General features: G+C 43.7%; 3 protein-coding genes, 1 long non-coding RNA gene and 1 pseudogene across 6 annotated transcripts; 3 read left to right on the forward strand and 2 right to left on the reverse strand.

Moving 5' to 3' along the window:
• The first annotated feature begins 5,629 nt into the window (after positions 1–5,629).
• On the forward strand, positions 5,630–73,399 carry HSD17B14 (hydroxysteroid 17-beta dehydrogenase 14). 2 transcript variants are annotated; one of them, XM_056544532.1, is made up of 9 exons: positions 5,635–5,813; positions 24,171–24,206; positions 26,963–27,060; positions 47,836–47,902; positions 54,044–54,135; positions 58,764–58,868; positions 64,779–64,846; positions 65,642–65,738; positions 71,327–73,399. In XM_056544532.1, exons 1-9 carry the CDS (start codon positions 5,711–5,713, stop codon positions 71,489–71,491), a joined length of 831 nt encoding a protein of 276 aa, XP_056400507.1. In that variant the 5' UTR covers positions 5,635–5,710; the 3' UTR covers positions 71,492–73,399. The 2 variants fall into 2 exon arrangements, with proteins under 2 accessions (XP_056400508.1, XP_056400507.1); XM_056544533.1 differs by lacking the exons at positions 47,836–47,902; positions 54,044–54,135 and having other exon boundaries at positions 5,630–5,813.
• Positions 73,400–73,553: 154 nt separating this feature from the next.
• On the reverse strand, positions 73,554–123,372 carry LOC130294553 (uncharacterized). The gene is made up of 3 exons (XR_008848533.1): positions 123,220–123,372; positions 102,991–103,157; positions 73,554–75,308 (listed from the first exon to the last, which is right to left on the reverse strand). It is a non-coding gene; the product is annotated as an uncharacterized LOC130294553 (long non-coding RNA).
• LOC130294551 (branched-chain-amino-acid aminotransferase, cytosolic-like) lies at positions 79,901–165,173 on the forward strand. Of its 2 annotated transcripts, none has more exons than XM_056544531.1 (11): positions 79,901–79,920; positions 128,568–128,636; positions 129,536–129,736; positions 132,613–132,723; positions 137,613–137,732; positions 140,504–140,667; positions 141,392–141,534; positions 142,682–142,767; positions 144,469–144,609; positions 154,133–154,207; positions 164,629–165,173. In XM_056544531.1, exons 3-11 carry the CDS (start codon positions 129,626–129,628, stop codon positions 164,665–164,667), a joined length of 990 nt encoding a protein of 329 aa, XP_056400506.1. In that variant the 5' UTR covers positions 79,901–79,920; positions 128,568–128,636; positions 129,536–129,625; the 3' UTR covers positions 164,668–165,173. The 2 variants fall into 2 exon arrangements, with proteins under 2 accessions (XP_056400506.1, XP_056400505.1); XM_056544530.1 differs by lacking the exon at positions 79,901–79,920 and adding an exon at positions 89,178–89,329.
• A 92,052-nt stretch (positions 165,174–257,225) lies between these two features.
• FGF21 (fibroblast growth factor 21) lies at positions 257,226–260,635 on the reverse strand. The gene is made up of 3 exons (XM_056541709.1): positions 260,386–260,635; positions 258,314–258,417; positions 257,226–257,519 (listed from the first exon to the last, which is right to left on the reverse strand). The coding sequence occupies exons 1-3, from the start codon at positions 260,633–260,635 to the stop codon at positions 257,226–257,228; spliced, it is 648 nt and encodes a 215-aa protein (XP_056397684.1).
• Position 260,636: 1 nt separating this feature from the next.
• LOC130293208 (eukaryotic translation initiation factor 4E-like) lies at positions 260,637–267,979 on the forward strand (annotated as a pseudogene).
• The last annotated feature ends 20,379 nt before the right edge of the window (positions 267,980–288,358 follow it).

Here is a 288,358-nt window from a genome sequence, read left to right on the forward strand (position 1 = left end):
GGTTTGAGTGGCATTGGGGCCGCTCTGCCAGTGAGTCGCTCCCCCCGTGGGCATTGGTGTCGCGGCGGTGGTGGTCGCCGCCCGGTGCTGCGCCATTTTATGCTAGGGACGTTAGGGACCCACTCTAAATAGGTGGCCTTGACGTGGCGAGTGGGCTTGTACTTTTTGATCAAAAATGTATACTAACAACCTGTTAGTTTTTGATATTATGCTGAGAAGCAGTCAGATCGTTATACAAGATTGTAGATGTGCACCATGTCTGTTTTTCTACCCGAATTCACAATATTTAAAATATTCTTATATTCACTGGATAGCCTATATATGCCTAATAGTTGGAGCATGTATGAAAGGCAGTGTGTGAGGCTCTCACCATTAAAGTCTGTGGAAAACACAAGAACATTAAGCTTAGAGGTTTAAGGAACTCACTTACAACTAAATAAAAAGATAATGAGCAAACAAGATGAAAGAAAAGAAGCCGGCACTGTAGATATGTGTAAGCTATATGGATAGGACTAGAGATGAGCGAACTCATAAATTCGATTCATCACGTACTTCTCAGCTCGGCAGTTGATGAACTAATTTATGCAGGATAAGTCATCAACTGCCGAGCCACGAAGTTCGTGACAAATCGAATTTACTGTAAGTTCGCTCATCTCTAGATGGGACACCCAGAGGGCTGGAGGAAAAGGTGCTAAGGTTCTGGATATAGCAGGTGGTGCTCGCGTATAGAAAGTGCAGTCCCATGGAATATACAACAACAGAAAGAAAGGAGCACTCACCGGGGGAAACAAGAAGATCCAGACTGTTGAATTAGTTCCTTTCGGACTTGAGTGGGGAGGCGGCAGATGGAACCGGGTGAGTCTCTGAGACTCCCCCGGTTCCATCTGCCGCCTCCCCACTCGAGTCCGAAAGGAACGAATTCAACAGTCTGGATCTCCTTGTTCCCCGGGTGAGTGCTCCGTTCTTTCTGTTGTATCTTAAAAAAGAGGTGCGATCTACCCTTACGTGCACACTCCACCTGGATTTAGCACCTTCTGGCTGCCTTACTTGTTGAGTCAGGGGATCCGCTCTATTCTTTCAGACCTTTTGTGGCATTTTGCCCATTTTTTTTTTTCTTTTCTATCCCTTTCTACCAGGCACTATATTATGGCTCTGCTGTTTATAATTTAAGAAATTTGCAAACCATACATGCATTATATGCCAATATGTCATTGTCCAGGAAAAATGACATGTATGTGCTACAGGTTTGACTTCCCTAAGCATTGGTCTGTGCATTGTTCCGTGCACTCTTCAGCAGGAAATACATTTCTGCTCTACAAATTAAAATATCAGGGCCTACAGGAGCAGCTATTAAATGTCCATACATCAGAAAACACTGACTTTATACTGTTATGCTCTGAACAGTACACACTTATTGCCAGCTTGGTGTTTAGTAATGGGCAACTTTGGCTGTAAGAGATAGAAAAAAAATTAAAATAAACAGGCTCAATTTTGGACTGAGAAGCTTTGGGTCTATTCCACTGCTATACAGAATATATGTATGTCCCATTTTATTGCATTATACCCATAGCTATAACCATTGCACACACTGGTCATTATGCTTCGTATTATCCTATGAGAAAACCCACTGGGCTACCAGCGCCAGCCATGTGTGTAGTAAGGTTTTCGAGGTGGACCTAGCATGCGGACGTGACTGTGACACACGGACCGCCTCCAAACCTTACTGGATCTAATACCCCGTGGATGTATTAGCTGCGGGGACAGCTCAGCCCTGCTAGGAGCAGGGACTCCTGTAGGCTCTGGTACTTTTATACAGTGGTATGCTATGCCCTGTTGTACACAGTAGCATTGGTGGAGGCAAGTAGTGGTGCTATGCATCACTATTTAACACCTTTCACTCTTTTTTTTTCCCATTAACAAAATGCCCAAAACGGTGTGGAAACCTAGCCTAAGAGTGCATGGAACTCTTTGTCTGGGGGTTTGGCCTGGGGTCTAATGATGGTAGAATTAGTTGTTTTCAAATCCCTTAGGGTAAAAGTACATGAGCAGTCAGCTGAAATGCAGTTAGTATCCACATGAGTACGACAGCAAACTTGTGCAGCCATTGTTTGTCGTATTTTGTCCCCGTGCAACTCTCCTGCAGTGTCTCCCCCATAGTAATATGTGTTATGTATAGTGTTATGGATAAAGGACCTTTAAAGAACTTTGAGTTAGTCACATGATAATGTATACACATGTGTTTGTTACCCAGAGAGCACCAGGTGACCTGCAGCTTGACCTATGGGCTTCTGGCTCAGCCTCCCTTCATAAGAGGGAGAGCCATTACAATCTTGCTCTTCTACCACACTTTCTACTGAGGCTCAGTAAAGACCAGATGTTTAAGAGCTAGTGTCAGGCACATCTAGAGGCCTCAAACCTACCTACAGCCACACGCCATTAAGTCAAGTCTTCTATGTCTGCTGTCTTTACCTACAGTCAAGTCAAGTCTATAGTCAAGTCTATTATAGTCAGTGTGGCTGTCCTAAAGTCTGTCTAAGTCACAAGTCCCAGCAAGCTGTGAGGTCCTTCTGTGTTACTGGCCACCTCTCTGGGATCCTGGCCTAGCTGTAAAGACTATTCCCATCTGTCTACCTCAGTAAAGCTACCGTTAACCCTAACCTGGTCTTGGATTATTACCGTTCGGGTGGTTATTGGGAAAACCCCGCCCTGGCATCACAAACATTTAGGGGTTAATAACACCTTGCCCCTGGGCTACAACATCTGCCCCATCCATTCACCTTCACACCCCGAGACACCACATATTTATTACATTTTGTTTTCCACTTTTTTCCCCCCTAAATGTACTAACCCATTTCTTTGTTTGTTTGTTTTTTACTTCAGATTCGGTGAAGTGCGATGACCAGCTTTTTTGGTTTAATGTTAATAAAATGGTTAATAAGGGCTTGCAGGGGAGTGTTTTTTGGAATAAAAAAAAATGTCAACGTCTTTTTTTGTTTATTTACTTGACATGCTTAGTAGTGGAAGCTGTCTTATAGATGGAGTCCATTACTAAGCCAGGGCTTAACGTTAGTCACAAAAACAGCTAGTGCTAACCCCCATTTATTACTCCAGTATTCACCCCAACAGGGGTGCCGGCAAGAGCCGGGACCAACAGGCCCGGAGCGTCGAAAAATGGCGTACCTAGTCGGTAACAGGCTGGTGTTATTTAGGCTGGGGAGGGCTAGTAACAATGATCCTCACCCACCCTGGTAATGTCAGGCTTTTGCTGCTTAGTTGGTATCTTGCTGAGAATGAAAATACAGGGAATCCCACACATTTTTTTTTCCATAAATAATTAAATATAAAAAAAAAACCCGCATAAGGTTCCCCCTATTTTTTTTCTCAGCCAGATACCAACCAAGCAGCAAGAACCTGACATTACTAAGGTGGGAGAGGACCTGCCTAAATAACGCCAGCCTGTTACCGCCTAGGCCATGTAGCGCCATTTTTGATGCTCCAGGCCTGTTGGCACCGGCTCTTCCTGGCACCCCTGGGGCAGTGGGTACAGGGGTAATAATTGGGGGTTAGCGCTAGCTGTTTTTGTGGCTAACACTAAGCCCTGGCTTAGTAATGGACTCCATCTATAAGACAACTTCCACTACTAAGCCTGTAAAGGAAATTAAAAAACACGTTTAAAAAAAGATTTTATTGCAAAAAAAATACTCCCCCACAAGCCCTTGTTAACCATTTTATTAACATTAAACAAAAATAAAATAAACACTGGGCATCAACGAAGTCCACTGAATTCGAAGTAGTCCACAGGATGCACGGATCTGAAATGAGAAAAAAAAAAAAAACAAGCGAAATAGGTTAATACATTTATTGTCACCTGCCCCCGCCGCACAACTACAACTCTTACTGTAAGGGCATGCTGGGAGTTGTAGTCGTGCAAGACAGGGAAGCGGGCGGTAATGCGCTCTGCTCCCTGACCGGCGGTGATAAGAAATTCACTGTCATTTCATATTTCCCCCCGGGTCCTGTGACATGGGACCTGGCGGGAAATTTGAAATTACAGTAAACTCTGTGGCGCCGTAGCAAAGGGAGCCTGGGCTGACAAACCACTGCAGCCACCCAGGACTCTTGCAGCTGGGCCAGGAGATGTGCAGGAGCCGTCCCTGCCATCTCTCAGCGTGCACCGCAGCGCCGAGGGATGGCAGGGAAGGCTCCTGCATATCTTCCAGCCCGTCTGCGGAAGTCCCGGCGGCTGAAGAGTGATACCCGTCCGGGCTCCTTTTAAGATATAACGGAGCCGCTGAGTTTTTCTAGGCTCTACTGTAAGATCAAATTTCCCACCAGGTCCCGTGACTGCTCGGTCCCTGCCAATGACAGGACCCAGCGGGAAATGTGAAATTACAGTAGGGACTACAAAAACTCTGCGGCGCCGAGGTATGTTAAGAGGAGCCTGGGCTGTCTTCACTCTGCAGCCACCTGGGTTCCATCTGATTCTATCCCCCCTACTCTATCTAACTTAATGAGGGGATGGGGACACTGCTTTACATACTGCCTCCCCTTGTCTTCCACCCGCCTGAGCCGCACATCTCCCGCCCGCTACAAGACTATAACTCCCAGCATGTCCTCACTGTAAGGGCATGCTGGGAGTTGTAGTCTTGCATCTGATGGCAGGCAGGAGATGTGCAGTGCTGGCAGTTGGGAGACAAGGGGGGATGTAAAGCTGTGTCCCCGCCCCCTCCTGTGATTGGCTGCTTGGTCCTGGCCAATCACAGGACCCGGCGGGAAATGTGAAATTACAGTAGGTAGTAGAAAAACTCTGCGGCGCTGAGGTATGTTAAAAGGAGCCTGGGCTGGCATCACTCTGCAGTTTCCCTGGCTCCATCTGATTCCATCCCGCTAACCTAATTTAACGACCGGGACACAGCTTTATACCCCCCCCCCTTGTCTCCAGCTCGCGCCGCACATCTCCTACCCGCTACCTGCTACAAGACTGCAACTCTTGCAACAGGTATTAGACAGATGGGAGATGTGCAGTGTGGGCGGGTGGGAGACAAGGGGGGGGGGGGAAATGTAAAGTAGTGTCCCCATCATTAAGTTGTGGTAGCGGGAATAAAATCAGACGGAGCCCAGGTGGCTGCAGAGTGATGCCAGCCCAGGCTCCGTTGTACAGTTTTAATATCATATTTCCAGCTGCCAGCCGGAAATACAGTATAAAAATTTGCTCTCCAAAGCCGTTTTGTAAACCAGGTGAGGGCTTGCTTACATTTACGGTGTTTTGGAGGGGTTGCGACTTTTTGTGCGACTTTCACACTTGATAAATCCCTGACGACTGCAAAGTGAAAAACAGCAGGCTTCTCTGCCCATCAGATTTGTTGCTGACATTTCTGGGACTGTCCCATTGATATGAAAGGGGTGTGCAGATATTGCTGCTTTAGATCAATGGACCTGATTTACCCTATCATGTCGTAACTACCAGGATATATGAGACTGTGGTGAGAAGTGATGCTTTTCAGTATGTCGTCTGGTATGTACTGTGTCTCCATACAGCACTTCTGCTTTAGCTAATATTTGCATAAAACTACATATCCCATCATGCTTTAGAAGTGACTGCATGCCCAGATTTTCCTGTTGTTCCTATACAGGTCAGCTGATATGAACGTGACTAGAGTTCTGCTGAAACAACACTTTAGTTTATTTCATCTGTTACAGGGAGAGGACAATGGCTTCTGGTGGACTAAAACCAAGCCTGCGCTATCACAAGAAAGTGGTCATTGTCACTGGAGGGACAAAAGGCATCGGAGAGGCCATTGTCAGGGTTTTTGGTAAGAGCTTTATTTTATTTATGCAAAAAGTGCAAAACTATTTATATTACTGCTTAATAGAAAAGCATGCATGGGTAGATTATTCACCCGCACAATGGCTAGGCTTCTACACAGGTTTTTTTCTGGCAGTTTTTGGAAAAATACCACTGCAGTTTTTGAGCCAAAGTCAGAAGTGGATCCAGCAGGACGGTGAAGTATAAGTCTTTTCTATATATGTCCCATTCCTTTTCAATATACTTCTGGTTTTGGCTCAAAAACAGCATTGGCAGTTTTCCAAAAAAAGCCAGAAAAAACCTGTGTGGAAACCTCGCCTTATGGTGGTGGCATATATCACTGTCCTGCACCCAGCCCCAGGGGTACAAATACTTTTTAGAAATGGAGGGATCAGTTAAATTCAAAGACATTTTCCTATTGACCATAGACATAAGATAATCTGGCAGTGCATATTTTCGGGGGGAAACAAAAGGTTACTCTTTTGCAGAGTGTAAAGAGTGTAAAAAGAATCCAAAACCCTATGCATTAGTGTCCCATTCTTTGTGCTTGGAGGTAAACACTACTCGGATACCCCAGTGGGCACTGCTTCTTTCTTGCTAAAACAGCACCACATCTGTCCACAGGTTGTATCTGAGGTGGCAGCTCGGCTCCATGTAAATGAGACTGAGCTGCAATACTACACACAACCTGCAGACAGGAGTGGTGCTGTTGTTTTTTTTTTCTTAGGTTTTTTTTTTTTTTTTTTTTACAAAAAAAAGAAGCAGCGTTTTTCTAATGTTTCATAGCTATGATGTATCCATTAATATGATTTACATTAAACTCATCCAGCAATCATTTTCTATCACATGAGCCATATATGATTAAAGCTCTATGTAAGTCTGGAGGAAGTGAAACGATCTTATGTTTCGTTTATTTATTGTGAGACATATTGTAAACTTCAATAGGATTTGCTGAGCTGCATTCCTTATATGTTTTCCTAGTAGTACAGATGGGGGTAGTATATCCCCCCCCCCCCCCCCTCAATGAAACATTTAGGCTATGTTCACACTAGGGAATGTCCGCACGGAAAATATCCATGTGGACATTCCGGAGATGGCTATGCTAGGGCTGGGCGGTATACCGGTTCATACCGAATACCGAAATTTTTGGGCTGCATGATATGAATTTTAGCCCATACCGCAATACTGTTTGGGCCCCTCCCCCTCGGGAATGAATTATCAGCCCAGCGCAGCGCTGTCCCACATCGGGGAACTAATCATATGTGACCCGCCTGCGCTGTTCTGCCCCCCCCCCCCAATTAATTATCAGCCCAGCCAGCGGGGTACTACTCACATATGTCAAGCACTGCCCTCCTCCTCTTTGTTGAGGGCCGACACCGGCGCTGGAACTCTATACTGTACGCCAGTGGTCTCCAACCTGCGGACCTCCAGATGTTGCAAAACTACAATTCCCAGCATGCCCGGACAGCCAACACTGTCCGGGCATGCTGGGAGTTGTATTTTTGCAACAGCTGGAGGTCCGCAGGTTGGAGACCACTGCTGTACGCTGTATCTCTATGCCAGCTGCAAAAGATAAAGAAAATAAACTTTTAACTTACCTACGTCGGCCCTGGAACGTCGGACAGCCGTCAGCCTATCACTGGCCGCAGCGATCTCCCGCCTCGGCCGATGATAGGCTGAGCCAACTGTCATGTAAGAAGCCGGCTCCTTACATGACAGTGGGCTCAGCCTATCACTGGCCAGGACGGGACATCGCTCCGGCCGGTGATAGGCTGACAGCTGTCCTCCCCCGTCCCCAGCGTGCGGCTGAGGTGGGTGAGTTAAAAGTTTATTTTCTGTAACTTTTGCAGCCCAGGCATAGGTATACAGCATACAGCAGTGGTCTCAAACCTGCGAACCTCCAGCTGTTGCAAACCTACAACTCCCGGCATGCTGGGAGTTGTAGTTTTGCAACAACTGAAGGTCCACAGGTTGGAGACCACTGGCGTACAGTGAGTTCCATTGCCGGCGGCCCCCAACAAAGAGGAGGAGGGCAGTACTTGACATCTGTGAGTAGTACCCCGCTGGGCTGATCATTAATTGGGGGAGCAGAACAGTGCTGGCGGGTCAGATGATTTGGGGGGGGGGGGGGGGGGGGGAAGCCGAACACAGCACGCGGGTCACATGACTGGGGGGGGGGCTGGGAGGACAGAACAGCGCTGGCGGGTCACATGATTTGGGGGGTGGGGGTGAGAAAATACCGTTATATACCGTGGAACCGCCGTAAGTTAAAAAAATACCATGATACACATATTTGGTCATACCGCCCAGCCCTAGGCTATGCATTCCGTGTGGAGTCCGCAGAAAGAATGAACAGGTTAATTCTGTTTGAGAAACATTTGGCACGGATATTCTCCTGTGTGCACAGCGCATCTAAATACTGTTGAATTTAACGGGACTCTGCTGCAGCGGAATCTCCATGCAGAAGTCCAAGCAGAATTACGCATGGAAATTCTGACGTGTGAACATAGTCTTAACCCCTTAACGACGCAGGACGTATATTTATGTCCTGCGCCGGCTCCCGCGACATGAAGCGGGATCGCGCCGCGATCCCGCATCATATCGCGTCGGTCCCGGCGCTAATCAACGGCCGGGACCCGCGGCTAATACCACACATCGCCGATCGCGGCGATGTGCGGTATTAACCCTTTAGAAGCAGCGGTCAAAGCTGACCGCCGCTTCTAAAGTGAAAGTGACCGTTCGGGCTGTTCGGGACCGCCGCGGTGAAATCGCGGCGTCCCGAACAGCTGATCGGACACCGGGAGGGCTCTTACCTGCCTCCCCGGTGTCCGATCGACGAATGACTGCTCCGTGCCTGAGATCCAGGCAGGAGCAGTCAAGCGCCGATAATGCTGATCACAGGCGTGTTAATGCACGCCAGTGATCAGCATAGGAGATCAGTGTGTGCAGTGTTATAGGTCCCTATGGGACCTATAACACTGCAAAAAAAATGTAAAAAAAAAGTGTTAATAAAGGTCATTTAACCCCTTCCCTAATAAAAGTTTGAATCACCCCCCTTTTCCTATAAAAAAAATAAAACAGTGTAAAAAAAATAAAAAATAAACATATGTGGTATCGCCGCGTGCGTAAATGTCCGAACTATAAAAATATATCATTAATTAAGCCGTACGGTCAATGGCGTACGCGCAAAAAAATTCCAAAGTCCAAAAAAGCGTATTTTGGTCACTTTTTATACCATTAAAAAATGGATAAAAAGTGATCAAGAAGTCCGATCAAAACAAAAATCATACCGATAAAAACTTCAGATCACGGCGCAAAAAATGAGTCCTCATACCACCCCATACGTGGAAAAATAAAAAAGTTATAGGGGTCAGAAGATGACATTTTTAAACGTATAAATTTTCCTGCATGTAGTTATGATTTTTTCCAGAAGTGCGACAAAATCAAACCTATATAAGTAGGGTATCATTTTAACCGTATGGACCTATAGAATAATGATAAGGTGTAATTTTTACCGAAATATGCACTGCGTAGAAACGAAAGCCCCCAAAAGTTACAAAATGGCGTTTTTTTTTTCGATTTTGTCGCACAATTATTTTTTTTTCCGTTTCGCCGTGCATTTTTGGGTAAAATCACTAATGTCACTGCAAAGTAGAATTGGCGACGCAAAAAATAAGCCATAATATGGATTTTTAGGTGGAAAATTGAAAGGGTTATGATTTTTAAAAGGTAAGGAGGAAAAAACGAAAGTGCAAAAACGGAAAAACCCTGAGTCCTTAAGGGGTTAAAGCCCCTCTATAAATAGGAAGATTACCCCGGCCCACTGTTGTTATCTCTGTGCACTATATCCTTGCTTCCGGGGGTCTTTTCTGGCTCAAGCGGCATTACTAATGGCACAGCATGGGTGTAACACAGGCAAGACTTATGATGTTAAAAAATATATTCATTGCAATCCCACATATGTGGTTTATCTAGTAACTTGTGTTGCCTGTAAAATTCAATATGTAGTTTGCACGTCAAATGCACTGAAAAGCCGGATAAGAAGGCACATCTCCGATACCAAAGGTTTACATTTTAATGTATCATCTCTGTCCAAACATTTTAGAGACATTCATAAAGGGGATGTGTCATCCCTGAGGGTGAGAGGTACAGAAAGAGACAGAGTACACAAACATGCAAGAGGGGGAGATCATAGACCGACCCTATTGAATCGCAAATCCTTTTGGATATTCCAACTTAATAATACGTGACAACCGCAAGGTATGAATCTGAGACAAGACTTGATACTTGCATATTAGATTCTATGATGAAATACTATGGTCTGTTCCTTGTTCATTTTAGGTTTCAATGTGAATTCAGATTCCGGTTCATATCTAAATCCATGTCAGATTTTTTGGCCTTTTTTGCTCTATGGTTTAGCTCATGTCTTTATCCCACATCCAAATCCATGCCAGATTTTTGGAGTAATGCTCATCAGATTGAGATGTGATCATGTGACACAGTTCTTTTACTCTCTCTCTCTCTCTCTCTCTCTCTCTCTCTCTCTCTCTATCTATCTATATATATATATCTGTGATAGGTCCAAAACGCGTCGGCTGAATATGACCCAATAAAGAATCCTGTTTTTACTTCTATCCTGGGCTGGATATTCCCTTTCCCTTGAATCTCTACATGGTGGGAGATGCTGCTAGCCAAGCCCGTGCCCAGGTGCAGTGACTGGAGGTGGAAGCGGTCCTACTCCCTTGGTGCACAGTATGGGTGCTGCCATCTTCTGGAAGTGACGCAGATCATGTCACTTTTGGTATTCTCAGCTCATTTTTTCTCCTCTCCTGCACAGGATATTTTACTGTGTAAGGGGACATTTTTAGTTTTTATTTTTTTACATTAGGGGTGGGTTGAAAATATTTCCTTGTTTTTTCTTCTTCCTTTCTCCTCTGAAGTCTCCAAGTTTCCTATGTCCCACTTACAGCAGATATAGTAGGATATTGACAGCTGTGTCTCCAGAGATGATATACTGACTTCCTTTAAGCCCATTGTTACGCCGAGCGCTCCGGGTCCCCGTTCCTCCCCGGAGCGCTCGCCTCATCCTCGTTGCTGCAGCGCCCCGGTCAGATCCACTGACCGGGTGCGCTGCGGTCCCGCCTCCAGCCGGGATGCGATTCGCGATGCGGGTAGCGCCCGCTCGCGATGCGCACCCCGGCTCCCCTACCTGACTCGCTCTCCGTCTGTTCTGTCCCGGCGCGCGCGGCCCCGCTCCCTAGGGCGCGCGCGCGCCGGGTCTCTGCGATTTAAAGGGCCACTGCGCCGCTGATTGGCGCAGTGGTTCCAATTAGTGTGTTCACCTGTGCACTTCCCTATATCACCTCACTTCCCCTGCACTCCCTTGCCGGATCTTGTTGCCTTAGTGCCTAGTGAAAGCGTTCCCTTGTCTGTTCCTAGCCGTGTTCCTGACCTCCTGCCGTTGCCCCTGACTACGATCCTTGCTGCCTGCCTCGACCTTCTGCTACGTCCGACCTTGCTTCTGCCTACTCCCTTGTACCTCGCCTTTCTTCAGCATCTTCAGCAGCCAGAGAGGTGAGCCGTTGCTAGTGGATACGACCTGGTCACTACCGCCGCAGCAAGACCATCCCGCTTTGCGGCGGGCTCTGGTGAAAACCTGTAGTGGCTTAGAACCGGTCCACTAGCGCGGTCCTCGCCATCCCTCTCTGGCACAGAGGATCCACTACCTGCCAGCCGGCATCGTGACAGTAGATCCGGCCATGGATCCCGCTGAAGATCCTACACTGGTCGCCCAGCTAGCCCTAAAGATCGCCCAACGAGATCAACAGCTGGCATACTTGACCTCCGAGGCACTGCGTATTCAGTCACAGATACAGCAGCTGCAGATACAGCAACAGCTACAGCTGCAACTACCATCTCCTCCGCCGGCTCCTGCAACTCCTCCGCAGCAACCGGCCGTTCCTAACCCCTGCTTGTCCCCGCCGGACAAATTTGGCGTAAAGATCGCCCAACGAGATCAACAGCTGGCATACTTGATCTCCGAGACACAGCGTCTTCAGTCACAGTTACAGCAGCTGCTGCCGCAGATACAGCAACTTCAGTCACAGCAGCTGCTGCCGCAGATACAGCAACTTCAGTCACAGCTACAGCTGCAACAACCATCTCCTCCGCCGGCTCCTGCAACTCCTCCGCAGCAACCGGCCGTTCTTAACCCCTGCTTGTCCCTGCCGGACAAGTTTGATGGGGACCGCAATGATTCTGCCACAGCCACAGTCCAGTCCTTCTTCGCTGAGGTCCGTGGTGTCTTCGAGGAGCCTGCCCGAGCTTCTTCTGCCGAGATTGCCCTGCTGAACCTGGAACAGGGTGTTTCTTCCGTTGGCGAGTACGCCATTCAGTTCCGTGCTCTTGCTTACGAGTTTTCCTGGAATAGTGAGGTTCTCTGCGCGACCTTTAAAAAAGGCCTATCCAGCAACATTAAAGATGTTCTGGCCGCACGAGAGACTCCTGCTGACCTACATGAACTCATTCATCTTGCCACTCGCATTGACATGCGTTCTTCCGGATGGCGTCTGGAGCTCCGCCTGGATATGGACTTTGTTCGCACGAAGCGTTTTTTCTCCCCGGCTCCTCTCTCCTCTGGTCCTCTGCAATCCGTTCCTGTGCTTCCCGCCACGGAGGCTATGCAAGTTGACCGGTCTCGCTTGACACCCCAAGAGAGGACACGACGCCGCATGGAGAATCTTTGCCTGTACTATGCCGGTACCGAACACTTCCTGAAGGATTGTCCTATCCGTCCTCCCCGCCTGGAAAGACGTACGCTGACTCCGCACAAAGGTGACACAGTTCTTGATGTCAACTCTGCTTCTCCACGCCTTACTGTGCCTGTGCGGATATCTGCCTCTACCTTCTCCTTCTCTACTATGGTCTTCTTGGATTCCGGATCTGCAGGAAAATTTTTTTTGGCCTCTCTCATCAACAGGTTCTACGTCCCCGTGACCAGTCTCGCCAGACCCCTCTACATCTATTGTATTAACAATGAAAGATTGGACTGTCTCATGCGTTTCCGCACAGAACCCCTCCTAATGTGCATCGGACCTCATCACGGAAAAATTGACTTTTTTTTCCTCAGGTTCTTTGGCCCCAAGAAGAGGGGGAGACCCAAGGGGGGGGGTACTGTTACGCCGAGCGCTCCGGGTCCCCGTTCCTCCCCGGAGCGCTCGCCTCATCCTCGTTGCTGCAGCGCCCCGGTCAGATCCACTGACCGGGTGCGCTGCGGTCCCGCCTCCAGCCGGGATGCGATTCGCGATGCGGGTAGCGCCCGCTCGCGATGCGCATCCCGGCTCCCCTACCTGACTCGCTCTCCGTCTGTTCTGTCCCGGCGCGCGCGGCCCCGCTCCCTAGGGCGCGCGCGCGCCGGGTCTCTGCGATTTAAAGGGCCACTGCGCCGCTGATTGGCGCAGTGGTTCCAATTAGTGTGTTCACCTGTGCACTTCCCTATATCACCTCACTTCCCCTGCACTCCCTTGCCGGATCTTGTTGCCTTAGTGCCTAGTGAAAGCGTTCCCTTGTCTGTTCCTAGCCGTGTTCCTGACCTCCTGCCGTTGCCCCTGACTACGATCCTTGCTGCCTGCCTCGACCTTCTGCTACGTCCGACCTTGCTTCTGCCTACTCCCTTGTACCTCGCCTTTCTTCAGCATCTTCAGCAGCCAGAGAGGTGAGCCGTTGCTAGTGGATACGACCTGGTCACTACCGCCGCAGCAAGACCATCCCGCTTTGCGGCGGGCTCTGGTGAAAACCTGTAGTGGCTTAGAACCGGTCCACTAGCGCGGTCCTCGCCATCCCTCTCTGGCACAGAGGATCCACTACCTGCCAGCCGGCATCGTGACACCCATTAACTTGGCGACAGACACAACATTTGTGATGTGGCCCCACTTTAGCTGAAGATGGTTCTGAAGTCCATGGTTCTGGTGTCGGCTGCCACAGCTTACCTTTTGAGCCTGGTAGACTTTTCAAATCTGAGATGGATAAGATCATGAGGGCCTTTCCGACATGAAGGGGAAAAAAAATTCCCACAGTCCTTTTGGAGCTAGGGGAAGACAGTAACGTGGGGGCAGGTGTACTTTGCATTCCAAAATACCTCCATTTATGCTACTATTAGGACTAAGGGCAAAAATTATGGTTAGAAATTACCGATGGCCAGTTTACATGAGAAATCCACAGCAATGTACTGTACAATGTAAGTGTATAGGGTTATTATAACCAAATCTACCGTATTTTTCGCTGTATAAGACGCACTTTTTCTTCCCCAAAACTGAGGGGAAAAAGTTGGTGCGTCTTATACGGCGAATACACACCTATCGCGGCGGTCCCTGCGGCCATCAACGGCCGGGACCCGCAGCTAATACAGGACATCACCGATCGCGGTGATGCCCTGTATTAACCCTTCAGACGCGGCGATCAAAGCTGACCGCCGCGTCTGAAGGGAAAGTGACACTAACTCGGCTGTTCAGTCAAGCTGTTCGGGACCGCCGCGGTGAAATCACAGCGTCCCGAACAGCTTACAGGACACCGGGAGGGACCTTACCTGCCTCCTCTGTGTTTGCTCCGTGCCGGGATCCCCTGCATGGCCGGCGCTCTCCTTCGACGTCATCACGTCATCGCGCACGCTGTCTCCTCATCCAATAGTAGCGGCATGCGTAGCGACGTGATGACGGCAACGGAGAGCGTGGATCCCGGGGAAGAAGACATCCGGAGCATCAAGGACACCAAGGGGACACGGCGACGGTGAGGGAGCGACATCCAGGGCAGCGGTGACGAGTCCGGAGCGGCGGGGACACGTGAGTATTACCTCCTATCCTGTGGTCTTCAACCTGCAGACCTCCAGATGTTGCAAAACTACAACTCCCAACATCTGGAGGTCCGCAGGTTGAAGATCATTGTTGGGTTCAGAATCTTTTTTTCTAGATTTTGCACCTTTAAAATTGGGTGCGTCTTATATGCCGGTGCGTCCTATAGGGAGAAAAATACGGTAGTTGTAGGGGAAAAAATCTGTACATGCAAATTAAGTTACGGGTTTGTCATGGATTTTGATGTGTATATGTGACACAGTGGAAATTATCTGCCATGTAGCAGGTCAGCCAGTTTTACACAAGCATATTCCATGTACATTTTTATGTCCCTTTTATGGGTGCAAGTCTCAGCCTAGCCATATTTCTGATGCTCATATAATACGGTATGTTTGTGTGTAACCAGCCTTAAAGGGGTACTCCGGTGAAAACCTTTTTTCTTTTAAATCAACTGGTGGCAGAAAGTTAAACATATTTGTAAATTATTTCTATTAAAAAATCTTAATCCTTCCAGTACTTATTAGCTGCTGAATGCTACAGAGGAAATTCCTTTCTTTTTGGAACACTGATGACATCACGACCACAGTGCTCTCTGCTGACATCTCTGTCCATTTTAGCAACCATGCATAGCAGATGTTTGCTAAGGGCAGCATGGTGGCTCAGTGGTTAGCACTGCTGCCTTGCAGTGCTGGGGACTTGGGTTCAAATCCCACAAAGGACAACAATAAATAAAGCGTTATTATTATTATAATAACATCAGCAGAGAGAACTGTGCTTGTGATGTCATCAGAGAGCATTCCAAAAAGAAAAGAATTTCCTCTGTAGTATTCAGCAGCTAATAAGTACAGGAAGGATTAACCCCTTCCTGACCTATGACATACCTGTACGTCATGGGTGGCAAGGTGTTCCCGACCCATGACATACAGGTACGTCATGAACATTACTGCCGCTACTCGCGGCATCCCGCAGCGCCCGGAAAGATGGTGGCTATCACTGATAGCCAGCCATCTTACCGTGCGACCACGGGGGGTTTCATCCCCCACCCCCCCCCCCCAGCGATCGCTGCTATCAGCTGGTCAAATCTGACTAGCTGATAGCAGCGCGGTGTGTGAGTCCGGATCACGGGGATCGGGACACACACCGCTCTGCTAAGTGTCCCTGACCCGTCCCCCGGCGTCACTTACCCGTCCGAGCGGTGTCCCGAGCGGTCCTGGCGTCCTCCATGCGGTCCCGGCTGCGCTGCGTCCTTTCGCTTTCTGGGCATGCTGGGAGTTGTAGTTTCGCAACATCTGGAGGCCCACAGTTTGGAGACCACTGTATAATGGTCTCCAATCTGTGCTCTTCCAGATGTTGCAAAACTACAAATCTCAGCATGCTCAGTCTGTCCAGGCATGCTGGGAGTTGTAGTTCTCTAACATCTGGAAGAGCACAGATTGGAGACCATTATACAGTGGTCTCCAAACTGTGGACCTCCAGATGTTGCAAAACTACAACTCCCAGACTGCCCAAGCATGCTGGAAGTTGTAGTTCGGCAACATCTGATCCTTCAGATATTGCCGAACTACAACTTCCAGCATGCCTGGGCAGTCTGGGCATGCTGGGAGTTGTAGTTTTGCAACAACTGGAGGCACAGTAGTTGGGAAACATTGTCCATTTCCTACCTCAGTGCCTCCAGCTGTTGCAATTGTTGCAAAACTATAACTCCCAGCATGCACTGACAGACCATGCATGCTGGGAGTTGTAGTTTTGCAACAGCTGGAGGCACACTGGTTTGGAAACCCTAAGTTTGGTTGCAAAACACTTGAAAGTTTATTACTTAACTTAGTGTTTCCAAACCAGTGTTCCTCCAGCTGTTGCAAAACTACAACTCCCAGCATGCACGGACAGCCAAAGGGCATGCTCGGAGTTTGCAACAGCTGGATGTTTGCCCCCTCCCCCCAATGTGAATGTACAGGGTACACTCACATGGGCGGAGGTTTACAGTGAGTGCTGCAAGTTTGAGATGGCGCAAATTTTGCGCTGCAGCTCAAACTTCCAGCGGCAAACTTGCTGTGAACCTCTGCTCATGTGACTGTACCCTAAAAACACTACACTACACTAACACTAACCTAAAATAAAAAGTAAAAAACACTACATATACACATACCCCTACACAGCCCCCCTCCCCCCAAAAAATGAAAAACGTCTGGTACGCTACTGTTTCCAAAACGGAGCCTCCAGCTGTTGCAAAATAATAACTCCCAGTATTGCCGGACAGCCATTGACTGTACAGGCATGCTGGGAGTTTTGCAACAGCTGGAGGCACCCTGTTTGGGAATCATTGGCATAGAATACCCCTATGTCCACCCCTATGCAAATCCCTAATTCAGGCCTCAAATGCGCATGGCGCTCTCTCACTTTGGAGCCCTGTCGTATTTCAGGGCAACAGTTTTGGGACACATATGGGGTATCGCCGTACTCGGGAGAAATTGCCTTACAAATTTTAGGGGGCTTTTTCTTCTTTAACCCCTTATGAAAAGGTGAAGTTGGGGTCTACACCAGCATGTTAGTGTAAATAAATAAATTTTTTACACTGACATGCTGGTGTTGCCCTATACTTTTCATTTTCACAAGAGGTAAAAGGGAAAAAAGACCCTCTAAATTTGTAACGCAATTTCTCCCGAGTACGGAGATACCCCATATGTGGGCGCAAAGTGCTCTGGGGGCGCACAACAAGGCCCAGAAGGGAGAGTGCGCCATGTACATTTGAGGCGATTTGCACAGGAGTGGCTGATTGTTACAGCAGTTCTGACAAACGCAAAACAATAAATATCCATATGTGACCCCATTTTGGAAACTACACCCCTCATGGAATGTAATAAGGGGTGCAGTGAGCATTTACACCCCAATGGTGTATGATAGATTTTTGGAACAGTGATCTGTGAAAATGAAAAATAAAATTTTTGATTTGAACAGTCCACTGTTTCAAATATCTGTCAAACGCCAGTGGGGTGTAAATGTTCACTGCACCCCTTATTAAATTCCATGAGGGGTATAGTTTCCAAAATGGGGTCACATGTGGGGGGGGGTCCACTGTTCTGGCACCATAGGGGCTTCCTAAATGGGACATGCCCCCCAAAAACCATTTCAGAAAAACTCACTCTCCAAAATTCCATTGTCGCTCCTTCCCTTCTGAGCCCTCTACTGCGCCCGCCGAACACTTTACATATGCATATGAGGTATTTCCTTACTCGAGAGAAATTGGGTTACAAATTTTAGGGTGATTTCTCTTCTTTTACCCCTTGTAAAAATGCAAAAATTGGGTCTACAAGAAAATGCGAGTGTAAAAAATGAAGATTTAGAATTTTCTCCTTCACTTTGCTGCTATTCCTGTGAAACACCTAAAGGGTTAAAACACTTACTGAATGTCATTTTGAATACTTTGGGGGGTGCAGTTTTTATAATGGGGTCATTTATGGGGTATTTCTAATATGAAGACCCTTAAAATCCACTTCCAACCTGAACTGGGCCCTGAAAAATTACGATTTTGAAAATCTTGAGAAAAATTGGAAAATTGCTGCGGAACTTTGAGGCCCTCTGGTGTCTTCCAAAAGTAAAAACATGTCAATTTTTTTATGCAAACACAAAGTAGACATATTGCATATGTGAATCAATATGTAACTTATTTGGAATATCCATTTTCCTTTCAAGCAGAGACTTTCAAAGTTAGAAAAATGCTAAATTTTCAAAATTTTCATGAAATTTTTAGATTTTTTACCAAGAAAGGATGCAAATATCAGTGAAATTTTACCAATAACATAAAGTAGAATATGTCACAAAAAAACAATCTCGGAATCAGAATGATAAGTAAAAGCATTCCAGAGTTATTGATGTTTAAAGTGACAGTAGTCAGATTTTCAAAAAATGCCCAGGTCATGAAGGTGAAAATGGGCTGGGTCATGAAGGGGTTAAGATTTTTTAATAGAAGTAATTTACAAATATGTTTAACTTTCTGCCACCAGTTGATTTAAAAGAAAAAAGGTTTTCACCGGAGTACCCCTTTAACATAGTGGAGCTCCATCCTATCATTTATTATTGGTGAAAACCTACATATTGAAGCACTTACCGTCTTTAGCACAGCTTCAAATACAGCAAATTGCTACAAAAATTGCTACAAAAATTGCTGAAGCCAGAAGTGGATTTAAAAAGTATGTGAACATTAAAAAAAATACTTATACTTCTCCTCCCTTATGGTTTCACTTCTGTCTTTGACAGCAGAGGCATTTAAAAAAAAAAAAAAGTGTTCTCCACCATAAGGTGATTTTAGTACGTACCTGGCAGACAGTAATGGACATGCTAAGGAAGGATCTGCGCTTGTCTTCGGGCTAAATGGCTATGTTGTGAGATTACCATAAAGCTATCTTTTTTTGTGAACTGGGTATTTAGTTTGTTCTCTTAAACTACAAATCCCATCATTCCTTGTTCGTAGGCGTTAGTGTCACTTTTCTCCCTCCAACACATCAGCCACCCAGCCCATTGAAACACACCTGTGATCTCTTCAATGCAATAGACCAATGTTTTCTGACCAGAGTGACTCCAGCTTTTGCAAAAAAAAGAATGATCTCCCTCACACCCAGAGGTCGCTCCACCCATTGAAGCAAAGACAGGCTCCCTCTGGTGATGTAATGTCTCAAGCTGCACTGCAACGTAGGAAAACCTGAGACAACAGTCATTTTGGAAGCTGTTAAAAATAAACCTTGGGGAGAAAATCCCAATAGAATTGTGAGACCACAATAAAACAGACAGACACTATATTATGAACTACACTAACTTTACAGCCCCTGTAGTATAGTCAAAAAAACAAACAAAATACCTCTGGAAAGAAAATGTTAAATTGGCGCCATACTCCAGCAAGGTTTAATAATTGAGGTTGAACCAGAGAAAACTATCAAGAGTTTATTATTTATTATTATATTTTTTTTTTTTTAGAAAGATCATGTTTATGTATTTGAGTTTTAGACGAGTCTTTTCACCTTTTGTAGTTTCCGATTTGCATCCAGGGGCTCCAAAGTGCACATCTTTGCTTCTTGTTAATGTTTGACAAACCGCTCACTGTTTAGAATGAAGAATGGGGAAAATTCATCGAGCTTGGTGTAGGTGAACGTTTTTTTTTTACCCCATTAATTTGTGTGGTGGAAAATGTGTATGTGCGCCACATGTATGAAATGGTGCAGGGCTTGAAGTAAATATGGTGTTGGTACATGTTTTACTTCAGTACTCCACTTTGTATGGTGCTTTCTCTGCAACTTATTAACCCCTTTGTGCCAAAAATGTGCTACTGTTTGCAAATGCTGTCCACGGCCTCTTTTGACAAATCTGATCTTGTGTAGATTTGGGAGAAATTGAGGGCTGTGCGACAAATCCTGTGAAATTCCCTATGATAAATTCATTTACACTGCATTTAAGTTACTTCAGATCTGTGTTTCACAACGCTCCTTAATTTCTTGTGTAAACCAAAATTCTGGGGAAAAGTCGCAAATTTTAAAATTGAGACAAAATTTAGACAAATTAACCCCAAAAATGTGTGATTTTCTTTCTTTATAAATTCCTGCCGGGATCTCTGAAGGTAGAGGTATAGAATGTATAAAAATGGAAAGATCTCCACTTCTTTTTATGTTTTTGACTCCTGGCTTTGGCTACAAATACTGACTAAAATACTAGGTATGCATCTAGCCTTAGGGTACGTTCACACGCTCGGATTTTCAGCGTATTTTACGCTGCAGATCCGCTGGTGAAGGCCCCGCTCTATGCTGTCTTTACATGTGCCTGCTGGTAGTGGCAATACGCCGCTACCAGTAGACACCCTGCGATGTGCGAGTCGCAGTATACTCTCACATCGCGGGAGCTCTCTGCCTAGCTCAGAACAGGGAGAGCGGCCACGATGTACGAGTACGCCACGCACATCGCTGCACTGTGTCTGCTAGTAGCGGCGTATTGCCGCTACCAGCAGGCACATGTAAAGCCAGAATAGAGCGGGGCCTTCACCAGCAGATCCGCAGCTAAATCCGTGCGTGTGAACGTACCCTTAAACTACACATCCCAACACTGTGACAAATAGAAGAGATGAGGTGACTGTCACCAGGTGCATACTGGATATAGATGAAAGCAAGCAGCTGCTATGTGGCTTGTGATTGTACGTTGCGTGGCATTGAACTGCTAACTCTGCTTGCTTTAACCCCTTAAGGACTCAGCCCATTTTGGCCTTAAGGACTCAGACAATTTAATTTTTACGTTTTCATTTTTTCCTCCTCGCCTTCTAAAAATCATAACTCTTTTATATTTTCATCCACAGACTAGTATGAGGGCTTGTTTTTTGCGCGACCAGTTGTCCTTTGTAATGACATCACTCATTATATCATAAAATGTATGGCGCAACCAAAAAACACTATTTTTGTGGGGAAATTAAAACGAAAAACGCAATTTTGCTAATTTTGGAAGGTTTCGTTTTCACGCCGTACAATTTATGGTAAAAATGATGTGTGTTCTTTATTCTGAGGGTCAATACGATTAAAATGATACCCATTATTACATACTTTTATATTATTGTTGCGCTTAAAAAAAATCACAAACTTTTTAACCAAATTAGTACGTTTATAATCCCTTTATTTTGATGACCTATAACTTTTTTATTTTTCCGTATAAGCGGCGGTATGGGGGCTCATTTTTTGCGCCATGATCTGTACTTTTTTTTGATACCACATTTGCATATAAAAAACTTTTAATACATTTTTTATAATTTTTTTTTTAATAAAATGTATTAAAAAAGTAGGAATTTTGGACTTTTAAAAATTTTTTTCGTTCACGCCGTTCACCGTACGGGATCATTAACATTTTATTTTAATAGTTCGGACATTTACGCACGCGGCAATACCAAATATGTCTATAAAAAATGTTTTTTACGCTTTTTGGGGGTAAAATAGGAAAAAACGGACGTTTTACTTTTTTATTGGGGGAGGGGATTTTTCACTTTTTTTTTACTTTTACTTTTACATTTTTTTACATTTTTTTTTACACTTGAATAGTCCCCATAGGGGACTATTCATAGCAATACCATGATTGCTAATACTGATCTGTTCTATGTATAGGACATAGAACAGATCAGTATTATCGGTCATCTCCTGCTCTGGTCTGCTCGATCACAGACCAGAGCAGGAGACGCCGGGAGCCGCACGGAGGAAGGTGAGGGGACCTCCGTGCGGCGTTATGAATGATCGGATCCCCGCAGCAGCGCTGCGGGCGATCCGATCGTTCATTTTAATCGCGAGCTGCCGCAGATGCCGGGATCTGTATTGATCCCGGCACCTGAGGGGTTAATGGCGGACGCCCGCGAGATCGCGGGCGTCGGCCATTGCCGGCGGGTCCCTGGCTGCGATCAGCAGCCGGGATCAGCCGCGCATGACACGGGCATCGCTCCGATGCCCGCGGTTATGCTTAGGACGTAAATGTACGTCCTGGTGCGTTAAGTACCACCTCACCAGGACGTACATTTACGTCCTGCGTCCTTAAGGGGTTAAAGGGGTATTCCAGGCCAAAACCTTTTTTTTTTATATATATATCAACTGGCTCCGGAAAGTTAAACAGATTTGTAAATTACTTCTATTTAATCTAAATCTTAATCCTTCCAATAGTTATTAGCTTCTGAAGTTGAGTTGTTGTTTTCTGTCTAACTGCTCTCTGATGACTCACGTCCCAGGAGATGTGCAGTTCCTATGGGGATATTCTCCCATCATGCACAGCTCCCGGGAAGTGACATCATCATTGAGCAGTTAGACAGAAAACTTCAGAAGCTAATAACTATTGGAAGGATTAAGATTTTGTAATAGAAGTAATTTACAAATCTGTTTAACTTCCCGGAGCCAGTTGATATATATATATATAAAAAAAGGTTTTGCCTGGAATACCCCTTTAACACTGTCATAGAGACTATCTGCAGCTGTCATTGGATGGAGCTCACCAAATAGTTTTATATAGCTCTCACTGAGATCAATACTAGTTCTATGCAGTAAGCGCCTCCTGTGGTAGATTTATGTAGACATTATTATTATAAATAATAATTATCAATTGTATCATGCAATCATATAACATATTAATATTTCACATATTTATTATTTAATTTTAAATAATTATTAATGCTGAGCTCAGCATTGCATTGCATTTTTGATCATAAAATACATTCCTGGATCTAAAGTATAATATAGGGCTTAGTCTGGGGGTCCGTCCCTTCAGAGTTTGGTGTGGTGCCCTATGATTTATGTTGATGCCTCTGACTGCTCCAGTGACATCCTGGATACCAGACTAGGAATACTAATTCCTACCCCATAATTTATATCTAAACTAAAGTTATATGGGACCTCGCTGGAGCAAGAAGAGTCAGTGATGTCACAGATCACATGATGTGAGAATTTTCTGTTGATAAAGCAAATTAAAGGGGTACTCCGGTGGAAAACATTTTTGTTTTTAAAACAGCCAGAAAGTTAAACAGATTTGTAAATTACTTATTTTAAAAATTCTTAATCCTTCCATTACTTATTAGCGGCTGTCTCCTACAGAAGAAATTCTTTTCTTTTGGGATTTCTTTTCTGTCGCAACCACAGTGCTCTCTGCTGACACCTCTGTCCATTTTAGGAACTGTCCAGAGCAGCATGTGTTTGCTATGGGGATTTTCTCCTGCTCTGGACAGTTCTTGACGTGGACCGAGGTGTCAGCAGAGAGCACTGTGGTTGTGACAGAAAAGAAATCCAAAAAGAAAAGAACGTCTTCTTTAGCATACAGCAGCTGAGAAGTACTGGAAGGGTTGAGATTTTTATATAGAAGTAATTTACAAATCTGTTTAACTTTCAGGCATCAGTTGATTAAACATTTTTTGCCAGCGCAGTACCCCTTTAAAGGGGTATTCTGGGGTTTATTAACTTTTAACTATCCTGCTCATTATGCATGGGTATGTACTTGTTGTATGTACTGCTGCAAATCATCCACCTTTTGTTCCGCTGCAGTATGGGTTACTGTCATCTCAAGCCTTTTGCGTGATCGGCTCAAGACGACAGCTGATCACAGGGAGCCTGGCTTCTTCCTGTCCTCCCTGATGATCTATCTGGATGACCTGACGTGCCTACGTTCACTGCGTCCATGCATTCTGCCAAGATCATGTGACACAGGCATGTCAGGACACCCATATGTAGCACCCACATCATGAGGGGGCTGGCTTGTCAAGTAGGACAAGAAGAAGCCAAGTCCTCTGTGATCAGCTGTACCTCGAGTCGAACAGGATCCTGGAAAAGCCGTGAGAAGTCAGTAATCCATACCGCAACATAATGCTGAACCTGGGGGACAACAAAGTGATGTAGTAAATTGTAAAATATAAATATATTTACATAAATCAGTTGACCCCTTTAATATTTCTCAGTTGCATTCTTGGATTCCTAATACTATGTTTTTATTAATGATTTTTTTTGTTTTGTTTTTTATATATGGACCACTAGTGAACAATGGAGCGTCAGTTGTGTTCTGTTCAAAAGGTAAAGTGCATTTGATGAAATGTATTCACTACCAGAAACGGTGCACATTTTGGTGCATGTCTGTTTTGTGCACATATTTATGACTTTTTTCTATTTTGCAATGTCCCAAAAGATTAACTATAATTAATGTTGCAAACAGATGCAAATTATAGGTGAAATATACATCAGCATACCTGACATAGGTTTGAGGTTCAATATTCATGGACAGACGAATCATATTCAATATTCAATATTCATGGACAGACGAATCATATTCAATATTCAATATTCATGGACAGACAAATCATATTCAATATTCAATATTCATGGACAGACAAATCATATTCAATATTCAATATTTATGGACAGACAAATCATATTCAATATTCAATATTTATGGACAGACAAATCATATTCAATATTCAATATTTATGGACAAACAAATCATATTCAATATTCATGGACAGACAAATCATGATACCAAAGCCAAGTGTACATGTTCATAGAATCAGGAGGATTACTGTCAGTCAAACAATGTATCTTAAAAGGTAGTTATTGTTTCATTTTATTTTTAAATAGGGATCATGAAGTTATTTACCTTTGGGATATATAACATTACTCTTTATTGTATCTGATGTAATTTTACATCCTTTGGCTGTCCGGGCATGCTGGGAGTTGTAGTTTTGCAACATCTGGAGGTCCGCAGGTTGGAGACCACTGCTCTATGGGATGGCTGAGGAGCTGGATCCCATTCTGTAGTCTTATCATGACCCTCAGTAGACACTTTCCCTATTTTATCATTTCTGTAGCATTTTGACCATGACAAGCCTGTGAATTTGTTTCTTGGGAGCAAACTTGTAATAAGGTAGTTTATTCCTTTTCACCTGTAGAGGGCAGTGTTTACATTCATACAGTACAACATAGTACACCTGCTACAGCAGTGTTTCCCAACCAATGGGCATCCAGCTGTTGCAAAACTACAACTCCAAGCATGCCCGGACAGCCAGCGCTGCAGACTAGAGTCATACACAACAGGTATGAGCCTTGCCTTATTTTTGATAGGCTGCATGTCCAACTGCTGTTCCCCCACGACCTCCAGAATGCAGTAAATGCAGTCCATGGACAATGAGTAGAGGGGCAACATGTGTGCCAACCTGCCGCTCCATTCAAAACAAGTGAGGCGGGGTGCCATTCTGGAAGTTGCGAGAAGACTCAGCGGTCAAACCTCCACATCCCCGAATTTATCCCCATCCTATGGATAGGGGATAAGATAATTTAAGTTGCAATACCCCTTTAAAGGGGTACTCCGGTAAAAACCTTCATTCTTTTAAATCAACTGGTGGCAGAAAGTTAAACATATTTGTAAATTACTTCTATTAAAAAATCTTAATCCTTCCTGTACTTATTAGCTGCTGAATACTACAGAGGAAATTATTTTCTTTTTGGAATGCTCTCTGATGACATCACAAGCTCAGTTCTCTCTGCTGACGTTATTATAATAATAATAATGCTTTATTTATTGTTGTCCTTAGTGGGATTTGAACCCAAGTCCCCAGCGCTGCAAGGCAGCAGTGCTAACCACTGAGCCACCATGATGCCCTTAGCATACATCTGTTAGGCATCTGCTATGCATCTGCTATGTAACTGCTATGCATGGTTGCTAAAATGGACAGAGATGTCAGCACTGTGCTCGTGATGTCATCAGTGTTCCAAAAAGAAAGGAATTTCCTCTGTAGCATTCAGCAGCTAATAAGTACTGGAAGGATTAAGATTTTTTTAATAGAAGTAATTTACAAATATGTTTAACTTTCTTCCACTAGTTGATTTAAAAGAAAAAAGGTTTTCACCGGAGTACCCCTTTAATGGCCATAAAAGTTTCACAAGTGTGTGGCCCTATTATAGGAAAACTCTGTTGTGAACATTAACACGCGGATCAATTCAGAGGTCAGCATCACTAGCCCCGTGAACATGTTTGTTTTGTCATGGTTAAAGGGGTACTCCAGTGGGAAACTATTAATATTATTATTATTTTTTTTTTTTATCAACTGGTGCCAGAAAGTTAAACAGATTTGTAAATGACTTCTATTTAAAAATCGTAATCATTCCAGTACTTATCAGCTGCAGTATGCCACAGAGGAAGTTGTATAGTTCTTTTCTGTCGGACTAAGTTGCTCTCTGCGGACACCTCTGTCTATGTCAGGAACTTTCCAGAGCAGGAGAGGTTTGTTATGGGGATTTGCTCCTTCTCTGAACAGTTCCTGACATGGACAAAGGTGTCAGCAGAGAGCACTGTGGTCAGGCTGAAAAGAATTCCAGAAAGACAATACAACTTCCTCTGGAGCATAGAGCAGCTGATAAGTACTGGAAGGATTAAGATTTTTAAATAGAAGTAATATACAAATCTGTTTACTCTCTGGCATAAATTGATTAAAAAAAATTAATAAAATTTCCATCGGAGTACCCCTTTAATGTTGACCAAACCCACCGTTTTCACAGCATCTTCTGATCTAATGTGAATGAGGGTCTCCCAACACTACCCTAATGACAAATGTTGTATTTTTCATCTTCTCCCTATTTAGAACACATGCACACTTGGCCAAGTGAGACCCCTGTGGTCAGCTTATTGTCAGGAAATGCTTTTCCTAATAGAGAATTGTATTGTGGACTATCCCTTTAATAATCTATATATTTTCAGTATTTGCTTTGGAAGGTCCATGAGACCAGTATGAAATAAGATAGTGTTACATGGCATTACATTGCTGTGTTGTTATGTGCAGAGGAGACGGCCAGTGACCTTGAAGCTGAACTGAATTCTTGTGGGACAGGAGCGGCTATCTATGTCTCTTGTGATGTAACAAAAGAAGAAGAGATAAAGGTAACATTTCTACTGCATACAGCTTTTACTCATATTCTTCCATTTTGCTTTATATACACACATGGCAGCATTAAAACTGGTGAATCTTGCACTGTAACCTAGAGAAATCATCATTATTTGGTCTTTATTGTTATAAATAGAGATGAGCGAACTTACAATAAATTCGATTCGTCACGAACTTCTCGGCTCGGCAGTTGATACCTTTTCCTGCATAAATTAGTTCAGCTTTCAGGTGCTCCCGTGGTCTGGAAAAGGTAGATACAGTCCTAGGAGACTCTTTCCTAGGACTCTATCCACATTTTCCAGCCCACTGGAGCACCTGAAAGCTGAACTAATTTATGCAGGATAAGTCATCAACTGCCGAGCCGAGAAGTTCGTGACGAATCAAACTTACTGTAAGTTCGCTCATCTCTAGTTATAAACATACATTAAAGGGGTTATTCTAAGATCAAAAGTTATCCCCTATTCACAGAATAGGGTATACCTAGCTGATCATTGGGGGTCAGCTGGGACCACCACCGATCCCAAGAATGGAGGTCATTTGTTCCCCAAATGGAGCAGCAGCATGCGTGGGCATAGGGTGCTCCATTCCTTTCCTATGGAGCTTGAATATGGCCAAGATAGGGGATAAGGGATAATGTTTGATCTTTGATCTTGTTTTCTCTCACAATATAATACAGTGGTCCCTCAACATACGATGGTAATCCGTTCCAAATGGACCATCGTTTGTTGAAACCATCGTATGTTGAGGGATCCGTGCAACGTAAAGTATAGGACAGTGGTCTACAACCTGCGGACCTCCAGATGTTGCAAAACTACAACACCCAGCATGCCCGGACAGCCAATGGCTGTCCGGGCATGCTGGGAGTTGTAGTTTTGCAACATCTGGAGGTCCGCAGGTTGAAGACCACTGGCATTGGAGGTTATACTCACATGTCCCCGCTGCTCCGGACCATCACCGCTCGTCACTGCTGCCTTGGATGTCACCTTACATCGTTGTCACCGGGGTGTTCCCAACGCTCCAGCAAGGCCTCTGCTTCCCCAGCATCCTCGCTCTCCGTCGCCGCCATCACGTCGCTACGCACACCGCTCCTATTGGATGACAGGCGTGTGCAGCAACGTGATAACGACGATGGAGAGCGCCGACGATGCAGGGGATCCCAAAGAGGAGCCCCGAGGACAGGTAAGTGATCGTCAGCGGACCACACGGGGCATCGTAAACGGCTATCCGGTGGCAGCTGAAGCAGTCTGCGCTGCTGGATAGCCATTTATGCGATGGCCCCGACATACAAAAGCATCGTATGTTGATGCTGCCTCTGAGAGGCCATCGTATGTTGAAATGATCGTATGTCGGGGCCATCGTAGGTCAGGGGGTCACTGTATAGGGCTTAGTCTGGGGGTTCCGTCCCTTCAGAGTTTGGTGTGGTGCCCTATGATTTATGTTGATGCCTCTGACTACTCCAGTGACATCCTGGATACCAGACTAGGAATACTAATTCCTACCCCATAATTTATATCTAAACTAAAGTTATATGGGACCTCGCTGGAGCAAGAAGAGTCAGTGATGTCACAGATCACATGATGTGCAGCTGAAGTAGAGAATTTTCTGTTGATAAAGCAAATTAAAGGGGTACTCTGGTGGAAAACTTTATGATATTATTAGTATATTATTACGATACCCACATTATATAGGTTTTGCATTATTTTACTAATCATCCTCTTACCCCTATAACTCTTATTTTTCCATATATGGAGATGTATGAGAGCTCATGATCTGTAGTTTTTATCGGTACCATTCTTGTTCAGATTGGACTTTTTGATCCCTTTTTTTAATACATTTTTATATATGAAGTGACGAAAACTTAGCAATTCTGAACAAATGATTGATGTCATTCCAAAGCAAAATTGGTGGCGCAAAATACAAGCCCTCATATAGTTCTGTAGGTGGAAAATTGGAAGCGTTTTGACTCCTATATTAAAGTTTTCTTACCATTTTAAGTCCCTAAGTCCTTATAGGGAACTGTCAAATCTCACCTTTTGTTTGCAATCACTGAACAATGCTGTACTAGAGCACTGCATTGATCAGTGCTATTGGCGTTCTATTTATACAGGCTGCCTATATTCTTGGAGCGCCGATCTGATGGCACTGAGCCAGGCACTTCAGCCTTCTTCTCAGCTGATTGGAACTCTGTGATTTTGCCACTGTGGTCCCGATCAGCTTCCCTAACTGACTAGCACATGCATTTTAACACTTTTAGACACTGCCATCAACTTTGAAAGAGGAGTCTAAAGGGTTAATGTTGGACATCAGCCTGATTGGTGATGTCTGGCATTAGCCAAGGTTTCCAGCTAATGACTTATACAACACAGTGGGAGCATGCACAGTGCTTACATGTACGCATTGCGTCCTTAGGGCTCATTCACACGGACCGATCTGCAGTGTATTATACAGTGTGGATCTGCAAACAATGGACCCTACAGTGCTGCCTCTACCTGTGCCTGCTCGTAGCGGCAATCCGTCACTATGAGCAGACATGCTTCGATGTGCGAGTCGCCGTGCGCATGCGCAGTATACTCGCACATATCGGGGTTGCTCTCGGCCTAGCTCAGGGAGCAGGGGTAGCGGCCGCGATGTGTGCAAGTATACTGTGCATGCGCGCAAATTGCTGCTATGAGTAGACACAGACGGAGGCACCCTGTAGAGCCCATTGCCGGCGGATCTGCAGCATAAAATACACTGCGGATCCATCCGTGTAAATGAGCCCTTAGGGTATGTTAACACATACAAGATCTGCTGTATATTTTCTGCAGCTGATTTTGCTACCTATTGAAGCTAATGGGTTGCAAAATCAGCTTCACAAAATATGCCGCAAAAATATACAGCAGATCCTGGGGCGGAGCCATCAATGAGGTACCTTTCATCCCTGTGCTGCTGCCTGTCTCCGCAGAGCAGGATAAGCGTAGGGATATTTACATAGAAAAAAACATCAGCAGAAAGTAGTGCTTGTCTGATTAGGGATCCGGGACAAGTGTCCTGGATTCTCAGCAGCGGCAGCGGGCCCTGGGACCACGTCCAAATGGACCGGCTGGTCAGTCCGCTCCTGTTTTCTCCTGCTCTGGACAGTTCCCGACATGGACTGAGGTGTCAGCAGAGAGCACTGTGGTCATGACAGAAAAGAAAACCGAAAAGAACTTCCTCTGAAGTATACAGCAGCTGATAAGTACTGGAAGGATTAAGATATTTTTTTTTCATATTCAAAACAAAGTTTATTAAAGGTATAACATACAGAAAACAAAAAAGAAGGAAGCAAATAACAAAGGTGGGCATGAGGCATGGATCAATGCAAATAAGGTTCAGCTACACACAGGGCCGGTTTTAGATTAAGTGTGGCCCTGGGCAAAAAAAAAAAAATGGAGGCCCCCAGATTGCGTGACCAAAGATCACTATGTTGCGCCCCCTGAATTGTGCTGCATCTCGGCTAATGCGAGTAAATTAGATTGCGCTGCAAACCACAAATGGCTGTGACTACAACATGAGAAACGTAATAATAATTCCATCCAGGATGAATTTGTGGCTGTGACCCCATATAAAGATCAGCTCAGCTCCCCCCTTTACAAGAGCGAAGCGCACGGACAGCTGTGGAGCAACAGCAACTTGTAAGGACACGTAGAGAAATCCAGGGCAAAATGGCATCATAAAATGTATGATCACAGGAAAACACAGGGTAACAGAAAGCCATACATTTTATGATGCTGTTTTAAGGGTTTAATAAACCCCCCAAAGAGCAAGAACTGATTTGTGCTGGATTTCTCTGTGTGACATTTACTTACATTAGCTGAGATTCAGCACCATTCAAGGAGAACAACATGGCGCTCTATGACCATGCGACCCATTTTTGCCATGTAGCCCTAACCTTATATTATAACCTTGTTCTCTATACAGTAATAGTCACCGCACACAGATAAACAGTGATCTCAATGCTGCCTATCAGTAATAGCGCCCACACATACTATAAGGCTAAGTTCACAGACAGAATGTCCACATGGAGAATCTCCGTGCAGATATTCCGCAAACTGCAGGACACCGACATAATATGCTGGCACTAGGACTGCACAGGAATGCAGCGTCTCATAGACAGACATGCATTCTGTGCGGACACAGAAAATTAAATTTTCCGTGCCAGAAACATCTGTGGATCCGCCGATGACCCGACCCATTTTGTGCCTCCAGCTGTTGCCACCCCCTTCCCCTGCCTCACCCGCCCCTGGCCTGCTGAAAATGTTCAGAACGCTGGGGCAGTGGACTACCCCTTTAAGTACGCAGCATAGTTCCCCCCCCCCATATTAAGTTGGCAGCACAGTCCCCCCCCCCACATTAGTTTGGCAGTATAGTTCCCCCACATTAGTTTGGCAGTATATTCCCCCCACATTAGGTTGGCAGTATAGTTCCCCCCCAACATTAGGTTGGCAGTATATTCCCCACATTAAGTTGGCAGTATAGTTCCCCCACCTTAGGTTGGCAGTATAGTTCCCCCACCTTAGGTTGGCAGTATAGTTCCCCAACATTAGGTTGGCAGTATAGGTCCCCCACATTAGGTTGGCATTTTAGTTCCCCCACATTAGGTTGGCATTTTAGTTCCCCCACATTAGGTTGGCAGTATAGTTCCCCAACATTAGGTTGGCAGTATAGTTCCCCCACATTAGGTTGGCAGTATATTCCCCCACAGACATACAGCCTACAACCATATACAGTGTATGGCTGGAGGCTGTATGTCTATGTATTGCCCTGCTTCAGTGCTCCGACCACTGCTCCTCCTGGCTTATAGGCCATAGCAGTAGGTCCCGGGACCGGAGGAGCAGTGGTCGGAGCACTGAAGATGACGTGCTGCTGGCAACGTACCATGCTGGCCAGCAGGCTTCCTCCTGCTTGATGCTCCGCGCCTCCGTTCCTATGGGCACACGCACGGGATGTCATCTCCTGGTGGCCCCTGCGTTTTTAAAGTTAATGCAGGGCCGCAGAGAGTTAATGGGTCATAGGGATGTCCTTAATAGTGATGGGGTAAATTTATCTCAGGGGGGCAATTGCCCCGTTGCGGCCCCCCTCCTGGATCTGCCACTGATACTTACACTACCAATACTGCCAGGGCCATCTTTAAATTTGATTGGACCCTGGGCAAGCAATTTTTTTTGCACCCCCCCACCACCATTTTTGCAACCCTAGGCAAAAGCTAATTTTGTCATCCCTTCACTCCCACCTTACTACTGGGGTGACACACTGTTACAAGCCCCCTTCACATGTAATAAGCGCACTAATGGGGTGACACACTGTAACAAACCTCCTCCTCACGTAATCTCCTTACTACTGGGATGACACACTGTAACAAACCTCCTCCTCATGTAATCTCCTTACTACTGGGGTGACATACTGTAACAAACCTCCTCCTCATGTAATCTCCTTACTACTGGGGTGACACACTGTAACAAACCTCCTCCTCATGTAATCTCCTTACTACTGGGGTGACATACTGTAACAAACCTCCTCCTCATGTAATCTCCTTACTACTGGGGTGACACACTGTAACAAAAACTCCTCCCCATGTAATCTCCTTACTACTGTGGTGACACACGATAACAAACCTTCTCATGTAATTGCCCTACTACTAGGGTGACACACTGTAACATACCTCCTCCTCATGTAATTGCCCTACTACTAGGGTGACACACTGTAACAAACCCCCTCCTCATGTAATCTCCTTACTACTGGGGTGACACACTGTAACAAACCCCCTCCTCATGTAATCTCCTTACTACTGGGGTGACACACTGTAACAAACACCCTCCTCATGTAATCTCCTTACTACTGGGGTGACACACTGTAACAAACCTCATACAAACATCATACATACATACATCATAGATATACATCTAACACACATACACAGATCATACATACACATAAATCTATCATGCACACATAATTAATTGTCACGATGCCGGCTGGCAGGTAGTGGATCCTCTGTGCCAGAGAGGGATTGGCGTGGACCGTGCTAGTGGACCGGTTCTAAGCCACTACTGGTTTTCACCAGAGCCCGCCGCAAAGCGGGATGGTCTTGCTGCGGCGGTAGTGACCAGGTCGTATCCACTAGCAACGGCTCACCTCTCTGGCTGCTGAAGATAGGCGCGGTACAAGGGAGTAGGCAAAAGCAAGGTCGGACGTAGCAGAAGGTCGGGGCAGGCAGCAAGGATCGTAGTCAGGGGCAACGGCAGAAGGTCTGGAAACACAGGCAAGGAACACACAAGGAACGCTTTCACTGGCACTAAGGCAACAAGATCCGGCGAGGGAGTGAAGGGGAAGTGAGGTGATATAGGGAAGTGCACAGGTGTAAACACTAATTGGAACCACTGCGCCAATCAGCGGCGCAGTGGCCCTTTAAATCGCAGAGACCCGGCGCGCGCGCGCCCTAGGGAGCGGGGCCGCGCGCCGGGACAGAACAGACGGAGAGCGAGTGAGGTAGGGGAGCCGGGGTGCGCATCGCGAGCGGGCGCTACCCGCATCGCGAATCGCATCCCGGCTGGCAGCGGAATCGCAGCGCCCCGGGTCAGAGGACGTGACCGGAGCGCTGCCGCGGGGAGAGTGAAGCGAGCGCTCCGGGGAGGAGCGGGGACCCGGAGCGCTCGGCGTAACAGTACCCCCCCCCTTGGGTCTCCCCCTCTTCTTAGAGCCTGAGAACCTGAGGAGCAGACTTTTGTCTAGGATGTTGTCCTCAGGTTCCCAGGATCTCTCTTCAGGACCACAACCCTCCCAGTCCACTAAAAAAAAATTTCTCCCTCTGACCTTTTTGGCAGCTAAAATTTCTTTGACCGAGAAGATGTCCGAGGAGCCGGAAACAGGAGTGGGAGGAACAGACTTGGGAGAAAAACGGTTGAGGATGAGTGGTTTGAGAAGAGAGACGTGAAAGGCATTAGGGATACGAAGAGAGGGAGGAAGAAGAAGTTTATAAGAGACAGGATTAATTTGACACAAAATTTTGAAAGGACCAAGATAGCGTGGTCCCAACTTGTAGCTAGGGACACGGAAGCGGACATATTTAGCGGAGAGCCATACCTTGTCTCCAGGGGAAAAAACGGGGGGAGCTCTTCTTTTCTTATCCGCGAACTTCTTCATGCGTGATGAAGCCTGTAAGAGAGAATTTTGGGTCTCTCTCCATATGATGGAAAGGTCACGAGAAATTTCATCCACAGCGGGCAGACCAGAGGGCAAGGGAGTAGGGAGGGGGGGAAGAGGGTGACGGCCGTACACCACGAAAAATGGGGATTTGGAGGAAGACTCAGAGACCCTGAAGTTATACGAGAATTCGGCCCATGGGAGGAGATCTGCCCAGTCATCCTGGCGGGAGGAAACAAAATGTCGCAAATAATCACCCAAGATCTGGTTAATCCTTTCTACTTGTCCATTGGACTGGGGATGATATGCAGAAGAAAAATTTAATTTAATCTTGAGTTGTTTACAGAGAGCCCTCCAGAATTTAGACACGAATTGGACGCCTCTATCCGAGACAATCTGCGTAGGCAATCCGTGAAGACGAAAAATGTGTACAAAAAATTGTTTAGCCAACTGAGGCGCAGAAGGAAGACCAGGAAGAGGGATGAAATGTGCCATTTTGGAGAATCGATCAACGACCACCCAAATAACAGTGTTGCCACGGGAAGGGGGTAAATCAGTAATAAAATCCATACCAATCAGAGACCAAGGCTGTTCGGGGACAGGCAGAGGATGAAGAAAACCAGCGGGCTTCTGGCGAGGAGTCTTATCCCGGGCACAGATAGTGCAGGCTCGCACAAAGTCCACAACATCCGACTCCAGAGTCGGCCACCAATAGAAGCGGGAGATGAGTTGCACAGATTTCTTGATACCCGCATGACCTGCGAGATGGGAGGAGTGACCCCATTTGAGGATTCCGAGGCGTTGGCGAGGAGAAACAAAGGTCATTCCTGGAGGAGTCTGCCTGATGGAGGCAGGAGAAGTGGAGATCAGGCAGTCAGGTGGAATGATGTGTTGCGGAGAGAGTTCAACTTCTGAGGCATCCGAGGAACGAGAGAGAGCATCGGCCCTAATGTTCTTATCGGCAGGACGAAAGTGAATCTCAAAATTAAATCGGGCAAAGAACAGAGACCACCGGGCCTGGCGAGGATTCAGCCGTTGGGCAGACTGGAGGTAGGAGAGGTTCTTGTGGTCGGTGTAGATAATAACAGGAGAACTTGATCCCTCCAGCAGATGCCTCCATTCCTCAAGTGCTAATTTAATGGCTAGAAGCTCTCGATCCCCGATGGAGTAGTTCCTCTCCGCTGGAGAGAAGGTCCTAGAGAAAAAACCACAAGTGACAGCATGCCCGGAAGAATTTTTTTGTAGAAGAACAGCTCCAGCTCCCACTGAGGAGGCATCAACCTCCAATAGGAAGGGTTTGGAAGGGTCAGGTCTGGAGAGGACGGGAGCCGAAGAAAAGGCAGACTTGAGTCGTTTAAAGGCGTCTTCTGCTTGAGGAGGCCAGGACTTGGGATCAGCATTTTTTTTGGTTAAAGCCACGATAGGAGCCACAATGGTAGAAAAATGTGGAATAAATTGCCTGTAATAATTGGCGAACCCCAAAAAGCGTTGGATAGCACGGAGTCCGGAGGGGCGTGGCCAATCTAAGACGGCAGAGAGTTTGTCTGGATCCATCTGTAGTCCCTGGCCAGAGACCAAATATCCTAGAAAAGGAAGAGATTGGCATTCAAACAGACATTTCTCAATTTTGGCATAGAGTTGGTTGTCACGAAGTCTCTGAAGAACCATACGGACATGCTGGCGGTGTTCTTCTAGATTGGCAGAAAAAATTAGGATATCGTCCAGATATACAACAACACAGGAGTATAACAGATCACGAAAAATTTCATTGACAAAGTCTTGGAAGACGGCAGGGGCGTTGCACAGTCCAAAGGGCATGACCAGATACTCAAAGTGTCCATCTCTGGTGTTAAATGCCGTTTTCCACTCGTCCCCCTCTCTGATGCGGATGAGGTTATAGGCGCCTCTTAAGTCCAATTTAGTGAAGATGTGGGCACCTTGGAGGCGATCAAAGAGTTCAGAGATGAGGGGTAAGGGGTAGCGGTTCTTAACCGTGATTTTATTAAGACCGCGGTAGTCAATGCAAGGACGTAGGGAGCCATCCTTTTTGGACACAAAGAAAAATCCGGCTCCGGCAGGAGAGGAGGATTTACGGATAAAGCCCTTTTTTAGATTCTCCTGGACGTATTCGGACATGGCAAGAGTCTCTGGGGCAGAGAGAGGATAAATTCTGCCCCGGGGTGGAGTAGTGCCCGGGAGGAGGTCGATAGGGCAATCATAAGGCCTGTGAGGAGGTAGAGTCTCAGCTTGTTTTTTGCAGAAAACATCCGCGAAGTCCATATAGGCCTTAGGGAGACCGGTTACTGGAGGAACCACAGAGTTACGGCAAGGGTTACTGGGAACCGGTTTTAGACAGTTCTTGGAACAAGAGGACCCCCAACTCTTGATCTCCCCAGTGGACCAATCCAGGGTAGGGGAATGAAGTTGAAGCCAGGGAAGTCCAAGGAGAATTTCCGAGGTGCAATTGGGGAGGACCAAAAGTTCAATCCTCTCATGATGAGATCCGATGCTCATAAGAAGGGGCTCCGTGCGGAAACGTATGGTACAGTCCAATCTTTCATTATTTACACAATTGATGTAGAGGGGTCTGGCGAGACTGGTCACCGGGATGTTGAACCTGTTGACGAGAGAGGCCAAAATAAAATTTCCTGCAGATCCAGAGTCCAAGAAGGCCACTGTAGAGAAGGAGAAGGCAGAGGCAGACATCCGCACAGGCACAGTAAGACGTGGAGAAGCTGAGTAGACATCAAGGACTGTCTCACCATTGTGCGGAGTCAGCGTACGTCTTTCCAGGCGGGGAGGACGGATAGGACAATCTCTCAGGAAGTGTTCGGTACTAGCACAGTACAGGCAGAGGTTCTCCATACGGCGTCGTGTCCTCTCTTGAGGTGTCAGGCGAGACCGGTCGACCTGCATAGCCTCCACGGCGGGAGGCACAGGAACAGATTGCAGGGGACCAGAGGAGAGAGGAGCCGAGGAGAAGAAACGCCTCGTGCGAACAGAGTCCATATCTTAGCGGAGTTCCTGACGCCTTTCGGAAAAACGCATGTCAATGCGAGTGGCTAGGTGAATAAGTTCATGTAGATTAGCAGGAATTTCTCGTGCGGCCAGAACATCTTTAATGTTGCTGGATAGGCCTTTTTTGAAGGTCGCGCAGAGGGCCTCATTATTCCAGGACAATTCTGAAGCAAGAGTACGGAATTGTACGGCATACTCGCCAACGGAAGAATTACCCTGGACCAGGTTCAACAGGGCAGTCTCAGCAGAAGAGGCTCGGGCAGGTTCCTCAAAGACACTTCGGATTTCCGAGAAGAAGGAGTATACAGAGGCAGTGACGGGGTCATTGCGGTCCCAGAGCGGTGTGGCCCATGACAGGGCTTTTCCGGACAGAAGGCTGACTACGAAAGCCACCTTAGACCTTTCAGTGGGAAACAGGTCCGACATCATCTCCAGATGCAGGGAACATTGGGAAAGAAAGCCACGGCAAAACTTAGAGTCCCCATCAAATTTATCCGGCAAGGATAAGCGTATCCCAGGAGCGGCCACTCGCTGCGGAGGAGGTGCAGGAGCTGGCGGAGGAGATGACTGCTGTAGCTGTGGTAGTAACTGTTGTAGCATAACGGTCAGTTGAGACAGCTGTTGGCCTTGTTGCGCTATCTGTTGTGACTGCTGGGCGACCACCGTGGTGAGGTCAGCGACAACTGGCAGAGGAACTTCAGCGGGATCCATGGCCGGATCTACTGTCACGATGCCGGCTGGCAGGTAGTGGATCCTCTGTGCCAGAGAGGGATTGGCGTGGACCGTGCTAGTGGACCGGTTCTAAGCCACTACTGGTTTTCACCAGAGCCCGCCGCAAAGCGGGATGGTCTTGCTGCGGCGGTAGTGACCAGGTCGTATCCACTAGCAACGGCTCACCTCTCTGGCTGCTGAAGATAGGCGCGGTACAAGGGAGTAGGCAAAAGCAAGGTCGGACGTAGCAGAAGGTCGGGGCAGGCAGCAAGGATCGTAGTCAGGGGCAACGGCAGAAGGTCTGGAAACACAGGCAAGGAACACACAAGGAACGCTTTCACTGGCACTAAGGCAACAAGATCCGGCGAGGGAGTGAAGGGGAAGTGAGGTGATATAGGGAAGTGCACAGGTGTAAACACTAATTGGAACCACTGCGCCAATCAGCGGCGCAGTGGCCCTTTAAATCGCAAAGACCCGGCGCGCGCGCGCCCTAGGGAGCGGGGCCGCGCGCGCCGGGACAGAACAGACGGAGAGCGAGTGAGGTAGGGGAGCCGGGGTGCGCATCGCGAGCGGGCGCTACCCGCATCGCGAATCGCATCCCGGCTGGCAGCGGAATCGCAGCGCCCCGGGTCAGAGGACGTGACCGGAGCGCTGCCGCGGGGAGAGTGAAGCGAGCGCTCCGGGGAGGAGCGGGGACCCGGAGCGCTCGGCGTAACATTAATAAATATATATATATATATATATATATATATATATACACACACACATCATACAAAATCTTACACATACAATACACATACATATATACAATAGCCTCTCCTTACCCCCAGGAGATGATTGCTGGAGATCGGGTTGGCTGAGGCTGCCTTGCTTCTGCACTATGGTCATGACAGCAGGGGCTTCCAGCAGCCCCTGGCCTCCTCAGCCCTGCAGAGCCGCACATAGTACAAGGGGGAAAGAAAAAAAAAGTGCCGGCAGTGATCGCCTGGGACCCTGAGCAGTGGAGCGCGAGCAGGATGTGAGGGGTCCGAATTTGGTGACATCTGATAAGTGGAGCGCAAGCGGTGCTCCTCCAGAATGCTGAGGACAGGGGGAGGAGTTAGTGCCTTAGGCCCTGAATACTGCATTTTACACAAATTCGCCGTAAAATCGCGGCAAAAAACGCTGCGATTTTACGCAAAATGGAGTATTGTTAGTAATGCCCTAAAGCTTTTCAGGGGCCCCCTTTTGGATGGGGGCCCTAGGCAATTGCCCAGGATGCCCCGCCCTAACCCCGGCCTTGGCTACACATACAGCATGACATAAATGTGGAGGAACAGAGAATCCTTAAAGCAACGCAGCGGAACCTAAGAATACTTCGCAGGCCATCAGTTTAACAATGCATGAGACAAATCCAATGAGATAAGAGGAAGAAAGCCAAGAATCAAAAATAGTAATCCCACCATTCCTCCCCACCAGAAACCGTTAAGAGACCAGAGTCAGAAAAAAGGAGGGGGGTGAAAGAAGGACACAGTAGACAATACACATAATCGAAAGGAGAAAGAAAAAAGAGAAGATGGGGGGGATAGAAGAGAGGTAGGGGGAAAAAGTGAGGGGAAGAAACCAGAGAAGGAGAGGAAACGGAGGGGTTAAGATGGGTGTGGGTGTCAGTTAAGATGGGTGAGGGGAATGGGAGGTGCTGGTTGGAGTGTTATCTAAACATCATTATGCCAGATCCAGCGTACAGTATGCCGGGGAGTTTGTGAATTGTGACCAGGGTAGCCACCGGATGAGGGATTTCTCAGTGGTAGTGTTGCTCGCGAATATTCGCAATTCGAATATTATTCGCGAATATCACATATTCGCGAATTCGCGAATTTCGCGAATATAGCGCTATACATTCGTAATTACGAATATTCGTGTTTTTTTTTTTTTTTTTTCTTCACAGTACACATCACAGTGATCATCCCTCTCTGCTTCCAGCTTGTGTGGTGTAAAGAAGGCTCTAATATTACTGTGTGAGACTGTCGGACGACTATTCGCATATGCGAAAATTAACATATGCAAATTTTCGTATATGCGAATTTTCGCGTATACTAATTTTTAATATGTTAATTTTCGCATACGCGAATGTTTGCATATGCGAAAATAAAACGAGAATATTACGAATATGCGAATATTCGCGAATATATGACGAATATTCGTCCATATATTCGCGAATATTCGCGAATTCGAATATGGCCTATGCCGCTCAACACTACTCAGTGGTACCACGTGATGCTGCCACACATTCCTCCATACTGTGAATGAAGTGTACCTCCTTAAGCCCAGTCCGTGACCGTGGGGGGAAGCACCGACTTCAGCGCCTGGGTATCACTCTACGGGCAGCCGCCAGTAGAATACAAATTAATCCTTTTTTCAATGTTTTAATCGTGCCCGGTAACATAGTGAGTAACAAGGCCTGCGGAGTGCGAGGTAAAGAAACCCCTGTGATCCTGAGCACAAGCTCATGGACCCCTGTCCAAAAGGGCAGGAGAGTCGGCCATTCCAACCACACATGGGACATGGTCCCAGGAGCCTCGCCGCACCTCCAACAAGTCTCCGACACCGCTGGAAAAAAATGAGGCAGTAAGGTCGGTACCCAGTACCATCAGGACAGGAGCTTGTAGTTCGTCTCCTGTACAGACACGGAAGACTTATGGCAAAAGACGGCAGCCTTTTCCCAATCCTGGTGCCCGAAGGTGCAGCCCAGCTCCCGGGACCATCCCAGGATTAAGATTTTTATATAGAAGTAATTTACAAATCTGTTTGACTTTCTGGCATCAATTGATTTTAAAAAAAAAAGTTTTCCACTGGGATTACTGTCATCTCAAGCCTTTTGCGTGAACGTGTTCGGCTCAAGACAACAGCTGATCACAGGGAGCCTGGCTTCTTCCTGTCCTCCCTGACAAGCCAGCCCCCTGATGACGTATATGCTCCATCTGGATGCCCTGACGTGCCGACGTTCCCTAGATCCCCGCATTCTGCCAAGATCATGTGACACAGGCATGTCAGGCCACCCAAATGTAGCACCCACATCATGAGGGGGCTGGCTTGTCAAGTAGGACAAGAAAAAGACAAGCCCTCTGTGATCAGCTGTAACCTCAAGCCGAACAGGATCCTGGAAAAGCCTCGAGAACACAGTAATCCATACCACAACATAATGCTGAACCTGGGGAAAAGTTATCCCCTCTTCACAGAATAGGGTATAACTGGCTGATTATTTGGGGCCAGCTGGGACCACCACCGATCCCAAGAATGGAGGTCAATTGTTCCCCAAATGGAGCAGCAGCATGCGTGGGCATAGGGTACTCCATTCCTTTCCTATGGAGCTTGAATATGGCCAAGATAGGGGATAAGGGATAATGTTTGATCTTTTGGAAACCCTTTTATAGGAAATTTGTTACCTCTAGGTCATGCGCTGCACCCGACGCTCTAAACGAACGGCGGGACCCCCACAATCAGTCATCTTATCCCCTATCCTTTGGATAAGGGTTAAGATGTCTAGGGGCGGAGTACCCCTTTAACCCCTTAAGGACGCAGCTCATTTTCACCTTAAATGGGAACTGTCACCAACTTTATTTTTTGATATGTTGTAGTACTTATGTACTATAACATATCTCTAATATACTTTTATTTTATTTTTTTCCATTAAAAAGGTTTAATTTACATTTAAAAACCGGCCACTGAAAAAGGACTGATTTTGGAGTGGCAATCAGTCCTTTTTCAGTTAGGCTGCACTCGCTCCCTGCCTGTCAATCAGACAGGCGGGAGCGAGCGCATTGGCTCCCCGGCCACTGGCTGGGAGGCAACTCTTCCCGCACATCGCCGCCGCCGCCTCGTTGCCGCCGCTGTCCCTGCACGCCTGCTGCCGAACTCTGCAGTAACTGCAAGTGTAATGAGGGAGCGGGGTATGCGGGGGGGGGGGGGGGGAGGGAACGGGCTAGTGTCGTAGCGGGGGGGGGGGGGGGGGGAAACGGGCTAGCAAAAAAAAAACATAGGATGGTGGGAGCTACCCTTTAACCTCTTAAGGACCCAGCCATTTTACACCTTAGGACCCGGCCATTTTTTGAACATCTGACCACTGTCACTTTAAACATTAATAACTCTGGAATGCTTTTAGTTATCATTCTGATTCCGAGATTGTTTTTTCGTGACATATTCTACTTTAACATAGTGGTAAAAAAAATTGTAACTTGCATCCTTTCTTGGTGAAAAATGTGAACATCTTAGGAAAAATTTGAAAATTTTGCATTTTTCTAACTTTGAAGCTCTCTGTTTGTAAGGAAAATGGATATTCAAAATATTTTAATTTTTTTTTCACATATACAACATGTCTACTTTATGTTTGCATCATAAAATTTATGAGTTTTTACTTTTGGAAGACACCAGAGGGCTTCAAAGTTCAGCAGCAATTTTCCAATTTTTCACAAAATTTCCAAACTCACTATTTTTCAGGGACCAGTTCAGGTTTGAAGTGGATTTGAAGGGTCTTCATCTTAGAAATACCCCACAAATGACCCCATTATAAAAACTGCACCCCCCAAAGTATACATAATGATATTTGGTCAGCCTTTTAACCCTTTAGGGGTTTCACAGGAATAGCAGAAAAGTGAAGGAGAAAATTCACAATCTTCATTTTTTACACTCGCATGTTCTTTTAGACCCAATTTTTGAATTTTTACGAGGGGTAAAAGGAGAAAATGTATACTTATATTTGTAGCCCAATTTCTCTCGAGTAAGCACATACCTTATATGTCTATGTAAAGTGTTTGGCGGGCGCAGTAGAGGGCTCAGAACCGAAGGAGTGACAAGGGGATTTTGGAGAGTACGTTTTTCTGAAATGGTTTTTGGGGGGCATGTTGCATTTAGGAAGCCCCTATGGTGCCAGAACAGCAAAAAAAAAAAAAAACATGCCATACCATTTTGGAAACTAGACCCCTTGAGGTACGTAACAAGGAATAAAGTCAGCCTTAATACCCCACATGTGTTTCACTACTTTTGCATATGTAAAAAAATAAAATAAAATTTCACTAAAATGTGTGTTTCCCCCCAAATTTCACATTTTTGCAAGGGTTAATAGCAGAAAATACCCCCCAAAATTTGTAACCCCATCTCTTCTGAGTATGGAGGTACCCCATAAGTTGACCTGAAGTGCACTACGAGCGAACTACAATGCTCAGAAGAGGAGTCATATTTGGCTTTTTGAGAGCAAATTTTGCTCGGGGGGGATGTCGCATTTAGGAAGCCCCTATGGTGCCAGGACAGCAAATTAACCCCCACATGGCATACCATTTTGGAAACTAGACCCCTTGAGGAACGTAACAAGGGGTACAGTGAGCATTTACCCCAACTGGTGTCTGTCAGATCTTTGGAACAGTGGTCTGTACAACATTTTTAATTTGCACAGCCCACTGTTCCAAAGATCTGTCAGACACCAGTGGGGTGTAAATTCTCACTGCAACCCTTATTACATTCCGTGAGGGGTGTAGTTTCCAAAATGGGGTCACATGTGGGGTTTTGTTTTTTTTGCATTTGTCAAAACCGCTATAACAATCAGCCACCCCTGTACAAATCACCTCAAATGTACATGGTGCACTCTCCCTTCTGGGTCTTGTTGTGCGCCCCCAGAGCACTTTACGCCTACATATGGGGTATCTCCGTACTCGGGAGAAATTGCATTACAAATTTTGGGGGGCTTTTTTCCCTTTTACCTCTTGTCAAAATGAAAAGTATAGGGCAACACCAGCATGTTAGTGTAAAAAATTTTTTTTTTTACACTAACATGCTGGTGTAGACCCCAACTTCACATTTTCATAAGGGGTGAAAGGAGAAAAAGACCCCCAAGATTTGTTAGTCAATTTCTCCCGAGTACGGCGATACCCCATATGTGGCCCTAAACTGTTGCCTTGAAATACGACAGGGCTCCAAAGTGAGAGCGCCATGCGCATTTGAGGCCTAAATTAGGGATTTGCATAGGGGTGATTCCCAAACAGGGTGCCTCCAGCTGTTGCAAAACTCCCAGCATGCTTGGACAGTCAACGGCTGTCCAGCAATACTGGGAGTTGTTGTTTTGCAACAGCTGGAGGCTCCATTTTGAAAACAGTGGCGTACCAGACGTTTTTCATTTTTATTGGGGAGGGGAGGGGGGCTGTGTAGGGGTATGTGTATATGTAGTGTTTTTAACTTTTTATTTTATTTTGTGTTAGTGTAGTGTTTTTAGGGTACAGTCACACGGGTAGGGGGGGTTACAGCGATTTTCCCGCTGCGAGTTTGAGCTGCCGCGCAAAATTTGCTGCATCGCAAACTTGCAGCCTGACACTCACTGTAAGCCCCCTGCCCATGTGAATGTATCCTGTACATTCACAGGGGGGACCTCCAGCTGTTGCAAAACTAAAAATCCCAGCATGCACAGTCTATCAGTGCATGCTGGTAGTCATAGTTTTGCAACAGCTGGAGGCACACGGGTTGGGAAACACTGAGTTAGGAAACAGACAATGTTTCCCAACCAGTGTGCCTCCAGTTGTTGCAAAACCACAACTCTCAGCATTCTCAAGCATGCTGGGAGTAGTAGTTGGCAACATCTTTAGAGCCAGATGTTGCCGAACTACAACTCCCAGCATGCTTGGAGTTGTAGTTTTGCAACATCTGGGGGACTACAGTTTGCAGACCACTAATACAGTGGTTCCCAATCTGTGCCCTTCCAGATGTTGCAAAACTACAACTCCCAGTATGCCAAAACTGTCCAGGCATGCTGGGCCAGATGTTACAGAACTACAACTCCCAGCATGCCTGGACAGTAAGGGCATGCTGAGGATGTGTAGTTTTGCAACATCTGGAAGGGCACAGTGGTCTCCAAACTGTGGACCTCCAGATGTTGCAAAACTGCAACTCCCAGCATGCCCAGACGCCAAGGGCTGTCTGGGCATGCTGGGAGTTGTAGTTTACAGGGTCCCATTACAGCAATGCATGTCGCTTTACGGCGACGTGCATTGCTGTAAAGGGCCCGACCGCAGCTGAAGATCTACTCACCTGTCGCCGCCGCTGCCGTCTTCATCGCAGGGATCCGGGTCTTCAGGGACGAGGTAAGTACCAGGGCCGGTCCCCAGCACTCCCCCGTCCCCCGCCGCGTCCTCCGGTCTTCCTCCCGTCCTCTCCGGACTTTCAGGGGCCAGGCAGGACGGGAGGAAGTAACCGCCCCCCCTCCTGCGATTGGTCGGTTAACTAACCGACAGATCGCAGGGTATAGGAGGAGGTGGCAGGCTTGCCACCTCGCTCCTATGCTTTAGCATGGTCCTGGCTGTCTGTGACAGCCGGGATCATGCGAAATTACCGGGCGGTCGGGTCCCAGAGACCCGATCAGCCCGGTATCGCCGCAGATCGCAAGGGCGATTTCCTACATGGCCCCCCTCGGCGTTTGCCCTGGATGCCTGCTGAAGGATTTCAGCAGGCATCCAGTTCCGATCTCTGCCCGGCGTGCGGCAGAGACCGGAAAATGCATGGGCGTATGGATACGCCCTGGGTCCTTAAGGCCCAGGGTGTGAGGGCGTATCCATACGCCCTGGGTCCTTAAGAGGTTAAGGGCGGAGCCATTTTTTGCACATCTGACCACTGTCACTTTAAGCATTAATAACTCTAAGATGCTTTTACCGATTATTCTGATTCTGAGATTGTTTTTTTGTGACATATTCTACTTTATTTTAGTGGTAAATTTTCGCTGTTACTTGCATCCTTTTTGGTGAAAAATACCAAAATTTCATGAAAATGTTGAAAATTTAGCATTTTTCTAACTTTGAAACTTTCTGCTTGTAAGGAAAATGGATATTCCAAATAAATTTTATATTGATTCACAAATACAATATGTCTACTTTATGTTGGCATCATAAAATGGGCATATTTTTACTTTTTGAAAAAAATTAGGGCTTCAAAGTAGAGCAGCAATTTTCAAAATGTTCATGAAAATTGCAAAATCTGAAGGGACAGATGTTACAGAACTACAACTCCCAGCATGCCTGAGCAGTCTAGGCATGCTGAGAGTTGTAGTTTTGCAACATCTGGAGGGCTACCGTTTGGGCACCACTGTAATAGTGGTCTCCAAACTGTGACCCTCCAGATGTTGCAAAACTACAACTCCCAGCATGCCCAGACAGCCTTTGCCAGAAAGTTAAACAGATTTGTAAATTACTTCTATTAAAAAATCTTAATCCTTCCAGTACTTATTAGCTGCTGGATACTACGGAGGAAATTATTTTCTTTTTGGAACACAGAGCTCACTGCTGAATCACGAGCACAGTGCTCTCTGCTGACATCTCTGTCTATTTTAAGAACTGCAAAGAGTAGGAGAAAATCCCCATAGTAAACATATGCTGCTCTGGACAGTTCCTAAAATGGACAGAGATGTCAGCAGAGAGCACTGTGGTCGTGATGTCAGCAGAGAGCTCTGCGTTCCAAAAAAAAAAAGAATTTCCTCTGTAGTATTCAGCAGCTAATAAGTACTGGAAGGATTAAGATTTTTTTTAATAGAAGTAATTTACAAATCTGTTTAACTTTCTGGCACCAGTTGATTTTAAAAAAATAAAATAAAAGTTTTCCCCCGGACTACTCCTTTTAAGGACTACAGATTTTTCCATTTTTGCGCTTTGATTTTTTCCTCATCACCTTCTAAAAATCCTAATGCTTTCAATTTTGCACCTACAGACCCTTATGAGGGCTTATTTTTTGAGCCACCAATTGTACTTTGTAATGACATCAATTATTTCAACCCAAAATTGGAAAAAAAACACCATTTTGTAAATTTGGGGGCTTCCGATTCTACGCAGTGCACTTTTCAGTAAAAATGACACCTTATCTTTATTCTGTAGGTCCATATTGTTACAATGATACCCTACTTATATAGGTTTTCTTTATTTTACTACTTACAAATTTTGGTGCATGTAGTAATTTTTTTATGTTTAAAATTGTCCTTCTGACCCTTATAACTTTAAATTTTTCCCTATATGGGGATGTATGAGGGCTCATTTTTTTGCGCCGTGATCTGAAGTTTTTATTGGCACCATGATTGTTTTCATTGGACTTTTTGATCACTTTTTGTAAATTTTTTTAGGGTATACAAAGTGACCAAAAATACGCAATTTTGGACTTTGGAATTTTTTTTATGTGTACGCCATTGACCGTGCGGTTTAATTAACCTTATATTTTTATAGTTTGGAAATTTACGCACGCGGCGATACCACATATGTTTATTTTTATTATGTTTATATATTTTTTATATGGAATTTGGAAAAAGGGGGGTGATTTAAACTTTTAATAAGGAAGGGATTAATGTCTGTGTTTTTAAACTTTTTTTAAACTTTTTTTTAATTTTTTTACACTTTTAGTCCCCTTAAAGGGGTATTCCGGGCAAAAATATCTTATCCCCTATCCAAAGCCTGGTCCTGCCAGGCTTTATCATTCAAAGCGCAGCAGCCGATACAGGAGCAGAGGTAATCCCTCTGGCTACCTCAGAAGCGGATCGCCATCCGCGATCACGCTGTGTGTGTGCGGGGGTGGGGTATGATTGGCAACCCCACTGGACCACCTGAGAGCAGTTAAAGGGTTAAACTTTTTTTTTTTTTTTTTTTTTTAATCAACTGGTGCCTATTATTAGAGAATAATGTAGAGGTTGATGTGTATGCTTTGTGATTACTTGTTTTTGCTGATGTTGTTAGACTCCATTTTTAATATACAGTAAATCCATCACTAAAATGGTTCTATGATGCTGCCTACATTTCCTACATGTAAACGCACTGCAGCATATGTTGGTGCTATGTAAATAAAGAATGATTATTATTATTTATAATTATTATTTATATTATTTAAAACAGAGGTTGATTGATGTTACTGTGAAAACATATGGAAAAATAGACTGTCTGATCAACAATGCTGGATGGCGTAAGTACCTTATGTAACATTTTACAGCACTCAATGACCAGAAAACAGGAACTGAACATATTCCTCACTCCTTTGCACTATCTGGGTCAGTGCTTAAAATAGTGTGTTAAACCTATGTATAGATCACCTTTTCACCATAGAGAACAATATTTCATACCATAGTTGCCCCTTTAAGGGTTGCGTTCCGGCACCCGCTGCGATTTACGCTACCATTGATTTAAATGGGTCAGATGACAGTCCGCAATCTGACACTATTGCGGACTGTCTGTGGACCCATTCAAATCAATGGTAGCGTAACTCACATCTATTCACACGGCGGGATTTCCGCCTCAAATTAAAGCCCATAGACTTCTATGGGATTCCACGCTCCCATTCTCACTTCTGCTTGTGGAGTGCTGAATCCCATAGGCTCATATTCTCATAGGCTGAGTTTACACTGTGGAATCTTTGGGCAGAATTTCTGCCGGAGATCAAGATGGCGGCACTAGGACCACACGGACTGCATTGCCGTCCCCATAGATGTCAATGCATTTCTGAGCAGATCTCCCACAAGATGCAGTTCCTCTGGAGATGATAATCCTGCACAGGTTCTTTTCACCCAATTGCAAAATTGATGGATTCCCTTTTACCAAAGGACTTTAGCAGCCTGGGCTGCCACTATGGTACCTATACTCATAGGCTAAGTCACTACTTGGTTTTTTAGCAAATTTTCCCCCCCAAAAAATGCCAAAACGGCCCCCATGGCGTTTTTTCATTGAAAAAAATGCTGCGGTCCGATGTTAGCTGTAAATCAATGAGAAATCGCTAAATTCTTTTTCCACTTTGCGTTTTTCAGTTTGGCTTTTTTTTAAATTCTTTTGGTGTTTTTTTTTACTCTTTTTTGGCGTTTTTCAGCTCCTTGGCGGTTTTGCAAAGTCGCAGCATGTTGAGCCTATGGCATTTTTTTCCCCCTGAAATTGTGGCTAATAGAAGTCTATGGGAGTAAAAAAGAAAGCCAAGAAAAACGACATGTGGGTTTTAACTTTGGCGTTTTTGCAAGTGGTTTTTATTCTTTTTTGGGCTTTAGAGATCCAAAAAAAAGTGATGGAGATACATTTTTTTTATAATAACTAATTTAATTTCGTAGGGTACCATTAAAAAAAATAAAAAAGATACAGTAGTGATGGAAAAAATTGTATCTAACGAAATTTATCTTTTGTATAACAACATTTTTTATTAATTTTTAAAACAGGGATCAATTTCTGTGGGCGGGCAGGGCACTAAAAATGTAGCCGACAATAATAAAAATGTAGTGTGTGTGTGTGTGTTTTTCACTTTAAATGTTTTTTTTTTTTAGGTGGTACTATCTACTCCCAGCATGGAACACACTGTTCCATGATGGGAGAAGTAGTACCTGTACTGATTGACAGATCGCCCTGGGTCCGTTGCCATCCTATAGATGCGGCCGGCCGCTGTTCTATGGTCCCCTGCACTGCCGTATATATACACCTATTCATATTTCCTGCAGAGAGCTGTGATTGGCCAGATGGTTCCAGCCAATCACAAGTCTCTGTGGGAAATATGAATAGGTGAATATATACGGCAGTGCAGGGGACCATAGAAGAGCAGCTGCCCGCATCTATACATAATACAGGAGGATCACAGCGGATGTCAGTAGTGACACCCGCTGTGATCTGTCCTTAACTGCAGGTACTATTACTCCCAACATGTAGCACACTCTGATTCATGCTGGGAGCTGTAGTACCTGCATTAATAGACAGATCACAACAGGTCTCAGAGGTTACACTTGCTGTAATCTTTCTATTAATGCAGGTACTACAGCTCCCAGCATGGACGACCGCATAAGGTGTCAGGAGTGACACCCGCTGTGATCTGTCCTTAACTGCAGGTACTACTACTCCCAACATGGAGCACACTGTCACTCCTGACACCTTATGCGGTCGTCCATAATATAACAGAAATGCGAAGCGGCTCTCTACAGCACTCATATCTCTGCTCTGTACTCTAGCCGGCCAGTGGTGTGAATAGAACATCACTCATTCATATTTCCCGCTGAGAGCGGGGATTGGCTGCAACCATCCGGCCAATCCCCACTCTGGGCAGAAAATATGAATGAGTGAGGTGAATTTCTATAATCATGGTTTTGTCCAAGATGAAGCCCAGGCATGGACAAAGTCCAGTATGTGAGGGTGGGCTACCACTCCTCTGTGCTCTCTCCTATCTGATAGGACAGGAGATAGCACAGAGGAGTCCTCTCGGACAGGAGAGAGCACAGAGGCATGCCATAAGACAGGAGAGAGCACAGGGGAGTACTATCACACAGGAGAAAGCACAGAGGAGTCCTATCAGACAGGAGAGAGCACAGAGGAGTCCTATCAGACAAGGGAGAGTACAGAGGAGTGCTATCAGACAGGAGAGAGCACAAAGGAGTGCTATCAGACAGGAGAGAGCACAGAGGAGTCCTATCAGACATGAGAGAGCACAGAGGAGTCCTATCAGACAGGAGAGAGCACAGAGGAGTGCTATCAGAGAGGAGAGAGCACAGAGGAGTCATATCAGACAGGAGAGAGCACAGAGGAGTACTATCAGACAGGAGATAGCACGGAGGAGTGCTATCCGACAGGAGAGAGCACAGAGGAGTCATATCAGACAGAAGAGAGCACAGAGGAGTACTATCAGACAGGAGAGAGCTTGAGGAGTACAGAGCAGAGATGTGAGCGCTGTAGAGAGCCGCTCCTATCTGATAGGACTCCTCTGTACTCCCCCCTGTCTGATAGGACTCCTCTGTGCTCTCTCCTGTCTTTTTTTTATCATTATTTTTTATTCAACGCTTACAGGAAAAAAAATACAAGTTCTTACAAATACAATACAACAAGTTACAAATACATATGCATTTATTTGGTCCTATTATAACCCACCCCACCCTCCACCCACAATGGCAGGGGAGAAAAAAAAAAATTGGAAATATCTCGTTTTTTCTGCACCTCTCTCTGGAAATTCCGGAATCATCCTAATTATCGGTGTCCCATAGTCCGCACTTTTTCTTCCATATATCAAACATTTTTTCTGACTTTTTGCTTTTAACCTTTTCAAAAACTTTAACCCTTTGCAACTCTAGTTTCCATTCTAGACTACTCGGGTTTTTGTTAGAAATCCATTTCTTCATTATAATCAACCTCCCTGTACTCAATGCATTCAATATCAACTTCTTTTTGGTTACAGGTAGGTTAGGGATTAGACCAAACAGGAAAACTCCTGGTTTCCACTCCAAACTAACAACTATTTTTCTTTTAATCTCTCCTGTCTGATAATACTCCTCTGTGCTCTCTCCTGTCTGACAGTTCTCCTCTGTGCTCACTCCTGTCTGATAGGACTCCTCTGTGCTCTCTCCTGTCTGATAGGACTCCTCTGTGCTCTCTCCTGTCTGATAGCACTCCTCTGTGCTCTCTCCTGTCTGATAGTATTCCTTTGTGATCTCTCCTGTCTGATAGTACTCCTCTGTGCTCTCTCCTGTCTGATAGGACTCCTCTGTGCTCTCTCCTGTCTGATAGGACTCCTCTGTGCTCTCTCCTGTCTGATAGTACTCCCATGTGCTCTCTCCTGTCTGATAGCACTCCTCTGTGCTCTCTCCTGTTTGATAGCACTTCTCTGTGCTCTCTCCTGTCTGATAGCACGCCTCTGTGCTCTCTCCTGTCTGATAGGACTCCTCTGTGCTCTCTCCTGTCTGATAGTACTCCTTTGTGCTCTCTCCTGTCTGATAGTACTCCTCTGTGCTCTCTCCTGTCTTATAGGACTCCTCTGTGCTCTCTCCTGTCTGATAGTACTCCTCTGTGCTCTCTCCTGTCTGATAGCACTCCTCTGAGCTTTCTCCTGTCTGATAGTACTCCTATGTGCTCTCTCCTGTCTGATAGGACACCTCTGTGCTCGCTCCTGTCTGATAGTACTCCCCTGTGCTCTCTCCTGTCTGATAGCACTTCTCTGTGCTCTCTCCTGTCTGATAGCACTTCTCTGTGCTCTCTCCTGTCTGATAGCATGCCTCTGTGCTCTCTCCTGCCTGATAGGACTCCTCTGTGCTCTCTCCTGTCTGATAGGACAGGAGAGAGCACAGACGAGTCCTATCAGACAGGAGAGTGCACAGAGGAGTGGTAGCCCACCCTCACTTACTGGACTTTGTCCATGCCTGTGCTTCAGCTTGGACAAAACCATGATTATTTAATCCATGTTTTCTATAAAAATTCTTATGAAATATATAAGAAAGGTTAATGTTTTGCCAAGATGTACAACAGATACAAAGTTTTTGTATCTGACAGTACCCATTTAAGCTCCACCTCAAATTTAATAATGGCCATGTTTTATTTTTGCTATTTAGTGGATGGTATACTTAACACTTATAGGTCCATTTTTTATTTCTGAAATAAACTGTGACATATAGTCCAGACATGCCAAAAGTTTAGATCGCACTGAGTCTTAGTCCTGAAACCCACTGCAGTCATGAGTAATAGCCATGTGAACCACCTATCCACCAGATTTAACTTTTCACTCCATAAACTGATGCAGTGAAAGAGTTGGATTTGAGTGACTGAGACTAAGTGCAATCTAAACTTTTGACATGATTGGACATGTCAAAAATGTATTTCCAAGGAGGTGGCGGACATCAAGCAACGCGTTTCACAGATTATCTGCTTCATCAGGCGGATGACTGATAAAGCAGATAATCTGTGAAACGCGTTGCATGATGGGTGATTAAAGTGGATTTTACCCACCGAGTGTGTCCAGCGCCTCTTGATGTCTGCCACCTCCTTGGAGGCTCCTTGTTTCTTTGTGCATCTGTTCTAAGGTGGACCGGCTGCCGGCATACTTACACACAAGCCCTTTTCCATTATTACACTTGGCGAGTGTAACATCTGACAACTTCTCGCACGCAGCACCCCGCTCTCATCAGGCCCTGGAGCGAACATCGCTCCGGGTCTGATGACTGCCAATCACGGGGCCCCTGCCATAGACTTGCATTGAGGGGGTGGAACTGTGACGTCACGATCACCGGCCCCGTCATCAGACCCGGAGCGGATGTTCGCTCTGGGGCCTGATGATAGCGGGGTGCTGCGTGCAAGATTGCGGGGGTCCCCAGCGGCGGGACTCCGCGCGATCAGGCAACTTATCCCCTATCCTTTAGATAGGGTATAAGTTGTCAGCACGGTAGTACCCCTTTAACGCACAGAATTAAACATGTATGGTACAGTGTGCAGTAGAGCAATGATGTGAGCGCAGAGGTTGCGCTCGCTTTATACACTGTGAGTGACTGCTGCTATCAGCAGTCCGCACTCACAGTAAATGACCGACATCAGTCATAACAAGGCATTTAAGAGGTGTTTGACAGGAGAGGAGCTATTAAAGTATAACATTATTGATCCCATACAGTGAATGGCATAACGACCATCACATCACAACCACTGAAAAACACCCCCACAGCATGATCCTGCCACCACTATGCTTCACTGTATGGATGTATAGGGCAGTGTCATGTCCTCCAGACATGACACTTAAAATTGAGGCCAAAAAGTTCAATCTTGGTTTTATAAAATCAGAAAATCTTGTTTCTCACAGCCTGAGAGCCCTTTAGGTGTTTTTTTTTTTCATACTCCGGGTGGGCTTTCATGTGTCTTTTACTGAAGAGAGGCTTCTATTCAGCCACCCTGCTATGAAACCCAGATTGGTGGAGGCTGCAGTGATGGTTAATCTGTAAATTTCTCCCATCTGCACTCAGGATCTTTGGAGGTCAGCCAGAGCATTGGGTTCTTGGTCACCTCTCTTAGCAGGGCCCTTCTACCCCGATCACTTAGTTTGGTCGACCGGCCAACTCTAGTAAGGGGCCGGCCCACAGATGTGAAGGAACCAGAGTTGCACAGTGTAGAGGAAAGAGGATAATAAGTATGAAATTAAACTGGGCAGTGGCTTTTTGTATGAACGGAGTTAGAATAATATGCACTACTATAGAGCTTTACTGTTTGTCCATATTTCCAAAATTGTATTTCTGTTCTCTTATACGGATATTAGACTAGTTTATTTGAGGACCACTAGGAATGACTTCTCCAGACTGTAATTTTTTCTAGAAATTTTGCTCTTTCCTTTCTGTAACACTAGATCCTCCAGAACAAATCATAGACAACACAAGTGCCCAGGACTTTCAGGACCTTTTAAACTTGAATCTGATTGGCTACTTCCTGACTGCAAAGGTAACTACTTAACATGTGACATACACATTGCAATGCTTGGCATAAATACTAAAACTTTTTCATGTTTGGGATGTGACCTATGCTTAAAGGGGTACTCCGCTCCAAAACATCTTATCCCCTATTCAAAGGACCCCCCACAATCTCTGGGACAGTGACCACGCCCCTCCATTCATATCTATTGGAGGGGTGTGACGGCTAGTATTTAGTCATCACGCCTCCTCCCATTGACATAAATGGAGGGGTGTGACAGCTGTGGTCCACCCACCATCCGGCACGGAGTGGAGTGCGCTCCATGCTCCGGATGAGTGCCACGCATTTAGTAGATTTTTTTTGCTCAAAATTGTCGCAAAAAAGTCGCACGTGCGACTACTCTCTTTTTTCTTCGACTTTTTGATTGTGCAGTGTCCAAAGCAAAAAATAAAAATCTTGCTTACCAAAGCAAAAAGTGATTTTTGACTTGTAGTTGTCAGAGATTTATCAAGTGCGAAAGTCGCAAAAACGTCGCATCACATGAAAAAACCTACTAAATTTACTCCAGCTCAGACATGGAGCAGAAAAAGCCACTACCAAAGCAAAAAAAGAAAAATTGCTTAAGTGAAAAAAATTTATCAACAGGCTGAAAGCAGTTGATAAATAAGTCGCACATAAGCAAAAAAATAGTAAGAAAAAAATGTTGCAACTGTTGCAACTAATGCAACAGCTGTAGGCACCCTGATTGAAAACCACAGGTCTTTTGTTTCAATGGGTGGGGTGGCTGATGTGTGGGAGGGAGGAAAATGGAATTGTGGGATTTGTAGTAAATTTGTAGTAAAAAAAAAAAAGTCAAACAGGAAATACTAGTTCTCAAACAGCTAGCCACAGTGTTATGGTAATCTCACAACATAGCCATTTAGCCCCAAGACAAGCGCAGATCCTTCCTAAGCATGTCCATTACTGTCTGCCAGGTACGTACTAAAATCACCTTATGGTGGATAACCCCTTTAAACTCCCTGTGTTACCACACATTTTTTTTTTATTCCTTCCAGACTATAGCATATAATATAGCAAGAGGTGTGACTCCATCCTTGTTCCATCCAGCTTCTAAAATGTCATATATATCCTCATAGTCTCTTTGGTCAGTTTCTTATAACCATCTCAGTGAAAAATTACTAAATGTTAAAAGATGGAAAAATACTTAAATGGCTAGAAAATAAAGCTTAAATTAAGTGAGGCTTCCTCCTCCCTCTCCTTCCCTCTGGGTCAACTCTTTATATTTCAGATGGGTTCTTTTTTGATCTCAGATGAACTTCCCAAGTAGTACCTCTATATCGTTGTACCAACCCTCCATTATCCATATTGGGCATGCATAAAAGACAGACAGAATCTTTGGTAATGTAATCAATGTGATCAAGGCAATCCTGTCAGCAATTGACAGTGGAAGCATGGTCCAGATATCTATCTAGCTTTTAATTGCATTTTCAAGGAATTCAAATTCAAACTATGGAATAGTTCTAGTCTCGGTCCAACTGTAATCTCCAGGTACTTTAAAGCTTCCCCTTTCCCCTGAGACCTTGACTGTGGCTTTATCAGTCGGGATATTATCTCCAAGTGACATCAGGGCCATCTTTCCCCAGTTAATCTTCAAACCAGACAATCTGCCAAATGTGTGCTGCCATTTTATTAAAGTATTCCCCATTTATGTAAAAAAAAACAACAACAACACATGGTTAGATTATGGCTTTTTTTTCCATGAGCCAAATATTTGGTGCAGAGATGGATCAGATCCCCCAAAGATGATGAAAGCCTTTTTTAAGCTTTGGGAAATGCTTCCCAGATATGATCACAACCTTAGCATTAAATACACATGGAGATGCAAACTGTTCATGTGCAAGCATTTATATTTTGTATAAAACAATATATATGTGTTGTGATGACTCACTCTTGCAAATAGGTGTGGTTGCAGTTTAGAGGCAAGGAAGCAGTATTTTCCAAATCAAAGTTCAGTGTTTTATTCACACTTGTCACACAGCAAACAGTCTGCAGAACAAAGGAAAACGTAACAAAAAGTCCACCTGTATTCGTTAGGTGTTTGTTCACACCTCAGTCCATGCCATGCGGCATCAAGCAAGTCTTTTCCAGGCCTCCAGGCAGGCTGCTCACCAGCTTCCGACCTTGGAGCAAACTCTCTCTGGCAGTGTGAGCTGCAACTAGCAAATCCCCCTAAGCTGGTGAAACAGGTTGCCTTTAAGGCCAACAAAAGGCGGCCTCGATTGTGGGGAATGACCCCCACCCTGCACTTGGTCATTCCCAGTAAGAGCTGTCCCGGATTGGCCTTCAAGCCATACTATGGCCATAGTGTCAGTCTGCATCGGTGACACATATCGCCCATCCACCACGATACCTTTCACCTTCTCACAGTGTGTATATATAAATATATATATATATATATATATATATATATACATACAGTATACATATATATATATATATATATATATATATACACAGGGATGTGGAAATTGTATCGCCCGAAGCGTGGGAAGTGCAGTTCCGGGCACTGGGCAGGTGAATTCTTGAGGCTGAATGCCTGAGTAATCCACTTATAACGGGGCAATCATTCTTACCCCATCACTAAACTCCTATAGACTGCAGCTGTATGCTGCAGCCTATAGTGAGCTGCGCAGGACATCGGCGTCCCAGCGTAGGCGCGTGCAATGACGTCACTCATCGCGCGCACCTCCTTCAGGACCGAGGATGCAACATGACCGCCGAGTCCGTTAGCCTGCAGGAGGGCACATGGGGACAGAGGACAGATAAAAGCAGGGGAAGGGGGTTTGGTGAATCAGTGAATGATGTGGCGAAGGAGGGGAGGGTGAAATATAATTACACAGGGGGGGCTGAAATATAATGGTACAGGGGGGCTGAAATATAATGGCACAGGGGGAGGGGGGCTGAAATTTAATGGCACAGGGGGAGGGGGGGCTGAAATATAATGGCACGGGGGGACTGAAATATAATTGCACGGGGGGGGGCTGAAATATAATGGCACAGGGGAGGGGGGCTGAAATATAATGGCACAGAGGGGGCTGAAATATAATGGCACAGGGGGAGGGGGGCTGAAATATAATGGCACAGGGGGAGGGGGGCTGAAATATAATGGCACAGAGCAGAGGGGGGCTGAAATATAACGGCAAAGGGTGGAAGGTGGGCTGAAATATAATGGCACAAGGGGGAGGGGGGGCTGAAATATATTTGCACAGGGGGCTGAAATATAATGGCACAGCAAGCATCAGAGAAGGGGGAATATAATGGCACAGGGGAATGATATGCCACAGGGTGTGATAAAGGGGGGGATGAATTGGCACATTGTTGATGCGCAACGCAATGCATGCAATTGACTGTATAGCAAGGAGTGTGTCACCAAACTATGTAAGGGCGTCACCATGAAAAGTTTGGGAAGCTCTGACTTAAGAAGTACAATTGTTTAAATGGGAGCCCTACCTGCCTACCTCATGCGGGTCATATTTATCTGGGGGCCTGTCTACCTACTGGGGGAGTTCTACCTAATGGGGGTCATTTCTATCTGGGGCTCTGTCTGGGAGCCCTACCTTTTACCAACTGGGATGACATATATATCTGGGGCCCTATTCACATACTAGGGGAGCCCTTCATTCCTGCCTACCTGATGAGGGGACACACCTACCTGAAGGTGGTACTACCTATTTAATGGTGTGGACTTACTTATCAGGGGCCACATCCACCTAATGGGGTGACATACTCGTCTGCCTATTAAGTTTCTATTAATAAAGACCTTATTTCCAGACTATTTTGGTTGAAATTATTTTATGTACCTGGACAAGTGGTTCGTCATGAGGGACAGGTAGATTGTGTTCAGTTTTAGTTTCTTGAAGGGACAAGCAGTTTTTTTTTTTTCACACCCCTGTATATATATATCTCCACAACCCTGTATATATATATACAGTCAGCCACCAATTATTCTCCCACTTAAAAAAGATGACAGAGGTCTGTAATTTTCATCATAGGTATACCTCAACTATGAGGGACAGAATGAGAAAAGAAATCCATTAAATCACAAGAATTTATTTGCTAATTATGGTGGAAAATAAGTATTTGGTCAATAACAAAAGGTTTTCACACCCTGTTGCTGGTATTTTGGCCCATTCCTCCATGCAGATCTCCTCTAGAGCAGTGATGTTATGGGGCTGTTGAGGTTGAGATCTGGAGACTGGCTAGGCCACTCCAGGACCTTTAAATGCTTCTTACTCCTTCGTTGCCCAGGCAGTGTGTTTGGGATCATTGTCATGCTGAAAGACCCAGCCATGTTTCATCTTCAATTCCCTTGCTGATGGAAGGAATTTTTCACTCAAAATCTCATGATGCATGGTCCTATTCATTCTTTTCTTTACATGGATCAGTCGCCCTGGTCCCTTAGCAGAAAAACAGTCCCAAAGCATGATGTTTCCATCCCCATGCTTTACAGTAGGTATGATGTTCTTTGGATGCAACTCAGCATTCTTTCTCCTCCAAACATGACGAGTTGGGTTTTTACCAAAAAGTTCTACTTTGGTTTCATCTGACATTAATCCTTCTTGTTTTTTTTTTCTTTAAATTTTTCTTGTATATTCCAGTATGCTTTACCCCATCTACGAAAAACTCAAGGGAACATTATCAACATATCAAGTCTTGTTGGAATTATTGGTCAAAAACATGCAATACCTTATGTTGCTACAAAGGTACAAAGTTGTCTGAACACAATAATTTATGTAATGTTACAATCAAAAGAAATGTTATTGCAAGGATTTCTTCCTTTCTAAATGTATGTGATATGATATGCTTTTCACGGCTTACACATCCTGATCATATGGTGGGTATCACATATGAGTGTAAAGAGATGTGGCAGTGTTAGGGACCGACCAGGGGACAGGGAGAGTGAGCCCTAAACTGACCCTAAAACCGCTCTCCCTGCCTACTTGCCCATCCACCCTAACCGGTGGATCGACAACTGGGTGCTGGTCCCTCCCTGAACTAAAGTGCAGGGGCCTAATAAAAACACATACTAAAGTAGTCGGTCACAAACCAGAAACATAACAGGAACATAGAACTCTATAGTATAAGTTCAGAGGACACAGATCAGTGAGCAGCACAGGGGACACTAAGGATCAGCGATCATGAACAGAGGACTCAGTTGTCATGAACAGAGGACACTATAGATCCGTGGTCGTGAACAGAGGACACTATAGATCAGTAGTCATGTACAGAACTCCAGAGATCCGAATAAAGAACTAATAAACATATAGAGTTCAAAACACCAGACAGGAAAAAGGATAACTCAACAGACTTTAGGAACAGACAGGAATATAGCATAATCCCCCAGAACATCTAGTAGACACAAAGTCCCCATGGACCAGAAACAGGGATCTTTCGCTAATCAGGAATATTCGCATTCCCTATGCAAAACCTCCAGTAGACACGAGGACAGGTAATAGGGATGCCTAGATACACAGGATATATTTATAGAACACTGTTCACACTGATCACAAGACAGGAATAATCGCAATCCCTTCAGAACACCTCCAGTAGACAAGGAGTCCCATGGAGCGGTAACAGGGATGCCTAGTTACACCTTATTTATAGAACACTGTTCACATTAAACATACAAACTGGACACTCCACTCCACTATAGGAGTAGCCATTAATAATAAATCCAAATAGACTACTGGCTAATGGCACACTCCACCATGTGGTCAGGATGCTGGCCCAGTAGGAAAACAGAAATATAAAACACAGAATTTCACATAAACGGATACAAGAGAAAACACAATGTGAACAGACACATAGCAGAAAGGATAAACAAATCCTAAAATGGACTAAAACACAAAATCCACTAAGAGCATGCCACCTAACATGGCTAAAACCAGAAAATACAAAGTGCATGCTAAAACAGAGATAGTAGATTAAAAGCTCAAACAAAGAGTGTTTCACCAAGGCTCCATTAGCAGCATAGCCAGCATGTTAGCAGCTAGACATCAGGCAGTCCATCAGTAAATGAAGTCAAAATGAAGTATCACCAGCCCAGAGGCTAGACTGGGCTGACAATAAATAGACACACCCTAAAGGCCATTGGCTAACAGAGGCTGAGGCTGAAAAAGCCAGAGACATTAACTATTCCCTGACCAGAGAACATAAAACTGTTCACAAACAGCAAATCCAATAGCTGTGTGTGAACACAGACCAGGACAGACATGACAGGCAGGAGCCCAAACAACCACTTTAACCTGTAAGGGACGGAGGGCGTATGGATACGCCCTCGCTTCCCGATAGTTAAGGACGGAGGGCGTACCTGTACGCCCTCTGCATTTCCGATCACCGCCACTTGCTGGGCGCTGATCGGACTGGGATGACTACCGCAAATCGCCGGTCAATTAAGACCAGCGATTTGCAGCGATCCGGGCCAATCGGGTCAGTGGTGACCCGATCGCCTGGAAAATAAGAATGATCAATAGCAGTTGGGGGTGGGAGGTGTTAGAGTTAATTTCCCCCACTCTGCCCACCGATCGAAGTCTGGGCAGAGGGGGGGGGGGGGCTGGAGAATGCGAGCGGCGAGGGGGGGAGCGTGGCCGGCTTGCTCGGAGCGGCGGCAGCATCCTGGAGCATCGGTGGCATCGGCCGGCAGCAGCACGAGGAGTGCGGCCGGAAAGTGCAGCAGTGGAGGAGGCTGCAGTGAAGATCGCCGGTAGGTGATCTTCACTGTGGCCTTCTAAAAGCCTCTGAGCATGCTGGGAGTTGTAGTTTTGCAACATCTGGAGGGCCACAGTTTGGAGACCACTGTGTAGTGGTCTCTAAACTGTGGTCCTCCAGAATTTGCAAAACTACAACTTTCAGCATGCACTGACTGTCTGGGCATGCTGGGAGTTGTAGTTTTGCACCATCTGAAGTGGCACTGTTTGGAGACCACTGTACGGTGGTCTCCAAACTGTAGCCCTCCAGATGTTGCAAAACTACAATTCCCAGCATGCCCAAACAGTCAGGGATGCTGGGCGTGTAGTTCTGCAATATCTGGCCCTTCATATGTTGCAGAACTACAACTCCCAGCATGCCTGGACAGTCTGGGCATGCTTGGAGTTGTAGTTTTGCAACATCTAAAGGACTACAGTTTGGAAACCACTACTTAGCAGTCTCCAAACTGTTCTTCCCCAGTTGTTGCATAACTACAACTCCTAGCATGCCCAGACTGTCCAGGCATGCTGGAAGTTGTAGTTCTGCAAAATCTGAAGGGCCAGATATTGCAGAACTACACACCCAGCATCCCTGACTGTCTGGGCATGCTGGGAATTGTAGTTTTGCAACAGCTGGAGGTACACGGGTTGGAATCACTGAGCTAGAGTCTGTTTCTTAACTCAGTGGTTCTCCACCAGCGGGCCTACAACTGTTGCAAAACTACAACTCCCAGCATGTATGGTAAATCAGTGCATTCTGGGAGTTGTAGTTTTGCCACAGCTGAAGGTTTGGGGCACCCCCCCTCCCATGTGAATGTACAGGGTACATTCACACGGGTGGTTTTACAGTGGGTTTCCTTCTACAAGTTTGAGCTGCGGCAAATTTTCCGCCGCAGCTCAAACTTCCGGCGGAAAACTCACTGTGAACCCCCGCCATATAAATGTACCATAAAAACACTACATTAACAACTAATAAAAAGTAAAACACTACATATACACCTCCTTATACGTCCCGTCCCCCCCCCCCCCCCCCCCAATAAAAATGAAAAACTTCTCATTCGGCAGTGTTTCCTAAATGGATCCTCCAGCTGTTGCAGAACAACAACTATCAGTATAGCCATGGACTTGCAACAGCTGGAGGCTCCCTGTTTGGGAAACACTGCCATAGGGTTTTGGTGGAGACCAGCCCCATCCTTGCATCCGGGTCCGCCCCTATTGCAAAGTCCTAATATAGGCCTCAAATGCATATGGTGCTCACTCACTTCAGAGCCCTGTCGTATTTCAAGGCAATAGTTTAGGGCCACATATGGGGTATTTCCGTACTCAGGAGAAATTGTATTACAAATTTTGGGGGGGATTTTTCTCCTTTTACCCCTTATGAAAGGAAAAAGTTAGGGGCTACACCAGCATGTTAGTGTAAAAAAAAAAAAAAAAAATTACACTAACATGCTGTTGTTGCCCCATAATTTTCATTTTCACAAGAGGTAAAAGGAGAAAAAGACCCCCAAAATTTGTAACACAATTTCTCCCAAGTACGGAAATACCCCATAATGTGGACGCAAAGTGCTCTGCGGACACACAACAAGGCTCAGGAGTGAGAAAGCGCCATGTACTCAGGAGAAATGGGGTTATACATTTTTGTTTTTTTTTCTCCCATTACCCCTTGTGAAAATGAAAAATTGGGGGTAACAACAGCATTTTATTGAATTTTTTTTTATTTTGACGTCCCAGTTTAATGAAAGTTCGTCAAACACCTGTGGGGTGTTGAGGCTCACATTACCCCTTGTTACCTTCCTTGAGGAGGGTAGTTTCCAAAATAGTATGCCATGTGTTTTTTTTATTTTTTTATTTTTTTATTTTTTTTACTGTTCTGGCATCCTGGGGGCTTCCTAAATGTGACATGCCCCCCAAAAACCATTTCAGCAAAATTCACTCTCCAAAAGCCAAATGTCCCTCCTTCCCTTCTGAGCCCTCTAGTGCACCCACAGAGCACTTTACATCCACATATGAAGTATTTCCTTACTCGAGAGAAAATTAATTAATTTTGGGGGGCATTTTCTCCTATTACTCCTTGTGAAAATGAAAAGTTTGGAGTAACACCAGCATTTTAGTTTTAAAAATCACATTTTTCATTTTCACGTCCAACTTTAATGAAAGTTCGTCAATCACCTGTGGGGTAGAATGACTCAATTTACCCCTTGTTACGTTCCTTGAGGGGTGTAGCTTCCCAAATAGTATGACATGTGTTTTTTTTTTTTTTTACTGTTTTGACATCATGGAGGCTTTCTAAATGCGACATGCCCCCCAAAAACCATTTCAGTTTAATTCGCTCTCCAAAATCCCATTGTCGCTCCTTCCCTTCTAAGCCCTCTAGTGCACCCACAGAGCACTTTACATCCACATATGAGGTATTTCCTTACTCGAGAGAAAATGAATTACAAGTTTTGTGAGGCATTTTTACCTTTTACCCCTTGTGAAAATGAAAACAATGGGGCTACAATAACATGTTAGTGTAAAAAATTGAGATTTTGATTTGCTGCTATTCCTATGAAACCCCTAAAGGGTTAACAAACTTTTTGAATGTCATTTTGAATACTTTGAGGGGTGCAGTTTTCATAATGTGGTCCATCATAGGGGATTTGCAACATAAAGACCCTCAAATTCACTTCTAAACTTAACTGGTCCCTGAAAAATTCTGATTTTGAAATTTTTGTGAAAAATTAGAAAATTGCTGCTATACTTTGAAGCCCTCTGATGTCTTCCAAAAGTAAAAACATGACAACTTTATGATGCAAACATAAAGTTAACATATTGTATATGTGAATCAATATGTCATTTATTTGACATGTCCCTTTTCCTTACAAGCAGAGAGCTTCAAATTTAGAAAAATGCCAAATTTTTCCTGGAATTTTTCACCAAGAAATTATGCAAGCATCGACGAAAATTTACCACTAACATAAAGTAGAATATGTCACGGAAAAAAAAAATCTCGGAATAAAATTTATGAGTAAAAGCATCCCAGAGTTATTAATGCATAAAGTGATAGAGGTCAGATTTGAAAAAAATGCTCCCGTCGCATTGGTTATAATGGGCTCCGTCCCCAAGGGATTAAAAGGGTGATCCATCCCCTATCCAAAAGTTAGGGGATAGGTGTCAGATTGCATGGGGTCCGACTGCTGGGACCCCCTGCTATCTCCTGCCTGTTGCCCCGGCTCTCCTCCTGTATGGAGTGGGAGTCAGCAAGTGCCCTCCATTCATTTCGGTGGGAAAGGCGAAGCGCTGTACTCTGGTATTTCCGGCTCTCCCATAGAAATGCTGCTTTGTGCAGTGGTCTTCACAGCTCTCTGCATGGGGTGAGCCAGGGCGCCAGGCAGGAGATCGATGAAGTCCCAGCTGCCGGGGGATACATTTTTTTTAAGCTGGACCACTCCTTTAAGTTCTTCCTTTACAGATTTATGTTTAGGATACACTGCTGGATTGAACCTGTATTGAGGGAACCTTCATTGATCCTGGAACTCCTCTGTATCTAGATCTATTCTGTGTAATGTGAAAATGCCATAAAATATTTATTTCAATAACACTGCAAAAGAGCTCACAATGGAGTAGCCTAATATTCTGCCACAAAATACTTGTCTACACTTATGGCAGTCATGCACTGGTATAAGGAACAGCCATGTTTTTGGCATGTCTAAAGTTACATAGAGGTATGTCTAGTTGGCAACATTCTTATAAAACTAGCACATACAATACCTCTAAGGCTCATTCTCCTTCCATGGGCATTTCTAGGGCATGATGTGTAGATGTGATGTGATGATTCTATCCAAAGACCTGAATACTAATGGAAATATACAAAACTAAGCACCAGCAATGTATCTTGTCGCTTTCTGTGTTGTGTCTCAATGAGGCCTAATTGTGTTTATTTACCAGGGAGCAGTGACTGCAATGACCAAGGCAATGGCTATAGATGAAAGCCAATACAATGTGCGAGTGAATAGGTAAGATCTCAACAACAATATCTTAAACTTACTTATAACCACCTATGAGGGTAATTTTTTGAAACTTTGGTGCAGGTAATGTTTGGTAGTGCAGCTACCGAGCTGTATTAGATTTGACTTCCCCCAATAAGAAGCTGGTTGACTTGTCTGGTACCCACAATAGTATTTAAAGGGGCACTCTGGGGAACACAAGTTATCTCCTATCCTGTGCCTGATCGTGGGTGGGGGTGAGGTAATGGGGCCCTCAGGGCCAAAAGACACCAGAGCAAGACAACAAGGGGTTACACTGACTTAAATAGCACATGTCCGATACCAATAGGTTAGTAAATGATTTGGGTACGTGTGCTGGCCCTTGAAGATACAGGGAGAGAACATGCACAACATATGGACATAGCCAGGAACAGCAAGAGCAAAAAATTCATGACCAAGGAGTGAGGAAGAGCAAGGCTTCTGACACATGGAGGAAAGGTTATAAAGTGGTTGTGCCCATGGGCATGTGCGGTACGTAGGCGGGGACAAGCTACTGGTATTACACAGTTTCAGGTTAAAATCCAGCCTGTGACATCTTTGCTTCCTCACACTTTCTAGCAGCTTATGCAGATGTTAGAATTTTAAGGGACAGTCAGTAAAGGAGCATTTAAAATGTTAAATATTCTTATTAGACTCTATAATTGGTAAGAGAAGTTTTGCAGATAAGTATAGTGAAGATGCATCATATGGATATTTAGGTAACAGATGATGCTGTTGTGACAAATATGTGCATACATTCTATAACATGCCACTGTATACCTTTAGTATATGTCCAGGAAATGTATGGACACCACTGTGGGAGGAGCTATCCCGTCATTCTAGTGATCCAAATGCCATGATCCTGGGAGGGAAGGACGCTCAGGTAAAAATGTTGCAGATATAAATGCTTTGCTATGTGGAATACAGGAAAAAAATCTGTGGCTGACATTTATCATTGTCTTTAGACTGTTTATTATGTCTAGAAAAGTCGCAAAAAAGGTGCAAGGAGGGTTTATTTGTGCCTTTTTTTGCACCTTTTGGTTGACACATTTCTGCAGATTTTGAGTTGCAATCCACTGATTTTGGCAATACACATGATGTGGGAGGGTTTTATGAACTGCACCTTTTTGTATAAAGGCGCAAAGCCACTGAAAAGTCTCTAAAACTGCACCAGCCCAGGATTAGCTTAGCTTTTTCGTGTATGTGAAGAGAGAAATTTCAGAAAATGTGACCTGCCCCAAATGTATCAAATGCTCTGCGACCATTTAATAAATTTGGTGCTCCTACACATTACCAGCACACAAAAAAAGGTGAAGAAAAATGCTTCACTTACACCTACAATGATGAATGCCGGCCTGGGAGTCTACAAAATATTCCAAGTTAGTCGAATTTGGAAGTAATAAATGCTATAGTTTATGCTCTGCCTTTTACGCATAGTACCAGTATATTATAGTTTCATGCAAGAGTCATATACTTAGACCATGAAATCAAATTCCATTCTGTGAGATTAGAAAGGTTTTTTTCTAAATAAGCCAATTCCATTCTTGGTTGTAAATATACAGTTTACAGCTCTTCCATGGAGCTCCCGGGTAGTCAACGGGCAGGAGGCTACCACAGAGCCCCAGTCATTATTCTCTAGATCTGCGGAAATGAAACCACAACCAGCCATGGCACTATTTGATGGGAATACCTCTTTAATAGAACACAAATGAATAATAAAGAAACAGGAAATAATCCTGCCTAAGTTGATTGACAGTCTATAGGATTTTCTGCATGTTTCTGAATAACAGTCTTGTAGATATATGTCAGAGAACACAGGGATTCCTTTTCTTCTGACCTCTTACATTTTTGTCTGGCAGATGTCAGATGGATAGGTCTAAAGGTGAAGCTTAGCATTCTTAGTCTTCTACTGCAGAGAAAGCAGTGGGGGAAGCATCTGGATCATATGTTTAGTGTTCCTTTAACCCCTTAAGGACCAAGGGCGTACAGGTATGCCTTTGCTCCCTGGTACTTAAGGACTAAGGGCGTACCTGTACGCCCGTGTGAATTTCGGTCCCCGCCGTGTGACGGGCGGGGACCGGACCGGGGTGACTGCTGATATCTATCAGCAGGCACCCCGCGCAAATGCCCAGGGGGGTCATCAGACCCCCCCATGTCGGTGACCGGCGCAAATCGCAAGTGAATTCACACTTGCGATTTGCGCGATTCTGGGTCATTCTGGGTCTAGGGTGACCCGGAATAGAAGGGGGATAGCCGGAGTCCACTTACCGATCTGCGGAGGCTGCGGGCGACAATCGGCGTCGGAGATTAGCGAGCGGCGATGTCGTGCAGCAAGCTCCCTGGATCCGACGGAAGCCGGTAAGTTGCCTAGCAACATCTGGAGGGCTGCAGTCCGAGACCACTATATAGTGGTCTCTATACTGTAGCACTCCAGATGTTGCAAAACTACAACTCCCAGCATGCCCAGACAGCTGTTTGGGCATGCTGGGAGTTGTAGTTTTGCAACAGCTGGAGGGCTACAGTTTGAGACCACTATATGGTAGTCTCTGAACTATAGCCCTCCAGATCTTGCAAAACTACAACTCCTAGCATGCCCACACAACTGTTTGCTGTCCGGGCATGCTGAGATTTGTAGTTTTGCAGCATCTGGAGGGCCACAGTTTGCAGTGGTCTCTATACTGTAGCTCTCCAGATGTTGCAAAACTGCAAATCCCAGCATGCTGGGAGTTGAAGTTGCGATCCCTCAAGCTGTTGCATAACTACATCTCCCAGCATGCCCTTCGGTGATCAGTACATGCTGGGAGTTGTAGTTTTGCAACAGCTGGAGGCACACTGGTTGGAAAATATTGAGTTAGATAACAGAACTTAACTGAAGGTTTTCCAACCAGTGTGCCTCCAGCTGTTGCAAAAGTACAACTCCCAGCATGCACGGTCTGTCAGTACATGCTGGGAGTTGTAGTTTTGAAACAGATGGAGGTTTGCCAGGGTACATTCACACGGGCAGGCTTACAGTAAGTTTTCTGCTTCAAGTATGAGCTGCGGGAAATTTTTCGCCGCAGCGCAAACTACTAGCAGGGAACTCACTGTAAACCTGCGCCAGTGTGAATGTACCCTAAAAACACTACACTAACACAAAATAAAGGGTAAAACACTACATAAACACCCCCTTACACTGTCCCCCCCCCAATAAAAATTAAAAACTTATTTTACAGCAGTGTTTCCAAAACGGAGTCTCCAGCTGTTGCAAAACAACAACTCCCAGCATTTCTGGACAGCCACTGACTGTCCAGGCATGCTGGGAGTTTAGCAACAGCTGGAGGCACCCTGTTTGGGAATCACTGGCGTAGAATACCCCTATGTCCACCCCTATGCAATCCCTAATTTAGTCCTCAAATGCGCATGGCACTCTCTCACTTCGGAGCCCTGTCGTATTTCAAGGAAACAGTTTAGGGCCCCATATGGGGTATCTCCGTACTCGGGAGAAATTACACTACAAATTTTGGGGGTCTTTTTCTCCTTTTACCCCTTATGAAAAGGAAAAGTTGGGGTCTACACCAGCCTGTTAGTGTAAAAAAAAAAAAATTTTTACACTAACATGCTGGTGTTGCCCTTTACTTTTTATTTTCACAAGAGGTAAAAGGAAAAAAAGCCCCCCAAAATTTGTAACGCAATTTCTCCTGAGTACGGAAATACCCCATATGTGGGCGTAAAATGCTCTGCGGACGCACAACAAGGCTCAGGAGTGAGAGCGCACTATGTACATTTGAAGCCCAAATTGGTGATTTGCACAGGGGTGGCTAATTTTACAGCGGTACTGACATAAACGCAAAAAAATAAATACCGACATGTGACCCCATTTTGGAAACTACACCCCTCCCGGAATGTAACAAGGGGTATAGTGAGCCTTAACACCCCACAGGTGTTTGACAAATTTTCGTTAAAGTTGGATGGGAAAATGAAAAAAAAAATTTTTTTTCACTAAAATGCTGGTGTTACCCTAAATTTTTCATTTTCACAAGGGAAAATAGGAAAAAAAAGCCCCCCAAAATTTGTAACCCCATTTTTTCTGAGTAAGAAAATACCCCAAATGTGGATGTAAAGTGCTTGGTGGGCGAACTACAATGCTCAGAACAGAAGGAGCGCCATTGGGATTTTGAAGAGAAAATGTGTCCGGAATTGAAGGCCACGTGTGTTTACAAAGCCCCCATAGTGCCAGAACAATGGACCCCCCAACATGTGACCCCATTTTGAAAACTACACCCCTCACATAATGTAATAAGGGGGGCAGTGAGCATTTACGCCCCACAGGTGTCTGACAGATTTTTGGAACAGTGGTCCGTGAAAATGAAAAATTAAATTTTTCATTTGCTCAGCCCACTGTTCCAAAGATCTGTCAAACGCCCGTGGGGTGTAAATACTCACTACACCCCTTATTAAATTCTGTGAGGGGTGTAGTTTCCAAAATGGGGTCACATGTGGGGGGTCCACTGTTCTGGCACCACGGGGGGCTTTGTAAACGCACATGGCCCCTGACTACCGTTCCAAACAAATTCACTCTTCAAAAGCTCAATGGCACTCCTCCTCTTCTGAGCATTTTAGTTTTACCGCAGGGCACTTGATGTCCACACATGGGGTACCTCCATACTCAGAAGAGATGGGGTTACAAATTTTTGGGGGTATTTTCTGCTATTAACCCTTGCAAAAATGTGAAATTTGGGAGGAAACACACATTTTAGTGAAATTTAGTGACATTTTTTTTTTTACATATGCAAAAGTTGTGAAACCCCTGTGGGGTATTAAGGCTCACTTTATTCCTTGTTACGCTCCTCAAGGGGTCTAGTTTCCAAAATGGTATGCCCCGTGTTTTTTTTTTATTTTTTTTTTGCTGTCCTGGCACCATAGGGGCTTCCTAAATGCGACATGCCCCCTGACCAAAATTTGCTCTCAAAAAGCCAAATATGACTCCTTCTCTTCTGAGCATAGTTCGCCCGTAGTGCACTTCAGGTCAACTTATGGGGTACCTCCATACTCAGAAGAGATGGGGTTACAAATTTTATGGGGTATTTTCTGCTATTAACCCTTGCAAAAATGTGAAATTTGGGGGGAAACACACATTTTACTGAAATTTTTTTTTTTTTTTTTTTAACATATGCAAAAGTCGTGAATCACCTGTGGGGTATTAAGGCTCACTTAATTCCTTGTTACGTTCCTCAAGGGGTCTAGTTTCCAAAATGGTATGCCATGTGTTTTTTTTTGCTGTTCTGGCACCATAGGGGCTTCCTTAATGCAACATGCCCCCCAAAAACCATTTCAGAAAAACGTACTCTCCAAAATCCCCTTGTCGCTCCTTGGCTTCTGAGCCCTCTACTGCGCCCACCGAACACTTTACATAGACATATGAGGCATGTGCTTACTCGAGAGAAATTGGGCTACAAATACAAGAATACATTTTCTCCTTTTACCCCTTGTAAAAATTCAAAAATTGGGTCTACAAGAACATGCAAGTGTAAAAAATGAAGATTGTGAATTTTCTCCTTCACTTTGCTGCTATTCCTGTGAAACATCTAAAGGGTTAAAACACTGACTGAATGTCATTTTGAATACTTTGGGGGGTGCAGTTTTTATAATGGGGTCATTTATGGGGTATTTCTAATATGAAGACCCTTCAAATCCACTTCAAACCTGAACTGTGAAGCCCTCTGGTGTCTTCCAAAAGTAAAAACTTGTCAATTTTATGATGCAAACAAAAAGTAGGCCTATTGTATATGTGAATAAAAAAAATGTATTCGTAATATCCATTTTCCTTACAAGCAGAGAGCTTCAAAGTCAGAAAAATGCAAAATTTTCAATTTTTTCATCAAATTTGGGGATTTTTCACCAAGAAAGGATACAAGTTACCACAAAAATTTTCCACCATGTTAAAGTAGAATATGTCACGAAAAAACAGTCTCGGAATCAGAATATTCGGTAAAAGCATTCCAGAGTTATTAATGTTTAAAGTGACAGTGGTCAGATGTTCAAAAAACGCTCTGGTCCTAAGGTGTAAAATGGCCTGGTCCTTAAGGGGTTAAATAGGTTTTCCCAAGATCACAACTTATCACAGGAGGACTGGTGATGTGTCTAATCGGTGGTGTTGTGACCACTGGGACCCCAAGGATCACAAATGTGACCACTGGGACCCCAAGGATCACAAAAATGAGTATAATGCTCAACTATCTTCGACACTCCCATAGAATTTGAATGGAGTGAAAGTGCACATAAGTGACTGCTGCTCTAATTAAATTAAGGCATTTAGGACCCCTGTTCTCATGATCAGTGGGTTTCCCATCAATCTAACTGAAACCTATTACTCTCTTATCACCTATCAAGCTGTCACCTTGAGATGTCATCATGGTTCCAATAAAACATCATGCCAGCTTTTGTATTTACTTTTCACCACTCCCATTCCTCATGTGTTCATTTTGATTTCAGCTGCTGGGTCGAATGGGGACGACGGAGGAGTGTGCCAATGCTGTGCTGTTCCTGGCAGCAGAAGGTACATTCTGCACAGGTATTGATATTCTCCTAACTGGTGGGGCTGAACTCAATTACGCCAATAAGAATCAGCAGGAGGCACGAAGCAGCATTTATCACTGACTCCTATCAGACTGCAGTGGAACTTCATTGGTTTAAAGCTTCTCCATTGTGAATCATAAAGACACAAGTACACACACGTTCCTTGGGTGAAAGAACTTAAAGATGTGCTACAGATGTATGCCATAGAGTAATGTGATGTTGGAACAAGATCACTATTTGAATGATGAAAATTATTTACATTTTATTCATTAAAAAAGTTTATTGTATGGGTTATATAAGCACACAGGCTGCCAGCTAATAGAGTCACATGTTTAGACAATGGAAAAATGATTACACCATTAGTAGGATTATTCATATTTGTTGACTACTACCCATAGCATCACCATTGGAAAGCTAAGATTAGTGCTGGATATAGGACATTGTACACAACTTGGAAACTACTTCAGATTTAAAGGGGTACTCCACTGCTCAGCGTTTAGAACAAACTGTTCCGAATGCTGGAGCCAGGAGCTTGTGACGTCATATCCCCGCCCCTTGTGATGTCACGCCCCACCCCCTCAATGCAAGTCTACAGTTATTTCCAAATGCTGAGCAGCGGAGTACCCCTTTAAAGGTAAATTTAATTTTTTAAATATCATATGAACATGCAACAACCCTCAAGCTGAAATGCCTAACTTGACATGAAAAGACAGTTATCCATGTGTGTACATGCCATAGTAGTTCATTCAAGTCTGGCCTTTACATCATTTGTCTATAGCCTATGCCAATCTACAGATGGTGGTTTATTCCATCCAACACAGCAATTGAGAGAGAAAAGATATGGATAACCAAAGCGCACCATGCCATTCTGTCCCAGAATTTTTGGGTGTGATATATACGTGTATATATACACCTTCCAGCTAGCCCTGATACCACTGTATAAACTCCAGCTGGGCCTCCTGTCCTTGGCAAGCACATGAAACTTTACAATGGAAACAATCACTTTATTTCCTTAAAATTAAAAGCGTGTACATGCAAGATTACTAACAGGAACGTGATGGAACCAATGCATTTTAAACACAGTAGAACAAGAAAGCCAGCGGTAAGAATATCTTCACTTTATTGTAGCAAATAGATAGACTGTATCGTGGCCTGGTGTTCTTTGCTTTTACCTTGATGCTCTGTGTATGACATTTTACTCCATGATCCAATGTTTTATCTATTTGCTACAATAAAGTGAAGATATTCTTACCACTGGCTTTCTTCCTTCGTTCTACTGCCTTGGAGTCTTTGGCTGCGCAGTGAAGTTTGGGTGAGCGGACCCTTCTCCATTATATGAACTCATTTCAAATACATCTGCCATAATTTGTCATGGTTACCACTGATTAAGAATGACAAGTGTGTTCAAAACGCATCGGTTCCTGTTAACATTTGTTTTCTTGGATGAACAAGCTTTTAATAATGAAGAATTATTTAAGTAATTTGAGTAATTTTTTTCCCTGACCTGTGGACCACAACGTTGCTTTTATGTTGGGGTTTGACACCTTGAATCCAAAACAATCGCATTCTCTTAGTTACCAGAACTGCTTACATTCACAGCAGGGATGATCCAGTAGTAATCCTGCAGCTAAAAACGTAACACCTATAGTATTATTTCCTGATTAGATACTAAAACATGTATTTTTTTTCTTATGTGATTGTGATTTTTTAATTTTTTTCCTTTTTTGTAATTTTGGGGGGCTGCCATTTTGCTTGAGCTGTTTTTAACACAATTCAGAGCAGGACCCATAGACATAAACTACAATAGACTGAAGCTGTCACATATAGATGAACTGAAGTCGGAACTGACCTTATCAGAGGTCATTCTATACAGAGGGGATGCAGATTTTTGTTGTATATGGTAGTGGATCCAGTGTTATCTCTTTACTGATACCACCTTGTCTGCTCTGAGAAAAAAGGCATTACTGGGAAATCTGTACAGAGCAGAAGGGCTCAGCTTAGTTTTAGCTCTAATGGTCAGAATGAAAACTGCAAGATTTCATGATTATTTTAAAATATAGATATTAAAATGCAAAATTAGAAAAAAAAATCACCAAAATCTCTTTTAAAATATAGTTAACATAATAACTTGATTGAAACAATGTTTATCGTTTGACAACATTTCCTTTAATGTTCATTTTACAATTTTTTTTTATACAATATTGTACGGCACACGTATGGAATGGTTATATTGGGATAGTTTTGGCATTATATCATGTGATTTACTTGTAATTGACTTTTCTCACTCTTGTATGGTTTTACTTTAAAAGAGGACAATGCAGATCACAGTAATTCTAAGGAATTTGCGTTCAGCCCCTTAGATGGCCTAAATTCAGCCTTCCCAATGGTTTGAAAGGGCTGACGTTATGTTTAAATCCCCAGAGGACTCTCTAAAGCTTACTACTCAGGGTTTGACAGTAACTCAGCCTATACCTCTGCATCACTGGAACAGATGACTGTAAGTCGCCCTCCTAGTCTCTCTTAGGGTATGATTACACAAGTGGACCCACAGTGTATTTAACGCTGCAAATCCGCCGCTGAAGGACTCCTGCATGGTGGCTTTACATGTGCCTGCTCGGATCTGCATTACGCCGCTACAAGCAGACACACTGCGATGTGCAAGTCACAGCGTGCAAGTGCAGTATACTCACCCACTGCGGCAGCTCTTGGCATAGCTCATGGAGCAGGGGGAGTGGCCGCTATGTGCGCGAGTAACCAGGCATGCGCGGCAACTCGCACATTGCAGTGTGTCTGCTCGTAGTGGCATATTGCCGCTCCGAGCAGGCACATGTAAAGGCACCATGTAGGGATACTTCAGCGGCGGATCTGCAGAGTAAAATACGCTGTGGGTCCGCTCGTGTGAACTTACCCTGAAGCTGGCCGTACACTTGCAATAATTGTGGACAGAATGCTAATTCGGCTGACAGTTATCTCTCTCTATGGGGAAGGGAGGGGTAAGTCGCAGACAAACAGCTCTGTCAGCAGAAAAATATGGTCAGGCAAAACAAAATGTAGCATGCCCGATTCTAATCTCTACCAACATGATCTGCTGGTGGATAGTCTGGAGACCCCCATATACCTTAGAGCGTTGGCCATCTTTAAAGAGGATCTGTGGCCAACCCTGAAAAATTGAGATTGCAGTATCCTAAATAGTTACCCTCATTATACATGTTTTTACGGTTTATTAATGTGACCTTCCATTCCAGTGGGTTTATAGTTTGTGGGTTTATAGTTTTGAGCGTAATTATTAATAGAAGTGAATATCAGGTGATGGGTGGGATTATACAGCCAGGCGGTGTTGCATACATGTCCCTCAATATTCACACCCCATGACTGCTCATCATCTGATATTTTTTAAATTGAGTTCACGCCCATCTGACTGATTCCTTGAAGTGTCAAACTATCAACCCACATATCTCAGGAACGGAAGGGTGTATAAAGAAACTGTAAAAAGGCGTTTGATCTGGGTACCCTAAGCTATTTCATGACCATAAAATCCCCTCTATAAGATAAGGTGTATGGGCATCTTTAGAGATTTATGGGTGACCCTCCTGTGTAGCTTAACACAGTCCATCAGTACCCTAGCAACCTCCGGTCCCTCTGCTTTTCCTGCAGAAGGACAAGCTTACATTCCGATACCCAAGCTTCTTAACTACACTTGCCAGCTGCCTTTTCTGTTGGGACCTCACAAGGGCTATTCTTACACTTCTCAAGTGGCACCAAACCTCAGTCTCCTAACCCCTTCCTAAGCCACCTGCACTGGTCTCTTTGAGGCTTATATTAATTCTTCCAGCCCACGAGTGTTTGCCAGCCCAGAAGACTCCTGTTCCTCTTGTCAGAGTAAGTCATTATGTGGTTCCTGCAGAAAAAAAAGGCAATTCATTGCAGTTTATTAACATATATACAGTATATAAATCACATTCTCTATATTTATGTTCAGAAAATCCAAGGGCGGACACATAAAATAACCACTGAGCCCTCAATCCCTCAGATGAACAGAGACAATTTACAACTGTTTACAAAGGATACATTTCTTTTAATGTAGAATCTTCCATATTATGTGTATGTATGGCATTGCACATTATGTATTTGTATGGTGGTGGTAGCACTATATAGCATTGTAAAGTAGGCACCTTTATGTGTTCTTTGGGAACCTTACTATATGGCACTTTTAGGTTGCAGTATTAGTACACTGTATTACTGTACTCCCATAAGGCATTGCCAACAAAAGTTACTGCAAAGGGCACGATCTAATGTAAACCTGCTCCTGATTATTAGGATTTCCATTCCTTATTTTATAATCTAGTATTACACTGAACCTCCGGAAGGGTCCACTTTATCCCTTTACAGAAGAGAGCACCAAAGCAATGCAAACAATTGTCACTGTTTTTATCTGTTACAATGTGATTTTATATACATTTTTAATTTTATGTAAAGGCAATTGCAATAAACTGCATTTAAAGTCTGCATAGTGATGTTACTTTTTATACATAGTGGCTAATATATTGTCTTAGAAGTAAATGGAGACAGATGAACTTGCTCTAACATTCGTTGATCTATGTCTATAAATATATATATATATATATATATATATATATATATATATATATATTGCATTGACACAATAATGGCAGTTTGTGTGATACTCATATAGATACAACAGTGCCAAAGAGATGTCCCCGAGCCTCATCGCTCTCCCTCCAATAACTGTCCTGTTTGATTGACACTCAGCTGAAAGCTGGGCCCTGTTTCCAAATCTTGGTTTGGCACACAATTTGTATGCACAGCGCAGGGATTGATTTTGAAAACAGGGCTTGGCACTGGAAGCTGAGCCCTGGCTGTCAATCAAGCAAGTGTTTCAGCTGTCAGCATGCCAGGGGCTTGGGAACACCTCTTTAATATTTGCCAAAAGACAATAAAAGCATTTTTCTATGTTATGGAAGCACGAGACAGATTTATGGAAGGAACCATGGGTCTCCTTGTCCTAACAGCTATCTAAGAAGGTCAGCAGTTTGGAACGTGAATTGCAGCTGATAGATTCCTTTTGACTAAGGCAAGTGATTGGCCCATTGGTGCCCAAGATAGTAATTACATTTTTAAAGAGTACCAGTCATGATTTTATAATCCTCCCAGTTCACTGCCCCCATCATGATAAACCACCCCCTGCCTTTATTTTTATATTTTTTTTAGTTTTCTACCTTGATATTGCTCTGTATTTTCTGCCCAGTCTCAGGTTCACAGACTGGGAAGGGGCGTGACATCATCTGAAGTCATACAGGGGAGAACATCCTCTCTCACTCTGCTACACACAGCCCAGAGCTGTTCAGTGTGAGATGAGCTATGATTGGCTAAGGCTGCACACACCCTCCTCAGCACTCCAGACTGCATTTCCTGATTTTGGACTTCTGCCAGGCCAGCAGTAGTCCAAAGTCTGTGCAAGAGATGAGGGGAAATGTGCTCTGGATAAGTAGGGAGACACCTAGTGTCAGCTTTTTCAAACACAAGTAAAACATAGAAAACAAGCTTCTAATCCCCCAGCTGGACAAAACAAAAGTAAAATTAGGATCGATAAAGTTTAGTAAAATAAAAAAAAGCCTCCAAAATGTCCATAAAATATGCTTTTTAGTGTAAAAAAAAACTAAAGGACTATATAAACAACATAACTTAAATATATAGTTATAATTTAACCAACACATATAGTAAGGTGGACAATTACTTAGAAATGATGTATTCCCTTACATTTTATCAGCAGCACAAATAGTGGGGATTTCTCCACCCTGTGTACAAATAGGGCAGAATGAGCTTTTAAAGGGGTACTCCACTGGAAAACATTTTTTTTTTTTATTTATCAAATGGTGCCAGGAAGAAAAGAACTATGCAACTTCCTCTGGAGCTGATAAGTACTGGAAGAATTAGGAACTTTAAATAGAAGTAATTTACAAAACTAGAAGTAATTCACAAAACTGTTTAACTTTTTGGCAACCGTTGATTTAAAAAAAAATGTTTTCAACTGGAGTACCCCTTTAAAGAGACTTTAGTGTTCTCCTTCTCCTGAGGCCTAAAACTTTTTTTCTTTGTTAGAGACCATTTCCCAGGACGCTCTCTACTCTCTATTGTATCTTAGTCTCTATAGAATACATTTGTAGCGCAGCCCCGTTTTATTCCAAAAACTTTTATTGTGCATTATAAACTCTAGACAAGATTACTCAAGGGAGTGGAGTAAATGGTCACCCGTTGACCCACACTAAATCCAATACACCAGGTTAGGCTGGGTTCACACTATGTTTTTGCAATACAGTTCCCGTATATGTTTTCAATTTGAAAACCATATGGAACTGTATTGAAAACCGTATGCCAAAAGATGCATCTGGTTGTGTCCGTTTTGCATCCTGTACAGTTTTGTCAGTTTTTTTCCTGTACCCAAAACCGTAGCCTACGCCGGTTTTTGGTCAGGGTGAAAAACCGTATTGAAACGTATACTTTTTTTTTAACATGGGAGTCAATGGGAACTGTAGAGAACCATATGTGTGTACGGTTCCATCCAGTTTTTGACTTTGCGCAGTTTTTTTTCTTGGAATTTCAAACAAGTGAAACTTTATTCATAATGGAGTGAAAAGTTTAAAAACTTATACGTTTTTTTTCTTAAAAAATGGATGCAACCGGACATCATTTTTCAAATTTGTACACACGTTTTGGTACAGTTTAGTCAAGTTTTGAGGAATCCGTTTTCCATCAAAAACCTGAGACGGGAACTGTACTGCAAAAACGTGGTGTGAACCCAGCCTTATAGTGTGGGTGAACAGGAGACCGATGCGGGGTCTCTGACTAATATACACGCCTGCAGTCCGGCGCCCGGTCCCTCTGAAGATCGGCTTCTTTCTTCTGTGAATTGCGTACTTGAGGGGGGCCCGCCAGCTGTAGTTGAATATTGATCGTTGCTGGTCAGGTGAGCGATCAGTAGGCAAAAGCGATCACGTGATTAGCAACCATGAATATTCAAATCCAGCCAGTGGGCCCGCCTCCAGCGCACAATTCACAGAAGAAAGAAAAGGATCTTCAGAGGGACCGGGTGTCGGACTGCAGGTATGTAATTAGTCAGAGACCCCGCATCGGTCTCCTGTTCCCCTGCACTATAACCCGGTGTATTGGGTTTAGTGTGGGTGAACGGGTGACCGTTTTCCTTTAAGCATTAAAAGTACCACTTGTTCTATTAGTCTGCAGGATGGAGAAATCCCCAATAAATCTTGGCTCCTGAAAGGGAAGACACATAAACACTGTATATCGGAAACTTTAGAAACATCCAATGAAATATTGGTCATTTTCATTTAGAAAGATAAACTAAACAGTCATCAGTTGATGTCGGCAAAAACATACAAATCTAAAATCTGCTGTGCCCACAAAAGGTTTAAGGGGGTACTCCGTCCCTAGACATCTTATCCCCTATCCAAAGGATAGAGGATAAGATGTCTGATTGCGGGGGTCCCGCCCCTGGGGACCCCCACATTCTACCATGCGACACCCACCTGTAACGGCTTCCGGAACTGCTGGAGGCCCTCAGGCTAATACCATCCCGACCACGGAGAGTGAAGATTGTGACGTCACGACTCCGCCCCCGTGTGACGTCACAGCCTGCCCCCTCAGTGCAAGTCTATGGGAGGGGGCGTGACAGGGTGGGGTGTGACATCACACGGGGGCAGAGTCGTGACGTCACGATCTTCAGTCCCCGGGGTCGGGATGGTATTAGCCTGAAGGCCTCCAGCGGTTCCGGAAGCCGTTACAGGTGGGTGCCGCTTGGTAGAATGTGGGGGTCCCCAGCAGCGGGACCCCCGTGATCAGACATCTTATCCCCTATCCTTTGGATAGGGGATAAGATGTCTAGGGGGGGGGGGGGGGGAGTACCCCTTTAAAGGGGAACTCTGGGAAAAAAGTGTCTTTAAATTGACTGTTGACAGAAAGTTCTACGGATTTGTGAATTACTTATGTTAGAAATAAAATGTAACCCTTCCAGTACTTAGCTGCTGTATGCTCCACAGGAAGTCCTGTTATACCTTCCAGTCAGACAAGTTGCTCCCTCCCTGTCAGGAAGAGTCAGCAGAGAGCACTGTGGTCAGACTGGAAAGAACTACACAACTTCCTCTCAGGCACAAGAACTGATAAGTACTGGAAGGCTTGAATTATTTTATACAAAGGTAATTTACAAATCTGTACAAGTTTCTTGCACCAGCTGATTCAAAAACATGTTTTTCTCCAGAGTACCCCTTTATTCTGCATATGGCTGGTTTTATATCTCTTGTGATTGGTAGCTTGAAGTTATTGACGTCTCTGGCTGATGATTGATTATTGCTACCAGCGCCCACCAGATCCTGCTCAGCCAATCACTGGGCACAGCAATGTCCCACCTCAGTCAGTGATTGGCTGTGCGGGCTCTTCTGAGGACAAAGTGTAACCAGGAATCGGCAGCTGCGGAGGAGGTTAGCGATATATTTGGTATCTCTGATGCTCCCATAGACAACCCCACTACTCCATTGAGAGTCTGGACTCTATTCTAGAAAAGTATTGGTACCTAGAGGTCCTGCCCCGCGGCCAAACACTTATGCCCTGGAGTGCCCCTTTAAGGAACAACATACATTTCCTTTGAATAACAGACTGGTGGTATGCGGTGTGTAGTGTCCTAAATAAAGCTATAAGAAAGATGCTTCAGAGATGTCATGGTGGATCTCTAGGTCCAGTTGTCTATCAGGAACCCGGTAAAGGAGACACAACCTCCGGCCGATCAGCAGTCACCCAGCTTTCCAACAAACAGTTATTACAAGCGACGCACAGCGCGTGTTTGTAATCGCTCTAAATCTGTCACATGACCACCATCACGTGGCTTACAGCATGGCTGACTATTGTGAGGTGTTTAGTTTCAGTATCAGGTGATCACTTACACGGAGGCGTGTACGAGAGGCGGTCTGTGATTGGTCAGATTGGGCGCCCTTGTTTTTCTATGGCCACGGCAGGGAGGTGGGTACAGAGCGGCTCTCTGATTGGACGAGGCAATGACAGCGGGGACTGAAGGGCGCAGCACGTGCCCTGGGTCACTGTCTGTTGTGTGTCAGGAAATAACTGACCTGTGTACGGTGTGATACTCCCAAAGGGCTGCAGGTGGCGCGCTTATACACACAGCCTGTACTGAGCCCACACAAGGGGATGTGAGGATGGGGTCAGCTGACACGTGATAAATGTGTCTATACAGCCAGGAGCATGCGTGCGATGTGTGGAAGAGGGAGTGCAGCATTATATAGGATACAGATGAGTGGGGTTTAGTGCAGCATCATATAGGATACAGATGAGTGGGGTTTAGTGCAGCATCATATAGGACACAGATGAGGGGGGTTTAGTGCAGCATCATATAGGGCACAGATGAGTGGGGTTTAGTGCAGCATCATATAGGATACAGATGAGTGGGGTTTAGTGCAGCATCATATAGGATACAGATGAGTGGGGTTTAGTGCAGCATCATATAGGACACAGATGAGGGGGGTTTAGTGCAGCATTATATAGGATACAGATGAGTGGGGTTTAGTGCAGCATCATATAGGATACAGATGAGGGGGGTTTAGTGCAGCATCATATAGGATACAGATGAGTGGGGTTTAGTGCAGCATCATATAGGATACAGATGAGGGGGGTTTAGTGCAGCATTATATAGGATACAGATGAGGGGTTTAGTGCAGCATCATATAGGATACAGATGAGGGGGGTTTAGTGCAGCATCATATAGGATACAGATGAGTGGGGTTTAGTGCAGCATCATATAGGATACAGATGAGGGGGGTTTAGTGCAGCATCATATAGGATACAGATGAGTGGGGTTTAGTGCAGCATCATATAGGACACAGATGAGGGGTTTAGTGCAGCATCATATAGGATACAGATGAGTGGGGTTTAGTGCAGCATTATATAGGATACAGATGAGTGGGGTTTAGTGCAGCATTATATAGGATACAGATGAGTGGGGTTTAGTGTAGCATCATATAGGATACAGATGAGTGGGGTTTAGTGCAGCATCATATAGGATACAGATGAGTGGGGTTTAGTGCAGCATCATATAGGATACAGATGAGTGGGGTTTAGTGCAGCATCATATAGGACACAGATGAGGGGGGTTTAGTGCATCATTATATAGGATACAGATGAGGGGTTTAGTGCAGCATCATATAGGATACAGATGAGTGGGGTTTAGTGCAGCATTATATAGGATACAGATGAGTGGGGTTTAGTGCATCATTATATAGGATACAGATGAGTGGGGTTTAGTGCAGCATCATATAGGATACAGATGAGTGGGGTTTAGTGCAGCATCATATAGGGCACAGATGAGTGGGGTTTAGTGCAGCATTATATAGGATACAGATGAGTGGGGTTTAGTGCAGCATCATATAGGACACAGATGAGGGGGGTTTAGTGCAGCATTATATAGGATACAGATGAGTGGGGTTTAGTGCAGCATCATATAGGACACAGATGAGGGGGGTTTAGTGCAGCATTATATAGGATACAGATGAGTGGGGTTTAGTGCAGCATTATATAGGATACAGATGAGTGGGGTTTAGTGCAGCATTATATAGGATACAGATGAGTGGGGTTTAGTGTAGCATCATATAGGATACAGATGAGTGGGGTTTAGTGCAGCATCATATAGGATACAGATGAGTGGGGTTTAGTGTAGCATCATATAGGATACAGATGAGTGGGGTTTAGTGTAGCATCATATAGGATACAGATGAGTGGGGTTTAGTGCAGCATCATATAGGATACAGATGAGTGGGGTTTAGTGTAGCATCATATAGGATACAGATGAGTGGGGTTTAGTGCAGCATTATATAGGATACAGATGAGTGGGGTTTAGTGCAGCATTATATAGGATACAGATGAGTGGGGTTTAGTGTAGCATCATATAGGATACAGATGAGTGGGGTTTAGTGCAGCATCATATAGGATACAGATGAGTGGGGTTTAGTGCAGCATCATATAGGATACAGATGAGTGGGGTTTAGTGCATCATTATATAGGATACAGATGAGGGGTTTAGTGCAGCATCATATAGGATACAGATGAGTGGGGTTTAGTGCAGCATTATATAGGATACAGATGAGTGGGGTTTAGTGCATCATTATATAGGATACAGATGAGTGGGGTTTAGTGCAGCATCATATAGGATACAGATGAGTGGGGTTTAGTGCAGCATCATATAGGGCACAGATGAGTGGGGTTTAGTGCAGCATTATATAGGATACAGATGAGTGGGGTTTAGTGCAGCATCATATAGGACACAGATGAGGGGGGTTTAGTGCAGCATTATATAGGATACAGATGAGTGGGGTTTAGTGCAGCATCATATAGGACACAGATGAGGGGGGTTTAGTGCAGCATTATATAGGATACAGATGAGTGGGGTTTAGTGCAGCATTATATAGGATACAGATGAGTGGGGTTTAGTGCAGCATTATATAGGATACAGATGAGTGGGGTTTAGTGTAGCATCATATAGGATACAGATGAGTGGGGTTTAGTGCAGCATCATATAGGATACAGATGAGTGGGGTTTAGTGCAGCATTATATAGGATACAGATGAGTGGGGTTTAGTGTAGCATCATATAGGATACAGATGAGTGGGGTTTAGTGCAGCATCATATAGGATACAGATGAGTGGGGTTTAGTGTAGCATCATATAGGATACAGATGAGTGGGGTTTAGTGTAGCATCATATAGGATACAGATGAGTGGGGTTTAGTGCAGCATCATATAGGATACAGATGAGTGGGGTTTAGTGTAGCATCATATAGGATACAGATGAGTGGGGTTTAGTGTAGCATCATATAGGATACAGATGAGTGGGGTTTAGTGCAGCATCATATAGGATACAGATGAGTGGGGTTTAGTGCAGCATCATATAGGATACAGATGAGTGGGGTTTAGTGTAGCATCATATAGGATACAGATGAGTGGGGTTTAGTGCAGCATCATATAGGATACAGATGAGTGGGGTTTAGTGCAGCATTCTATAGGATACAGATGAGTGGGGTTTAGTGCAGCATCATATAGGGCACAGATGAGTGGGGTTTAGTACAGCATCATATAGGATACAGATGAGTGGGGTTTAGTGCAGCATCATATAGGGCACAGATGAGTGGGGTTTAGTGCAGCATCATATAGGATACAGATGAGTGGGGTTTAGTGCAGCATCATATAGGATACAGATGAGTGGGGTTTAGTGCAGCATCATATAGGATACAGATGAGTGGGGTTTAGTGCAGCATTATATAGGATACAGATGAGTGGGGTTTAGTGCAGCATTCTATAGGATACAGATGAGTGGGGTTTAGTACAGCATCATATAGGACACAGATGAGTGGGGTTTAGTGCAGCATCATATAGGACACAGATGAGGGGGGTTTAGTGCTGCATCATATAGGACACAGATGAGTGGGGTTTAGTGCTGCATCATATAGGACACAGATGAGGGGGGTTTAGTGCTGCATCATATAGGATACAGATGAGTGGGGTTTAGTGCAGCATCATATAGGGCACAGATGAGTGGGGTTTAGTGCAGCATCATATAGGACACAGATGAGTGGGGTTTAGTGCAGCATCATATAGGACACAGATGAGTGGGGTTTAGTGTAGCATCATATAGGATACAGATGAGTGGGGTTTAGTGCAGCATCATATAGGACACAGATGAGTGGGGTTTAGTGTAGCATCATATAGGATACAGATGAGTGGGGTTTAGTGCAGCATCATATAGGGCACAGATGAGTGGGGTTTAGTGCAGCATCATATAGGATACAGATGAGTGGGGTTTAGTGCAGCATCATATAGGATACAGATGAGTGGGGTTTAGTGCAGCATTATATAGGATACAGATGAGTGGGGTTTAGTGCAGCATTCTATAGGATACAGATGAGTGGGGTTTAGTACAGCATCATATAGGACACAGATGAGTGGGGTTTAGTGCAGCATCATATAGGATACAGATGAGTGGGGTTTAGTGCAGCATCATATAGGATACAGATGAGTGGGGTTTAGTGCAGCATTATATAGGATACAGATGAGTGGGGTTTAGTGCTGCATCATATAGGACACATGAGTGGGGTTTAGTGCAGCATCATATAGGACACAGATGAGTGGGGTTTAGTGTAGCATCATATAGGATACAGATGAGTGGGGTTTAGTGCAGCATCATATAGGACACAGATGAGTGGGGTTTAGTGTAGCATCATATAGGATACAGATGAGTGGGGTTTAGTGCAGCATCATATAGGATACAGATGAGTGGGGTTTAGTGCAGCATCATATAGGATACAGATGAGTGGGGTTTAGTGCAGCATCATATAGGATACAGATGAGTGGGGTTTAGTGTAGCATCATATAGGGCACAGATGAGTGGGGTTTAGTGCAGCATCATATAGGATACAGATGAGTGGGGTTTAGTGCAGCATCATATAGGATACAGATGAGTGGGGTTTAGTGTAGCATTATATAGGATACAGATGAGTGGGGTTTAGTGCAGCATCATATAGGGCACAGATGAGTGGGGTTTAGTGCAGAATCATAAGATACAGATGAGTGGGGTTTAGTGCAGTAGGCAGATGATGAGGGGTGTAGTACAGCAGAAGGCAGATGATGAGGGGTGTAGTGCAGCAGTAGGCAGATGATGAGGGGTGTAGTACAGCAGCAGGCAGATAATGAGGGGTGTAGTGCAGCAGCAGGAAGATGATGGGTGTAGTGCAGCAGTAGGCAGATGATGAGGGGTGTAGTGCAGCAGGCAGATGATGAGGGGTGTAGTGCAGCAGTAGGCAGATGATGAGGGGTGTAGTGCAGCAGGCAGATGATGAGGGGTGTAGTGCAGCAGCAGGCAGATGATGAGGGGTGTAGTGCAGCACTCTATAAGATGATGAGGGGTGTAGTGCAGTAGGCAGATGATGAGGGGTGTAGTGCAGCAGTAGGCAGATGATGAGGGGTGTAGTGCAGCAGTAGGCAGATGATGAGGGGTGTAGTGCAGCAGTAGGCAGATGATGAGGGGTGTAGTGCAGCAGTAGGCAGATGATGAGGGGTGTAGTGCAGCACTCTATAAGATGATGAGGGGTGTAGTGCAGCAGTAGGCAGATGATGAGGGGTGTAGTGCAGCACTCTATAAGATGATGAGGGGTGTAGTGCAGCACTCTATAAGATGATGAGGGGTGTAGTGCAGCAGGCAGATGATGAGGGGTGTAGTGCAGCACTCTATAAGATGATGAGGGGTGTAGTGCAGCACTCTATAAGATGATGAGGGGTGTAGTGCAGCACTCTATAAGATGATGAGGGGTGTAGTGCAGCAGGCAGATGATGAGGGGTGTAGTGCAGCACTCTATAAGATGATGAGGGGTGTAGTGCAGCAGTAGGCAGATGATGAGGGGTGTAGTGCAGCACTCTATAAGATGATGAGGGGTGTAGTGCAGCACTCTATAAGTTGATGAGGGGTGTAGTGCAGCAGGCAGATGATGAGGGGTGTAGTGCAGCACTCTATAAGATGATGAGGGGTGTAGTGCAGCACTCTATAAGATGATGAGGGGTGTAGTGCATCAGGCAGATGATGAGGGGTGTAGTGCAGCACTCTATAAGATGATGAGGGGTGTAGTGCAGCACTCTATAAGATGATGAGGGGTGTAGTGCAGCACTCTATAAGATGATGAGGGATGTAGTGCAGCACTCTATAAGATGATGAGGGGTGTAGTGCAGCAGTAGGCAGATGATGAGGGGTGTAGTGCAGTAGGCAGATGATGAGGGGTGTAGTGGAGCACTCTATAAGATGATGAGGGGTGTAGTGCAGCAGTAGGCAGATGATGAGGGGTGTAGTGCAGCACTCTATAAGATGATGAGGGGTGTAGTGCAGCACTTTATAAGATGATGAGGGGTGTAGTGCAGCAGGCAGATGATGAGGGGTGTAGTGCAGCACTCTATAAGATGATGAGGGGTGTAGTGCAGCACTCTATAAGATGATGAGGGGTGTAGTGCAGCACTCTATAAGATGATGAGGGGTGTAGTGCAGCAGGCAGATGATGAGGGGTGTAGTGCAGCACTCTATAAGATGATGAGGGGTGTAGTGCAGCACTCTATAAGATGATGAGGGGTGTAGTGCATCAGGCAGATGATGAGGGGTGTAGTGCAGCACTCTATAAGATGATGAGGGGTGTAGTGCAGCACTCTATAAGATGATGAGGGGTGTAGTGCAGCACTCTATAAGATGATGAGGGGTGTAGTGCAGCACTCTATAAGATGATGAGGGGTGTAGTGCAGCACTCTATAAGATGATGAGGGGTGTAGTGCAGCACTCTATAAGATGATGAGGGGCGTAGTGCAGCACTCTATAAGATGATGAGGGGTGTAGTGCAGCAGGCAGATGATGAGGGGTGTAGTGCAGCACTCTATAAGATGATGAGGGGTGTAGTGCAGCACTCTATAAGATGATGAGGGGTGTAGTGCAGCACTCTATAAGATGATGAGGGGTGTAGTGCAGCACTCTATAAGATGATGAGGGGTATAGTGCAGCAGTCTATAAGATGATGAGGGGTGTAGTGCAGCACTCTAAGATGATGAGGGGTGTAGTGCAGCACTCTATAAGATGATGAGGGGTGTAGTGCAGCAGTAGGCAGATGATGAGGGGTGTAGTGCAGCAGTAGGCAGATGATGAGGGGTGTAGTGCAGCACTCTATAAGATGATGAGGGGTGTAGTGCAGCACTCTATAAGATGATGAGGGGTGTAGTGCAGCACTCTATAAGATGATGAGGGGTGTAGTGCAGCACTCTATAAGATGATGAGGGGTGTAGTGCAGCAGGCAGATAATGAGGGGTGTAGTGCAGCACTCTATAAGATGATGAGGGGTGTAGTGCAGCACTCTATAAGATGATGAGGGGTGTAGTGCAGCACTCTATAAGATGATGAGGGGTGTAGTGCAGAACTCTATAAGATGATGAGGGGTGTAGTGCAGCAGGCAGATGATGAGGGGTGTAGTGCAGCACTCTAAGATGATGAGGGGTGTAGTGCAGCACTCTATAAGATGATGAGGGGTGTAGTGCATCAGGCAGATGATGAGGAGTGTAGTGCAGCACTCTATAAGATGATGAGGGGTGTAGTGCAGCACTCTATAAGATGATGAGGGGTGTAGTGCAGCACTCTATAAGATGATGAGGGGTGTAGTGCAGCACTCTATAAGATGATGAGGGGTGTAGTGCAGCAGCAGGCAGATGATGAGGGGTGTAGTGCAGCACTCTATAAGATGATGAGGGGTGTAATGCAGCACTCTAAGAAGATGAAGGGTGTAATGCAGCACTCTATAAGATGATGAGGGGTGTAGTGCAGCAGGCAGATGATGAGGGGTGTAGTGCAGCACTCTATAAGATGATGAGGGGTGTAGTGCAGCACTCTATAAGATGATGAGGGGTGTAGTGCAGCAGCAGGCAGATGATGAGGGGTGTAGTGCAGCAGTAGGCAGATGATGAGGGGTGTAGTGCAGCAGTAGGCAGATGATGAGGGGTGTAGTGCAGTAGGCAGATGATGAGGGGTGTAGTGCAGTAGGCAGAGGATGAGGGGTGTAGTGCAGTAGGCAGAGGATGAGGGGTGTAGTGGAGCACTCTATAAGATGATGAGGGGTGTAGTGCAGCACTCTATAAGATGATGAGGGGTGTAGTGCAGCACTCTATAAGATGATGAGGGGTGTAGTGCAGCAGTAGGCAGATGATGAGGGGTGTAGTGCAGTAGGCAGATGATGAGGGGTGTAGTGGAGCACTCTATAAGATGATGAGGGGTGTAGTGCAGCACTCTATAAGATGATGAGGGGTGTAGTGCAGCACTCTATAAGATGATGAGGGGTGTAGTGCAGCAGTAGGCAGATGATGAGGGGTGTAGTGCAGTAGGCAGATGATGAGGGGTGTAGTGCAGTAGGCAGATGATGAGGGGTGTAGTGCAGCACTCTATAAGATGATGAGGGGTGTAGTGCAGCAGTAGGCAGATGATGAGGGGTGTAGTGCAGTAGGCAGATGATGAGGGGTGTAGTGCAGTAGGCAGATGATGAGGGGTGTAGTGCAGTAGGCAGATGATGAGGGGTGTAGTGCAGCACTCTATAAGATGATGAGGGGTGTAGTGCAGCACTCTATAAGATGATGAGGGGTGTAGTGCAGCACTCTATAAGATGATGAGGGGTGTAGTGCAGTAGGCAGATGATGAGGGGTGTAGTGCAGCACTCTATAAGATGATGAGGGGTGTAGTGCAGTAGGCAGATGATGAGGGGTGTAGTGCAGCACTCTATAAGATGATGAGGGGTGTAGTGCAGCACTCTATAAGATGATGAGGGGTGTAGTGCAGCAGTAGGCAGATGATGAGGGGTGTAGTGCAGCACTCTATAAGATGATGAGGGGTGTAGTGCAGTAGGCAGATGATGAGGGGTGTAGTGCAGCACTCTATAAGATGATGAGGGGTGTAGTGCAGTAGGCAGATGATGAGGGGTGTAGTGCAGTAGGCAGATGATGAGGGGTGTAGTGCAGCACTCTATAAGATGATGAGGGGTGTAGTGCAGCACTCTATAAGATGATGAGGGGTGTAGTGCAGTAGGCAGATGATGAGGGGTGTAGTGCAGCAGTAGGCAGATGATGAGGGGTGTAGTGCAGCAGTAGGCAGATGATGAGGGGTGTAGTGCCGCACTCTATAGACATGTAAGGTTGGGCTCCGCTGGCCCCGCCCGCCTCTTTATTCCCAGGCTCCTGTGGCTCGGGCGGGTAGAGACCTCAGTAGCGGCGGAAGATTGTGCGGGCACTCACCGATCATGGCAGCCGGGGCAGCTCTATCCGGGGTGAAGGTGAGGACTGGCGGCACCGGATATGGGGTCCGGGGGATGGTGGGAGGGAGAGCGGCTCTGTGTACACGGACACGACGGTCCCGGAGCCTGATCTCTCACCGTACACTCTGCCCCATTGTTCTCCCATAGATGTAATACTGGCAGATAACACTGTTTACAGCCTACATCCCCATACACACGATCACGTGTTGTGCGGTAACTAAAGTCAATATCTAGCTCCTTATGAGTATATAATCTATGTATAAGACCCTGCCCCTCCCCCATCCCAGCACTGGGCCCCAGTACTGTGCATAATGACATACTAGGTCTTTGTATACACCAGCCTCCTGCCTGATAGGATATATGTGCCTATGGCAGTGTTTTCCAAGCAGTGTGTCTTCAGCTGTTACAAGACTACAACTCCCAGCATGCCCGGACAGCCAAAGGCTGTCCGGGCATGCAGGGAGTTGTAGTTTTGCAATAGCTGGAGACACATTGTTAGAAAAAACACCAACCTATGGCATTGATCCCTCCACTTGTGGCTTGCCAGCTGTTGCGGAACTACAACTTCCAGCATTTCTGGACATGCTGGGAGTAGTAGTAGTTTCACAACAGCTGGAGAGCCGAATATTTGAGACTGCCGGCCAAGTCTACAATACTTTCAGCTTGGTTTAGCGGCGCAGAAATGACTTGGATCAGTACCATGTCATAATAACTTTCTATGGCTATGTTCACACACGACAGCTTTCTTGCAGAATTATTTGCCAGTGAGCACTGGTGCCATGCATCTGTATGGGGTGGTCCCAGCAGCCTGTGCTTGGGTCCCTGCATTTAGATGAATGGGATGCTTGTAGAGTATGTTGCCATGTGTACACATGCAGGTTCCCTTAGGCACATCCGTGTAATTGTGGAGGTTACTAAAGGTGAGTTGCTGCTTACGCTCTTGCAGATGCCCTTGAAGACGTCTTTGACATGTGTAAATGACATTTACACATGACGTCATACATAACGGCTGTCACACTGCTTTCTAAAAGTCCTGAAGATCACACTGCTGAAGCTCCACTGTATTATATAGGGCAGCGGTCTCCAACCTGCGGACCTCCAGATGTTGCAAAACTACAACTCCCAGCATGCACGGACAGCCTTTGGCTGTCCGGGCATGCTGGGAGTTATAGTTTTGCAACATCTGGAGGTCCGCAGGTTGGAGACCACTGATATACAGCATGACCTGTGGAGGTTAAAGGGGTACTACCGTGAAAAACTTTTATTTTTATTTTTTTTATTTTTATTTTTTTTAATCAACTGGTGCCAGAAAGTTTAACAGATTTGTAAATCACTTCTATTAAAAACATCTTAATCCTTCCAGTACTTTTTAGGGGCTGTATACTAAAGGGAAATCCAAAAAAGAACTGCATTTCCTTTGATGTCCTGACCACAGTGCTCTCTGCTGACCTCTGCTGTCCATTTTAGGAACTGTCCAGAGAAGCATATGTTTGCTATGGGGATTTTCTCCAGTTCCAGCAGAGGTCAACAGAGAGCACTGTGGTCAGGACATCACAGGAAATGCATTTCTTTTTTTGGATTTATCTTTAGTTTACAGCCCATAAAAAGTACTGGAAGGATTAAGATGTTTTTAATAGAAGTGATTTACCAATCTGTTTAACTTTCTGGCACCAGTTGATAATAAAAAGTTTTCCACGGTAGTACCCCTTTAATGATACTCCTTATATAATACACATACAGCATTCTCCTCGCTATACGCCGTACACACATGAGCGCTCTTTGAGCTTGTGCTGTCTGTAGTAGTTTGGGGTGATAACCTCACTAAATTATTAGATCCTTATCTATACAGGGGGTCTCCAAATTGATTCTGTTACAAAACTTGCCAGCGGCTGCCAGGCATGCTGGGATTTGTGGTTTTGCAACTAGAGGTCCACAGTTTGGAGACCACTGATCTATATGTTGACATATGGACCTTTTTGTATGACAGAGGTGTATGAGGCAGATTTGCCATGTCATTGGGGGCCACAGTAGGGATCGACCGATATCGTTATTTTTTTAGGGCTGATAATCGGTGGAGGTTAGGGCCGATAGCAGATAACTTATACCGGTATAGGTTATCGGCTATTTACCCCCCCCCCCCCCCCACACCACTGCAGATCACTGATTTAAAGCGGGCACTTTAAATCAATGAACTGCAGCGGCTTTTGCGGTGCCATAGACGACCACCGCCGCCACCCGCTTCTCACCCCCTGCCTGTCCGGGGGTCCTGAGTCCTATCACCGCGACCGCCCCCCCCCCCCCTACCGCCGCACCGCTCCGCGCCCCCTACCGCCCCACCGCACCGCGTCGCACCCCCCCACCGCACCGCCCCGGCCCCATTGCCTCCCCCCCATCCCCGGTTTTATAATTAACTGTTCCCGGGGTCCACTCCACATCTGGCTCCGGTGGCGGCGTCCTGAGCTGTCACTGTGCGCACTGACTGTGACGTCACACCGCGTCGCGTCACAACACTGGTCATTGCGCACAGCGTAATGCAGGACGCAGCAGGAGCCAGAAGTAGCGTGGACCCCGGGAGCAGGTAATTATAAAACCGGGGATGGGGGAGGCAATGGGGCGGTGGCGGTGCGGGCGGCGGGGCATTATCGGCATATCAGCAGGGTAATTGCCGATACCGATAATGCCCAAAATCGTGATTATCGGCCGATAATATCGGCCAAACCGATAGTCGGTCGTTCCCTTGGTAATGGGCGACTGTCATTTATAAATTTTTGGGCAAAACTTAGCAGTTCTGTCTAAAGCTTGCAAACAAAAGAAGAATAGGAGAACAAATCTAAGAGTGCCAGTCCTTCTAGGTAATCTTTGATGCGTTATGTACCAGATACATAATGTAATGCTTCTTGTATATATAAAGTAATTTTCGAAAAGCAGTGTTCACCCCTTTCGCTGATCTTAGGGTTCATGACTGTGAGATATGAGGTCAAAGTACATAAAGCTCCTTCTGGGTATATAATATATACATGGTATTGGGTCACCTTGTAATGTTGTTTGTTTATTTTATTATTTTGCCTAGAAGGACATTCATTCTGAGGCTTGTTTTTATTTTTTTACCTAACCTCTTTAAAGGGGTATTCCAGGATTTTTTTATTTGACTATGCTACAGGGGCTGTAAAGTTAGTGTAGTTCATAATATACTGTCTGTACCTGTGTGTGACAGTTTTCTCACAATTCTTCTGTGATTTTCACCCCAATATTTATTTTTACCAGCATACAAAATGACTGTTGTCTCAGATTTTTCCCATGTTGCAATGCGGCTGAGACCTGACTCGCTAATCAGCTGATGACAGGGAGCCTGACTGCTTCAATGGGTGGAGCGATCGCTTGGTGGGGGAGAGATCAAACCGCAACTAATGCAACAGCTGTAGGCACCCTGATTGAAAACCACAGGTCTTTTGAATGGATGCAGCTCATTTATGTTTCAATGGGTGGGGTGGCTGATGTGTGGGAGGGAGGAAAATGGAATTTTGGGATTTGTAGTAAAAAAAAAAGTCAAATACCAGTTCACAAAAAGCTAGCCACCCTGTTATGGTAATCTCACAACATAGCCGTTTAGCCCCAAGACAAGCGCAGATCCTTCCTAAGCATGTCCATTACTGTCTGCCAGGTACATTTCTAAAATAATCTTATGGTGGAGAACCCCTTTAAGGACATCAGCCGTAAATGTGCATCATGAGTCACTGGGACCTAACACACCAGGACATACATTTACAACCTGTATGTGAAGCGAACACAGGAGCTGTGCTCGCTTCATGTCCGGCGGGTCCCAGCAGCTGTCAGCAGCCATCGTCCGTCATTAACCCCTCTGATGTTGTGATCAATGTTGATTACAGCATCTGCAGCAATGTAGCGCTTCTAAGGGCTGATCGGATTACCTGTGGCTTAAACGCAGGAATCCGACCAGCCAAGATGGCGGAAGGTCCCCTCACCTGCCTCTGCCACGCAGGTAAAATTGTCTGTGTCCTTGAAGGGGTACTCTGCCCCTAAACCCTGTCCAAAGGTTTGGATATTGGAGAAGATGTCTAGGGGCTGAGTTCTCCACTAAAACCAAAATGGGCTGTGTCCTCAAGGAATTAAACACACAGGGCAGTGTCTTGCAAACAGTGGCAGGTGCTGGGGCCGAAAACGTCACACTGCCGCTCCCGGCCGAGGCACGACTAAGCTGTGGCTGGGGATTGGCTGAGTGCAGTATGACTCGCGGACCACCGGAACCGGGGGAGCGACGGAAGGTATGTACCTCTTAATCTTTTTTACTGCCGTCAGTATGATGGGCAATTTTCCCATCCCGGAGTACTCCTTTAATTTTACTACTGAAAAAAAATAACTACATGCACCAAAATTTGTATGTGAAAAATTGTCATATTCTGACCCCTATAACTTTTTTTTATTTTTCCATGTACAGGGATGTATGAGGGCTCATTTTTTGTGCCATGATATGAAGTTTTTATCGGTACCATTTTTGCTTTGATGGGACTTCTTGATTACTTATACTTTTTTTTTTTTATTTAAAAAAAACATTTTTTTTTTAGGTATACAATTTTGGACTTTGGCAATTTTTTACACTCACGCCATTTTTATAGTTCGGACACTTACGCATGCGGCAATACCACATATGTTTGTTTTTAATGATGTTTACATATTTTTATATGGAATTTTGGAAAAGGGGGGGGGGTGATTCAAACTTTTAATATGGAAGGGGTTAGTAGTTTTTTTTTTTTTTTTTCACTTTTAGTCCCCTTAGGGGACTTTTAGGAGGAATCACCCCACCAGGGATGGTTTAAATGTCCCTTTAGACGCCGCTGTCAACTTTGACAGCGGCGATCTAAAGAGTTAATAGCAGGCCGCATGTTGCCTATTAATGGAGGCCCCCAACTACAGGAATCAGCTGGGGGCCGGTCGGTATGACTCGCCCGCATCATACACCACATGCTGTCTCAGGACGAGCTGGCTCGTCCTAAGACGGCGACCGGTTAAAGGACTTCTTCAGCAAAATACAACTTATCCCCTATCCACAGGATAGGGGATACGTTTCTGATCGCAGGGGGTCCGACCGCTGGGACTCCCCCCTCCCCCCCCACGATCTCCCATACCGGGGCCCCGCATTCTCCCATACGGGGCCCCGCATTGCCGCTCTATGTGAGCGGCTAATGCACGTCTCTTGAGTTCGACAGTACACCCCCTCCCCATGCAGTTCTATGGGAGTGGTGGGTAGTCACGAACGCTGCCTCTCCCATAGACATACATGGAGGAGGCATGTCAGCAGTCTCAGCGGTCGGACCTCCCGCGATCAAACACTTATCCCCTATCCCGTGGATAGGGGATAAGTTGTATTTTGCTGCAGATGTCCTTTAAAATAAAAGAAGCGATTCAATTGGTTGCTATGGGCAACTGGTCAACTTTTCCTCTGTACAGGTTTGATAAATCTCCCCCAATGTGTAAATAGACGCCATCCTCGCCTCCTGTTCTTCAGGCAACATATGTACAATTGACCCAAGTCAGAACCTATAGACACGTTACATATCTGAGGACACATTACGCCGCAGGCAGACATACATACTGTGTAGATATTCCACATGGTAAATATTGTTGTGACGTTACATTGAGGTGCCAGACACATTACCCATAAGTTCTCCTCCATGATCCTGAGAGGCTCTATACTTCAGCCATCTGGTGCAATCACTAAATCCTGCACTCTGGCATTAGGTTGGGTGGAGGCCTACAAGCTGGATGCACTGTGTTTGATGTTGGTCAGTGCGGTGTGTTGAGGCAGCCTCTTTTCACCATTGGCCCCATGGCTTCATGTTGTCTGGCTACTAGGATACCCTATTGGCCCCCTTCAGATATGCATAAAGCAGGGAAATCAGCCAAAAGTTGTACTGTGGAATCTTCTTCTAGTGTGGTTGTTCATGGTTAAAGGGGTATTCCTTCTGGGCAGAATATGCCAGAAATTCCTCTTAGGTGCAGGTCCCAGAGAGAGAACTAGCATCTATCACAAATACAAGGGTCCCAATCCATTCAGCCTGCTTGTGGTGCCCAAAGTGGTTGGAAAGCCAAAAACGAACGAACAGGCTGTTCATTTTCATTCTTAGCAGCGGTCTGACTATGAAATAAGCACAGTAGCTGCATTTACTTCATAGCCGTACACTTATAGTAAATGATGGTAAACAGCAATCTTGCGGTTCTCCATTATTAAAGTGGTGCTCCGCCTCTAGATATCTTATCTTTTGATAAGGGATAAGATGTCTGATCGCAGGGGACCCCCGCAATCACAGCTGTGGCCCCCCAGACATCCGATGCACGGAGCAAACTTCGCTCTGTGCTGGGTGACTGGGGATGCGGGGTGAAGGCTTGTGACGTCATGGTCATGGCCATGTCCCCTCCAATGCAAGTTTATGGGAGGGGGGCGCCCTCTCCCATAGACTTACATTGATGGGGTGTGTGGCTGTGATGTCACGAGCCTCCAGTGCTGTATCCAACGCTCGGGGGGGGGGGGGGGGGGGGCAGCGGCAGAACCCCCACGATCAGACATTTTATCCCCTAAGGGCAGAGTACCCCTTTCACCCCTTAAGTGCTGTGCTCAGTAGCGATTAAAGCACTTAGAGTACCGGTCACCAAATAAAGCTTTTAATATAGTGTTCCTTGTGTAATTAGCAGACATTTTCCTATTCACTTGCTTTTGAAATTATCAATATAAATGTTTAAAATGTAATAAAAAAATCGGCCACTAGGTGACACTGTCCTGGTCCCTGCTGCAATTAATATAGTGAGTTTGGTCTCCTCCTGGCCTGGCAGGAGACCAAACTCAGGAAGTGCTCCTGGCTGCACAGAGCCTCATTGAAAGCTGCAAAGAGCGTCACTGAAACATGCACAACCCCTTACTGAAAGCTGCACAAAGCCTCACTAAAAGCTACACAGACTGAAAGCTGCAAAGAGTGAGGTCTTGTATTCATCACAGCGCTGCAAAAAAGTGAGGGCGGAAGTGGTCCCCCAGCATGCTTCATTGATGTCATGCCTGCTTGGGCCCACTTTCTCCTGTTGAATGGTAAGATACAGAGCTTTTTAAAGCTCTGAAAACTTTTAATGGCGGGAGGGGTGTTAGGTGTAGTTAGGGAACATAGTCTGAGTTGGTTTAGAAAAGTTTATTTGGTGATAGGTGGTCCTTAAAGGGGTACTTCACCCCTAGACATCTTATCTCCTATCTAAAGATGTCTGGTGCACAGAGCGTGCTTCGCTCCATGCCTGATGACTGGCGATGCAGTGGTCGGAGGATTGCGACGTCACTGCTCTAGCCCTCGTCATGTCACGCCCCGTCCCCTTAAAGGGGTGCTCCGGTGAAAAACGAGGCAGGACCCTCGGGATAAGATGTCTAGGGTGTAGTACCCCTTTAAGCTCCACAATGACTGTGTCCTAGCTCGATCGGCACCCCTGCAACATGTATTTGGGGGTCGATTGATTTGTTTGGTATTAATTAAATTTACCCCCCCCCCCCCCCAAACATACACAGCAATGTTGAAACTACTAAAAGAAAACTAATGGCATAAACATAACTAAAATACAGATAAGTCCAAAACTGCTGATTCTTGTTTACATCACATCCCAAGATAAATAGAAAAAAACTGTGATCAGTCATATGCGCAAAATTTAGTTTCCAAATCAGTACAATAATAGAAAAACATGTAAATAGAAGTTGTTTTAATCATATTGACCCACAGAATAAGCATTACATGTCATTTTTGTTGTAAAGTGCACTGTGTAAAAAGGAACCCCCCCCATTGCAAAAGTGCGTTTTTCTTTTTATCTTCCCCACACAAGTATATTTCTTTGCTTGCGCTGTACATTTAATTGTTAAATGAAAGATGCCATAAGGTACAGATGGTCACGCAAAAACAAGATGGAAGAATAAGTTCTCAAAGACGAGGAGGAAAAACGTGTCCTAAGGGCAAAATGGTCTTTATCCTAATAAGTGTTATGTAAACCGTGTAAGTACCATCATTTGGGAGCTAAGGAAACTGTGTACTTTGTGGGGGCTTTGCTGTTAAAGTGTACTCGTCAGATCCAACAAAAAACATTTTTTTTTAAATATATGACTCAGTACCTAATAGGGATCGACCGATTATCGGTAAGGCCGATATTATCGGCCGATAATCACGATTTTGGGCATTATCGGTATCGGCACTTACCTTGCCGATGATGCCCCGCCCGCACAGCGTTACTAGGCCGGAGCCTGCCCGGAGTGGAGAAGAGGACCCCCGGAGAAGGGGGTGAGGTGAGTCAGGGTTCTTGGATGGACAGGGGTCTGTATAATATACTATACCTACAGTAGGCCCTCCAGCTGTTGCAAAACTACAACTCCCAGCATGCCCGGACAGCCAACGGCTGTCCGGGCATGCTGGGAGTAGTAGTTTTGCAACATCTGGAGGCACCCCTAGGCGCGGTGCGGGGGGAGCAGTGGCGGTGATAGGTCTCAGGACCCCCGGACAGGCAGGGGGAGAGAAGCGGGTGGTGGCGGCGGCGGCCTATGGCACCGCAAAAGCCACTGCAGTGCATTGATTTAAAGCACCCGCTTTAAATCATTGATCTGCAGCGGTGTCGCAGGGGGATAAATAGCCGATAACTTATACCGGAATATCGGTATAAGTTATCGGCTATCGGCCCTAACCTGCACAGATTATCGGTATCGGCCCTAAAAAAACGATATCGGTCGATCCTTAGTACCTAATCCTGACCATGTACATCTAATTTTTATGTGTCTAGCACCTTTTATTTTTTTTTTTTTTATTACACTTTTAATTTAGCTCACTAGTCTTAATTCCTCTCAAAGGGAAGGGGCGTGGCCTCACTGTGCAGGTCTCCGCCCCCTCCCTCAGTATGCTGTCTGCTCACATCTCCCCTAGCATTAGCAAAACTACCACTTCCAGCCTGTCCTCACTGACAGTAGCGGGACACAAGATGACAGTGGGATGACAGTAGGCTGAGTTGTATGTTACATTGTTATAGTAACCTACAGGGTCCCACTGTCAAAAATATATACTGCACGATAGAGCTGGGCGGTATGACCAAAAATGTGTATCACGGTATATATATCGGTATTTCTCCTCCCCCAAATCATGTGACCCACGAGCACTGTTCTGCTTCCCCCCCAATTAATTATCAGCGCTGCGCTGTCCCCATCAGGGAACTAATCGCGTGTCACCTGCAAGCGCTGCCCTCCTCGTCCTCCTGTTTGTTGCGGGCCGCCGGCGCTTGAACTCTGTACTGTACGCTGTATCCCTATGCCCGGGCTGCAAAAGATAAACAAAATAAACTTTAACTCGCCTCCCGTTTGGTCCGGTACCGGCCTCACCTGCTTCCTGGGGACGGGAATGTCTGAGAGCAGTCAGCCTATCACCGGCCGCAGCGATGTTCCGCCTTGGCCGGTGATAGGTTGAGCCCGCTGTCATGTAAGAAGCCGGCTCCTTACATGACAGTGCGCTCAACCTATCACCGGCTGAGGTGGAACATCGCTGCGGCCGGTGATAGGCTGATGGCTCTCCAACCGGGAAAGTGAGTTAAAGTTTATTTTTTCTTTTGCAGCCCGGGCATAGGGATACAGCGTACAGTACAGAGTTCCAGTGATGCGGCCTGCAACAAACAGGGGGACGAGGAAGGCAGCGCTTGCGGGTGACACATGATTAGTTCAGCGCAGCGCTGGGTTGATAATTCATTCGTTCCCGAGGGGGAGGAGCCCAACCTAGGGCTGGGCGGTATGACCAAATGTGTGTATCATGGTATTTTTTAAACTTTTGGTGGTTCCACTGTGTCTAATGGTATCCCCCCCCCCCCCCCATATTAATCATCAGCCCACACCCCCATTGGGCAAGCGCTGCCCTCCTCATCCCGTTTGTTGTGGCTGCCGGCGCTGACACTCTATACTGTGCAGTATTCCTATGCCCGGCCTGCAAAAGGTAAACAGTATAAACTTTACCGCATGTTCCGACGTCATCCTTGCGCTGGGAACGGGAACGTCGGAGTGCCATCAGCCGGCGCTGGCGTTCTATACTGTGCGGTATCCCTATGCCCGGCCTGCACCTACGTCGGCCTTACGCTGGGGACGGGAACGTCGTACAGCAGTCAGCCTATCACCAGCCGCAGCAATGTTCTGCCTCGGCCAGTGATAAGCTGAGCCCACTGTCATGAAAGGAGCCGGCTTCTTACATGACAGTGGGCTCAGCCTATCACCGGCCGAGGCAGAACATCACTGCGGCTGGTGATAGGCTGCCTGCTGTATCACGTTCCCGTCCCCAGGAAACAAGTGAGGCCGGTACCGAACTAACGGGAAGGGGGTTAAAGTTTATTTAATTTTTTGCAGCCCGGGCATAGGGATACCGCACAGTATAGAACAGTGGTCTCCAACTTGCGGATCTCCAGATGTTGCAAAACTACAACTCCCAGCATGCTGGGAGTTGTAGTTTTGCAACATCTGGAGGTCCGCAAGTTGGAGACCACTGGTATAGAGTGTCGGCGCTGGCAGCCGCAACAAACAGGATGAGGAGGGCAGCGCTTGCGGGTGACATGTGAGTAGTACCCTGATGGGGACAGTGCTGGGCTGGGCTAATAATTAATTGGGGGGGGGCAGAACAGCGCTCGCAGGTCACATAGGATTAGTTCCCCAATGTGGTGACAGCGCAGCGCTGGGCTGATTCATTCTTTCATTCATTCCCGAGGAGGGAGGGGCCAAACTGGTATTGTGGTATGGGAAAAATTCATATCGTGCAGCACAAAAATTTATGTATTCGGTATGAACCGGTATACTGCCCAGCCCTAAAGCAGACTAGGGATGTCCCGATGCCATTATTTTAAGACAGAGTATGAGTACCGATACTTTAATTCTAGTACTCGCCGATACCAAGTACGTGTACTTATATTTTAATGGGAATCTGACAGCAGGGTGACCCGGTTTCTGGCGCTGTTTACCGTATGATATGTGGGTCCTTGTTGTGAAGAATGGAGGCGGCTGCTGTAGTATGAGCCAAGATTTCTCTCTTCTCCATTGGACAGAACAGGGAATTTGCATTGGTGGTTAGACCGATGACCACATGGTGAGCAGCGGTAGAAACCGGGTCACCTGCACCTATCTACCTAAAAATTCAAGTTAGTGCAGGTGACTCTGCTGTAAGATTGTCTTTAATAGTAGGTAGTATTCCCTACAGACATTAGCAGCAGCAGCAGGGCCCCCCTTACAGACATTAGCAGCAGCAGCAGGGCCCCCCTTACAGACATTAGCAGCAGCAGCAGGGCCCCCCCTTACAGACATTAGCAGCAGCAGCAGGGCCCCCCTTACCGTCATTAGCAGCAGCAGGGCCCCCCTTTAGGCATTAGCAGCAGCAGCAGGGCCCCCCTTACAGACATTAGCAGCAGCAGCAGGGCCCCCCTTACAGACATTAGCAGCAGCAGCAGGGCCCCCCTTACAGACATTAGCAGCAGGGCCCCCCTTACAGACATTAGCAGCAGCAGCAGGGCCCCCCTTACAGACATTAGCAGCAGCAGCAGGGCCCCCTTACAGACATTAGCAGCAGCAGCAGGGCCCCCTTACAGACATTAGCAGCAGCAGCAGCAGGGCCCCCCTTACAGACATTAGCAGCAGCAGCAGTAGGGCCCCCCTTACAGACTTTAGCAGCAGGGCCCCCCTTTAGACATTAGCAGCAGCACACAGCTCACCTGCTGCTGTCCTCCGTCGGGTGCTACCGCTCCACTGCCCCGTTCTTCCATCCTCCCGGTCCGCATCATGGCGTCCTATGCAGGAACATGTGACATACACGTCACTCCGCTTCCTCCATAGCGTTACGCTGGGCGCAGGGGAGGAGGTGGAGTGACGTTGTGTCACATGCTCCTCCATGGAAGACTATGAAGCGGACGGGAGGACCGGAGAACGGGGCAGCGGAGCGGCAGCAGGTATCGGACATGGTATCGGGGACATTAAACGAGTCCCCGATACCATGTATATGGCTAGTATCTGCCCCGATACCGATACTAGTATCGGCAACATACATATCATTACCACAGGACTATTGGCTGGGAAGCCAACAGTCTACTGTATTGAACAGTTTGTGTGCTGATCTGCTGCTGAAGATAGGGCAGTGTGAGAATGCAGGAAGGGGCATTTATTATAAAACCTGATTTCCCTAGTAGAATCGCATAGTCATGTTTAAAGGGGTACTCCGCCCCTAGACATCTTATCGTTTGGATAGGGGATAAGATGTCAGATTGCCGGGGTACCGCTGCTGGGTGCGGCACAGCACTTTCATTACTACACAGAGCGAGTTCGCTCTGTGCGTAATGACGATGGCGTAATGGCGATACAGGGGACGGGGCAGCGTGACATCATGGCTCCGCCCCCTCGTGACATCACGGCCTGCCCCCTTAATGCAAGTCTATGGCAGGGGGCATGACAACTGCCACACCCCCTCCCATAGACTTGTATTGAGGGGGCAGGCCGTTACATCGCGAGGGGCGGAGCCGTGATGTGAAGATGCTCCGGCCCCTGTATCGCCTGTCATTACGCACAGAGTGAACTTGCTCTGCGCAGTAATGATAGCGTGGTGCCGCAGCGGCGATCCTGGGGGTCCCCAGCAGCGGGACCCTAGCGATCTGACATCTTATCCCCTATCCTTTGGATAGGAGATAAGATGTCTAGGAGTGGAGTACCCCTTTAAGCTAACAATCGAGTTAACAAGTTTTTATAGCCTTAGCTGACTGGCAGCAGTTTTTCCAATGGTTTACAGCTTCAGTCTTGAACTATTGACCCTCCATTCCCTTCACTTATACAAGTGTCTCTAGTCCTGCAAAAAAACATATTTACTTAATCCCTTATCAGTGAGAGGCTAGGTTACCCATAGGTTCCCTGTAACAGCAGAACACAACACTATGGAAAGTATAAGTATTGCCGCTCCTAATTGTGCGTTGTATGCCATGTAGTGAAGCACATGAAAAGCTTCTTCACGGTCACTTAGCGTGTTCGTTTTGCGGTTACGTGAGGCACTGCATGTATTGGTCTTTATTCTTACAGTAGAGAAGCCATTAATTATAACTTTTTGTGAATTGGGACATTTAAACTTGCTTTTTTTTATTCCAATCAAAATTTAGTAGGAGTCGGTGCTTTGTTTGCTGACTCAGACACCAGGTACCCAAAATTTTGTTCAGTGGAAAAGTTGCTGAGTTGCCCATAGCAACCAATCAGATCGCTTCTTTCATTTTTAACAAGGCCTCTGAAAAATGAAAGAAGCGATCTGATTGGTTGCTGATTGGGCAACTTTTCCTCTGCACAGGTTTTGATAAATCTCCCCCAAAAGTCCAGTAAAGTGACATATACCAGTGGAGTTGGACCTGAACGTAGTCACTAGCTGACTATTCCACCGTTTTACCAGCAATGTCCTGCTGCCATTGGTCAGTGTTTGCTGATGGAGTTTTGTCTGCAGGTGATAATTGCTCTGAGACGTCACCTAAGGGAGGATGGGGACGGACTGTGTCCTGTATTACTACTGGTTCTCTAGCAGCTGCTATGTGAACTTAGCATTGAGCATTCGCTTCTATATTAGCTGGATTATGTGTATTTTGATACAGATGCTCATTCTCCCTCCCATACTCACTTTTTCCCAGTCATCCAGCTGTAAGTACTCCATTTCTGATAAGCATATACTTGGTTGAAGGGAACATTTGCTACATTCAGGGCTGTTCCATAGGAAACTGTATGTTCTGCAAACCCAATTTGCAGACTTTCAGAGGCATCCTCAGCGGAATCATGGCTTCTCTCTCCCTGCAAAATATTAAAATAAGAAGAGTAAATATAACACATTAGTTAATCTCACACTTACCATCCTAGTCCCCATCAGAACCACTCATCGCTTACCAGGCAAAGCTATCTACATTTCGTAGTGACTGGGCCTGGTATTTAGCTTGTCCTATGTAAGTGAATGGGATGACATGAACTGACGTGCCCTAGACATGGCAGATAACCTGTGGTAAATCCATATGTCATAGAAGCAGATATTGCATCAAAGTTCATGGCATTCCCATAATGCAGTGCTTTCCAAACTGTGTGACTCCAGCTGTTGCAAAACTACAACTCCTAGCATGGCCTTGATGTCGCGAGCCTCCGCCCTGCAGTGCCAGTCATCCAGCACGGAACGAAGTTCACTCCATGCACTGGATGTCTGGGGTTCCGCAGAAGAGTTCACGGGGGTCCCCAGCGGCGGGACCCCCCCGATCAGACATCTTATCCTCTATCCTTTGCATAGGGGATAAGATGTCTAGGGGCGGAATACCCCTGTAACTTCAGTAAAAATTGAGCTGTAATACCAGGCACAGCCAAATGACAAGTGTGGCGCTGCTTTTGTAATAAAGTAGCCATGTTTTTCAGTCCACAGCATGCCAAGTGCCTATACACAGATTGTCTGCAGATCCACTCCACGTCACTGAGATGTCCTCGCAGCCATTTGTGTGTATGGGTGGACTTAGTACAGTTGCTCAGTCCAGGGGTCCTAGGTTCAAATCCCACCTAAGACAACATCTGCAAGGAGTCTGTTCTCCCCGCATTCGTGTGGGTTTCCTCACACTCCAAAAATATACTGATAGATGAATTGTGAATTAACATTGTGAGCCCCAGTGGGGAAAGTGACTGAGTGATGACAATCTCTGTACAGTGCTGTGGAATATGTTGGTGCTATATTATTATTATTATTATTATTATTATTATTAGGGATGCACTGAAATTTTGGCTGCCAAAAATGCCCTTCAGGCATTTTCGGCTGATTGAATTTTCTGCCTAAAATTTTGGGGGTAGGATTAACCCCTTCCTGACCCATGACATTCATGAAGGTCATGGGTCGCGTGAGGACCTGATGTGGACCGGCGGGTCAGGCCGCGTCATACACAGGACAGCAGCTGACATCTCCTGTAGTGACGGACATTGGAGATTGCTCCAATGTCCGTCATCGACCATACCCCGCAGCCCCCTGCTAATCCATGTAGCAAGGGGCTGCCGCTAATAGCAGACATGTGGCGATCGCTATGGCCGGCTATTAACACATTAGCGCGACTGCGAGGGGGGGGGTCGATCCACTGTAAAAAGTTTAAATCACCCTCCGTTTCCCCATATAAAAAAATATGAAAAAATAATTAAAATAAACATATTTGGTATCGCCGTGTGTGTAATCGTCCCAATAATAATAAATTATGTTTCTGATCCTGCACTGTAAATGTCGTAAAACGCAAAAAGAATACCGAACAAAAATAGCTGATTTTGGTCATATCACATTCCAAAAAGAAGTAATAAAATGCAACAGAAACTATATAAAAAAAAAAAAGGGGGGGCGGGGCAATGCATTTTCAGTTTTTCTGTTTTCGGCCAGGCACAGCCTAAATTTTTGTTTTCGGCCCAAAATTTCCCTTTCGGTGCATCCCTTATTATTATTATTATTATTATTATAATTATTATGTAGACCTCTCCAGGAACCAATGTTATATTTTTTAGCATCCGGCCAATAATTGTAGGTGTCAATGGACACAACCCATAAAGTTCCTGGTCAGCATTAAACCTCAGCACTCCTTATTCAGCTGGGACTGGAATCTTCAGGACCTGCAATACACGCCTACTAAAAGATTAGCATTACCTCTAATGTGTATGAAGTGGTTAATGCATGTACAGCTGCCCTAGGGGCCGGATGGGTTATGTAATACCTGTTCTACCGGTTTCTCTATACGATGATATCTACTGCAGTAGATTTTTTGATGATGTGGACGTAACTATAACTATAGAACGCCTACGGGCTCACGCAGTTCATGCACAGGTTGTCGCCAAAGTAACCCATTGTTCAAAAGAAGCCGCCGATCACCGAAGGTCTGAATATTTTATCTCCCAACAATCCTTTCATCTCATCATGAGAGTCTAGCTGTGTTTCTCCCCTGCAATGGCCATTGTCTTGCTAAGGCTGCTTTTATATTGTTGCCAGTTTTGGCTCTTAAAGGGGTAGTCCAGTGCTGAAAAACGTATCCCCTATCCTAAGGATAGGGGATACATTTCAGATCGCGGGGTGGTCCGACCGCTGGGGGCCCCCCGCTATCTCCTGTACGGGGCATCGGCTCGCTGGCCAGATAGCGGGTGGCCACCACTGTACGAAGCGTCGGCTGACATGTCCCGTCAATACAACTCTATAGCAGAGCCGGAGATTTCCGAAGGCAGCACTCCAGCTCTGCCATAGAGTTGTATTGAGGAGGCGTGTCAGCCACCGCTTCGTGCGGTGGTAAACACTCCCCCTTCCTGCGGGGGGCCCCACCGGTCGGACCCCCCTGCGATCTGAAATGTACATCCTTGTCAGAAAGACCCTCTGTATAACATTCATGTTTCTTAAAGGGAATGTGTCACCATTTTGTTTAAAAGAAATATAAAAAAATTATTCTATCAAGATAAAGCATTTCAGTTATGCATTTAGTTTTAGGACAATGTAGTTTGAATGTTATTCATTAATAAAGTGTGTACTGGGGGCTGCCATTACTGTAGCCTCTTTGTGGTGTGTCACTTCACAACACCTACACAGTTGCTTTATGGCAGGCAGAGGGCTTAAGAAAGTTAAACTGAGAGTATCTCATAGAAAAGTATGGGCTGCTTACTGCACATGTGCATAGCATCGGCTAGCTGAAATAAAAGGGGGAGCCAGCACCATTTTCTTGAAGTCCCTGAGGAGCAGTGGCCTTTCAAGAGACATCTAGTCTGTTATTTACCACTCTTCAGACAGCAACATGGTGACAGTAGAATTGGGGGGAGAAGAAGAAAGAAGAAGAAGAAGAAAAAAAAACTCCCCCTCTCCTTTTGTACATAGACAGAGGAGGAAGGTAGATGGGTGAGGTCTAATTTGCAGCAGCCAGACAAGTTGCTTGCTTTCACCAGATTCCTCATGTTAGCTCCTTCTGCTGGTCAACAGTGGGAGATAACAAGTTAATATTTAATTTTTCATATTTTGTGACAAGTAGCAAAAAATGTTTTTAATATTTCCAAAAATATTTAAAAAAAAATAAGAAAAAAATAATTAACCTCTAAAATAAATTAAATCACATTTGGTGACACATACCCTTTAAAGGAGTTCTCTGGTGGGGACGATCCCTACTTGTATGAAGAAGCGCCTTCCTGCCAGGACCCCCAGTGATCAGCTGCAATCATTGGGGTAACATGCTGGAAAGTTTTCTGCATCCCTGCTGCGCCACCACAGGGGAAATTAAGAATTACACGGTGTCAGATCACATGATGAAGATCCCCGGGGCTCCGGTTCACGTGGTAAAAAAGGTGTTTGAGCGCTCACTCCTGTAGATTAGCATGACTGGGATCGTGGCAGTATAGAAGTAGCCGGACACGGTTAAGTATAAGAGATATTAACCGGATTTTATTAGGATAGATCACAGATAACGCGTTTCGAGGGGTGGGACCCCCTCTTCGTCAGATCCAATGATGTGGCAGGTGTGGGAGGCCACTGATTTATGCAAAAAAAGCCCGCGAAATTTAACAGCAATTACCGGGTACAGAATAAAATACATATATGCAATACAGTTTGCACGGCGCTGCGGATATCTCAAATCCAAAGCAAACATGAATGTAAAACAAATTACATTTAACACGAATAGTATTTAGGTTGCAGATCAAATGAGGTGTTTCTACTATTAGCCTGGCCTTCCGTTCGGGGAGCGGAGAAAGTAGGAGAATCAAAGCATGTAGGAGAAAGCATAGCTGGGATTTAAGACATCAATCGCAAAGAATGTGGTCAGATATTCTATGGTTGTACATGAGGTGATATTGTGTTATCATATATCAGCCATGTTTTCCTTTTTTATTATTTATTTTTTTATTGGTAGATGTTGTTTGTTGGGGAATTGGTGCAGAAACGATGATCATTTTTCTGGGATGTCCTAATATTCAGCAATGTTTTTGCTCCAGATTTGACATTGTGCTGAGGTATTTACAATATTCACACCATGTTGCAATCATGTGCAATACGATGCTGATTGTCACCGTAGCGTCCCATATAAGTCCTATGGTTTAAAGACATTTCTGTGAGCTATTTAAACATATTCATAGTGATAGGTTGTGGGGGCCAATGACAGACGTATGGTCTGCACAAATGGCGGCACTCTGTTTTCTGCATGTTCTGCGGATTTTCTGTGTGGCCACAACAGAGATATATATTCTAAGTCTGTAAACAGATATGGTGTATATTTTCTGTATTCACATTCATATGCCTACACATATACATCTATATACATGTGCAGTTGTACACACTTCCTCCCATGAAGTTTTCTTTGATTGCTGGGCTGGTGGGGGTCATCCCCATTGGTAAGAGGACAGGATGACCCATTCAGTGAATTAGCTCTGTAGCCTCATTCAGCCCATGGGGTCGGAGCGATTCTAGTCTATAGATCCAGTACATCTCCTTTTTTCCAAGAGCTTCCAACTGATTGGTAACATGTGCTGGGATATAATCAATGGGCAGGATGGATACAATTCCTGTGGTCCCATTGTGTTTGGTTGGGACATGTCGGAACAAACCTTGAAGCAGAAAACCCTTGTCAGATCAGTGAGTTTTGAATGTGTACTGCTGCCATTGTATTAGGCTGGGTTCACATCACGTTTTCCCCATACTGTTTCCAATCCGTTTTTCTAAAGAAAACCGCATGGCAAAAAAACGGATGGAACATTATGGGAAAAAGTAAACCGTATGCGTTTTTAAACAGTATACTGTTTTTAAAAGTGCATACAGTTGTGTCAGTTTCTATAGAAAAAAAAAAGAAACCATACTTTTTTGAAAATTTTGTCCATTTTTAATGGGAGGGGTCTTGGGTGGGGACTTTAGGTTTCAAATGCACATGTGCAGAGTAAAAACGTATACGTTTTTCCCGTATAGAACCGTATACATGTGCGTTTCCCATTGACGTCCATGTTAAAAAAAAGTATGCGGTTGCAGTATGGTTTTTAAACCGGAGTGAAAACCGTGGTTGACCACGATTTTGTCTCCGGTTTAAAAACCGTACTGCAACCACATACGTTTTTTTTTTTTAACATGGACGTCAATGGGAAACGCACATGTATATGGTTCCATACGGGAAAAACTTATACGTTTTTACTTTGCACATGCGCATTTGAATCCTAAAGTCCCCACCCAAGACCCCTCCCATTAAAAATGGACAACATTTTCAAAAAAGTATGTTTTTTTTTTTCTATAAAAACTGACGGAACTGTATGCACTTTTAAAAACAGAATACTGTTTAAAAACTCATACGGTTTACTTTTTCCCATACTGTTCCATCCGTTTTTTTTCCCCATACGGTTTTTGATAGAAAACGTATGCGGGAACCGTAGGTGATAAACGTAGTGTGAACCCAGCCTAATACAGTAGCTGCAATGTGGGTGAGATTTTAGGGAATCCTATCTGCGATATGAATGTTAAATCCCACAGGGAAGCTGTAGAGGATATTCTCAGGGTAAATGGACGTCGGACCAGAAAATCTACAGCACTGTCCGGAGCCGAGGAGTGAAGTGTGCTGCCACACACTTTTGTGCCTAGACTTGACATGTACAAAGTCTTTAGAAATAACAGCAATGCATTAATTTCTGCCACCGATTTCGTGGATTTTTTCCGCCTTTTGGAAAAGTATGATGTGTGAACACACCCTTAGGGCCCATTCACACAGCAGAATATTCACCCAGAGAAATTCCAGGCAGACATTCCATGCACGGCCTCCATTGACTGTAATGTCCACTCTTTCTGTGTAGCATTGTTCCCCCATCAGGGTGCCTCCAGCTGTTGCAAAACTACAACTCCCAGCATGCCCAGACAGCCAAAGGCTGTCCGGGCATGCTGTGAGTTGTAGTTTTGCAACAGCTGCAGGCACCCTGATTAGGAAACACTGCTGTAGAGAAAGTGATTGACATTTTCCATCATGGAAATTCTGCTGTGTGTGCGGTGCAGCAGAATCTCATTAACCCCTTAAGGACTCAGGGTTTTTCAGTTTTTGCACTTTCGTTTTTTCCTCCTTACCTTTTAAAAATCGTAACCCTTTCAATTTTCCACCTAAAAATCCATATTATGGCTTATTTTTTGCGTCACCAATTTTACTTTGCAGTGACAGTCATTTTACCCAAAAATTCACGGCAAAAGGGGAAAAAAAATCATTGTGCGACAAAATCGAAGAAAAAAACGCCATTTTGTAACTTTTGAGGGCTTCCGTTTCTACACAGTGCATATTTAGGTAAAAATGACACCTTATTATTCTGTAGGTCCATACGGTTAAAATGGTACCCTACTTATATAGGTTTGATTTTGTCGTGCTTCTGGAAAAAAATCATAACTAACTTTTTTTACTTTTTTTTTTGCAGTGTTATAGGTCCCATAGGGACCTATAACACTGCACACACTGATCTCTCATGCTGATCACTGGCGTGTATTAACACGCCTGTGATCAGTGTTATCTCAGGCACTGAGCAGTCGGGCACGGAGCAGTCATTCGTCGATCGGACACTGAAGAGGCAGGTAAGGGCCCTCCCGGTGTCCTGTAAGCTGTTCGGGACGCCGCTATTTCACCACGGCGGTCCCGAATAGCCCGACTGACTAGCCGGGATAGTTTCACTTTCGCTCTAGAAGAGGCGGTCAGCTTTGACTGCCGATTCTAAAGGGTTAATACCGCACATTGCCGCGATCAGCGATGTGTGGTATTAGCCGGGACCGTTGATGAGCGCCGGGACCGACGCGATGTGATTTTTTTTTTTTTTTTAAATCAACTGGTGCCAGAAAGTTAAAAAGATTTGTATATTACTTCTATTAAAAAATCTTAATCCTTCCTGTACTTATTAGCTGCTGAATACTACAGTGGAAATTATTTTCCCTTTGCTCATGATGTCAGCAGACAGCTCTGTGTTTCACAGTGCTCTCTGCTGACATCTCTGTCCATTTTAGGAACTGTCCAGAGTAAAAGGAAATCCCCATAGCAAACATATGCTGTTCTGGACAGTTCCTAAAATGGACAGAGATGTCAGCAGAGAGCACTGTGCTCATGATGTAAGCAGGCAGCTCTGTGTTTCAAAAAGAAAAGAATTTCTGCTGTAGTATTCAGCAGCTAATAAGTACAGGAAGGATTAAGATTTTTTTAATAGAAGTAATTTACAAACCTGTTTAACTTTCCGGAGCCAGTTGATATATATAAAAAAAAGGTTTTGCCTGGGATACCCCTTTTAACTTTCTGGCACCAGTTGATTTAAAAAAAAAAAAAAAAAAAAAAAAAAGTTTTTCACTTTAACAATAGGAAATGGCGAATTTTTTTAGCGCAATTTTTAAGCTTGATTCCACTCGGAAATTCTACCATCTGAAAGGGCCCTTGTAAATCCAGCCTTAGGCAATAAAGAGAATTTCTATGTACATTTTCACATTTATTTTATGGTCTCAAAGCTTTATTTAACTGCAGGTCTAATGACCACCAATGAACATCATGGATTCTGTTAGTTCGGGTTATTAGACCCACGGTTGGGCGGCATATTGGGGCCATAATACAGGTATAAAAATGTGCCTGCATTGTACTCCTGTGAGCTGCTGCTGAAAAAGACCATATACCCTCTGGTGTTGTTACCTGTATATGTAATTGCAGAGCTGAACACTAGAGGGAAGCATTGCTCTTTGTATCCATTAATAGATCTCTATAACTAGTCTTAGGCCTTGTCATGAATAAATAACTATGATATTTTTAACCATGTAGACCAGGGGTCCTCAAACTTTTTAAACGGGGGGCCAGTTCACGGTCCCTCAGACCGTTGGAGGGCCGGACTATAGATATCAAAACATGAATAAATTCCTGTGCACACTTATATATCTAATTAGTGGACTACCACTTTAAGTACACAGCACAGTTCCCCCCACATTAGGTTGGCAGTATAGATCCCCCACATTAGGTTGTAGTTCCCCCACATTAGGGTTGGCAATACAGTTCCCCTACATTAGGTTGTAGTTCCCCCCCACATTGGGTGCAGTATAGTTCACCCACATTACGTTGTAGTTCTCCCACATTAGGTGCAATATAGTCCCCCACATTAGGCTTGCAGTATGTTCCCCCACATTAGGTGCAATATAGTCCCCCACATTAGGCGCAGTATAGTTCTCCCACATTAGGTGCAATATAGTCCCCCACATTACGTTGGCAGTATAGTCCCCCCCACATTAGGTGCAATATAGTCCCCCACATTAGGCTGGCAGTATAGTCCTCCCACATTAGGTGCAATATAGTCCCCCACATTAGGCTGGCAGTATAGTTCCCCCACATTATGTGCAATATAGTTCCCCCACATTAGGCTGGCAGTATAGTTCCCCCACATTAGGTGCAGTATAGTTCCCCCACATTAGGTGCAATATAGTCCCCCACATTAGGCTGGCAGTATAGTTCCCCCACATTAGGTGCAGTATAGTCCCCCAAATTACATTGGCAGTATAGTTCCCCCACATTAGGTGCAGAATAGTCCCCCACATTAGGCTGGCAGTATAGTCCCCCAAATTACATTGGCAGTATAGTTCCCCCACATTAGGTGCAATATAGTCCCCCACATTAGGTGCAATATAGCTCCCCCACATTAGGTGCAATATAGTTCCCCCACATTACGTTGGCAGTATAGTTCCCCCACATTAGGTGCAGTATAATTCCCCCACATTAGGTGCGCAGTATAGTTCCCCCACATTAGGTGCGCAGTATAGTTCCCCCACATTAGGTGCGCAGTATAGTTCCCCCACATTAGGTGCGCAGTATAGTTCCCCCACATTAGGTGCGCAGTATAGTTCCCCCACATTAGGTGCGCAGTATAGTTCCCCCACATTAGGTGCGCAGTATAGTTCCCCCACATTAGGTGCGCAGTATAGTTCCCCCACATTAGGTGCGCAGTATAGTTCCCCCACATTAGGTGCGCAGTATAGTTCCCCCACATTAGGTGCGCAGTATAGTTCCCCCACATTAGGTGCGCAGTATAGTTCCCCCACATTAGGTGCGCAGTATAGTTCCCCCACATTAGGTGCGCAGTATAGTTCCCCCACATTAGGTGCGCAGTATAGTTCCCCCCACATTAGGTGCGCAGTATAGTTCCCCCCACATTAGGTGCGCAGTATAGTTCCCCCACATTAGGTGCGCAGTATAGTTCCCCCACATTAGGTGCGCAGTATAGTTCCCCCACATTAGGTGCGCAGTATAGTTCCCCCACATTAGGTGCGCAGTATAGTTCCCCCCACATTAGGTGTGCAGTATAGTCCCCCAAATTACGTTGGCAGTATGTTCCCCCACAGGCATACAGCCTCCTGCCATAAAGTATGGCTGGAGGCTGTATGCCTGTGTACTGCCCCATTTCAGTGTTCCGATCACCGCTCCTCGGGTCCGGCCATAGCAGGACCGGAGGATTGGTGGTCAGAACACCAAAAGGACGCGCCGCTGGAAAAAAATTACCTACTACCAGCGTGCGCGTCCTTACTACTTCTCTTCTGCTCCGCGCTCGGTTGCCATGGGCGCACGCATGGGACGTCAGTGACGTCGCTGCGTTCGCCTGCTCCCGACGTTCCCCACGTTTTTAAAGTAAATGCGGGCCGCAGGGACTTCACAGAGGCATCCTTGTGTTCTGAAAGCATCTTTCGGAACACAGGGATGTCCTAAGGCAAAAACACCCGGCGGGCTGGGTAAATGCGCTCCGCGGGCCGCATGTGGCCCGCGGGCCGTAGTTTGAGGACCCCTGATGTAGACTTCTGTATACAGTCTACTAATGTAGGCCACCTTTTCACTAGCGTAGGCCGCCTATTCTCCCCACAGAAGTCATAGACGTTTCTTAACCCCTTAAGGACGCAGGGCGTACCTGTACGACAAGTCCGCTCCCTTTCTAGAACGCTTGGCCTGCGTCATAGCAGGTCGGGCCCGGCCTCTAACAATGGCTGGGACCTGTGGCTAATGGCGTGCAGCACTGAATGCAGTACCGCGAGCTATTAACTCTTTAGACATGGCGTTCAAGGTTGATCGCCACGTCTAAAGTGAAAAGTTAAGTACTGCCGGTTAGCTCAGTGTTGGCTATAACGCTGCAAAAAATAAATAAAAAAGTGAAAAAAAAGTTAAAGGGGTACTCCGGTGAAAACCTTATTTCTTTTAAATCAACTGGTGGCAGAAAGTTAAACATATTTGTAAATTACTTCTATTAAAAAATCTTAATCCTTCCAGTACTTATTAGCTGCTGAATGCTACAGAGGAAATTCCTATCTTTTTGGAACACTGATGACCTCACGAGCACAGTGCTCTCTGCTGACATCTCTGTCCATTTTAGCAACCGTGCATAGCAGATGTATGCTAATGGCAGCATGGTGGCTCAGTGGTTAGCACTGCTGCCTTGCAGTGCTGGGGACTTGGGTTCAAATCCCACTAAGGACAACAATAAATAAAGCATTATTATTATTATTATAATAACATCATCAGAGAGAACTGTGCTCGTGATGTCATCAGAGAGCATTCCAAAAAGAAAAGGATTTCCTCTGTAGTATTCAGCAGCTAATAAGTACAAGAAGGATTAAGATTTTTTAATAGAAGTAATTTACAAATATGGTTAACTTTCTGCCACCAGTTTATTTAAAAGAAAAAAGCTTTTCACCGGAGTACCCCTTTAGTAAAGATCATTTAACCCCTTCCCTAATAAAAGTTTGAATCACCCCCCTCTTCCCATTTAAAAAAAAAAAACAGTGTAAATAAAAATATGTGGTATCCTCGCGTGCGTAATGTCCGAATTATAAAAATATATTGTTAATTAAACTGCACGGTCAATTGCGTACACGCAAAAAAATTCCAACGTCCAAAATAGCGTATATTTGGTCACTTTTTATATCATGAAAAAATGATCAATAAGTCCTATCAATACAAATATGGTACCACTAAAAACTTCAGATCTCAGCGCAAAAAATGAGCACTCATACTGGCCCGTACGCGTAAAAAGAAAGTTATAGGGGTCAGAAAATTACAATTTTACACACATAAATTTTCCTGCATGTAGTTATGATTTTTTCCAGAAGTACGACAAAATCAAACCTATATAAGTAGGGTATCATTTTAATCGTATGGACCTACAGAATAAAGATAAGGTGTCATTTTTACAGAAAAAATGTACTACGTAGAAACGGAAGCTGACAAAAGTTACAAAATTGTGTTTTTTCTTCAGTTTTGTCGCACAAATGATTTTTTTTTCCATTTCACCGTAGATTTTTGGGTAAAATGACTGATGTCATTACAAAGTGGAATTGGTGGCGCAAAAAATAAGCCATCATATGGATTTTTAGGTGCAAAATTGAAAGAATTATGATTTTTTTTTAAAGGTAAGGAGGAAAAAACGAAAGCGCAAAAAGGGAAAAACCCTGAGTCCTTAAGGGGTTAAACACAGTGGTCCCTCAAGTTACAATATTAATTGGTTCCAGGACAACCATTGTATGCTGAAACCATTGTATGTTGAGACCATAACTCCTTGTAATTGGTTCTGAAGCCACTAAAATGTCATCAAAAAATAGGAATCTCCATTCTGATTGGTCGGTTCTTTCAGCCATTGACATGTTTTGCAGATATGGAATATCTGTGACATTGTGGAGTCTGGTTTCAAGTTACAATGTCCAGAAAAGACCATTGTATGTTGAAAATATTGTATGTTGAGGCCATTGTAAGTTGAAGGATCAGTGTAGTTGTATTGCAACATGGCACCTTTCTTATAAAGGAGTTGCGGAGTCAATCGAGCTGCCTTTTAACATGCTGGGATTTGTAGTACACCTTTAACTGGCACACCGCATATTTCAGGCATCTGCTCGATGCACAACTTTATATGCAGTGTATAGTTCATTATGACCTGTTTAGACCTTTAAAGGGGTACTCCGGTGAAAAACTTTTTTTTTTTTTTTTTTTTTTAAATCAACTGGTGCCAGAAAGTTAAACAGATTTGTAAATGACTTCTATGAAAAAATCTTAATCCTTCCTGTACTTATTAGCTGCTGAATACTACAGTGGAAATTATTTTCCGTTTGAAACACAGAGCTCTCTGCTGACATCATGACCACAGCGCTCTCTGCTGACATTTTAGGAACTGTCCAGAGTAAAAGGAAATCCCCATAGCAAACATATGCTGCTCTGGACAGTTCCTAAAATGGACAGAGATGTCAGCAGAGAGCACTGTGCTCATGATGTCAGCAGACAGTTCTGTGTTTCAAAAAGAAAATAATTTCCGCTGTAGTATTCAGCAGCTAATAATTACAGGAAGGATTAAGATTTTTTAATAGAAGTAATTTACAAATCTGTTTAACTTTCTGGCACCAGTTGATTTAAAAGAAAAGTTTTTCACCGGAGTACCCCTTTAAGGGACTGGATAGGTTTGTTCACAAATTTGTGTTTCACTACATTCCCTAAGATTTTATTTCAGGGAGTATTGTATGCAATGCATTCAGAAAGGCTTCAGACCCTTAATTTTTTTTCACATTTATTTTGCAGCCTCGTGATAGAATAAAAAATAAAAAAATTCCCTCCATTCGGCTTTCAATACCCCATAATGACAACATGAATATAGAATGTTAGAAATCCTTGCTAATTAAAAAAAAAAAAAAATTAAATATTGTATTGACAAGTATTCAGACCCTTTACTCAGTAAATAGTTAACCCTTTAAGGACCCAGCCCATTTTCACTTTAAGGACCCGGTCATTTTTTGCACATCTGACCACTGTCACTTTAAGCATTAAAGGGGTTATCCAGGAAAAAGCTTTTTATATATATATATATATATATATATATATATATATATATATATATAATATATCTATCAATCAACTGGCTCCAGAAAGTTAAACAGATTTGTAAATTACTTCTATTAAAAAATCTTAATCCTTTCAGTACTTATGAGCTGCTGAAGTTGAGTTGTTCTTTTTCTGTCTAAGTGCTCTCTGATGACACGGGTCTCAGGAAATGCACAGTTTAGAAGCAAATCCCCATAGCAAACCTCTTCTACTCTGTGCAGTTCCCGAGACAAGCAGAGATGTCAGCAGAGAGCACTGTTGCCAGACAGAAAAGAACAACTCAATTTCAGCAGCTGATAATTATTGAAAGGATTAAGATTTTTTAATAGAAGTAATTTACAAATCTGTTTAACTTTCTGGAGTCAGTTGATATAAAAAAAAAAAAAGTTTTTTCCTGGAATACCCCTTTAATAACTCTGGGATGCTTTTACTTTTCATTCTGATTCAGAGAGAGTTTTTTTTTCGTGACATATTCTACTTTGTCGGTGGTAAAATTTTGTCGATACTTGCATCATTTCTTGGTGAAAAATTCCAAAATTTGATGAACTTTGAAGCTCTCTGCTTATAATGAAAATAGACATACCAAATAAATGATATATTGTTTCACATATACAATGGCCCTCATTTACTAAGAGTGTCGGGTTTATCTCTGAGTGTTTCTTTATTTACTCAATGTATTTTTGTCCCTGATTTACTGATGTGTCGCACGGTAAAAAAATTTGGTGTCGCCCGGGTTGGAAATTGTGTTGCTCGGTAAGTTGTATGTATGCCCCCCGCACAGCGCAATCATATACCCCCGCAGCCCGTGTGTGTGTGTATATATGCCCCCCGCATAGCGATATCATATACAGTGACCCCTCGACCTACGATGGCCCCGACATACGATAATTTCAACATGCGATGGCCTCTCAGAGGCCATCGCATTTTGAAGGCAGCATCAACATACGATGCTTTTTTATGTTGGGGCCATCACATAAACGGCTACCCGGCAGCGCTGACTGCTTCAGCTGCCGCCGGATAGCTGTTTATGGTGCCCCGTGAGCTCCGGTGATGGTCACTTACCTGACCTCGGGGCTCCGGCGCATCCTATTCGGGATCCCCTGCATCGTCGGTGCTCTCCTCCAACGTCATCACGTCGCTGCGCACGCTGTCCCGTCATCCAATAGGAGCGGCGTGCGTAGTGACGTGATGGCGGTTCAAAGTTGAACGCCGCGTCTAAAATAAAAGTGAAACCATGCCGGTTAGCTCAGGGAGCTGTTCGGGATAGCCGCGGCGAAATCGCGGCATCCCGAACAGCTTGCAGGACAGCCGGAGGGTCCGTACCTGCCTCCTCGCTGTCCGATCGCCGAATGACTGCTCAGTGCCTGAGATCCAGGAATGAGCAGTCAAGCGGCAGAATCATCGATCACTGGTTTCTTATGAGAAACCAGTGATCAATGTAAAAGATCAGTGTGTGCAGTGTTATAGGTCCTTATGGGAGCAATAACACTGCAAAAAAAAGTGAATAAAGATCATTTAACCCCTTCCCTAATTAAAGTTTGAATCACCCCACTTTTCCCATTAAAAAAAAAAAAAAAACTGTGTAAATAAAAATATACATATGTGGTATCGCCGCGAGTGGAAATGTCTGAATTATAAAAATATATTGGTAATTAAACCACATGGTCAATGGAGTACGTGCAAAAAAATTCCAAAGTCCAAATAAGTCCGATCAATAAGTCCTATCAATGCAAAACTGGTACCACTAAAACTTCAGATCACGGTGCAAAAACTGAGCCCTCATACCGCCCCATATGCTGAAAAATAAAAAAGTTTATAGGGGTCAGAAGATGACAATTTTAAACGTATAAATTTTCCTGCATGTAGTTATGATTTTTTTCAGAAATAAAATCAAACCTACATAAGTAGGGTATCATTACAAAACGGCGTTCTTTTTTTTTTTTTTTTCAATTTTGTCTCTCATGGATTTTTTTTTTTCCGTTTCACCGTAGATTTTTGGGTAAAATGACTGACGTCATTACAAAGTAGAATTGGTGGCGCAAAAAATAAGCCATCATATGGATTTTTAGGTGAAAAATTGAAAGAGTTATGATTTTTTAAAGGTAAGGAGGAAAAAACGAAAATGCAAAAACGGAAAAACCCCGGGTCCTTAAGGGGTTAAAGTCCCATACAAGTCTATGGGAAATATATGTTACTGCATAATTTCCAAATGGCTGGAGATATTTCGATAATACCTGGTCACATGTTACTTATATGTCCACTTAAAATATAGGATAGTTTAATTTAACCCTAACCTACCCCCATTTGTGAAGGTCGGGGTTTTTGTTTAAAGTCCAATGCTAATCTATAGGAAATGTATGTTCCAGCATAACTTCAGTACTGCTGGAGATATTTCGATAATACTTGGTCACTTTACTTGTATAAGCATGAGATTTCAGAAAAAAATCTCTGATGTGGCGCTGCCTTGGTGGATTCACACGCAAAGTCGAGTATCGGTACAAGTATCGTGTGTTTTATTCATACATGAAACAAGTAGAGGGAAAGCAGCAAGACGCGTTTTGAGGGTATGCTCCCTCTTTTTCAATTGCAGGGTGTACAGAATAAATATAGTGTTAACTTATATGTACAAAAAAGAAGGCGCCAAAAACGGCGGAGGTCTGAGGTCAGGGTGGGCGGCACTGGGGGTCGGTGCTGTACATTATGGGAAAAGATCAAACATATGAGAGATTTTGTAAAATAAAGTAGTTGAATGGGTTGTGTTCAACATTTTCTTGTGTGTCTTAGCATGTGTATACTGTGCTGTATTTCGGAGGACTTAATCCCCGCCGACATCCACCCATTCTTTTGCAATGGTTTAGTAGGCTGCACTAGGATTGGTTCATTCGCTTTCCAAGACATTACGGTGATTGGCCACTCCTCCGACCCTTAGGCTGAATAGAGCGTACATCACGAAATACACTGAAATAAGAAACTTAATGCGTACCAAGTATCTTTAAACAGATAAACTGTAATTCCCGCCGACGTACAGAAGGCGTGTCTATGATTGGTCCACTTGCCATCCATGACATGACTGTGATTGGCCACGCCTTCAACCATTAGGATACGTTACAAAACACACTACAACAAGAAACATAGGATCGCGCTCCTATTGGTCGCACATCGATCACGTGTTCCGCTACATTCCGCGGCAAAACACTGCTTTCAAAAAAAGAACGCCGGACAGATACCATTGGTCACCACCGAGTGACATCACCACAGCTCCACAACCTGATTGGTCGCCTCTTATTTTGAACATTTCAGCGGGTAAACCCTGCTATGCTTTCCTACTCTAAGTCCTCTGAAATACAGCACAGTATACACATGCTAAGATACACAAGAAAATGTTGAACACAACCCATCCAACTACTTTATTTTACAAAATCTCTCATATGTTGTGATCTATTCCCATAATGTACAACACCGACCCCCAGTGCCACCCACCCTGGCCTCCAACCTCCGCCGTTTTTGGCACCTAATTTTTTGTACATATAAGTTAACACTGTTTATTTTGTACACCCTGCAATTGAAAAAGAGGGAGCATACCCTCAAAACGAGTCTTGCTGTTTTCCCTGTACTTGTTTCATGTATGAATAAAACACACGATACTTGTACCCATACCCGACTTTGCGCGTGAATGCACCAAGGCAGCGCAACGTCAGATTTTTTCTGAAATCTCATGCCTATCCTATTATAGACCCCCCCCCAAGAGGAGACCGGTCATCTCTGCAGGCTGCTGCCGAGGATCTCACATCGCTACCCCGCCACTGAAGGGTTGATATGCATGAAACCAAGGTTCACATAAGGTGAGCACATTTCTTACTTAAGGGCTTTGGGAAATTTAGCCCACAGAATTACGCAAGGCGTTGCCCTCCATTTCTTCCATTTAAAAATATGAAAGTTAAATTAACCCTAACCTACCCCCTTATGTGAAGAATGGGAGTTTTGTTTCAAGTCTGCTCTGCATTTCCTGGTGAATGTGTCAATCCAGCTTGCAAGCCACACCCTCCACGCATACCGTGCCCCATCTCGCAAAGACACTCCCACTCTTTTAGCTACACCCCTTTTATTTTCTACCCTTTTTTGTGCATCGGTCTGGCTTGCAAATCACGCCCACTCCCACAAAGCCATGCCTCCTTCTATTTTCGACTTACAATATCTTCATCACAATTCAGCCCCACTTGAGAAGGGGATATGAGGTTTAGTTATGAGGACGGGATATGAGGTCAAGCTTCCTCCTTTGTTTCTTTTCCTCCCCAACAAGGATTAGGAAGGAAAAAACAGGTAATGCCAGGTACTCAGCTAGTATAAGATACAATTGTCTACAAAAATTTTTTTTCCTATGGTTCGATGTCTCGTAATATTTCATTTCTGCTGTCATATTCTTGCATTATTCAGCAGTACAATTCTAGACAATCAGAGGGTTAAAGGGTACCTTTCATCAAAAAAACTTTTGATATATTATAGATTAATAAAGTTCACAGACACTTGTCCAGCTCACCAAAATCCCTCCAATGTGGACGGATCGGTGTCCAGCCAACACCCAATTAGATTAATGTATGCAGATTAACTTTCCAATAGCATGTTATTAAAAAATATGCTTCTTTCTATTTAATTTTCCACTTTGAAACAATGACCACTAGGGGTCTCCCTACCAGTCCTTTTTTTTTATAGATTTCAGACTCATGCTGGAGTCCTAAATCTCAGACTGCAGCCGGGACACAGATAAGCTCAGCACTGCTCACTGCCAGGGAGTTTGTCTGTGTCCCGGCTGCAGTCTGAGATTTAGGACTCCTGCATGAGTCTGAAATCTATAAAGAAGGACTGGTAGGGAGACCCCTAGTGGTCATTGTTTCAAAGTGGAAAATTAAATAGAAAGAAGCATATTTTTTAATAACATGCTATTGGAAAGTGATTCTGCATACATTAATCTATATTATATCAAAAGTTTTTTTGACGAAAGGTACCCTTTAAAGGTGCTTTATGTAAGTTTTTGTAGGTCCATGTCAGTGTTTCCCGACCAGTGTGCCTCCAGCTGTTGTAAAACTACAACGCCCAGCACTGCGGCTATTAATGTTTTACACAGTATCCATTGCAGTATTTTAGTCACCCTCACTTTTTTTTTTTTTTTAAGCCTTCCTATCTTTTAGGGCAATGTTTTCCATACAGTGTGTCTTCAGCTGTTGCAAAGCTACAACTCCCAGCATGGCCGGACAGCCTTTGGCTGTCCGGGCATGCTGGGTGTTGTAGTTTTGCAAAAGCTGGAGGCACCCGGGTTAGGAAACACTGCTCTGTGTCTACATTGTGGGACCTCATGTGGAGAGCACTTAGTCATGTTTGCTGAGCCACTGATACGCCATGTGAACAGACCAATATGTGCACACACCTGGAAATGTTTTCCGAGGTTACACCGTTTAGATTATGTGACGTTTGCGATATTGAAGTGTTTTATTTTTTTCCTCTTCTGTAAATTGATAGAAATGTATTATCATTATGAGGTCAAAGAAGTTCTCCTGTCACTTGATCTACAACTTATCCTGAATAACACACTCTTATACCTACACACTAAAGAGCGTGTAAAACATGTTAACACCATGCAGAAGGCAACCAGAGGAGGTAGATCTGTGATGAAAAGCAGTATATCTATATCTGTGTACCGTATATACTCGAGTATAAGCCGATCCGAATATAAGCCGAGGCCCCTAATTTCACCCCAAAAACCCAGGAAAAGCTATTAACTCGACTATAAGCCTAGGGTGGGAAATAAATCCTCCCCCCCCATGTCATCATCCAGCCATCGACTGTCCGGGCATGCTGGGGGTTGTAGGTTTGAAACCTCTGGAGGGCCGGAATTTGAAGACCACTGCGGCCTTCGTCATCATCCAGACCCCCATCATCATCCCCCCCCCCCTTCATCATCACCGCCTGTCAATACCTTCATCAGTGGTCTTCAACCTGCGGACCTCCAGATGTTGCAAAACTACAACCACCATCATGCCCGGACAGCCATCGGCTGTCCAGGCATGCTGGAAGTTGTAGTTTTGAAACCTCTGGAGGTCCGCAGGTTGAAGACCACTGCGGCCTTCGTCATCATCCAGACCCCCCCTTTAGTTTTCTACTCACCTCCCCTCGGTGGGAAGGAAGGGTGAGCTGCTCCGGGCCATCTATGCTGCAGGGACCGTCCGGTGGGGACGGTTAGTCGTTCCGGGCTGTCCGTTTTCACCCGGGGGGGGGGGGTCCCCTCTTCTCCGCGCTCCGGGCCTGCCCCGGACTAGTGACGTTGCCTTGACGACGACTCACGGGGACGTTCATGCGCATCCCTGTGCGTCGTCGTCAAGGCAACATCACTAGTCTGGGCCCGGAGCGGAGAAGAGGGCCCCCCGGGTGAAAATGGACAGCCCGGAACGACTAACCCTCCCCACCGGACGGTCCCTGCAGCATAGATGGCCCAGACCAGCTCACCCTTCCATCCCACCAAGGGGAGGTGAGTAGAAAACAAAAGGGGGTGTCTGGATGATGACGAAGGCCACAGTGGTCTTCAACCGGCGGACCTCCAGATGTTGCAAAACTGCAACTCCCAGCATGCCCGGACAGCCGATGGCTGTCCGGGCATGCTGGGAGTTGTAGTTTTGCAACATCTGGAGGTCTGCAGGTTGAAGACCACTGACAGGCGGAGAGTTCACTCGAGTATAAGCCGAGGGGGGCGTTTTGAGCACGAAAAATCATGCTGAAAAACTCTGCTTATCCTCGAGTATATACGGTATATAATATATGGTTTCCAACCTGTAGCTCATGCAGAACCACAACCTCCAGCATATTGTGACTGCCCGCCGCTGCCAGGGTATGCTTGGAGTAGTAATTTTCCTACAACTGGAGTTAATGTAGACAATAATCTACATGAACTAATAGGTCCATTTAAATGTTTGCTCAGTGCCCTATGGGAATGTCCTGGAAAGTACTTTGCAGGTTAATGGTGTACTTACCACCTTCTTCTTACATCCTCAAGCTGTGTGAGTCCCCGAGATCTTCTCCCATATATCTGCTCATCTTTCCTGGGCTGTAGAGATCACTGTGCGGGGCAGTATTTACCTGTCATCTCACAGGGTACAGAGTCCACAGTCCGGAGTGAGTTATAAAGGCAGTCCTTGGGGTTGATTGGCTTGGGTGAAGAAGAGTCCTCCTGCAGCCCACCTTAAAGGAGGAGTCTGCATGTCAAGGGGTTGCTTCTCACGCCACTATACTTGCTGAACTGTGCAGAATGCAAATCAGCCCTTTGCCTTTTGTACACGGTACGCCAGCGAGCCGGGTCCTCAGTGTGCTGCCAGCATGACAATTAATGCATTAATCCCTCTGTGGGAAATCAGGCCAGAGCCCACCCCCCCCTTCCATGATCAGATCAGCTGCTGAGGGAAGAGACAGCACTATTTCAGCATCTGAAAAGAAAAAGCCCAAAAGTGCCGGATTAAGTGGGGCATATGTGTTATTGCGGTTTTGACGTAGCACAATGAATACTACAAGTTTATTCTGTGTATGCTGCACATTGCAGGTTAGATGTTTTTCCTGTAAAGGAAAGGAAACATTTTCTTGAAGCTTTTTGAGCCTTACATACAGATAGAGACCTGTCATATCACCATATAATACAGTGTGTCATGAAAAGTATGTAGAAACATAGAAAGTGTCTGCAGATAAGAGCCATTTAGTTTGCCCAATATTATACATTCTTTTGAATCGTCCATGTCCCTTATATGAAGGATAGCCTTGTACCTACAGTCATGGCCGTAAATGTTGGCACCCCTGAAATGTTTCAAGAAAATTAAGAATTTATAACAGAAACTGATTGCAGTAACACATGTTTTGCTATACACATGTTTGTTCCCTTTGTGTGTATTGGAACTAAACCAAGAAAGGGAGGAAACTAAGCAAATTGGACATAATGTCACACCAAACTCCAAAAATGGGCTGGATAAAATGATTGGCACCCTTAACTTAATATTTGGTTGCACACCCTTTGGAAAAAATAACTAAAATCAGTCTCTTCCTAAAACCATCAATTAGCTTCTTACTCCTCTCAGCCGTAATGTTGGACCACTCTTCCAATAAGAGACACCTGGAGCAGTTTGAAAAGGAAGGCGCCTTTTCTCCACAGGTGCTCAACGGGATTTAGATCTGGACTCGCTTCGGAACTCTCCAGCGCTTTGTTGCCATCCATTTCTGGGTGCTTTTTAACATATATTTGGGGTCATTGTCCTGCTGGAAGACCCAAGATCTCGGATGCACACCCAACTTTCTGACACTGGTCTGTACAGTGTGACCCAAAATCCGTTGGTAATCCTCAGATTTCATGATGCCTTGCACACATTCAAGGCACCCAGTGCCAGAGGCAGCAAAACAACCACAAAACATCATTGAACCTCCTCCATATTTCACTGTAGGTACTGTGTTCTTTTCTTTGTAGGCCTCATTCCGTTTTCGGTAAACAGTAGAATGATGTGCTTTACCTAAAAGCTCTATCTTGGTCTCATCTGTCCACAAGATGTTTTCCCAGAAGGATTTTGGCTTACTCAAGTAAATTTTGGCAAAATGTAGTCTTGCTTTTTAATGTTTCTGTGTCAGCAGTGGGGTCCTCCTGGGTCTCCTGCCATAGCGTTTCGTTTTATTTAAATGTTGATGGATGGTTCGCGCTAGGGATCGACCGATTATCGGTATGGCCGATATTATCGGCCGATAATCACGATTTTGGGCATTATCGGTATCGGCAATTATCTTGCCGATAATGCACCGCCCGCACCGCGACCGCCACTTCCTCGACCCACCGCACCTCCGACCCACCGCACCGCGTCGCACCCCCCACCGTGATGCTAGGCATTATACCGGTATGGATTTAATAAAAAATTAAACTTACCCGTAATGGGGGTGGTCCAGGCCATCCTTCCTTCATGTAGTGTCCGGGGGCGTTCCGGGTGGAGGGTGGTCCGGTCCGGGCTGTCCTTCTCCCACGGTCTTCTTCTCCACTCCGGGCAGGCTCCGGCCTAGTACACTGCATAGACGCCGCTACGCCGTGACGTCAGGTGGGTCGCTGCACATGGGCGTCGCTGCGCAGCGACGTCTATGCAGCGTACTAGGCCGGAGCCTGCCCGGAGTGGAGAAGAGGCCCGCCGGAGAAGGACAGCCCGGACCGGACCACCCTCCACCCGGAACGCCCCCGGACACTACAGGAATGATGGATGGATGGCCCGGAGCACCCTGGCAGGTAGGGGAGAGAAGCGGGTGGTGGCGGCGGCGGCCTATGGCCCCGCAAAAGCCACTGCAGATCATTGATTTAAAGCGCCCGCTTTAAATCAATGATCTGCAGCGGTGTCGCAGGGGGTTAAATAGCCGATAACTTATACCGGAATATCGGTATAAGTTATCGGCTATCGGCCCTAAAAAAACGATATCGGTCGATCCCTAGTTCGCGCTGACACTGATGCTCCCTGAGCCTTCAGGACAGCTTGAATATCTTTGGAACTTGTTTGGGGCTGCTTATCCACCATCCAGACTATCCTGCGTTGACACCTTTCATCATTTTTTTTCTCTTCCGGCCATGCCCAGGGAGACTAGCTACAGTGCCGTGGGTTGCAAACTGTGGACAAAGGCAAATCTAGATCTCTTGAGATGGACTTTTAACCTTGAGTTTGTTGATATTTTTCCACAATTTTGGTTCTCAAGTCCTCACAGTTCTCTTCTCTTTCTGTTATCCATGCTTAGTGTGACACACTGACACACAATGCAAAGACTAAGTGAACTTCTCTCCTTTTTATCCACTGCGCAGTGGCGGCTTCCTGTGTACACCTGGAAGTGGCTTCAGTGCAGCTTCGTTCCAGCAGAGAGCGGAGCTGTAGTAAGGGTGTAGTAAGTAAAGGTGCAGATGAAGGCAGTAACCCTGTCCGTGCCAGTTAGAAGATGATTTGCATATATTGAAAAATGAAGATAACTGGCAAACCAAATGGCTGGACGGATCTGGGCATGGTAGGCATCATATTGAACAGTGTCCCCTGCTCTACCAGCCAGTACCTCCGGTTAGTCCAGGGGGGGGGGGGGTTTAGTGAGTTTACCTTTCATAGGAGCATTACATGCTTAAAACAATCTTGTTTTTCTACAATTTTGAAAGGGTGCCAGTTTGGTGTGACATTATGTCCAATTTGTTTGTTTTATTTTCCTCCCTTTTTGGTTTAGTTCCAATACACACAACGGGAATAAACGTGTATAGCAAAACATGTGTTACTGCAATCCTTTTGAGAAATACTTCATTGTCTAGAAAAAAATTCAGGAGTACCAACATTTACGGCCATGACTGCATCTTAAATATTAGTGCAAATAAAAGGTGGAACAGGTAGAAAGAACATCAAATTGACCTTCTGGTTTTATGTGCCTCAGAATACTGAGAGTTTGGGCCCATTGACATATCGATAGTCCAGCTTTGTATCACCTCAAAGTTGTATGAAGTCAAAGAGGAACATGCATCATGCTTCTCCTCTTTATGTAAAAGAGACTGCACAGGGGGAGGTTTATCAAACCTTGTGCCGTGGAGCAGTTAATAAAGGGGAATAAAGAAGAAAAAGTGAGCGAGGAGGTGAAGTAGCTGACCTGTGTTGAGATGGTGGAAGCTGGACCGGCTGACCCTTGCTTAGATGGTGGAGGCCGGAGTTTCTGACCTGTGCTGAGGGTTTGGAGGCGTGGGTGACTGACCTGTGCTGAGGTTTTGGAGGCGTGGGTGACTGACCTGTGCTGAGGTTTTGGAGGCGTGGGTGACTGACCTGTGCTGAGGGTTTGGAGGCGTGGGTGACTGACCTGTGCTGAGGGTTTGGAGGCGTGGGTGACTGACCTGTGCTGAGGGTTTGGAGGCGTGGGTGACTGACCTGTGCTGAGGGTTTGGAGGCGTGGGTGACTGACCTGTGCTGAGGGTTTGGAGGCGTGGGTGACTGACCTGTGCTGAGGGTTTGGAGGCGTGGGTGACTGACCTGTGCTGAGGGTTTGGAGGCGTGGGTGACTGACCTGTGCTGAGGGTTTGGAGGCGTGGGTGACTGACCTGTGCTGAGGGTTTGGAGGCGTGGGTGACTGACCTGTGCTGAGGGTTTGGAGGCGTGGGTGACTGACCTGTGCTGAGGGTTTGGAGGCGTGGGTGACTGACCTGTGCTGAGGGTTTGGAGGCGTGGGTGACTGACCTGTGCTGAGGGTTTGGAGGCGTGGGTGACTGACCTGTGCTGAGGGTTTGGAGGCGTGGGTGACTGACCTGTGCTGAGGGTTTGGAGGCGTGGGTGACTGACCTGTGCTGAGGGTTTGGAGGCGTGGGTGACTGAAGAAGCTGTCCAGTGCTGAGATGGTAGAGGTCTGTTTCTGACTTATGTCAAGGTGGCGGAGGCTGGAGTGGCTGGCCTGTGCTGAGGGTTTGGAGGCTGGAGTGGCTGGCCTGTGCTGAGATGGTGAACACTGAAGTTTCTGACTTGCAGAGGGTACAATGGTCACATTAATCACAGGGTTTCTATGGAGGAACAGTGGCCCACAAGTGTAGTTCTGAAACCATTACTATACTGCATGTTAAAGATGTAAAGAATTTTCTGTTTCTAGATATTGCCGAGACCGTGTCTTTCTGATTTATAGAGAACCCTCCGATCACAATCCTTTACACCCTACTACATTCCTAGATCTATGACAAATTTTGTAGGGGAGAGAATCTCCATTATACAGTAGTTCAGAGTCCTCATACAGTTGCATACCTCCATATTGCCTCCATGTGCATCATGTAAATGTGGTAGCAATGTTGTGAGGTCTAATGTGGCGGGTTAGAATGATGAACGTGAGCTTAATCCAGCGCTTTCTTACATGGTGTTAAGTCTTTATTAATTCCTTTTATTACTGGGTCTTAGGAATGTAGAAATTGAAGGCTGCGGGAATTGTCTGGATGTTTGCTGGTCTTTTTAGTATTGTAGGATCAGCAGCCTTTTTAGTTACATTGTGAAGGTGGAAATTCACAGCCGCTGTGCAGTAAAATCAGCAAATAACATGTAGATCATGCTCTGGATCTACGACTGAACATATGTTTCTGTTATTTACAATACCGGATAACACGCTATGGGGGAGAATTATCAAAAACCTGTGTAAAGGAAAAGTTTACCAGTCGCCCATAACAACCAATCAGATCGCTTCTTTCATTTTTGAAAAGGCCTCTTAGAAATAAAAGTGATCTGATTGGTTGCTATGGGCAACTGGTCAACGTTTCCTCTGGAAAGGTTTTGATCAATCTCCCCGTGTGTATATTTCTCAACATGTGTTTGCTTTTTATTTTCCACAGGTTTTTGGGAAACAATTATCAGCTCAATATCGGATTATCTCATGGAGGGCAGCCAGTACTTCATTTAAGGTGGGTAACAATGTATGGAGGTATATGGCAGCCTTTCCTGACAACTTTGAAGAAGAAAGCGTTTATGAAGTGTTTTACTTCTGTTATTAAAGGGGGTATTCCCATCTCAACATTTATGGCAGGATATACCCGTAGGGCCCATTCACACTATAGATTTTCCTGGCATAATTCTGGAATTCCACTTAAAAAATATTGTTCTCAGTGGGATTTTACTGCACACTACGGAACTTCCGCCTTGGAAATTCTGGACCCCATAAACGTGTTAGTATTTTCAGCAGAGTCCTCTCTGAAATGCATTGCCGTCTATTGACGGTGCACTTTCACGTGGTCCTAGGGCCAGCTTGCTTTGACGGTGCATGCTCCTGATGGAATCTCCGCCCAGAATATATCGAGGCGGGGATTTGGTAGTGTGAATAAGCCCTAAAAGTCTGATAAATCAGCCCCATCTAGTGACCTGCATCAGTTTTGAGAATAAGCCCCCCCCCCAAACCCCAACCCCATTTCCCTAGGTGACCAGCTCCCTGCTTCCAGTGGCTGGAGATGTTTGGGAAGACCCCCCCCCCGCCCCCCCCCCCCAAAAAAAAACAAAAACAAACATGCTTTGTTTTGCACAACTCTTTTAGAGTAACATGAACAGCATAGCTGCCAAACCCCGTTTACATGACTCTTATTAAACTCTATTGGTGTTACATAAAATATGTAAAGGAGCCCTTATGGATGCTTTTGGTTTCCTGACCGCCTCCACAAGCAGACTGGGGGGCCCTGAGTTTCCTGAGAATATACATACAATATACATGTAGTGTTGGGAATATACCCTTTTACGTGCCCAGTTGCTAACATTGTTGCACATGCAATTTTTTGTACAACCTCTTGAATGCATTAATTGTCTCCTTGTTCAGTCTGCAGACTTGCAAATAGAGTTGAACAAACATCCTAAAAAGAAGCTGCCAGTGTCGGACTTGGTGTTTGGAAAAACCTTTACAGACCATATGCTGACAATAGAATGGACCAATGAGAAAGGATGGGGAAAGCCCCAAATTAAGCCTTTCCAAAACCTTTCCATTCACCCTGCGTCTTCTGCGCTTCACTACTCAGTTGAGGTAAGACAAGATCAAGGAGGTAATAGAGTAAAGAGAAGCCATTTTTGAGTAGGGCTCCAGAGTCCCCAAACCTTATACTCTTTTGCAATGAAAAATGATTTGCAAAATTCATATATTTTAGAGTTTTTGTGCTTGCTCCTTTTCTTTTCTGAAGGAGCAAACATAGAAATGACAGCACATCCCCTGTGATCAAACAGTTATTCCCTATGCTGTGGCTTCGGTATAGCATCTAATGGTGGAACAGTCCTTTTAACCCCTTAAGGACTCAGCCCATTTTGGCCTTAAGGACTCAGACAATTTAATTTTTACGTTTTCATTTTTTCCTCCTCGCCTTCTAAAAATCATAACTCTTTTATATTTTCATCCACAGACTAGTATGAGGGCTTGTTTTTTGCGCGACCAGTTGTCCTTTGTAATGACATAACTCATTATATCATAAAATGTATGGCGCAACCAAAAAACACTATTTTTGTGGGGAAATTAAAACGAAAAACGCAATTTTGCTAATTTTGGAAGGTTTTGTTTTCACGCCGTACAATTTCTGGTAAAAATGACGTGTTCTTTATTCTGAGGGTCAATACGATTAAAATGATACCCATTATTATATACTTTTATATTATTGTTGCGCTTAAAAAAAATCACAAAATTTTTAACCAAATTAGTACGTTTATAATCCCTTTATTTTGATGACCTATAACTTTTTTATTTTTCCGTATAAGCGGCGGTATGGGGGCTCATTTTTTGCGCCATGATCTGTACTTTTTTTTGATACCACATTTGCATATAAAAAACTTTTAATACATTTTTTATAATTTTTTTATTAATAAAATGTATTAAAAAAGTAGGAATTTTGGACTTTTTAAATTTTTTTTTTCGTTCACGCCGTTCACCGTACGGGATCATTAACATTTTATTTTAATAGTTCGGACATTTACGCACGCGGCGATACCAAATATGTCTATAAAAAATGTTTTTTACGCTTTTTGGGGGTAAAATAGGAAAAAACGGACGTTTTACTTTTTTATTGGGGGAGGGGATTTTTCACTTTTTTTTTACTTTTACTTTTACATTTTTTTACATTTTTTTTTACACTTGAATAGTCCCCATAGGGGACTATTCATAGCAATACCATGATTGCTAATACTGATCTGTTCTATGTATAGGACATAGAACAGATCAGTATTATCGGTGATCTTCTGCTCTGGTCTGCTCGATCACAGACCAGAGCAGGAGATGCCGGGAGCCGCACGGAGGAAGGTGAGGGGACCTCCGTCCGGCGTTCTGAATGATCGGATCCCCGCAGCAGCGCTGCGGGCGATCCGATCGTTCATTTTAATCGCGAACTGCCGCAGATGCCGGGATCTGTATTGATCCCGGCACCTGAGGGGTTAATGGCGGACGCCCGCGAGAACGCGGGCATCGGCCATTGCCGGCGGGTCCCTGGCTGCGATCAGCAGCCGGGATCAGCCGCGCATGACACGGGCATCGGTCCGATGCCCGCGGTTATGCTTAGGACGTAAATGTACGTCCTGGTGCGTTAAGTACCACCTCACCAGGACGTACATTTACGTCCTGCGTCCTTAAGGGGTTAAAGGGGTTATCCAGGAAAAATGTTTTTTTTTTTTTTTTAAATATCAACTGGCTCCAGAAAGTTAAACAGATTTGTAAATTACCTCTATTAAAAAATCTTAATCCTTTCAGTACTTATGAGCTTCTGAAGTTGAGTTGTTCTTTTCTGTCTAGGTGCTCTCTCTGACACCTGTCTCAGGAACCGCCCAGTTTAGAAGGGGTTTGCTATGGGGATTTGCTTCTAAACTGGGCGGTTCCCTAGACAGGTGTCATCAGAGAGCACTTAGACAGAAAAGAACAACCTTAACTTCAGATGCTCATAAGTACTGAAAGGATTAAGATTATTTAATAGAAGTAATTTACAAATCTGTTAAACTTTCTGGAGCCAGTTGATATTTCAAAAAAAGTTTTTTCCCTTTAACTCCTTGGCAACATTTGATGTACAAGATCACACACATATTGATTTAGGCCTGGAAATATACTTTTAACTAGATCTCTGGTGAAAATTAACTTATCCCCTCTCTACAAGACAGGAGGTAAGCAGCTGGTCATGGGGGGGTCCGACCGCTGGGACCCCCGCTAACTCAGTGAGGAGGTGCTGCAGCTTGAATGCACTCCAGTAAATTTCTATGGCAGTGCCGAAAAGTACGGAGTACAGCACTCGGGCATCATCGGCGCTCCCATAGAAATGAATGAAGTACGTGTCATCTAGATCAGTGGTCTTCAACCGGCGGACCTCCAGATGTTGCTAAACTACAACTCCCAGCATGCCCGGACAGCCATCGGCTGTCCGGGCATGCTGGGAGCTGTAGTTTTGAAACATCTGCAGGTCCGCAGGTTGAAGATCACTGATCTAGATGACAGACCATCCTCATTGAGAGAGCCTAGGTCCGGTCCCAGATATTGTGGGGGTCCCAGCAGTCAGACCCCCCCACAATCAGCTACTTATCCCTTTTCCTGTGGATAGGGGATAAGTAAATTTTTGTCACAGTTCTCCCTTAAAGTATACTTATACTCATTGTGACATATCACAGTGATATGTCAGAAGCTTTGATTGGTGGGGGTCCAGGTGGTTGAGCACTGGGCTCCATTGTCTTTGCTTGGTTATTATTGGAAAGGACGTTTAGCAAATCTGTATACTGCTCACTATGACATCAGTAATTTATCAAAATAAGTGCGCTTTAATGTGTAAATTCCATGAACGTGGAGTAGTATTGTGTGTTTTTGTTCATAGGTGTTTGTTTTTTTTTAATTTTTTGGGGGTTTTGTTTAATTGTTTTACTAGTTTATTATCCCTTTCTTTGTAGCTCTTTGAGGGAATGAAAGCCTACAGAGGGGAGGACAATCAGGTTCGTCTTTTCCGACCTATGATGAACATGGAGAGAATGCATCGGACGGCACTTCGAGCTTGTCTACCTGTAGGTGTTATATATTTTCCAAGACAGATTAACAATGGTGCTAGATATTGCAGTGGGGGCCAGTTACTTGAATGGGTCAGCACCATATTACCTTGCACTCCTGTTATTTATAGTAAGGGGATTGCAATGATTACAACAGATAGACAATGAAGAGATTGCAAGGGAAGCCAACCCCTGATAATCTGAATTAGACATCACCTTTCTGGAAATAGGCCATTGATTTTATAAAAAAAATAATAATAATAATTATTTATATATATATATATATATTATTATATTTATTATTATTATTATTATTATTATTATTAAATATATAATATATATAATTTTTTTTTTTTTTTTTAAGGATTTGACTACATGTTTTCTGTTAAAGGGGTATTCTGGCTAAATAGAAAACAATATATACTTAAAAACATATACTCCTGGTGTCTCCGCAGCTTTAGTTCTTCTTCCAGTCCCTTGCGTGTGTCTTCTGAGATGAGCAGGACCTGCCTTCTCAATCAATTGTTGGCTGCGACAGGACACCGTTACGACCTGTGATTGGCTGAGCGAACAGGTCCTGCTTTAGGGGCTTGTCTGAAGACACAAGTGGCGGGGAACCAGAAGAACTGGAGCTGTCGGGACCAAGGGACCCATCATCATATTAATCTTATTAATCATATTAATCTTATTAATTATATCGATCTTTAAGCCAGGGGTATTTGCCATATAATGTGGTCGCTGCTTTTGGGCCAATGCAATCAGGAGCACGGTGAGGAATATAATAATGTCAACGCTGATTGGATTAAATGCATTATACACTGCTCAAAAAAATAAAGGGAACACTGAGATAACACATCCTAGATCTGAATGAATGAACTAATCATATGAAATACTTTCGTCTTTACATAATTGAATGTTTTGACAAAAAGATCGCACAAAAATTATCAATAGAAATCAAATGTATCAACCCATGGAGGTCTGGATATGGAGTCCCACTCAAATTCAATGTGGAAAACCACACTACAGGCTGGTCCAACTCTTATGTAATGTCCTTAAAGGAAAACTGTCAGATATTTTCTCCTGCACTATCCACGCGTATTGATGGATAGTGCGGGAGACGCTGATTCCAACGAGCCCTACCTTACCTGGATCCTCCCAGCCGTTCGCCCGCATTTGTAGTTTTATTCCATGTGTATATCTTGCTGTAACAGGCACGGGCAGGCTTCTGCAGCTAACTGGCACTGACGTCGGCGCCGCTTATGAATATTCATCCCCCTCTCCCTCCAGTTAGGAGCGGCAAAGAGAGGGAGAGCTGGAGGCAGGGGGGGTGAATATTCATAAGCGGTGCTGACATCAGTGCTAGTTAACCTGCAGAAGCCCCGCCCGTGCGAGTTAGACAGATTTCCACATATAATAAAACTACAATTGCGGATGAACGGCCGGGCGGATCCAGGCAAGGTAGGGCTCGTTGGAATAAGCGTCTCTTGCACTATCCATCAGTACCTGTGGATAGTGCGGGAGAAAATATCTGACAGTTTTCCTTTAAAACAAGTCAAAATGAGGCTCCGTAATGTGTGTGTGGCATCCACGTGCCCGTATGACCTCCCTACAATGCCTGGGCATTCTCCTGATGAGGTGGCCAACTCCTGGACAGTCTGTGGTGCAATGTGGCGTTGGTGAATGGAGTGAGACCTGATGTCCCAGATGTGCTTATTCAGATCTGTGGAACGGGCGGGCCAGTCCATAGCATCAATGCCTTCCTCTTGCAGGAACTGCTGACACACTCCAGCCACATGAGGTCTAGCATTGTCTTACATTAGCAGGAACCCAGGGCCAACCGCACTAGCTGTCTGAGGGTCTGAGGATCTCATATCTGTACCTAATGGCAGTCGGGCTACTTCTGACAAGCACATGGAGGGCTTTGCGGCCCCCCCAAAGAAATGCAATCCCACACCCTTACTGACCTACTGCCAAACCGGTCATGCTGGAGGATGTTGCAGGCAGCAGAACATTCTCCACGGCATCTCCAGACTCTGTCACGTGCTCAGTGTGAACCTGCTTTCATCTGTGAAGAGCACAGGGCGTCAGTGGCGAATTTACAATCTTGGTTCTCTGGCAAATGCCAAACGTCCTGCACGGTGTTGGGCTGTGAGCACACCCCCCACCTGTGGACGTCAGGCCCTCATACCACCCTCATGACATTTGTGGCCTGCTGGAGGTCATTTTGCAGGGCTCTGGCAGTGCTCCTCCTGCTTCTTCTTGCACAAAGGCAGAGATAGCTGTCTTGCTGCTGGGTTATTGCCCTCCTACGGCCTCCTCCACATCTCCTGATGTACTGGCCTGTCTCCTGGTAGCACCTCCATACTCTGGACACTACGTTGACAGACACAGAAAACCTTCTTGCCACAGCTCGCATTGATGTTCCATCCTGGATGAGCTCCACTACCTGAGCCACTTGTGAGGGATGTTGACTCCGTCTCATGCTACCACTAGAGTGAAGGCACCGCCAGCGTTCAAAAGTGACTAAAACATCAGCCAGGAAGCATAGGAACTGAGAAGGGGTCTGTGGTCACCACCTGCAGAACCACTCCTTTATTGGGGGTGTCTTGCTAATTGCCTATAATTTCCACATGTTGTCTGTTCCATTTGCACAACAGCATGTGAAATTGCTTGTCAATCAGTGTTGCTTCCTGAGTGGACAGTGGGATTTCACAGAAGTTTGATTGACTTGGAGTTACATTGTGTTGTTTAAGTGTTCCCTGTATTTTTTTTGAGCAGTGTAGTAAAAACAAATGCTACCTGTCTCTATTAGCTGAAAGCTGTTTGCAAAGTTATAAAATCAAGTTTTCCATTAAGCTCAGGGGTCATAGGGAGGGCATGCAGAACATGCACTCTTCCTGCAATCCCCAGTAGGATGGGACGGGGTGGGTTAGTGAGGCGGCTTGCACGGTGCAGCTCAGCTCCCCCTCTATGGCTTAGAAGTAAAGCTTTTGTTATTACTTTGAAAACAGCCTTTATCTAAGGGACAGTTATCTGAGCCTGATCAAGAGCAGGCCGATTGCCTTTTAAAGGGGCACTCCAGTGGGAAAATAAACATTTCTAATCAACTGGTGGCAGAAAGTTAAGCAGATTTGTAAATTTTCTATTTAAAAATCTTAATCCTTCAAGTACTTATCAGCTGCTGTATGCTCCAGAGAAAGTTTTTAGGTTATTTTTTTTTTTTGTCTGATCAGAGTACTCTGCTGACACCTCTGTCCATGTCAGGAACTGTCCAGAACAGGATAGGTTTGCAATGGGGATTTGCTCCTACTCTGGACAGTTCCTGACATGGACAAAGGTGTCAGCAGAGAGCACTGTGGTCAGACAGAAAAAAAAACTCAACTTCCTGTGGAGCTAAAATTTGAGATTTTTAAATAAAAGTAATTTACAAATCTGTTAACTTTTTGACACCAGTGGATTTTAATTTATTTTTCCACTGGAGTACCCCTTTAACCCCTTAAGGACGCAGGACGTAAATGTACGTCCTGGTGCGGTGGTACTTAAAGCACCAGGACGTACATTTACGTCCTGTGCATAACTGCGGGCATCGGAGCGATCATTCAGAACGCCGCACGGAGGTCCCCTTACCTTCCTCCTTCTGGCTCCCAGCGTCTCCTGCTCTGGTCTGAGATCGAGCAGACCAGAGCAGAAGATCACCTATACCTATACACCTGTCCTATACATAGAACAGATCAGTATTAGCAATCATGGTATTGCTATGAATAGTCCCCTATGGGGACTATTTCAAGTGTAAAAAAAAATGTAAAAGTAAAAAAAAGTGAAAAATCCCCTCCCCCAATAAAAAAGTAAAACGTCCGTTTTTTCCTATTTTACCCCCAAAAAGTGTAAAAAATAAATTTAATAGACATATTTGGTATCGCCGCGTGCGTAAATGTCTGAACTATTAAAATAAAATGTTAATGATCCCGTACGGTGAACGGCGTGAACGTAAAAAAAAAAAAAAGTCCAAAATTGATACTTTTTTAATACATTTTATTTAAAAAAAAATGTAAAAAATGTATTAAAAGTTTTTTATATGCAAATGTGGTATCAAAAAAGTACAGATCATGGCGCAAAAAATGAGCCCTTATACGGAAAAATAAAAAAGTTAGATGTCATCAAAATAAAGGGATTATAAACGTACTAATTTGGTTAAAAAGTTCGATTTTTTTTAAGCACAACAATAATAGAAAAGTATGTAATAATGGGTATCATTTTAATCGTATTGACCCTCAGAATAAAGAACACATGTCATTTTTACCGTAAATTGTACGGCGTGAAAACGAAACCTTCCAAAATTAGCAAAATTGCGTTTTTCTTTTTAATTTCCCCACAAAAACAGTTTTTTGGTTTCGCCATACATTTTATGATATGAGTTATGTCATTACAAAGGAGAACTGGTCGCGCAAAAAACAAGCCCTCATACTAGTCTGGCGATGAAAATATAAAAGAGTTATGATTTTTAGAAGGCGAGGAGGAAAAAATGAAAACGTAAAAATTAAATTGTCTGAGTCCTTAAGGGGTTAATATGAATTTAATGCAAACTTGTATGTATCATACATGGCACCTAACAAATAAAGAGCTATTCACACAATTACATAATTTTTTTATTAATATAATGAAGTGAACCTATGCACTGGTTGTGAGACATGGACATATACTATAGAGTCTGTATATAATCAGGTCAGGGGGAGGGTGGAGACGGGGATCTTTCTGCAAAGGGTACAAAAGGATTTGTTATTTATGTTGTGTTTTTTTTTTTTTTTTTATCTATTTGAAAGTTTTGTAATGTTTTGTTTTCTTCAGTGCCAGAAAGGAACAGTGTCCCAGCAGCCACATTCATTCTGGTTTTGTTTCTTTTTTTTTAGTCCTTTGACAAGGCAGAACTATTGGAGTGCCTGAGAAGACTGATTGACATTGACAGAGACTGGGTCCCTAAATCTACTACTGCTAGTCTCTATATACGACCCACCTTTATTGGCACAGAGGTATAGCTATGGCTTTTTAGAAGGTCCCTAGTTTGTTGTCTAACAGTGTTGCGGCACTTTGCGGAGAACAGCATGTGCGATAAGAGCACTATCTAGTCAATGACGTTCACATTACCTTTAGAAAGCTGCAGTTTGTATCCATTTTCTTCATAGTGAGTTCTGATGTATGAGTGTACCTGCTATATATTTAAACACTTTGTATAAATCTGTTGTACATGGTGTTTATTCTCTTATTAGTAATGTGTGTACTATGGTTCACTCGATACAATGTGGCACAGTACAATGTGTTTGTTTTTTTTAAGTATGAAAAATATTGCAGACTAGTAAAATTGAACACACTGAATGTTCTTGGAAAATTCTGTACAGTATGAGGCGATAGATGGTGTAAAATCTAAAAGATTCAAGATTGGACAACATAGGCTCAATATTAAAGAAAAGCAGAATGTTTCTTTAAAGGAGAACTGTCAGCCTGTTCACCCACACTAAACCCAATACACTGATTACTGGGTTATAGTGTGGGTGAACAGGATACCATAAAGGCGTCACTTACTTAAATTGTAGGTCCTGAGATACAGGCTTCCAAAGTTCTCTTGCTTCATTCAGGGAACTGCGCTGCGCTCATGTGACTGGCGACTGAAGAATATGAATATTCAAATAGCGGGGGCGGGATTAGGAAGTGACAGAGGGAGGCAGAAGCGGCCAGCGGAGGAGGGCCCCGCCTCCAGCACGCAGTGCCCATAATGAAGCAAGCCTGGATCTCAGGACCTACTGGAGCAATTTTAGTAAGCGACCCCTCTATGGAATCCTGTTCACCCACACTATAAACCAGTCAGTGTATTGTGTTTAGTGTGGGTGAATAGGCTGACAGCTTTCCTTTTAAGCCTAGGAACACAAGTAGCACATTGCAGCATATTTCGCACGGTCGATGCGCTGACTGTAGTTAAAAGAGCTAGCTAGCAGGCACTGTTTTAAACAGGATATCCGCCGCTACAAGCGGACACAAAGCTACATGGCTGCAGCAGAGAGCACGCTCATGTGACTGCCGTCTCCACATCCACAGCGTATTTCATGCTGCTGATGTGAAGTCTGTAGTTACAAGAGCGAGCTAGCAGGCACTGTGTGTAAGGGTACATTCACACGAGCGGATCGCGCTGCAGATCCGCCACTGAAGGACTGCTGTATGCTGCATTTACAGGTGCTTGCTCAGAGCGGCAATCCGCCACTACAAACAGACACACTGCGATGTGAGAGTCTCCGCGCAGTATACTCGCACTTCGCGGCTGCTCTCGCCCTAGCTCAGGGAGCAGGGGGAGAGGCCGTGATGTGTGAGAGTACACCATGCATGCACAGCAACTCGCACATCGCAGTAGTGTCTGCTCGTAGTGGCGGATTGCCGCTCCGAGGAGGCACATCTAAAGGCATCCTGTAGAGGTCCTTCAGCGGCGGATCTGCAGCGTAAAATACACTACGGATCCGCTTGTGTGAACGTACCCTGCGTATTTGAAAGGGGGCGGGTTCTTCTCTGCTGTCCGTATCAGATTTTCCGTGGTGGAATTTACACTGCGAAAAATTCGCCACAAGCCCCATTGAAGTCAGTAGGGTCTGCGGCGGAAAATCTGTGGACAGCCGAGAAGAGCCCGCCCCCTTTCAAATATGCAGCAGGAAACCAGCAAATAAATCTGCCCGTGTGAACGTATCCAAAAGCAGGAAATCTGCTGTTAAAAGTGGACACACAGATGCCTGGCTGCGGCAGAGAGCTCACTCTTGTGACTGCCGTTGGCGCATCCTCGGCGTGAAATATGCTGCAGATGCTCTACATGTGACCCTACCCTAAATGTTTTTTCTAGTATTAGTAAAATGCTGCTCCCCCCCCCCCCAAATACAGCACAACTCCTGTCTGGTATTGTATGGTATTGCCGCTCCACTCTATTGAAGTGAATAGGACTGAGTCGCAGTACTACATACCACCTGTGAAAAGTTATGGCTCTGTTTTTGCAAAAAAAAAAAGCTTTTGCAAAAAAGTGTTTTTCTTACAATGGACAACTCCTTTAAAGGGGTTATCCAGGAATAGAAAAACAGATTTTGGATTTTGTACAACACAAAGAGAGAAACACAGCCGCACATCCACCATTTGTAATTTGATCTACTTGCTTCTCAGCATCATTTCAAAAACAGGTTGTTAGAATACATTTTGATCAAAAAGTACAAGCCCACTCACCACGTTAAGGCCACCTATTTAGAGTGGGTCCCTAACCTGACACTGGCGTAGCCCCCGGCGGCGACCACTGCCTCTGAGACCCCATGCCCAACGGAGGGAGTGACCCAGTGGCCATGCAGCCCCACTCCTGCCCAACCATGCCCCTAGCTCTGGGCCACTCCACCCCACAGACAAAGCATCACAGAAACAATGGCCGCCACGGAGAACCGCACCAGCATGAAACCTACCATGTGTTCACTGCCAGAGGGCTGGGAGAATGGTAGGAGGAAACCCTTGTGCAGTTCCCTGCTAATTAAAAATGCCTGGACCAAATGGGTGGAGTGGAGTGCAGGCTGTGGAAGAAGGGAGAGACTACAAATGTACAACACAGATTTAGGATTTTCTGGCAAAAACAGCACCACACCTGTCCTCAGGTTGTGTGTGGAATTACAACCTGTCTCAATTTACTTCAGTAGAACATAGGTGCAATACCACATACAACCTGAGGACATAGGTGCCGCTGTTTTCTGTAATCCTGGATAATCCCTTCAGCTTATCCGCTCTCTCCCTACAGCCATCTCTTGGAGTCACAAAGTCCAACCATGCATTACTGTATGTCATCGTTGGACCCGTGGGACCCTACTTTCCAACAGGAGGATTTACTCCAGTTTCACTTTTAGCGGATCCAAAATACGTGCGTGCCTGGATGGGGGGAGTAGGGAACTATAAACTGGGCGGGTAAGTAACTTTAATATTGATGTATTCCATGACACTGTGTCCAAGACTAAGTTTCTTTTTTTTTTCTAAACTGCAGAAAAATTTTGTTTAACACTGCGACTATTACTGTTTTACACAGTATCTATTGTAGTATTTTAGTGTACTTTTTTAAAAACCTTCTTCTCTTTTAGGGCAGTGGTTTCCATACAGTGTGTCTCCAGCTGTTGCAAAGCTACGACTCCCAGTATGCCCAGACAGGGCATGCTGGGAGGTATAGTTTTGCAACAGCTGGTGACACACTGTTTAGTAAACATTGGTTTACGGAACTCCCAAGACACATGGATCTATGTCCATTATTTTTTATTTTCTATTAAAGGGGTACTCCGCCCCTAGACGTCCCCAAAGGATAGGGGATAAGATGTCAGATTGCGGGGGTCCCGCTGCTGGGGACCCCCAGGATGTTGGCTGGTCAGGATCCAAAGCCTCCAGCGTTGAAGGAAGCCGTTGAGGTGGGTGCTGCAGCCGAGATCCCGGGGGTCCCCAGCAGCGGGACCCCCGCGATCTGACATCTTATCCCCTATCATTTTTAATAGGGGATAAGAGGTCTATGGGCGGAGTACCCCTTTAAGCTCCATCATAGTACAGAGTACAACGGCAACCAGTGAAGGGTTATTTATCTATTTTTTTGTTAAAGTTGATTATGCAATATTTTATTTTTGACACATGAATATTTACTTGAACACAGAAACTACGGGCCTACAATTTATGTGCAAAATGAAGCCGCAAAGGAAGGGTGTCAACAAGTGCTATGGCTGTACGGTGACGACCACGAAGTGACTGAAGCTGGAACCATGAACTTCTTCATGTATTGGATCAATGAACAGGGAGGTAAGTCACCAAAATACCCTAAATAGGAAAATCTGAAAATACTGCTTTTTCCTGAAGGGGAAAGATGTGTTTACCACAGGGGTTACCTTATACAGACTACTACTTTACCATAACTGCAAGTTGAGTTCCTGAGAGAGTTATGAACATCTGAGAATCTGGACAGAGATTAACCCTGAGTGGTGTGTAGAGAATTCTATTTCCTGCTTGCAGACGGCTCATGTCAACTATTTCACTGGATTTTAACATGCAGCTTGGAAGATGGGTGTATGTTACATATGTATGGCCATTTAGGATTATTCCAGTTTATGTTCATGCGAATTAAAATATGAATTGAAACATTAATGCTGTCTGTACTAGAGACCCCAAACCCCACATGTGCTTTCTCATAGGGTTTGGTTGTGCTTGGCAAGGTATTCTCAAAAAAAAATCTGGCCATTGGTGTGGCCTTTTAAACCCCCCCAACAGGTCAGCTGATATTGCTAGGGAAAACTGCAGGTGGCCCCATGTGTTTTTTCAGCAGGGAAATTGTAGTGTTAGGGTGTATTTACATGTACAGTATCCTGTGCATATTTGATGCATGTTCAGTCATTTAGATTACACTGAACTGAAGCGTAAAATCTTGAGCCTTCGATATGCACAGGTTACTGTACGTGTGAATAGACCCTTATATGCCCTAAAAAGGATCCCTCTTTGATCTATTGGGAACATCTACTGGAGTCGTCCAGTTGGGACAACCTATCTATTAACACATAAAAGTCCTATAAATAAGGAAGATTTAAAGTGTCCCTGTCATTATAAAAAACTTTTAACATGTCACATGGAAATATCAAAATTGTGGATCAGTCGGGGTTTAAGCATCTGGACCCCCACTGATCTGTAGATATAGCTGGGAGGAGTTTGCAGAGTGTCTGTCTGTGTGCTTGAGGCAAGCTCTGTTTATAGGTCTGTGGGGCTTATCTTCTGCAGGGAGAGAAATGCATTTCTGCATGCTTTTCCCATCTCTAGGGATGGGTGGGGGTCTGACCCAGACTGATCAAAACATGTCCCTGCAACCTGTCAAAATAGGTAATTGGTAATTTCCTATTAATACTTTGTGCTGATCAAATTTATTTTTATGGATGATTTATTTATTTTTGTTTGGTTGCAGAGAAAGAACTTGTGACTCCACCACTAAGTGGATTAATCCTCCCAGGAGTGACAAGACAAAGTCTGCTGGATCTAGCAAAACAGTGGGTGAGGTTCAGATTGACTGGTTACACTTTGTCATATTTACATTTTTTATAAAATAGATGCCTTACAAGAAAAGCAGGGGACAATTCAATGCTTTATTAACCCAGTCCTGTTTGCTGGAACCCCCACTGTTAAAGCAGTGCCATGCCCATAAATACCCAGTGCTAAAGCAGTGCCATGCCCAAAAATACCCAGTGGTAAAGCAGTGCCATGCCCATAAATACCCAGTGATAAAGCAGTGCTGTGCCCATAAATAACCAGTGGTAAAGCAGTGCCATGCCTATAATCACCCAGTGATAAAGCAGTGCTGTGCCCATAATCACCCAGTGGTAAAGCAGTGCCATGCCTATAATCACCCAGTGATAAAGCAGTGCTGTGCCCATAAATACCCAGTGGTAAAGCAGTGCCATGCCTATAAATATCCAGTGGTAAAGCAGTGCCATGCCCATAAAAACCCAGTGGTAAAGCAGTGCCGTGCCCATAAATACCCAGTGGTAAAGCAGTGCCATGCCTATAATCACCCAGTGGTAAAGCAGTGCTGTGCCTATAACACGCAGTGGTAAAGCAGTGCCTTGCCCATAAATATCCAGTGGTAAAGCAGTGCCGTGCCTATAATCACCCAGTGGTAAAGCAGTGCCGTGCCCATAATCACCCAGTGGTAAAGCAGTGCCGTGCCTATAATCACCCAGTGGTAAAGCAGTGCCATGCCTATAATCACCCAGTGGTAAAGCAGTGCCTTGCCTATAATCACCCAGTGATAAAGCAGTGCCGTGCCCATACACACTCAGTGGTAAAGCAGTGCCGTGCCCATACACACTCAGTGGTAAAGCAGTGTTGTGCCCTTACACACTCAGTGGTAAAGCAGTGCCATGCCTATAATCACCCAGTGGTAAAGCAGTGCCATGCCTATAATCACCCAGTGGTAAAGCAGTGCCTTGCCTATAATCACCCAGTGATAAAGCAGTGCCGTGCCCATACACACTCTGTGGTAAAGCAGTGCCGTGCCCATACACACTCAGTGGTAAAGCAGTGTTGTGCCCTTACACACTCAGTGGTAAAGCAGTGCCATGCCTATAATCACCCAGTGGTAAAGCAGTGCCGTGCCCATACACACCCAGTGGTAAAGCAGTGTTGTGCCCTTACACACTCAGTGGTAAAGCAGTGCCGTGCCCATACACACCCAGTGGTAAAGCAGTGTTGTGCCCTTACACATTCAGTGGTAAAGCAGTGCCATGCCTATAATCACCCAGTGTAAAGCAGTGCCATGCCTATAATCACCCAGTGGTAAAGCAGTGCCATGCCTATAAACCCCCATTGGTAAAGCAGTGCCATGCCTATAAACCCCCATTGGTAAAGCAGTGCCATGCCTATAAACCCCCATTGGTAAAGCAGTGCCGTGCCCATACACACTCAGTGGTAAAGCAGTGCCGTGCCCATAAACCCCCATTGGTAAAGCAGTGCCGTGCCCATACACATTCAGTGGTAAAGCAGTGCCGTGCCCATAAACACCCAGTGGTAAAGCAGAATGTCCATTACAACTCTGTGTTGTAAAAACAATAGTTTTTAGTAGCAGAGTTGACTTGAAAGCGAGATCACTCTTCATCATGGGGAATGCAGAAATGAGCTGCTGTCAATCTGCCTAGAACTCTAGTCATGTCCTCTGCATTTAGTAACTTTCATCCTTCCCTTGTTTGTCTCCTGCAGGGTGAATTTAAGGTTTCAGAACGTACATTTAATATGGCTGATGTGGTAAAAGGACTGAAAGAGAATAGAGTAAAGGAGCTTTTCGGAGCAGGAACAGCCTGTGTGGTTTCTCCCGTTAATCGGATATTATACAATGGAGAAGTAAGTACTGCAGGCTGTAATAAACAACCGATGCACCGAAAGAGAGAGAAATTCCTTCTACAGGGCTGGGCCAGTTTTTGTCTTTATTAGAGATGAGCGAACTTACAGTAAATTCGATTTGTCACGAACTTCTCGGCTCGGCAGTTGATGCCTTATCCTGTATAAATTAGTTCAGCCTTCAGGTGCTCCGCTGGGCTGGAAAAGGTGGATACAGTCCTAGGAAAGAGTCTCCTAGGACTGTATCCACCTTTTCCAGCCCACCGGAGCACCTGAAAGCTGAACTAATTTATGCAGGATAAGTTATCAACTGCCGAGCCGAGAAGTTCGTGACGAATCGAATTTACTGTAAGTTCGCTCATCTCTAGTCTTTATCTTAGGATATATATATATATATTTTTTTTTAAACATATTTTTATTAAATTTCCAAATTTTCCAACTACACTCGGGCAGTGTCCGAGGCAATCAAACAATAATATTAGAGCACACATTATACGTTCTTTGCAAGTCTCATAAAATAACCCCAACCCTCCCCCCTAAACAACAGAATTCCCTCCAGCAATAGGAAATGTAAACAAGATGAAGTTCGAATTATGCAGGCATCAACCATTCCCCCCAGTACGAAGCATGGTCCATCCAGGCATCCCACCTCCATTTCAGTGCAACAAACAGTGTCCCCACTCTGTCTCACTCCCTACATTAGTGGACCTTGAGTCTCCCCAAGGTACCTGCTATCTCCCTGTTGAGGTACCAAGTTGTGTCCCGGAACACCACCATGATCCGTCTTATCTCATCGTCAGTGAGGAATATTGTCATAAACGTCCTCCATTTTTTAAAAAAACCCTTGGCCGATTTGTCCTTAGTCCTCCCCAACTCTGTGACATCAAAAAATAAGTACTTTTTTGTCTGTAAGAAAACCTCTGAGATTGTGGGCACGTCCTGCGTCAACCAGTGTGACAGTAAACATCTCTTCGCCACCAACAACAGCATATGAATAAGCAGCGGAATGGTCATGTCGTCAGGAGCTATATGTAATACTATGAGTTTAGTGTCTAACGTGAGGGATAAGTTCAGTTTCCTATTTAACAACGAGACCAAGTCTCCCCAGAAGTCTCGTGAGCGTGGGCAAGTAAGTAGACCATGAAGAAGGTCCGTCTTATATTCTCCGCATTTGGGACAATGATCGATCCTATCAGGGTGGTCCGGCGTGCGCGGAAAAGAGAATCCATATGTGGCATGATGCATGATTCGGTATTGCGTTTCCCTCCAGGTCTCGCACACCACTGCCTTGCATACCCCAGACCACCCCTCCAGGATCGGTAGTGTGAGAGAGCGTTCACCCAATTTAGTTTCCCAGTATCGAAACAAAGAATCATGTAGCGCTTCAGCACCCTTTCTATTAAGGTATCTGTATAAGGCAGACAGCGAGTGGTTCGCCCTATCAGAGGAGATAAAGTCGTCAAAAGAGGTGTGGGAGTGTTCTCGTGTGAAGTCTCGTAGTCTAGAAAAAAGGAAATTCTTGATCTGACAATAGGGAAGGAAGTGACTACCAGGCAGCCCATAAGCAGTCATTAGTTCCTCAAAAGTGAGCAGTCGTGGTTCTGAGGCATGGAACAAATGTCCAGCATTGAGAATACCAACCTCCCTCCATCTATGGTACATACTATTATCCATCCCTTGCAAAAATTCTGGGTGTCCCCATAGCGACATATGTTTGCTTAAAGAAAAGGGAAGATTCATTGCAGCCCGGCCTATTTTCCAGGCGGCAATGGTGTCCCGTAAAATGACGCTATGTTTAATGGGACGAGGCAGCGTCCCAAATTTGGTATGTAATAGGGCACTGAGATTCCAGGGTCCCAATAGAGCGGCCTCAATAGTCGTGTCAGAAAACTGGGTCCCCTGTCTGAGCCAGTCAATGCTATGTCTGAATAAGCAGGCCACATTGTAATGCCTGATATCCGGCAGGTTGAGGCCCCCTTTGTGTTTAGGTAGCATCAGTTTTCTAGCCGCTATACGGGGTCGTCTACCGGCCCACAGGAATCTAGTGAAGGCTGAGTTGAGCAAGGTGACATCGCGATGAGGTAGTAAGACAGGAATCGTCTGTAGGGGATATAATAATTTCGAAAAACTCAACATTTTGAGTAAATGGCTTCGGGCTAATAAAGGGAGAGGCAGCGATTCCCACCGTCTCAACTCAGCAACCACTTTTTGAATCAATGGGGGAAAATTTAAGGAGTACAGAGATGAGGGTGTCCTCCCCACTTTCAGACCCAAATATTTAATAGAATCCGTGGACAATGATATGGGTAAAGGTAGATCAGCCTCCCTGAGAGCGCACTGGTTAGGAGCCAGATCAAGCAGTACACTTTTAGAGATATTGACCCTGTAACCGGATGCGGTCCCGAAGTCAGATAATAGATCAAAGATGGGTGGTAGGGATTCTTTAGGGGCGTCTAGGAAAAGAAGCAAGTCGTCAGCAAAAAGGGCATGGGTGAGCTCCTGTCCTCCTATTTTAATACCCTCAATACCTTCCACTGAAGAAAGCACTCTGGAGAGAGGTTCAATGACCAGGTTAAAAAGTAACGGGGAAAGGGGGCACCCCTGTCTGGTACCTTTATGCGGGGAGAAGGGCGAGGATAAAAATCCTGGAGTGGCAATCCTAGCAATCGGGGAGGAATATAGCGAGCGTAAGTATGCCAGAAAAGGACCTTCAAATCCCATCCTCGCCAAGACCGACCACATCCACTCCCAGCGTACATGGTCAAAGGCCTTTTCTGCGTCAATAGATAGCAGAGCTAGAGAGGGGTGGGCAGCCGGGCGAAGATGTATTTCGTCAAGAACAGAGATGACCTTGCGAATATTGCTCACTGCCGATCTACCTTTAACAAATCCTACCTGGAGTGGCGAGATGATCCTGGTTAGGATCAGTGCCAACCTGTCTGCCAGAATTTTTGAAGCAAGCTTCAAATCAATATTGATTAGGGATATCGGGCGATAGCCATCTGGGGATGACCAGTCCTTTCCAGGCTTCGGCAACACTTTAATGTACGCCGTGTTCATTGTCTGCGGGATGGGGGCGCCCTGTAGGTATGAATTAAATAGGGACAGCAGAGGAGCAGTTATATCCCCTTTTAGAATCTTATAGAAGTCACCGGTGAACCCATCAGGTCCCGGCGCTTTCCCAGCCACCAGCCCTTTGATTGCTAAGTGTAAGTCATCAGTCGTGATAGGAGCATTTAAGTGAGAGAGTTCATCAGCAGAAAGAGTAGGCAGGTTTTCCATCCCTAACCAATCTCTAGACGTTGGAGCAGGTGAGGGCTCCCGCGTGTAGAGATCACTGTAGTACGAGCGCAGGATATCCAAAATTATTTTAGGATCCCTGTGCAACGTGCCACAATGATCCTTCAATACTGGAATCTGAGATCGAGGCATCGCACCCTTCGCAAACCTGGCCAACAGTCGGCCAGGTTTGTTACCGTGTCGGAATAGTGACGCCTCAAACTGGTTCCTATGAAGGTTGTCTCTCTTTTCGAGCCACGTGCCATAGGCCAGTTTAGCCGCTTGCCAGACTTCTTTAGTGACTGCAGATGGAGCGGCAACAAAGGCAGTATAGGCTGATCTAAGGGCAGTCCCAAGAGCAGCAATCTGAGCATGTACTTTGCGTTTGAACGTAGCCGTATAGGCCAAAACCCTACCCCTCAAGACAGCCTTCGCCGTATCCCAGTATAATTGGGGGGAAGAAGCGTGTGCCGCATTGTCAGCAGCATACTCAAGCCACCATCCCTTAAGCAGGGATTGGAACTGCTCATCCCTAGCTAATCCGGAAGGGAACCTCCATATAAAATCAGTGCCCCGGGGAGTGAAGTCAGTCAAGTGCAATGAAATAGGGGAATGATCAGATATCACCATGTCCTCCATGGTCAAGCGCTGCACCTTTGGGAGCAACGAGCCAGACAGAAAGCAGTAATCAATCCTGGACCACGAGTCCTGTGCGTGGGAGTAATGACTAAACTCCCTCGCCTCGGGGTGCAGCACTCGCCATGCGTCCATGAGAGCAGTCCGGGTCGCCCACCCAGTCAAAAGAGAGTCACCTGATCGTCGTATAGGAGGGTGTGGTCGGTTGCTACGTCGATCCTCCAGGTCATGCATCACCGCATTAAAGTCACCAGCCACCACCTTCAAAGACACAGCGCTAGTGTCCAGTCGTCGTTCTAAACTGTCTAGAAAAGAGGAAGTATCATGGTTAGGACCATAAACATTAACAACGTCAATATCTGCCGAAGCTGTCCTGATAGTAGCAGAGCAAATGCGTCCCTCTTCGTCATTGGAAACCCGTAACACCTCCCCTTGAAAGGCCTTGTGAAATAATATCAAAACCCCCGCTTTGTGGTTCACCGCTGGTGAGCCTTCCACTCTCCCTACCCACCATTTGCACATACGGAAATAGTCAGATTTGTCAAGATGTGTCCCCTGGAGAAGGGCAATATCGACAGACATTCTTTTAAGGTGCCGTAGGACCATGCTTCGCTTCTGAGGGGATCTAAGACCCTTTACGTTCCAAGTAACAATGCGCATTTCTAGTATACTTAGATAGCCGTAAGAAAAGAAATAAAAACCCAAATAAGAAACTAAACTACTAAAACAAGCCTTACCCTCCTCCTCCCCCCCCCCCCCCCCCAACTATCCCGCAATAAGGGGATCAAACTTTCGCAGACACCAGGAATAAACCACTCCTTCCTGGATTCTCTCTGCCTATTAGACTTCCTCTATTCCCATACAAAAGAGACCCACCGGAGAGCCGCACCCCCTCCCCCCTGTGGAAAGGTATACAAGTAGAAAATGGATATCCACCCATCAGAACCACGGCAGTAAAATGACGGCTGTCATCCCCAAACGTCCCAATCCCTCTTGAGTTATACCCCGAGGAGACCATCCTTACCGTTACAATAAACATCCCGTGAAGGAGCATGCAATGTGTCAAACGGAAGGGTGTATGGCCCCCCATACCTCCCAGTGGCCCCTTCCTTCCCGTCTGAACCAGTACACGTACACTAAACGCCCCCAGTCTGGAAGTCCTGTTCCCAGTTCATTAAGCAAGGTATAAGGTGAAAGCCCTCAACCAACCCAATATAGTAACCGCAGAATGCAGAATAAGCAAGAGGTTAAATGTGTCATCATTTCCCCCCCCCCTCCCCCCCCCCCCCCCCCCCCCTAGACTCCCACTCCCCTAAACATAACCATAAAACAGCCAGGTAAGGAAATAAAGCATAAGATCATACAAAGAAAGGCCACCTTCCCCCCTCCCGCAACTTTGGAACCAGTGTCCAGTGTGACAGACCGAAGGACTCCAGGGGTGAAATCAAACGGTAATATAGGCCCCAATCAGAGGAACATGTCCACAACCCTCAGTAAAAGTTCCAAGGAAAAAGGACAACTCAGACAGTGAAAAAGTACCGTACAGTCCCGGTATTGTGCGTCAGTTCAACCTTGATCAGGCAGTGCCGGTCCCCTGTTCCTACTGCCTCTCGGAGAGAGCTGCCAATCCCGGGAATGTTGCGAGCAGTGCCATGAGTCCTCCTCAGGGCCCCGAGTCTTGTGAGGGTCCGGGGCGTCAATGCGATCCAGGCGAAGAGGGTCAGGTGGCAGTCGCAGTTGGTGTCCACCATTCCCTGGTGGGGAAGATGGTGTGCGAGTCGGTGAGTGAAGAAACGCCCGGAGAGCCGTCGATGCTTCCTCAGGGGTCTGGTAGGTAGATTGCGTGCCGTCCGGGTAGAAGACCTTCAATAGGGCCGGGTAGAGGAGAGCAAACCGCATACCCTTGCGATGTAGAGCGGTGCAGGTAGGGGCATATAATTTGCGCCGTTTAGAGACCTCCGCTTAGAAATCGCCAAAGATCAAAAGCCTCGCGCCATCAAATATCAAAGGACCCTTCCTTGAGCGGAATGCTCGCAGTATGGCGACCTTGTCAGTGAAATCCAGGTATTTGACAATTACCTGGCGGGGTCGGGGTCTGTTGTCAAGTGCTGTGTAGATTGCTCGTGAGCGGCACGCAGGTCAGGGCCAAGACGGTGGGCTCTCTCCACCTTGCAGGGCCGCGGCAGGCCCAGAGCCTTCGGTAAAGCAATTTCGCAGATATAGCCCAGGTCTCTGGATGGGACCGTCTCAGGAAACCCTACGATCCGCAGGTTGCTCCGTCTGGACCTGTTTTCCAGATCCTCAACCTTGTCACTGAGTCTTTTACATTCAGTCTCTAGAGTGAGAATTCGGCTCACCGCGTTAGAGGTGGTGTCTTCAGAAGAGCCCACCCGGTCTTCAATCTGCGCCATGCGGGTCTCATGCTGTGCTGCTTGCTGTTGCAATTGGGCCAGCGTCGTCTGGATAGTGGCAATGATGGCTTCCTGTACTTTAGGGGCAATCGATTTAGCCACTTCAGTCACCAATCTGGCATAGTCCAGCTGTGGGAGGGCAAAGTCTTCGCCCCCATCTATAGACCCCGTTTCAGAAGGGGACGGGGAAGTAGCGCGGCTGGAGGCGGGGGACGCCGCCATGATGCGCGTGCTGCCGCGGGAGCCCCCGGGTTTCTGCCTCCGTTTCTTGGAATCTGTGCGCCCCATAGGCAGCAGGAACTTGTCCATAGAGCTAGCCACCCGTAGTCTTGGCCAGAGAGGTTGCAGCCTCGGTGTTTGCGGGTAAATAGAGCCGTGGAACGGTGTGCGGGTCGGGAGCTAGCTCTCCGTGCGTCCTCACTGCATGGCGCCGGAACCGGAAGTCAGGATATATTTTTATCCTAGACATGCTTAGGCTAAGTCTCCATTTTTTTTTTTTTGCAAAACGCCAAGAAAAACGACAATTCTGCCGCATGGCGTTTTTTTTGTCCAAAAAACGCTGCGGCCAGATGTTAGCTGTAAATCGATGAGAAATCGCAAATTTCGAATTCCACTTGGCGTTTTTTCACTTTGGCGTTTTTTTTAATCCTTTTGGCGTTTTTTCACTTTTTTTGCGTTTTTTTCAGCTCATTGGCGTTTTGAAAAAAATGCTGTATGTCACTCAAACCGGCGTTTTTAGTCAAAATCATGGCATTTTGCTCCAATAGAAGTCTATGGGAGTGAGAAAACGCCAAGAAAAACCATATGTGGGGTTTAACTTTGGCGTTTTTGCAGGCGGTTTTTAATATTTTTTGGACTTTAGCGATCCAAAAAAGTGATGGAGATACCTGTTTTGAATAAAATTTCGTAGGGTACCATTAAAAAAAAAAAAAGATACAGTGGTGAAGGAAAAAATAGTATCTAACGAAATTTATATTTTTTATAAAAAACATTTTATTACTTTTTAAACAGGGATCAATTTATGTGTGCGGGAAAATAAAAAATGTAGCCGACAATTATAAAAATGTATTGTGTGTGTGTGTGTGTCTGTGTTTTTCACTTTTTTTTTCTTAATTTTTTAAATTTTTTTTAGTTAGTACTACTACTCCCAGCATGGAACACACTGATGGGAGTAGTACTACCTGTACTAATAGACAGATTGCCCATTGCGATTCTCCTTTATAATATATAGATGCGGCCGGCTGCTCTTCTATGGTCCCCTGCCCTGACGTATATTTACACGTATTCATATTTCCCGCAGAGCTGTGATTGGCCAGATGGTTCCAGCCAATCAAAGCTCTCTATGAGAAATAGGAACATGTGTGTGTATATATACGGCCGTGCAGGGGACCATAGAAGAGCGGCCGCCGCATCTATACATTATACAGGAGGATCACAGCCGGTGTCAGGAGGAGTGACGTCCGCCGTGATCTTTCCGTAACTGCAGCTACTACTACTACTCCCAACATGGAGCACACTCTTCCTCATGCTGGGAGCTGTAGTATCTGCATTAATAGACAGATCGCAGCGGGTGTCAGAAGTTACACTTGCTGTGATTTGTCTATTAATGCAGGTACTACAGCTCCCAGCATGGAGCAGAGTGTGCTCCATGTTGGGAGTAGTAGTACTTGCAGATAAGAACAGATCACAGCGGGTATCACTACTGACATCCGCTGTGATCGTCCTGTCTATAGCAGAGATGGTGCGGCTGTATACATCGCTCACATCCCTGCTCTGCACTATACTGCGGGCCGGCCACTCATTCATTCATCTTTTCCTCAGAGCTGTGATTGGCTGCAACCATCCGGCCAATCTCAGCTCTGGGCGGAAAATATGAATGAGTGACATAAATTTCAAATGACATCACTGGCCGGAGTATAGTGCGGAGAAGCAAGCGCTGTATAGACCCGCTCGCTTCTCTACTATATTATGGACGATCGCATCGGGTGTCGGGACTGAGACCCGGGGTGATATGTCTATAGTACAGGTACAACCACTCCCATCATAGAACAGTTTGTTCCATGCTAGGAATAGTAGTACTATATAAAAAAAATTTTAAACACACACACTTTATTAAAAATTTATAAAAATTGGGTTATAAAATACATACATTGCGTTTAATAAAAAATGTTCCATCACTGCTGCATCCTTTTTTTTTTCTTTTTTTTTTTTTTTTTTTGGTACCCAACAAATTTTGGGTACCAAGAAAAAATTCCAAGGTGCAATTTCCACATAAATGACAAAAACACCAGAAAAAACGCATGATGACGTACATTGCACTGCCGATTTTTCAGGCGTTTTTTTAATCCCTAAAAACGCAGGACAAAAAACCAAGTGGAGACTTAGCCTTAAAATGGCGGTCTGGGAAAATAAACGTACTCCTTATCAATGGTTCTTTCCACTGAACTTACCATTTAGCTGCTTATCCCGAGTGCTCCATCCTTTACTTTCGGAGACAAACTTGTGTTTGACTACCCGCTAAGTCAGTCATTACCTGAGATAGGACCCTGTCTCAGCCAGTGATTAGCTGAGTGGCCGTCACTTCTGCCCGTCATAGAAGGTGGGGGCCGGAGCACTCTGGTGAGTAGAGCAGTGAAAGGCAGGCCCCATACAGGAGACAGTGGTCAGACCCCCCACAATCAGACACTTATGCCTTATTTTGTCGATAGGGGATAAGTTTATTTTCCTGGAGTACCCCCTTTTTAAAGGGGTTTTCCAGAGAAAAAGAATTGATGCCCTATCCCACAGGATGTAATCACTAGCTGATTTCATTTGGGCTGTTAAAGTCAATAAGGCTCATGCCTGTAAGTTCAGCTTTACATCCACATCCCATTTTGACAGAATTCTAACGTATGCAAGGAACGTGTGAGCAAATTATGATGTTAACATGGCCAAACATCTAAAATGAACACTGCAGGAAACATTTCTGGCCAGATATGCCCAATAGAAATTCCACTTTACGCACATTCAGGCTGGGCTCACACATAGTATTTTGCCAAAACCTGGATTGGAACTGACACAGTGAAAACTTTTTTGTTTTGCACCTATTCCTGGTTTTGCCTAAAAATCCTAACCAAAATACTAGTGTGAACCCCTTTCGCCTATTTTTTTTTAAATTACTGTAATATATATAATTTTTTTTTTGTGGTTGTTCTTTATAGAATTACCTCATACCCACTATGGAACATGGACCAGACGTGGCAAAACGCTTCTTGAAAGAGCTTACAGACATTCAGGTAAGTTTCTTTACACAGGACAGGGCGATCACCTCAAGTGCCCTTTATTTGCGTTCACTATCACTGCTTGCCATTTGATTGACAGCCACTGTGCTGCAGGGGATGGAAATCCTGGGCATTTGAGGCAAATGACCCCACCCTGTGGGCAATTGCTGCTCAGCTCACAAGCAAAAGTCCCCAAATTTAAAGGTATGCCTGCAAAGGTGCTTTAACCTTGCATTGTGTTAAGTTACACTCTGTGAAACCATCTTACTGATTCCCTTTATTACTGGTATTCAAATTCATAGCTTCCCCTTTTTTTAAATCCTCTCTCTCCTTGCTCTTTTTTTTTCCACTTTCTCTGACCAGTTTAAAATTTGTAGAAAGTTAAAACCTTTTTGTTGTGATCACCAGAGGGCAGTATAACCCTTACTATTTTGAGCTGTAAATGACTTGGTGTCATGCAACTAACTACCCGATTTTAAAGCAGTGTTTTTGTTCTGTATTGATCACGGCATGGGAGGGGTTAATGGCGGACATCCGCGCGATCGCGGATGTCCGCCATTTCGGGCGGGTCCCCGGCTGCTGCTAGCAGCCGGAACCTGCCGTGTATGACGCGAGCACCCTTCCGATGCTTGCGGTCAAACACAGGACGTAAATGTACGTCCTGGTGCAAGAAGTCCCGCCAAACCAGGATGTACTTTTTACGTCCGTGGTCGTTAAGGCCTCTTTCACATTGCCGTCGGACTCCGCTATTCGGTATTCCGTCGGCAATCCAGCCAGAAGGACAGAACTTTGGCGGAAAAAAAATAGTGCAAGCTCTTTTTTTTTTTCCACTGCTAAAATCCTGTAAAACTGGAGATTTTCCTATCCTAGGTGACGTAAAGTTTTAATTTTAATAAAGACAAAACGCGAGTATTATGCTATAAACTTCTTTTACTGAACTCAGCAGCAAATAGATATTGTATGTATGAAAGAAAATGTTTTAATTTATAAGGTGTATATAAACATAGACCAGGTGCAACTTGGTATAATGTCCATAACAGTAACCAATCAGGTAACAGTATAGGTGATATCAGTAACTGACAAACGGGTAACTTCCTTCTTCTTTGCGATGGAATATCAGATGAAGGATCAACCGGCGTTAAATAACCGTAGATAAGAACTTATGAGAAAAGTTGAGAGAAGATAATTCATGATCTCCTATTGATAAAGGCTTGGTAGGAGGCGTTGAAAGGAGATGATCATTGTTGAACTGTAAAGAAAAATAAAGAATTACAGGGATGGGTTCAGGGAGGGATAATACTCGCGTCTTGTCTTTATTAAAATTCTAATTTTACTTCACCTGGGATAGGAACATTTCCAATTTTAAGGCAAGACAAGATGCTTCGTATTATGCTAGTTTAAAGCTAGTCATATAAATACAACATTTAATTGACAATATAGAATAGATAAAATGTTAGGTTATAACAATAGCATAGAAACGTGAGATTCTGGTCTAAAATTAAAGGTTGTGAAAGTAGAATTAGAAGACCAATTAGCTGCTTTCAATAGGTCTTAAAGTGATGCTCCTGAGTGAAAAAGTTTAGTGGAAACAGCACCCCTGATAGAATGGGCACTAAATTTAGAGATATCAATGCCAGCTAGATGCATGGTTTGTCTATCCCATCTAGCGAGAGGGGGTGAAGAAACAGGAGCATGAGGTTTGCAGAAGGAAATTAATAATTGTGAGGAAGAAGGAATCCTGAGAGATTATGTTCTGGATTCATAAGAACGGAGGCAACAAACCACACAGAGTTTTTCATGGTGTGGAAAAGAAGGATAAAAAATGGAATGAAGGTTCGTTTTAGTACGAGGATAGATGGAAAAAATAACTCCTTGGAGAGTAAATTGTCTGCATGAAGGCATACACGCCCAATGCCTCTGGATGCCAGCTGAAAAAGAGAGGGAGTTGAGTGTTGAGACGAGAAGCAAAGAGGTCTATATGGAGAGGACCCCATGATTGATTGATTGGTGAAGTTTCCAATCGCTGGAATCTGTTAGATAACAAGAGTATCAATCTGCTATAGAATTGGAAATCCCTGGAAGGTAGTCCGCTTTCAGGACAATGGGGGAGATTTATCAAAATTTGTGCAGAGGAAAAGTTGCCCATAGCAACCAATGAGATCCCTTCTTATATTTTTGACAAGCCCTCAGCAAAAGGAAAGAGGCAATCTTGATTGGTTGCTATGGGTGACTGGGCAACTTTTCCTCTGGATGGGTTTTGATAAATCTCCACATTATTCCTGTCTAGACAAAGTCTTTGACAAAGTCTGCAAGAAGTTTTGAATTCATACCTCCCAAATGAATGATGTATACGACAGCGGAGATGTTGTCCATGCGAAGGAGTATACAACAGTGGGAGGAATTTTGAAAACTGTAAGAGTCTGCCTCCTAATGGAATGTGTGGGGAAGAAGACAAAGTTAGACTTACCTGTAGGAGATCTGGAACGGGGGTACCCTCTTTGTCCTCGTGTGCGCCACGGTCTGCCTCTGTATGGAAAAAGGGGAGGGGGTATGGAGGAGGGTCCTGCAAATTTGTGTTTGAGATTGGGGAAAAGAGCCTTTGAACTGATACCTGGGTTGTGAAAAGCGGCCCCGTCCTCTTCCAGCCTTCCCCAAACACTTTTTTTTTCATAGAAACCTGAGCTTTGCTCAAGGATGAAAATAAGCCTTCTGCAGTGTCTAAATTGGTCAATTGGGGATCAATTTTCATCAGAATTGATTGTTTTTGTTCAGTAGATATAGAGGAGTTAGTGTTCCCAAAAAGTCAAATGGCTCGTTGAGCCCAGCCTCTGAGGGTCGCTGTATCAATTGGGGAATAAGAATTAGTTGCCTCTTCTGCCAAATCAAGGATTTTAGTGAGGGGTCCGAGGAGGTCCATGAGCTTGTTTTGGTAAGCCTTGAAGCTCCTATCGACCCCATTCTTTGGGTTTTTACCAGTTTTAAATAGAAATTTGTTGAGGAGAGGGTCCAATTCTGGAGTGGCAGAGGCATTGTATGGGAGAGTAGGGTGAGGGCATTCTGCTTTCAATTTATTATGGGGTGCCCAATCTAAGGGTTGTTTAGCCCATATAGATAAAAATTCAGCCACTTTGGCGTCAGGTAGCCATTCCCCAGAATGTGGATGACAAATTAGAGAGGGATAAAAGAAGGGTTCCTCAGTCACCCACAGTCATTTCCTCCTGAACATCAGGGTCATCATGGTCACTACCACTTTCCCCGAGGCATAAAGGATGTCCTCAACATCTCCAATATCAGAATCAAGAAATTAATCAGAAGAGGTATCTCGGAAGGAGTCGGGTTTTGCCCTGAAGGAAGATTTCCAAGCCCTAATGGGTTGTGCTTCCTCTTGGGCTGAGGGTAAAATGTGTGGTATATGTGAACCACTAGCAGTGTTAGAATCCTGTTTTGGATGTATTTTATGGGTCTTAGTAACATTTTGGTGAACTCCTGAAGAGATTTTATTCGTTTTTGAGGAGTATGGGCCCTCAGAAGTATGGCATTTTTTGGGGTTTTGTCTTACCTGGACCTTTTTGAGTCCTTTAGCTAGATTGGAGACTGACTCCTCAGGGGACCAAAATTGGTCTGAAGGAGTGAGAGGGGGTAATGCCCCAATATCTTGAGTATTTGTGCGACTTAGGGCCATAGTGATAGGAGTCCTGTAAAACTGAAATGGGGGATTGTACCGCAGATTGGACTGATCTTGTCACTGAATAATCTACCATCGATTGTAATTGGTCTTGGGAGGTGGAATCTTTGGTATTTGCTCTATTGTCTTCAGACATGGTAAATAGATATCAAATACTGTATAGGGAGATAGTATAAAGTACTGTGTAAAATAGTTAAATGGGCACTGTCATGAATTTTTTTTTTTTTATATGTAGTACTGATTGTTGCGTGGTGGGGTTCGGGGGAGCGGGATGTGCAGCAGGGTGCCTCCAGTTGTTTCCCCACTACAACTCCCAGCATGCTCTGACAGCCAATAGATGTCAGGGCAAGCTGGGAGTTGTAGTGGTGAAACAGCTGGAGGCACCCTGTATAGATGAACTTAGGGCGGAAGTCGGCCCCCCTAGCAGGCATCAGTGATGTCGTGCCTGCTGGGGAAGTCTGCCTGGTAAGTGAGCACACTACCAAGCAGACAAAAAGGCATATTTAATATAGTAAAAAAAAAAAAATTAAAGGCAGGGAGGGGGTTGGGGATAGATGGGCAATAGGCAGGGACAGAAAAAAAAAAAAAAAAGATGGTGGGAACTACTCTTTTTGAGGAAAATTTTAATATGAATAGATATAATATTGTAGAATTAAAGGGGTATTCCAGGCAAAACCTTTTTTTTTTTATATATATCAACTGGCTCCGGAAAGTTAAACAGATTTGTAAATTACTTCATTAAAAAATCTTAATCCTTCCAATAGTTATTAGCTTCTGAAGTTTTCTATCTAACTGCTCAATGATGAGCTGTGCATGATGGGAGAATATCCCCATAGGAACTGCACAGCTCCCGGGACGTGAGTCATCAGAGAGCAGTTAGACAGAAAACAACAACTCAACTTCAGAAGCTAATAACTATTGGAAGGATTAAGATTTTTTAATAGAAGTAATTTACAAATCTGTTTAACTTTCCGGAGCCAGTTGATATATAAAAAAAAAAGTTTTGGCCTGAAATACCCCTTTAACCCCTTCCCGACCTATGACATACCTGTACGTCATGGGTGGCAAGGTGTTCCCGACCCATGACATACAGGTACGTCATGGATATTACTGCCGCTACTCGCGGCATCCCGCAGCGCCCGGAAAGATGGTGGCTATCACTGATAGCCAGCCATCTTACCGTGCGACCACGGGGGGTTTCGTCCCCCACCCCACCCAGCGATCGCTGCTATCAGCTGGTCAAATCTGACTAGCTGATAGCAGCGTTTCGCTATGAAAATACTTAGCAGCGCGGTGTGTGAGTCCCGATCACGGGGATCGGGACACACACCGCTCTGCTAAGTGTCCCTGTCCCGTCCCCCGGCGTCACTTACCCGTCGGAGCGGTGTCCCGAGCGGTCCCGGCGTCCTCCGTGCGGTCCTGGCTGCGCTGCGTCCCGGAGGTGAGTTTCCGGCAGCAGTGCAGCATCTTCATTGGCAGCAGTGAGATCGCCGTAAAGCGATCTCACTGCTGCCTCTGAGAGTTTCAAAACTGCAACTCCCAGCATGCCCAGACAGCCTTTGGCTTTCTGGGCATGCTGGGAGTTGTAGTTTTGCAACATCTGGAGGTCCACAGTTTGGAGACCACTGTATAATGGTCTCCAATCTGTGCTCTTCCAGATGTTGCAAAACTACAAATCTCAGCATGCTCAGTCTGTCCAGGCATGCTGGGAGTTGTAGTTCTCTAACATCTGGAAGAGCACAGATTGGAGACCTTTATACAGTGGTCTCCAAACTGTGGACCTCCAGATGTTGCAAAACTACAACTCCCAGCATGCCCAGACTGCCCAGGCATGCTGGAAGTTGTAGTTCAGCAACATCTGATCCTTCAGATATTGCCGAACTACAACTTCCAGCATGCCTTGGCAGTCTGGGCATGCTGGGAGTTGTAGTTTTGCAACATCTGGAGGCACACTAGTTGGGAAACATTGTCCGTTTCCTACCTCAGTGCCTCCAGCTGTTGCAATTGTTGCAAAACTATAACTCTCAGCATGCACTGACAGACCATGCATGCTGGGAGTTGTAGTTTTGCAACAGCTGGAGGCACACTGGTTTGGAAACACTAAGTTTGGTTGCAAAACACTTGAAAGTTTATTACTTAACTTAGTGTTTCCAAACCAGTGTTCCTCCAGCTGTTGCAAAACTACAACTCCCAGCATGCACGGACAGCCAAAGGGCATGCTCGGAGTTTGCAACAGCTGGATGTTTGCCCCCTCCCCCCAATGTGAATGTACAGGGTACACTCACATGGGCGGAGGTTTACAGTGAGTGCTGCAAGTTTGAGATGGCGCAAATTTTGCGCTGCAGCTCAAACTTCCAGCGGCAAACTTGCTGTGAACCTCTGCCCATGTGACTGTACCCTAAAAACACTACACTACACTGACACTAACCTAAAATAAAAAGTAAAAAACACTACATATACACATACCCCTACACAGCCCCCCTCCCCCCAAAAAATGAAAAACGTCTGGTACGCTACTGTTTCCAAAACGGAGCCTCCAGCTGTTGCAAAATAATAACTCCCAGTATTGCCGGACAGCCATTGACTGTCCAGGCATGCTGGGAGTTTTGCAACAGCTGGAGGCACCCTGTTTGGGAATCACTGGCGTAGAATACCCCTATGTCCACCCCTATGCAAATCCCTAATTCAGGCCTCAAATGCGCATGGCGCTCTCTCACTTTGGAGCCCTGTCGTATTTCAGGGCAACAGTTTAGGGCCACATATGGGGTATCGCCGTACTCGGGAGAAATTGCCTTACAAATTTTGGGGGGCTTTTTCTTCTTTAACCCCTTATGAAAAGGTGAAGTTGGGGTCTACACCAGCATGTTAGTGTAAAAAAATAAATTTTTTACACTGACATGCTGGTGTTGCCCTATACTTTTCATTTTCACAAGAGGTAAAAGGGAAAAAAGACCCTCTAAATTTGTAACGCAATTTCTCCTGAGTACGGAGATACCCCATATGTGGGTGCAAAGTGCTCTGAGGGCGCACAACAAGGCCCAGAAGGGAGAGTGCACCATGTACATTTGAGGCGATTTGCACAGGGGTGGCTGATAGTTACAGCAGTTCTGACAAACGCAAAACAATAAATATCCATATGTGACCCCATTTTGGAAACTACACCCCTCACGGAATGTAATAAGGGGTGCAGTGAGCATTTACACCCCACTGGTGTATGACAGATTTTTGGAACAGTGGTCTGTGAAAATGAAAAATAAAATTTTTGATTTGCACAGTCCACCGTTTCAAATATCTGTCAAACGCCAGTGGGGTGTAAATGCTCACTGCACCCCTTATTACATTCCATGAGGGGTATAGTTTCCAAAATGGGGTCACATGTGGGGGGGTCCACTGTTCTGGCACCATAGGGGCTTCCTAAATGGGACATGCCCCCCAAAAACCCTTTCAGAAAAACTCACTCTCCAAAATCCCATTGTCGCTCCTTCCCTTCTGAGCCCTCTACTGCGCCCACCGAACATTTTACATACTCATATGAGGTATTTCCTTACTCGAGAGAAATTGGGTTACAAATTTTAGGGTGATTTCTCTCCTTTTACCCCTTGTAAAAATTAAAAAATTGGGTCTACAAGAAAATGCGAGTGTAAAAAATGAAGATTTAGAATTTTCTCCTTCACTTTGCTGCTATTCCTGTGAAACACCTAAAGGGTTAAAACACTTACTGAATGTCATTTTGAATACTTTGGGGGGTGCAGTTTTTATAATGGGGTCATTTATGGGGTATTTCTAATATGAAGATCCTTAAAATCCACTTCCAACCTGAACTGGGCCCTGAAAAATTAAGATTTTGAAAATCTTGAGAAAAATTGGAAAATTGCTGCGGAACTTTGAAGCCCTCTGATGTCTTCCAAAAGTAAAAACTTGTAAATTTTTTAATGCAAACACAAAGTAGACATATTGTATATGTGAATCAATATGTAATTTATTTGGAATATCCATTTTCCTTTCAAGCAGAGACTTTCAAAGTTAGAAAAATGCAAAATTTTCAAAATTTTCATGAAATTTTTAGATTTTTTACCAAGAAAGGATACAAATATCAGTGAAATTTTACCGATAAAATAAAGTAGAATATGTCACGAAAAAACAATCTCGGAATCAGAATGATAAGTAAAAGCATTCCAGAGTTATTAATGTTTAAAGTGACAGTGGTCAGATTTTCAAAAAATGCTCAGGTCATGAAGGTGAAAATGGGCTGGGTCATGAAGGGGTTAATGTTAAATGGGTAAATATATTTGTATATTTGTTAATAGACTATGTATAGATATTAAATAATGTGTGAATTAATAAAGGAAATTAATTAATTAGTTAAATAATGAATGAAAAAAACAATCAATTAATTAAATTAATAATTTATGAAGTAAATAAATAGTATCTCAAAAAATCAATAGTTAATCCCCAAAGGACTTTTTCAGAAAATGAATGCAGTGTACCATACACATATAGCCACCGGGTGGCAGTACAGGCTAAGAAATGAAGAATTACACTTAAAATGTAAGACGGAAGATAAGTAACTGTGTAAGGATATGTAGCGATACAGTAACACGTCCGCCGGCCTCGGACACTGAGGTGAATGTCAGAAGCCTGCGAAAATCTGACAGATCACCTCACTGTAAGAGGCGAGCGCTCGAGACAGGAAGATGGCATCTAGTGACGCAGGAAAAATAAAAGGAAGATTGGGAAAGGGTTACTGGAAGAAAATAAAAAATAAAAATGATGGGGAGACCTGTAAAAAGACTGGGTAAGTCAAAAATATGTTCGGATGAATAAGGATAGGGAAATAAGACAATATTTCCCTAAGGTAGAATAACAAAGGAAAATATCTCCGAAAATAAAGGGATAAAGAGCAAAATTGTAGAAAAGAAAAGGGGGAAAAAAGAGATAAATGAACTAATATTGTGTATATATAAATATATTTAACAAGGTGAAATATATATATAAGAAGAAAATTAAATAGAAGTGTAAATAAATGTAATGAAATAATAAATATGAAACAATAAAGGGTATAATTATGGAATAATTACTGATATCACCTATACTGTTACCTGATTGGTTACTGTTACGGACATCATACTAGGTTGCACCTGGTCTATATGTTTATATACACCTTATATGTTAAAAAAAAAAAAAATTCTTTTAATACATACAATATCTATTTGTTGCTGAGTTCAGTAAAAGAAGTTTATAGCATAATACTCGCGTCTTGTCTTTATTAAAATTAACATTTTCCGTCACCTAGCATAGGAAAATTTCCAATTTTACAGGATTTTCGCAGTGAAAAAAAAGTATATACACCTTATATGTTAAAAAAAATTATTTAATACATACAATATCTATTTGCTGATGAGTTCAGTAAAAGAAGTTTATGGCATAATACGAAGCGTCTTGTCTTGCCTTAAAATTACCGGATCACCGACTGACCCCATGTAAGTGAATTTGGTCTGTCATGACCCGGTAGTAGCTGTTTGCATCCAAACCGTTTTAGGGTCCAATCAGCTCCCAAAAAAAAAGAGCTGATTGGACCCTTAACGGGTTGGATGCAAACGGCCGTGTAAACCTAGCTTAACCCTATTTGGTAATTTGTAGGTCTGCTGTATATTGAATCTGCCCAATCTACTCAGGTTTAAAGAAAAATTGTCACCCGTTCACCTGCACTATAACCCGATACACCGGGTTATAGTGCGGGTGAACAGTAGACCGATGCAGGGTCTCGGACAGCTATATCTACCCTGCAGTCCGGAGCCCCGATCCCCCGAAGGTCCCCATCTTCCAACGCTGACTTTCGCTTTGAGGCGGGCCCGCCGGCTAGATTTAAATATTCGTAAGCGCTGGTCACATGAGCGCACAGTAGGCACGAGCTCTCACGTGATCAACACTTATGAATATTTAAATCCAGCCAGCGGGCCCGCCTCAAAGCGAAAGTCAGCGTTGGAAGATGGGGACCTTCGGGGGATCGGGGCTCCGGACTGCAGGGTAGATATAGCTGTCCGAGACCCTGCATCGGTCTACTGTTCACCCACACCATAACCCGGTGCATCAGGTTATAGTGCGGGTAAACGTTTTCCTTTAAAGTACTAGTGACCAAACCTGTCAAATATTTAGATTGCACCAGTTCTTAGTCCTGACAGTCCACTGCAATCGTGTGTTCTAAGCCGGTAAAGTGCAGGGCCGTCCTCCTGACTTCCTTGGCATCTGCTCAATTAGTCTATGGGGAAAAATGATCAAAACCTGTCCAGAGGAAAAGTCGCTCAGTTGCCCATAGCAACCAATCAGATTGCTTCTTTCATTTTAGAAAAGGCCTCTGAAAAATGAAAGAAGCAACTTTTCCACTGGACAGGTTTTGATAAATCTCCCCCTATGTGAATGATTCAGGGTTTGAGTAACAGCCAGGGAGTAAGGCGCACCCGGCTGCACTCTTTACCCAGCTGTAACTCATGATCGCAGCAGGTCTCAGTACTGAGTGCGGATATATCTACCTATCCCACGCGTCTGGAATAAGATTTGCTATCGACATGTAAGAATATCCACCACCAGGTCTACTATATTGGTCACTTTATAGTGATGTGACAGTGTCCTCTCACTAAGCAACGGTCCAAATAGCTACTCTGGTGAACTCCACAATTCATAGTCTGACAATGCTGATCATGATGGTGTATTTCTGCAGTCGTCTCACAATCTTCCCTTTGTCTCTTTCCAGTATGGCCGCACTCCCAGTGACTGGGGGTACCTTGTGTGATGCAGATGAGACCTCACCAAGACTTGTCCATTACAAACCTTTACAATCATCAACCTCTTGGATTTTATTTGTGTTTTTATTTAGGGTTCATCAAGAAATGGTAAAACAAAGAGCGTCTACCTCCAGCATCACAGTCTCTTCAAGCCTTTATTTTATAATTCTCCAATATGATGGACAAGTAGCCTCTTGTATTTTAATGTATTAAATTGTATTATGAGATTATTATCTTTTAGATGATCTAGAAATGCTGTGACTGTAGAGAAGTAGATGCCTTGATGGCGGTGCAGGCTATATTTTTTCTGATGTGTACTGTACATTCTGTAGCTAATACGTGTGGGCGATGCTACAGGAATACAACTTTAACCGATCTTCCTCGTTGCTGCTACGCACAAAGCTCTGCGTTCTCCTAGCAATATGATAAAGAACTGATGTCTTCTCAGTCTTATTTACACTCCGCTATTAAACTGCGCAAGTCACTTTCAATTGTATCTCTCCTATGTGTCATAGATCCTGGCTATTTATTGTTTTTTATACAAATTTGTGCAGGCTGTGATATATGAAAATTTACAAACTACCACTAGAGGAAATAACTGGAAGTATGTGTGTGTGTGTGTGTGTGTGTATGTGTATATGTATATGTGTATATGTGTATATATATATATATATATATATCACACACACACACACATATACTTCCAGTTATCTCCTCTAGTGGTATGTATATATATATATATATATATATATATATATAAAAAGCAAAATCATCGGTAGTTGCAGTATCTTGTAATACCTTTTTTATTGGACTAACAAGATTTTGTAAAATCTTGTTAGTCCAATAAAAAAGGTATTACAAGATACTGCAACTACCGATGATTTTGCTTTTTGCATCACTGGACTAATACGGCTACTCCTAACTAATCATATATATATATATATATATATATATATATTACAGACCAAAAGTTTGGACACACCTTCTCATTCAAAGAGTTTTCTTTATTTTCATGACTATGAAAATTGTAGGTTCACACTAACTAAAGAGCTACAAAGAAACTGGCTCACATGCGGTCCGCCCCAGGAAAGGAAGACCAAGAGTCACCTCTGCTGTGGAGGATAAGTTCATCCGAGTCACCAGCCTCAGAAATCACAGGTTAACAGCAGCTCAGATTAGAGACCAGGCCAATGCCACACAGAGTTCTAGCAGCAGACTCATCTCTAGAACAACTGTTAAGAGGAGACTGTGTGAATCAGGCCTTCATGGTAGAATATCTGCTAGGAAACCACTGCTAAGGACAGGCAACAAGCAGAAGAGACTTGTTTGGGCTAAAGAACACAAGGAATGGACATTAGACCAGTTGGGAATCTGTGCTTTGGACTGATGAGTCCAAATTTGAGATCTTTGGTTTCAACCACCGTGTCTTTGTGCAACGCAGAAAAGGTGAACGGATGGACTCTACGTGCCTGGTTCCCACCGTGAAGCATGGAGGAGGAGGTGTGATGGTGTGGAGTGCTTTGCTGGTGACACTGTTGGGGATTTATTCAAAATTGAAGGCATACTGAACCAGCATGGCTACAACAGCATCTTGCAGCGGCATACTATTCCATCCGGTTTGGGTTTAGTTGGACCATCGTTTATTTTTCAACAGGACAATGACCCCAAACACACCTCCAGGCTGTGCAAGGGCTATTTGACCAAGAAAGAGACATTTGGGGTGCTGCGCCAGATGACCTGGCCTCCACAGTCACCAGACCTGAACCCAATGAAGGCAAAAGGGCCAACAAGTGCTAAGCATCTCTGGGAACTCCTTCAAGACTGTTGGAAGACCATTTCAGGTGACTACCTCTTGAATCTCAACAAGAGAATGCCAAGAGTGTGCAAAGCAGTAATCAAAGCAAAAGGTGGCTACTTTGAAGAACCTAGAATATGACATATTTTCAGTTGTTTCACACCTTTTTGTTATGTATATAATTCCACATGTGTTAATTCATAGTTTTGATGCCTTCAGTGTGAATCTACAATTTTCATAGTCATGAAAATAAAGAAAACTCTTTGAATGAGAAGGTGTCCAAACTTTTGGTCTGTACTGTACATACACACAAATATACATACACACACTAAATAGTATTTGAGCCATGGGCTGATTTTACAAGTAGTCTCTCGCCAGTACCCTAACCAAAGGAAGATGTATAGGGACCTTGATTCAGATAACTTGTTTATGCCAGATCACACTGCAGACTCACACACATTCATGTTAACAATTAAGCCGTCTGAAAACAAAAACATGTTAATATGTCCTCCAGGCATAGTTGCAATAAAAGGATATACACTGATCCTTCAACTTACAATGGCCTCAACATACAATATTTTCAACATGCAGTGGTCTTTTCTGGACCATTGTAAATTGAAACCAGACTCAACATACAATACTACGGACAGAGGTTAATCCTGAAAATAACTGGCAAGTGAAAACTGGTGTGTTTTCATGCTGAGGTCTCAGCAGAGAGCACCGTGGTCAGACAGAAAAGCAACTTAAAATACAGAAGCTGATAAGTACTGGACAAGACTAAGATTTTTTAAATAGAAGTAATTTACAAATCCGTTTAACTTTCTAGCACCAGTTGATTTAAAAGGGGTATTCCAGGAAAACTTTTTTATATATATATCAACTGGCTCCAGAAAGTTAAACAGATTTGTAAATTACTTCTATTAAAAAATCTTAATCCTTTCAGTACTTATGAGCTTCTGAAGTTAAGGTTGTTCTTTTCTGTCCAAGTGCTCTCTGATGACACGTGTCTCGGGAAACGCCCAGTTTAGAAGCAAATCCCCATAGCAAACCTCTTCCAAACTGGGCGTTTCCCGAGACAGGTGTCATCAGAGAGCACAGAAAAGAACAACCTTAACTTCAGAAGCTCATAAGTACTGAATCTGTTTAACTTTCTGGAGCCAGTTGATATATATAAAACAGTTTTTTCCTGGAATACCCCTTTTAAATCATCTGGTGCTAGAAAGTTAAACAGATTTGTAAATTACTTTGATTTAAAAAATCTTAATCTTGTCCAGTATTTATCAGCTTCTGTATTTTAAGTTGCTTTTCTGTCTGACCACGGTGCTCTCTGCTGACACCTCAGTCCATGTCAGTAACTGTCCAGAATCAAAAGCGAATGACCAGGGAGTCAGGAGTTTGTCTGGAGCAGAGAGGAACCATCAAACAGCCAAGTAAAATCAATGGATTTATTGGATGCAACGTGTTTCGCTGCGCATGCGCAGCTTCATCAGGCATGACAAGGGGAGGCTGGTAACAGGTATATATACCTCCAGGAATTAACCATTAGAGTGCTTTTTGAAAAGAGTTGTTACATAGAATTACATATCTATATGACAATGTATGAAAAAAAAAATATATAAATAGATATAAATAAATGTATAAACAGAAATCACAAAAAAAGTAATAAGACAGCAATATGAAAGCACAATGCAATCCTATAAACATATGTATATAATTATAATTATCGCATGTGGTGTGAATGTAACACCACAAGCGACTCAAGAAGTCACACCGCTTAATCGCCGGTGCGGCATTCAACAACACAAGTTGGATATTATTTCAAAAAATTTATATGATATAAAGAGTTATGTCTATTGATTCAAGAGATAGAAAAATTATTATTTAATTGTATATCGCTGCCTTATTAAAAAATAAATGACAGTGCGATAAACCAAATCGCAACTGACCAAAAGGAAATGTATGAACACTACTTAGAGAATAAAATGAACTCAATTAACTAGTGCGGTATTGAATACAGCAACCGGCGAAAACGCAGGGTGTGAATATTCGTACAAAAATCCAAATTAACAAACAATATATAAATTAAAAATACAAAAGTATTTATATGTAGAAAAGAAAGAAAAATAGACAGAACTTAGATAATAAAACATAAGGAATAAATAAATACACAATGGGGCGCTCCAGGATGAACAGTACAGAAGGAACGAAGAAAAAATCAAGGTATATACATTCATTAAAACCTTGAGGGTGCAAAGTATGTAGTTTGTGAATCCAAAAGGATTCGCGATTGTTCAGTCTTTGTATTCTATTAGGTAAATGAATGGGGATAGTTTCTAAAATAATTAATTTTAAAGTTTGTGTTTTTTTGATGATGAAGAGTGAAGTGTCGGGACAAACTATGCAACAAAAAAACATGTTTTATGTTCCATCTGTGTTTGTTCATCCTGGAGCGCACCGTTTGTGTGGTACGACCAACGTATTGGCGGTCGCAACCACAGGTTAAAAGATAGATAGCAAAAGTGGTGTCGCAATTTAGTGAATCCTTAATTTTAAATGTTTGTTGTGTAAAAAAGGAAGAAAAAGTATCAGTTTGGACGATCCATTCACAACAGAGGCAGCGACTTTTTTTGCAAGGAAAACAATATGGTTTAATAGAACAGGAATTCTGTGGTATACGATATTCGGAAAATCTGCTGGGGGCTAATAAATTGCTGAGATTTTTGGAACGTCTGTAGGTGACATTAGGGACTGTAGGTGACATTAGGGACTGACATTAGGGACTGAATTGGTTTAGAATTTTATCATTTTGAATAATGGGCCAATTTTTAGTTAATAATTTTCTAATATTAGATGCCTCAATATTGAAATTCGTAACAAAATTATATCTAAAGGGGTTATGAAGCTGATTAGAACTGGATTTTTTAGAAATAGATGTAACCAAATCAGATTGTTTTTTATCTTTCACCTTCATATATGCCTTAGTAAGAAGCGATTTAGGATAGCCCTTTTGTATAAAGCGTTGTTTTAGAACCTCAGCTTGAGAGATAAAATCTGAATCAGAGGTGCAATTTCTACGAATTCGTAAATATTGGCCGAATGGCACCCCTCTTAGCCAGCTTGGATAATGTGCACTATCGAACTGTAAAAAAAACTGTTAAAATCGACAGATTTGAAAAAAGTCTTTGTGGAGATAGTGCCATCGACTGTTTTATGGATATCAAGGTCTAAAAATTGGATGGAATTTTCTGCATAATGCATGGTAAATTTTATACCCCATGTATTAGTGTTCAACTCATGTACAAAGAGGTCAGCTTCATGTTTGGTACCTACCCAGATCAAGAAAAGGTTGTCTATATAACGACGAAAGAAAAAGACAGACTTAAAATACAGGGACTGTGCCATGACAAGGGACTCGCCCCATGAACAAATTAGCGTAACTAGGGGCGAATCGAGTCCCCATGGCACAGCCCCTGTTCTGCCGATAAATGGTATGATTGAATTCAAAAACATTATTAAGAAGAATAAATCTAATAGACTCCAGTAAAAATTCTGACTGACTGGGGTTAAGTGAGGGGTCCTCTTGTAAAAAATGTTTAATTGCAGGAACACCTAAATCAGTGGAGATGTTAGAATAGAGGGAGCACACATCCAGGGCAAGAAAACTATAATGAGGGGGTAGGGATAAAGCATGTAGTTCAGAAATAAGTTGAGCTGAATCTCTCAAATAAGATGGTAATTGTAAAACAAAAGGTTGAAGAAATAAATCTATAAAGTGGGAAAGGTTTGCAGTAATCGAACCAATACCTGAAATAATAGGTCTACCAGGGGGATTGGTTAAACATTTATGTAATTTGGGTAGATAATAAAAAATAGGTAAATTATAATTTTTAATATTGAGAAATGTGTGCTCCCTTTTATCCAACAATTGTTTTTCTGTAGCTCCACCTATAAGCAAACAATACTGTGAAAAAATATGAGGGGAAGGGTCATAAGAAAGCGGAGTATAATATTCAAGGTCTGATAAAATTTTAAGGGCTTCATTTTTATAATCAGCCCTATTCAAAACAGCAACCCCCCCACCTTTATCTGCAGGGCGAACAATAATAGATTTGTTGTTCTGTATGGATTTAATTGCAATTCTCTCAGCAGAGGTTAGATTATCATTTTCCTTAAAAATAACAGATTTATCACATAAATTTGAAAAATCCTGCATGACCATATGATAAGTCTCAAGATGGCTGCCACGATTGTGTAGAGGGTAAAACGAAGATTTGGGTTTTACTGGTACATGACGAGCTGGGGTCATGTCAGCTAGTGTGGTAACAGAAGTTGAAGTGTTATCAATATTAGAATTACAAACTCCCAAATTCGAAATTTGGGGGGTATTGGTAGTTTGATGGTCCGATCTGTTCTGGATAAAAAAGTGACGGCTCAATGTTAATCTACGAATAAAATCGTTTAGATCTAAAAATAACTGAAAATCGTTCGGACGTGCAGCAGGACAAAAAGACAGCCCTTTCGCAAGTAGATTAGTTTCATTTTCGGAAAGTATATAGCTAGATAAATTGAAAATTTTTATAATTTCTTTTTTTGTTATTAATTTTTCTGTCTTTGGGATAATTGTAGAGGTGGGTTGGCGTTTTCTCTGACCTCCTCTGCAACCTCTGGGTTTTCCTTTCTTTTTATGGATTGTGTTCGATTTGATGTCTTTATGAGGGGGTAATACTGAGTGATCGTGCGTAAGCGTACATCCAAATTGGCATTGCACGCTAGAGTGGCATCTGTAGTGGGAGGGCAATTGTAAAAAGAAGATGAGGAGGTGGAAGCAGGAGTAGAACTCCCTGGGGTGTCAAACGTGTCGTATTGTGAGCTATCAATAAGTGTGGAACTCATGTCAGACAGAGAAACCTCGTGCACCGTGAGAAGGGAGGGATCAATGGAGCAGTCGAGAGAATTACAAGGCTGCCCAACATAGAGACCCCCCACTGCCCCGGAACCCGGGTCCAACCCATGACAAGGATCCAGAAAAGTGAGAGGAGGAAGCAAAGGACAGACCATGTTAGGTGCTGGTCTGTCTAATGATAAGAGAGTATTAGTGGTAGTGTTGTTAAGCACATTAGTATTAGAATTAGCAGGGGTAATATGTGTACTGGTAATGATTTTTTGGCTACAACTTGCATTGATATTAGCAGTAGGCATAAAAGATTTATTCGCTGATGATTTGGTTTCAGAAGTAATTTGATTTTTCTTGTTATTAGAATTTTTTGGATTAGAGTGTTGGGAATTACCACGAGCTGAATTTACTATAGTTCTGCTGTGTTCAAATTTTCTGTCAGTCCTCAAGGGAGTGACAGACGATGTTTTAAGGATGGAATTAATTGGGTTTTCCTGTTTTTTAGAGGATAAAGTGTTATTAGACATTTGTTTCTGAGGATTATATCTTGGCCATTTATGTATTTGGCCACACATATAATCCTGTTTGTCACGATTAAACTTATGTACTTTTTTATTTATGGTTTCTATCTCCAATTTTTGTAATCTATTAGATAGAAGTCCTTCAAGTTTATGATATTCAGAATAACCCGAAAAGGCTGCCAGAGTATTTTTAATGGACCTAGCTTTGTCCCGATAATAGAGGACTAATGTATTTCTTTTGTCCAGGAGACGAGTGACAAGTCCCCTTGAACAATTTTCCGTAAATTCATCCCACTCTTTAGTAAAAAGAGGATCCTCAGGAAAGGAGGATTCAAAGGGTAATCTCAGACCCCTCGGGGTGAAATTATCATTAAGATATCTTTGTAAAAATAAAACATCTAAATTGTGCTGCAATTCAGACTTACAACAACTTTCATAGTCATTAAAAAGAGCCGTCAATTTACTAAGATCGTCCTCTGTGAGGGCTCCTGGAACAAAGCCACCAGGTGGTGCAGGGTTAATTTTTACCGCACCTAAGAGTTGGCTGATCAGGGAGTTCCTAACATGGTCACGATCAGGAAAATACTCCATGTCCGGGCAAGGAGAGCAATAGAAAAAAAAGGAAAAATATTAAATAAATAAAATAAGAGAAAAGAAAAGAAACGAAATCGGTTAAGAGTCTATAAAGGAGAAAAATAACAAAATAAATTAAATAACAAAATAATAATAATGATAATAATAAAATAAAGTGAAATAAAACAAGACAAAAATAAAACAAAACAAAACAAAAACAAAATAAAATAATACAATGGGAAAACACAAATCGTGAAATAATAAGTCCTACTAATCGAAGAGTCCAGAGCGATAGGTGATCCCAGCAAGGGGTCAGTAACCACAATGGTGTAAGGAGGATCCCGTGAGAGCAGCACTTCTAGGAATGATTCTTGTGGAATCCACACCGCGGTCAGCCGATGCAAGTGAAATCTAGAGAAAGGAAGGAAGGCGCCTCATGTGCGGGATCAGTAGATCTTGCAGGTGGGGGTAGGGGAAGGTGATTCCCAAGCCGCTTACCGAAGTTGGTTGTGCGCCCACACACAACAAGGTTAAGAGCAGAAGAGATATGAAAGCAACTATCCAGAGCAGAGAAACCCCCATAGCAAACCTCTCCTGCTCTGGACAGTTCCTGATACAGACAGAGGTGTCAGCAGAGAGCACTGTGGTCAGACAGAAAAGAACCACACAACTTCCTCTGGAGCATACATCAGCTGAAAAGTACTGAAAGGATTAAGAGTTTTAAATTTAAGTAATATACAAATATGTTTAATGCAGCAGAAGTGGAAAATATGACACTGCGGCTAATCATTGCATGCTGTCACAAATAACAGATCAAACCGGTTTAACATTGCCGCCACCATTGAATGTAGTAGTGCCCAGGCCAGGCAGCTACTTTTTACCCCCTTAAAGACACTGCCAGTTTTGGCCTTAAAGGGGTATTCCAGGCCAAAACTTTTTTTTTATATATATATATATCAAGTGGCTCCGGAAAGTTAAACAGATTTGTAAATTACTTCTATGAAAAAATCTTAATCCTTCCAATAGTTATTAGCTTCTGAAGTTGAGTTGCTAGTTTCTGTGTAACTGCTCTCTGATGACTCACGTCCCTGGAGCTGTCCAGCTCCTATGGGGATATTCTCCCATCATGCACAGCTCCCGGGACGTGACATCATTGAGCAGTTAGACAGAAAACTTCAGAAGCTAATAACTATTGGAAGGATTAAGATTTTTTAATAGGAGTAATTTACAAATCTGTTTAACTTCACGGAGCCAGTTGATATATTTAAAATGTTTTTTTGCCTGGAATACCCCTTTAACCCCTTAAGGACTCAGCCCATTTTGGCCTTAAGGACTCAGACAATTTAATTTTTACGTTTTCATTTTTTCCTCCTCGCCTTCTAAAAATCATAACTCTTTTATATTTTCATCCACAGACTAGTATGAGGGCTTGTTTTTTGCGCGACCAGTTGTCCTTTGTAATGACATCACTCATTATATCATAAAATGTATGGCGCAACCAAAAAACACTATTTTTGTGGGGAAATTAAAACGAAAAACGCAATTTTGCTAATTTTGGACGGTTTCGTTTTCACGCCGTACAATTTATGGTAAAAATGACGTGTGTTCTTTATTCTGAGGGTCAATACGATTAAAATGATACCCATTATTATATACTTTTATATTATTGTTGCGCTTAAAAAAAATCACAAACTTTTTAACCAAATTAGTACGTTTATAATCCCTTTATTTTGATGACCTATAACTTTTTTATTTTTCCGTATAAGCGGCGGTATGGGGGCTCATTTTTTGCGCCATGATCTGTACTTTTTTTTGATACCACATTTGCATATAAAAAACTTTTAATACATTTTTTATAATTTTTTTTTTAATAAAATGTATTAAAAAAGTAGGAATTTTGGACTTTTAACATTTTTTTTCGTTCACGCCGTTCACCGTACGGGATCATTAACATTTTATTTTAATAGTTCGGACATTTACGCACGCGGCGATACCAAATATGTCTATAAAAAAAAATTTTTACGCTTTTTGGGGGTAAAATAGGAAAAAACGGACGTTTTACTTTTTTATTGGGGGAGGGGATTTTTCACTTTTTTTTTACTTTTACTTTAACATTTTTTTACATTTTTTTTTACACTTGAATAGTCCCCATAGGGGACTATTCATAGCAATACCATGATTGCTAATACTGATCTGTTCTATGTATAGGACATAGAACACATCAGTATTATCGGTCATCTCCTGCTCTGGTCTGCTCGATCACAGACCAGAGCAGGAGACGCCGGGAGCCGCACGGAGGAAGGTGAGGGGACCTCCGTGCGGCGTTATGAATGATCGGATCCCCGCAGCAGCGCTGCGGGCGATCCGATCGTTCATTTTAATCGCGAACTGCCGCAGATGCCGGGATCTGTATTGATCCCGGCACCTGAGGGGTTAATGGCGGACGCCCGCGAGATCGCGGGCGTCGGCCATTGCCGGCGGGTCCCTGGCTGCGATCAGCAGCCGGGATCAGACGCGCATGACACGGGCATCGCTCCGATGCCCGCGGTTATGCTTAGGACGTAAATGTACGTCCTGGTGCGTTAAGTACCACCTCACCAGGACGTACATTTACGTCCTGCGTCCTTAAGGGGTTAAGGACTAGGGCAACTTTATTTTGGTGCTTTGTTTTTTCTTCCTCACCTTCTAAGAATCATAACTTTTATATTTCCATCCACAGACCCATATGAGGGCTTGTGTAAAGAAATCACTCATTTTACCTAAAATGTGTACGGCGAACCCCCAAAAAATATTATTTGTGTGAGGAAATTTAAATGAAAACTGCAGGAGGGTTTCGTTTTCATGCTATACACTTTACGGTAAAAAGGAAGTTTTCTTTATCCTGTAGGTCAATACGATTACAATGATACAAATGTTTACATGCTTTTCTATTATTGTGCTACTTAAAAAAAAAAAATATATATATATATTATTTTTTTATATACAGAATAAGTATGTTTAAAATCGCCCTATTTTGACCATCTATAACTTTTACATTTTTCCATATAAGGAGCTGTATGAGCTTATTTCTTGTGCCATGACCTATCATATTTTTTAGTACCACATAAAGTTTTATATGAATGTAATGTGACCAAGGCACAGCAATTTATAAATTTTTTTATTTAATTATTTTACATGGCGATAAACAGATTTGGCAATACCAAATATGTAAAAATTTTTTACGCTTTTTGGGGGTAAAATGGGAAAAAGGGTGACTATTTATAGCAATTATTTGATAATTATCCTTTCATGTTTTTTTTATGGGATTCTGAGAGTATTTTATTTTTTTTAAAGGAAATTTTGGTGATTTTCTTCCCAGTTTTTCAGTAGAAATCATAATATCACATGAGAAAAGCCGTGGGAAAAAAATGCCAAAGAAAAACCCCCACCTATTATAATAATAATACACATTGGGGGGAGATGTATGAAAACCTGTGCAGTGAAAAAGTTCACCAGTTGCCCATAGCAACCAATCACACCGCTTCTTTCACTTTTCAGAGGCCTTTTTAAAAATGAAAGAAACGATCTGATTGGTTGTTAGGGGTAACTAGTCCCCTTTTCCTCTTCACAGGTTTTGATAAATCACCCCCAGTGTTTTTGGCAAAAATGCCACAAAGACGGCATCTTGGGAGAAAAGAAATGAGGAGGCAGTTTTGTGTGTTGTTTTTTATTTTTGGCCCAAAAAACCTCAAACTAAAATTGTCTGTTCCTATCTTAGGCTGGAATTAAACACAACTTGTGTGGTGCTTTTCAAAGCCCACATTGCTTTATCTTTGGCGTTAATTTCCCCCCTTCTGACAGACGTCGGTTCAGCTGTTGCAAAACTACAACTCCAAGCATGCCCTGATACCTGTCAGGGGCGTCACTCGTCAGACGTCCCAGCAGGCAGCGATGCTCATTGCTCTTGCTGGAGCGGCACTGATCTGTGTAGGAAAACATATGGGCCCAGGCTGTTGGGGCCACCAAATGATATTACAAATACTGAGTGTCTGATTAGGAGAAAACAAATATATAAGGCACCCACAGAGAGTATCGCCATTGTAATAAAAATTACCAAAAATCCCTTAGATAACAGTCATGCAGAATATGTTAAAAAGCTTTTTTTTGATGCTAGCCAATCAGAGAGCAGCACTACTCAAATAGAACTCCCAGGAGATAACAGCGTGTCACACATGTGAGGTCATAACCATTATCCACCAGGGAGCAGCACTGAGCAGAAATAACACGGCTCCTGCTCATTCTCCATCAGTGAGAGGCCGGTGCTGGACACTGTAGGGACCCAGGAATGCAGATTCATACACAGGACTGGTGAGTGTAACATTGTTGTGTCCAATATGTCTTTAGTGTGGTTCCATGTGCTTTTCTATCATAAACATGTAAATAATGCAATGGCCGTATTTATCTAAGCCCCCCCTGCGCTGTGATATGCAGAGAGGGAGAGGAGAGAGCTAACCCCGTCCCCTCCCTCTGCCAGCTGATCTTTGATTGGTGGAGACATCACACATAGGCCTGTCATCTGCCTGCACGGGGAGAACATGAACCCCCTTCTAGCCGAACTGATCCTACACTGAGTGACTGCAGCCCCTGTAAGTGCATACACTGTGACTTAGGGGGGAGATGGCAGAGCAGCAAACTGATGAGAACATTAAATGGGTACTCCACTGTCCCAGCATCCTGAACATTTAGTTCTGAATGCTGGGTGGGGGTAGTGATGTCATGGCCACGGCCCTCATGATGCCACGCCCCCTCAATGCAGGCGTATAGAAGGGGGGGGTGGCCGTCCACAGTGGAAATTCCACTGTGGCAGATTTTCCACAACGGAAATTCCGCTGCTGTATATTTGCCGCAGTCAGCTTGCAGAGAGCCTGTCCCCATTTAAACTCTCAGAGGGAAACCCAGATTTGCATGTATAAACGCATATTTTGCTGCCTTTTGACTTCAATGGGTATGAAAATCAGCAGCAAAACACACAGTAAAATATGTACATATTATTGTACCCTTATGCAATGATTTTTTTTTCTATTTTTGATGCCGCAATCAACTTTGATCGGTGGGTTTAAGGACTGGCATCACTGGGAACAGTGATGTCCGGTATTAGCCACGGGTCCCGACGGCTGATAGTTGTTGGGACCACCACGCTATGACGTGGGGTCAGTTCGTGACCCTGTGTCATAGAAGGGGAGTGGGATGAAGGAGTGCAGGTACGCCCTTTGTAGATAAACATATGTGGTATCATGCGTGCGTAAATGTCCAAAATATAATGTTAATTAAACCGCACAGTCGATGGCGTATACGTAAAAAAAAAAAGTCGAACATTTAGTGTTTTTGGTCACTGTGTACCCAAAATTCTTTATACAAATCCAAAAATGCATCCAGACCCCTTTTGAATCCTTTTACAGAGTTCACCATGACCACCTCCTCTGGCAGAGAATTCCACAGTCTCACTGCTCTTACGGTAAAGAACCCCCGTCTGTGCTGGTGTAGAAACCTTCTTTCCTCTAAACGTAGAGGATGCCCCCTTGTTATAGATACAGTCCTGGGTATAAATAGATCATGGGAGAGATCTCTGTACGGTCCCCTGATATGCGTTAATTTTTAACGTAAATTTGTTTTCCCTTAGTCCTAACAGCAGCACAAGTGGGGTGTTCTGCCCCTGTGAAGCTGGCAGGACGGTGGAATTTTTAATTCCGCCCAAGTAATTAAACATTTAATTAGTACCCCATATAAGGCCTCCTCCCTTAGGCCACATTGCTTTATAACAAGTAACAAACAAAAACATACGGGCAGGAAATTTGTGTGCTGCTGTTAGGACTAAGGGAAAACAAATTTACGTTAAAAATTAACGCTTCCCTTACGTCCTAACCAGCAGCACAAGTGGGGACTTAGCAAGTAACAACACAAATAGGGAGGGACTACGGCAGAGTGGCACTTAGGATTGATTGCCCAAAGGCCAACTCTTCCGATCATTTGGCATTAACCCTGTAATGACTAATAAACGTATTATGGGTGCCCCAGAAGGCAGCCGCACAGATTTGTTCTAGAGGAAAAAGCTTTCCTTTCTGCAAAGGAAGTAGAGACTGCCCTAGTAGAATGGGCAGTAACAAAGGCAGGAGGAGTTAAGTCCTGGGCTACAAAGGCCTCCCGGATTGCCTCCTTAATCCATCTACTCAGAGAGGGTTTAGAGGCTTTAAGACCTTTGTTCTTCCCAGAAAAAGAAACAAGATGGTGCTCCGATCTTCTAAATTCTTCAGTTCTGGAGATGTAGACTCTGAGAATTCTTGAGATGTCCAGAGTGTGGTCAGCAACTTCCTCGGGAGAGGCTGGATTAGGACACAGAACTGGAAGGGATATGACCTGGTTGGTGTTGGAAAACGTCGGAACCTTAGGAACAAAGGTGGGTAAATATCTCAACAGGACTCTGTCCTGGAGAAACAATGTATAAGGCTCAAGGGCCGAAAGGGCCTGAAGCTCGCCAACCCTTTTGGCTGAGGTTATGGCCAATAAGAAGGTGACTTTAAGGGACAAATACCTAAAGTTGACTTCTTCTAGCGGTTCAAATGGATGAGAGCATAACCCTTTAAGAACGGTAGGCAAATCCCATTTGGGAATGGGAATGGGTTTAAGTCTTTCAGCTCCCTTAAGGAATCTTTTGATTAGAGATTCTTGTGATAAGGACCTGCCTAAAAAGGCAGAGAGTGCTGAGACTTGTACCTTTAGAGTGGATGGGCTAAGACCCTTGTCAAGGCCATCCTGAAGAAACCGTAGTATTGCAGAAAAAGGAGGATCTGAGGTTACTACCTCTTTCGTAGCACACCATTGAAGGAAAATCTTCTTTATCCTGGAATAGACCTTATTTGTAGACTCTGCTCTAGAGTGTGCAATGGTTCTTAAGACCTCCGCAGGAAGCCCACTACTTAGTAGGGTCCTGTCAATCTCCAGGCTGTCAGATTGAGTCTCCTCAGATCTAGGCAGGAGCCTGTGTTGTGAGACACAAGGTTCTGCACGTGGGGAAGCCTCCAATAACACCCCTGACTCATCCTCATGAGTTGGGTGAACCAGGACCTCTTGGGCCAGAATGGTATGATGGCAATCACTGAGGTCTGGTCTTGCCTGACTTTCATCAATACCTTCGGTATCATGGAAAGTGGAGGGAATATGTAGGCCAGCCTGAACCTCCATGGAATGGACAGAGCGTCTATCGCCACTGGGTTGTCCTCTTTGTAAAGAGAGCAGAATTTGTTCACCTTGGCGTTCAGACGAGTTGCCATGAGATCTATCTCTGGCATACCCCACCTTAATGTTATCTTCTTGAAGATGTCTTCGTTCAGGGACCATTCTCCTTGGACCGGAAGCCCGCGACTTAGACGATCTGCCACTATATTGAGATCCCCCTTGATGTGGATTGCAGAAAGGTGGGTTAGATTGAGCTCTGCCCAAGAGAGGATCAGTCCGGTCTCCTTGAGGAGCACTTGGGACTTCGTGCCACCCTGTCTGTTGATGTAAGCCACTACAGTGGTGTTGTCTGACCGGACTCTTACCGCCTTCCCTAAAACAAGAGGCGTGAAGTGGAGGAGAGCTAGACGAACTGCCCTCAGTTCTCTCATGTTGGAGGAGAGAAGTCTCTCCTGAGGGGTCCAGGTACCTTGTACCGGAATCTCGTCCAGGTGGGCACCTCAGCCCAGAAGGGAGGTGTCCATTGTCAAAGTGATCCAACGAGGTTGAATCAAGGACTTCCCATCTGTCAGATCCCTCCACCATCTGAGGGATGCTCGGACTTCGGGCGACAGGGTGCATTTTCTGTCCAACCCTCTGGGGTTGTGGTTCCAGACAGTCAAGACCTGATCTTGTAGAGGTCGTAGATGCCATAGGGCCCAGGGAACTGCCTCTGCAGATGCTGACATGTGACCCAACATCTTCATCAGAGTTATGATGGATACCCTGCGAGGGACCATTAGAAACTCGGCGGCTCTTATGACCCGTTCTCTTCTTTCTGTAGTGAGGGACAAAGTCATCTAAGAAGAGTCGAGAACGAAGCCCAGAAACTTTCTGGAGGTGGCAGGGATTATTTCGGATTTTTCCCAATTTATAATCCAGCCCAGACGCTGGAGAAAATCTAGAGCCAGATGAAGATGGGATTGTAGCACGTCTAGAGTAGCGGCCTTTAGAAGCCAGTCGTCTAGGTAAGGTATAATCTCTAGACCTCTTAATCTGAGGGCAGAGACTACCGGAGCCACCACCTTTTGTGAAGGTGTGGGGAGCAGAAGTGATGCCGAAGGGCAAAACAGCAAACTGGAAATGCCTTACCACACCTCTTATGGAGACAGCAACCCTCAAGAATTTCCTGTGGGCAGGAAAAATAGGAACATGAAGGTAAGCATCCTTCAGGTCGATAGTAACCATGCTGATGACAGAGCGAATGGTCTCCATCCTGAACCTTCTTTTCCTTATGAACCGGTTCAAATAGCGCAGATCTATGATCATACGCCAGTCGCCTGACGGTTTCGGCACCAGAAAAATCGGGGAGTATACCCCTGAACCCCTTTGATCGGGGGGAACGTCCTCCAAAGCCTGCTTTTCTATGTATTGGAGAACAGAGTTCTCTAGAATAGCCTGCTTTGGCTGAGGGAGTAGTTTTGTTAACACAAATTTTCTTGGAGGAAGGGACGTAAACTCTATTTTGTAACCTGACTGGATAACATCCAGTACCCAGGGATCTTGTATTTCTTTCATCCAGGCTGGAAGAAATAAATTTAAACGACCTCCTACCGGAGGGGGATCGGTAGATGACTTCTCTACCTGACATAGAAGGGAAGGGAGAGGGGAAATGTTGGTGGGTTCTTAAGAAGAGTCACAGCTCGGCTTTTCGCTCTTTACCACGGCCACGGCCCCCTCCACGCTTCTGGTTGGACTGGCGCTTTTGGGATCTGGAAGAGCCCTGGTACCTCCCTCCCCTGGCTCTGCCCTTACCCCGAAAGGATTGGACAGGTAAGGATTTTCCTTTTCTTTCCGCATATCCCTCCATGATGCGGTCTCATTCGGACCCAAAAAGCCAATTGGGCTCGAGAGGCATACCACAAAGATTAAATTTGGAGGGATTGTCCGCCATCCAGGGGCGTAACCATAAGGGGCGCCTACTAGCCGAAGAGAGTCCCATAGACTTGGCCGCAAGCTTGAGGTGCTGTTGGGTCGATTCACAGAGAAAGTCCACTCCTAGAAGCAGTGTTTTAAAACTGTCCAGGATATCTTCCCTGGCAACATTTCCCTCAATCTCGGACTGGATCCGAAGAACTCTATCCTTCACGAATTCAGCAACTTCGTTAGAAGCGATAGCCACAGTAGCAGAAGCTGAAGCTGCAGTGTAACTGCGCCTCAATAATGAGTCCACCTTTCTATCAAGGGGATCCTGAAGGTTGCTTCCATCGTCCGCTGGAACAAGGACCCTCCTAGATAGTCTATTGACCGCCATGTCGACCTTAGGTGGAGGAACCCAGGAATCTAATTCAGCCTCCGGCAATGGGTACATGAGTCTGAACCTCCGGGTGAGAACTGCTGGCTTGTCCGGATGTTTCCATTCAGTTTTCATTATTTTCCTGAGGGTATCACCCACCTTGAAAACCCAAGGTTCCCTAGCGGTGGATGTTGAGGCTTCCCCCTGATCAACATCCTGGTCCCCTGACCGGATGGATCTAAGTAATCTCTGAATTTTCTCTATTGGAAAAAGAGGTTGAGAGACTGCTTACTCTACAGATAGCTCCGACTGATCTCCCACTGACATGGCGGGGTCTTCTACAACCGAAGGAGGGCTAGATGAGGTTCTAGGCCTTTTGGGAGCTAAGGAATTCTTTATTTCTGAGATAGAATTGCCCATAAACTCTTTCATCCATACAAACATGTCATGGACAGTGGGCTCCGCAGGGTTAGCAGGTGGACGACACCCAGGACACCTATTATACTCATAGGCATCCGGTAGCGGGGTGCCGCAATCAGCACATGTCAAATGACACTTCTTAGAGGCGGATTTGCGACCTCCAGACAAATGGTCACTCAAGGAAGGAGAAGACATTGTCTAAGAGAAAAGAAATCAAAGGGTTAGAAACAATTCTACCTAAACCTGTTGCAGCGCAACCTACAAAATAAATACCTATTAGGTAAATAGTTTTGCTCTAGCAAAAAAACACCCAAGGTATAGCAGAGGTTTAACCAGTGCAAGTACTCCAGCAAGGGTAGCAGCAAGAGACACACTAATGGTCCAGCTGCTTTTTATAGGGGAATGGCCGCCTAGATTTAAGTTAAGCCCCGCCCCCTACAGGATGTAATGTACAATACCGAGCAAAACATCCAATTCATGGAGAAATGCAGATTATACAGGATGTGTCCCTTCCCACCCTTGGAAGGGGCACATACACAACAGGATTTTGCAAAAAATCCTAGAAATTAAGGTAATCTGCGCTTAGAAGCGCAGACGCCGGACCGGAAGTCGTCAGACAACGCACTTCCGGTCCACGGAGCTGCCGCTGCAGCAATGGAGCGACACAGACAGCGCTGCCAAATAAGGTAAGGGCGAACTTAGCCCAAACACAGAGGGATCAGCGGACCCCTAACAGTTAGGAGGGGCGCACAGCGCCGCTCACGCCAACTCTCGCAACTTCGGTCTGAGACCGAAGTCGCGGATCCACTGAGCTTGGGACAGAACGCTGTCCCGCAGTCAAAGAGGGGTAGCCATAAGGCTGCAAGATAGAAAAAAATAAGTAAACATATATATATATAAACAAATCTCTCCCCTAAGGAAGGAGGGGAGAGGGATCCATGCAGGCTCTGTTAAAAAAAAAGTAGCAGAGCCTGCACCGTCCTGCTGTCCGCAGGACAGAAAAAAAGCAATGTGGCCTAAGGGAGGAGGCCTTATATGGGGTACTAATTAAATGTTTAATTACTTGGGCGGAATTAAAAATTCCACCGTCCTGCCAGCTTCACAGGGGCAGAACACCCCACTTGTGCTGCTGGTTAGGACGTAAGGGAAATATAGTTATTAGGTCTCCTCTAAGCCTTCTATTTTTCTAAACTAAATAACCCTAATTCTGATAATCTTTCTGGGTACTGTAGTCCTCCCATTCCCCGTATTACCCTAGTTGCCCATCTTTGAACCCTCTCCAGCTCCACTATATGTTTCTTGTACACTGGTGCCCAGTACTGTACACAGTATTCTATGTGTGGTCTGACTAGTGATTTGTACAGCGGTACAATTATTTCCTTGTCGTGGGCATCTATGCCCCTAATGAGGCATCCCATGATTTCATTTGCCTTGGCAGCAGCTGCCCGACACTGGTCACTACAGCTAAATTTATTATTAACGAAGGCTTCCAAGTCCTTTTCCACGTCAGTCGTCCCAAGTGTGCTCCCATTTAATACATAATCCCAGCCCGGATTTTTCCTCCCCATGTGCATTACCTTACAGTGTTGAACCTCATCTGCCACTTCTCAGCCCAAACCTCCAACCTATCCAGATCCATTTGTAACGGTGCACTGTCCTTTATTGTGTTTACCGCTTTACAGAGTTTATTATCATCTGCAAAGATTGCTACTTTACTATTCAACCCCTCTACAAGGTCATTCATGAATATATTAAATAGAATAGAACCCAAGACTGACCCCTGTGGTCCTCATTAGTGACAGTCACCCAATCAGAATATGTACCATTAATAAACACCCTCTGTTTCCTATCACTGAGCCAGTTACTTACCCACTTGCAAACATTCTCCCCCAGCCCAATCCTTCTCAATTTATGCACCAATCTTTTATCTGGCACCATAGCAAATGCTTTGGAAAAGTCCAGATATACGATATCCAGCGATTTCCCCCTGGTCCAGTCTGGAGCTCACCTCCTCATAAAAGCTGATCAGGTTAGTTTGACAGGACCGATCCGTCATAAAGCCATGCTGATATGGGGTCATACATTTATTTTTAGATACTCCAAAATAGCATCTCTTAGAAAACAAAAGTGTAACAAAATCAAACCTTTATAAGTTGGCATCCTTTTAATCGTATGGACCTATAGAATAAAGATAATGTGTAATTTTCACCGAAAAGTGCACAGCATAGAAACGTAAGCCCTCAAAGTAAAAAAAAAAAAAATGGCGTTAATTTTTTTTTTTTATATGGTCTGTAGGTGCAAAATTTTAAGCGTTATGATTTTTAGAAGGAGAGGAGGAAAAAAAGAGCAAAAACCCCCCAAAAATGCCTGGTCCTTAAGTCCAAATTGGGCTTCGCCCTTAAGGGGTTAATACTTAAGATAATTGGCAAGTGAAAACTGGGGTGTTTTCAGGCTTAAAGGGGTACTCAAGCGGAAAAAACCCTAAAGGACGCCGGGCTATCCATACGCCCCCGTTTTAAAGTCCTTAAGGACTGAGGGCACCGGACCGGGATGCCTGCTGAAATCATTCAGAAGGCATCCCGGCACATTGCCGAGGGGGGTCCTGAGACCCCCACATGTCTGTGATCGCCGGTCAATTCAGACCAGCGATTCCATTCCCAGACACTCGCCTGGCGAGGATCGGAGCCGGATGCCTGCTGAAATCAAAGTAAATACTAACCGGTGGTCTGCGGTGGTTCCTGGTCATCTGGGTTACGTGTGACCCGATGACCCAGATAATGATGATGATCGGTGGTGTAATATACACCACCAATCATCATCTGTAGAGTACTGGGGGTAGCATTGTTGCCACCCCCCAGTACAGTAGTGATTGGGTGTCCGTAGTATGGGGAGGTGGGATCAGGAGCACACTGCTCCGTTCTGCCCACCATTTCCTAGAGATCTGGTGTGCAGGACGGAGCCCCGTACTGCCATCTCCCCCCTCAGTTGTAAAAATAAGTACCCTCTTTCTGTGGCCCCTTGGCACAGAAAGCAGTCAGGGAAAGCATTATATTAGGTAGGGACAGTTAGGGGTCAAAAAAAAAAAGAAACTTTTTTGCATAGTCTGTAGGTGTCCGCGGGCCCGTAGCACCTTTAGCTGCATGACCCCGGCTGCGGTCTGCCCCCAGCGTTTTTTTTTTTTGGGGGGGGGGGGGGGGGGGGGCACAGACCTTTTATTTTTTTTATTTATATTTTTTGCTAAACGTGTGGCGGGCCCTCTTAGCTACAAAAGAGCGGTCCACCACGGTTCGCTAAAGCCCACCCGCCACTGATCAGTCTCGTAGTACTGATCAGCGTTTTTTTGTGGTGAAGGCGCTTTTTCGGGGATTAAAGCGTCTTTTTTTTATTTTACCTATAGGCGGTCCGCCCCACCGCTGTCAGTGATTTATAACTGATCGGCTTTTTTTTTTTTTTTTTTGGGTTCAGGCGGGTGCTTTTTTCGGGTTTTTGTGTGGGGGTCTGTGTAGGTGCCACCAGCCACTGTTCTGGGCTGAGTCGCCAGACCCCCACTGACTTCTGTGCACCCTGCCTCCACCAAGCGCTAATCAGTGTCAGGATTTTGGCTCATTCCACCCGTTCTGTCAGGGCATCCTGGGCCCTCAGCAACAAGGCTTTGGCCTCGCAGATCTGTTAATTGGCCACATGGTCGTCTTTGCACACTTTCACAAGATTCTACCAGGTTCATACCTTTGCATCAGCTGATGCAAGTCAGGGCCGTAAGGTGTTGCAGGCGGCGGTGGTCCAGCCGCCCACCTGACTGATTTCCTTGCCCACCCAAGGGACAGCTTTGGTACGTCCCATGGTCTGTGTCCCCCAATGGAGCCGATAGAGAAAAGGAGATTTTTATGCTTACCGTAAAATCTTTCTCAAAGGATCTATTGGGGGACGCAGCTCCCACCCTTTTTCTGGTGTTCCTATTTTCAGTTATCTGTCCAAGTTGTGTTCAGTTACCTTTTATTCTGATTTCTCTGACAGTTTGTGGTTTTTCTCCTGAACTGTCGGTCTTCTCATATTGCTCTGGGACTAAAACTGATTAGCTCAGATGCCTGTGGGCGGGTATACCCTACTGTGAGGGGCTGACTTTTCTTGTTGCCATAGTGTCAAGCCTCCTAGAGACAGCAGCATATACCCATGGTCTGTGTCCCCCCAATGGATCCTTCGAGAAATAGATTTTAAGGTAAGCAAGATATTGGAAGCAAATTATAGAGGTAACCTCCTTTAGAATGCCCAGAGGAAGGGCAATGCAATAGCAATGGATTCCCTACAGGTTTCCTCCCCTCTGGAGGTTTTTCCTATCCTGAGTATTACTGTAAGATCTTTGTTTCTGAGTTATGGCAGGTTACAAAAAAAACCCTACACAAACATTTCAATAAATAATAAATAAAGTTCCCTTTTTAAAAACCATTCTCTGACTTGTTCTACTGATTTATTTTATTTCCATGTGTGAAAAATAGTTTTAGCTAAATGTGGATGACTTTTTTTTTTTTTTTTAAGTGTCCAAAGCTGCTCTCCTGCGTGATCTGCACATTGTGGTGCAGAGAGAGGCAGCTGATGCTGGGTGTAGAGTTGCCGAGGCAACTGTAGGACATCCACCAAGTTGCTTGCACAAGCCTTTTTCTGATGAACGGGACTCGCTCTGGGTCACACGGTTGCAAAGTATCAAACGATTGGGTATGTGCACTGGCCCTAAAGGGGTACTCCGGCCATAGACATCTTATCCACTATCTAAAGGATAGGGGATAATATGTCTGATCATGGGGGTCCAGCGATCTCCATGCAGCACCCGGGGTTCTAAACAGTAGGGAAGGTTTATCAAAACCTGTCCCGGGAAAATTTGTTGAGTTGCCCAAAGCAACCAATCAGATCGCTTCTTTCATTTTGCTGAGGCCTTTTCAAAAATGAAAAAAAAAATAAATAACTATCTGGTTGCTATGGGCAACTCAGCAACTTTTCCTCTGGACAGGTTTTGATAAATCTTCCCCAGTATGTTTAGAATGCTGGGTTCCCATGGCAGTGGTCGTAACCTCACGCCACCTCCCATAGACATGACTGGAGGGGCGGGACCTCAGTGATCAGACATTTTATCCCCTATCCTTTGGATAGGGGATTAGATGTCTAGAAGTGGAGTACCCCTGTAAGGAATTAGGAAAGGAGTGTAGGCTTAGAACCAATTTTGGGTGTGTGTTGGCCAATTAAAAGAGAACTATGGCAAAAATATACTCATCACTTGGGATAGGGGATAAGTAGCTGATCCCCCGACAGCTGGGCCCCCCCTGTGATCTCTGGGACTAGATACAGCGCTCAGTGAGAAGTGCATGCTGCAGACGGCACTCGCTCCACTATTTTCTATGAGAGTTCCAAAAAAAACAAGTACAGCACTTGGGAATCATCGGCGATCCCATAGAAATTAATGTACATGACAAACCTTTCAGTATGATGAGCAGGGAAGTTGCTGGAAACCACAGTGCCCCAATGCAAAAAATTTCCCTGGAACCCCCCCCCCCCCCTTCATGGCCACCACAGGCCCCCCCAGACTGCTGTCTCTTACAGGGTTTTATGCCCAGAAATGGTTGGCTGCTCACTTTGTCAGTAGATTCTCATCCTAATTATGAAGACAATCGGGGAGATTGACCAGGAAAAGTTGACCAGATACCCATAGCCACATATCAGATTGCTTCTTTTATTTTTCAGAGGTCTTGCTAAGAATGAAAGAAGTGATCTGATTGGTTGCTATGGGCAACTGGTCAACTTTTTCCTGCAAAGGTTTTGATAAATCTCCCAATAATTATTACAACCATATTACGCACTTAGGGTGCACTTCTAGGCAGGGTGTTAAGGAGTTTTGTGTAGAGGTCGGGAGTATATAACACCCTTGCATCTACTGGCGGAGGGCGTACGTGACATTTTTGCGGAACAGGTTGACGTGCTTCATCCGGCGTTTGATTCTCCCGCCACATGTTGAAGTTCTACGGCTGCTCACATCTATTGAGCCTCGCTGTTCCTGAGGGTTATGTCGTCGTCACTGCCATAACATCTCCCGTAGTCTGCTACTTGCCTCACAACAGGATGCCTGGCCGACTGCTTGGTAAGATCGTGGCTTACCTCCAGTACGGAGGTTGCCACAAAAGATACTGTTCGTATATAGATTGGGGAGACAGAGAACCCACACAGCAGTTATTCCTCGAGCTGCGCTCGGAGTGCCGGGCGCAGCACAATAGCAAGTGAGTAGGCGGGGGTTCTCCGGTGTTTGTCACCAGGGTTTGTGTGGGGCTGTTGCTTGAGATGCGGTGCTCATGTGATCCGGCTTCAGCTCCGGGTCTCGGGAATCTGGTGGGGCCGCGGCATCCTGCTGGAGTCAAGGCAGTCATTGCGGTGCAAGACGGCCGTCTGTTACTCTGGGTCATGTGAACTGCCGCTCGTTGATTCAAGTATAGTGCTATATCATTTTATTCCGGGAATGAGTCAATGGTATATTGGCCGTGAATCTCATGCCGAGCCAGCGGATGGTTTTCAGTAGCAGACATCGTTTTCCCCTGCTGTGTAAAAAGGGGGCTTTGGTTAATCCTTTGCAGGTGTAATTCGCTGGTACGGCTACCCTATTTATTTATAATAGGACCATATAATCGGAGCAGCAGCGGTATGCACAATGCTTTCTGAACTATTACTGCTGCAATTTAGCGTTATGCTTGTTTTGTTTCTCATGAGCATGTCCCGATAATCATTTCATATACGGCGATAATAGTTACTTTAGGTATATATCCTCATACTAGTGATAGAAGTCATTTCATGCATTTATGTTGTGCATTTAAAAAAAAAAAAAACACGCTCATAGAATTTACACTGTACATACGGCAGTTGCATTCGTACTTTACATACGCTCGTGGTTCCACTGTACATAAGCTCATAGCATTATTCCCTTATAGCTTCATACTGTACATACGTTAGTTGTCACCTCATACATATGCTTCTACCTTTTACCTCGTACGTACGCTAGTAGTTGTTACTGCACATATGCTTGTACCATTTATACCGTGCATACGCTAGTGGTTGTTATACGGTATATTACTTGTATCATGTATATTGTACATACGCTCATATATTGTGCATAGCTTTATATACTGTCTACCGTACATATGCTCATAGCCTATACTGTTCATATGCTCATAGCTTTATATTGTGTTTACTGTACATATGCTCATAGCTTTCATACTGGACAAACGTTTGTAGCTTTCATACTGTACAGATGTTTCGTAGCCATACTATACGTTAACTAACAGTTTGACTGTACATAGGCTTGTACCATTATACTGTACATACGCTCGATAACATCATTACACATAAGCAGTTGTATACCCTTCATACCTGCCACGTTTGCTGGCACGCTGGGTACGCAAGACCTGTCACGTCTACAGACACGATGGTTACGCAAAGACCTGTCACGTCTACAGGCATGATGGTTATGCAAAGACCTGTCGAGTCTACAGGCACGATGGTTACACAAAGACCTGTCACTTCTACAGGCACGATGGTTGCGCAAAGACCTGTCACGTCTACAGGCACGCCTGTTGGTGTACAGGCGATGTGGCGCCACAAGGTTAACACCATTGGTCTGTCATGCAATTTTGTTATTGTATCATTTTGCTAACAGTTTATTTTTGCCCCTCAATAGCAGGGACTTGGATAGCTTCATGTTCTGCCTGACTGGTATCTATCGGTTCACTCTTGCCATCATGTCACACTGAGTGATTGCCGCCCCTGTAAGTGCATACACTGTGACTGATAAGGAGGGGGGAGATGGCAGCAGACTGATGGGAACATTAAAGGGGTACTCCACTGCCCCAGCGTCCTGAACATTTAGTACACCCCTCATAATGTCACACCACGCCCCCTCCATGCAAGTCTATGGGAGGGGATGTGGCGGCCGTCCACAGTGGAAATTCCACTATGGCAGATTCTGTGGCAGATTTTCCACAAAGGAAATTTCGCTGCTGTAGATTTGCCGCAGACAACCGGCAGATTTGCCCGTATAAACGCAAATTTTGCTGCCTTTTGACTTTCAATGGGTCTGAAAATAAGCAGAAAAACACAGTAAAATATTTACATGTCAATGTACCCTTATGAAAAATGTTTTTTTTTTGTTTTGATTTTAGATCCTGCAAACAACTTTGATCGCGGCATCTTAGGGGGTTTAAAGCTGGGCATCACTGGGATCAGAGATGTCCGGAATTAGCCACGAGTCCCAGCGGCTGATAGTTGTCGGGACCACCCCACTATGACGTGGGGTCAGGTCGTGACCCTGTGTCATAGAAGGGGAGCAGGACAAGGGAGTACAGGTATGCCCTTCGTCCTTATGTAGATAAACATATGTGGTGTCATGCATGCGTAAATGTCTGAACTATAAAAATACTGTTACGCCGAGCGCTCCGGGTCCCCGCTCCTCCCCGGAGCGCTCGCAGCGTTTTCCTGTTCGCAGCGCCCCGGTCAGACCTGCTGACCGGGAGCGCTGTGATAATGTCCCTAGCAGGGATGCGATCCGCGATGCGGGACGCGCCCGCTCGCGGTTCGCATCCCAGCCTGCTTACCGGACTCGTTCCCCGTCTGTACTGTCCCGGCGCGCGCGGCGTCTCTCTGCGATTTAAAGGGCCAGTGTGCCGCTGATTGGCGCCTGGTTCTAATTAGTGAATTCACCTGTGCACTTCCCTATATAACCTCACTTCCCCTTCCCTTCCTTGCCGGATCTTGTTGCCATTGTGCCAGTGTGCCAGTGAAAGCGTTCTTTGTATGTCCCAAGCCAGTGTTCCAGACCTCCTGCCGTTGCCCCTGACTACGATCCTTGCTGCCTGCCCTGACCTTCTGCTACGTCCGACCTTGCTCTTGCCTAATCCCTTGTACCGCGCCTATCTCAGCAGTCAGAGAGGTTGAGCCGTTACCGGTGGATACGACCTGGTTGCTACGGCCGCTGCAGGACCATTCCGCTTTGCGGCGGGCTCTGGTGAATACCAGTAGCAACTTAGAACCGGTACGGTCCACGCCAATCCCTCTCTGACACAGAGGATCCACCTCCAGCCTGCCGAATCCCGACAAATACAATGGTAGTTAAACCTCATGGTCGATGGCGTATACGTTTAAAAAAAAAAAAAAAAAGGGACAAAATTTGTATTTTTTGGTCATTATACATACCCCAAAAAATGTATAAAAAAAAGCGATCAAAAAGTCCCATCAAAATAAGAATGGTACTGATAAAAACTACAGATCATAGTTATAGCGGTCAGAAGAGTACATTTTTAAATGTACAAATTTTCATGCAAAGAGTTATAAAACAAAATCAAACCTATATAAATTGGCATCCTTTTAATCATATGGACCTACAGAATAAAGATAATGTGTAATTTTCACCGAAAAGTGTACTGCGTAGAAACGGAAGCCCCCAAAAGTCATTACAAATTGCAATTGGTGATGCAAAAAATCCACTCATATGGGTCTGTAGGTGCATAATTTAAAGTGTTATGATTTTGAGAAGGGGAGGAGGAAAAAAAATGCAAAAATGAAAAATCGCCTGGTCCTTAAGTCCAAAATGGGGTTCGTCCTTAAGGGTTAATGCTGAAGATAACTAGCAAGTGAAAACTGTGGTGTTTTAAGGCTTAAAGGGGTACTCAATAAAAAAAAAAAAAAAAAATTCAACTAACTGGTGCTAGAATGTTAACCAGATTTGTAAATTCCTTCTATTTAAATCTTAATCTTTTCCAGTTCTTATCAGCTGCTGTATGCTGCAGAGGAAGTTGTATTTCTTATTATAGTTCTTTTCAGTTTGACCACAGTGCTCTCTGCTGACACCTCTGTCCATTCAGGAATTGTCCTACTCTGGACAGTTCCTGGTACAGCAGAGAGCACTGTGGTCAGACTGAAAAGACCTACACAACTTCCTCTGGAGCATACAGCAACTGATAAGTACTGGAAGGATTAAGATTTTTAAATTGAAGTAATTTACAAATCTGTTTGATGCAGCAGAAGCAGAAAATATGACATTGCATGCTGCATCAAAAATCACAGATCATACAGGTTTAACATTGCCGCCACCATTGAATGTAGCAGTGCCAGGCAGCTGCTTTATACCCCCTTTAAGACACTGCCCGTTTTGACCTTAAAGGGGTACTCCGCCCCTGGCATCTTATCCCCTATCCAAAGGATAGGGGATAAGATGTTAGATCGCCGCGAATTCGCTCTGTGCGTAATGAAGAGCGATACAGGGGCTGGAGCAGCGTGACGTCATGGCTCCGCCCCTCATGACATCACGGCCCGTCCCCTTAATGCAAGTCTATGGCAGGGGACATGACGACCGCCACGCCCCCTCCCATAGACTTGTATTGACGGGGGCGGGCCGTGACATCACGAGGGGCGGAGCCGTTATGTAACGATGCTCCGACCCCTGTATTGCCCGTCATTACGTGCAGAGCAATCTCGCTCTGCGCAGTAATGATAGCAGGGTGCTGCAGCAGCGATCCCCGGGGTCCCCAGCAGCGGGACCCCGGCGATCTGACATCTTATCCCCTATCCTTTGGATAGGGGATAAAATGTCTAGGGGCGGAGTACCCCTTTAAGGACTAGGGCAATTTTATTTTGGTTCTTTTGTTTTTTCCTCCTTGCCTTCTAAGAATCATAACTCTTTTATATTTTCACCCACAGACCCATATAAGGGCTTGTTTTTTGCGTGACCAATTGTATTTTGTAAAGACATCACTCATTTTACCAAAAAATGTACGGCAAACCCTTAAATTATTATTTAAGTGAGGAAATTTAATCGAAAACTTCAGGTGGGTTTCGTTTTCATGCTGTACACTTTATGGTAAAAATGAAATTTTCTTTATACTGTAGGTCAATACCATTAAAATTATACCCATGGTTACATGCATTTCTATTATTGTGCTACTTAAAAAAAAAATCTACTTGACCATCTATAACTTGTTGTTTTTTACAGTACCACACACATTTTTATGGGAATGTGAAGTGACCAAAACACAGCAATTTTGTAATTTATTTATTTTTTGCCGTTCACCGTACGGGATAATTAAACATTATATTTTGATAGTTTGGACATTTATGCACGAGGCGATTCCAAATATGTTTATAATTTTTTAATGCTTTTTGGGGGTAAAATTGGAAAAAAGGGCAACTATTTATAGCAATCATTTGATCAATATCCTTTTATGTTGTTTTTAGGTTATCAAATTTGTGGAATGACAGGAGTATGTGTGTTTGTTTTTTAAAGGTAGTTTTGGTGTTTTTCTTCCCAATTTTTCAGTAGAAATTCTAGAATCACATGACTTTTAATGAGAAAAGCCGAAGGGAAAAAACACCAGGGGGAAAAAACACCAAATGAAAAAACGCTTATTATAAAAATTAGAGATAGGCGAATCGAAGCTGACAAAGTTGAATTAGTTCTGAATTTCATGAAAAATTTGTGGTAACAAATCGCTTCATTCACTACATTTTGTGCAGGCTGGGGGGCTAAAATGGCGGCTACAAGTTTGAGGACATGGGGCAAGGAAGTCTGGGAAGGCAGGTAGGCGGGATCACCCTGAATCATATGGCGGCATGCAGCCTATCGGCAGCCAGCCAGTCCTGTGATATCACAGCCCTATATATTTGGCAGCCATTGCCGAAGACAGGTATGTTGCTGAGAGAGCAGAGACTGTGTGCGCGCACTGGCAATACAGATCTTTACTGCGACAAATCCATTCACCTCAAGCCCACCTTCGTTCTGGCTAGAGAGAGCAGACAATGTGTGATCACTAATCAGCATTACTAACAATACAGATCAGCACAGGGAAAATCCATTGACCTCAAGCCCGCATCACTGCAGGCAGGGAGACAGGGAGAGTTTAGAAGTCATTTCATAGTCTGCCAATTGAGATAATCACAGGAAGCATTCTCCATTCAAAGACTGCAAGCAACCATAGTGCAGGCAGGGACAGTTCAGAAGTTGTTCCAGAGTCTGCCAATTGAGTTCAGAACTGGGAGTACTCCCCATTCAAAGGAAACCATAGTACAGGCAGGGACAGTTCAGAGAGAGAGTACACTTTTTTTCTGTTGCAACCATACTGGGGTGTATTACTATAAAAAAAAATTGAAAAATATACGCACTACGCTCTGTGAAATGTGTCAATACCTGGAAGAACTGACCAATCAGAATGGGCATTTCACTGGTAAAACCCCTGTATTCCTGTCTGGCTGCCTGGTAGCGCCCTCTACAGTATAGTGAGGTACCACATGTTCTATACTACTCTTTACATGTGCCAGGGATAGCTGCTATAGGTGAGAGTGGTTCCATTTAACTTTTTTAGGACATTGCATGTACTGTACAGGACCCTGAAGAAGCTCCTGTCCTCTACATAGACAGTGATTTACAGCTCCCAGCAGATCTTTATTACTTTGATATGTAAGGACTTGGTTTATCTGTATTAGATATCTACTTATTTTTATTTAACCTGTTGGGGACGGAGGGCGTACAGGTACGTCCTCGTGTCCTGGCACTTAAGGACGGACACCCTCCGTATTTCCGATCACCACCGCTCGCCGAGTGGTGATCGGACCGGGATTACTGCTGATATCTATCAGCAGACATCCAGTGGCAATGCCCAGGGGGGTCCTGAGACCCCCCCCCCCCCCAATGTCGGCCCAATTCATACCATCTCAAACCATCCTAAAGGGGTGGGCCAATGGCAGGGGTGCCCCCTCCTCCTATCCTCTGCCATTGGTGGATCAGGACTGACCGGCCAATGGCAGTTGGGGGCGGGGGGTTAAAGTTAATTTCCCCCACTCTGCCCACCGATTGAAGTCCGGGCAGAGCGGGGGAACAAGTGCGGCAAAGGGGGAGTGAGGTCAGCTTACCGATAGGAGCAGTGGCGGCGGCAGGGACGTCGGGCGATCGGAAAGTGCGGTGGTGGAGAATGCTGCAGTGAAGATCGTTGGTAAGTGATCTTCACTGTGGCCTTCTAAAAGTTGCAAAATTATAACTCCCAGCATGTCCAGACAGCCAAAGGCTGGTTGGGAAACACTGAGCTAGAGTCTGTTTCCTAAGTCAGTGATTCCAACCCGTGTGCCTCACGCTGTTGCAAAACTACAACTCCCAGAATGCACTGACAGACCCTACATGCTGGGAGTTGTAGTTTTGCAACAGCTGGAGGCACACGGGTTGGAATCACTGAGCTAGAGTCTGTTTCCTAACTCAGAGTGCCTACGCAAAAAAAAAAACACCCACATGTGATCCACTTTTGGAAACTACACCCCTCAAGGAATGTAACAAGGGGTATAGTGAGCCTTAACACCCCACAGGTCTTTGACAAATTTTCGTAAAATTTGGACTTGAAAATTAAAAAAAGAATTTCCCCCTGAAATGCTGGTTACCCCAAATTTTTCATTTTCACAAGGGTTAATAGGAAAAAAGCCCCCCAAAATTTGTAGCCCCATTTCTTCTGAGTATATAATTACCCCATATTTGGATATAAAGTTCTCTGCAGGTGAATTACAGGGCTCAGAAAAGAAGGAGCGCCATTGGGCTTTTGGAGACAGAATTAGGCTGGAATTGAAGGCCATGTGCATTTACAAAGCCCCCATGGTGCCAGAACAGTGGACCCCCTCACATGTGACTCTGTTATGAAACTACACCCATCACAGACTGCAACAAGGGGAACAGTGAGCATTTACACCCCACAGGTGTCTGACAGATTTTTTGAACAGTCGTCGGTAAAAATGAAAATGTTTATTTTTAATTTGCACAGCCCACTGTTCCAAAGATCTGCCAAATGCCAGTGGGTGTAAATGCTCACTGCACCCCTTATTACATTCTGTGAGAGGTGTAGTTTCCAAAATGGGGTCACATGTGGGGGGTGGGGGGGTCCACTGTTCTGACACCATGGGGGCTTTGTAAAAGCACATGGCCCCTGACTTTCAGTCCAACTAAATTCTCTCTCCAAAAGCCCAATGGTGCTCCTTCTCTTCTGAGCATTGTTCTTCACCTGCAGAGCACTTTATATCCACATAAGAGGTATTTCTATACTCAGAAGAAATGGGGTTACAAATGTTTGGGGGCTTTTTCTCCTGTTACCCCTTGTGAAAATGAAAAATTTGGGGAAACACCAGCATTTTATTGAAGAAAAAAAAATATATTATTATGTCCCACTTTAACAAAAGTTGTTACATTCCTTGAGGGGTGTAGTTTCCAAAATAGTGTCATGTGGTTTTCTTTTTACTGTTCTGGCATCATGGGGGCTTCCTAAATGTGACATGCCCCCCAAAAACCATTTTAGCAAAATTCACTATCCAAAAGCCCAATGTCGCTCCTTCCCTTCTGAGCCCTCTAGTGCACCCACAGAGCACTTTACATCCACATATGAAGTATTTCCTTACTCGAGACAAAATGAATTACAAGTTTTGGGGGGCCTTTTTTACCTTTTACCCCTTGCAAAAATGAAAAAAAAAATGGGGCTACAATAAAATGGTAGTGTAAAAAATGGAGATTTTGATTTTTATCCTCCATTTTGCTGCTATTCCTGTGAAACACCTAAACATTGAAACATAGAATGTGTCGGCAGATAAGAACCATTTGGCCCATCTAGTCTGCCCAATAATCTGAATCCTATCAATAGTCCCTGGCCCTATTTTATATGAAGGATAGCCTTATGCTTATCCCATGCATGTTTCAACTCCTTCACTGTATTTGCTGCAACCACTTCTGCCGGAAGGCTATTCCATGCATCCACGACTCTCTCAGTAATGTAATACTCCCTGATATTACTTTTAAACCTTTGCCCCACTAATTTAAAACTATGTCCTCTTGTGGTAGTTTTTCTTCTTTTAAATATGCTCTCCTCCTTTACCGTGTTGATTCCCTTTATGTATATATAAAAGTCTCTATCATATCCCCTCTGTCTCTTCTTTCTTCCAAGCTATACATGTTAAGGTCCTTTAACCATTCCTGGTAAGTTTTATCCTGCAATCCATGTACTAGTTTAGAAGATCTTCTCTGAACTCTCTCTAGAGTATCTATATTCTTTTGGAGATACGGCCTCAAGTACTGCGCACAATAATCCAAGTGAGGTCTAACCAGTGTTCTGTACAGCAGAATGAGCACTTCTCTTTCTACTGCTTATTCCTCTCCCTATACACCCAAGCATTCTGCTAGCATTCCCTGCTGCTCCATTGCATTGTCTTCCTACCTTTAAGTCTTCTGAAATAATTACTCCTAAATCCCTCTCCTCAGATACTGAGGTCAGGACTGTGCCAAATATTCTATATTCTGCCCGAGGGTTTTTACGCCCAGGTGCATTATCTTGCACTTATCCACATTACATTTCAGTTGCCAGAGTTCTGACCATTCTTCTAGTTTGCCTAAGTCATTTTCCATTTGGCATATCCCTCCAGGAACATCAACCCTGTTACATATGTTTGTGTCATCAGCAAAAAGACATACCTTACCATCGAGACCTTTTGCGATATCACTAATGAAGATAAGATTTCCACTGGTAACAAGACCTTGCTCTGAATATTCTCCATTGATTAAAACCCTCTGTCTGTCATTCAGCCACTGCCTAATCCACTCAACAATTTCAGAGTCCAAGCTCAATGACTGTAGTTTATTGATAAGTCTTCTATGTGGGACAGTGTCAAAAGCCTTACTAAAATCTAGATATGCGATGTCTACTGCCCCTCCGCCATCTACTATTTTAGTCACCCAGTCAAAAAAATCAATAAGATTTCTCTGACATGATCTCCCTGAAGTAAACCCATGTTGTTTTTCATCTTGATTTTAGATGTTCCACAATCCTATCCTTAAGTAGGGTTTCCATTAATTTACCCACTATTGATGTCAGACTTACTAGCCTATAGTTGCTTGATTCCTCCCTGCTACCTTTCTTGTGAACGGGCACGACATTTGCTAATTTCCAATCTTCCGGGACGACTCCTGTTGCCAGTGATTGGTTAAATAAATCCATTAACGGTTTTTGAATGTCATTTTGAATACTTTAAGGGGTGCAGTTTTCAAAATGGTGTCCATTTCCAACATAAAGGCCCTCATATTCACTTCAAAACTTAAATGGGCACTGTCATCAACATTATTTTTTGATATGTTGTAGTACATATGTACTACAACATATCTCTAATATATTTTAATTTTTTTTTATTTTTATTAACATGTTCTAATTTATGTTTGAAAACCGGCCACTAGGGGTCTCCCTCCTAGTGGCCGGCTGCAGGCTGGCGTGACGTCACGCCTGAAAAAGGACTGATGCGGCCGGGCATCGGTCCTTTTTCATTCAGCCTGGGCTCACTCCCTGCCTGTCAGACAGGTGGGAGCGAGCACATTGGCTCCCTGGCCTGACACGCCAGCCCCGCCTTCCGCACATGGAGCCGCTGCTGCTGCTGCCGCCGCTGCCGGACTCTGCAGTATGTATATGAGAGCGGGGATCATGATTTAAAATGGGGGTCGGGGGAGAGTGGGGCTCGGGGTTTTAACAACGGGGGGTGGGGGGAGGGAACGGGGTAGTTCACCAGCATTTATTGTTTTCAACATGGGGGGGGGGGGTGAACGGGGTGCAGCGCGGCAGCATTTATTGTCTTCAACACGGGGTGCCTCCAGCTGTTTTACCACTGCAACTCCCAGCATGCCCTGACAGCCAATAGATGTCAGGGCAAGCTGGGAGTTGTAGTGGTGAAACAGCTGGAGGCACCCTGTATAGATGAAGTAAGGGCGGTAGTGCCCCCCAGCAGGCATCAGTGACGTGGTGCCTGCTGGGGAAGTCTGCCTGGTAGTGAGCACACTACCAGGCAGACAAAAAGGTATTTTTAATATAGTAAAAAAAAAAAAATTAAAAGCAGGGAGGGGGTTAGGGATAGATGGGCAATAGGCAGGGACAGAAAAAAAAAAGATGGTGGGAACTACCCTTTTTCTGGTCCCTGAAAAATTCAAATTTGGAAATTTTTGTGAAAAATTGGAAAATTGCTGCTATACTTGGAAGCCCTCTGTTGTCTTCGAAAAGTAAAAACTCATCAATTTTATGATGCAAACATAAAGTGGACATATTGTATATGTAAATCAATATATAATTTATTTGACATATCCCCTTTCCTTAAAAGCAGAGTGCTTCAAAGTTAGAAAAATGCTAATTTTTCAAATTTGTCCTGAAATTTTGGAATTTTTCACCAAGAAATTTTGATGATATCAATGAAAATTTACCACTAACATAAAGTAGAAATTGTCAGGAAAAAACAATTTTGGAATCAAATTTATCAGTAAAAGCATCCCAGAGTTATTAATGAATAAAGTGATAGAGGTCAGATTTGAAAAAGGATTTTCTCTTTGTTTTCTGAATTTGTCTTGCTGAACTTCAATATATTTTTGTACCTGTATTTCATTTGTTTCTGTATTTTGTACATAGCATTGTGAAACCATTTGTCAGATTAAATGTTTAATCAGCTGTGGTCTTTGATCTCTAAATATAGGAGCTCACCTTTCTTTTCAATACAAAAATGGTACCGATAAAAACTTCAGAACACGGCGCAAAAAATGAGTTCTCATACCAGCCTGTACACAGAAAAATAAAAAAAGTTGTAGGGGTTAGAAAATGAGAATTTTTAACATGTAAATATCCCTGCATGTAGTTATGATTTTTTTCCGAAGTACGACAATATCCAACCTATATGAGTAGGTTATCATTTTAACCGTATGGACCTATAGAATAAAGACAATGTGTTATTTTTACCGAAAAATGCACTGTGTAGAAACGGAAGCCCCCAAAATTGCAAAATGAAATTTTTTTCTTCAATTTTTTCGCACAATTAATTTTTTTTACGTTTTGCCAGGGATTTTTGGGTAAAATGACTGTCACTGCAAAGTAGAATTGGTGGCGCAAAAAATAAGCCATCATATGGAATTTTATGTGCAAAATTGAAAGCGTATGATTTTTAGAAGGTGATGAGGAAAAATGAAAATGCAAAAATGGAAAAACCCTGCGTCCTTAAGGGGTTAACCCTTGCACGATCATACTTTCTCTAGCATTTTGGCTGGACCGATAGGGCGTGATCATGACAACTATGGCAGCGTCGGGATATATTTAGAGATTTTTAGTGCTTGCTGGATTTTACCTGTAAGGAAATGTTAGCACTAAAAGAAATTGCATACATCATCTTGTGTGTAAATTCCAAAGACAGAGCTCAGTGCTGGTTTAAAAGACATAGAAAAAGAGTGCAAGACAGTTCTGTCCTCCCCATCTCCTGTTTTACTTTCTTGGATACGGAGGCATTTCGCAAGCAGTCCAAGCCCGCATTGGACCTAATGTGTTAAGAAAAGGAAATCCCTACTCTGGGAAAGCCTAAAAAGAAAAACAACAACACGCACCCCTGGTGAAGTGTGAAATGCACTGGCAAATCTATCTATATATATATATATATATATATATATATATATATATATATATATATATATATATATATAAAACTCAACGTGTGTGTGTGTGTGTGTATGTATGTTTGTATGTATGTATGTGCGTATGTTCCACAAAAACTTTCAAACGGCTAAAGATATTAACATGAAACTTGGCACACATGTTACTTATATGTCAGCAACACACATAGGATAGGTGATTTAACCCTTACTCACCCCCATTTGCCAGGGGCGGGGCTTATGTTTAAAGTCCCATGCAAGGCAATGGGAAATATATGTTACCGCATAACTTCCAAACAGCTGGAGATATTTCGATAATACTTGGTCACATGTTACTTATAGGTCCACTTAAAATATAGGATAGTTAATTTAACCTTTAACTACCCCCATGTGTGAGGGTCGGGGTTTTTGTTTAAAGTCTCATGTAAATCAATTTGAAATGTATGTTCTCATATAATTTCCGTACGGCTGGAGCTATTTCAATACCTGGTACACATATTACGGGTAGGGATAGGAGGTCGGGATATGAGGACGGGATAGAAGGTCTAGATAGGAGGATGGGATAGGAGGTCGGGATAGGAGCTCGAAATTGGAGGACAGGATAGGAGGTGGGGATAGGAGGACAGGATAGGAGGTGGGGATAGGAGGACGGGATAGGAGGTCAGGACAGGAAGTTGAGATAGGAGGACGGGATAGGAGGTACGGGTCGGGATATGAGGACGGGATGGGAGGTCGGGATAGGAGGATGGGATATGAAGATGGGATAGGAGGTTGGGATAGGAGATCTGGATAGGAGGTCAGGTAGGAGGACGGGATAGGAGGTCTGGATAGGAGGTCAGGTAGGAGGACAGGATAGGAGGTCTGGATAGGAGGTCGAGATAGGAGGTCAGGATAGGAGGACGGGATAGGAGGACGGGATAGGAGGTTGGGGTATGAGTACGGGATATGGGGTTAGGATATGACAACAATATAAGAGGACGGGATATGAAGTCAAAAGCTTTCTCCTTTGTTGAAGCGGGCAACGCCGGTTGCACAGTTGCTAAGCACAGCACTGAGAGCACAATGTCTATAATCGCTTTTTAAGTATGTGTTTGGTCATGCAGCTCTGTTCCTCCCGATTTCCAGGGTACAACTGGTTCGGTATTGGTAAATAGAAGAGTAGGGTGCAAAATAGGAACTAGTACAGCACTGGACCCTGTTCCAATAATATCATTTAGGACAATAGGCTGAATAAAACTTGAACAGTTTATTGTAGGCACACATCAACGTGTTTCTGACCGAGATGGGGCACTTTGCAAGGATAAAGTGCATGATACAACATAGTAGAGACAAGCTCAATATATACAGGTACCATGTCCTTAAAAGGTTAAGTAAATATTGATATTCACAAAAGTCACAAAAGTCAAGAACATTGCGTAACCTGCAGGTATATAAAAACAACCGAACTATAAGGACTAGCATTCAAATCCTCAAAATCCCTTAGCCAAAATAAATACTAATACCCCTTTAATATACATTTTAAAAACATCAATTGATATACACAAGTAGGTAGCGTAGCCGATCATGTAGATAAAAGTATGCATCCAGTCTCCGGACGCTATAGCAAGCCTGAGCAGAGTTTGGAAGGGGCGGGGTGTTATTGTGGCATTTGGGAACCACAGCATATCTGCCACAATGTGACAGACCAAGACAATTTACAGAGCGCTGTCACCAAGTGCTAAAGTATAAAAGTTGCCAACGCTATGCTGCGTGGATGACTGTAGTGCTCCCAACCTCATCTGGCATTAAAAATCACTAAAACTGAAGCTTATGAAGCCCATATATCCCTAAGAATAATGCCAAACATCGTATGGAGTTCTGGAAAGCAAAATACCACATGACTCTGGGGTAGTGGAAACATGCTCTATGGAGTGAGGAGTCACGCTTGCCTGTCTGCCTGCATTGTACCACCTGTTCTGTTGGATGGAGATGGATAATACTGTGGGGTGGTATTTCAGAGGTTCTTATCTTAATGCTTTTGAATACCAGGACATTTTGGACAATTAAATGCTTTCAACTTTGAGAGAACAGTTTGGGTTCTGTCCCAGCATGACTGTACCCCAGTGTACAAAGTAATGCCCATAAAAGTATGATGTGCAAAACTTTGGCTGTATAAAGTCCTGACCTCAACTCCATGCTGCAAAAGAACTGGGAATGCAAGCCAGGCCCTCACGTCCAACATCAGTGTAGGACCTTACAAATGTTATTCTGGATGAATGGGCACAAATTCCCACATCCACCTCACCATCTTGTAGAATGTCTTCACAGAAGAAAGTTCTTACAACTGGAAACGGTGGACACTGGAAACGGTGGAACAAATTAAGAGACCACTGCAACATTTTCGAAAGGCTCTTGAAAATAACTCCTGTAAGAATTTCCAGAATTGACCACTAAAGGCCACTGTTTCATTGGGGAAAACGTGCTGCACTTTTACTCGTACGCAAAAAGAGCACAATGGCACAATGTTCCACTGTACTCTATTTGCTAATTTACCAACCCAACTAAGATTGTCCATACTCAGGAGGATCAAGGCTGCAGGACCATGAATTGTAATAAACTACATGCCAACTGAGATGTTGTGCCCTGGTGAGTGCAATATTGCCACCTTCTGTTACTTCTTTTACAATGGGGTGTGCCCTTTTATCTCTTTATGTACTCTTGGCATGGAATAGCTTCTATTTTACTTATAAAGTTGCTCCTAACCAAAATGTTTTGGCTTAAAAATCCAAGCAGTGCTTGAGTATTGTGACTTGCTCCAGTTTTTGCCCTTGTGAACTGTTTTTCGCTACTTTTCTGGATTTACTTCTACATCATGCCCATCCTCTAAATAGGCACTGTCGTTAAAACTAATTTTTGCTTTTGCACTCCTTGTGGTAAATAAGGAATCTTTCTAATGTACATTGTTTTAAAAAAAATATGTTTTCTATGTTTTATTTGTGTTTAAAAAATCTGCCACAAAGTGTCTTTGGACTCCTGCTGTCCTGGCAGAAGTCCAAAATCAGGAAATGCATTTTGGAGTGCTGAGGGGTGTGTGCAGCCTTAGCCAATCATAGCTCATTTCACACTGAACTTCTCTGGGCTGTGTGTAGAAGAGTGAGGAAGGAAGTTCTCCCCTGTATGGCTTCAGATGATGTCACGCCTGCTGGGTAATGCCCTTTCCCAGTCTGTGAATCTGACTGAGACTAAGAAGAAAATGTAGGGCAATATCAAGGTAGAAAACTAAAAAATAATAAAAATGAGGGCATGGGGTGGTTTATCATGATGGGGGCAGTGAACTGGGAGGATTATAAAATGTTACAAGATAATGACAAGCTGTTATGTCTGCTGTTCTCTGCTTATTTCCTTCAGGCCACTGGATTCTAGCAGTGTTTCACTAGTATCTTTACAAGTGGCCACTATATTAGCAACAAGCCATAAGGCATTATAAGAGTGTAGCCAGGGCCATATTTATGGCTCATGCTGACCTAGGCACTTGAATTGAATACACCCCATTTGGGTTATTATACACCCTTTTCTTGCAAATCTGTTACAAATCTTCAGAAACACCCCATGAGTTACTGTGCTTCCGGATATTGTTGCAGATTTACCATGGATCCCCCCCCCCGCACCCACCCAGGGAAAAAACGTGTGAAATCAGTCACAAATCCACAACAAAATGATCAGCTTATGGCTGCAAATCTTGCAAATCTGCAAGTAAATGGTGCAGCAGTTCTGACCCATGTGAAATCAGGAAAAAGTGGGGGAGGGGGAATTTGCCTAGACCACAGCATGGTGACAGCAGCTTCATCAAAAGTATTTATCAATTTTATACTCACTGAAGTGCTGCCCTCCCTCAACACTGCCACTATAAGAACAAGCTCATGGTTGCCTAATGGAAAATACAGCCTGTGTGTAGCTTTATCAGGCCCGTCGCAAGAGGACAGGCAAACCAAGCAACTGCTTGGGGCCAGAAGCTGGCCCGGGGCCCCCGAGCAGAGCCGGTCTCTGCCTGTCCTCCTGCGCTATACTGTTCTGCAGGCAGCTCGCCCTGTCTGCCTGACAGGCCAGCAGTGCGAGACCCTGCCTGGAGCGGGAAGCAGAGACTGAAGTCCCTGCCTCCGGCTACTTTTTGTGCCCCGCTCCGGCTCACCTTCACTCAGTCAGTCCAGGATGCGTAATTTCGCGCGTCACCGTCATGACGTCACCGCGCTGAGTCCCATAATTCAAGGGCCAGTGTCCTTGCGCCGGCCCTAGAGCGTGACGTGTCACGTGATGGTGCGCGGTGCGCAAACTCACAGCCTCGTCACAGGATTACCGCGCGCGGCGTTTAGTGCTGCGATAGTGACAGTGAGTAAAAGCAATGTTATTTAAAATTCTAAACTACGTGCCTACTGGGTCTGGGGGGAGGAGGGGAGGGGGTTAATCTGGGGTACCGACGTACTACCTTCCTACAGGGGGGGGGGTTAATCTGGGGGGTACTACCTTCCTACAAGGGAGGGGGGGTACTACCTTCCTACAAGGGAGAGGGTTAATCTACGGGGTACTAACTTCCTCCAAGGGAGGGGGGTTAATCTGGGGGATACTACCTTTCTACAAGGGAGGGGGGGGTACTACCTTCCTACAAGGGAGAGGGTTAATCTGGGGGGTACTACCTTCCTACAAGGGAGGGGGTTAATCTGGGGGGTACTACCTTCCGACAAGGGATGGGGGGGGTTATCGGCGGGTTACTACCTTCCTACAAGGGAGGGGGGGGTTAATTTGCGGGGGTACTACCTTCCTACAAAGGGGGGGGGGGTAATCTTGGGGGGTACTACCTTCCCACAAGGGGGGGGGTTAATCTGGGGGGTACACAAGGGGGGGGTAATCTGGGGGGTACACAAGGGAGGGGGGGGGGGTAATCTGGGGGGGTACTACCTTCCTACAAGGGAGGGGGGGTTAATCTGGGGGGTACTACCTTCCTACAAGGGGGGGGGGGGGTAATCTTGGGGGGTACTACCTTCCCACAAGGGGTGGGGTTAATCTGGGGGGTACACAAGGGGGGGGGTAATCTGGGGGGGACTACCTTCCCACAAGGGAGGGGGGGGTAATCTGGGGGGTACTGCCTTCCTACAAGGGAGAGGGGGTTGATCTGCGGGGTACTACCTTCCTACAAGGGAGGGGGTTTAATCTTGGGGGGTACTACCTTCCTACAAGGGAGGGGGGGGGGTAAATCTGGGGGGTATTACCTTCCTACAAGGGGGGGGTTTAATCTTGGGGGGTACTACCTTCCTACAAGGGAGGGGGGGTTTAATCTGGGGGGTACTGCCTTCCTACAAGGGAGGGAGGGGGGTTAATCTTGGGGTACTACCTTCCTACAAGGGAGGGGGGGGTTAATCTAGGGGTACTGCCTGTCTACAAAGGGGGGTTAATCTGGGGGTACAACCTTCCTACTGGGGGGCAGGTAGTACCCCCAGATTAACCCCCTCACCCCCAGTAGGAAGATAGTACCCCCAGATTAACCCCCTCCCCCAGCAGGCATGTACTACCCCCAGATTAACCCCCCCCCCCCCCCCAGCAGGCAGGTAGTGCCCCCCATACCGTATGCACTGACTGGCTGTCTGGTAGCGCCCCCTACAATACAGGGAGGTATTACATGCTCTGTACTCTTTACCTGTATTACTGAAGTGTATGCACTGACTGGTGTCTGCTAGCGCCCCCTACAGTACAGGGAGGTATTACATGTTCTGTACGCTTTACCTTTATTACTGAAGTGTATGCACTGACTGGTGTCTGGTAGCGCCCCCTACAGTACAGGGAGCATTACATGTTCTGCACTCTACCTGTGTCAGGGTTAGCTGCTCCTTTTGGACACCAGGTGAGGGCGGCTACATTTTGTGTGTACTGTACAGGACCCTGAAGAAGCTCCTGTCCTCTATATAGACCAGTCTGTCCAAACCAGGGTCCCTCCAGCTGTTGCAAACCTACAACTCCCAGCATGCCTGGACAGCCTTTGGCTGTCCAGTCATGCTGGGAGTTGTAGTTTTGCAACAGCTAGAGGCACTCTGGATGGGAAATAACTGATATAGACAATGATTTACAGCTCCCAGCAGATCTTTATTACTTTTATATGTAAGGATTTGCTTTATCTGTATTAGTTATTTACTTATTTTTCTTTAATCCTCACCTTTTCCTATTTCGGATGACATTTTAGGGCTTCAAAACCAATTATCAGGTTTCCATAGAGTTCTGGTCCCAACATACAATGGCTTCAACATGCAATGGTTGTCCTGGAACCAATTAATATTGTAACTTGAGGGACCACTGTATATTGGCTTGTATCCAATATACATTAAACATTTGTAAAAAAAACACCACTATACCATACAATTTGTATGGTACAGTGGTGTTTTTTGCAAATGTTCATTTGTTCAAAATGTTCAAATTCCATGCACATTAAATGCAACAGCAGTATCTGCACAGTGCAAATACTGCTGTTGCATTTAATGTGCATGAAAATTGCGCTGTAAACCTTCTTTATTATTTATATAAAGTGTGTGTGAACTTAAACTGTATGGCTATGCTGTGGTTCCTGTAGGCTTTGCGTGCGTAAGGTGGGGGGGGGGGGGGGCTCCATGTCTATTTTGCTTGGGGCCCCCAAATTCCTTCAAACGGCCCTGAGCTTTATTAGGTGTTGATGTAGCATATACCCTTAAAGGGGTACTCCACAGGCGGCCGCAATGCCCCCTCTTATAGACTTGCATTGAGAGGGTGTGGTCACGACCCCCGCCGACCGTTTTAAGCGTTCGGAACAAAATGTTCCAAAATCTGGGGCTGCGGAGTACCCCTTTGGTGTCTGAGGGGCCCAACTGTCACATAAAAGACATCAGTATTGTAAATGGCATGTTGTTGGGTGACTTGTGATAACAGATTAAGGTTATGTACAGTAATAGGGAGAAGGTTGCAATGAGTACTGGATAAAACATATAAGCTGTTATGGGAAATGTGACCATGTGCTGCTTTGACAGTAGTAAAGGTTTGATGTGGCTGCACAGATGACATCATTTACAGGTCACTGTCTGTAAAGTATTCTTTAATAATACTAAGAATATGTGTAATTTTAATAGAAACATTGATTTTTCATATTAAAACGTAATTCTTTATAGGAAAATGATAGGTCAAATGTCTGCAGAAGAGATTTTTTCCAGACATAGCAGTATGGATCAGATATTATTAATAAAGACAGTGACGTAAGTGATCCGGAACACAGCTGACTCTCTAAACTCTGCATTATGTCAAAGTACAGAACAGATGAACACATTCCTTATGACGTAAAAGTCTGAAAGTTCATTTGTCACTTACATAGTGTGGAGAAATGACTACTGGGAACTGTTAACGTCACTAAGGTCTGAAGCATTTATAAGGATCCTAATCCTAAATTTGACATGACTTCATGAATTTTATTTCTGGCAAAAATTGTCTTGCAAGTGAAGAAAAGCAGAAGTCCCCTGCTATAGTTTGTTAGTGATTTCTAGCATAAAAATATCAAAAACCGTATGGTGTATGGTCCACATACTAGTGCCCAGGAAAACTTGTCCAGGGCTTCAGCATCAAACAGCATAACATTGTCTGGTTTGCTGGCTTCATGTTATACCTTTCTGTGGAGTATGTTATTTTGAAATTGTTGCAAGATAGTTTTTGTTATGATGTGGTTATTTGGGCTGCTATTCTGATGGTACTATGCAGTTATATGTGGTGGTCCAGAGCAATTTGTATCAGCTGCGATGCTAAACTTAGTGGCTGGAGTTTTATAAGGCTTGCTGGACACTAAAATGTGTGTTTCTTTTTTTAATTATATATATATCCGAAGAAATGGTGCAGCACTCCATGAGTAAATCCAAGGTGCAAAAAAGATTTATTCAATTCACATCATAGCATAGCTATGCTATGATGTGAAGTGAATAAATCTTTTTGCACCTTGGATTTACTCATGGAGCGCTGCACCATTTCTTCGGATGGATTAATTTTGGGACTTTGATCAAGTTCATTAGGAGCTGGCACCCGACCATTTTTCATTAAGCTAAGTAGTGCTGCAAAACAACCTTTTTCCTTTGTATATATATATATATATATATATATATATATATATATTTTTTTTTTTTTATATATATATATATATATATATTTTTTTTTGTATTTATTTTATATTTGCTAAAAACAAAAAAAGAAAAGGCAAAACACAGAACAAACATACTCCAGGTAGCCACGGCAGCAACGCCCAGAGAGGGATTACATAATACATGACAGGGCAGTAAATCTGACAACAGTAAATAGCATAGATATACATAGGAAAGGAGGACAGGATAGGAGAGAGCACAGAGGAGTCCTATCACATAGGAGAGAGCACAAAGGAGTGCTATCAGAAAGGAGAGGACACAGAGGAGTGCTGCTAGACAAGAGAGAGCACAGAGGAGTGATATCAGACAGGAAAGAGCACAGAGGAGTGCTATCAGACAGGAAAGAGCACAGAGGAGTGCTATCAGACAGGAAAGAGCACAGAGAAGTACTATCAGACAGGAGAGAGCACAAAGGAGTGCTATCAGAAAGGAGCGGGCACAGAGGAGTGCTGTCAGACAAGAGAGAGCACAGAGGAGTGCTATCAGACAGGAAAGAGCACAGAGGAGTGCTATCAGACAGGAAAGAGCACAGAGGAGTGCTATCAGACAGGAAAGAGCACAGAGGAGTGTTATCAGACAGGAGAGAGTACAGAGGAGTGCTATCAGACAGGAGGGAGCACAGAGGAGTACTATCAGATAGAAGGGAGCACAGAGGAGTCCTATCAGACAGGAGAGAGCACAGAGGAGTGCTATCAGACAGGAGAGAGCACAGATAAGTACTATCAGATAGGAGGGAGCACAGAGGAGTCCTATCAGATAGGAGGGAGCACAGAGGAGTCCTATCAGAAAGGAAGGAGCACAGAGGAGTCCTATCAGACAGGATGGAGCATAGAGGAATACTATCAGACAGGAGAGAGCACAGAGGAGTGCTATCAGACAGGAGAGAGCACAGAGGAGTGCTAGCCCACCCTCACTTACTAGACTTTGTCCATGCCTGTGCTTCAGCTTGGACAAAGACATGATTTTATATTCCATGATTTCCATAAAAAAGTGTGTTCGAAAGGATCATGTTTGGCTAAGATGTGCAACATATAAAAAGTTTTGAATCTGTCAGTGCCCATTTAAGCAGGACAACAATCAGGGCTTCCCTCAAGGTATCTGGAAGAGAGCCCGAATCTGCTGCCAACTAAAATAATATCAATAGAATAATAAATAGCTTCTCTTCATTCATCCTGTACCAGTCCCGACCATCTCATCCACACCAGGGGTCTTTCCCGGGGGTAAATCATGAATGTGCCACTTCCTCTGCCATGAAGGGGGCATCCAGAGCAGCGGCCTGAACATTACTCAGAGGAGTAATGGGTAGGGCAGAGGGTAAAAGCTCTTCCTGACAAGAGTAGGGTCTAGAGGGAGAGGGAGAAATAAAATCCCCTATTATTAGCCAGGGGATTGGTCACCAAAGACCCACTTCCATCTAGTATGCAAGGGCTCGAAGCGACAGAGCGCTCAGCCTTGCCAAGTAGGCCAATAGCTTCCCGATCTTGGCCCCAAACTCAAAAAGGGATGCCTCCCTATCCTCTAGTTTCTTCTGAACCCTGGCCTTTTGAATGATTCGCAGGGCCCTCTATGCCTTGGCCCACACACGCTCATTGTCCGGGAATAGGACCCTGACAAACGCCGCTTCCAAGGGCCAGATTTCAGTCAGCAGAGCTCTTTCTTTAGCTGAATGCACTGCCTGCTGACCAGCTACTCCCGCGATAAAGGTCCCCCTCACGTGCCCTTATAGGCATCCCACTGGACCAGATTATTAGTGTGACTAGCATTGTGCACCCAATATTTACTGGGGGACACCGTTAGGACGTCCGAAACATCAGTAGATCTGCCGAGGTCAAGGCAAGAGCAATCTTAGAAAATGACTTGTGTACCGCGTAATAGAAGAAGAAAGCGGACTCAGTCGGATACTGCCATATGTCCGTGAGGCCCAAGGCCAGCTCCCATGAAGAGAACGAAGTGAAGCCCGGATATGCAGCACTGGTACGATCAGCCGAAGGATCAGGAGCCACATTAAAGTCACCTATAAAAAGTACAGGGTCAGGAGGGAAAGAGATCAGTTAACAGATCAAGCACAGAGGCCTGAAATGCAGGAGTTACATAAACGGACACCAAGATAAAACTAAAAGACTTAAAGGGGTTATCCACCATCAGGTGATTTTAGTATGTACCTGGCAGACAGTAATGGACATGCTTAGGAAGGATCTGCGCTTGTCTTGGGCATAAATGGCTATGTTGTGAGATTACCATAATACTGTGGCTACCTGTTTGTGAACTAGTATTTCCTGTTTGACTTTTCTTTTTTTTACTACAAATCCCACAATTCTATCTTCCTCCCTCCCACACATCAGACACCCCACCCAGTGAAACATAAATAAGCTGCTTCCATTCAAATCAGCATGGTTTTCAATCAGGGTGCCAACAGCTGTTGCATTAGTTTCAGATTGATCCCTCCCCCACTGAAACAGACAGGCTCTCTGTCATCAGCTGACTAGTGAGTCAGGTCTCGGTCGCATTGCAAGCTGGAAAAAATCTGAGACAACAGTCATTTTGTATGCTGTTAAAAATAAATATTGGGGTGAAAATCACTGAAGAATTGTGAGAAAACCATCACGCATAGGTACAGACACTATATTATGAACTACACTAACTTCACAGCCCCTGCAGTATAGTCAAAAAAAAAAAAAGAAAATCCTGGAATACCCCTTTAACAGTACAGTGCACAATCATATATCACACCACTATAGGGAGCGATTTGGACACTAAGACCGAGACCCACCTTGCAAAAATTAGTAGGTTGCATGGGAACCTCTCACTATCCAAGCTCATTTCAAAAGTACCTTTCACCAAATAAACTTTTCTAAACTAACTCAGGCTATGTTCCCTAACTACTTCTAACACCCCTCACACCATAAAAAAATTCAGAGCTAAGGCTCCGTATCATACTTTTCTTCTTGCTCACATAGTACAATCTCCCAGTAGGAGAAAGTGGACATTTCCCAGCAGGCATTAAATCACTGAAGCCTTCTGGGGGACGGATTCTGCCCTCACATGGTTGCAGTGCTGTGATGAATAGAATACTTCAAGCTCTGTGCAGGTTTCAGTGAGGCTCTTTGCATGTTTCAGTGAGCCTTTTTGCAGGTTTCAATGAGGCTCTTTGCAGCTTTCAGTGAGGCTCTGTGCAGCTGTCAATCAAGCTCAGTGCAGAGAAGCTCTTCCTGAGTTTGGTCTCCTTCCCGGCCAGGAGGAGACCAAACTCACTGTATTAATTGTGGCAGGGAACAGAGCAGAGCACCTAGTGGCTGTTTTTTCTATTACATTTTAGACATATTTATGTTGATAATTTGATAACCAAGTGCATGGGAATGTGTCTGATTATTACACAAGGAACACTATATTAAAAGTTTTATTTGTTGACAAGTACTCTTTAAGAGCCAGTGCCTTTTGTGCAGTGATATGAATCTCTTGTAAACAGATCAAGTGTGGGGGAGTGCCTCTTAACAAAGTCCAGGCACAAGGCATGCTTGAATTTAGAGTTCAAACCCCATACATTCCAGCTCACCACTTTAAGAGTCCACATATTGGACATAATAAAAGTACAAACTCAGGACTATGCACATAGCATGCACAACCAGATGAGGGGAGAGCACCGGAGGCCACCACACCACATAAATAACACACTTAGACAGACAGGGTACACACAAAAACATAAGCAAAATAGCAACTAAGAACAGCAACATTTCCCTTTAACACCCTGTCTTACACTTGTAGGCTAAGAGCAGACCTAGACCCTAATCTCTAACTATAACTGGGGTTTGGAATAATCCAAAACCAGATGCAAGCAAAACAACCCAATTCCTTCCTCCTGCCATCCTAACTCTTCAATAACTAAGTGTAACTAGGATAAAGCCCAACTTGGCGGTCCCTAGAGAGTGCCAGAACCTAGGGGAGACCTAAATGAAAGATACAGCCTAACTCCCTAGCTTAACAAAAACTACAATAGGGAAGTCAGGGCCTTAGCCGGGAAGGTGAAGACCTTCGTTGAGGACTCATCCACCACTCTCAAGCGGGCTGGGAATAGCATGGAGTACTTGTAGCCTTTGGTTCGCAGCTTGGAGCGGACCTCCGTAAATTGTGTCCTCTGCTTGTAAAGCTCCACAGAGAAATCTGGATAGAAGGACACTCTACTGTTGTTGAAGAGCACCTCGCCTTTATCACGTACAGCTCTAGGAAAGCCACTGTATTATACCCTTCAGCCCTTTCTGGGAGCCCCACCAAACGTATATTTTTGCACTGGCAATTCTCTAGGTCATTAGCTCTCTCCATGATGCCCTTGACTTGCTGCTGAAGGGTAGCTATTTGTTGAGGAATAGGGTGTAAGGTATTTTCTACTCTAGAGACCCTGTGCTCCACCTCCACTGTGCGTTCTCTCAGATTTTGAATTTCATGACTGAGAATAATAGTGTCCTGCCTCAATTCATCAACTTTAGAAATCCTCATGGTCTGACATGTAGAGATGGCTGCCAGGACTTCGGAGAATTTCTGTTCGATAATAAGGGCACTGTACTGGGAGTGCTCAGGAGATAACATGTGTGTTTCAAGTCCTGAGCCTTAAATAACTGTATTTTCTACATTGCATATATATTTTTCCTGTCATAACAGACTTACACTGGCTCTTACAGCATGCATATGGTTTGTTAAAGTTGCCTTGCATTGCATTTGCAAACTGTAAAGGGAGCACATGTAAAGCTGGGCAATAAATGCAGAAGATTTCCCAACTCCCCCCCCCCCCCCTAGCCTGGGAAGAGGTGTTTCCAATCTCTTTCTAGTTGTTGAGTCTAATCCTGACCTTAGTCAATGAAGCGCATGTTGCTCTGCATCTCCTGTCAAGTATTCCTGAGAAGACTGCAATATTGAGCCTTAGGTCAAGCTAAAGTCAGGCTTACCTTCCACAAATAGGCCACAAAAGTCCACTAGGCCTGTCTAAAAGCAAAATTCAGCCTAGCCTACAGATCTGCTGCAAGGATTCTTAAAGGAGATATATCAGTTGGAATTTTTTTTGACCATTGTGCCTGGGCTGCAAAAAAAAAAAAAAAAAAAAACTTTAACTCACCTACCGTCACTCCCCCAGTGTGCCAATATCAGTCTTCTTGGCCCAGTCTTCTTCCACATCTTGGAGCTCTACACATTCCACTGCAATCAGCTTATGGACGAGTGCAGCAATGTTCGTCTCGGCCAGTGATAGGCTGTGCGCAGTATCATGTAAGGAGCCTGGGCCCTGCCTCCTCCCTGCTGCCTGGGCTCCGTACATGACACTGTGCTCAGGGTATCATCAGCTGAGGCGGGACATCGCTGCGGCCGGTGGTAAGCTGATCACAGTGTGATGGGTCGGGCTCCAAGATGCGGAAGAAGACCGGATATCAGCACATCGGGGGAGCCATGGTAGGTGAGTTACAGATTGTTATTTTATTATTTGCAGCCTGGGCACAATGGATAAAAATATTCCGCCGGATATTTCCTTTAACCCTTTAGACAAGTCACCAAAAAGAATTAGCAGCAAAGGGAACTTATACAAAGCTTGCACTACAGCACTTTCAGGTGTGGTTTCAATGCATGAAAACGGGGCAAATAGGCACATATACAGTATCTACTACGGATTTGATGCTGCAGATTTCATGTGTTCAGCTATTTATTTTTATTGATTTAACAGCATCAATTCTGTAGTAGCAAATCCGCAGCAGATATATGTGTGAATGAACCCTAAAGGGGACATTCACACTGGGGAAATGGTGAGGAAAATTTTATTGCAGACATTTTCTTGCGGACTTCTTCTTTCTGCTCCATTGCAGGGTCGGACTGACCGGCTGCTCCGATTGAATATTGTCCGAGTGGCCAGCTGGGTAAAGGGCCCAGCGCTACTTAGGATCCAGGACACTTGTCCCCGGATCCCCAGCAGACAGCGCTGCCTTCTCCTGTATGTGCAGTACACGCACATGCAGGAGAAGGCATCCCCTCTGTGTGAGCTGCGTCTGCGCCTACACAGAGGAGACGTTACCTCCGCCCCTGCTGTGCAGTGTAGGCACCGTTGACATCACTCAACGGCTCCTGCACTTTGGAGGAAGGAAGACGCAGGCCCCTGCTGCGCTCCGGAGGAGAAGATCGCTGTGTGGGACATCAGGTGAGCATAATTTTTTTTATTTTTCTTCAACCTGGGATTGGGGGAAAACTCTGATGCCGACACCTACTGTGGGGGGACCCCGCTGCCTAATGTGGTGGATGGGGAGCCCGCTGCCTACACCTACTGTGGGGGGACCCCACTGCCTACACCTACTGTGGGGGGACCCTGCTGCCTACACCTAGTGTGGGGTACCCTACTTCTTACACCTACTGTTGGGGGACCCTGCTGCTTACACCTACTGTGGGGGACTTCCCTGCCAACACCTACTTTGGAAGAACCTGCGTCCTACAATTACTGTTGGGGGGACCCTGCTGCCTACACCTACTGTGGGGGGGACCCCAGCTGCTTACACCAACTCTGGGGAGGACCCCGCTGCCTACACCTAATGTGGGGGAGCTCTGCTGCCTAGAACCTAATGTGAGAGACTATCTACTATGTTCCTGCCTAGCTAATATGGGACCAAACTAATAGGAGGGCTATCTACTACCTACATAGGGGTTTTCATACAGGGGCAGCTATCTGGGGATTACTACTAACTACTTACTAACTACTTACCTACATACCTGGATTTCTTACTACCTACATACTTGGCTGCCTAACTACCTACCTACATATATTACTACCTACAAACATACCTGGTTACCTAAGTATGTACATACCTGGCCTTCATACATGACTGCCTAAGTACCTAGCTAGTCACCTACCTACATATCTGGCTTTCTGATCTACCTACCTAGTTACCTATTTACCTGGCTACCTACATACCTGCCTTTTACTGTGCAGTACTCCAAGGAGGTCATTATTACAGTTTGTGGGCCTATAGATGGGAAAATTGTGTAAAGGAGGGGAGGGCACTGAAAAAATGCAGAGTGTAACATTTTTGTCCTGCAGATGAGATCGACATGGCAGTCTCATCCAGATGGAGAAGAAAAGGAAAGAGGACACTGCTGATCAGAAAAGATGTAATTGTGAGTCCCTGGATGTAACTGTAATCACTTCTATGGTGTACAGATCCTGTGTACAGCTTATATCTACCGACCTTATGGTCCTGTATATAGTCACTTATATGGTATACATATCCTGTGTACAGCTGGTATATACCAATACATGGTCCTGTATATAATAACTTATATTGTATACAGATCTCTGTAAAGCTGGTATCTACCGCTATATAGGGCACTGTATATAATCACTTATATAGTAAACAGATTCTGTATGGTATACTGGTCTGTGTGTAGTGGTTTTATTCAGTAGAGCATGGCAGTAATATCCAGTTATTGTGTGGTGGTATATATTTACTCATTGTGTACTGGTATTATTGGTCATGGAAAATTATTTTACCTACGTTAAAGTGTTTCTTACATAGAAAATGTTGTTTATTTTGTGTGTAGGGGTGGTGGAGGGATTTGAATGGAATGAGGACAGAAGTGTGACCAGCGGTGGAGTATCTCAGGGGGCCCTTGCTTATTTTGGTCCGGGGGCCCCGGGTGTTGTCAGTCTGCCCCTGCTCCATTGTAAAATGAAGCAGAAATTAAATGGAATTTTTACTTATTTGGTGCAGAAATAGAAAGTCCCATCAACCTCATGGACTTTTACTCACCAATACTGGCAGAAGAATAGACATGTCCATCCTTCCGGCTGAATTCGGATCCATGCCAGAAATTTCCATGGGGAAATCAGTCTGTGTGAACAGAGACGCAGAAATCCAATAATATTTAATTGGAGTCTGATTCATGTTCTTTATACCCTTCTTTGTACCCTCAAAGAACGTGGATCTATCAAAGTCTGATCCTTACAACATGATTGTGGAAGTATATCATGGCACGAATGAAGATTTCTGAGGACCTTAGAGTTGTTGATGCTCATGAGACTTGAAGGTTACAAAGCCATCTCGAAAGAGTTAGTAATCTACAGTCAGATTGTGTAGAAATTGAGGAAATTCAAGATCATCCTTACCCTCCCAAGAGTGGTCAAACAACATCACACCAAGAGCAAGGTGTAAAATAGTCTGCCAGGTAATTAAAGTGACTTCTAAACAACTAAAGGCTTTTGTTACATAAGCTAATGTTAATATTAAATGAGTTCACCATCAGGGGGACCATGAAAAATATTGGCATGCATGGCAGGATTGCGAAGAAAAAGCAGCTGCTCTCTAAAAAGAACTTTGCTGCTCATTCATAGTTTGCTAAAGATCATCTGGACAAGCCACTTTGGAACAATGCTTTGTCGATGGATAACACCAAAATAAAGCTTTTTGGTGTAAATGATAAGTGTTATATTTTGAATGAGGAAAACACTGCATTCCAGCATAAAAAAAAATAAAACTTATACCATGGTATTGTCATAGTTTGGGCCTGTTTTCCTGCATCTGGGCCAGGACAGTTTGCCATCATAGATGTAACAATGAATTCTAAATTATTCCAGCAAATTCTAAAGGAAAATGTCAGGACATCTGTCCGTGAGCTGAATCTCAAGAATGTGTGTCATGCAGCCAGACAACGACCTTAAACACACGGGTTCTACCAAAAACTGATTGAGCAATAAGGTTAACGTTTTCAGATGTCAAAGTCTATACCTTAATCTCATAGAAAAGTGAAAAAGAACCTAAAGCGAGGGGAAGAGGGGGAGCATACTGAGGACATATCAGTTCCCATTGATATCATCAGGAGCTGTATTAAAGGGAGTGTATAATTTTTTATACCTCTTTGTTAATGGTCGTAGGAGATGGGTGCCTCATGATGACTCATTCACTTCAATAGGGGAGTATGATGGGCATTCTCTGTGGCCTGTGCAGAAGGGAGCATACAGGGAAGGGTAGGAGGGGAGCTTTGACTATCATCAATTGTCAACAGTGGATCCTGTGTTATCTTGTGGTGTCTATGGGGAGTATAACGTGAAATTAACGCCAGGGCACCGTTAACCTATACACGGTCTGAGGTTTGAGACAGCTTCTCCTGGACCAGGAACGAGGCAATAAATACTCCGATACAAGGTTGCGGATAACTGTCTCTACTGAGGCAGGATAGATGGTAATTCCTTTCCAGCCTAAATTGGTGCAAAGGGAGGTGCAGGTTAAACCTTGGAAACCTTGTGACCTTCAAATGCCAGCAGTGTGGCACAAGATATCCTTCTGTATCCTGGTGCAGGTGCATGTGATGATGTCACTTATTCTGTGCGGCCTGTACCAGAGCAGAGTGGGGAAGACCATTTCATGTTAGCATAAGACCTAGAAATGGTAATTTTTACTAATTTATTTATTTTTGGCAAGAGGGCACCTATTTACCTACAGGGGGCACCAATCTAACTAAATGGGCAACACAGTTCTATCTACTGAGGGCACCTATCTACCTAAATAAGCATCAGCCCATTTACTGAAGTACCTATTTATCTAGGGGCCAGTGGCATAATTATAGAGGTTGCAATGGTCACCATGGTGACCGGGCCTTATAGTCTGCCTCTCTCACATGCTACTGCAGCAGGCCGGGCACTGCCCGAGGAGATGAGAGGTGCAGGGGGTTATGGGGGTGATGAGAGGTGCAGGGGGTTTATGGGGGTGATGAGAGGTGCAGGGGTTTATGGGGTGATGAGAGGTGCAGGGGGTTATGGTGGGATGAGAGGTGCAGGGGGGGTTATGGAGGTGATGGGAGGAGCAGGGGGGTTATGGGGGTGATAAGAGGTGCAGGGGGTTATGGAGGTGATCAGAGGTGCAGGAGGAGTTATAGGGGTGATGAGGAGAGGTGCAGGGGGGTTATGGGGGTGATGCTGGTGATGAGAGGTGCAGGGGGGTCATGGTGGTGATGAGAGGTGCAGGAGGGAGGTGATGGGGATGATGAGAGGTGCAGGGGGTTATGGAGGTGATGAGAGGTGCAGGGGGGGTTATAGGGGTGATGAGAAGAGGTGTGTGTGTATGGGGGGGTTATAATAGTGATGAGGAGAGGTTTGGCGGATGGTTATGGGGTGATGAGGACACAGAGGATAAGAGGGGGTGTATATGTATATATGATGTGTATGCATGTGTGGCAGTATTATATTCAGGGTACAGCGTGAGGCAGGATTATATTCAGTGGATACAGTGTGGGGCAGCATTGTATTGTATTTTATTTAGGGTACGCTTTCTGGCAAGGTTATAATGATTACTGTCTTCATGCAGAGGATGAGGATCTGCTGACAAAGTGAGGAGCCAATGATGTCTGAATGTCAGACTCTGCAGAGAAGATGGAGCTGGAGGAAGACCTGGTCTCTGGAGCAGATTAAGAAGAAAAGATAACAGAGAAGATATCACTCAAGTCAGAAGACGTCACTCAGGTCACTGATATCATTGTGTATTCTCCTGACTGTCCCATCAGAGTTGTGGTCACATGTAAGTTCTGCAGTGATAATTGGTAAAACTGTGTTCAATCTGTGTCTCTCCAGCTGTTACAAAACCACAACTCCCATAATGCCTGAGGCTCTCCAGAATGATGGGAGTTTTGGCTTTCCAACAGCTGGAGAACCACTTCAACCGAGGTTATCGGTGGGGGTCTAAGCAGTTGGACCCCCACCAAAAAAAATGGGCTGCTTATTCTAAGCATATTCTTGTGATTGCCTTTGCAGAAAACAAGGTTCGCAAACAGCAGTTTTAGATAATTTGCACGTTTGTAAAAACTGAAAATAATTGAAAAGTGTTAATGCGAATGTGTGTGTGTTTTAAGTATGTTGGATTTAGTTATTGTGCTCTTTTTAATGTACCGTATATTGGATCGTATGTTACAGTGGTGTTTTTTGCAAATGTTGATTTGTTGAAAATGTTTAAATCTCATGCACATTAAATGCAACAGCAGTATTTGTACTGTAAACTTTCTTTTTTATTTATATAAAGTGTGGGTAAACTTAAACTGTATGGTTATGCTGTGGTTCCTGTAGGCTCCATGTCTATTTTGCATGGGGCTCCTAAATTCCTTCAAACCGCCCTGAGAGTAGGGGATTTTCCTTAGAAGATACGTGGTTGCTAGATTAGACTTCTGATTAGCTTGAGGCCTCCTCAGATCACCTCACACTTCTCTCTGACTTCTCCACACTGTATCTCAGAAGTTCAGCTCACAAGTAGCAATGGAGCTAGACTGGAACTAGTCTGGGCAGCTCCTCCCCCTTACACTATATACAGGGAAAATTGGAGGACTCCTATTGGGCAGAAAGGTCACCTGATCCACTCTGCACCTTTTCTGCTAACACACTTAAAGAAACAGTAACATAGAAAATTAAATTATAGAATAACAACAATGCCATAACAATATAATATATTGAGTCCTGAGTAGTGGGCCCAAGACGGACACCTGCCATCTGCCTGACAGAATGGGCAGGCAACATCTGCCTGGCAGGATACGGTATTCTGTACTGGGTCACCACAATCTGCCTTCAGGATTATAATAGAAGTTTTACCTTTCATTGCAATCCTTCATGTGATAATGTGATCAGTGACAGATAATGACCTGGAAATTTAGAAAATAAAAATATTGACATATTCTTTAAAATAAAATGAAGCAGACAGGCTGTATTGGGGATCAGTACAATGAGCTGCTTCAGGTTTCCAATACTTTTGGAGAAAGTATACATTTTAAAATTTTATATTTTTGAGCTTTTTGTAATATCTTTGTATGCATATTGTTAAAATAAACATTGGGAAACATATGGAACACTTTGACAGAAATCTTACTAAATGACAGTGATAATTTATTGTTGTGCCTTTAAGGGATGATGTCATGATCCCGGGTATTTCCCTTACTAGATCAGAAGACAAGCTGTTATGACATTCTCCAGTAGACATTTCCGGTGGTCATCACATTTCCTCTATTCCTCCCACCTGTCCCAATAACAAATTGTGTACTCACAGCTGGAGGGCTGTTGTATCAAGTACTTGTTAATAGTATTTGTTTTAAGAAATACTTGTGAATTTCATTAGTGCATTAAGTATATGACAGGAAATATTTCTTTATCATAACATGATTTGTATACTTTATATCTTCACTATTGCTTAATATTGTGGTGACGTGATATTGATAATACTTTCACCAAGATAATATTATTCGAGCTCAATCTGTAAATATAGTTTAAAAAAAAGTCTGCATTTTCCCCATTTTTGTGCATTTCTTGTCATCTGATTTTGAAAATTAACCCCTTAAGGACCGGGGGTTTTTCCGTTGTTGCATTTTTTGTTTTTTGCTCCTTGCCTTTAAAAAATCGTAACTCTTTAAATTTTGCACCTAAAAATCCATATTATGGCTTATTTTTTGCGCCACCAATTCTACTTTGTAATGACGTCAGTCATTTTGCCCAAAAATCTACGGTGAAACGGAAAAAAAAATCATTGTGCGACAAAATTGAAAAGAAAAAACGCCGTTTTGTAACTTTTGGGGGCTTCCGTTTCTACGTAGTACATTTTTCGGTAAAAATGACACCTTATCTTTATTCTGTAGGTCCATACGATTAAAATGATACCCTACTTATATAGGTTTGATTTTGTCGGACTTCTGGAAAAAATCATAACTACATGCAGGAAAATGTATATGTTTAAAATTGTCATCTTCTGACCCCTATAACTTTTTTATTTTTCCGTGTATGGGGCAGTATGAGGGCTCATTTTTGGCGCCGGGATCTGAAGTTTTTAACGGTACCATTTTTGCATTGATAGGACTTATTGATCATTTTTAAATGATATAAAAAGTGACCAAAATGCACTATTTTGGACTTTGGAATTTTTTTGCACGCACGCCATTGACCGAGCGGTTTAATTAATGATATATTTTTATAATTCGGACATTTCCGCACGCGGTGATACCGCAGTTAAATGATATTCATTCACTTTTTTTTCCACTTTTTTTTTCAGTGTTATAGGTCCCATAGGGACCTATAACACTGCACACACTGATCTTCATCATTGATCACTGGTTTCTCATAAGAAACCAGTAATCAACGATTCTGCCGAATGACTGCTCAGGCCTGGATATCAGGCACTGAGCAGTCATTCGGCGATCGGACAGCGAGGAGGCAGGTAGGGGCCCTCCCGCTGTCCTGTCAGCTGTTCGGGATGCCGCAATTAGCCGCGGCTATCCCGAACAGCCCGACTGAGCTAGCCGGCAACTTTCACTTTCACTTTTAGCTGCGCGGCTCAGCTCTGAGCGCGTGGCTAAAGGGTTAATAGCGTGCGGCGCCGCGATCGGCGCTGCGTGCTATTAGAGGCGGGTCCCGGCTTCACTATGATGCCGGGCCCGCCATGATATGACGCGGGGTTACTGTGTATATCATAACAGCAGGACCAAGGACGTACCGGTACGTCCTTGGTCCTTAAGGGGTTAAGCAACAAAGAAATAATGTGTATTGCAGTACTGTATATGGAAGACTTGCACAATACACATGCGATAAGCTCACTAATGAATAACATATTTCCTCTCAAAACTCATTGGTTTAAAGGGTTACTGCCATTAGAAAAAACACAAATGTCGATTGCACCAGCTCTTACTCCTGAGACCCACTGCGTCACTAGTTATAATCCAGGGGAGCAAGTGGCACAGAGCAACTCACTCCCCGCTGTCATTCAATCCGACCTTTTCATTTTACATGGATTTGCCAGCCGACGAGGGAGTCAAGTACAGTGCTCCCTCAAGTTACAATATTAATCGGTTCCAGGACGACCATTGTATGTTGAAACCATTGTATGTTGAGACCTCTATGGAAACCTGGTAATTAGTTCTGAATCCACCAAAATGTCATCCAAATATAGGAAAAAGTGAGGAATAAACCTAAATAAGTAGATAACTAATACATATAAAGCAAATCCTTACATATAAAAGTAAGAAAGATCTGCTGGGAACTGTAATCACTGTCTATTTCAGTGTTTCCCAACCAGGGTGCCTCCATCTGTTGCAAAACTACAACTCCCAGCATGCCCGGACAGCCAAAGGCTGTCCGGGCATGCTGGGAGTTGTAGTTTTGCAACAGCTGGAGGCAACCATTTTTGGGAAACCCTGGTCTATGTAGAGGACAGGTCTATATAGTGTCTGCACCTGTGTGTGACGGTTTTCTCACAATTCTTCTGTGATTTTCACTCCAATATTTATTTATTTTTACCAGCATACATAATGACTGTTGTCTCAGATTTTTCCCAGCTTGCAATGCGGCCGAGACCTGACTCACTAGTCAGCTGATGACAGGGAGCTTGTCTGCTTCAATGGGTGGAGGGATCGCTTGGTGGGAGAATAATCAATCTGCAACAGCTGTAGGCACCCTAATTGAAAACTAGGGATCGACCAATATCGTTTTTTAGGGCCGATACCGATAATCGGTGGAGGTTAGGGCCGATAGCCGATAACTTATACCGATATTCCGGTATAAGTTATCGGCTATTTATCTCCCCTCGACACCACTGCAGAGCATTGATTTAAAGCGGGCGCTTTAAATCAATGCACTGCGGTGGCTTTTGCGGTGCCATAGGCCGCTGCCGCCACCACCACCCGCTTCTCTCCCCCTACCTGTCAGGATGGTCCGGGCCATCCATCCTCCCTTCCTGTAGTGTCCGGCGGCATTCCGGGTGGAGGGTGAACCGGTCCGGGCTGTCCTTCTTCTCCGGGGGTCCTCTTCTCCACTCCGGGCAGACTCCGGCCTAGTACACTGCATAGACGCCGCTGCGCAGTACCGGTGCACCCTCCACCCGGAATGCCGCCGGACACTACAGGATGGATGGCCCGGACCACCCCCATTACGGGTAAGTTAAATTTTTTTTTGGGACTCGGAGGGTGGGGGAGGGGCCAGACCGGTATAGCGGTATGGGCAAAAATCCATACCGGTATAATGCCCAGCACTACGTGGGGCGGATCGGGGGCGGTCTCGGGGCGGTGGGGGGCGGGGCATTATCGGCTTATCGGCAAGGTAATTGCCGATACCGATAATGCCCAAAATCGTGATTATCGGACGATAATCGGTCGATCCCTATTGAAAACCACACTGATTTGAATGGGTGCAGCTCATTTATGTTTCAATGGGTGGGGTGGCTGATGTGTGGGAGGGAGGAAAATGGAATTGTGGGATTTGTAGTAAAAAAAATAAAAGTCAAACAGGAAATAGCAGTTCACAAAAAGCTAGCCACAGTGTTATGGTAACCTCACAACATCGCCATTTAGCCTCAAGACAAGCGCAGATCCTTCCTAAGCATGTACATTACTGCCTGCTAGGTACGTACTAAAATCACCTTATGGTGGATAACCCCTTTAAGGCCAAAATGTCCTTTATCCTTAAGGGGTTAAAAAGGTATTCCAGAGTTGCGCATAGCTACCAATCAGATCACTTCTTCCATTTTTCAGAGGCCTTTTAAAGAATAAAAGAAACTACTTTTTCTATGGGCAACTCAGCAACTTTTCCTCTGGACAGATTTTGATAAATCTCCCCCTATGTTTTTACAGTGTGCACGCTAGGGGAGATTGGAAAAATATATACAACTTCCTCCGTCAGCTGATATGTACTGAAAGTTTTTTTCTTTTTTAATGTAGGTAATCTCTTTAACTGCCACCAGTTTATTTGAAAATGTTTTTTCTCCAGAGAGCCACTTTAAAGATGCCGCCATAATCACCAATTTCTATTTTCTAGCACTGGGCATCCAGTCCCCCATACTCTGAATGCATTAACTCTCATAGGCTACAGGCACTTCTGGCCTACACCCTATAAACCACCAGAATAAAATCCTTGCACAGGCCACTATCTCCATCGTTCTGCATCTGACACCTCTGTATAGCAATAAAAGCAGTGTATGGAGGTTTCCTGTATTATGACTCTATACAACTTGCATGCATGTCAAAATGGAATATGGCCATTTGCATGATCCTACAATTATAATAGTGCAAGTAGTCAATGAGAAATTTAGAAACTTATTACAACTTTTCTATATGTATATATTTTGCATTTAGAGAAAGAAATTTGATCAGTTTTTCTTTTCCAATAGGTTAACAAGCAACTTTTTGATAAGCTCCCTTCTTTTATTACACAGTGTCCATTACTGATATTTATTGACCCATAATATTTGGGGTGACTCTTAAATTAAATTGCATCACATTAACTGCACCTTTATTTATAAAAAAAAACGCAACTCTTCCAGAAAGTTGCATCAGATTCAATAATAATGAATTCACCTTGACAGGTGGAAAATATGGCTTTAAGGCAACAAGTAAAATACTGAGTGATTATTTCATCACAGCTGCGGTATACATTTACCTTGTACTTAAAATAACTAGAATGGCAAATACGATTTTGCGTGTGAGTTATGGGTTGTTTAATCTTCTTGCTGATGTAACACATAATGAAAAGACAGACAAATTAATGTGAGTTATTTACATAGCAGCACATACAATTTTCTTGTCATGTTTGCTGTTCAGAACTTTCAACTCTATATTAAGTCTCTGGCAATAGTTTAGCTGATGCAATAGAATACACTTGGACTTGTATTACAATGCATCAAAATAGCATATGTAATGACATAAACTCTGTAAATATGTGTACATGGTGACATCTAAAGGCAGATTTAGACGAATGTAATATAGCTATATTGCAGCCAAAAGTCCTGGCTCGATATGAGGACTAAAGGCCCCAACTGACTGCATCATAGATCTCCGTGAATTTGGGTCATTGGACCTGCAGTCGGACCAGGACTGGGGGCTGTAATACTGACACAGAAATGTGGCTGTATTTCAGTCATCTGAAACTGGTTGAAGGCTGGTGTCTCATAGAGGAATTGTTTGAAAACTGCCACTACCAGCCAAAACCAGAAGTGGATCCAGCAGGAAGGAGAAGTATAAGTCTTTGACTTAAAAACGGCAGTGGCAGCTTTCCAAGAAACTTCTGTGTGTGATCCCAGCCTAAGACTACTTTCGTTTTTAATATTTTTATTATTTCAAAAGAAGTTATACATATAACAAGCACCAGAGTACAGTATGCAGTAAGCAAGGTAGACATTTGACTCACAACTAGAGATAAGCGAATTTTAGAAAAATTCGATTTGGCCAATACGCCGAATTTTCCCAAAAAATGTGGTTTGGGTCGAGTTTATTTGCGGTGAATCTCTATTAAAAATGGCTATTTCTGGCCTACAGAGAGCCTCAATAGGGGTGTAGAACACTTTGCTTTGTCATAACACACATAGGGAATGTGCTGTGTTAGTGAAATTATACTGTTGTTCAGTATGACATGCAGATTACAGGCATCGCTATTAGAATCCCTGCCGCAGAGTGTCTGGATGTGGCAGATTTTTTATGTAATTTTTTGATTACCCATTCTGGTGAGCATCGAGCTGGCAGTCCGCCGCAATGCGAGCTACCACCTTTTTCAGTCCCTGCCTCTCAGCACAACCCCATACTCTGAGTGTCCACTTGAAAAGGGAGCGACTGCAGTACCAGCAACTTGGAAAGGAGCACATTCAGCTTCTGTACCATTGGATAATTGGGTGCATAAAGCTATAAGTGGCTGCAGTGAAAAAGCTTGTATTTGTATCTTAAAATTGAGCTGGCGGTCCTCCGCCAGGCGAGATACCACCTATTTCAGCCCCTGTCTCTCAGCGCACCCCAGACTGTGAAACTGAAAATGTTTCATTTAATCAGTTATGGTTCATTGTTACTGCTCCAAGCTGTTTCATTGGATTCTTGTGGTAATTCCACAGGTAATATGACGTCAACGACCATAGGACCTTAGTCTTGAAAAGATTACATTGATTTTTTTTAAATTCAAATTTAAGATTTATATTAGATTCCCAAGTTTAATGTCCCAGTGTTTACTTTGAACTAATACTGTATGACCACAAAACCCAAACTAACAAGGGGTGGCAGCAGCATGAGGAGACAATAATCTGGCAGAATGACACACCCTGGAATTGGCGGCAGCAAGAGGAGATCATATAGTGGCTGAATGACACAGCCTGGAGTTGGTGGCAGCATGAGGGGACCATAGGGCTTCACAATCCCTAAGATTAAAAGATAACTTTTCAAATTTAAATTGAAAATTTTATGGTAGCTAGTGCTACCATAACATTTTTTAGGTAATGTCCCAGGCTCAGCCGAATGGCACAGCCTGGAGTTGGCAGCAGCCTGAGTACAACATATAATGGGTGAATGGCACTGTCCTGGAGTTGGAGGCAGATGAGGAGACCATATAGGGGCTGAATAACACAGCCTGGAGTTGGCAGAAGCATGAGGAGACCATATAGTGGCTGAATGAGACAGCCTGGATGTGGCAGCAGCAGAATCAGGAGTCCTGAAAGTCACCCGGTGACAGAGTGGTGCGGTGGGTGGCAATACCAGTACCAGGTGACGAAGGTGGGTGAAAAAAGGTCTGATGCAGAGGAATGTTTATAACTGAGGAGCAGCACTGTAAATCTGTTTGGCACTATATTTGTGAAGTGTTGGTGTGGCACCATGGTCAATCTACTCTAATGCATCAGGCAATGGTGGGTGGAAATCCTGGCTGATTCATGCCTGATTCATATTCACAAAGGTCAGTTTCTCCACATTTTTCGTGGACAGACGAGTTTTCCTTGGGGTGACTATGGCCCCCGCCGCACTAAACACCCGCTCTGATGGCACACTACTGGCCGGGCAGGACAGCTTTTCCAGGGCAAACTCTGCTAGTTGAGGCCACAAATCAAGTTTGGCTGCCCAGAAGTCAAGTGGATCTTCAAGGTGAGTTGGCATGGGCATGTCAAGGTATGCCACCACCTGCTGATTCAGGTCCTACTCCAGGTCTACCTGCTGCTGATGAGTTGCTTCACTATGCGGGTGAAGAAAGGTACTCATCAGCGACTGTAGACTCAGGCTGCTGCTGATGGAGCTGGTACTGCTCCTGCCACCCCACCCCTCCCCAGCAGCCATGGCAGTGGAAGGTGAGAGCAGAGGGCACCCCGAGTCAGACCTGCGAGAGGATGGACAATGGCATTGATAGGCTTCGGCCAACTGACTATGTAGGATATCTCTGTAGTAGGTCAGTATGTCCTCCCTCTCATTGGGTGTAAAAAAAGGCCCCCATATTGTGGCGGTAGCAAGGGTCCATTAAGGTGCAGAGCCAGAAGTCATCCCACTGCCGAATGGTGACAATTCAGCGGTCACTACCCAAGCAAGTGAGCATGCATCATGCCATTTATGCAAGTGACTCAGAGGGACTCCCTGCCTCCATCTCCACTGCATACTGTCACGGTTTGTCTAGGTCCTCTGGCTAGCCTTCCTCATAACCCTTTTGCTCCTCTGGCTGCTGCTGCTCCTCCTCTCCTGTCAGATTACTAGAAAAACCGCCCATTTCGCGAAACCTAAACTGTGCTCCACTGTGCCCCTCCTCCTCAAGTTCAGCCCCCACATGGCTCATGTGGCCGTGAGATGTAGGCACCACGTCTCCATTGCCCTAACCAGCCATCGTTTCCAACATGTGTTGTAGGAAATGAAACAGTAGAATGACGTCATTTATCCCGTTATCCTGGCGACTGATTAATAATGTGGCTTCCTCAAAGGGCCTGAGCAAATGTCAGGTGTCACGTATGAGCTGCCACTGGTTGACATTGAAGTTACACAGGGGAGTCCGCGTATCTGCGTGGATCATGAAAAAAATCGGTGATGGTTTTTCTCTTTTCGTATAGTCAGTCCAACATATGGACGGTGGAATTGCAACGTGTGGCATCATCGCAAATCAGACTATGTTGGGGGATAACGTTCTGACGGTGCAGCTCAATGAGGGTATGCTTTGCGGTGTATGAGTGGCTGAAGTGGATGCAAAGTTTCCTTCCCATTGTTAGGATGTCTTGCAAATGGTGGCAACACTCAAGGAACCGCTTGGCAACCAGATTGAACACGTGTGCCATGCAGGGCGGATGGCTCAGTTTCCTTGTCGCAGCATAGACAAGATGTTCTTCCCTTTGTCAGTCACCATAGTTCCCATTTCCAGTTTTCGTGGAGTAAGCCATGCTCCGATTTCTTTATGAATTACTTTTAGCAGTTCCTCCCCAGTGTGTCTCCGTTCTCCAAGGCAAACCATGAGAAGAACAGCGTGACACCGCCGTGCCCTGCACACCTGGTATGCTAAAGGGGCACTGAGACTTGTCTGTGCAGTGGATGCTGAGGACACGGTGGAGGATGAGGAGGTGGAGTCGCACACTGTCACAGGACCAACGGCATGAGAGCGTGGAGGAGGAAGCGGTGGGACCTGTCCAAGTTAGTGTTGTGGCTGTGCAGGAACCACATTCACCCAGTTGGCTGTAAAGGACATGTATTTTCCCTGACCATAGCTACAGCTCCAGATGTCGGCGCTGCTGTGCACTTTGTTACACACAGACAGGCTCAAGGACTGGCCCACCTTCTCTCCCATAAAATTGTGCAGGGCTGGTACTGCCTTCTTCGCAAAGAAATTACGTCTTGGCACTCTCCACCTCGGCTCGGCACAAGTCATCAGTTCTCTTAAAGGTGCAGAGTCCACCACTTGAAAAGGGAGGGACTGCAGCATCAGCAACTTGGACAGGAGCACATTCAGCTTGTGCAACGTTGGATGAGTGGGCACATACTGTAGTCTCTTGGACATGGCTTTGCCGATGGATTGCTGGTGGAATCACTGACTAAAAGTAGGAGGATCAGGAGCATCTGGAGCAACAAAAGGAGGGTATGACACACAGCTCCCTTTGGCTGAGGTGGTGGAGCCTTGGCTGGCTGAAAGAGGGAGCGGCGTGCCACTGGGTGATGCAGCAGGCTGGACCACTACATCGGAGCCACGGTTCTCCCAGGCCGCTTTATGGTGGCGCATATGTTGATGCATAGCCGTGGTTCCAACATTGGAACCCTGATCACGCTTCACCTTCTGCCGACACATCTTGCATGTGGCTATATGAACCTCCTCCGGATGCTTGATGAAAAACTGCCACAACGCTGAGTAGCTGGTTTTCCCACCAACGGTCCGCTCTAATTGACTGCTACTGCCGCCATCTCCAGGAACCTTTGTTCTACTACCTCCCGGGAAGGTACGCTGCCGCGAAGCAGGTGGTCTCCGTTGGGCACGTTTGGCTCCAGAATTTCCACTTCTGCCACCATGCTGACTGCCAACCATGCTACCACCTTGCTGGCTCAGCTGCTGCTTCACGGGCAACCTGCATCCCTCTTCTCCTGATAATGATGAAGCCCCTTCTGCACCCGGCTCCCAATTGCGATCGGCTTCAACATCATCAACAAGTGTCTGCACATCACTGATGTCCTCCTCAAGTTCCTCAACAGTGTGTGCTTCAGGACCCTGAATGCTTGTAACAGGTACAAAATAGTACACTACTTAGATGTATGAATATGGTATGCACTTATGAGGCAGAAAAATGCGCTGCAGTACGCTTAAAAACTTATTTTGCACAACAATAGCAGTACACAACAGTGCTGCAGCACACAGTCGCTGTGTACTAAATCCAAAATTGCACTCTCTCAAAGACTATTAGGAATGGACTGCTGGGTATTATACTGTCTACAGACTAGTATAACCATTTGTTGTAGAACAAAGACAGTTGCACTGAAAAATTATTCCTCCCTCCTCTGCTAAGGTTTCTCAAGATGATCCAGCTTGTTCAAATGTATAAGGGAACACACAGCTCTCTGCCCCTCTGTGTAATACAATGCTGTAGAAAGTGATTGGGAGGTTATTGGCTGCAGTAAAAATTATTTTCTGTGAAAAATGCACTGATCTCAGTCCACCAGAATGCTGACGTGACTAGGAGGTGAAACTCTGCTGGAAAAAGCTTTTCTGTGTAACACACAGCGCTGTCCTATCATGCATTGAAAGGAAGAAGTGACTTGCCGGAATATGGTTGCTGATTATATAGGACTGTGACATCACAGGAGTGACTGGCTGCTGATAGGCTGCATCCTGAATGTGATTCAGGGTCATCCCGCCTACCCTTGTTCCCACCTTCCCAGAGTTCCTTGCCCCATGTCCTCACATGTGGATCCGCCATTTTAAATGCCCTGGAGCCTGGACCGCACCAAATGGAGTTTAATGAAGCGATTTGCATGATAGAATCTCGGCGATATTCGCATTCATGGCAAATCGAATTTTTCATGAAATTCGTAAAACAAATTCGAATTCGTTAGATTCAATTCGCTCATCTCCACTCACAACCAACAAATAACAGACAGGTACAATGCTATGTCAATATGCATAAATAACACGGGTACAGTTGATTTGAACGATTAATACAAAAAGGGGGAGATTTATCAAAATATGTCTAGAGGAAGAGTGGTGCAGTTACCCATAGCAACCAATCAGATCAGACCAATAAATCTCACACATAGAGTGCATGAGCACCAGATAGCGATCACTAACGATAGTAAAGAAGGTGCAGGTCAATTTATGAAACTAGTATACTATAGGGAATCTTAATGGAAAGTACAGTATTAAGAGATCACCCAATGGTTCCAGCAAGAGAAGAAGGGCTTAGGGAGAACCTCTCTGTATGCAATGGCTCAATTTTAGCAGCACAAGGTATTAATGGCAGAGGTTACTTTCTTTTTTTGTAAAAAAAACTAACAAAAAAACTGCAGATTTTCAGTGTCTGGGTAATGTAGTCCTGGCTAATACTAAAATTTTCTAGTACTGGGGACGATATGCTGGGGGGCAGAAAAACAACACCCACTAGTAGCAATGCAAGGCTAAAGAAGTTAAAGATGGCAGCAATGGACAAATCTCCTTAACCCCTTAAGGATTTTTTGCACTACCAATTCTTCTTTGCAGTGACATTAGTTATTATACCCAAAAATCCATGGTGAAATTGAGAAAAAAATCAATGTGCGACAAAATTGAAGAAAAAATGCCATTTTGTGACTTTTGGGGGATTCCATTTCTACGCAGTGCATTTTTCGGTAAAAATTACACCTTATCTTTATTCTGTAGGTCCATATGGTTAAAATGATATCCTACTTATATAGGTTTGATAGGTACTTCTGGAAAAAATCATAACTACATGCAGGAAAATTAATACATTTAAAAATTTCCTCTTCTGACCCTTTATAACTTTTTATTTTTCTGCATATGGAGATGTATGAGGGCTAATTTTTTTGCACCGTGATCGGAATTATTGATCGCTTTTTATAATTTTTTTATGGTATAATTAGTGACCAAAAATACGCTATTTTAGAATTTTTTTTTACGTGTACGCCATTGACCGTGCAGTTTAATTAACAATATATTTTTATAGTTTGGAATTTTACGCACGCGGAGATACCACATGTTTATATTTATTTTTATTTACATAGTTTTCTTTTTTTAATGGGAAAAGGGGGGTGATACTGAGTTTTATTAGAAAAGGGGTGAAACGGCAGTGGAGCAGTGAATCCTCTGAACCTGTGTGGAAAATGGCATGGCCATACCAGGGAGCGGAGTCTCTGAGGTGCCACTGGTTTTCACTAGTGCCTGCTGCAAAGCGGGATGGACTTGCTGCAGCAGGGGGCACCCAGGTCGCTACCCCTGATACGACTAGTCCACACAGGCTGCTGAGGTGTAACGTGGCACAGGTAGATTGAGGTAAGTTCAAAGTCTGGACAGGCAAGAGGTCAGTGCTGGCAGCACAGGAGCGTGGTCAGGAACGAAGTTAGGAGGTCAGAGGGCAGGCGGCACAGGAGCAAGGTCAGGTCACAAAGCAAGAGGTCTGGAACACTGTAGACAACACACAACTGAAACACTTTCTCTAGGGCTATCGAGCACAAAGATCCGGCAAGGACAGGAAGGAAGTGTGAGGTTAAATAGACACAGGATCAGACAAGCACCAATCAATGGTGCCCTGGCTCCTTAAATCTGAGGAAGCCGGCACACGCGCGCCCTAGGAGGTGGGGGCGCACGTGCAGACAGCAGGGAACAGTGGAGGGGACAGAGATGCAGAGAGGAGAGAGAGGGCCCGGCGTTCTCATGCGGGCACGTCCCGCAATGCGAACGGCGGCAGAAGCAGCATGGGAAAACGGGGCTGGAGAGCGATCATAGCCAGCACGTCTGGCTGCCGTGCTACTTGTGACAAGGGGTTAAATCACATTTATTAACACTTTAGTTTTACTCTTTTTTTTTTTTTACAATGTTATAGCCCCCATAGAGGGCTATAACATTACACACATTGATTTCTTAAACTGATTACTGCCATGCATTATCATGGCAATGATCAGAGTTATCACCGCCCGACTGCTCCTGCCTGAATCTCAGGCATGGAGCAGTGATTCGGCGATCAGATATGCAGGAGGCAGGTAGCGATCCTCCTCGTGTCCTGCAAGCTGTTTGGGATGCCGCGATTTCCCCAAGGCGGTCCTGAACAGCCTGACTGAGCTGCTGGGATGGTTTCAGTTTCATTTCAGAAGCGGCGATCAACATTGATCGCCGCATCTGAAGGGTTAATACCAGGCATCACTGTGATCGGTTATGTCCCTTATTAGCCTTGGGTCCTGGCCGTTGATGGCCGCCGGGACCGACCCGATATGACCGCGTGACCCCGTGTTATATTGCGGGAGCCGGCACCGGACATAAATATACGTCCTGCGACATTAAAGGGGTACTCCGCTACAGACATCTTATCCCCTATTCAAAGGATAGGGGATAAGATGTCAGATCGCCGGGGTCCCACTGCTGGGGACCCCCGGGATCTCCGCTGCGACACCCCACTATTATTACTGTACAGAGCACGCTCGCTCTGTGCGTAATGACCGGCGATACAGGGGCCAGAGCATCGTGACATCACAGCTCTGCCCCTTGTCACATCATGGCCCGCCCCTTAATGCAAGTCAATGGGAGCGGGTGTGATGGCCGCCACGCCCCCTCCCATAGACTTGTATTGTTGGGGCGGGGCTTGACATCACGAGGGGGCGGAGCCGTGATGTAATGATGCTCCGGCCCCTGTATTGCCCGTCATTACACACAGAGAAAGCGTGCTCTGTGCAGTAATGATAGCGAGGTGCCGCAGTGGAGATCCCGGGGGTCCCCAGCAGCAGGACCCCGGCGATCTGACATGTTATCCCCTATCCTTTGGATAGAGGGTTAAGATGTCTAGGGGCAGAGTACTCCTTTAACCCCTTAACGACGAAACACGTCATATCGGGTCGGTCCCGGCGGCCATCAACAGAACATCAACACATCGCGGTGATGCCCTGTATTAATCCTTCAGACGCGGCGATCAAAGCTGAAGTCTGAAGTGAAAGTGAAAGCATCCCGGCTGCTCAGTCGGGCTGTTTGGGACAGCCACGGTGAAATCATGGCATCCCGAACAGCTTACAGGACACCAGGAGGGCCCTTACCTGCCTCCTCGGTGTCCGATCGGTGAATGACTGCACCTTGCCTGAGATCCAGGCAGGAGCAGTCAAGCGCCGATAACACTGATCACAGGCGTGTTAAAACACGCCAGTGATCTGTGTAAAAGATCAGTGTGTGCAGTGTTACAGGTCCCTATAGGAGCTATAACATTGCAAAAAAAAGTTATAAAAAAGTGTTAACAAAGGTAATTTAATAAAAGTTTTAATCACCCGCCTTTTCCCATAAAAAAATAAAACAGTGTAAATAAAAATAAAAATAAACATATGTGGTATCACCGCATGCGTAAATGTCCAAACTATAAAAATATATAATTAATTAAACCGTACGGGCAATGGCGTACACGTAAAAAAATTACAAAGCCCAAAAAAGCGTATTTTTGGTCACTTTTTATACCATTAAAAAATGAATAAAAAGTGATCAAAAAGTCCGATCAAAACAAAAATGGTACTGATAAAAACTTCAGATCATGGCACAAAATATGAGCCATCATACCGCCCTGTACGTGGAAAAATAAGAGGACGTCAGAAGAGGACATTTTTAAACGTATAAATTTTCCTGCATGTAGTTATGATTTTTTCCAGAAGTACGACAAAATGAAACCTATATAAGTAGGGTACCATTTTAACCGTATGGACCTACAGAATAATGTTAAGGTGTAATTTTTACCGAAATATGCACTGCATAGAAATGGAAGCCCCCAAAAGTTACAAAATGGCTTTTTTTCTTCAATTTTGTCGCACAATTATTTTTTTTTCGGGATTTTTGGGTAAATTGACTAATGTCACTGAAAATTTGAATTGGTGACACAAAAAATAAGCCATAATATGGATTTGTAGGTGGAAAATTTAAAGGGTTATGATTTTTAAAAGGTAAGGAGGAAAAAATGAAAATGCAAAAACTGAAAAACCCTGCGTCCTTAAGGGGTTAAGCGGTTAAAGGGGTACTCCGAAGGGAAAATTTTTTTTCAAATCAGCTATTGCCAGAAAGTTATACAAACTTGTATATTACGTTTATTTAAAAATCTTAAGCCTACAGTACTTATCAGCTGCTGTATACTCCAGAGTAATTTGGGTGGTTCTATCCAGTCTGACCACAGTGCTCTCTGCTGCCACCTCTGTCTGTGTCATGAACTTCCCAGAGTAGGAGAGGTTCACTAAGCAGATTTGTTCCTGCTCTGGAAGTGTAGAGTACTTACATGTCCAAAGTTTCTCCAGCACAACAAGGATGAAATGGGAAATGTGGCATGGATGGAGTTTATGGGCTGTAAAATACCATCATAGTCTCATTTTTAACACACCTGCCTTCACCTGCAATGTGCATCTCAGGGCCCTATGTATCCATTTGCAGGAAGAAGCAAATAATTATATGAGCGAGTCAACACAACTCAAGAGATTTCCAGGAAAAAATTAGGATTAGATGTGTATAAAAATGTGGGGAATGCCCCTCTGATGCCTGGGAAAACTGCATTAAAAATGTGAAAGGGACAGCAATAAATCAAATGCATAAACTAATACAGTTGAAAGTCTATATAGAATGTATTACACCCCAAAAATTCTAAATAAAATGGGATCCATAGGCTGATTAATGCTGATAGGGCCTTGTGGCTTTTCCAGACAGCTATATATACATATATAACATCAATATTTATTTTTAACAGCTATGCTCATTGTGATTTTTTAATAAATATAATTTTTTTAATACATTTATTTTTCAATTCTTGAGACCCAGTATCCATTTAACTTTGAGCACCGTCATTTTCTATTTGTCTATTTTAGTATTTTTTACACCTACAATATTTGTGTTTAGACGGCTAATTGCTCAGTTCAAGGTGGTTTGAAGATAGGTGAGCACTTTCCATCCCTTTTTTCTACAATCCGTCCATCCGTCCGCCTATGTGTTATACCCAGGTCAGTTGCTCCCTACCTACTAATACCATAGTAGATAGTTGGTCTCATTTAGCTACAAAAGTCCAAAATATAGAAACATTTAAGTTTACAGATGGCACAAATTGTGATAAACCAAATACCACTACATGCACACAAATGTCCAAATCTTTGTCAGACACATTCAGGGAATTAGAATGTATGCTAAGTAAAAAAATCAAACAACAATGGGAAATAAAAATCCTATCTCATTTGATAGAGACACAAAATATTCCCAAAGGGTTATCAGTTTACAGAGTACCAGCTAATGATTTAGAGAACACCGAATTCAGCCAAAAATGGGATAACTATTTTAAGGAAGTTTCAGTTGGAGCTACGAAGCTAGAAATAGAACGCAGACAAGAAATGCTTGCGGAACTAGATAATAGAATTTATAATATATGTACTACACTTGAGTCTTTGGATAAAACAACAGAATATTTGAGGTTCGAAGACTGTCCATGTAAAAAACTAGATAATGTTGAACAAGATATTGTTTCACGTAAAACCAAAAAACAATTATGGAATAATACTAAAACAACACGGACGAATAATGACGCAGCCAACACCGTACAATACAACATTCCAGTATCCAATAAATTCTCTACCCTCTCAGAAGAAAATCGTCCCATACAACACAATCACCACCCACACCATAATCATCACCAACATTACACACCCCATTATACCACCCACTATTCCAAATGCACACAATCACCACTCCGCAGATATCCACCCAACAGACACAATCACTCTCAAACCCATCATCACACTCCTCTCAATTATCAGCATTCCAATCGAACTCACTATCACAGCCAATTTCAGCCCAACCGGTATCCACACAGAGCGACCACCTATCAGACCCATTACAATGCTACGCCAATAAGAGAACACAGACCTATGATACTACAGACACTTCCCCAAAGATCCTGGATAGAAACATCAGCACAAATACACCCAACCCCACAAACACCATCACTATTAGCAACGCCCAACAAAGAAACCCACTGCAGAAAAAGAGAATACGACGAGGTGGTAGACACAATAGAAATTATAGAACATTCAAAACCAAGATAAACAGAGCATAAAATCAGACAATATAGTTTTTAATCTAAGTTCCAAATCATTAACGGAAAACCAGACAAACCTCCTGCATAAGGGTCTTAAATTTTCCCAAAACCAATCTATAGATAAATTTTGTACTTATATTGGCATTGAAAAATACATTAGCAAATGATGCCAACATTTTTTTTTATGAAAAAACAATTTGACCCCAGTAAAAATCTGACACCAACTATTTCCAATTTTAAACATACAGCTCTTAGAACCAAATCACAATTTTAGCCTAAACTTGAGATAAGTGAAGACATGATGGCTTTCAAAAAAGTGGCAGAAAAAGATATTACAGATATCAAAACACAAAAAAACTGATGGTGCAATCTAACTCCAGGTGAAATAAGAGCAATCAAACAACTTCAACAAGATCTATCTATAACAATCAGACTAGCAGACAAAAGGGGTGGCATTGTCATTTTAGATACTGAAAAATACGAATAAGAATGAAGTAAACAACTAAATGACATTAAAACATACATCAAACTAAAAGGAAGTCAAAGTATAGATTTTACCAAAAAACTAGAAGACGTGCACTAAAGTACTGGTTACAGGGATTCTTTAAAAACAAGAATACGATTTTATTTTGGGGACCAAAAAAAGAATACCTATGTTTCATGCTATACCGAAAATCCATAAAGACGCCACCAACCCTCCTGGAAGGCCGATCGTATCAGGCATTGGCTCTATAACGGCAAATTTATCACAGTAATTTTTTGCCACCATATGTCAAACTTACACCTTCTTATCTCCGAGATACAACACAAATAAAACAAATAGTTGAATCTACCACGTGGAATCCTGACTGGTTGTTAGGTACATTAGATGTAAGCTCACTGTATACAATTATAAAGCACAAACAGGGGATAGAGGCAATAAAACATATTTTAACTACCAAAATGGATTTACACGTAGATCAAATTTTATTCGTTTTAGAAAGCATTGAATTTATTTTATCACATCCTTAATTTTTATTTGGGACAGATTTTTATCTCCAAACTAATGGCACAGCCATGGGCACCAGGATTGCGCCCAGTTATGCCAATTTGTTCATGGCAGATTGGGAGGACACTACCATCTTACCAATACTGGGTGGGAACCTGGTGACCTGGCACCGCTATATAGAAGACATATTTTTTCTTTTGGAGAGGGTCAAAAGACAATTTGGATCAGTTTTTTAATTATGTTGAATACAAATAATTTTAACTTAAATTTAAAACCACACATCAGCTCCACCTCAGTTGAATTTTTAGATCTACTTATCACATCAACAGAACACAATTTAATTTGCAGCACATTTTGGAAACCAGTAGCCAAGAATGGTTTTATTTTACATACCAGTTGTCACCTCCCCCAATGGTTGCTTAATGTCCCCACCAGCCAGTATCGCCGGTTGAAACGCAATTGTACCATACCTGAACAGTTCGTTAAAGAAGCTGAGATACTCACAGAAGGTGTTTTAGAGAAGAAATATCCACTGAACAACCTCCAAATATCATTTGATAAAGTTTGTAAACTGTATAGGTCATCATTTTTTGAGCCTAAAACCACCACAGTTAATGCAGTAACTTCCAAAGCACCAAAATGTATTATCCCTTTTAACTCACAACACAGGAAAATAGAAGGAGTGATCGAAAAATATTGGCCGTTGTTATGCCAGGACAAAATGTTGGGGGAACTTTTGCTAGAAAAACCACCTATTATTTTGATCAACCCAACCTAGCAATAAAAGTAGCTCCTACCGTACAACAAAACTCAAAAACTAATAATAAAGATAGAACGAGTTTAAACATCAATGGATTCTTCAGATGTGGACAATGTCCAAACTGTAAGGTGACAAATTTTCCCCAAAAAACTACCAAAATCACTAGTACTGCTAATGACTTTGAATTCGAGATTAAGGAATTCCTAAACTGTATGAGCAAAGGAGCGATTTACATCACAGGGTGTCCTTGCCATAAACAATACATAGGTAGAACTTCATGTGCACTTAAAATACGTATAAACATGTATAATATGAAAAAGAAAAATTATAAACACCCTCTGTCCTTACACTTTAGAGATTTCCACAATATCAACCCTAACCAGTTAAGTTACTCAGCAATCATGACAATCAAACCCGACTGGCGTGGAGGAAATTACAATAACAAAATGTCCAGAGCAGAATCCAAAAAAATCTTTGAGTTTGAGTCACTTATCCCAAAAGGTCTGAATTTGGATTTGGAACTGTTCAGCCTCTTAGACGGTCCGTCAGAGGCAGGCAGGCTGTTTTACCAGCACTCCGACGGATCCTTAGACGGTCCCTTGCCTCCTATTTCCTCGATCAAAACATTCAAACCCACCCATGTCTTCATTTTTATTTTTCATTTTTTATTTTTTTAGTATTTTATATATATTATTTTTTTTATTTATCAATTTTTATTTATTTATTTATTTCTATTTTATTTTAATTTTTTAATTATTTTCAATTATATTTCTGTTATCCTTTTTATTTCTATTTTTTATTTTCTATTTTCATTTATTACTACTTTTATTCGTCATTGTCCTTTTTTATTTTTATTTGTAAATCCATATGCACATATTCCACTTCACCAATACACTATTCTCACTCACACATATACAACACACATTCTCTTTTTATTCACAAGATATAATTAATTTCCCCGATCACATTTTCACATCCATTCTAACACTCACGTTTCAGAAGACAGGAACTCCAGTGGATGTGGATCAGCTGGACCTGTGTGGCAGATGACCCAAACCGTACCAGGGAGCGGAGTCTAAGGGCACCGCCGCAAAGCAGGATGGACTTGCTGCGGCAGGTGGCACCCAGGTCACTGCCCCTGGCATGGCTCGACCACACAGGCGGCTGAGGAGATGTGAGGCACAGGAGGGATAAGGCAGCTCGTAGTCAGGATAGCAGAAGGTCAAGGCAGGTGGCACAGTAGCATAGTCAGGACATAGCAGGAGGTCAATAGGCAGGCAGCAGAGGAGCAAGGTCAAGTCAAAGAGCAAAGGATCAGATACATGGCAAGGCAACTCGTAGGAATACTTTCTCTCAGGCACAAAGCAACAAAGATCTGGCAGGGAAATGGGCAGGGTGAAGGAATGTATCAATGAACCACAGGTGAATTACACTAATGAGTGCACTGGCCCTTTAAATCTTAAGCCTCCAGCGCGTGCGTGCCCTAGGGGACAGGGACACACGCGCTGGAGCAGAGAGGCCGATGCGGGGGCAGGAGAAGCACCAGGTGAGTGACGGACTTGTGCTTGCATGCGGGCACGTCCCGCGATGCGAGTCCCAGTGCATAACGTAACACATATGAAATCAGTAACTTTATCTAGATATTTACTTACAATACGGTCTGACATATCAGACAGGTTTACGTGTTAACCTATATACTTTATTTACACATTCAATTGCAAGCAAGAAATAAATAGATATCAGATTGTATTCCGTATTTTTAGAAGAGCCCCTTGATGTGTCTGACATCCAAGCAACGATTCAATCCATTCCTGAGTTTTACCATGAACCCACATGACTTTATTTTTTAATTGGGCAAAGATGTGCCATTTAAGGTGTGCCTATATATACCCTGAGAATGACTAGCTTCTATCATATCTTATCTTTGCTGCTGAGGAAAGGATCTATGGCGATCCTGAAATGCTTCCAGCCTCAATATATATATGACTTTATCACTATCTAGTGAGGTCTGCTGCTGTTGTGCAATTGTTACTTGCTTGGATTTTTTTTCTCTCTTATTTGACAGAAAATACTCTGTCTATCTGCGTGCTCCTCACGCTCCATTGCTACACGAGGACACCAAAGTTATTATCTGCCGCAGAGCAGAGAGCCATCACCGTGAACTTGACCTACACGGACCCTCAAGGAGACAGCACTACAGCACCGCCACATCGGAGTTGTGCTGGCAACTCCAGGAGCTGTAAGTATCCGCTGCTATACCTGCACCAAGGCAGAACCGGCTTCATTCAGCCTGGGCTAACGGAGTTGCGCCGCCAACTCCAGCAACTGCGAAAATCCCTGCCGTGATCTACACTCCCGCTTGCAATCGGAGGGAGAGGTGAGAGGTGCATAGCATTACCGATCTATTATTCACTGCCACAAAAAACAAGTTACAGTTTTGGTGTCCCGGTACCGTACCTTGTACCGTACCTTGTGTGCTAAGTTCCCAAAGTCAGATTTCCTGTGTACCTGTAGGATCCTCCTAGTGGGATAAAGCCTTGTCACCTCTTCCTTCTTTAATTTTATGTTGTTTGATGTATATAAATTGTATATATTTTATTATGTGTATAGTACTTCCAGGACCATAGGTCACATGACTAATAAGTCTAATGTTAGGCTGAGCTTAAGGACCTTCCAGGTCACATGATGTAGTCACATTATGTATCATAATGCTTTGTGAAAGGACTGACAGCTGGTGGGAACCAATAAGCTCCAAGCCTGCCCCTCTCCATATAAGGGGGCTGTTAACCAATCCTCGTTCTCTTGGGTTCCAGACTAGAGAGAGAGGAGATCCGTGCAAACCTACAAGACAAAACTAGGCCTGAAGCCTACCAATTCAGCAGCTTACTAAACGTGAGTCTACCAACTCTAAATCCTGTTAATCCTGCGTGACTGCTGGACCTAAATAATTCCCCTAAATTCAGCGGAACAGCGTAATTCCAGACTCAGAGCTTATATACTACAAGGTCCCAACCAACTGTGAGGAACTTACAGACTACTCTTCTGTATAGACTGTTTGCCATTATCAACCTGCATAAAAGCTGCAGTAAAATTATCTACAGTTTACTAAACCTCCAGTTGTGGACAATCCTTTATTCCTCCCTATCGTTCCTGGGACGGGTGGCGGTAGGATATATATATACTGAGGAAGAACCCGCACCCTGGCGTCACGACAGTTAAGGGTTAATCCAACACCCTTTCATCACTGCACAGCTACACCACCTACACCCTACAACCCCAAGCTACCATACAGTTATCTACTTGCCGGACATAGGCGCATAGCACCACTGTAACATTTCTGCAGTTACATTTATGCAAAACCTCTAAAGACATTGCTGAACAGTATTATTACATTACACCTAGAAGACATTTTTTTGCCACATTAAAAGCATCTGCAGATCATTTTGCCGGATTAAAGGACATTTGAAAATGTTTTACAGCTATATATATACATATATAACATCGATATTTATTTTTAACGGCTAAGCTTATTGTGATTTTTTTAAAGAAATAAACATTTTTAAAATACATTTATTTTTTCAATTATTGAGACCCAGTATCTATTTAACTTTGAGCACTGTCACTTTATATTTGTCAATGCTGATATATGTCATATGATCTGGAAATGTTCTGCTCTCCATAATTACAGGTCCAATGTAAGAACTAAAATAGGAACGCTGGCAAAGATAGTCAACTTTGAATTGAACTGGAAAATGGTTCTGGGAGATAAAGCGGAGTCAGAGAGGGAAAGGATTCTCCTGATAAGGCTTATTTCATATGCTAAGGTCATAATAATAAAGAAGTGGTATGATCCATCTTCCCCTGCGATAGAGGAATGGCAAGGTTTAGTGGAGAAGATAAAAAGTATAAATGGTCACTAGCTAAGAAATCCAAAAGAGGGAGTAAGAAAAAAAAATGGGGTAAAGAAGGCAAAGTTTTTAGTTAAACCCACCCCCATTTTTTGCTTTCTTTTTCGCCTTTCCCACGGTTCGGCTCAAAAGGGGTGGTGATGGTGAGGTGTGTGGTTGTTTCGGTCGGGGAATGTTGGGCGGGGTGGGTGGGGGGAAATGGGTGTGTTTAGGTTAGCACTGTGGGTATTTTCTTTTTTGTAATTGAACCTATATAAGTATTTTACACAGTCTTGATATGTAGCTGGAGAACTGGTAAACATGCAAATAAGTTAAATAGTTATAGAACTTCTCAACTTGTATAGAAAGCAAGTCCAATATACTGTAAGTACACCAAAGTGAGAGAGTGAGTGGAATTTACCACAGCAGGTGATTGTAGAAGCTTCGATATTTTCTGTAACTGCTGTAATGAGTGCCACTTGCTCTGTCTTTTTGGTGTACTTGGAAAAAATCACAAACAAATGGGAAAAGAATCACTCAAAAAATTACAGAAAAGAGGCCACACTTACTGGTTACTGGTACAAGGGCAGGTTAGACACCTATTCCCACTATGATGAAGGCGAGACACAATGCTAAATAAAGGGAGGTCTCACAGGTGCAAAATACTGCTGAACAACCACTCTCACGCCTCCCATTCAAAAGGGGGGGTAGCTGCATCATGCTTGCTTACAACCTATTAGTGACGCCCATACTATTCAATCAGGAGTGCTGTCCAACATCTTGGGTGCACCCCACAAAGAACTGGCACCCTGTGCTCCCTCAGCATCACAAGACCAGACCACATAATAAAAAAATGTAAACTTAGGTATTAGTTGATTTTTTGGCCAAACTACGCAAGCTCACAAACCATCATCAGTCTCTTGCGAGTCCATACACTAATATAAAAAAAAAAGAAAAGAAAAATAAGACAAAAATCACACAAAAAAAATACTTGTTACTGGTACGAGGGCATGTTAGACACCTATTCTTACTATGATGCAGGTCAGCCAGGTCACACAGCTGCAAACTACTGATCAACAACCACTTAAACGCCTACTATTCATGAGGAGGGTAGCTGCTTAGTATTCTAGTTGCACACAGATAAGGCATACACAGGGTGCCAGGGTGTACTTATACTGGACTTGTAATAGAGTGCCAAATTGACCAACTATGGAGACCAGCAAATTTACTTTCCACAGGGGCAGACAAGCAGAACAGCATGCACCCACCAACCACTGTTCAATCTGAAACCAAGGCATGTGAGGAGTATCATTCCAAAAAGGCTATCTCTGGTTCTTCTAAAGAGATACATGGAGGGGACATGTGGGCCGCCATTTCGTGCGGTGGTCAACACGCCCCATTCCAAGGGAGATGGAACAGGAGTTCTCAGGGGGTCCCAGTGGTCAGATCCCTGTGATCCAAAACATATCCCCTTTCCTTTAGCTAAAAGTTATGTTTTTCTGCATTATAGCTCCCTTAATGTTTGAAACATGTATTGCCTACATACCGTACATACAATCATTTTCTACTGTGGCTTTAATGAACAACTTAGACATTTTCTAAAAAAAAAGAATAGGATTCCATGCATTATGCAATGTTATTTGCCTCTTGCATAAGCTACCAGGTGTGCAGGCATGTTCACCTTATACATATTTTTTTTTCTTTTTTAGCAAATGCTTTCTGTCTGGGAGCACAATAGAAGGAAAATCCTAGCCATAGGGAAAGAGTTGAGTAATTTTCCTATCTACTTTCCTATATTTGTTACTGATGCAAAAAGAAAAAAACAAAACAGACCACAAAGGCTTGAATTTAAATTTTGATAATGCACTTACATTTTATTTTCAGTAAAAAATAAAAAAATAAACACACTGATCAGCCATTCTTCCATTGTTACTTATCAGCAGTGATATGTTTTTTATTTTATTTTTACTAACTTCTCCCATATCATACTATGAAGTATATTAGTAACTCTCAGATCAATAAATCATAAATATAATCGCAGTAATGACAAGTCACATATTAAAATTAAAATGCAGTAGTACTAGTAATAGAAGGAGCCAGTAAGTGAATCCCTAATAATCCCCTATAATCCCTGATAATCATAATGTGGCACTAGCTATACACATTAGAAAAATGTTGGGTGAACCACCTATTGAGCTTCCCATCAAATGTGTAGGGCTGTAGTAAAATACCGCAAATTTTTATTTAAAAAAAAAAAACAAATTTAAATGGATTTTTCCTGGGTTCCCTTAAACTATGAGCAGCATGAACACATTGAAAGGTTTTCTTAATATGATGAAGTATGATTTACTATGAACATCTATGCCATTTTAGGAAAATAAAACTCTACTTAAAGGGGTATTCCAGGCAAAACCTTTTTTTTTTATATATATATATCAACTGGCTCCGGAAAGTTAAACAGATTTGTAAATTACTTCTATTAAAAAATCTTAATCCTTCCAATAGTTATTAGCTTCTGAAGTTTTCTGTCTAACTGCTCAATGATGATGTCACGTCCCGGGAGCTGTGCATGATAGGAGAATATCCCCATAGGAACCGCACAGCTCCCGGGATGTGAGTCATCAGAAAGCAGTTAGACAGAAAACAACAACTCAACTTCAGAAGCTAATAACTATTGGAAGGATTAAGATTTTTTTAATAGAAGTAATTTACAAATCTGTTTAACTTTCCAGAGCCAGTTCCTGGAATACCTCTTTAATATTGCAATTGTAACACCAAGAACAAAAAGTAATGGAATTATGAAAATCATAGGATTAATAGACATGTTTATCATATGCAAATGATAAAAAAACATTGATAAACAATAATAAAAAAACCTGAAACAACATATTTAAAACATCTTTATTTATTTTATATTTTGTAGGAGCACCATGTGCAGAAATATATGCTCTTGCCATGCCATCAATAATGATTTGCCACGCTGAATGTACTTGGGCACACAATTCAATAAGATCTGCTGCTGGCGGCTCCCTTTGCAGTTGCTGACAAATGATGTCCAATGTGCTTCATGGGAGACAAATCTAGAGATTCTACATGGTAACACGTTCAGACCGGAGGCTGCTCCCAGTAGTGCTCTCAGTGTGACGTTCCCTCATGATGATCACACAAAAAAATCCCTAAATGAGTGCTTAGGTATAACCAATATCTATCACAAACTCCCTTGTCGTTTCATAAATTCTCATAACCTTTTTAAAGACACGGTCCATTTTGACCTTGTGGACAGCCTTCATTTTTGCGTTTTCGATATTTCCTCCTTAGCTTTTAAGAGGTATAACTCTTTTTCATCTACAGACCTATATGAAGGCTTGTTTTTTGCATGACCAATATTACTTTTTAAGGACACTTTTTATTTTACCATAAAATGTACAAAGAAACTCTCCAATGAGGTTTATCATGGCCTTTCCTGCAGACTGACTCTCATCTAGTTTCACCAAGCCACTAGCTGTCTTCAGTACCTATGCTGATCTGGGCTAGTCTGAAAACCTGGAGTGGCCTGGAAGGGGACCAAACCTGCTTTTCATCCTGTAAAAATCCAGACCTAATAACAAGACTTACCAATGCCACTAGCAAGCTAAGTCTCGCCAGGTATTTAACTAGTACCAAGAAACAGCTGCCACTGAAAACAAAGTGAACTCCACTAAATCATATACAATATCTTTATTAAGATACAATACACCAGATCAAGTTACAGACAAATATTAAAACCATTTTAAAAGGCTCCCTAAAAGAGCCACAACACAGCCTAAGAGCAGGGCCATGACCCCCTGCTCTGGGTAAATGACCCCGTCCTACTGACAATATAATGATAATAAATAGTGTCAGCTCTATGTGGCTGTACAGAATAATGCAATGTAGAGGCAAACTAGGCACACACTAATAAACAGTAATATAGCAATAATGTACTAGTTCCTATCTAGGATACAGTGATGACCTAGAAAACTGCCCTGATGCCAATATACAATACCACAAATGAATGCTCTTCACCCCGTCCTCTGCTTAACATCTGTGTCACTGGCCGGTGTAGAGAGCATTCATTTGTGGTATTGTATATTGGCATCAGGCCAGTTTTCTAGGTCATCACTATCCTAGATAGGAACTAGTACATTATTGCTAACTTACTGTTTATTAGTGTGGTGCCTAGTTTGCCTCTACATTGCATTATTCTGTACAGCCACATAGAGCTGACACTATTTATTATCATGGGTTCTAAAAGAGGATACTACTGGCACAGCTTGTGGGAGTAGTTAGCATGGACAGACTGCTGTCTAGCATAGGGAAAATATCCAAACAAACCGCACAAGTGTGTCCCGGGTGCAATGGTGTTGGTAAAAGCAAACAATGATTCTCCCATATAGAAGGTAAGAAAAACGCAGCACTCACCGGGTTACGATGCACTTAAAATCCACTTCTTTATTGAAGCAAGGTGTAGCGGTTCAGTTGTGCGGGGGAGCAGGTGAACAGGTGTGCAGGGGGGAAGGAGTTAGGCGACGGACCGTTTGGTAGCACTTTGTCAGGCCATCAGGACCCTATCTATCTGTTATAAGTCTAAACTAAGATGATATGTTAAGGAAGGACATGTGGTGTGAAAAGAATCTGTTACATCCATTATTCTCTTCCTTATAGCTAATTATTGTTACCATTTATTATTATATAAAATATAAACGCAAAACAGAAAATAAAAGGCAGTGTTGCATTCAAATGTCCGTCTACTCTGTAACATAGTAACATAGTTCATAAGGTTGTAAAAAAGACAAACCCTAATCTATCAACCTATATCACTACTGTGTCCCTACTGTGTTGATCCAGTGGAAGACAAACAACCCTTATGAGGCTGTTGCCAATTGCCCCATACCAGGGGGGGGGGGGGAATTCCTTCCCGACAACAATTAGGCAAGCTAAATCCCTGGATCAATGTTCTGTCCCTATAAATCTATTATCCATAACCTGCAATATTATTACTCTCCAGAAATAGATCCAGGCCCCTTTTGAATTATTTTATTGCGTTCACTATGACCACTTCCTCTGGTTCCACAGTCTCACTGCTCTTACTGTAAAGAACCTCCGTATGTGCTGGTGTAGAAACCTTCTTTCTCCTAGACATAGAGGATGCCATTTTGTTATAGATACACAGGTGGGGGTAAATTTATCAACGTGTTTATGTTTAGAGCCTTTTCATCTGTAGAAAAGTACATGTTGCGCAAAATTTGTGCAACTTTTTTGCTAGAGTGATTTTGACTAAATGACTTTGGTACATATTTTGGTTTCTTACTTTGCAGTGGTTGCTGGTTTATCAAATGTGACTTTTTTTTCTTTTTTTAAAGTGGCAAGTTTATTGTAAAGCCCTAAATTTGATGCATATCTACACCAGCCCAGACCTGGCCTACAAAACTGACTGTGGAGAGCCTTTTAAAAAAAAAAGTAGCAAATTTTTGCACAACGGGGTAAAATTTGCAGAAAAGTCGCAGAGGAGGACTCATACCAAGTAGTGTTTTGAAGTAGTGTTTTCCAAGCAAAACCAAAGCAAAAATAAATTACTTCAAAACACACACAATGATAAATGTCCCTCATAGTCCTCTGATATATTTATGAATAATTATTTGGTCTCCCCTTAGCCATCTTTTTTTCTAAACTAAATAACCCCAATTTTGATCGTCTTTCTGGGTACTGTAGTTCTTCCATTCCATGTATTACTCTAGCTGCCTGATTTTCAGGTGTCTTTTACTTTATCATGTGTCTTGGCCTGAAGTAGGATTTCTCTTAAGCTGAACTTTGCCATTATCTGATGTAGTATTTTTCTTTGTAGGGGTCATTGACCTGTTTTAGATTAGTACATTTGCATTTCAAGGAAATTATATCATATTGACATATTAACTAGGAATGTGCGAATCGAATCCGAATTCATTACGAAATTTGCAACAAATTTGAATATCGATTCATTAAGCTCCATTTAGTGCAGTCCAGGCTCCAGGGTATCTAAAATGGTGAACCCCCGCCCGTGCGACTGTACCCTAAAAACACTACACTACACTGACACAAAATAAAATAAAAAGTAAAAAACACTACATATACACATACCCCTACACAGCCCCCCTCCCCTCCCCAATAAAAATGAAAAACGTCTGGTACGCCACTGTTTCCAGAACGGAGCCTCCAGCTGTTGCAAAACAACTACTCCCAGTATTGCCAGATAGCCACTGACTGTCCAGGCATGCTGGGAGTTTTACAACAGCTGGAGGCACCCTGTTTGGGAATCACTGGCGTAGAATTCCCCTATGTCCACCCCTATGCAATCCCTAATTTAGGCCTCAAATGCGCATGGCGCTCTCACTTTGGATCCCTGTCGTATTTCAAGGCAACAGTTTAGGGACACATATGGGGTATCGCCGTACTCGGGAGAAATTGGGCTTCAAATTTTGGGGGATATTTTCTGCTATTACCCTTTTTAAAAATGTAAATTTTTTGGGAAAACAAGCATTTTAGGTAAAAAAAAATAAATTTTTTTTTTACATATACAAAAGTCATGAAACACCTGTGGGGTATAAAGGTTCACTTAACCTCTTGTTACGTTCCCTGAGGGGTCTAGTTTACAAAATGGTATGCCATGTGTTTTTTTTTTTGCTGTCCTGGCACCATAGGGGCTTCCTAAATGCGGCATGCCCCCATAGCAAAATTTGCTTTCAAAAAGCCAAATGTGACTCCTTCTCTTCTGAGACCTGTAGTGCGCCAGCAGAGCACTTTTCACCCCCATATGGGGTGTTTTCTGAATCGGGAGAAATTGGGCTTCAAATTTTGTGGGGTATTTTCTGCTATTACACTTTTTAAAAATGTAAAATTTTTGGGAAACCAAGCATTTTAGGTAAAAAAAAAATCATTTTTTTTTACATATGCAAAAGTCGTGAAACACCTGTGGGGTATTAAGGTTCACTTTACCCCTTGTTACGTTCCCTGATGGGTCTAGTTTCCAAAATGGTATGCCATGTGTTTTTTTTTTGCTGTCCTGGCACCATAGGTGCTTCCTAAATGCGGCATGCCCCCAGAGCAAAATTTGCTTTCAAAAAGCCAAATGTGACTCCTTCTCTTCTGAGACCTGTAGTGCGCCAGCAGAGCAATTTTCACCCCCATATGGGGTGTTTTCTGAATCGGGAGAAATTGGGCTTCAAATTTTGGGGGGGATTTTCTGCTATTACACTTTTTAAAAATGTAAAATTTTTGGGAAATCAAGCATTTTAGGTAAAAAAAAAAAAAAATTTTACATATGCAAAAGTCGTGAAACACCTGTGGGGTATTAAGGTTCACTTTACCCCTTGTTATGTTCCCTGAGGGGTCTAGTTTCCAAAATGGTATGCCATGTGTGTTTTTTTGCTGTCCTGGCACCATAGGGGCTTCCTAAAGGTGACATGCCCCCCAAAAACCATTTGTCGCTCCTTCCCTTCTGAGCCCTCTACTGCGCCCGCCGAACAATTAACATAGACATATGAGGTATGTGCTTACTCGAGAGAAATTGGGTTTCAAATACAAGTAAAAATTTTCTCCTTTTTACCCCTTGCAAAAATTCAAAAATTGGGTCTACAAGAACATGCGAGTGTAAAAAATGAAGATTTTGAATTTTCTCCTTCACTTTGCTGCTATTCCTGTGAAACACCTAAAGGGTTAATACACTTACTGAATGTCATTTTGAATACTTTGGGGGGTGTAGTTTTTATAATGGGGTCTTTTATGGGGTATTTCTAATATGAAGACCCTTCAAATCCACTTCAAACCTGAACTGGTCCATGAAAAATAGCGAGTTTGAAAATTTTGTGAAAAATTTCAAAATTGCTGCTGAACTTTGAAGCCCTCTGGTGTCTTCCAAAATTAAAAACTCATAAATTTTAGAATCATAATCAGAATGATAACTAAAAGCATTCCAGAGTTATAAATGTTTAAAGTGACAGTGGTCAGAATTGCAAAAAATGCTCCGGTCCTTAAGGTGAAAAAGGGCTCGGTCCTTAAGGGGTTAAAGACATTTTTATAATTTATGAAAAGTGAATTGTAAATTTTTTAATATTTCATATAATTTTATTAAATAATTGCTATACATAAAAGCCAGGTAAGAAGTCCAGAATGGAAGGTAACTCTTGTCACTACATTTTCATGGCATGAAGGACATTTCCAAAAGAATCTGCATGTCATACTGAATAACAGCATTATTTCAATAACCCAGCACACTCCCTATGCGTGTTACAGAAAGGTAATGTTTTCTACACCCCTATTAAGGCTCTCTGTAGGCCATAAATAGCCATTTTTGATAGCAGTTCACTAAATTCGGACCAAAATTATTTTTTGGGGAAAATTTGGCGAATTGGCCGAATCAAATTTTTCAAAAATGTGCTCATCTCGAATTTTAACCTTTAGGCTGGAATCATACATCAAGGTCTTGTAATCATTTTTGGTGCAGTTTTTGTGCCAGTTTTTTGAGCTAAGCCCAGCAGTCAATTCAAAAAGAAGCAAAAAACTGATTCCACACCTTCCAACTATTAAAAAAAGGTAAGAGGGTGTAATATGTGGCACACTGCACAAGCAACAAAAGGTTTCTGTTTGTTAAGCCAAGCCTCTAACCCTGCCCATTCCCCACCCAAGCACAGCCAATCATGCCCTAGGCTCTAGAAAGTTAAACAGATTTGGACATTACTTCTATTAAAAAATCTTAATCCTTCCAATAATTATCAGCTGCTGAAGTTGAGTTGTTCTTTTTTGTCTGGCGACAGTGCTCTCAGCTGACATCTCTGCTTGTCTGGGGAACTACAGTAGAAGAATTTTGCTATGGGGATTTGCTTCTACTCTGGACAGCTCCCGAGACACGTGTCATCAGAGAGCACTTAGACAGAAAATAACAACTCAACTTCAGAAGCTCATAAGTACTGGAAGGATTAAGATTTTTTAATAGAAGTGATTTACAAATCTGTTTTACTTTCTGGAGCCAGTTGAGTAATATATATATATATATATATATATATATATATATATATATATATATATAAAAGTTTTTTCCTGGATAACCCCTCTATTTGTATTCTTCTACTATGGCCTCATACAATATCTTTTGCCATTCCCCTGATGTGGCTGTTTTAAACTGGTGAAACATGTAGGGAGGATACAGCAAACAGTGTATAGTATTTTTAACATTTTGAAGTCTTCTAATTCTTGTCCTTACTTACAACTATAGGGACTATGATCTTTCAGTCACAAATAAGCACAGGTGGTTGGAGGTGGTTGGGGGAGGGGGGTGTCATATAAAATTAATGAGCTAATATTTTTACTGAGACCCATGCTACAGAGCATGTAGTTTACATCATATAGGTTTACAACATTTAGTGGCTAAGTTGAATAGACCATACAATAAACACATATACATTAGGTATATAAACTGTGTTATAATCTTGAAAAATCTGACCCGGACTGAGCAAAAGAAAAAGAAAAAATGGCAAAGTGAAAATGTGTGAATGTACCCTTACCCTCCATCTATTTCTATGTCAGCTTGTTGAAACCCTGTGCACAGACACTCCATGTCTACAATGACTACAGCTAATGCTCTCCTGGGTGATGTAATGTCACTTCGAGACTACAGATTATGCAAGTCAAAGATTTACAGCTGTTTGAAAGGGCCGCTGTGTTTGGAGAAGGAACGTTGTAATAGTTTAATAGATATGTTGGGACCTGTTTGAGAAGGTTTGGTATCAAATACAGTTTTTTTCTGATGATTCTATAACTAGACAATTTCCCAAGAAATGTTCTGAAATTAGTATCCTAATAGGGGAAATGGAGAATGTCATAAAGTCTTTCGATATAAAGCATATTTACTTTTTAACCACAAATAAAAACATCCCAAGTAAATGTTTTTCAACGTTGTTAAATATTCTATTTTAGTGTTAGTTTCATCTGTTTCTAGAAAACTTGTGTAGTGTAAAATTTGGCCACCAATTCAACTACTGCAGAAGTTTTCCTCTCGCATTTCCAAATCATTAAAGGGTTATTTCTATCTAAAGAAGTTATTTTTTATTCACAGGATATGGGGTAACAAGTTGGTGGATGGGGGTCAAAGCGCTTGTAACCCAACTGACCCCAAAAAAGGAAGACAAAATCTTCCCCAAATGTATGGTGTACACCCTTGGTGCCAAATTCAGCACTCGGCAATGTTTGTCAGATCCATAAAGAATAAATGGACTGCTGACCTCTCATGAAATCTTCAGCCTAATATGTCCCTGTTGTCAGGATCATGGGGGACTCAGCAGTAGAAACTCCATAGATAACTTTTCAGAAAGTGATGTCATGTCACTAGGATGTGAATATCTCCATAAAAACAAAAGTGCAAGTGTACTTTTTTCCATTCCACCATTCCAACTGTTTTTTTTTTCATGGTAGCGTTACAAAATGGAACTTATTAGGCAAAAACTGGCATGTCATTGAGGTTATGGCTCTTGGAAGGTGCAAAATGCTTTCACTAAAAGTCCCTGCAACGGAAAGGAGTTAAACCACCTTGCGATAGGGGATATCAAGAAACATCAGTATTAGTATAACTAAAAATAAATTGAAAAGAAGTGTTAAGCCAATGTATATGTTCAAAAAAGTCATCACATAGATAGCAAGTGCTCGAGTTAAAGGACTGGGAAACACCTTCCAGACCTGACACAAATTTTACAACAGCTTTGTCTGGCCCACTAACCCACTACCCCTTAGTGTTTTAGTGTTGCTCGCGAATATTCGCAATGCTAATTTTATTCGTGAATATCGCATATTCACAAATTCGCGAATATTCGCGAATATCACACTATATATTCACAATTACGAATATTCATTCTTTTGCATATGCAAATGTTTGTACATGCAAATTTTCGCATATGCAAATTTCTTTATATACAAATTTTCGCATATGCGAAAATAAAACGCAAATATTACGAATATGCAAATTTAGTGAATATATGACGAATATTCGTCCATATATTTGCGAAATATCGCGAATTCGAATATGGCCTATGCCACTCAACACTACTACCCCTGAGCCTGTGGTCACTTGGGGGTGGTGCAAATACCCACCAAAGAGAACACAACAAGGTCTCTCCATGATAAAACCAGAATGGTGCAGCTCACCAAAATCCACGAACTTGAGAATAGTTACTCCATTTACTGGACCATAGCCAGAGGAGAGCAAACTAATGAGTAGAAAGTCAACCCCGGAGATACCTTAGCCGAAAGGCCACATCCTGAGGCTTTCCTCTTTAGAAATCAAACAGAAATAGAAGCAAACATACAACACCTGGTGCTGGTGGCTAGTTTGAGGACATGCAAAGTCAGGCTGTATAATTCGGATTGTGCTGAGGTTTTGTGCCCAGAAAGAGAGGCGATTAAATGTAACCTATTTGAGTAGAAGATAGGCACTTGGGTCACTTGTGTCACCTATCCTAACAATTTGCCAGAGTCAATGAGAGAACCGAAGCCTTTTTGCTAGCAAAAGAGCTAAAATCTAGAAACCTTTCCAGTGGGACAGTGGCTATGTTCTTGTCTGGATCTAGAGCCTGATGTGTGACTTTGTCCTGGAGTAAGCCTAGACCCTGGATTGTTGGAGGCAGCTTCTTCAGAGGCAATCCTAACCAGGCCAGATATTCCTATTTGTGATTGTTGATGTTCCATGCCGGGTCGCCATCAGGGGAGTACAGCCGGTACCCCAGTAAGAGGCCTGATGGGCATTTTATACCATGGGGCAATGTGTGGGGCATACTATTCTATGGGGGCAATGTGAGGGGAATAATATACTGTGGGGACAATGTGGGGGACACAATACTCTATGGGGGCAATGATTTGGGCCTGCTACTCTATGGGGGAAATGTTGCGGCCAAAAATTATAAAGGGGCAGAGAGGGGCATAATACTATACAGGGGCACAGAGGGGACTAATACTATACAGGGACAAAGAGGGGACTAATACTATATGGGGCACTGTATACATGTAGGAGGGTTTTATAGAGGTGAGGATTTTCCTGTAGCGAGAAGCCTGAAATGTTTGTTGGGCAGATTCAGTGGTGACAAGTTGTGGTCAGGAGACGTCTTCATGATGACCCAGGAGAGATGAAGGAGAAAGAGAAAAAGTGAATGACTCCAATCAGAGAAGACGCCCCCTATGAGCATGTAACTGTACTCACTTATACAGTCTGCAGCACCTGTGTACAGCTGGTATCTTTTTCTATATGGTCATTGTATGAGAAGATATTGGTCTTTGTATAGTGGTTTTTATTCAGTAACAATATAGCAGTATCAGTCAGCGGTAATGGTAGTGGTCATGGTGTGGCGGAATCATTTGTCCCTTGTATAGTGGTATTATTGGTAATACTGCTCTTTGTATAGTGGTTTTTAATTCCTAACAATATGATGGTATTATTTTGTCACTGCAGAAGTAATATGTTGTCCTGGTGGTATTATTTTATACCTGAAACTATAATAAAAGTCCAGACTTCAAACTATGTAAGGGGCACCAACATTTTTGATGGCAGCCCTGCTTCCATGTTACATGTGCACAGTTCTTTTTATGCTATTTAATGTGTATAAAGAGGTTTACTGAGTAAGACTCATCATACATCACTATGGGCTACATTAGAAGGGTACATTTCTGCACCAGAAAAGTACACACATGCACACTGTGATGTACCAATAGGTTCCTATGGGAAAAATGTTGCAAAAAGAGTGTCATCATTTTGTTTGAGTATATGATCTTTCTTTTAAGATACAACAGCCCTGCCCATTTTGGTAGAGGAGCCTGGGCCAGGCAGGCATTTCCACTGCGCTATTACATGGTGGTAAGTTACTCTAGCAATATGTTAAAAAGAAACATAAATATTTTGATAAATATATTGTTTATTTAAATAAATACCAATGTATTTACATTATGAAACAATAAATAAAACATTTTAAAATACATATTATAGGACATAAATAAATAGGATAAATAAATAAAATATAGCATACAATAGCCGAAATACAAGAAGCACACCAGTAAAAAGTCATTACAGTAGTGACAGACTGTACACACTCATCTCCCAAAAAATCTTAACTCTCTCATATACAAAATATACTCACACAGGCCACATCATTGTACCATGGCTGCCTTAAAGCATGTTCACACATGGCAGATCGTTTTCACAAGTAAATGGTTCTGTTTCTGTAACATGTGCATGATTTCTGCAAGCTCCACTGAGATGAATGGGAGAGCCACAGAAATGTCTGCATCAGGTTTGCTATGTGTGAATGCATCCTTACACTTTAAACAAGCTCATTATAATTTAGGAACTTTAAGGCTTTTATATGTTCAAGACTTGAGGATAAGTCAATGTGCAGGTTTGTGGGATTTCACAATGAAAGCCACAGGATATGTTCAAAGGAATAATGCATACAATGCATTTATACAGTCCAATGCAAGACTAAAAGTCTTGTAAGATGTGCAATTCCTCTATTCACATACATATAATATAAATAAACCAAAAACACACATGTCAACAGGATACATTACGACATTAAGTAATCTTGTCTATTTACATTTCATGCCATCTTTCCATGCTAAGTCCAAGCTTATTTTGAATGATTATGAAAATGTCAGGAAAGAGAGGCCTTGAGCAAAATGTAAGAAGACATACCAAAAAAAGTCTTCAAGATCACAATTTGGCCATTCTATAAAGAAATGCATCCTGTACAACGAAAGAACAGTCGGCAATTTTCTATAAAATAACCCAATTGACAATATGTAAATTCTGTATTCTCTCTGTGCTGCAGTGAGACTTTGTGTTATGGGGTCTTGCAATGTTGTGGGGGTTTTATGCCTTATCTTGATTATTATTTGACACATCACTGGATATAAATGATAAAAAAATGCTGCACGTAATTGTCTTTTTGCATAACAGTTGTCTATTCTCCAGACTTTAGTGCCATCTTATCTCTTCTCTTAAGTCCTGATTTAATTTGGATATTTGCACTTAAATTAAGGTCAGTGGAGAATCCATAGTTATGCTTTAAGCAATAGTTCCTTCAGAGAGGTGTCTCTTTTAACTAGGAATCCAAACTTGGACTGAAAATGCTGGACCTGTCTATCATGCTTAGAGGATCTTCTATATCTAAGTAGCTTCCAGGATGGTGTTCATAAGAATGATCTACTGCATACAAGGATTCCAAAGGAATAGAGCTCTCCAATGGCATGAAACGGACCATATGTTTGCCAGATTGGTGCCCTCCCCTGGTTAGAGTAAGGGTGAGTGGAGCAGGATGCTTTTCTGAGTAATACAAGTTGTATCCATCTTTTAGTGGCACTTCACGGAAATTGCAGTCATCCTCTTTGTAAACCAACTGTAATAGACATAAAAAATTAGACATTAAACAAAAATAATTTCTACCTAAATATAATTTATTTACCATTGAATAATAATAGTAATATACAGTGCAATGTATTAGTGGCAACCAATAAAAAGAATATAAAAATGGTTTTGCAGAGGGGTGGTCCTCCCAGAGGACATGGTCACAATGCAAAGTATAAGGATGGAACAGAAAATTACAGAGTGTGGCAATCTGATCTAGATAAATGGGTGGTCTTCTCAAAGGGGTGGCTTTTGGGAGAGGTTTCACTCCATTAATATTTTGGTTTATTACTACAGACTAGATAACACATGTATAAGCTATTTTATCATACTATTCCTTCCCTCTAAATAGATGCAACTACAAATGGCCACAAAATGTAAACCTAGTGGAAGCCTTAAAACCCATCAGAATTCTGGAGAGTCATGTCCCCTTTATTGCTCTTCTTGTCCACACTTGTGGCCATGCCACAGGTAATGGGCTGAGCTGCAGTACCATGGACATTGATGGACACTGATGAACCTGGGGTTCCAAAAAAGTATAGACCGATAAAGTTTTAGACTGGTAAACCCCAAATCATTGGAATGCATTACTTTATTTGTGTGAATTTACAGAACATTATCCTGTTATTAAAATTGATAGGAACCACACAACCACAAAAAAAGTTAAAATAACTGTCCAGTAGGCCATTTAATGGTCCATTCTCAAAATGAAAAGTTATCCCCTATCCCCAAGATAGCGGGATCCAGTTACTTTGAACCAAAACCTCATACAGGTCTGACACTTACCGATCCATATAAGTGGTGCTTGGAGTCCATACACAGATAACGTGTAGTTTTCATTCCTCGAATCACCAAAATACTTGGTTTTACTGCTTTGATTTCAAGTAGACCTAAATGACAAATATGGTATTAGTTATGTTATAGGATGGATCAAAATTAGAATTAGATAAAGACATTACAATTACAATATACAGTTTTAGGATTTTAGGTAGTCCATTATTAAAATGGATAATATTAGGCTTATATTAATAATAATGATTCAATAATGGAAAAGGAGAATGTCCTATTGTCCTATCATAACTTTGGAGCTTCTTACATCACGGCTACTGGCCATGGTCCTGAGATTTTGACCACTGCACCTTCAACTATACTACATGCAAATGATGGACAATTTGAGCTAGTCTTAAGGTTGTCTGTTATTTCTGTTGAGTCTATGTATTCTCATGTAGGTCATGGCTTTCATTTCTTTTATGAAAGTTGGGTCCGTCATATCACAGTCCCCAATGACACCACCAATGACACAGAAAGGACCAATTTGATGTGCAATCCGGCCTATTCAGATTCTGTCAGTGTGTTTATATTTTTGACACAAAGCCCAGTGCTGTAGATGGTTCTGTACAATTTTGTCAAATCTGACAGAACTTGCAAATGTACAGAGCGTTGGGCATGCTTTATACATTTCTGGTACTTGCCTGTATTATGCAGTTTACATGGCACACAGGTATGCAGCATTGAGGATTACATGTCCATTTAAGGTTACCATAAAACTACTATTAATCATAAAAGTTCCTGCATATCTTATCCGTTAAAGCTGAACTTTTTATCTACTTCTTGCATGTTATGTAATGTGTCTGATGTAATGCTGATGATATAGCAAATAGAACCATAAATACCCACAATTGTTGTCTATAGTACACATTAAAGGTCACCCAAGCAGAGGTACAATGACCTTTGAAAATTTTCTTTGCTTACTTTAGAGATGTTCGAACTCTAGCACAACTAGGATATCCTATATCTTAATTCTATTTTTTACATTGAAATGCCCATTTATATGTATTTTTTTTTTTTTTTTTTTACTTCAAGTGGATAAGTCTTTTTAACTAGGTTGTATTGATAGATGAGATCATTTTACTGCTAGGATGTTTTACTGAATGTTTTATTTTTGTTAATGTTTTACAGACTTTTTTTTACATGAATAAATGCTTAAATCGCGGAAGGAGGTCAAAGCATGACTGCAGAGTCATCATGAGCGCCAGATTCATTAGTTAATACTTTTCATATAATCTGGTTTGACTGCATTTAACCCAGTTCTCTTGTATCATATACATCGGGGTGCATGAAGCTAAGATAGGAGGAGCTTATTAAAATAACCTTTATAATTAGGAGCTGGTGGTCACTAGGGAAAAAACGTATTCCATTACTCTATAGAACCATTTTTGTTAAAAGGAAATTACTTTTGGTGACAAATATCCAGTGTTTCTTCAACTAGCTTAACATGCGGTAGCCTCCTAGACCCCAGTTATATGTGGGAGTAGGATATTGGGCATAATTACTTTGACATCTGAACTTTTGGGGTTCTTAATAGAAAAAACAATATATATATATATATATATATATATATATATATATATATATATATACACACAAAATCAAGTAGAAGCAGCACACCAGTATTCCAATGAAGACGTGGGTTTATTCACACATCTGTGCAGAAAAAGCTACGTTTCGGCTCGACAATAGAGCCTTTCTTAAGCATGCTTGAGAAAGGCTCTATTGTTGAGCCAAAACGTAGCTTTTTCTGCACAGATGTGTGAATAAACCCACGTCTTCATTGGAATACTGGTGTGCCGCTACTACTTGATTTTGCATACTATTTGGGAATTGGTCGGTTCCCGAAGCTTGGCACCCGGGTTGATCTAGAATCCTTGTGCACGGTGCTCCCCCTGAACTACTATTACTATATATATATATATATATATATATATATATATATAAAATATATAAATGTTTATATAATATAAATATATATAATCTGAATATAGAATTTATCACATAAATATAGATAGCCATATACTTACTATATAGGTTCTTCTCTTTGGTGCCACTGACTTCTCCTTCAGGGGTAATCTGGAGATGTAGATGTGTATGCTCATTATCTGTATAGAGATGTCTTAGTCGTACCTGGTCTGCATAGCCAAGAATGGGACTGTTGTCTCTAATAGGGCTAGCTAGTCCCCTTTTAGAACTAAAAAAAGCTAACACAATAAGATAAAAAAGTCCATTTACTAAAGCACACTGTCCTTTCATTATGTTCATGTAATAGTTCATAATGGTAAAATCTACTCTTAAAAGTATAAATATTACAAAAATATAGATGTTGTATAAAAAAAGTTCAATAATTATCTTTGTAATCCTTCTAAGTTTCTCGTAACAGTAATGAAAAAAAAATATAGAAAATGTCTTTATCCTAAGAATACCTAGTTCTTAGTTTAGTCTCACGTTTATAATGACAAAAATGAAGGAGAGGAGACCTATTTATACTCTGGTCTTTAACCCCTATTACCAGCAATTTGTGAGGTTTCTTTTTTTTTTCAGATTTGCCACCCCTCCAGATCTGAGTCACTGAGCACGAGGAGTTCACTTAAAGCCGCATGTGTTATTTACATTCTTTATAGCCGGGGAAGCACGTTACAGTAAACATTTTTTCATGTTTCCGACCAGAGATTACCAGTGCTGGGGTTAAAAAAAAAGTGATGCAACATTGAATGGTGATATAAACTGTTTGGGAAGAAGTAAAGGCGGAGGGATCAGTACTTCACCCATTAACCCTTGCCCTGTAGAAAAAGTTTCTCAACTGTCCTCAGTGCAGCATTCTTTTTAAGAATTTACAGGAGAGGAAAAGTCACTTTTTCCTTTAATATTTTATTAAAGTTATTTAGTTTAGTTATTTATTTAGTTATAACTAGATCACAGTACATTCTCCTCCATGATCTCTACTGAAGGGCAGTAAGTTGGCATTTGTTATGATGGCACCTTAAGCAGGCGCACGTTACAGCACCATATATCCTCCCTGTTTTTTTTTCTGGAGCACAGCTGTATATTTTAGGGTATGTTCACACTACGTAATTCCTGAGGAATTCCGTGAGCGGAATTCCGCAAACGGAATTACGCGCTGAGAACATAAACATCAGTGTGAATGGGTTTCCGCGAGACCCATTCACACTGCGGAATTTCAGCGGCAGACAATTCCGCCACAGAAATTGTTCCGCGCAAAGAAAGAACATGTTTATTACTTGCACGGAAGTCTGCGAACACTGCATAGTCGTCAATGGTGACGGCGCAGTGCAGCACGGTCCTACAAGGCCAGAATGGAATCTCTGCTCACGGAATTCTACAAACGGAGATTCCGTTCACAATCCGTAGTGTTAACATACCATTACTGTAATACTGTAGATTATGCAGAGAAAATATGAACTATCATAACAAGCACCTAAAAGTTAAAAAGAAAAAAATATCACCAGAAAGAAGCTAGCATGATATTCTTCTCTCCCATGATTCTATTCTCTCCTATTTTGCAATCCAAAGGATGAAAAAAAATAAGTCCTTTATTTTTGCTCCTGGAGACATTCATCTTGTTTTTTTATTAAAGGGGTTATATAGGTTGTGTGTGGTATTGCACTTGTCTCTATTCACTTCAATGGAACTGAGCAAAACCAGACCCAACCTGCAAACAAATGTGATGCAGTGTTTTGAAACTTGGTTTTTCTAATTCTGGATATAATCTCTTTGAAAAGGTTATCCAGGGATATAAATACAAAGCTAATTTCTTCCAAAAACTGCACCACCTCTTTCCTCAGGTTGTGTGTTATTGCAGCTTACTTCCATTTAGGTGAATATGGTCAAGTTGTAATACCACACACAACCTAAGGACAATGGTGGAGCTTTGAAAGAAATTAGCTCTGTGTTTCTATTCCTGGATAACCCCTTTAACCCCTTAAAAGGGGTACTCCACCCCTATCCAAAGGATAGGGGATAAGATGTCAGATCGCCGGGTCCCACTGCTGGGGACCCCCAGGATCTCGGCTGCGGCACCCCGCTATCATTACAGCAAAGAGCAAACTCGCTCTGTGCGTAATGACGGGCAATACAGGGGCCAGAGCATCGTTACGTCACGGCTCCGCCCCCTCATGACACGGCTCCGCCCCCCTGCATTGCCGGCCATTACGCACAGAGTGAGCATATATATCCCTTTATCCAGAGGAAACCTCATGATATCAAAATAGGCAATATCTAATCATAGACATAATATGGAATGCTAAATACACTCCACCCCTTTCTAACCCACTACACATCATATGAATCCAAGAATGGGAAATTCTATCTAAGGAAATAACATAGAAGAAATGTGATATCCTTCTGCCCCATTCTGGACTATCTTATCCCCTATTCAATGAAGGCTCCCCCACGCCCCCACGTGACTTAACGCTACGCCCGCTTGATTCATGTCTATGGGAGGGGACGTAATGTCTGTCACGCCCCCTTCCATAGAGATAAATTGAGGGGCCGTGACAACACGAGGGGGTGTGGCATGATGTCACGTCTCCAATCCCGAGACTGGAGCAGCAGCCCAGCACAGAATGTGGGTGCTGCATGGAGATTGCGGGGGGGGGGGGGGGGGGGTCCCGCGATCAGACATCTTATCCCCTATCCTAGGGAATAAGATATCTATGGCTGGAATACCCCTTTAAACAAACTCCTTGTCATAAATCTGGAGTGACATGAGAGGTGCAAGGCAGAATCTGGAAGAAATTGTGTATTTTCATGAACTTGATTAAACTTACTTGGGCCTACTAGTATACATACAAAATGGCTGACAGGTTTTGATCAGGCTTTTGATTCATTTTTGGAATGAAACCCCTGACAATACATATGATGAATGACATTTTATATATTAAAAATCTACAGTGGAAACACATTGAAAATGCTACTGAATGCTGCTTGGTTTAATATCAATAAAACATTTTGAGTCATAGGACATTCATGTTAATTTGCTTATCTTTATGTGGGCTGTACACAATGATATCAAAGTGAATTTATAAATGGAAAGTAACCCCAATGGAATATTTACTAGGTGACTCACAAACGGTGAATATAAAATAATCCTTCTCAATGTTTCAAGACATAAAGGTGAAGTGTTATGGTAGCGATCTCTGAGACGTTATCTTACAACTGCAGTTAACACCAAGGTTTTCCTTGTTCATAAAGCAATAACTTCTTATTACACAAATGATTATTTAGAATATTGGATTCACACATGGAATTTATCTATAATCTGATTGGGAAATTCCATTGTGAACCCAGGTGGGGACAAGGTACTGTAAATAAATAACTGTCCAACCACATGACACAGTAGCCAAAAGCTTTTCCTTTTCCTTTATGCCACCCTTGAACCAGAAAGAAAACACACCTATGGTTACTAGTTGTCTCACTCATACTTAAACTTTATAACCATATCATATGTGGGCATATGGAATTAGATCTTTATTCAAGCAGTATGTAGACATTACAGTGATGGCCCCGACATACAATAATTTCAACATGCGATGGCCTCTCAGAGGCCATCGCATGTTGAAGGCAGCATCAACATATGATGCTTTTGTATGTCGGGGCCATCGCATAAATGGCTATCCGGCTGTGCAGACTGCTTCAGCTGCCACCGGATAGCCGTTTACGGTGCCACATGTGGTCCGCTGACGATCATCTTCGGAATTCGGGATCGTCCTCTTCGGGATCCCCTGCATCGTCGGCGCTCTTCTTCGTCATCATCACATCACTGCGCACGCTGTCCCGTCATCCAATAGGAGCAGCATGCGTAACGATGTGATGGCGGCGACGGAGAGGGAGGATGGCGGGGAAGCAGAGGCCTTGCCGGAGCGTTGGGGACACCCCGGGGACGTGGCGATAGCGATGGAGGGTGACATCCAGGGCAGCGGTGATGAGCGGTGACAGTCCGGAGCGGCGGGGACACGTGAGTACAACCTCCAATACCAGTAGTCTTCAACCTGCGGAACTCCAGATGTTGCAAAACTACAACTCCCAGCATGCTGGGTGTTTTAGTTTTGCAACATCTGTAGGTCCGCAGGTTGGAGACCACTGTCCTATACTTTACATATAGGTACAAGACAAGGCTTCAGTATAGGGTGCAGGAGTACATCGGCGCTGAACGGACCCAGGACACAGCAGGTAAGAAGGTAAAATCCAATTTATTTGATGCAACGGGTTTCCCTGCGCAAGCGCAGATTCATCAGGCATGATGAATCTGCGCTTGCACAGGGAAACGCGTTGCATCAAATAAATTGGATTTTACCTTCTTACCTGCTGTGTCCTGGGTCCGTTCAGCGCCGATGTACTTCTGCACCCTATACTGAAGCCTTGTCTTATACCTATATGTTGTGGAATCCACACCAGGAGGGCCGCAGACGGACCATTGTATCCAAGCGATTTCCATTGTTGTGTATGAGGCTACACAACCACCCAGGGTGAGCAGTTTAAAATTAGCTTTTACTCTCCCCTCCCCCCATCTCCGGTGGTATTACCCTATGGAGCGTCTTCTCTCCTGTTTTTAGAACTATACTTTACATTGCACGGATCCCTCAACATACGATGGTTTCAACAAACAATGGTCCATTTGGAACGGATTACCATCGTATGTTGAGGGACCACTGTATTTCAATCAAGAAACACTAACAAATTGCCTGCACAATAATACTCAGAAATCACAAATATAAAAAAGCATCACACACCAACTAATACCGTATATTGTCCTATTTGGCAGATTCAACCTCCAACAGTCATTCTTAAAGCTACATCTCTGATATCTTATGGGAGAAATAATTACACCTGTGAAATGATGGTCGGGGTTTGCACAGCTAATGGGAATTAAATCCTTTGACTTCATTATTGAAGAATTTTGCATTCATATAGTTCTCACTCAACCTCTGGTTTAATGAAGAATTCCTAGACGATTCTTTACTGTTGGGGTCAGGTGCTTCTGGGGATGGTGTTGCCAGTTCTTCTAGTATGATGAACTTATCTGAAAAGCACCGTCACACTCATTGCTTGCCTACAGTGAACTCATGCTTAAAGGGGTACTCCGGTGGAAAACTTTTTCTTTTTTAAATCAACTGGGGCCAGAAAGTTAAACAGATTTGTAAATTACTTCTATTAAAAAATCTTAATCCTCCCTGTACTTATTAGCTGCTGAATACTACAGAGGAAATTCTTTTCTTTTTGGAACACAGAGCTCTCTGCTGACCTCACGAGCACAGTGCTCTCTGCTGACATCTCTGTCCATTTTAAGAACTGTCCAGAGTAGGAGAAAATCCCCATAGCAAACATATGCTGCTCTGGACAGTTCCTAAAATGGACAGAGATGTCAGCAGAGAGCACTGTGTTCAAAAAGGAAAATCATTTCCTCTGTAGTATTCAGCAGCTAATAAGTACTGGAAGGATTAAATTTTTTTTTATAGAAGTAATTTACAAATCTGTTTAACTTTCTGGCACCAGTTGATTTAAAAAAAAAAATTCTTCCACGGGAGTACCCCTTTAAGGGGTATTCCAGGAGTTTTTTATTTGACTATGCTACAGGGGCTGTAAAGTTAGTGTAGTTGATAATATAGTGTGTGTACCTATGTTTGATGGCTGGTCAGGCAATTCTTATGTGATCTTTTCCTCACTGTTTATTTTTATCAGCATATAAATTAAGTGTTGTCTCAGGTTTTCCCAGGTTCCAGTGCAGCCTGAGATATTACATCACTAGTCAGATGTGCAAATGGAGCCTGTGTTCTCCCCTGGGTGGAACGACCACTGGGTGGGGGTGGGGGTGGGGGTGGGGGGGGAGAATCATTCTCCACAAGGCTGTAGGGAACACACCTGTGCGTGGGGTGGCTTCAATGTGTGGGATGGAGAAAATATGACCTCACACTTACAAACAAGGTATCCTGGGACTTGTAGTTGAAGGGTAGGAACTTGAGCAGGAAATTGCCATTTTACAAAAAGATACCAGCAGTGTTATGGTGAACTCACAACACAGTCATTTAGCCTGAAGACAAGCATAGATCCTTCCTAAGCATGTCCATTGCTGTCTGGAAGGTAAGTACTAAAATCACTTTATGGTGGATAACCCCTTTAAGCCTCTCTGTTCTGTGCTCTGTGGCTATGCCTTACTGTGAATCTAACTGCACTGCTCCTATGATGATGCTATCAAGACCCGCTATGTAAGAACCCCCTTCTTCAGTACATGAACAATAAGTACATTCAAGTACACAGTGGCTTGTTCCTGACTGAGTAATTTTTTCTGCCATATCCCCTGACCTTCTGCCTGATCCTTGTCTTACAGAAACTCTACCTGCCCTGACCACAGCTTGTCTGACTTTGAATTCAGTCTTCTAGCCTGGTACCTCATATTAGACTCCACACCATTGAACAGTCTGCCCCTGCTAATGGAGCCTACTATCAGGGATAGCAACCTGAGGATTTCATAATGGAAAGTTCCCACCTCTTTGTTGGTGTTAAGGGCTAAGAATCACATAGTCTCAAGTAAAGAGTTAAGTGGAAGGAGATAAAGTACAGAGGACAGCAGCCATTCTCCTTCGCCTCCTCTCCATTCAGAAACTGTCATTACCCAGGATGAAGAAAATGACAGTCATTGGTCAGGAGATTGTAAATCTTGAGCACTACATTAAACATAAGCCAAGATGACAAAAGCCAAACCTGGCATGTCAGCCTTTGTCTGATTTTAAAGTTTTACACAAATGAAGATTTTTGGGCACTCTACATTAATTTCCAGATATGTCAGGTTGGGACTACTCACTCTTTGAGGATGGGATTGACCACATCAGAGGAGGATAAACAAAATAAGCATGGAGGAAGATGGTTTATTGCCATGGACAAACAGCATATAAATAATTACTTAGACAGCTTTTGCTTAGAAATAGTTATGTGCCTTATGGGAGAACCATTTGCTGACTACACTGTTGTTGTATGTTTAGCTGTTGTATTAAAAAAAAAGGAAAAATAGCAACCTGGATTATTGAATGTGAAAACAGGAGAGCTGTTTAACATATAGGAGAGTTTAGAAGTAAAGGTTAGGACTTTCCCCAAAAGTAGGGATTGGATATCTGTCTTATGCAGACACTGAAACTTCTAAAAGCACAGACTACTATAATATTAGATTTTCATCCCAGTTGTTGTTAAGAATTGTGAAGTCATTCCCCTATGTTTTATACCACATTGAAATGCCCAATCCAACCATACTATTTCCACGTGCAAATTCCCTTCCTCCTAGTTATCACATAGGATGCCCAAGGTTATCCCTGTAGTAGTCCCTTTTGCCTCTTTACGTTTACAAAATCCCCCATAGGGTAAACAAAAGTATTAAAACCTAACATTTATTCGATACCACTAAAATGCCACAGGTTAAAAGCAATAGTAGTGTTTAGGGTACAAAGGCAAGATGCTTTGAGTCAGTAAACCAGAGGCCATGCAATAGAAAATTTATAAATTAATGCTCGCATACCTCCAGTATGCTTCAGAAAGTGTAGTCAGTTTATTCCAACGTGTTTCCCCTGCAATGTGGCAACAGGTTCATCAGGGAAAACTTTTACGGAATCATAATAAAGTGTATCAGAAAATGTGCATCCAAATGTGTCAAAATTCTTTATTCTTTATGATTACACCAGTAAAAAGATGCCAGATACTATGGAAGTGAATACAAATCAATATTCAGTGAATGAGGGGAATATCAAATTAATTTTACCCTCTCAAATAATAAATCCTAGTAAGCAAAAGTAAATCCATTGGGATAATATACAACCTTATTCCGAGTAGCCTCGTCATATGGATTGTTTTCATTATGGGGATTAATCCAGTCTTTTGAAGACAAGTTTATATTCCAATTTGACAAATTTATCCAGAAGGTGCACTTGCACACAGTCCCGTAGGAAACTGAATCTTTATGTTTGTATTTTATGAAGTTACAATAGTCTGTTGATTTTCAAGGCAGGGGATTAAAATGCATTCCTACTTATAAACAGTGTGGAGGAGAAGGAAACTGAGAGGTTCAATACCCAGCCTAACAATGTGCAGATCATTTTCACAGTTTTGACCCAACTGTAGTTCTGAATGTGTCCACTAGATTGTAAGCATGCTCTGTGACCTGTGGAGAGGTCTATCTCCAGAGGAGGGGAGTCTGAACTGCTATTGTCTTTACCTATGTACTGGTGTCACCTTTCACTGTAATTCTGTACAGATCACTTTCTTCTCTTTCTCATCACAGACAGGGCAAAAAGTCTCAGCTAAGGATTAAAGATTCGTGGTCAGAATGAATACTGCAAGGTTTTTGGATTATCTAAAAATATGTTTAAAGAGTTCCTGTCATGATCATAACAGATTTTTAAATCTTCCCAGTTCCCTCCCCCATCATGATAAAACCCCCTGCCTTTATTTTTATTATTTTTTAGTTTTCTACCTTGTAATTGTGTTGTATATTCTTCTCAGTCTCAGTTTGCTCCATAGGCCGCACCCATCCCCCTCAGCTCTGAACTCTAGGACTAGGTTCACAAGGCAGAATTTCCTTGCCGGATTTCACATAGGAATCCCGCACAGATATTCTGCAGCAGCTGAGTCCCATTGAATTCAACAGTATTCTGTTGCTCTGTGCACACAATGGAATTTCTGTGACAGAAATTCCAATTTTCGTGTCCACACAGAGAATGAACAGGTTCATTCCTTGTGCAGAGAGTGCATGGAATGCATAGTCGTCTATGAGATGGCGCATTCCTGTGCGGTCCTAGCACCGGCAAATAAGCAGGCACCTGCACTCTCTGGAATGTCCGCACAGAGATTCTCCACGAGGACATTCCAGTGTGTGAACATAGCCTGACTAAACTCTACAGCAGTGTTTCCCAACCAGGGTTCCCCCAGCTGTTACAAAACAACAACTTCCAGCCTTTGGCTGTGTAGGCTTGCTGGTAATTGTAGTTTTGAAACAGCTGGAGGCACTCTGGTTGGAAACCCTGCTCTACAGTCTAGCTCAGCTCAAAGGGAAAGGGAGCTGAAATATTTAGCTGTATACACTGTACACCTCTATACGTCTGCATTTCTTGACTTTTGTCCCTGCCAGGCTGCTGCAAGAGACAATCTCTAAGTAGGACTGCTGGCAGAACCAGGAGGAGGACCCCTGGTGAGCAAACATTTAGGGGTTAATTTAACACATAAAGTTACAACATTTTATTAAGAAGTAAATTAGACAAGTAATTCAAATAGGCTAATCTATAATATATCAAATTTCATTGATTGTGACAGGTACCATTTAATATAAAAACTTAATTTAAACAATAGGTAATTTTCTGGTGACACATTCCCTGTAAAGGAATAATACATGTTTTCTTACTTCTTCCATGTAAGTCAAGGGTATATATGTTATTTTTTGTCCTTGCAAAGTGAACTTGTTAGAGTTAGGCTGGGGTCACACTGGGTTTTGGTCTCCATTTCACTGTCTTTGTTACAGTACGTTTAATTTATTTGCATACACAAAGTCAACTACACTATTGTGTACACCCAAAACAAGTATATGTTACAATCTGTTTTTTTGTTTTGTATAATGAGAAATAGTTTGAATGAGGATGGAATATGGATCTGTCCACATATGATTCAATTGGCTGTAGACTATAATGACTATAGAGTGATAATTCCCAGCACCAAGTGATTCTCTTCTTGAGACATCCTAGTTGATCTTTTTGTGTGGGAACCTCTTAGTTGTATAAAACTTGGGCTAAGCAGACCCTCTTCTGGCGTGACAAGCACTTGCTTGAAAGAAATATGTGATTTACTGTGTGACATTTAAAAAGTTGGCAATTTCACTGAAAGGAAGAACGTACAGCATGACATCAATACTTTGTTTAATCTAAAAGAATAACTTTTGTCTCTATCATAATAGTCATCTACTTGAAAAACTTATGAGAATATCATAATACTGTAAATTCCCTTCTGCAATGATCTTCCAAAATATAATTCCTGAGTAAAATATGTGAAGAGAAAAAAAACACAGAAGTGGCGCCTTGATGGTGCCTTTACCTTTCTAGTTATAGGAGGTAAGGGGGGGGGGGGGGGGGATTTAGCAGGGAAGGATAGGGAGATTTTCTGCTCACCTTTCAGAGTTGTGCTGCATAACAGGCACAACTCTGCGATGCGTATAGGCTGGTATGCGGCAAGGTTCCGGGGCCGCTGACTGCTGGATCTGCTGGCTGATGTTCTTGCTTGTCTCCGGTGCTGCGGGGTGTCACCTGGTGCCGGTGATGTGGAGCGCTGCTTTTGTGGAGTAGACACCGTCCTCTGGTGTACTTCAGATGTTCAGATGTGATCCGCTTGGCAGAGTCGGCAGATGCGGTCAGCTGGATGATCCCCTCGATGTGTGCTGGTACCTTGCGGCCAGTGCGCGGTGGAGATCGGGGTGAGCAGTCGGGTGCCACTATCCTTTAAGTCCCGATGATGTGGCGAGGAAAATAGTCTTGGGTTGGTGATCGGGAGCAGCTTTCTGCCGAGACCGCTGGCAGGCGGTGGCAACAGTACAGGAGCAGGTTGCGGGAGATCCCACACGGGGATTTATCCCAGAAAAAACCTCGGCGTGTGAAAGCACTTCTCCGTTGCAAAAAATAAGGTTGCTGGAAACTTCTTGGATAAGAAGGGGGGGATTTATTGATGGTTGGGTTTACAGAAATAAAGAACACAAAAAGTAAAAAATAGAAAATAAAAAAATATAAAGCATAAAGCAAACAGGATTGGACAACGCGTTTCAAAAGGGTATCCCTTTCTTCTTCAGGTCTGCTGGCTTAATGTAACAAGTGTGCTTATATACACAGTGTGAGGGGTGTGGTCACAGGGGGCTGGGCTGTGATGTCCGTCCCTCCAGGCTTCTGGGGGGAGTGTCTGGCGACTAGAACTGAGGTCCCTTTAACATAACTGAAATCTCTCCATTATAACCAATAGACTAGTGTCGGTCTATGGTAGATGCTGTGGGCTGGGAAACAAGCTAAGCAGTACTTGTGATGGTTTGAGGCTGTATGGGAGATGTCTGAGAGCTACCTAAATAGAGGTATATTCTTTAATTGAAAATTACACTTAGGGTTAAAGGTTAATTGGTATGTGGCTCCTGTGTAGTAATGGTTACATTTATAACATTGTGGTGAGCATGATTGACAAGTGAGGAAGTAATTCATAAACAATGTTACATGGTAATCGATAGTGGAAGGATATGGTTGACATTATAACATTGCAACAGATGTATGAGTATGATGGACATGACTGGGATGTAGTCAATAAAGTTTTGGTTTGAACTATTGTGGTAAGTGCTGTTGGTTAACAAAGAGCTGCAGAGGCTAGGTTAGCCCTTTTAGGCTGTGCTAAAAGGGCTGGAAATGGATGGCAGGAGAAAAATGATTTTTTTGCATGGATTCAGGTTTCCTTTTTATATGATCAGTTCTGTGGCATCATTAAGCCCATATGGCTGCAAAGTTTCAAGGCGGTAGATCCAGAACATCTCTCGTTTTTTTAGAGTGGAAAATCTATAATTTTGGTGTGGTGGGATATGGTCTATGGGGCAGATTTTAATTGTTTTTTTTTCTTCTCTATGCATTTCTGAGCAGTGTTTGGAGAGACTGTGCAGAGCGAAGTTCCATTTGATGTTATTCCTGTGTTGGTTTAGTCTGATGTGGAGTTCTTGGGTGGTCCGAGCGACATACTGTTTGTTGCAAGTGCAGGGGATTAAGTAGATAACGAAACTAGATTTGCAAGTGAGTGGATATTTGATGTTATGTTTTTCATTGGTTCTTAGATTTAAGAAGGTGGTTTGCTTGTGGTCAATTGTGGCACAGCAGAGGCACCTTTTGGTTCCACATCTGGAAGCACCTTTGGTTTTTGTACTGGAGTGGTTGGGGTGGCAATTGGTATGTCGCTTGAGTCTGCTGGGGGCGATTACATTTTTGATGTTTGGTGCTCTCCTGAAAGTTACTCCTGGATTGCTCGGTAGGGATTTTTGTAGGATGGGGTCATTTTGAAGGATGTGCCAATGTTTTTGGAGTATGGTTCTGATTGCATTGTGAGATGAGTTGTAGGTAGTGATAAAGTTCAGTTTGATTTGGTTGTCTGGGTTTTCTGTGTTTTTCTTTGGTTGTAAGCAGTCATCTTGCGTTAGGGTTTTGGTCTTGTTGTAGGCTTCGTTCAGAATTTGTTATGGGTATCCTTTTGAGAGAAAATGTTTTTGTAGAATCTTCGCTTGGGATTTGAAGGTGTGATCTGAGGTACAGTTTTTCCGGATACGTTTGTACTGGTTGAGTAGGATATTGAGTTTCCACTTTTTGTAGTCTCCACTGTTGTAAGGGAGGTAGCTGTTGGAATCAACTTTTTTGAAATGTGTTGCGGTGATGATGCTGTTGTTCGTATGAGAGATTTCGAGGTCCAGAAAGTCTATGGTTTCTGCAGATATGTTTGATGTGAGTATGATCCCCCAGTCGTTTTTATTGATGCTGTTGATGAGTTCTTGGATGAGTTGGGGAGGTCCATTCCATAGCATGAACAGATCATCTATATATCGACGGTACAGTACCGTGTGTTGTTGGAAGAGTGGATGTGATGTTATGAAGGTTTTCTCAAAGGTGCCCATCACTAGATTTGCATACGACGGTGCCACCCGAGTCCCCATCGCGGTGCCCCGCGTCTGGTGGTAGGTGGCACCATCGTATGTGAAGAAGTTGTTGTTTAGGATGATGTCCAGACATTTGAGCAAAAGGTACATTGTTGTTGTGGAATGTTGGGGTCCTCTTCTAGAGTGCTTCTGACGCAATCCAGTCCTATGTTGTGTTTGATGTTGGAGTATAATGCTGTGACATTCATTGTGACAAAAATGAGGTTGTTGTGCCAGGGGATTGGGCGTAGTAGATTAATGAGGTCGTCTGAGCTTTTCAGATAGCTTGGGAGAGATTGGACATAGTCCTGTAGTATCAGATCCAGATAGTGAGAGATTTGGGATGTGTGGCTATTGATGCCGGAGATGATTGGTCTCCCTGGGGGCTGTGTTTGGTTTTTGTGGATCTTGGGTAAGTGGTAGTAGAATGGAACGGAGGGATTGTCGATGTAGAGGAATTTCTTTTCTGCTTTGGTGATTACGTTGTCAGTAAATGCTTTATTGAGTGTTTCTTTGATCATTTCTTGTAATTGAGGGTATGGGTTATGGGTGAGCTTTTGGTAGTAGTCCTTATCTTGTAGGATTTTCAGAGCTTCTGCATGATAGTCCTCATAATCTTGTAGAACTATACCTCCTCCTTTGTCGGCGGATCTTATGACCAGGTTTGTGTTGTCTTTAAGTTTTTTCAGAGCTTCTTTCTCTTTCCTAGTTAGGGATCCGTTTTTAATTTTTTTTGCTGTGGTTGATAGGAAGTTTTTTGAGGTCTTGTGCCACAAGGTCATGAAAGGTTTTGATTAGATGTCCTTGGCTGTGGATGGGGTAAAATTGAGATTTATTTTTAACAGGAGGATGCTTTCCTTCAAGGGGATTTGCTTCCTTGGATTCAGTTTTTTTTAAACCATTCTTGGTTGGGTAACGAGAAATGTCTCTGCAAGGTGAGTTTCCTTGTAAATTTGTGCAAGTCCAGGAATAAAGTGAAATCGTCTGGTTTATTGACTGGGCAATAGGATAGCCCTTTCTTTAGAAGAGATAGTTCATATGGATTGAGAGTTTGTTTGGATAAATTGAAGATTTTTATGGTTGTTTCCGTATCTTTGTTGTTGTCTTTGTCCTCATGAGTTATTGGGATAGTGTTTTCTTTTCTCTTTTTCGTTTGTTTTCCTCCTCTTGTTCCCCTCCTATGTTTTTTCTTTTCATTGGGGTTATAGGTAGAAAAAATTGCTCTATTTTCTTCTTGGAGGTTGGTTTCTGGCTGAGTTCTAAAAAATGTTCTGAGGAGGAAGTGCTCGGAATTGAGGTAGTGGTGTTTTTGCACGGTTGGAGGAATGTGACAACATTCCGGTTGTTATTGCCAGTGTTGTCAATAGTGAGAATGTCTTGATCTTTCTTTGGAGGTGTCTTGATTGGAGTGAGAGAGATGAGTGGTTCGGTGCTGGCGACCTCTTGGTGGTGGTAGTCCTCATGTGTAGATAAATTCGCCAGTTGGGATATAGATGGAGAGGTTTCTTGGGAGGGAATGCTCTGATGAGTGGTGATGGGTGATGAAGGTTTTGGTTGAGAGGCTGGTGATTTATGGATGTGTTTCTTCAGGGCTTCTATAGTTTGCATGATGTCGTTGATTTTGGCTTGTCTCGGGGTAAGAGTTGTGGGTGGGGGGTTGGTTGAGGCGTGATTTGGGTGTTTTTTGTTAGGTGTGTTGTTTGTTAGGTGCTATTCCACATTCCGGATATGGCAGTGCCACGCCATCTTGGGGTTGACTTTCCTCAAAGTGGAGAGTCACACCGCACCAGCGCTCCTGTCGGCCCTGAACGCACAGATGCACCAGTGGCTGACTCCGCACTAACTGGAGATTGGCAAGGTGGTTTGTGACAACGGAACAAATTTGTTGGCGGCATTGAGGTTGGGCAAGTTGACACAAGTGCCGTGCATGGCACATGTGTGTAATCTGATTGTACAACGCTTTGTGCTCAAGTACCCAGGCTTACAGGATGTCCTGAAGCAGTCCAGGAAGGTGTGTGGCCATTTCAGGCATTCCTACATGGCCATGGCGCACTTGTCAGATATCCAGCGGCGAAACAACATGCCAGTGAGGCGCTTGATTTACGACAGCCCGACACGTTGGAATTCAACACTCCTAATGTTCGACCGCCTGCTTCAACAAGAAAAAGCGATCAACGAATATTTGTATGAGCGGGGTGCTAGGACATCATCTGCGGAGCTTGGAATTTTTTTGCCACGTTACTGGAGGCTCATGAGCAATGCCTGTAGGCTCATGCGTCCTTTTGAGGAGGTGACAAACCTGGTCAGTCGCACCGAAGGCACCATCAGCGACATCATACCGTTTGTTTTCTTCCTGGAGCGTGCCCTGCGAAGAGTGCTGGATCAGGCAGTAGATGAGCGTGAAGAGGAAGAGTTGTGGACACCATCACCACCAGAAACAGCTTTATCAGCATCGCTTGCTAGACCTGCGGCAATGCTGGAAGAGGATTGGGAGGAAGAGGAGTCAGAGGAGGAATGTGGCTTTGAAGAGGAGGAGGAAGACCAACCACAGCAGGAATCCCAGGGGGCTCCTTGTCACCTAGCTGGTTACGGTGGTGTTGTATGTGGCTGGGGGGTAGAAGATTATACCTTCCCTGACATCACTGAGGACGAGGAACGGGACATGAGTAGCTCGGCATCCGTCCTTGTGCAAATGGGGACTTTCATGCTGTCGTGCCTGTTGAGGGACCCTCGTATAAAAAGGATGAAGGAGAACGACCTGTACTGGGTGTCCTCGCTACTAGACCCCCGGTATAAACATGAAGTGCCTGACATGTTACCGCATTACAGCAAGGCAGAAAGGATTCAGCAGGTCCAAAATAAATTAAGAAGTATGCTGTACACAGCGTATAAGGGTCATGTCACAGCACAACAGGGATCTAACAGGGGAAGAGGTGAAAGCAATCCTCCTCCCACAAACACGCCGGCAATTACAGGATGCTGTACAGACATGCTGTTGATGGAGGACATGCGGAGCTTTTTAAGTCCTACGCATCGCCACAGCCCTTCGGGGTCCACCATCAGAGAACGACTTGACCGACAGGTAGCAGAATACCTGGCCTTAACCACAGATATCAAAACTGAGGAGCGATGAACCCCTTGACTACTGGGTGTGCCGGCTTGACCTGTGGCCTGAGCTATCCCAATTTGCGCTCAAACTTCTGGCCTGTCCCGCTTCAAGTGTCCTGTCAGAAAGGACCTTCAGTGCAGCAGGAGGTATTGTCACTGAGAAGAGGAGTAGCCTTGGTCAAAAAAGTCTGGATTACCTCACCTTTCTTAAGATGAATGAGGGATGGATCCCGAAGGGACTGACACTGGGCGATACATTTGACTGAACAAGGCCTGATCAGATGAGCTGCCTTGGGCTAAAAATGGTCCACACGCTGCTGTATTTGAACTCTGAATGCCGGATGACTTGCGTGACTTATACGCCACAAACTAGGGTTCAAGCCGCAATGTTTTAGGGCACTTTCTGCCTGGCGAAACAAACAGAAATTAGCAGCGGCTGCGACAATACCAAATTTTCCAGCCAGGTGTACATGCCTAATTTTTCTGGCCTCTGCTGCTGCACTTTTTCTGGTGCTGCAATTTTTCTGGCTGCTGCTACAGCTGCGGCTACGACAATACTCAATTTTTCATCCATGTGTACATGCCTAATTTTTCTGGCCTCTGCTGCTGCATTTGTTATGGTGCTGCAATTTTTATGGCCGCTGCTACAGCTGCGACAATACCAAATTTTCCAGCCAGGTGTACATGCCTAATTTTTCTGGTGCTGCAATTTTTATGGCTGCTGCTACAGATGCGGCTGCGACAATACCACATTTTTCATCCATGTGTACATGCCTAATTTTTCTGGCCTCTGCTGCTGCACTTGTTATGGTGCTGCAATTTTTCTGGCTGCTGCTACAGAAGCGGCTGCAACAATACCAAATTTTTCAGGCATGTGTACATGCCTAATTTTTCTGGTACTCTTCTGACATCTACCATTTTAGCAACCGTGGATATTAGATGTATGCTAAGGGTAGCATGGTGGCTCAGAGGTTAGCACTGCTGCCTTGCAGCGCTGGGGCCTTGGGTTCAAATACCCCTATGTGCCCCTATGTGCTGCCTCAAGGGGGGCTCTAACTATGTGCTGCCTAACATGGGGGAATCTATGTGCTGCCTAAAGGGGGGATCAAAATATGTGATACCTAAAGGAGGGATCTATCTATGTGCTGCCTAAAGGGAGGCTCTAACTATGTGCTGCCTAATATGGGGGAATCTATGTGCTGTCTAAAGGGGGGAATCTAACTATGTGATGCCTAAAGGGGGCTAAAGCACGTTTTTCCAAACCATTTAGGAATAATAGGTGATTTATGCCCTTTATGGATTAAAACTAGACTCTGCATCAACTATGTAATTTTCCATGGCATGCCACAGTCCAGGTGTTAGTCCCCTTGAAACATTTTTTAAATCACTATTCTAGCCAGAAAGAGTCCCTGTGGGTTTTAAAATTCACCTGCCCATTGAAGTCAATGGCGGTTCGCCCGGTTCGCTTGTTCGCGAACTTTTGCGGAAGTTCGCGTTCGCGAAACCGAAAATTTTATGTTCGCGACATCACTAGTCCTGATATCCACAGTATAGAAGAAAGCACAAACATCTTTGGCATATTCTCATAAAATGCATATTCTTTATTACTGATGAATAAAACGCATACATGTCAAAACGCATACATAACATGGCACCTCATGACAAAGAACTCTCAGCCTGATCTGAAAAAAAAGAATTTTTGCTCTATATAAAGATGGCCTAGGCTATAAGAAGACTGACAAGACCCTGAAGCTTAACGACTGCATGGTGAGTAAGACCATACAGCAGTTTCACAGGACAGGTTCCACTCAGAATAGGCCTCACCATGGTCGAATAAAGAAGTTGAGTGCACATGTTCAGCATCATATCCAAAGGTTGTCTTTGGGAAAAAGAGTGCTGCCAGCATTGCAGTTGAAGTGGTAAGTAGTCAACCTGTCAGTGCTAAGACCATACACCACACACTACATCACACTGGGCAGGGTAATATTCCAACATGATAATGACCCCAAACACACCTCGAAGATGACCACTGCCTAGCTAAAGAAGCTGAGCCTAAAGGTGATGAACTGGTCGTGTATGTCTATAGAACTAAACCCTGTTGACCATCTGGGGACATCCTCAAACAGAAGGTGGGGAAACGTCTAAAATCCACCAGCTCTGTGATGTTCTCTCGGCGGAGTGGAAGAGGACTCCAGAGACAACCTATGCCCTATGATGAACTCCATGCCCAAGAAGCTTAAGGCGGGGCTGGAAAATACTAGTGGCCACACAAAATATTGATGTTTAGACATTTATGGCTTTGTGTTGAGTTTTTTGGAGGAGACACAAATGTAAGTATTGTTATAGAGGCTGTGCACTACTTTACATTGGAGCAGAGTATAATTTCCTCAGCTATTGCCTGTTAGTCTCTGTGCAGAGACAAAATACAGGAAGTGAGGGCGGGACATACAGGGCTCTGTGCACTGAGGCTCTGTGATATGTCCCCGACTCACACAGCAGGCTGATTGACAAACTATAGAATGCTCCATTGTTCCAATATTTCATGAAGGTATTCTACTTTAGAGGCATTGCCAGACAGAGGCATCATATGGCGGAGCACTAAGTGCCTACAGCTGCATACTGTAGAGTCATAGGGACTCGTTGTACCAGTATAATGACTCCATATGCCAGTATGTGCACAACAACAAATAAGCAGTGGAAGTTAAGTAAACCAGAATTAGATAACCAATAACAATAGAATAGTAAAATGAAGATAAAAGGGCAAAGAAAGTTCATTATAAAACTACACTGCTCAAAAAATAAAGGGAACACTAAGATAACACACCCTAGATCTGAAAGAATGAACTAATCGTATGAAATACTTTCGTCTTTACATAGTTGAATGTGTTGACAACAAAATCACACAATAATTATCAATGGAAATCAAATTTATCAACCCATTGAGGTCTGAATATGGAATCACACTCAAAATCAAAGTGGAAAACCACACTACAGGTGTCAGGGATCGACCAGGGGACAGGGAGAGTGAGCCCTAAACTGACCCTAAAACCACTCTCCCTGCCTACTTGCCCATCCACCCTAAACGGTGGATCAACAACTTGGCGCTGGTCTCTTCCTTAGCTAAAATACAGGGGCCTAAAAACACATACTAAAAAACAGTCGGTCACAAACCAGAAACATAACAGAAACATAGAACTCTATAATAACTGATTAAGCTCAGAGGACACAGAACAGAGAGTTAGTACAGAGGACACTATATCAGCGGTCATGAACAGGGGACAGGAAAGATCAGCGCATGTACAAAAACTCCAAAAATCGGAATAAAGAACTAAAAAACATAGAGTTCAAAACACCAGACAGGAAAACGGATGAGTCTGAACATACTTCAGGAACAGACAAGAATATAGCACAGTCCCCCAGAACCTCCAGTAGATAAAAAGTCCCCATGGACCAGTAACAGGGATCTATCACTAATCAGGAATAATCGCAATCCCTCCGAACACCTCCAGTAGACACGGAGTCCCCATGGACAGGCAACAGGGATGCCTAGTTACAACTCAGAAAAACGGATACAACAGGATATAATTATAGAACACGGTTCACACTGAACACAAGACCGGATAAATCGCAAACCCTCCGAACACCTCCAGTAGACAAGGAGTCCCCATGGAACGGTAACAGGGATGCCTAGTTACAACTCAGAAAAACGGATACAACAGGATATAATTATAGAACACTGTTCCCACTGAACACAAAACAGGAATCGCAATACCTCAAAAAACCTCCAGTAGACACAGGAATAACAATACCCTCTGTGTCCCCATGGACAGATAACAGGGATGCCTAAATACACAGGATATAGATATAGAACACTGTTCACACTGAACACAAGACAAGAATAATGACAATCCCTTCAGAACACCTCCATTAGACGCAGGAATAACAATACCCTCTCAGTCCCCATGGACCGGTAACAGGGATATCTAGATCAGAGCCTCCAGTAGACACAGAAATGTCCCCATGGAGCTATAACACAGAAAATGGACACAAGAGCAAACAGTATGAACAAACACATAGCAGAAAGGATACACAAATCCTAAAACCGACTATACAAACACGGCTTAAAATCTACTAAGAGCATGCCAGATAACCATGGCTAAAACCAGAACATACAAGGTGCATGCTAAGACAGAGATAGGAGATTTAAAGCTCAAATAAAGAGTGTTTCACCAAGAGCTCCAAAGCAGCATGTCAGGATCTCAGGAAGTCCATATGTAATGATCTCAATCACCAGCCCAGAGGCTAGATTGGGCTGATTTTAAATAGACACACCCTATTAGCTATTGACTAGAATGCCAAAGGCATTAACTATTCCCTGGCAAGGGAACATAAAACTAACACAGACATGACTACAGGCTTATCCAACTTTGATGCAATGTGCGTAAAACAAGTCAAAATGAGGCTCAGTAGTGTGGGTGGCTACCACGTGGCCGTATGACCTCCCTACAATGTCTGGGCATGCTCCTGATGAGTTGGTCGATGATATCCTGATGGATGTCTTCCCAGACCTGGACTAAAGCATCCGCCAACTCCTGGACAGTCTGTGGTGCAACGTGGCGTTGGTAGATGGAGCGAGACATAATGTCCCAGAAGTGCTCAATCTGATTTAGGTCCAGGAAACGGGCGTGCCAATCCATAGCATCAACGCCTTCCTCTTGCAGGAACTGCTGACACACTCCAGCCACATGCGGTCTAGCATTGTCTTGCATTAGGAGGAACCCAGGGCCAACCACACCAGTATATGGCCTCACAAGGGGTCTGAGGATCTCGTCCCGGTTGCAGTCAGGCTACCTCTGGCAAGCACATGGAGGGCTGTGCGGCCCCCCCAAAGAAATGCCACCCCACACCATTACTGACCTACCGCCAAACCGGTCATGATGGAGGATGTTGCAGGCAGCAGAACGTTCTCCACAGCATCTCCAGACTCTGTCACATCTGTCACATGTGCTCAGTATGAACCTGCTTTCATTTGTGAAAAGCACAAAGCACCAGTGGCGAATTTGCCAATCTTTGTGTTCTCTGGCAAATGCCAAACGTCCTGCACAGTCTTGGGCTGTAAGCAAAACCCCCACCTGTGGATGTCGGGCCCTCATTTTACCCTCATGGAGTCTGTTTCTGACCGTTTGAGTGGACACATGCACATTTGTGACCTGTTGGAGGTCATTTTGCAGGGCTCTGGCAGTGCTTCTCTTGCTCCCCCTTGCACAAAGGCTGAGGTAGCGGTCCTGCTGCTGGGTTGTTGCCCTCCTACAGCCTCCTCCATGTCTCCTGATGTACTGGCCTGTCTCCTGGTAGCGCCTCCATGCTCTAGACACTACGCTGACAGACAAACCTTTTTGTTACAGCTCGCATTGATGTGCCATCCTGGATGAGCTGCACTACCTGAGCCACTTGTGTGAGTTGTTGACTCCGTCTCATGCTATCACTAAAGTGAAAGCCCCGCCAGCATTCAAAAGTGACCAAAACATCAGCCAAGATGCATAGGAACTGAGAAGTGGTCTGTGGTCACCACCTGCAGAACCACTCCTGTATTGGGGGTGTCTTGCTAATTGCCTATAATTTCCACCTGTTGTCTGTTCCACTTGCACAACAGCATGTGAAATTGATTGTCAATCAGTGTTGCTTCCTGAGTGGACAGTGTGATTTCACAGAAGTGTAATTGACTTGGAGTCACATTGTGTTGTTTAAGTGTTCCCTTTATTTTTTGAGCAGTGTATATCTCTCCCACAGGATCCCACTATATGTACCCCTCATCTACAATATTCTATTAAAAAGAAAAACACACATGGGCCCTCATTTACTATTGCAAACCCGACATGCTATGTCGTGTCGTGCGCCATTTTCGTGCACATTGCGCCTGAAATTGTGTCTGCACCAGAATTTGTGCCTAAAATTCTGTCTGCGCCTGAAATTGCGCCTGAAATGAAAAACCCAACTAACTCTCCAATTTGCTAAGAAAACCTGAAAAGGGGGCATGGCCATCAGGAAAAGGGGGTGTGGCCACAGAAAAGGGGCGTGTTCCCGACATTTTCACAAAATCCCAACATATTTACTAAAGTTTCCACATAAAATGTGGTGGATTTCAGCTGAGGAAAACCCTACAGGTCAGAGCATGTGTAAAAAAAGCAAAGTGTAGGGAAAGTGGAAACTGTAGGGAAAGCATAGTAAATACCGTGGAAAATAAATTGTAGGGAATTAAAACCCACAAAGAAACCTACACTCCACTCTTAGTAAATAAGGGCCATGATGTTTAAATGATGACTCCATTGCATTCATGTTTTTCCTATTTTTACAATTTACTTATTTGTGTATAAGAGGGTAAGTAACTGGCTCAGTGATAGTAAAACAGAGGGCGGTTATTAAAGGGGTATTCCAGGATTTTTTTTTATTTGACTATGCTACAGGGGTTGTAAAGTTAGTGTAGTTCATAATAGAGTGTTTGTACCTGTGTGTGATGGTTTTCTCACAATACTTCTGAGATTTTCACCCAATATTTATTTTTATCAGCATACAAAATGACTGTTGTGTCAGATTTTTCCCAGCTTGCAATGCGGCCGAGACCTGACTCACTAATCAGCTGATGACAGGGAGCCTGTCTGCTTCAATGGGTGGAGGGATCGCTTGGTGGGAGATAAATCAATCTGCAACAGCTGTAGGCACCCTGATTGAAAAGCAAACTTGAATGGATGCAGCTCATTTCTGTTTCAATGAGTGGGGTGGCTGATGTGTGGGGGGGAGGAAGATGAAATTGTGGGATTTGTAGTCAAAATAAGAAAAGTCAAACAGGAAATACCAGTTCAAAAACAGCTAGCCACAGTGTTATGGTAATCTCACAAAATAGCCATTTATCCCCAAGACAAACGCAGATCCTTCCTAAGCATGTAAAAATCCCATTAGCCCCAATAACTTAAATAATAACGTTAGACCCAATAACTCAAAAAATCCCATTAGCCCCAATAACTTAAATAGTACAATTAGCCCTTATAACTCAAAAAATAACATTAACCCCAATAACTCAGAAAATCCCATTAGTGAGACTATATGTGTAAAACTTAATGGAAATGTGAAGTGTATGTTCACAAATGCCAGAAGCCTAGCAAATAAAATTGGGGAGCTTGAGGCCTTGATATTGGAGGAACATATTGATATAGTTGGGGTCACTGAGACATGGCTGGACTCCTCGCATGACTGGGCTGTTAATCTGCAGGGGTTTACATTATTTCGTAAGGATAGAATGAACAGAAAAGGTGGTGGAGTCTGTCTGTATGTAAGAAGTGGTATGAAAGTCAGTGTGAACGATGCCATAGTGTGTGATGATTCTGAGGATGTGGAATCATTGTGGGTAGAATTACAAAAGGAGGGAAATACTGAAAAAATAATACTTGTTGTAATCTACAGACCCCCTAATATCACTGAAGAGATAGAAGGTCGGCTGTATAAACAAATAGAGAGGGTCGCCCGGGCAGGTACAGTGGTAATAATGGGAGATTTAAACTATCCAGATATAGATTGGGGTCCGGGGTTGGCTAAAACTACAAAGGGGCGACAATTCCTAAATTTATTGCAGGATAATGTTATGGGCCAGTTTGTGGAGGACCCAACAAGAAGTGTTGCCTTGTTAGATCTGATCATTTCCAACAACGCAAAGCTGGTTGGTAATGTAACTGTGCGGGAAAACCTTGGTAATAGCGACCACAATATAGTTACTTTTGACTTAAAATGTAGAAAACAAAGACAGGCGGGGAAGGCAAAAACATATAACTTTAAAAAGGCAAACTTCCCTGGGCTGAGGGCTGCACTACAGGACATAGACTGGGGGGAGGTGTTCTCAAATACTGATACAGAAGGTAAATGGGACATCTTTAAATCAACTCTAAATAACTATACAGCTAAATATATACCAAAGGGGAACAAATATAAACAATTAAAACTAAATCCTACATGGCTGACAAATGATGTTAAAAGAGCAATAAACAACAAAAAAATAGCCTTCAAAAAATTCAAATCTGATGGGTCAGCTATAACATTTAAACAGTACAAGGAGCTTAATAAAATCTGTAAAAATGTAATAAAAACAGCAAAAATTCTAAATGAGAGACAGGTGGCCAAAGAAAACAAAACTAATCCTAAATATTTTTTTAGATATATAAATACAAAAAAAACAAGGACAGAGCATGTAGCACCCCTCAATAATGATAATGGGGAGGTTGTCACGGGTGATCAAGAGAAGGCGGAGCTACTGAATGGGTTCTTTAGTTCTGTATACACTATGGAAGAAGGAGCTGACATTGGACAAGTCAGTGCTGGTAACACATCATGTAATGTACTGAACTGGCTTAATGTAGAGATGGTACAAGGTAAGTTAAGTAAAGTAAATGTAAACAAATCTCCAGGACCGGATGGACTAAACCCAAGAGTTCTTAGAGAGGTAAGTTCAGTAATATCTGTACCCTTGTTCATGATATTTAGAGATTCTCTGGTGTCTGGTATTGTGCCAAGGGACTGGCGCAAGGCGAATGTAGTACCAATCTTCAAGAAGGGCTCTAGGTCTTCGCCAGGCAATTATAGACCGGTAATTTTTTTTTTTTTTTTTTTTTCATTTTTGCAACACAATAGACTACAGAACCATAAATATATGCAATATTAAATAAGAATACAATATCAATATATAACGAAGCATAATTATTCGCGGAAAAAGAGAGAAAAAGAAAGAAAAAAAAAATTAAGCAAGGGTATTTAGGTATTACAATATCCACTGGCCAGGGGAAAGAAAAAAAAAAAAAAAAAAAAAAAAAAATTGAAAATTTCCCTCTTATGCAGAAACTAAATTACCTTTAATGTCTTATAGTCCATTTATTCCAAATCGCACTAAATTTGTCTGCTAGACCTCTCTTTAAGTAAATTGCTTTCTCCCAAGCGACCACCTGCTCCATCTTTTTAAGAAATTGTTTTATGGTGGGAGGAGATGAATCTTTCCACAATTGTGCTATTAGTTTCCTAGCGTTGTACAGAAGTCTCCCAATAGCCAGCTTTGTATGAGCTGGAATATCTAAATTATCTAGGTACCCTAGTATACAAGTTTTGAGGTCCCGAGGCAGGTCAATATCCCATACAGCATCTATATAGCCACTAATTTCTTCCCAGTACCGCCTGATATCTAAGCAGCTCCAAAACATATGTATAATGTCCGCGGAATCTTGGAGACACCGAGGGCATTTTGAATCTTTAATGTAACCTATTTTATGAAGAAGGGCCGGGGTTCTATATGCTCTATACACAATATATAATTGAGATAGTCTCGCCCCTTCTCCCAGGGCCTGACTGGGAATATTATTCAGTACTGTTTTCCATTGTTCGTTACTGATATCCGCATCCCTCTGCCATTTCATAAAGGCTGGTACCGAGTGCGTCGGCCTACCACTCGCGATAAGAAATTTATATATTTTCGAAGTAAAACCCTTCTGTTTCTTCTCTTTTAATATTACATCTAAGACTGGGTCTTTTTTTACAATTAAAGGGAAACATTTTTGTTGCGCACTGGCCGCATGGCGCAGCTGTAAATATTGAAAAAATGCGTTAGCGGGAACATTGAAATCCTCCTGGAATTCTCTGAAGGAACGGAGATTGCCAGCTTTAAACAGGTCATTTAGCCGTACTACCCCTAGTCTCTTCCAGTTGTCAAAACCTTGTAATTTTTTAATTTCTAGAAGCTGTGGATTATCCCATAAGGGAGTATACTCATTAACTCTCCCCAACCCTCTCATATCTTTTACTTTATTCCAGACTCTATGTATTAAATTAAAGGTTGGGAGAGCTGAGTTTTTACTTTTCTTAAATTCATCTGCTTCTAGGGCTATTATTAAATGATTACGTGTCAAAGTGCTTGTTATCATAGTCATGCTAGGATTAGCAGACTCCGTATTGTCCCATCCCCTAAGGTGTTGGCACTGTGCTGCCAGGAAGTATATCCAAGGGTTAGACAAAGCCAATCCGCCCTCCTGTTTTAAACGATAAAGATATTCTAATTTTAATTTGGGCTTACGCCCGTTCCAAATCAACTCACGAAATTGAATATTAATTCGCTGAAAGAGGCTGAAATTTATCCAAACAGGAGAGTTATGTAAAAAATAAAGGAGTTGTGGCATAACTGTCATCTTAATAAGGTTCACCCTACCAACTGGGGAGAGATTTAATTTCCGCCAAGCGGCACATTTCATCTTAGTACGATTGAGCAAGGGTACTAAATTTAACTTTTCGTAGTCATGTACAGAGGATGATATTTCTATACCGAGATATTTGATTTGGGTCGCACATTCTAGACTTACATTCTCGTCCACCTTTATATAAGATACCCTTCTATCCAGAGGCATCAAGTAGGATTTATCCCAATTTATGCTAATACCGGAAAATTTACTAAAACAAGTAAATATTTCTATCGCCTTTTTAAGAGAGCGGCCCATATCATTCAGATATAATAGAGTGTCGTCTGCATATAAAGAGATTTTATTTACATAGTTTCCATACTGAAACCCTTTTATCTCGGGCGTAGCTCGAATAAATTCTGCGAGAGGCTCCATTACAATAGCGAACAATAACGGAGAAAGAGGACAGCCCTGTCTCGTTCCACGTTGCAATGGAAAGCTGCGCGAAGTCTGTCCATTTACCCTAATACGTGCTAATGGGTTTTTGTACAGCAACCTTATCCAAGTTATAAACTTTGGTCCAAAGCCCATAGCCTCCAGAGTCGCCCAGAGGCAGGGCCATTCCACAGAGTCGAACGCTTTCTGCGCATCCAACGCAAATATGGCCCTGTCTTCAGGGGAGTCCGAAGGAACCTGTAAACTTAAAAAAAGGCGTCTAATATTTATAGAAGTAGATCTAGTTGGGATAAAGCCTGTTTGATCGGAGTGTATAAGTTTTGCGATAATTTTGTTTAGTCTTAATGCCAAAACCTTAGCTAAAATCTTTACATCACTTGTCAGCAAGGAAATAGGTCTATAAGATGCGGGATCCGCAGAGTCTTTACCTTTTTTCAAAATAACTACGATAATTGCTTCTCGCATTGATGCAGGGAGGAGACCTGCATCCATGGAGTGTTTAAAGAGATCTAAAAGTTTTGGCAGCAAAACATCCCCATATTTCTTATATAATTCAACGGGAAAGCCGTCAATACCAGGTGCCTTATTATTTGCTAATATATTGACTGCATATTCTAATTCTCCTAGCGTAATCTCCGCCTCCAGAAATTCACGGTCTTCCCCTGTGAGTTGTGAGAGGTTGATTTGTTTAAAGAATTCCCTCATATCTCTAGAGGGATATTCACTTCTTGACTGATATAACCGTGAGTAAAACTCCACAAATACATTTAAAATTCCCAAATTTTCCTTCCATTCCCTACCATCTTTATCTACTATTAAAGATATATATGGCAGGGGTTCTTGTGCTTTAACCACATTAGCTAGTATATGCCCAGCCGCTTCACCTTCTGCGTACTTTATTTGTAATTTCATCATTCTCCTATTATTCGCTGCTTCCAGCAAATGAATTCTTAATTCCGTTTGGGCTTTAAGCATTACTTCCCCCGCTTGCCTAGAGGGGTCTGCCGAGAATCTAGACTCTGCTAAGCGAACCAAGTCATGTAAAGTGTCTGTTTTTGAGGAAATTATACGCCTATAATTGACAATAGACTTTAGCAGAATCCCACGAAGATAAGCCTTCATTGCGTCCCATGTAATTTGAGTGGATGCAGTATTATTATTCAATCTGAAATATTCTGAAATCTCCATTTTTATATACTGAGTGTCTTCTAAAATAGACAGCCAATATGCGTTAAGCTTCCACATGGGTCTCACCGGGCTCTCATTTTGTACTATGATTTTTACCTTCAGGGGGGAATGGTCTGACAGGGTCCTCGGTGCATAAGAAATATCATTGATATATGGAAGAATCAGAAAGTTTCCCAAGGCAAGATCAATCCTTGACAATGAGAGATAGGTAGCTGAACAGGTAAGTTTAACGTGCATTGTGGGTAAATTGTTTGAAGGACTTATAAGGGATTACATACAGGAATACATAGGGGATAATTGTATTATAAGTGATAGCCAGCATGGGTTTACTAAGAATAGAAGTTGTCAAACCAATCT

The sequence above is a fragment of the Hyla sarda genome, chromosome 10 (genome assembly GCF_029499605.1).
Source record: "Hyla sarda isolate aHylSar1 chromosome 10, aHylSar1.hap1, whole genome shotgun sequence".
In the NCBI taxonomy this organism is placed as follows: domain Eukaryota; kingdom Metazoa; phylum Chordata; class Amphibia; order Anura; family Hylidae; genus Hyla; species Hyla sarda.

Excerpts from the sequence above, each read along its gene's own strand:
- HSD17B14 (XM_056544532.1), top strand. The coding sequence starts at position 5,711 with ATGGCTTCTGGTGGACTAAAACCAAGCCTGCGCTATCACAAGAAAGTG. Across the intron at positions 5,814-24,170 it reads GGCCATTGTCAGGGTTTTTG|TGAACAATGGAGCGTCAGTT; the intron begins GTAAGAGCTTTA and ends ATGGACCACTAG. Across the intron at positions 47,903-54,043 it reads GATCAACAATGCTGGATGGC|ATCCTCCAGAACAAATCATA; the intron begins GTAAGTACCTTA and ends CTGTAACACTAG.
- LOC130294551 (XM_056544530.1), top strand. The coding sequence starts at position 89,297 with ATGGCAGCCGGGGCAGCTCTATCCGGGGTGAAG. Across the intron at positions 89,330-128,567 it reads CAGCTCTATCCGGGGTGAAG|GTTTTTGGGAAACAATTATC; the intron begins GTGAGGACTGGC and ends TATTTTCCACAG. Across the intron at positions 128,637-129,535 it reads CAGCCAGTACTTCATTTAAG|TCTGCAGACTTGCAAATAGA; the intron begins GTGGGTAACAAT and ends CTCCTTGTTCAG.
- FGF21 (XM_056541709.1), bottom strand. The coding sequence starts at position 260,635 with ATGAACTATTACATGAACATAATGAAAGGACAGTGTGCTTTAGTAAAT. Across the intron at positions 258,418-260,385 it reads CAAAGAGAAGAACCTATATA|GTCTACTTGAAATCAAAGCA; the intron begins GTAAGTATATGG and ends TTTGTCATTTAG. Across the intron at positions 257,520-258,313 it reads AGCACCACTTATATGGATCG|TTGGTTTACAAAGAGGATGA; the intron begins GTAAGTGTCAGA and ends TGTCTATTACAG.